Source organism: Rhinolophus ferrumequinum, chromosome 6, assembly GCF_004115265.2.
Source record: "Rhinolophus ferrumequinum isolate MPI-CBG mRhiFer1 chromosome 6, mRhiFer1_v1.p, whole genome shotgun sequence".
Lineage (NCBI taxonomy): Eukaryota > Metazoa > Chordata > Mammalia > Chiroptera > Rhinolophidae > Rhinolophus > Rhinolophus ferrumequinum.
In genome coordinates this window covers 9,689,879-9,948,466 of record NC_046289.1, presented here as the reverse complement: position 1 = coordinate 9,948,466, position 258,588 = coordinate 9,689,879, and the positions used below count along the sequence as shown (strand labels likewise).

The 258,588-nt window shown below is 51.6% G+C and overlaps 2 protein-coding genes and 1 pseudogene across 4 annotated transcripts; 1 reads left to right on the top strand and 2 right to left on the bottom strand.

Moving 5' to 3' along the window:
- The first annotated feature begins 62,453 nt into the window (after positions 1–62,453).
- On the top strand, positions 62,454–74,421 carry CHGA (chromogranin A). The gene is made up of 8 exons (XM_033109619.1): positions 62,454–62,724; positions 63,553–63,599; positions 66,131–66,224; positions 67,388–67,456; positions 68,502–68,600; positions 69,782–70,204; positions 70,920–71,395; positions 73,929–74,421. The coding sequence occupies exons 1-8, from the start codon at positions 62,679–62,681 to the stop codon at positions 74,010–74,012; spliced, it is 1,338 nt and encodes a 445-aa protein (XP_032965510.1). The 5' UTR covers positions 62,454–62,678; the 3' UTR covers positions 74,013–74,421.
- A 3,409-nt stretch (positions 74,422–77,830) lies between these two features.
- ITPK1 (inositol-tetrakisphosphate 1-kinase) lies at positions 77,831–229,070 on the bottom strand. 3 transcript variants are annotated; one of them, XM_033108368.1, is made up of 11 exons: positions 228,944–229,070; positions 228,250–228,481; positions 192,976–193,000; positions 141,213–141,338; positions 120,181–120,298; positions 96,874–96,972; positions 96,416–96,456; positions 92,986–93,151; positions 87,528–87,595; positions 82,850–83,012; positions 77,831–79,941 (listed from the first exon to the last, which is right to left on the bottom strand). In XM_033108368.1, exons 2-11 carry the CDS (start codon positions 228,342–228,344, stop codon positions 79,583–79,585), a joined length of 1,260 nt encoding a protein of 419 aa, XP_032964259.1. In that variant the 5' UTR covers positions 228,345–228,481; positions 228,944–229,070; the 3' UTR covers positions 77,831–79,582. The 3 variants fall into 3 exon arrangements, with proteins under 3 accessions (XP_032964259.1, XP_032964260.1, XP_032964258.1); XM_033108369.1 differs by lacking the exon at positions 228,944–229,070 and adding an exon at positions 193,114–193,194 and having other exon boundaries at positions 228,250–228,350; XM_033108367.1 differs by lacking the exons at positions 192,976–193,000; positions 228,250–228,481; positions 228,944–229,070 and adding an exon at positions 143,701–143,946.
- A 27,869-nt stretch (positions 229,071–256,939) lies between these two features.
- Positions 256,940–257,501, bottom strand: LOC117024028 (60S ribosomal protein L34-like; annotated as a pseudogene).
- Positions 257,502–258,588: the final 1,087 nt, after the last annotated feature.

The window sequence follows — 258,588 nt, the reverse complement described above, 5'->3', positions numbered from 1 at the left end:
CTCCCGTCAGGAGTGTCTGCAGCCGCCTGCTGGTGCCTCACTGAAAACCTGGCCAGAGTTTCTTTTCTTTTTTTATGGGGGAATATTGGGGAACCCTGTGTTTTTCCAAGATCGCTCAGCTCCAAGTCAAGTCATTGTTTTCAATCTAGTTGTGGAGGGCATAGCCCACTGGCCCATGTGGGAATCGAAACAGCGACCTGGGTGTTATGAGCACTGCCCTCTAACCAACTGAGCCAACTGGCCACCCCAGAGTTTCTATTCTTTTTTTTAATAAATTTTATTGGGGAATATTGGGGAACAGTGTGTTTTTCCAGGGCCCATCAGCTCCAAGTCATTGTCCTTCAGTCTAGTTGTGGAGGGTGCAGCTCACCGGCCCACATGGGAATTGAACCGACAACCCTGTCGTTCAGAGCTCATGCTCTAACCAACTGAGCCACCCGGCCACCCCAAGAGTTCCTATTCTTAATGATATCGCTACTATGACTTTAATTGACTTATAAACTCTTCCAAATTTTGGTACACTAGTAGATGTATATGTTTCTTATTTTTCATTGGAAAATGAAGTTCTAAAGGTTATCTTATGTGTATGTGGGTTTCTTTTCAACTTAACATGAATGAAAAAGGCAGAAAATACCACAGCATTTAAAAGTGCCTATGAGATTGGGGGGTGGGGCGTAGACATAGTAAATCCGTATGTCACAGTCCTTATTCAAGTACGACAGCCCATCAGAGTCTGAGCTCTAAAGTCAGGTCTGATCTCAAACAGAATGAAAAGTTTAGTCTTGTTAATACCTTTTAAAGCTTTCTTTTTTCCTCTCTCCTAATTTGGAAACATTTCTGGAAAATGATTAAAACCAGGTTACATACTGAAGATGGAAAACAGCACGTGCTTTGTCATCATGTACTGCCAGACTTCCGTCTCTGCGTGGCCTGGCTTTTGTTGGGATGGCTCTAAATCTTTTGTTCAGTTTTTACACATTCTTGGCTTGGGAAATAGTTTGACAAAGTGTTTCCGAGATGATTTTTCAGCAGTTACTTAAATCTTTAATTGAGTTTCAGTTTCAGTGTTCTTGACTGCTAACAAACACTTTGGGGGTCATTAAGGGTGCTCCCCTTCACTTGTCCTCAGATCACACAAGCCTTTGTTGCCCTAATTAAAAGGATTGTGTGAGAGCCGGGTTGTTTTTCTTCTCAACCCAGTGTATTTAAAGACGTTTTACACACACACACACACACACACACACACACGTACACATATATTATCAGAGCTCTTCTGCTTTGTATTTATAACTTAATTTAAAAATACGATTATTCTAATTAGAAAATTTCCCTTTTTTTAGACTTTGCACTTACCAAAAACTACCATTTCTATTGCCACAGAACAAAAACTTCAAAGGAAGAGCATGGGTTTTGTTAAAACGTGGTAGAACTAGGCCCACCCTGTTAGGTCTGTTGATGAGGGAGTAGAATGTCTGGGGCAGTCAGTCGGCCTTAATTTAAGAAGCCTTACATCCACCTCTCCCTGTGCGGGGAAAAGCAACTCCTCCATGTTCACTGGGCTCCAGCCCCTATTGCAAGAGGCCGCTGTACCAGGAAAGGACAGTATGGGCATCTTGGTTGTGATGGAAGTAGAAGGAAAGAACTGGGAAAGCCGAAGGGGACAGTCAGGGACTGACAAGGCCTGCAGCACATGAGGCTGATGGGTCCAGAAGAAAGAAAGGACAGAGAAAAGTGTCGTGGTTGTTCTGAACCCGCTGGAGACTAGTATTCCTGTTAACTCCTGAGTGAGAATAGGGGTTAAATGATGCTGAACTTCCACTTCTAATGGTGACCTGCTTTCCAGACACAGATTCAAACACACAAACACCTCAAAATAAGTGCAACTGTTTCTTTTGTAAGAACACTTGAGTGTCCAACGTGTTGCAGGCAGAAGCCTCATTTCTAGAAGATGTCTCAAAGAAAAAGAAAGTGGTAGTAAAATAATTTCAAATCATAACAAGACTACAAAGTAATTCACATTATGGGCACCCTGTGTGCTCGCGCCTTCTAGGAACTGGGAGTACAGAGGTGAACAAAAGTCCCTGCCCTCGCGCAGCTTACATTTAAGTAGGGAAGGCAGACTATAGACATACATAACGTGTCACTTGGTGTTAAGTGCTATGATTATAAAATGAGGGGAAGGTACGGAGAGATGGGGAAGGAGGACAGGCTGTCACCTCTGCAGAGGTGACAACTGGTGCAAAATGTGAATAAAGTGATGGGCCACGCGAACTATGGAGTGGGTGTTCTAGGCTGTAGGTTAAGTAGGTGCAAAGCCTCTGACACAGAAACCTGCTTGGTGTGTTCAAAGAGAAGAACAGCAAGGAGGCCAGCATGTGGGGAACAGAATGAGGGAAGGGCAGAGGGAAGGGCCAGTCTGGTAGGGACCGTCGGCCGAGGTAAGGACTTGGAACTTGAAATCCCTTTTTGTTTCTCCTTAGTAACCCCCTCTGCCCTTGAACCACCACCTTTAAACGGAAAACCTTTGAAATCTGTTTTAGAACAAATCTAGAGACCACTGTTGCTCCACCTGCAAACACCAAGTCGTATGTAGCTTCTTTTGCTGAGGAGGTCACCTCCTGTGTACTTACAGAGAACACTCCATCAGTGAATTTGGACATTCCCCCATCACTTCTTACGCTTCACTCCTTATCTTTGTTCGAGTCAAGGACAAATAGAAAAATGAAATGAAATCCAAGAGCAGAGCCCTTCACGTCTGAAGGCAAACGCCCCCCACTCTGACTAACCAACCTTAGCACTGCCTGGCGGCACCACTGTCTTGCAGCAAAGCTCAGAAACTCATGTCGTGGGGCATTCCTGCTCTCTGAGGACAAAGGCAGTACTTTTTTATCCACTCAGTGCCTAGACTGGAGTCTGGTACATAAGTGGCCTTCAATTGATGTTCCCTGAACTTGGCTAACAGAGGCAGGCAAAGCACTGAGCTCACGCACGGCTCCTCTGGAGCCCCCAGACCCCCTCTCCCCACTCAGCATCGAGCCCATTCGTGCAACACACCTGGTTCCTGAAACCAGAGCAAAGAAGAGAAACTAAGCGGCCAGGTACATTGACAGAAGTGAGGACGTAGATGGGGCAGCTTGCCAGGATTTCCCCAAAGAGGGAACAGCCGTAAGAATGTACAATACAAAAGCAGGTGACCGAGGCTATTGCTGGGCCTAGATATTTATAGTGAAGACCTTTAATCACCAGGGAAAGTTCAGTCATGCTTAACGGATGCTGCCAAAAGACAGGCAAGACTGCCTGACAGTGGAGAAGACTTCTGAAAGCAATAAGATGTTTAGATTCCGTTCTTGGAGGTTCTGCAAAGCAACACCGAGATACAATTAGGTTCTTGACTAATAGCAAACTGTTACATCTGTTCTCCACCCCACGGGATCTCTCCTCCAGCCGCTTAGCTTCTTGCCTCGCGGTGCTAGTTAAACTGAGTTTAGATAAAGTAGTGAGGTTTCTGTATGCAGACTTACCAACTACTAGCAATTTGCTTTAGCTCACAAACGTGGTTTAAGTCAGTTGAATTCAAGAATTAATTAAAGCCTTAAATGTGACCATGGGTGGAACGTGCTTTCTCAAAGGGGCTTATATCACCACCAATGGGTGAATGTTGGTTCTTAGGAGGGCAAAAATGTCTTCCTGTTTTTATCTATAAAGCCCAGATATGCCTTCAGTATATAACATCATATCTGTGACGTTAAGATTTCATGGGTGTAGATTTCAATGGGTGTTTTCCCCATTTTTTAATGGGGAAAAAAAGATTGGGACCCACTGGGCTAGATGATATGGAGAGACTAGTTCCTGCCCTCATGGAGCCTACACTCTACCAAAGGAAACTGGTTTGCAGTCATGCACGAGCTGGCCTGCATCACCTCCTGAGCATCCAGCCACTCCCCACCCACAAGTTATTGGACACTCCAGTCTCCTGTACAGCACTAGGCTGTTACTCTCCAGTTGCCCACTGCCTCTTCCTGTGGGAGGATTTTACTTCCTGTCCCACTGAGGTCAGCCTTGGCCATATGACCTGACTTGCTTTGGCCAGTGAAATGTGAGAGGAAGGGACATGTGCCATTCCTGAGCAGAACCTTGTGGTTTGGCTTCCTAACGTGCCTCCTCTATGAGCCAACACATACTAGACAGGCTGCTCCTTCAGCCTCGGTCCTGGAATGAAGAAGACATGGGGCAGAGCCAAAATGGAGCTTGTGCACGTGGACATGTAGCTTGAATGAAAAGTAAATCTTTGCTTTTGTGGGCCCCTGAGATTTGGGGGGTTGGTTATGACTGCCACGTAACCTAGCGGTAAGTGACTAATGTACCCACCAATGCACCATGCTTTGGCTCCACCTCCAGACCTCTGCTCTGCTTAGGACACTTCCCTTCTTGGCTCCTGTCCCCTCCTGGCATCAGCTTAGCTGCCACTTTCTCTTTGAAGTCAGAACGCCTCCTTCTCCCTCCCCCAAAAAAGAAAAAAACAACAACACAGGTATCTATAGAAGGCCGAATAACCACTGTCCCCAAGATGTCCATGTTCTAATCCCTGGAACCTATGAATAATGTCAAAAGGGACACTGCAGATATGGTTAAGGATCGTAACACAAGGAGATTCTCCTGAATTACCCAGCTGTGCCCAAAGTAATCATAAGGGTCCTTAAAATATGGAAGAAGAAAGCCGAAGAGTCAGAGAAGGAGATGTGATGACAGAAGCAGAAATCAGAATGATCCCGTCGCTGGCTTTGAACATGGAGGAAGGGGCCATAAGCCAATGAGTGCCGGCAACCTCTAGAAGTTGGAAAAGGCAAGGAAACAGATTCCGAGGGCCTCCACAAAGGAATGCACTCTGTCAACACCTTGATTTTAGCGCAGTGAGACCCGTTTCAGACTGCTACAGAAATGTAAGAGGATAAATTTGTGTTGTTGTCAGCCACTTCATTTGTGGTAATGTGTTACAGCAGCAGTAGACGACAAATACAGTGTCCCTTCCTGGTTATGAGCGCCCACAGCACACAGTAGTTCCCTCATTATGATACTTATGCTTAACTAAATTGCCTCTTCACTTTCCATCACTCCAGCTAGACTCTAAACTTGATATATCTACCTTGTCACAACTGTATGAGGTGTGATCAAACGATACGGTGAATGTTAAAATAAAAAAATTTATTACAGTAAAAAACACATTGCCATTAATCCCCCTCAAAATACCCCCCTCACTTTGAACAGACTTATCCCATCGATCTTGCCACTTTCTGAAGCAGTTCTGGAAGTCCTCTTTCTTGAATGTCTTTAGTTGTGCTGTCATGGCTGCCTCGATGTCCTGAATCATTTTGACTTTGAGGAAGAGCCAGAAGTGGATAAGGACACACTGTAATGTTTTTATTTGACAGAAATTGCCCTATACCAGAAGCGACATGTGACACGGAGTGTTGTCATGATGGAGAATGATTTACAGCACACTTTAAAACACACCTTCTCTCAACTATAGCTCACACCCAACTGACTGCACCGAACAAGCTGAAACATGTCACACACTGTTACTAAGGTTCAATGTGCTGCTTCCCACATTGAAGATCCCTGCCTTTCTGATGGATGGCACTTGGTAGCAGCATTCACTGTATTTTGTGATCACAATGGAAAGGTTCCATGTCACACATCACTTCTGGTACAGCACTTTCTGTCAAATACAAACATTACAGCGTGTCCTCATCCACCTTATTCACCGGATCTGGCACTGTGTGACTTCTGGCTCTTCCCCAAAGTCAAAATGACCATGAAAGGAAAACGTTTTGAATCGATTCAAGACATCGAGGCAGCCATGACGTGCAACTAAAGACACTCATGAAAGAGGACTTCCAGAACTGCTTCAGAAAGTGGCAAGAACAATGGGATACATGTCTTCAAAGCGGGGGTGGGGGGGAGGTATTTTGAGGGGGACTAATGGCAGTGTGTCTTTTACTATAATAAACTCTTTTTTAATTTAAACATTCACCATATTTTGTGATCTTCTAAGCCTAGAAGAGTGCAAGTCACTAAGAACTTAATGCAAATTTCTGGAATGAAAATCTTTGAAACTAGGACTAATGAGGAACAATGATGTATGACAACAAAGAACTATAAGCTTACCACTGGTTGCTACTCGTTTCTGGCTTGCTTAACTAGTTGTGGTGCTGGGGAAGTCACTAACCAGCTCTGACACCAATTTCCTCACCTTGAAGAATGGGGAAGCTGAAAAGGATCACAGAGTTTCCCCATAGATAAAAAGAGCATTTTTCTAAGTTGACTATATATTCAAATGTTAGTTTTTTATAGTGTGGTGTGTTTATCTTAAAGTTGCATGGACTGAGGAAGAGGAAAACAGCCCTGCTGACAACAGCCCTGCTGAGAACATAAATATACTCAAAACAAGACATTAACAAGGCTACTCTCGTGAGCACAGAAATTACTAAACACCCCCCTCTTCTGACCAGCATTGCTCTTTTCTGAGCAATTGCTGCGGTTCCATCAAGAACAACTCAAGACCCATTGTAACTCTCATTCTAGAAGACAGCCATTGAGGTACTCAGTCACCCCCTTGCCTCTGCGTTTTGATAGCATCCAACCCAGAACTGGCCCCTGACACTTTAGTGGCCCTCACAATCATCCAGCACAAACCCAAACCCTATTAGAAGCGTCTCATCCCCCCTGCTGAGGTGCTCCTGAGGACACGTGTTTCCTCGCTGCAGCAAGCCTGAGAAACCTAACTTGGGGAGTCTGAGCTTTGCTTGTTTGTTTTGACTCCAGGTGAGGTCTTGGTCAATTGGCTGTGATAGAAGCTCCTCATATTCAATTCTATCCTTTAACGGGCAAGCAAACAAGGGTAGTGACCCATCAAGGGCCTCCAATTAGCTCTAAAAATGAGATCAAATACATCTTTTGTTTGTTTGGTTTCATATACCCATGAGTTTGAGCAATTTGGTCCCTGAATGTGTCAGCCTACCAAATCTGTCTGGCAGAGTCTTCTATTTCTCATCTTGGCTAGAACCTTCCAGTAGCTTTTAGTCACTAGAGAAAACCTGCCATATTTTTTCAAATAACGCTTAGTCCTGGGGCAAAGCCAGATATGTTCTTATGAGAGTTAATTGTTCTTTATCAATGTGAGAGGAAGCAGGTGTGTGTTCCCTGCTGCCATCTGATTTATTTCTTCAAGTTCTGCGAAAAAACACTCCATCAGCCACCCAAGCAGGAAATTGCCTTTCTGCAGAAGATAAACAAGAGGGTTTGCTTCATTTTTAGCCATAAAATTAGACCTAAAAACCATGTTAAATCACTTGTTGTTGTTGTTGTTTTCTGATTATTAGAGTAATATTCCTTAATTGTGAAAAATACAATAAAACATAAGAAGAAAATATCATGCATCCATAGACCCACCAGTCCAAACTAATAAATCTTCACACGTGGCCTGTTTCCTTCCAGCCTTTTTTCCTCACTGTGTATGTGTATGTATGTAGAAAGGTCCAGAAGGGAAGAAAAAGCAGCTTATAGTTGAAGTCATATTGGATACAAGGTCTGACAACTTAGTTCGTGAACTTGTTGCAATGATGTTGCTAAACTTTTTTGATATCGGGGGATTATTCATTGTGAATTTGTACCAACTGGACAAACAGTTAACCAAGTTTACTATTTGAAGTGCTGAAAAGGCTGTGTGAAAAAGTTAGACGACCTGAACTTTTCGCCAACAATTCATAGCTCTTGCATCACAACAATGCACCAGCTCACCCAGCACTGTCTGTGAGGGAGTTTTTAGCCAGTAAACAAATAACTGCATTGGAACACCCTCCCTACTCACCTGATCTGGCCCCCAATGACTTCTTTTTTTACCGGAAGTAAAGGAAATATTGAAAGGAAGACATTTTGATGACATTCAGGACATCAAGGGTAACACGATGACAGCTCTGATGGCCATTCCAGAAAAAGAGTTCCAAAATTGCTTTGAAGGGTGGACTAGTTGCTGGCATTGGTGCATAGCTTTCCAAAGGGAGTACTACAAAGGTGACCGTAGTGATATTCAGCAAAGAGGCATGTAGCACTTTCTCTAGCATGAGTTCGTGAACTTAATTGTCTGACCTTGTATACCATTTTCAATTGTAATTGTATTTTTAAATGATGTAATACATGCTCATTGTAAAAATTCTAAGCATTCCCATACACAGAGCAATAAGTTCTAGTGCCCTTGCAGCACCACCTCCCTATCCACGCCCTTCCCAGGGTTAACTATGGTTAAATTAGGAAGAAATGAGCTTTAGCGCTCTCTTGGAAGTAGTCAGTATATAACTGTTTAGTGGTGGGTAGGGGTGGGCGTGGCAGTTACTGAGTGGATTATTCACATCCCTTGTGGAAGGCAGATCCCCATTGATTTCCCACCACCAGGTGCCCATGCTTTGGTGTAACTCCCTCCTCATGAGTCAGGTAGGACCCACGACTTTCTTCTAATCTATAGAATATGGCAAATGTGATGGGACGTCTCTCTCTTGATTTGGTTACATTATAAGGTAAAGGTAATAGGATGTCAGACTGGTGATTACATTACATGATGTAAGAGTCCATCTTAGCAGACTGGATTCCCCTTGGCTTGATGAAGTGAGTGGCCATGTTGACGAAGCCACATGTTAAGGGACTGAGGTAGCACCTAGGACCTGATGGCAGCATCCAGGTGACAGCCAGCAAAAAACTGGGGCTCTCAGTAATACAACTGCAAGGAAATAAATTCTGCTGACAACTGGAATGAGCTTGGAAGCAGATTCTTCCCCGTTCAAGCCTCCAGATGAGACCACAGCCCTGGCCAACATCTTTACTGCAGCTGTGTAAGACCCAGGACAGAAGACCCAGCTAAACCCAGACTCCTGATGAGAAAATAAATGGGTGGGTTTTTTTAAGGTGCTAGACTTGTGGTAATTTGTTATATCATGATAGGAAACTAACACAGCAGGTCCTCAAATAACATCGTTTTGTTCAATGTCATTTCATTATAACATTGATGAGATGCTGTAGGAACTTAACTCTTGTTTATATCAATTAGCCTATAATATAATTGGTTTCATTATACCTGTTTCATTTAAAGCCACAGAACCTATCGACAACATTAAATGAGGACTTACTGTACACTTTTTCTATGCATTTCCACACTGTAATGGTCAGAACTACTTGGATGAAAACAATAGGCACCAGCTCAAACTCATGTAAGCAAAAAGGAAAGCTATAGGTTCACCTAACTTCAGGCATGTTTAAATCAAGGTGCTGAAACACTACACAGGTATCTTTCTCTTTCCTTCTTAGCTCTCCTGTGTCAGCTTGATTTATAGGCAGCTACTTCTCCAAAGAACCTCTGTGGAAAATGATACTGCCAGCCACTATGGAAAACAGTATGGAGGTTCCTCCTAAAATTAAGAATAGAGCTACTGTATAATCCAGCAGTCCCTCTTCTGGATATCTACCTAAAAAATTTGAAACATTTATTTGTAAAGCTATATGTACCCCTGTGTCCATTGCAGCATTATTCACAGTCGCCAAGACATGGAAACAACCTGTGTCCTTTGCTGGATGATTGGATAAAAAAGATGTGGTACATATATACAATGGAATATTACTCAGCCATAAGAAAGGAAGAAATACTGCCATTTGCGACAACATGGATGGATCTTGAGAGTATCGTGCTAAGCAAGAAAAGTCAGACAGAAGAAAAGAACCAGAACCATATGACTTCAATCTTATGTGGGATATGAAACAAGAAGCAACAAACAAACAAGCAAAACAAACTCATAGACACAGATAACATGGTGCTCAGCAGAGGCAAAGCGGGTGAGGGAGGTAAAGGGGTCAAATATATGGTGACGGAATAGACTAGACTTTGGGTGGTGAGCGCACAACGCAATATGCAGATGCTGTATTATAGAATTGTAACTTGAAACTTACATAACATTAGTAACCAATATCATGCCAATGAATTTAATTTTAAAAAATTAAAAAAAATTTTCCCCATAGGTCCAGCAAAAGCCCTAGGGTTGATGTCACATTGCTCTGGTTGGAGTAACCGAAGACTTATGCCCACCAAACCCTGCGGCAGATGGCTGTGGTTCATATGTCCACATCCAAACCTCGTAAACCAAAAGAGGGAGGGGCAAGTGCCAAAAGAAAATAAGGGTGCGGCTAGTTGAAAAATGTGAAATAGAAGAAGAAAGATAAAAACAACAGCTATCCACTTATGAGTACATGCATATTTGCATATTCAAATGTATATGCAACTTTATATCCTACTTTGATGACATAACAGTATCTAACAATATTGTAATAAATAACTCCCATACAATTTTTGCCAATGTTCATGAAAACAAATACAGAAAAGTTGAAAAGAAGACATAATGAGTATTCCTATGCCCTTCACCTAGATGCTTTCATTGTTAACATGCTAACATTTGCCCCATCTGTTCTTCTTCCCCCACCTCCAGCCCTCACTCTCTCTCTGTCTTTTCTGAATGACTTAAATTGTAGACCTCGTGACACTTCAACCCAGGATATTTCAGCTAGGATCTAAGAAGAAATGCAGTCTCCTATATAACAACTATCCCATTAACATAGCCAATAAGCTTCGCATTGTGCAAAGACATTACATAATACCCAGTCCATATTCACATTTTTCTAATAGTCCAAAAGTGTTCTTTAGAGACGGTTCAAAATTTTTTTCTGATCCAGAATCCAATCCAAGATTGCATTGGATTATCCTCTCTCCCCAGGCCCGTTAATCCAGAACCCTCCTCTTCCTCGTTTTCGTCCCCATACATTGATATTTTGAAAAGTGTGGGCCAGTTACCTTGCAGAAGGACCCACAATATGGATTTGTCTGTTCCCTCATGATTAGATTCAGGTTTGATGCTTTTAGGAAGAAGATTATGTAGGTGACATTGGGTCAGCACATCAATTCAGAAGGCACACAAGGTCAGTGATGCTAAATTTGGTCACTTGGTTCAAACAGTTCCTGCTGTATCTCTCCATCATAAAGGTACATTTTTCATTTTTTTTGTTAAATGTTTTGTGGGGTGATACTTTGAGACCATGCAAATATCCTGTTCCCTGACAAATTTTCAGTGGTTTTAGAATGCACTTCCAATCCTTGCCTGAACTGTTATATTGGTAGTTACGAAGTGGTGATTTTCTAAATCTGTCATCATTTCTTCTACCATTGTTAGCTGGCCTTTCTCGTTCTCTCCACTCATTTTTAATTTACGCTATCACTCTATACTTATGGATTTTTAAAAAATTAATATGTTAAATTCCACTGTCCTCATAATCCTCGTTGATGTTTAAATTGCTTAAGCAATTTAAATTGTTCAAGCCCCTTGAAGCCAGTTCCTGTGTGCTTTCACCTGTCCCCATCGTTTGGGGCACGTCTTTGCTTTCTGGTACACCAACATATTCCAGTCTACCCTGGAACTTTCCCTGCGCTGAACCTGGAATCAGCCGTTTCTGCAAAAAGCCCCCTGGTTCCTTTTGGTAGAGAATGATACTTAGAAACCAACATCTCGACATTAGGACCTTCCATACAAGTTTTAAAGTTGCTAACCACCATTTTAAATTGTTTCATAAATTTCCATTAAGTGGTTGGACTACAACTTAACTATTCCATTAATACTGTGTATTTTGGAGAGAAAGAATTTTTCTCCATTAAAAAATAACACTGTGATAAAAAGTTGTCTGCATAAATGTATGTGTACACACACACACACACATTTTTTTTGTTGTTAATTGAGAACGGGTGCCTTAGGATACATCCCAGAATGGAATCACTGGGTTAAAGGGTAGAGACACCTTTTGGATGCTCTTTGCAAATCAACTAATTGCCCCCCAGAAAAGTAGCATCAATTTACCCACCCACCAGAAGTGAATCAGATTCTTAGTACACTCTCACCAGCAGTACTGGAATAAAAAAGAGAGCAAGCTGTTCTGCAAGTCCAATAGAGAGCATGTCATTGGTTTAATATTCATTTGATTACTGGTCACGTTGGACGCAGTCGGGTAGAAACTTTTCCATGTTTATTATCTGACCATGTTTTATAAACTCAGGTCATTTAACGGGAAGACTTGGCAAAAAGAGGAACTAAGTAAATACTGTCAGTGTTGCCGTAATTTATAGACAGTGTGTGCGGCGGCATCAGCGAGTGGGAGGGAGACAGACTTTGCTGGAGCTGCCGGGAAGTGAGGTTCAAAGGCCGGACGCCCACGAGCTTCCTGTCACTACCTGCACAGCACCCTGAGGGTGCCCAGGTGAAGCGTGCAGCCCCCCTCACAGCGTGCTCAGCCAGGTGAGGAAACACAGCCACATAGGTTTCCCTTGGTTTCCCTTGAAGAGCCTCCCAGCCACAGGTGCTGGACCAGCATCCCACCTGCGACGCGCCCAAGTACTGCGTTCCGAGAGCGTCAGGGCGGAAGGCTCAGGAGGAAGCAGCATTCGACCTGGGGTTTGACTCACTTCCTTCCATGGACTGATCCACAAATAATCATCAATAGGGAATTCTTGGAAGCAAGGTAGAGAGCGAGGCCACCAACCTGAGAGCACGCATGCCACCATTTTGCCGCTGACCTGTCATTAGGTACATAGTTGTCCAGGAATAGGCCAGCTGCTTCGAACCAAGTATCTACAGACAGAAAGTCTCTGATCACACGCAAGCTAGTGGTAGGTTTAACGCTAACGACCACTGCTGCAGTCATGGATGAGTGCCAAGGATAATTCAAGATGTCTGCAACAACTGTAATGGGTAGGATATAAAACTATCTGTGACTTCTACTGGTAACAAATTCAGAAGTATACAATTGTGCTTTGTTATCTCTACTCATTGTTAAAGAAAAACACTAATTTTTAGTTAGAGAATAAAGAAAATAATAATGTATTTTCCCCCATTTAAGTTAATGGGCCCCTTGAATTCTAGCCACGGCCCTCTCAAGGGTCAAGCCATGGACCCTAGGTTAGCAACCCCCGCATAGATAGAAGGCGTCTGGGTCCCTGGGCCTCTGATCAGAGGAGAGTTGCTGGCAGAGAACCTAGGATCACCCCCTTGATTTGAGTGAACAATAAATGAACTCTTTTATTCTAGGCCATTGAGATTTGAAAGCTGTTATAGTGACTAGCATTACGTATTCTAACTAACACAGAAATCAAGCCTTAGATGCCTTAGATTCAAGAAGTCCCAGGAAGCCCAGAGGATGAAGCAGGGCTGAAAGCAGGCAGTCCAACCCACCCCCTCCGTTGCCTTCCTGGGAGTGGAGGGCCTGAGAGTGTGGCTGTGGGTACATCACCATTTCTCTGGGCTTCAGCTACTTCAGCTTTTTGTTTTCTTAATAAACAAATATGAGACTAAACTGAAATATTGCTTAGAAATGCTTTGGAGAGAAAAAAAACACACAAGTTCAAGGTTAGAGCAAAAAATATCTTTAAGATCATTCCTCCAGCAATGAGTAGTGGAAATGTATGGGTCTGCAGACAGACCTGGCGCTACCAATTGCCTCGCAAGTCACTGGTTTTGTCCGAGCCTCTGTTTCCTCATCTATCAAGTGGAGACCCAGCTCCTGCAGTGATTGCAAGGATTAGATGAGATGAAATATGCAACCATGTCTGGTTCTGCCTGGCATGCAGCAGGCACTGGATAACTGCAGGCTCCTTTCCCCAGTGTCTCCTTCTGTTTACTGGGAAAACCCTAGGGGCTTGGAAGGAAGACTTTGAACAGTTTTGCCAGGCCACCTGATGAGAAGAGGGCATCTTTGCAAGCTCTGTTTCCTCACTCATCCTGTGCCGATTGCTATTTCCTGCCAAGGCTTAATTAAATCCTGGAGCAGCGAGCGCAGATAATTAACAGTGAGGCTCGTTAGGCAGGATTTTGGTTAATGTCTATGACTGTGGAAGATTCCAGTCACGGGCAATTAGTATTTATCGTGTAATTAGGATGCTCACTTGGCAAGAAGGGGGTGAGCAGCTCGTCTGTCTGGACAGCAGATGGAGGTCTGGGCCTCGCCTGTGCATAGCAGGCCGGATGCGGGCCAGACAGGGGAAGGAGTCCAGGGAGGGGTTGTGGCCAAGCTGCCCTCTGTGCATGGAGGCCGCATGACCACTCGGACCCTGAGCAGCTCTGCCTTCAGTCAGCAGCTTTCAGGCCAGGGAGTCACCATCAGAATACTGGATGGGGCATATTTGATTTGTAATAAAATGAAAAAAGGAAGCGTTTAAGTTTTTGAACAGGTGATACATTCACTTGTCTCTAACACCAAAATCTATGAAGAGACGAACGGTGGAAGTCTTCCTCCCAGCCTGACCCCCATCTGACCTTGGGTTTCTGTGGATCCTTTTCAGAAGTGGGGTTATACACATACAAGCAAATCCAAAGAAGAACTCTCTCCCCTACTTTTTTAAAAAACACAAATGTTAGCATTTAAATATATGGTTTTAATTGTTGGCTTTTTAAAAAAAAACAACAACAAAGCTTTCTTTAGGGCAGTAAAACTACTCTGTATGATACTATAATGCTGGGTACATGTCATTATAAATTTGTCTGAACCATAGAATGTACAACACCAAGAGTGAACCCCAATGCAAACTCTGGACTTTGGGTGATGCTGACATGTCACTGAAGGTTCATCGATTATAATAAATGTTCCACTCTGGTGGCGGGGGGCGGTGTTGATGGTGGGGGTGGCTATGCATGGGTCAGAGAGTACGTGGGAAATCTCTACCTTCAGCTCAGTTTTGCTGTGAACCAAAAAACTGCTCTAAAAAATGAAGTCATTAAAATTTTTTTAACTTCCTCATTTCTTTAACAACTGCATGGAATTCCACTGGACAGATGTATCTCCATTTCTTTAACCAGTCAGATGCTAGTGGACATTTGGCTCATTTCCAATTTCTTGCTATTATATCCCAGTGAATAACATTGAAGGAACAGCAATGTTCCTGCGTGGGGGTGAGTCCCCATAGGGTTGAATTCTTTGGGGACAAGGTCAAATGCTGCAACAAAGAGACCATCCCTTAGGCCACTGTCTGTGCTGTTTGCAGGGTGGAGAAAGAGAGAAAGCCCAGGCAAACACATCCTTTAAACAGCTGAGGGCAGAAGTTGTGTGGGTCACTTCTGTCCTCATTTCTATGGCGAGAACATAGTGCCATGGCTGCAGCTGGCTCCTGGGAAATGTGTCTAGCTGGAAGCATGCCAGGAAGAAGGAAGCTCAGAACTGGGAAAGATAGCTAGCAATAGGCCCCAGGGGAAATCCCCAGACTTGGACGCTGGACGAACGGGTAGAGACAGGAAAATAATGAATTCTCGGTAAACTGTGTTTAATAGGCAAACATCTCTTGAGGCATCAGCTCAAAAGAAAGTTAGGAAGTTTGGGAACCACTCACTAGATGATCTTTTCTGGATCTTAAAAAGAAATCTAAAAAAAAAAAAAAAAAAAAAAAAAAAAAAAAAAAAAAAAAACAGAAAATGGCGAGAGGATATGGGGAAACTGGAACACTTGTGCATTGTTGGTGGAATTGTAAAATGGTGAAACCACTATGGAAAACAGTATGGAAAATCCTCAAACAATTTCAAATAGAACTACCTTATGATCCAACAATCCCACTTCTAGGTATATACCCAAAAGAATTGAAAGCAGGGACTCAGATAGATATCGTTGGTATGTTCATTGCTATATGTTCACAGCAGCACTCTTCACAATAGACATGAGATGGAAGTGACTCAAGGATCCATCAGTGGGTGAACAGATGAAAAAACAGTGGTATCTGCATACAATGGAATATTACTCAGCCTCAAGAAGGAAGGAAGTTCTGACACACACTACAACATGGATGAATCTTGAGGGCATTATGCTAAGTGAAATTAAGGCAGTAACAACAACAACAAGCAAATACTGTATGATTTCACTTATATGAGGTTCCTAGGGCAGAAAAATTCATGGAGACAGAAAGTAGAATGGTGGTTGCCAGGGGCTGGAGGAGAGAGGAATGGAGATTTGTTGTTCAATGGGGACAGAGCTTTAGATTTGCAAAGTTCTGAAAAAGTTCTGGAGATATTCCATAATATGTAAATATACTTAACACACTTAAAAATGGGGCAGCTGGATGGCTCCGTTGGTTAGAGTACAAGCTCTAAACAACAGGGTTGCTGGTTCAATTCCCGCATGGGATGGTGAGTCGCGCCCCCTGCAACTAAAGAGTGAAAACAGCGACTGGACTTGGAGCTGAGCTGCGCCCTCCACAACTAGATTGAAGGACAACAACTTGGAGCTGATGGGCCCTGGAGACACACACTGTTCCCCAATATTCCCCAATAAAAATTTTTAAAAAATACATTAAAAAGAAAGAAAGAAATCTCTGGGATATCTTTAGAATTCTCATGCTCTCTGACTCAGATACTCCACTTCTTAGCAAGTGAGGGGAAAACCTCTACAGTGATTTAAGTGCTAACTGTTCAAGGTAGACTTATTTATATTAGTATTAAATTGAAAACAACACCTATGTCCAGAAATAGAAGCATAGTTAAGAAATTGTGACATCCCCAGTCAAGGGAAAACACTGCAGACATATAAAACAATGCACAAGAAAAAAATGCTTATAGAAAATTTGCAACATGAGGGAGCTAAGTTATGATTTACAAAAAAAAAGAGGAATCAAAATTCTATGTACCATGCTGTCAATCCAACAAAGATATTCGCACACCACACACCCATGAAGGAAATGACAGCTGAATGCTAACAGCATGGTCTTCAGGTTTAGGATTATTAGGGACTGTGTTTCATTCTTTCCTCTTGGTTTTGCTCAGTTACCAAATATTAGCATATAATGTTTTTCTCATGAGAAACTCCTCATTTGGGAGTAAACAACTGTAGTACACCTAGACAGTGGAATATTATTCAGTGCTAAAAAGAAATGACTTATCAAGCCAGGAAATGACCTGGAGAATTTTTAAATGTATATGCTAAGTAAAAGAAGCCAATCTAAAATGCTGCATATTATAAGATTCCAATTCTATGACATTCTGGAAAAGGCAAAGCTATGGAGACAGTAAAAAGACTGTGGTTGCCAGAGGTTGAGGGGGAGGGGAAAGACTAGACAGAGCACAGAGGATGTTTAGGGCAGTGAAACTACTCTGTATGCTACTGTAACGGTGGCTACATGTCATTATACATTTGTCCAAATATACAGAATGTGCACCACTGAGAGTGAATCCTATGGGAAGTTAGTGTTAATAGGTACAGAGTTTTGGTTTGGGAGTTGGATGGTGGTGATTGTTGCACAACAGTGTGAAAATGCTGTGTGCCACTGACCTATACACTTAAAAATGGTTAAAATGCTAAATTCTAAGTTACATGTATTTTGCCACAACTCAAAAAAAAAAGTGAACTCTGTAACTATGGACTTTAGATAATAAGAACAGAACAATACTGACTCATTGATTGTAACAAATATGCCACACGAATGCAAGATGTTAATAGGGGAACCTGTGTTAATAGGGGAGCTACATGGGAACTCTATTTCTGCTCAATTTTTCTGTAAACTTAAATTTGCTCTAAAATATAAGGCCCATTAATTTTTTAAAATTCTCACTTTGTATTTTACTAAAAACAAAGCCTGGATTTTAGGAGATCCAAGATAGCAGAGTAGGTAAACACTGAGCCTGCTTCCTTCCATGAACACTTTAAAATTACAACTAAATTATAGAACAACAATCAAACTGGAGAACATCTGAAGTCTAGCTGATCAGAAGCTTTATAACTAAGGATATAAAGAAGCAACAACGAGACTGGTAGGAGGGGCAGAGACGCAGAATGAGCCCCACACCTGTGCATGGCAGCTGAGAATCAGGAGGGATATTTCGGCCACGGAGGTTTGCCCCAGTGGAGTGAGAGACACCAGCCCCTCACACCAGGCTCCCCAACCGAGAGTACTGGTGCTGGAAAGAGGAGACCCCACAATATCTGGCTGTAAGAAAAAGTGGGGATTCCAACCATTCTGGTAGGACTCAAAGCTGTGGGAAACCCAGACGTCCTCTTAAAAGGCCCACGTACAGACTCACTCACGCTCGCAGGCACTTACCTTGGGCTCCAATGGAGGGTCAGTAACTCGGGGGACATCAGAGGCAGATGGGGAGCAGACTGAGGTGCGTGGCTTCAGTATGAGGGCTGGAGGACAGTCAGCATTTTCCCTGTGTGGGGCTCTCCTTCTGTTCAGCCAGCAGGCAGACACCATCTTTCCTGTGTTGAGCCCTCCCCCTACGCTTACAGCCAAATCTGAATCTGATTGGCCTGTTAGCTCCGGCCCCACCCCAACAACTCCCCCAGTGCCGGAGGCACTTTCTTGAGAGCAGCCAGACCCACCCACATTGTACTCTTTCTTGGAAAAGTATCGGAGTCTGCAGGCTCCAAGCAGGTGGTGACTGGCCTCAAGTGTGCTCTGAGATTTTTGTCAGAATCTACATTAACCTGGTGAACACAATTCTTCCTACTCTAGTGACTCCCTGAGACCCTGCCTCAGCCAATTTGCATACCACCCAAGGTTCTATCAGTGGCTGATCCTTAAGGGAACCAGCAGGTGGCAGCAGGCCTCGGGGTATTCTGGCTTTTTGTGGAGCTGCCCCAGGCCTGGTACTGGTGGCAGAAATCCTCAGTTTGCTGTGTGGCCTCTCCCATGCATCTCCAGGTCCAGCAAAGGCAGTGACCAACCATGGATCACATTGTAGCTCCTACTAGATAGGCTCCAGCTGTGCCTGAGCCCCTCCCAAGAGGCCCCAGAACCAACATACTTGGAGGTTGGCTCAGACGACAGCAAAGCACCGCCCAGTTAGCCCACAAGTGGCACACCCAAACGGTAGTCTCAACAGGCACAAGAGCCTGCTGAGGCAAATCCCACTCAGTGGGGTAAGCTCCCCACACAGCAGCCTATAAGCTGTGGACATAGCCAAACCCCACAGCTAGTCAGCCTGAGTGTCACTCCCACCCACATGCCAATAGCAATCAAAGCTCAACTATAATAGGAGAGCACACACAACCAACACAAGGGACACTCCTGGAGCACCTGGAGCAGGTGACCAGGGAGCCTGTGCCAGAGCCCCACAGGGCACCTACTACATAATGCCACCTGGCAAAAAAAGTAGCATATCTACCTAATAAATAGAAACAAATAGAGAGGAAGCAAAAATGAGGAAACAAAGAAATATATTCCATATGAAAGAAAAGGAGAAAACTCCAGAAAATGAGCTAAACAAAAGGGAGGCAAGCAACCTATCAGATACAGAGTTCAAAACAATGGTTATAAGAATGCTCAAGAAACTTAGTGACAACTTCAACAAAAAGACAGCAAGCGTAAAAAAGAACATAGAAACCATTAAAAAAAAAAAGTCAGAAGTGAAAAATACAATATCTGAAATGAAGAATGAACTAGAAGGAATCGCCAGCAGTCTAGATGAAGCAGAGGATCGAATCAGAGATTTGGAAGACAAGGTAGCAGAAAACTCCCAATCAGAACAGCAAAAAGAAAAAGAATCCCCCCAAAAAGGATAGTTTAAGAGACCTCTGAGACAACATCAAGTGTACCAACAATCGCATCATAGGGATACCAGAAGGAGAAGAAAGTAAGCAAGGGATTGAGAACCTATTTGAAAAATAATGACTGAAAACTTTCCTAACCTGGCAAAGGAAATAGACATATAAGTCCAGGAAGCGCAGAGTCCCAAACAAGATGAAACAAAACAGGCCCACACTAGACACATTATAATTAAAGTGGCAAAGGTTAAAGACAAAGAGAGAATCCTAAAAGTAGCAAGAAAAGGGCAACTAGTAACTTATAAGGGAGCTCCCATAAGACTGTCAGCTGATTTCTCAACAGAAACTTTGCAGGCCAAAAGGGATTGGCATAGAATATTCAACGTGATGAAAACCAAGGATGTACAACCAAGATTACTTTACCCAGAAAAGCTATCGGTTAGAATTGAAGGACAGATAAAGAGCTTCCTAGACAAGAAAAAGCTAAAGGAATTCATCACCACCAAACCAGTATTACAAGAAATATTAGAGGGACTTCTTTAAGATGACACACACACACAAAAAAAGATCAGAATTATGAATAATAAAATGGCAATAGCTACATATCTATCAACAACTACTTTCAATGCAAATGGATTAAATGCTCCAATCAAAAGACATAGGTGGTCTGAATGGATAAGAAAACAAAACCCTTGCATATGCTGCCTACAAGAGAATCACTTCAGACTGAAAGACACACACACACAGAAAGTAAAGGGACGGAAAAAGACATTTCATGGAAATGAAAAAAAAAAGCTGGTGTAGCAATACTTATACCAAACAAAATAAACTTTAAAATAAAGGCTATAACAAGAGACAAAGAAGGATCCTGTAATGCCACTCTGGGTATTTATGTGAAGAAACCCAAACTCTACTTTGAGGGGACATGTGTATCCATATATTCATTGCAGCATTGTTTACAATGGATAAGATGTGGAGGTAGCCTGGGTGTCTGTCAATGGAAGAATGGACACAGAGGTGGTACATATATACAATGGAATATTGCTCAGCCATGGAAGGGAATGGGTGCTTGCTATGCTCAGTGGCATGGATGGACCTGGAGGGAATTGTGCTGAGTGGTGTATGTCAGACAGAGAAAGGCAGATGCAATGTGATTTTGCTTATATGTGGAATCTAAAGAACAAAATAAACAAATAAAACAGAAACAAAGTCATAGATACAGAGAACATATTGACGGTTGCTAGATGGGAGGGGGTTTGTGGCTGAGTGAAAAAGGGAGAAGGGATTAAGAAGTACAAATTAGTTGTTACACAGTAATCGTGGGGATGTAGGGTATTGCATAAGGACTATAGTCAATCATATTGAAATAACTCTGTGTGGTGTCAGATGGGTAGGGTACTAGATTTGTTGGGGTGGTAGATGGAAAGGGGTAAGATGAAAAAGGTGAAGGGATTAAGAAGTAAAAACTGGTAGTTACAAAAACAGTCACGGGGATGTAAAGTAATGCACAGGGAATATAGTCAATGATATGGTAATAACTATGTATAGTACCAGGTGGGTACTAGTCAGGAGATCACTTCTTAAATTATATGAATGTCTAACCACTCTGCTGTACACCTGAAGTTAATATAAAATATTAATATCAACTGTAATTGAAAAGTTTTAAAGGGGGGGGAAGGTAAAGCGGAGTAAGAGGGAAGTCCAAATCTCCAGATATAAAACAAAGTCACGGGGATGTGATGTACAGCATGGGGAATGTAGTCAATAATACTGAGACAGCGTGGTGTGGTGTCAGATGGTTGCTGGGCTGCTCATGGTGATCACTTCTTTAGGTACATAAATGTTGAACAACTGTGGTGTACACCAGAAACTAATATAATATTGTATGTTATCTGTATTTTAATAAAAATCTTAAAAAAAACAAAGCCTGGGTTTTGTCAACACCCATCTTGCAATGAGCAAACCACAGGCTGGGTCTCTTCCCGATGGATCTGGACAGGCTCTTGTGCTGGGAGAGAGGGGTCAGCCATGAATCATTCCTTGGGTCAAAGAGGTGACAAGTCTCAGCCAGGACTTGAGAGCAGCCATTTGTCATCCTGGCAGGACACTCTGCTCTCTCCAGGGACGCTTATTAGACAGGGGACACTTGTGAGTTTCACCTCCCAGGGACAGATCAGTTCTCAAGTAGTGTCAGGATATCAACGCAGGGTGGAGGGACAGAAATCATGACAATCAGCCCCCCTGGGGTTCAGATGCCAGCCCCCAGACCTCAGCCACCTCATCTTCAAATGGAACAATAATCTTCACTTGCTCCCACTCCTGCCAGTTCTCCTAGGGTCCGTGGGGTGCTTGGAGGGGATGCTATCTGCACAGCTCTGTGCCAAATGCTCCGTGTGTCCTCGCCCTCCTTCTCCTGAGGGAGAAAGTAGAGGCCACGGAGAGGGCCGGGGACTTGCTTCAGGTCACAGCCCCCTCCCACCGCCATGTCACTGGGCTTTGGGAATACTGATGCACTTTGATGGTTGGCTGGAATAACTTCCAGGGAGTTGAAAGTAACCTTGAACCTTTTTCTAGACAGATCCTGTATTGAGTGGCCCTGAGATGAAGGCTACTTATTTCCTGCTTTGTGTTTACTGTTGTAAATAAGTCACAATCATTTGAAGTAATAGTATGTATTGTCTGAAATAATTCACAATTGTTTTAAATAATTGCATTTATTGTTTGAAATAATTTACTGAAAAGTTGATCAATGTTCTATGCAGAGCATTTAGACCATATCGATAGACTGACAGCAAGGAGAAAATTAAGATCACCCATATTCACACTGCCTGGAAATACTGCTGTGGACATTTTGAAGTACGTCCTTGTGATACTGTTTTGTTTTTTGGGTTTTTTAAAATTTTTATTGGGGAATATGGGGGAACAGTGTGTTTTTCCAGGATCCAACAGCTCCAAGTCAAGTCATTGTTTTCAATCTAGTTGTGGAGGGTGCAGCTCACTGGTCCTTGTGGGAATCAAACCGGCGACCTTGGTGTTATGAGCACTGCACTCTAACCAACTGAGCCAACCGGCTGCCCCCGCCTTTTATTTTTAATTATAGCTCTTTATTCATTCATTAAACAAACTCTTATTACCACTTACTAGGTGTCAGGTGCTGTCCTGACACCTATTGGGACTACACTGAGAAAGAAGACTTGATTCCTGAGCTTTAAATGGAGACACACACTCACACACTTACACACTCACACACCCTCTCACACTCACACACTCACAGTTTCGTTTGGTTTTGACTGATACTCAACACAGTGATCATACTGAACAGGATGCTTGGAGCCTTTTCTTTCCCACTTACTGTAAAATGAACATTTAGTCATTTAAATGGGTACATAGTGTTCCATTCCGTGACTGTGCCATCCTTTATTTAACCAAGGCATTGTGGAACATTTAGTGCTGGGGTGACGATCATTGGAGGGCAATCTTTGTGCCATCCCTGGTTCTTCCCTCAGGCTAACAACCTAGACGTGGAATTGCTGGGTCTAAAGTTGTGTAATTTATTGCCTAATTCTCCTCCAGAACACATATGCCAGTTTCCTGTCCTTTTGGCAGGACAAGCCCTCTCACGCTCCTACTCCCTGCCAGCACAGAGCACTGTAAGTTTTTTTGCTTTTTTTTTTTTTTACTTTTGATATAATTTCAAATTTACAGAAAAATTGCAAGAATAGTACAAAGAACTCCCCCTTTACCCAGATTTACCAAGGGCTAACATTTCCCCATTTGCTCTTCTTCTGCTCTTCTTCCTCATCTCCTTTTTCTTTTTTTCTTGAACAATTGGAGAGTAAATTGCAGGTATCGTGGCCCTTTACCCTCAGATATTTCACTGTGTTTCCCGACAACGTCTTGCATAACCACTGTACAATTATAAAAATCAATAATTTAGCTTTGATACCATACTACTGTTTTCTAATCCACAATCCATATTCAAATTTTACCATTGATTCCCCTGATGTCCTCTCTAGTTCCTCCACCACCGATATCCAAATGCAGGATTGCACATTGGGTTGAGTTGTCATGTCTCTTTGGTCACCTTTCGTCTGGAGCATGACATGTTTTTAAAACCTTTGCCAACTTGACATGCCCCAAATGGTACCGGGTTGTTATTTTCATGTCTTTGATTCCTGGAGAAGCTGCACATTCTTAGTGGTGTGGACTGTGTATGTATAGATCTCCTTTCGTGCTTTGCTTGTTGGTGTCCTGCCTCTTGTGCCCGTTGGGGCAACCCTCTTGATCTCACGGATTTATACCAGCACCTTAGGAATCAGACAAGACCTTTCACAAGCAGCCCCTGGCCTTGACAAATAAATGACCTTCTGCCCTTGGATCCTGCAGGCACTCTGTCCCCCATCAGCCGCTTGGCCAGAGTTTTGAAATAGCCCAGTTGTCTGATCTGAGCACAGACGCCCCATCCATCCTCCCAAACTCCCGGGAGGATGAACGCGATTCCTGTTTGGGTTTGACATTTCCTGTGGGACCTGACCCTCCGCCAACCCGATTCTGTTTCCGAGAGGCCACCTGCTGAGTGTCAGCGGCCCCCACAGTTGCTATTGATCACTGGTTCCTGGCATCTGCGTCCGGTCTGTGGGTCTGTGTTCCAGGAGAGGGGACTGTGCGCCATGGAAAGCTCCCCAGGGCGCGCTGCAGGGGCTGGACCCAGACCTACGCTGGGCTTCACCTGCCCCACCTGGACAAGCCCCTCACCACAGCTCGGCCCGTTTCCCCTTCTGCAAAATCTGGCAAACACTGAGTTTCATAGCCTCTGAGACACCAGCAGGGAAACAACCTGCCAGTGCCACCAGGACACCATGTTATGGCTTATGATTATTGTGTTGTATGTAGGTTTTATTAAATCAGTTATCACTCCGTTGTGCAGTCATCAAAAAGCAAACTATAAGAAAAAGAAACTTCAATATTCCTTCTCCACACCCCTCCTGGGTTAGTATAGAGGAAACTCCGGACGTCATCTACTGTCCTCTGTAAGTTTGCATGCAACAGATGAGGTCCTTTAAAGTTTTCAAAAAATCATGCTAATATCATCACACCTGAAAATAACATGATTTCTTAATACATGAAAATATTGAGTCAATGTTAAATGTCCTTATTTTTCTATAGTTGGTTTGGTCAAATCAGGATCCAGACGAGGTTCACACTTTGCATTGGGTTGTTATTCCTCTTAAGTCTCTCTGTTCTCCCTGCCTCCTTTTTCCCCCTTGTAATTTATTTGTGGAAGAAACTGGGTCATTTGTCCTGTAGAAATTTCGCATGTTGGATTTTTCTGATGGCATTTTGATAGTGTCATTTCGTGCTCCTTGGTCCCCCGTATTTCTTGCATACTGGTAGTTAGAGTTGACAACCAAGAGACTGTAACCCCGGCGCTTCTCTCAGTCAATGTGAATGTCCTTTGAAGAGGGTTTGGAAAGGGGTTAGAAATTACCTGGGACATTGGGACAACAGGGTTGGGAGTTGACAGCCGTAACTTTGTCCCTGACTCGCTGGGTAAGCGTTTCCGGTGGGACAGGTACCTCGCTCTCTGGGTCTCATCTCGGGGGGGGGGAGCTGGAGTGCTGCCCCACTTCTCCTCCATTGTGCTGAATGTCTGGAATCAGGTATGGAAAAGGTCTCCAGGGGTGCATCTCTGGTTGGCAGTGATGAACTCAGCCCCAGCTTCTCCAATCCAGCAGGTAAAGGCAGCTGGTTCACTTCATACCAGGAGGCCCCAGCTCCCTGTGCAGCCACTGTTAGATCCTTAAACAGGGCGCCCAGGAGTGGGGCCTGAGCAGCCGGCCCCGTTTGCAGGTTTCCCAGTGGTGTTTAGATCCACCAGCCTCCTGGTCACACTTACTGGAGCATGTATTCCTAAGGCCCCCAGGGAATGCTGGCTTTTCTTAAGTAACTGCAGAGATAGCCCCAGCAGGTCTCCTCGTGCTCGAGTCACAGCTCCCAGAAATAGTTATAAATGTCTCTTCTTTTTCTTTTCTCTTTCCTTTCCTTTAATTCCTTTCTTCTCTCCCCCACCTCCTCCTTCCGTTTTTTGCCCCCCTTGCATGATCAATTCAGTCTTTTTCAGTGCACTAGGGGGCGCTGCTATTTAACAAACCTGCAGGGAACTTTCTGCACCATGAAGAGCCATCCTCAGATTTCCAGGGTGTAGGGAGGGACTGGGTTACGGCAGAGTTGCAGAAAGCGGGGCTCTACCTCTAAGAAATTGGCCTTATTACCCACAAAATACAGATGGGCTGTGGGAGGTCTGGGTCCTTCCTGTTCTGCCACCACCAGCTATGGATGAAAGAGCATCCTCCTCCTCTGGCCTCCAGTGGTTAGGCACATGGTCCTAAATCCTGATGCTGCCACTTTGCTGTGTAAACTTGGGCAAGTTGCCCAACCTCTCTGAGCTTTCCTCATGAATGAAACAAGGCAGACAGTCCCTACGCCACAGGATTAAACAAGGTAACGCTGTTAGCTCAGAGCCCAGTACATTGTGAATACTCATAGTGTTATTTATAAAGGTGAGCGTGGCCCAGGTAACTGCTTTCCCTCTCAGCTCTGAGTCTGGGAAATCCTTGTCTATTACTGTTTACAACCTGTGAGTGTTCATGGTTTGGGGATGTAGTTTAATTGTGTGTCGAGGTTGTATTTTCCCCAATGGAGTAACCACCCTCCTCCTCAGGGGACTGACCAACCTGGCCCCTGGGAGGTGGTTCTAATGTTCTGCTAGAGGCAGGATTATCTCAGGGCCTGCTCCACACATTGTCTCCACGGCGACTTCTCATAATGGCCCCACCCTGTCCACACGAGTCCCTGGCCTGGTCCTTTCAGCCGTGGCGGGAGGGAAGTGAGCAGAGTGAAGTGGCCCAGTGATGGCACCCAAGTCAAGGTCCCACCCCAAGTGTCTGAGGGAAACAGGAGGTGGTTTCCAGGTCGGCGTGTAGTACCTGAATGTGGGGTCTTCATGAGCGCCTGTGGCTGGGGGCTGAGGGCACGTGTTGGGGGAACAGTAGTGACAGCAAACAAGCCTGAGTGCTGGGCCTGCCTTCAGTAGCCGGAGAGGAACCATGTGTGGCCATGGCCTGTGTGTCACTGGGGGTCAAGGCAAATGGGTTCTGGATGTTTTCAATAGTGAAGGAGGAAATGGCACTTGGGTGGCCTTCATCATGTCACCAGCGAACTGTTTCCCCATCTCTGCTGTGGCTGGGACCTTCTGAGCCCACCCTGCAGGCCCAGGTTTGTGGTAGCATGGAAGAAGGGGTCTTATGTCCTGCTTCTGGAGTCTTCCTATGAATGTCTTAATTTTAGCCCAGTGAGACCCTCAGGACTTCTGCTCTCAGGACTGTAAGATAGTAAGTTTGTGCTGCTTTAAGTCACTGAGTGTGACAATTTGTTAAAGCAGCCAGACTGATGCTGACCTAAGGATGGAAGGCAAGCACTAGATAGTGAAAAGTATAGAAAAGATTTTGTTCTCTAATGAGAAGGCGGCTACCCTGGATTTCCTACGTGCAGATTTTGCCTGAGAGAAATATTTACATCTTGTATAAGACATTATTTTTCAGGTCTTTAATTCATAACTTAACGCTTGATACAGGGAGAGGGTCACCTCTTCTTAAGCTTGATTTTAATGGTAATTCCTCTAGTGTTCCATCATAAAATGTGATACAAGCATATAAGTTGAGATACTTACTCTTTATTCTGTTAAGGACGTCTCCTTATATTTTTAATTTTTAGAGTTTTTAAAATAAAGAGACATTTTATTGAATGCTTTTGGAGTATCTACTAAGGTCATTGTATGCTTTTTCTTATATGAATTCATATTCTCCTTGATACTTTGTAAATTTCCATTCTTGGGATAAATCCCACTTGGTTATATCATATTATTCTTTAAATATACAATTGAATCCTAACTACTGAGAAATGTAGACATTTATTCCAGACATTAATGCGCTCAGCTAAAAATCAGGGCTCTATTGTTAAGAGCGGAGGGGAAAGGAATATATTTTTGTCTGTATTCAGGAACAGCCTATTGTTTTTGCTGTCTACTTTGGATATCATCGAGTGCTATATTAGCTTTGTAAAATAAGTTGGGTAGCTCTGTATATTTTTCTATGTCCCCCCAAGTGTCTATATTCCTTGGGATTATTTGTTCCTTGACAGTTTGAAAAAATTCATCCATAAAAACATGGGATGGGAGCCTTTTTGATTTATAATAACTTTGCTAGTTTCTTTCTTGGCCATTGGTTCACTCAGTTTTTCTATTTCTTGAGTGGAAAGAATTGGGTTTGGAGTGCTAAGTCTGGGTACAGACTTTACCACCTACTGTCTGTGTCTATTCATTCATTCATTCATTCATTCATTCATTCATTCATTCCATAACTGCCTGTTCACACTAACTAATGCCACGTGTTGAACTGAGTGCTGGAGATACAACGGTAAACAAGACAGACAGGGTTCCTGCCCTCAAGGCCCTCACATTCTTCAGGAAGTGAGACCACAAACAGGCAAAGAAACAAGAAAATAAAGCACAAATGGTTATTTGTAAGAAAGAAGAAGGGGCTGAGATTATGCATAAGGGAAAGGCTCTCTGGATGGGCGGCTGAGGAGAGCCTCTGGGGCACACGGTGTATCCAGATGGCCTCAGATCCCTCACCTGGTCCTGTGGCCCGTCTCCCTCCTCGGCTCTGCTTCTTAGTGCTCACATGCTTTCTCAGGGAACTGCCCTTGGGCCACTGGGTGGGAAGTGCCTGGGGTTTCAGTCCATCCCCCCAGGGGGCTTGTGGCCACTGGCTGACTGGTGCAGGAGTACAAAGCTCAGACCCCTTGCATGGAGTCAAGGTAAAGTCCACACTATAATTTACTCGCTAGGGCTCCTCGTGGTGGGGTCAAACTTGAGATCACACACTTGCTTGGTGTCAACCCTTTGCTTATCCTGCTTCCCCGACTCCTTTCAGGCTCCTTCCCCCACTCCAGCACTTCCTGAATTAATCAGTCAGCCATGCCACCTGTCATGCGGGGTGTCATGCACTCCCCACATTAGGATGCAGGACATGGTGAGGCCAAAAAGGAACACCAATGGAGCCATGGATAGGGGAGTCACACCACTATAGTCTCGCTGGCCGCTGGCTTGGAGATACAGGAAGCAGGAGCCACACGATCCGCAATCTGCCGTCCGTTTCTCTGCCAACCGACCTCACTTGGTAACTGCAATCCGCGCTGGCTAGCTTAGCCACGGCAGTTGTATCAGTGGCTAATGGCTAACCAATAACAGCTGATGGCCAACTAGTCACAGCTGATGGCCATCTACTACCTGAGCCAGCACCTTTCCATGTGAGGCCGAGAGCCTGGAAACTGCTCTCTGGGACTCTGTCCCCACACCACCCCATCTCAGGGTTTGCTTTGAATGAACTTGACTTAAGACCATCTCTGTGAGGACATGATCCTGAAGCCAAAACTTAAAGTGTAAGAAGTAGTCAGTCATGGTAGGGGGACAGAGCCAGGAATGCAGTTTCCAGGCTCTCGGCCTCACGTGGAAAGGTGCTGGCTCAGGTAGGAAATGGCCATCAACTGTGATTGGATGGCCATCAGCTGTGGCAGGTTGGCCGTCAGCTGTAACCAGTGAGCCATTGGCCACTAATATAACTGCCGTGGCTACGCTAGTAGTAAATGGGGGCTAGCAAGAAGATGGTGGCTGAGCCTGCAAGAGCGGAATGCAGTTAGCAAGGGGTTGCTCGGTTGGCAGAGAAGCGGATGGCAGGCTGCAGATCGTGTGGCTCCTGCTTCCTGTGTCTCCAACCCAGCCGCCAGCGAGAAGATAGTGGTGTGACTCCCCTATCTCTGGCTCTGTGGGTGTTCCTTTTTGGCCTCACCATGTCCTGCATGCTTATGTGGGGAGCGGGAGCTGAGACCCCGCCTGACACCATGCATGACACACGGGAAGAGCCAGAAAGAGTCAGGGCGAGGGGCTGGATGTGGGGGAAGAGGGCATAGCGTGTGTGAAGGCCCTGAGGCATGAAGAGACTGGCTAAATTTGAGGCTTGACAGTGTGTGTTTTGTTTAGGAAATGCTGAGTGGGCCGGTCGGTGGGAGTGAAGACAGGGCAGAGTTGAAGAGTGAAGGGCTTTGAATCTGCACCATCGTCCTTACATTTTTTTATCCTGTAGGTAGTGGCGGCTGAGGACAGATTCGGAGCAGAGGAGAATCAGGGCGAGGGCTGTGTGCTACGCAGTGAACCTGGGGGCTGAGTTCTAGAGTAAATCTGACAGAAAAGCAGTCCTGCTGCCTCCCTGGTCATTGTCACTTCTCCATCCCTTGAGACCCCTGGGAAGGACTCCAGAGCTAGTGGGTGACAGTTTTCAGCAGAGGAGAGACTTGGCCAGATCCGCTTTTGAAAAAAAAGCCATCAGGCAGTTATGCAGCAGAAAAGTTAGAGGACATCAAGATTGAGGACCGAGAGATCATAGGGGCGGAGTGGGGGTGGCAATGATTCTGGCATGAAGTTATGTGGGCCTGAACTTGGTGGCCGTGGGGTGGGGAATGGAGCAAATTGCAGAGAGAGATTAGGAGATAAAATAGAGAAGACTCAGAGGCTGAGTAGTACAATGGAAAAAAATTTAATCACAAAAGTAATACGTGAAGATACGATTATTAAGAAATGATTCAAATGAATAGGAAGTAAAGGCTTGGGACTCAGACATTCTTGGATTTGAACTCAGGCGAGGAAGTTCACCTCTTTGAGTGGCAGTTTGAGCCTCTGTGGGATGAAGGTGTGCCCATGGCCGGGGGATGGTTGGGAGAATAGATGAGAAAGAGAATTTATCAGGTACCTGCTCTCTGATGTCTGCAAGATGAAAGGACTGACCGAGAAAGACATTCCCGTGCTACCTTTCAGCTCTGACACTTGTTTCTTATCATCCTGCACACGGAGCTGAGAGCGCACAAGCCCTGTGTTTGAAGAGGTGTGCTTTCCAGGTAAGCAGAGCATGATTGCAGCCAAAGGCGTTAAGTGGTTTTTGAACGGCTGCAGCGTGATTAAATTCACCACTTAACCAAATTGCTTTCTATTGCCTTGATTGAATGCAATTGCAAGGAGATAAAGGGGCTTAACGTGAAATGCTTGGCTGGCCTGCACGACTAATAAATTAACTGTTCCCTCCCCCCTGTGCAGCTTCCTGCCTGCTGGCAGCCAGCCTGCTTGCCTGTTCCCTGTGCAGAGGTCACTGGTGTCACGGATCACCACGAGGCTGGCCTGCATGGTATCCTCATTGCATGAAGTCCTGGCCCTAGCATTTCCCCGCTTGGCGTTTCTTCCCCACAACTGACAATAGTCAGGCTAGTCTCTCAGGACAGAGACAGCATGGTGGGCTCAGAAGAATATTTACTCAAAGGTGGGGCTCTGGGGCCAGCTCCCCCACTTATTAGGTTGGTGCTAAAGTAATTGCGGTTTAAAAGGTTAAAAAAAAAATTGCAAAACCGCAATTACTTTTGCACCAACCTAATACTAATGTGGAACCTCCAGCAAGTTACTTAATCATAGACAGAGCTCCAGCCCCTAAGCACTTACATGCACCAAGAGCCCTGCGGGTGCTTCCTCACAGTACCCCTTTACACGGCCCCTCCCTCAAGCCTGTCAGCTGCTTCAGGGGAGTAGATGTCTTGCTGATCTTTGTGTTCCCAGCTCCAAGCTCACAGCCCAGTACACAGCAGACCCTCAGGATATGATCTATGTCAAATGATAAATGTATGGAAGAAGGAATCATTGGGAAGATGATTAGATAGACAGATGGATGAATGATGAGATGAAAGATAGATGAATAGAGGGATGGACTGACAGATGGAAAGAAGGATGCATGAATAAGGCACGAAAAGATGAATGGATAATGGATAAAAGGATGAATGATGGTTGGTTGAAAGAATAGATGGATAGAAGGAAGAATGAAATGATGCATAGATGAATGGATGAAAGGATGGATGGATGGATGGATGGATGGGAAAATAAAAGAATGGGTGGAAGGATGAGTGGATTGAAAAATGGATGGATGCCTTGTTTCTCTGTTCCTCATAGGACATACCAGTCTGAGAGGTCAGCCCAAACTTTTTTGTCCAAAGCCATCCAACATGTGCTTAGAAGTGACTCAGGGCTCCTAAACTCAATGATCTCTTATCCCCACCTGTAAAATAATAAGTTAGACTAGTTGATCTCTAAGGTCTTAATTTCAGTTCTTGTCCTGTGGGAAGTTAATTCTTAAGACTGGAGGGAAAATGACAATAGTCAACATTTATAGTTTAAAAGAACATTTACTCACAAACATCATTTCATATGAGCCTCAACCTGTGAGAGGGGCAGAGCAGCTATATTATTATCTTTCCCATTTTACAGACTGGGACACTGAGGCTCAAAATAGTAGCACACGGTGTTAAGAATGCATACTCTGGAGTCAGGCTCCCTAGGTTCAAATCATGCTGGACTGGAGTGTCCATTGATGTGCTAACTAACCTCTCTGTGCTTCTTCCTCATTGTTCATTCATTTACATTTATAAGGAGCCGACCATATGCTGCTCCATGTTGTATTCACTGAAGATGCAGCAGGGGACAAAAACTCCAAACGCTTCCCACATGGAGCTAATATTCTAATGGAGGGAGACAACAATATAGAAACCAGTGGCTAAATTATAAAGTGTGACAGTGGTGGTAAGTGCTATGGAGACAATGATGCAGGGAAGGAGGGAAGGGAGTGCTGTCAGTGGGGCTAGAGCTGCAGTTTTACGGGTGACCATGGAAGGCCTCGTTAAGGTGACACTTGCGTCCAGACCTAAGGAGGTGAAGGATGAGCCAGGTCAGTGTCTGGGAGCACTGTATTCCAGGCAGAAGGAACCATAAGTGCAAATTCTGTGACCAGGAGCCAACCTGGTGTGTTTGAGGAGCAGTATGACAAGGAAAGACTAGAAGAGATGATGTCAGAGAAGTCAGGGGAGCAGGGGGTGGGGTACAGATCAGGCAGGGCCTTAATGGCCACTGTGAGGACCTCACCTGCAACGCCGAGTGGGATAAGAAGCCATTGGAAGGTTTTGCACAGAGCAGTGATGTGATCTGAACTAACTTTCCAATGGATCACCCTGGCCGTTGGGCAGAGAATAGACCAGAGAGGGTGAAGGGCAGTAGTGGGAGGAACGGTTAGCAGGCAAAAGCTGGGGGTGGCTTGAATCAGAGTGGTAGCTGTGGAGGAGGTGAGAAGTGGCTGAGTTTTGAATGTGTTTTGCAGGGAGACACGATGGGATAGTGACAAGTTGGATGTGGGTACGTGAGAGAGAGAAGTCAAGGCTGAGGCCGAGATTTCTGGCCTGAGTGCCTGGAAGGATGGAGTGGCCGTTTCTTCAGGTGGGGAGGGTTGTGAGAGGATCACATTTTGGGGGAACGTAAGGAATTTGCCATGACACTAATGAAATCATCGAGGGAGATATACTAAATTGAGAAGGAGTCCAAGGTCAAGACTGGGAAGATAAGCAGGAGCTAAAAGGAGACTGAGAAGGAGCAGTAAATGGGGTAAGAGGAAAACGTGTGTGAAATGTTGTGGAAGGTCAGTAAGCAGACGACTGAGACCTGACCGCGAGATTCCACATTCAGGACGTGCTTGGCAACCTTGTCCAACAGTTTCAGCAGAGCAGTGAAACCCTGATTTAGGGACTGTGACAGGAGAGGCAACCGAGAGACTGGTATAGTGGACGACTGTTCTGAGGAGCTTTGACATAAGAGGAAGAAGGAGGTGTAGAATTGAGGAGTTTTTCTGTTTTGTTTTTAAGACGAGAGACATTACATGGTCATATATTGAAAGGAACAATGCAATCCATCATCTATTCATCCGCACACCCATCTACTCATCCATCCATCCATCCGTCCAACCAACCATCATCCATCCATCCACCCTCTCACCCACAGTCACCCATCTATCCCAGCAGCACTTCCTGGGCACTTACTTCCATCTACCAGCCCTGAGCTGGGCGCTGGGACAGATAAGCTATCTGCCTTCAAGAGCTCACAAGCCAAGAATGGAGCACAGGCAAGTACATATCAGTAATGGCGGAGTGTGATAAATGCTATGACCAGGAATGTGCAAAGGATTATGGGAGCAAAAATTATGGAATGCATGGAGAGTTTAGAAAGGCTTCACAGTGGAGGTTGATCTTTGGGCTGGGTGTTAAAGGAAAAATAGGAATCTGTTTTATAGACAAAGGAAGGGTGGCATTGTGGAGAGAGAGAGAAGGACCCTTGTGCAAAGGCAAAGATGCATAGAAGGGGGATGGCTTGGACAGAGCCAGGTTTAAAGGACCTTCCATCCCTTTTTTTTGCAGACATGAGGAAGCCCATGAAAGATCTTGGACAAGGGGCAGACATGATCAAGAATAGCTTCCAGGAGGAGGGGGCAGTCTGGAGGATGGAACCAGGTGTGGGGAGGAGGGCATGGTCCATGTCCAGGAGGTGGTTGAAGCCAAGAGCATGAGTGAAACCACCCAGAAAGGTGTAGAGTGACAAGCTAAGAGGGGACACAGCCTGGAGAGAGGGTGAGGAAGAAGAGTGGTCAAAGGAGGTGGGCTCCTCTGGGGCCCTTGACCCTGGTCCAGCTGGTCTCGTGTCCACGCCTCACTTCTCCCTTCCTCTCAGTGAACTGGCCCAATCTTCCCCACTTCCTGGAAGGCACCTGGCCCAGCCTCCACCACAGCAGGGATCCCCTTCTCAGCATCCAGACCAAAGAAGGAACTCACTACTTGGAGGGCTCTCAACCCCCACTGGCCCTTCCAGGGCCCCTTGGCCCCCAGAATTAGAAGTCTCCATTTGCAAAAACAAATGACATTATTGTTTTTGCAGACTGAAAGCATAACACATGCTTGTTTTATTTTTTAAATCAGATAACCCAGAAAGATAGAAAGAAAATTAAAATAACTGACAACGCATTCCCCCGAAAAAATCATTGTGAACATTTTGCTGTGTGTCTTTCCGGAATGTTTTCATTGATAGGGACACGTGTGTGCCCCCACACACGTTTCTGCTAAATAAAAACGGCATCACACTATACACAGTGTTCTGTGACATGCTTGTTATTTTCCGCGTACACTGTGAGAATGTTCCCGTCGGCACATCTCCATCATTGATTTTTACAGCTGAAGAATATTCTGTGTTGAGAAAGCACCTGAATTCAATGACACCTTTCTGACAGACATTTAGGTTCAGCCCCTCCGAAAAACTTTTCCTGTGATAAATACTGCTCCCTATACAACTTTGTTCATAAATCTTTGAGCAATAAAATTGGATTGTTTAAATTGGGGGTGAATATGGCCCTCTGGCTCAGGTCCCAAAGGAAATTGATTTTTCTTTTCAAAGTCAATGGCGATTAAATGAACAATGGTTGCCAGGCAACCTGTGAGTGGGGATTCAGACCGAAGGCCCCAGCAAACAGCCTCCACCCCAGGAACCCAGGGTCTTAGGCCCTGAGTCTAGGGAATAAACACCCTTTTACCACTCCCTAGCGCCCCCAACCCCAGCGCACCCCCCACCCCAACCTGTTCCTCCAGCCCTGACCCCAGAGAAATGGCGGCCAAGGATTCAGCCATTCCAGGCTTCCCTTCCAAATGTTTGCTGAGAATGTCCTGTGTGCCAGGCTGTATGGGGTGGGACTAGGAGAGGCCACAACAGTCTCTGCCCCCGTCACAGGTGACGCTCATGCACGCTTGAGAGAGAGGCTTAGGAATTTGGGGGTGTTATCCTGTAGAGACTACAGCGTACACCAGCAGTTTTCAACGTATTTTTCTTTTCGTGCTTCAGGTTACCAGGTGGGTGGGACCCACTCCCATCAGTATAGGGTGTCAAAAGGGCAGTATGTGGGGCAGGGTGAGAAGATGAGAACCTCTGAAGGGGAGAGTGGAGTTAGAAAAAGGCCCCTCCCCCATCCCCACAGCTTGGAATCTGGTAGAGCTTCCTAAGGGAGGGGTCATGACTTGGACCAGGAGTAGCCATTGAAGAATTTCCAGCAGGGGAGGAACAGAAAAAAATCTATAATTTAGCACCTCTCCCTCCATGAAGTGGAGAGATTATTGCCAGGCCAGGAGCCCTGGTTTCCATCAGGAACAGGAAACCTGTATGGGCTCTGAGAGTGGCGTGGGAAAGCAGAGAAAGCCAGGAGGCTGCAGGCATGGAGTGGACAGCACCCAGTGAGGAGGAGGGCCCTGAGGGAGGAGACAAGGACCCCCCTGCTGCCCCAGGGAACAGTGACTGAGAAAGAAGGAAGTGGGTCAACATCCTGCCTCAGTACTTCCTCCCTCCCTGCTACGTGGGAATTCCACTCCCTACCCTTCCTCTCAAGGACATAAGCTTAACAACCACTGGTACAAGGACGTCACCTTCAGTGTCAGGTGTGTGCTGGGACATGACCCACGTTGTCACATTCAACACTAGAGGTAGGCACTATTATATATTATCCCCATTTTACAGCTGTGGAAACTTGAAGACCAGAACATTCGGTTGTCTTGGCCAAGGAAAAACAGCCAGTATTGGAGCCAAGATTTGAACCTGTCTGGTCCACAGCCCCTGCTCCCTCTTATTTTTGAAACTGCTCTGGTTACCGCACATTTAATGTTAGGAGTAGGTTTGTATTAGAAAAAGTAGCTTTGACCCGTGTCCCATCATGGGGTCTCATCCAACCCCATCCCTTTGGTCTAACCTGTCATCGTTCATAACACTCTGTCAGAGAAGAAAACCAAAGCAGCCACCACAGTTCTAGTAACACCTCCAAGACAGCCATCATCATGCCGTCTGCATTCAAGGGGGGAGAGAAGTAGATGAGCCCACTGTCCTCCTCAGGGCCTGGCAGCCCCATGGCTCTGGGGGAGGGTTTGGGACAGCCACCCACAGGGGTGCTATTATACTTCCTTTCTGGATGAGACTGATGCAGGCAGAATGGGCTGGGGCAAGCCTTCGTCTCCAGGGTGGCAGGAGAGCTAAGAAGGTGCCCTAGTCATGGCCACCTGGTTCTTCACCCCTCAAGATGTCCCCTGATAATCTTCACCTCCTGGGACTCACACCCCTGTGTAGTCCTCCCTACACTAAACAGGACTGACCTTTGTGAACAAGAGGATATTGCAGAAGTGACAAGTGAATGACTTCTGAGGCCAGGTCATAACTGGATCATTCTCTCTGAGGGAAGGCACTGAGGCAGCCCTAGGAGAGGCCTGTGGAGTGAGGAATGGAGGCCTCCTGCCAACAGCCAGCACCAATTTTCCATTCATGTGAGTGAGCCACCTCGAAAGCAGAGCCGCCAGCCCCATTCGAACCTTTGGATGAGACTGCTGCCCTGGTCGACATCTTGACCGCAACCTCATGAGAGACCCTGAGCCAGCAGCACACACAGCAAAGCCACTCTGAGATTCCCAGCCCTCATAAACTGTGAGACAGTAAATGTTTATTGTTGTTTTAAGCCACAACAATTGGAGGTAATTTGTTACACAGGAATAGATAACTAACCCTAATAGACTACACCTAGAAACTGGGACTGTAAGTACCTGGGTGATTATGGAAAAATCTTTAAAACAAAGATTTCACATCAGTACTCAAGAAAAACACCCAAGAGACTTTAGCCTTAGGGTACGTATTAGTAAGAATTCTTTCCGTTAAAAAAGTCAGAAATTTATCTCATGAGCTTAAGCAAATTTTTTAAAATGCAAGAAAAAACTTGTCCTATAATTAGAGCATATGATTTGGCAGGATGGCGTAGAGTTAGCTGTAGGCATGGTGGGATTCTGTTTTACACAAATCCAGGCTCCCAAAAGTTCAAGGGCGTGAGTCATGGGGGTTGGCCGGGGAGAGGGGCTGAGCGTGAGCAGGACCGGGCGTCTCCAGCACCCTCTGCACTCAGAATAGGAAGAAATGTTGGTGTCAGACATGTGTCTCTAGGGTCAAGATCCCAGGGTATCTGTGGGCTTGTCCTCGGCCTGTCCCTTAAATCTCAGAGTCCTAAAGTTTCTCTTCTCCACCCTCCACTCTCCTCACTCTACCCCATTCCCCTTTAGCATCAATACCTCAAGTGCTCGGCCAGCTCTTCTGGATATCTCCACCTGGCCCAGGGCCACTGGCCGTTACCCTCACCGTGGCCGGCACTGCCCTCATTCACCCCAGGCCTTCTGGATCGCAGCAGTGGGCAGTGCCATCTGCTAGACAATCTGAGTCTGAATCTTTACTTCATCCCCCACTCTTCCTTGTTCCTCCATCCCCACCCCACCATCCCCAACAAACACCCAGATCCATGCACGATTCTCTGTTCCACGGCCTCACCCCTACTGCAAGCCATCATCCCTTCTCCCCTGGATAACAGTAACCATCTCCCAGTTGGTCTTCCTGCTCCCAGTCTTACCTCCCCTGTCTCTCCCCACTCCATGCCACCCAACATTCTGCCACCTCCTACTTCCACCTCCATCACTTGACTGAGGTTGTGCCCTCCCCTAAAATGTTTAATTTCCCACTCTCATCTGCCAACTGAGCTCCTTTTTTATCCCTAAGATAACTGCTTTGGTGTCACCTCTTCCAAGAAGTCCTCCTGGATGCCCCAGAGCTAATCACTCCCTCCTTGTTGAACCTTCCACATACTGGTTTATAGAGTTGTTTTAAACATGATGACCAAGTCAGAGATGGGATCCCATTCCAGTCAGTCACCAGCTGGAGGATTTTGGGCAAAGCAGAACTCACTTTCCCAGCATCTGTAAAATACAGACAATTTCTACCTTGGTGCTAGTGGGAAGGTCAAATAAGATGGAGCCTATGGGCACCATGAAGATCATCGTGATTCATGGTCCCTGGAGACATTCAGTGGGGCAACAGCCTGGGCAGGGACAGAGGTGGGGCTGGCAGTCAGGGAAAGCCTTGGCAACAGGGAAAGAGGGCGTCCCCCATGTCAGGAAACAGGGAAAGAGCTACAGGCACACTGTGAGTGGGTAGTGAGGCTGGCTCAGAGTGGAGGGGTCCAGGGAGTGAACTGACATTTGTGGAGCTCCTACCTGTGTCAGGCTCTGGACTAGACACTTTATCTATAGTACCTCACTTAATCTTTGCAACGAGAGGTAAGTATTATTGGCCCCATTTTTACACATTTAGAAAGTGAAGCTCAGGAAGTTCGTGACTTGCCTAGTGTCACACAGCTATGAGAGATGAAGGTGGGACCTGAACCCCATGTTTTCAAAGCCTTTCAGCTCTGGCACACTAAGCCTGTGCAGACCCAGGAACAGGTCTCCAGCCCCAGGAGAGCAAAGCAAGGGCTTAGTCAGCCTGGACCATGGTGAACAATATCCTCCCTTGTATTGGGTGATAGACTTCTAGTCATACAACACAAGATGGCCCTGGCTTTAGGGTTTCCTCTTCCCAGTTGTGGAATCAGTCCAATCCTGCTTACCTCTAGGTCAAAGCAGGATACCTCTCCCCAACCTGAATGCACACTCCATATCATAGCTTGAAATTGCAGTGCTTCCCAATTATCTCTCTCCTCCAGCTGGTGCCAACATAAGGATTGCCACAGCCAAGAGCTTGTAGATCATGGTGTTGGAAGAAAGCTGTGGAATGGGGTTGGGGTGCGCTTTCCTTCCTGGGGAGAACTTCCTTCTGTTTCTCTGCTCAGCTCAGCTCAGTTCAGAAAGCACCCACCTTTAACCTCCCCAGCTACTTAATTGCCTACTTTCCATCAGCCCTGATTACATGTATCCAAGCCGCCACCCTGAGCAGCAAGAAGTCTGACTGGGACCCCAATTAAGAGAGGAAGTGGCTATCTCAGAGGTAGATGGGGTACAGGGCAGAGGGAGGAGGGGTGCTGTGAGGGAGGCGGGGAAAAACCAGTGGCCTCTCTGCAACTTCCATCCCTTGGAAGCCAAACAGGACAAGTTTAATCATTCAATAAACATTTAGTGAGCAACTACTGTGTACCACCTCTGTTCTCAACATGGTGAACAAGATAGACGCGGTCCCCACCTGTCTTTATGTGGCTGATGTTCTAGATAAACCAATAAAAAACATTGTTTCATAGTGACAATTGCTATGATGGAAAATGATGTCTAACCTACCCTCCTGTTAGTCTCATGGAGTCTTGAAGCCAGCTCTCATGCCTCCTCTGACTTTTCTCCTGCAGGCAAAAGCCGCTACCTTTCCCTCTTCCACTTCTCACATGGCACATTCTTTTATTATGGCCTATCACTGCTTATCAGTGTGCTGGCCTGGCTCTCAACTGTTTGGTATTATTCTTTTACAAAAAGGTAACTGACACTCAGAAAGAGGGTAATGGAACTGGGGATGGAGACCAAGTCTCCAGAACCCTGGTCCCACGCTCTTCCCACTGCATGTGGGGAGGGGGTGAAGCCGATAGTTCAAGGTGAGGCTCTGGGTTTGGTTGAACTGAGCCAGGTGGCGATTTGATGGTCCACACACCCCAGACACACAGGCCATGTCCACAGAAAGTGTCCTCTGGGTACTGTTAACACCAGAGATCTGGGATGGTTGGGAGTCAGGGATGAACTTCACGTTGGGACAGAGTTGGGTGGGAGCAGATGAATTCAGGTGGCTGCAGATAAAATGCTCTCATCTTAAAGTCATAGATCATCCTGCCAGGTGTTTATCAAATTGCTATCAGTGGATCTTCTCTAACGTGAAATCCCCAAAATGCAAATAGATACGATAGGAGCTGGTCTGTTGGAAGGGGCAAGACAGGGAGCTCTGCCACCATCCACCAGTCCCCACCCACAACACTTCGATGGAACGAAGGGCCTCTGAAGAGTACAGTCTCAGAACCACTGATCTCATCCAACCTCTTCTTGTATAAATGGGTAAATTGGGACCAGGTGGTGGATTAGGGACAGAGCCTTTAGGGAACTCACTTGAGGTTGACTAATTGGAATAGAATAGAATGGCCACCCCTTTGGCCACACTGCCTCGCTTCCAAACAAAGGGAGATGAGCAGAGGCCTCTATCAGACATAAGAGTTACCTGAACTGAGAGGAAATGCCCAGGTTCCAGGCTCCGCTCTGCCATCAGCTTGTGTATCAGTCAGGATGAGCTAAGTTATGCTGCAGTAACAAGTAAGATTCCCCCAAATCTCAGTGGAAATAAACAAAGTTTATTTCTCATCACTCTCACACACACACAACAAAGAACCCATTGACGGTCCCAGAAACTCCAGGTTCACTCTATGAGATGACTCAACTACCAAGCTCCTCCAATCTCTGACACTTCCTTCTCAACACAGCTTCTAGGTTGGCCGGGGCAGGAAAGGAATGGGGAACATCTGGCTCTAAACTGCTTTCATCTGGAAGTGAAACACATCACTTCTGTTCATACCTCATTGCCAAAGAAAGTCATACGGCGGATAGAGACCCAAGATGGTAGAGTCGATACAGGCTGTGCTTGCCTCATCCCATGAACACATCAAAATTACAACTAAATTATAGAACAATCAACCTGGAGAACCATCTGAAGTCTAGCTGAACAGAAGGTTTGTAACTAAGGATGTAAAGAAGAAGCCATATAGAGACTAGCAGGAGGAGCCGAGATGTGGAACAGGCTGGTCCCACACCCAAGTGTAGCAGTTGATAATCGGGAGAGATATCTCAGCCTCAGAGGTTCCCCACGAAGGAGCAAGGGACCCCAGCCTCACACCAGGCTCCACAGCCTGAAGTACTGGTGCTGAGAAGAGGAACCCCCACAACTTCTGGCAGTGAAAAACAGTGGGGATTCCGACTATCCGGGTGGGACAGAAGGCTGCAGGAAACCCAGATATCCTTTTAAAGGACCCGCACAGGCACTCACCCTGGGCTCCAGCGGAGGGATGGTGACGGGGGACATCAGAGACATACGGGGAGAGACTGAGTTGTGTAACTTCAGAGTGAGGACTGGAGAGACAGTCCCCATTTTCCTTGTGTGGGGCCCTCTCCCATGCAGCCGGCAGGCGGGCGCCATCTTTCCTATGTTGAGCCCGCCCCCACAGGCCAAATCTGAATCTGATTGGCCTTGTATGCTATGCTCAATCTACCCTGTTGACTCACTGAGACCCTGCCTCAGCCAACCTGCATACTGCATGAGGCTTTATCAGGGGCTGAACCTTACGGGAGCCGGCAGGTGGCAGCAGACCTCAGAGTGTCCTACCTTTCTGCGGAGTTACCCCAGACCCAGTGCTGGTGGCACAGTATAGCCTCTCCCACACGCCTCTAGGAATAGCACAGGCAGCAACTAACCATAGATCACTTTGTAGCTCCTACCAGGTACTTCCTCACCAGTCACAGGAATTGGGCACTGGGTGACCTGCGCCTGCACCAGAGCCCCTCCCAAGAGGCCCCAGAACGAACATACTTGGAGGTTGGCTTCAGATCACAGCACAGTACCACCCAATTAGTCCCACAAGCAGCAGACATAAAGGGCAGTCTCAATAAGCACCAGAGCCTGATGAGGTGAATCCCGCTCCATGGGGTAAGCCCTCTGCACAGCAGCCCATAAGCTGTGGATGTGGCCAAACCCCACAGCCAGTCAGTCTGAGGGTCAATCCCACCCACTGATGTGCCAATAGCAATCAAGGCTCAACTATATTAGGACAGCACACAAGTCACACAAGGGACACTCCTGGAGCATCCGGAGCAGGTGACCAGTGAGTCTGTGCCACTGGGCCCAACAGGACACCTACTACATAAGGCCACCCAGCAAGACTGGGAGATATAGCAGCACTACCTAATTTGTAGAAACAAACAGAGAGGCAGCCAAAATGAGAAAACAAAGAAATACATCCCCCAAAAAACAACAGGAGAAAACTCCAGAAAAAGAACCAAACAAAACAGAGGCAAGCAACCACCAGATACAGAGTTCAAAACAATGGTTATAAGGATGCTCAAGGAACTTGTGAGAACTTCAACACAGATAGCAAGCATAAAAAAAGAACACAGAAGCCATAAAAAATAAAAACAGTCAGAAGTGAAGAATACAAAAACTGAAATGAAGAATGCATAGAAGGAATCACTAGCGGACTAGATGAAGCAGAGGACTGAAACAGTAATTTGGAAGACAGGTAGCAGAAAACACCCAATCAGAACAGCAGAAAGAAAAAATAATCCAAAAAAAAATGAGGATAGTTTAAGAAACCTCTGGGACATTTGCATTTACGTAACAACATTTGCATCGTAAGGGTACCAAGAGGAGAACAGAGAAAGCAATGGATTGAGAACCTATTTGAAGAAATAATGACTGAAAACTTTCCTAACCTGGTAAAGGAAATAGACATACAGGCCCAGGAAGTGCAGAGAGTCCCAAACAAGATGAATCCAAACAGGCCCACACCTAGACACATTATAATTAAAATGGCAAAGGTTAAAGACAAAGGAAGAATCTTAAAGGCAGCAAGAGAAAAGCAATTAATTACCTACAAGGGAGCCCCCATAAGACTGTCAGCTGATTTCTCAACAGAAACTTTGCAGGCCAGAAGGGAGTGGTGCAAAATATTCAATGTGATGATAAGCAAGGACCTTCAACCAAGCCTTCTCTACCCAGCAAAGCTATCGTTTTGAATTGAAGGACAGATAAGGAGCTTCCCAGACAAGGAAAATCTAAAGGAGCTCATCACCACCAAACCAGTAGTACAAGGAATGTTAGAGGGAGTTCTTCAAGAAGGAAAAAATAAAGATCAAATATATGAATAATAAATATGGCAATAACTATATATCTATCAACAACTGATTTCAATGTAAGTGGATTAAATGCTCCAATCAAAAGACATAGGGTGGCTGAATGGGTAAGAAAACAAAACCCTTACATATGCTGCCTACAAGAGACTCACTTCAGATTGGAACACACACACACACACACAGACTGAAAAGAAAGGGATGGAAAAAGTTGTTTTATGAAAATGGAGACGCAAAAAAAAAAAAAATGCTGGGGGAGAAATACTTATACCAGACAAAATAGATTTTAAAACAAAGGCTATAAGAAGAGAAAATGAAAGACCCAGTAATCCTACTTCAGGGTAATTTTTTATCTGAAGAAACCCAAAAACACTACTTTCAGGAGACCTGTGCATCATATGTTCATTGCAGCATTGTTTACAATGGCCAAGATGTGGAGGCAGCCTGGGTGTCCATCGATGGAAGAATTGATAAAGAGGAGGTGATACATATATACAATGGAATCTTGCTCAGCCAGGGAAGGGAATGGGTTCTTGCCATCTGTGGCAGCATGATGGACCTGGAGGGTATTTTGCTGAGAGGAGTGTGTCAGACAGTGAAAGACAGATGCAATGTGATTTTGCTTATAAGTGGAATCTAAAGAAGAAAATAAACAAATAAACCAGCAAAACAGAACCAGACCTAGATATATTTTGATAGTTTCCAGATGGGAGGGGGTTGGGGGACAGTACAAACTAGTTGTTACAAAGTAGTTATGGGGATGTAGGGTATAGCATAAGGATGATAGTCAATAATATTGTAGTAACTACGTATGGTGTCAGACGGGTACTAGATTTATTGGGGTGATAGATGGGAGGGGAATTGGGGGACAGGGTGAAAAAGGTAAAGGGATTAAGAAGTACAAATTGGTAGTTACAAAATAATCATGGGGATGTAAAGCATAGGGAATATAGTTAATAATATGGTAATAACTATGTGTAGCGGCAGGTGGGTACTAGACTGGTCAGGGGATCACTTCTTAAATTATGTAAATGTCTAACCATATGCTGTACACCTGAAATTAATATAATATTAAATATCAATTGTAATTGAAAAATGTAAAAAGTGGGAAAAAGGTAAAGGGGAGTAAGAGGTCCAAATCTCCAGGTATAAAACAAGTAAGTCACGGGGATGTAGTGTACAGCATGGGGAATGTAGTCAATAATACTGTGACAGCGTGGTGTGGTGTCAGATGGTTGCCGGACTTATGGTGATCACTTCTTTAGGTATAGAGATGTTGAATAACTATGTGTACACCTGAAACTAGTATAACATTGTATGTAACTATATTTTTAATAAAAACCTTAAAAAAAAGTCATATGGTCACCCTTACTTCAAAATGTGGGAGCTGGTATTATCAGAGGATGACCCTGTATGTGTAAAAATTGTTGGTGAACCCTAAAAACGCCAATCACAGATTCCAAATCTGAAAAGTAAGCAAAATAGTATATGCCACCCTTCCTGCACTCTCATTCATTCACATGGTCAACTCACCAATTTTTATTGTGCAAGGTGCTGGTGAAACATGCAGGATTGGAACTCAGGTCTTCTGCCTCCTAAGCCAAGACTTCAGCCTCCTCTGATTCACGCTCTCCGCCAGCCTCGTTCACGTTTTGGTCTTAGTTTGGCTTCTCCCTAAAGCAGAGCCTGGAACAAAGCCTTGGGTGCAGGGACTTTACTTGGGAGGTGAGCCCCGGAGTCTACGGTGAGGGAATGAGAGAAGGTGACAGGCGAGGAGGGAGCGCCAACCACGTATGCATTAGAGAGACCGCCACCAGCCTGGGCCACAAGGCTCCATCCCACCCGGGACCCTCTGAGGAACCAGGTGAAATACAGCTCAGAACTGCCCTGAACATTGGGGCGCTACTCACAGAGGGTTGTTCCTGGAGAAGTAAACTCCCCACACCTCACTGGGGACAGTGCTGCCGCAGATGTCCGACGTGGGCTGAGGGGAGGAAGTGCCCCAGAAGCATCCACTCTCGATGCTGAAGGAGAAGCCACGCCTGTCACAAAAGCGTGTGGAAGGAAACCCAACACAAGCAGCCCTGCACTGGCTGTAGGGGCACATGCCTCGCGCCTCGGACCAGCGGCAGACCTCGTTTCCTTGACCTCCCATCCCGATTGGGAAGGAAGTAACTGCTTGGCGGGAAAATGAGGGGAAACTGCAGCAAAATGAGGGTGCCAACTGATTCAGGCGCGGAGCAGGGGGTGGGCAGCCACAGACGCCAGGAAGGGTCGGTGTCGTGCTCGGGCACAGCCTGTCCAGAAGTCAGGAAAATGTGCGTGGGACACACAAGGACATAGAAACAGGTCTATTAGGCAGGGCTCCTCCTGTGTCCAGGATTCTAGGAGACGGAAGACGTCAACCTGTGTTTGGAGCCTCCAGCCTCTCTGAGAACCTTCCATGGCAAGAGGCAGCGTGGTGAGTGGGGAAGAGTCCCAGCCTTGGAAGCAGATGGTGGGCGTTCAAGTCTTGTCACCACCACGAACTGCACACCCACCAAGGCTGACAGAGGGATCAGAATAGTGGGCATGAAGAGGCCAGCTGAGAGCCACCGTCAGAGGTGCCATACTTACATCCAGGTCCCACTGTCCCTGAAATCAGAGGTAAGGTCCAGGTCTTGCCCCTCAAAGCATCAGACCCCAGATTTGGAACAGACCCCTCGGTGCCCCCTGAGTCCCAAGCTCCTCTGATCCCATGTTTCTGGAAAAACCCGAAGGTCATTCTCCACATGAAGACACCCTCAGGGAGACCTCCCCACTCGCAATATGAGGAGGGGAGGGGCAGGTAAAGGCAGGCAGGTGGCAGGACCACGTGACCAGGAAAGTGTAGACAATTTGTAGGGTATTAGAAGGAGCCAGGACGTGAAGGCCAGGGCCAGAGGGCATGAGGAGTCACGTGCTGAGGGCTCTGTCCTCAGGCTGGTCCTGGTTTTCCCATCGAGGGGATCTTTAGGGTCCCTTTGGAGTCCATGAAATATGGTCAGCAAGGTCTGAGAGGTCAGTGAGGGCTTCCTAGGGGAGCTGACCTCTGTGGTTGGACACGTGGGGGTGAGGAAGGCATCCCCGTCCCCAGGGTTCTAGTAAAACGGTAACACATGGATATAGTCCACTCCCATTTCAGCAAGGAGACCCTGTACCTCTGGATCAGAAGCGAGCTTTCATGGCACCCTGTCCTGCTCAAATCCCGTGACATTCTCATCCAGCTCAGCACCTGCCTTCCACATTATCATGTACAAGGTAAGGGACATGGGGTGGTAGGAAGAGGCCGGAAGGGGGAAGGAGTCACATGTCCACCCCCACTGCTTCACAGAGACCTCTTTCTGTCCTCAAGTTCGGTCCCACACGCCTTGATTCTGAGTTTAGTCTCCTGAGGACTGTGTCTTGAAGCCAGGCTGCAGGGCCCAAGCCTGTGGACCTCTGGTTATTTTAACGGAGTCTTACATAAAAAGCTCAAGCATGTGCAAGATTGATGATGAAATCAGGAACCAGGGAGAGGAAGAGACGGCCAGCTCCAGGGCAGGATCTTAACTCTCAGAGCTGATTCTATTTAGTTCACCCAGAAACCGGATGATGACTGATACCTGCTCCATACCATTTTTAGTGGGCAAAATCCTTACTTTTTCTGTCTCAGTTTCCTCATCCTGTACAGGAAACAATAACAGTTTCTTCCTCCACGGGTTGTTGTAGGGAACATGAATTAATATGTGTCAATTGTTTAGAGCAGTGCCTGGCACAAAATAAATTCTCAATAAATGCTAGTTTGGGGGTGGGGGGTTGGTGGTGGTGGTCACGATGATTATTAACTTATTCATTCAACTACAGAGCCTTATAGGTATTTGGTTAATGTTGAAAGAACAATTGACATAAATGCAAGGGGATAAAAGGCTGAAAGCAGATGATATCAAAGATTGAAATAGACACTTGGTTTGCACTTGATTTGGTCTAATTAGTTATTATGATCTGGTATCCATGGAAACTGCTGAATAGCAAGACTCAGAACAGACAGTTTTCCTCTGTGCTGAGTACACCAAGGTACAAGCAGGGCTCCTGCACTTTGCACCCCACGCAGGGGGCAGGTTTCTCACCCACCTTGCTCTTCTCTCCTCACCAGACAGTGAACTCTTCCAAGGCAGGGACCACAACTTACAGACACTGAGGAACCAGTGTCTACATGGTTGCTGGGTGGCAGCAAGTGCTCATGCATTTTTGTTAAGTGAATGATGAATAAATGTTGTCTGATTGGCTCCGAAAATGGTAGGACTGAACCTTCAGTGAAGGACCTCAGAGCCTCCTCTGGGAAGGGCTGCAGAAGGCAGGGGTTAACTATTGCCTCTTGCATTAGATTAGATGTTATATAGAATGCTTAACACCACTCATTGAAATAGGATTAGACCCTGTTCAGGTTCAATTCCAAAGTGGTGAAGAGCTTGGGCTTTGGGAAACCATCAAATCTGGGAACCACACCTGAGCTTTGTAAAATGATTTCATTTCTCTGGGCCTGTGTCAGCCTCTACAAATTAGGCCTGACGGCATTCACTTCTCAGGGATGACAGGCAGATAAAAGGATCCAATGTGTGTAAAGCCATTTGCTCCTTTAAAAGGGAGCCACACCACCTTCATTTTAGAGTCTATGAAGTGGGGATAGTAGCAGTCCTCCCCTCTCCCAAGGGATTCGGAAACACTAATGGGGCCCGTGATAGGAGAGTCCTTTGTAAGCTGTAGAGTGCTGTGCACACATGCGGGATCATGGGGCTGGCTTAAGAAGTAGAAAGAACCTGAACCTGGAGCCCTGCTGGAGCAAGCCTCCCAGCCAGGGGGGACAGGACTCAGAAAAGGAGAGACCCCAGAAACCCCACGGGAGCTTCTCAAGGCCATGGACTTGGGAACAAGACCGCCTGCAGTCAGGCCTACCTCTGCCTCTCTCTACTTTCTGTGACCTTGGGAAAGTGATAATCTCAAGAGGCCACAATGTCCTTGTTGGTGAAGTGGTGTGACAGTAAGGCACGGGTTGTGGTGGGGACAAATGGGATTCGGCCTGTGAGGTATTCAGTCCAGCGCTCAGTAAATGTGTCTCCCCCATTTCTCTACAACCTCACCCTCCTGCCCCCTCTCAAGGGACAGCGAGTTCTTCCTCAGCTTGTCCAGTCTTTGGTTTGCACAGTATGAGGAGAAAATAAACCAGGAGGAAAACAAGGGGAGGGGAAGCACGGTGCCCAGCCATATGGGAAAGGCCATTATCATGAGGCAAGGACCATCATTGCCCCCATTTCCCAGGTGGGGTCACAGAGGCCCAGCTGGCTCTGCACGTCACATCCAGGTCTGTCCATGCACAAAGGTGGAGCTCACTCCTCTTATCCAGGATCTTTCTCTGGCTCTGTGTGGGTCCCCGAGGCTGGGGAAGAGCAGATAGACAGAAATCAAGTGGGTGCTTGGCCCAGCCCGGCACCCTCATTCCTATCCCACCCCTAAGTCCTACCCATCCCTCCCACTCCCTAACTATGACCCTTTGCCACTCTCTTGGGCTGTGTGGCCCTATCAGCCTCTCCAGATGCTGGATCAGGAGCAGGTATCACCAGCATGGCCTGTGCCCTTCTCTGCCAGAGATAACAGTCATTAGGTAATTGCATCTGTCCCTTATCTCACTTTCACTCTTTATTACTTCCCTGGGGAGATGCTGTAACCATGGCCTCTCTCTGCAAATTAAGTCAGTCTCCATGGCTGCAAGCACAAGCCACAGGACTGCTTTCAGGGGGAGTGTGGTGTGGGGGAGAGATTACATCTTCAGGTGGCAAGGACACCATGTCCCTCAGCTCAGGGCGTGCTGACAGGCCCTGGGTGACTCCTGGGAGCACAGCCAGTGCCCACAGAACACATGCTGGATCCAGAGGAGGAAGCAGGGATCTTGCCCTAGGCTTGCTGTGTGACCTCAGGCCCAGCACTTAACCTCTCTGAGTCCTAGGTTCTCATGGGTCAGATGGGGACAATAACTCTTTCCTCCATGATAATCAAGCCAGCTTGGGACTGGGGGAAATCTACAGCTGCATGTATTTTTCAGTTTGTCCATGTATTCTAGATTCTGTGTCAGCTCTTTTTTTTTTTTAAGGTATGTAGTAGTATCTCATTGTGTTTTTTTAAAATTAAAGTATAGTAGACATACAATATTATATTAGTTTCAGGTGTACAACATAGCGATTCAACATTATGGCAGCTCTTTGTAAAAAAGAACTTTACTGACGTACATTTGCACATATTTAAAATGTACAACGGATAAGTTTTGACATATGTGTACCTCTGTGAAGCCATCGCTACTATCAAGATAGCGAACACATCCATCACCTCCCAGAATTTCCTCTTGGCTCTTGTAACCCCTTCTTTACTTCCCCACCTCCACACTCCAGGCAGCCACTAATCTGATCACTGTCACTATAGATTCATTTGCATGTCCTAGAATTTCATGTGAACAGAATGATACAGTATGTACTCTTTTTGTCTGGCCTCTACTCTGAGAGTCATGCATAGTGATGTGTGTACCAGTAGTTCACTTCTTTTTATGGCTAAGTCACAGCCCACTATATGGAGATGCTACAACTTTCTAATTCATTTATCTGTTGATAGATATTTGGGTCGTTTCCAGTTTGGGGCTATTACAAATAAAGCTGCTATGAATATTCACGTACAAGTGCCGAATGCTTTCATTTCTCTTTGGTAAACAACTAGGAGTGGAATGGCTGAATCATACGGCAAGTCTATGTTTAATTTTTAAAGAAATGACAAATTGTTTTCCAAAGTAATTGTGTCATTTCACGTTCCCACCAGCAGTGTACGAGTTCAAGTTCCTTTACATCTTCACAATACTTGGTACAAATAGTCTTTATAATTTCAGTCATTCTAATAGGCGTGTGATGATATCTCCTTGTACGGTGAGCTCTGCTCAGAGAAGCACCTGGGTTCCCAGGCCACCTGCCCAGGGCCAGGTTGTCCCTCTCGGTTAGAAGGTGAGGCAGGGCTTGGAGCCCCTGGCGTTCTCTGTGTGCATTTTTCATTCTCCCCTGATGCTATTGGAGAGGCTGTGGGGGTCACAAGATGACCTTCCAAGGGCCTTACCTGCCTTGTGATTCTGGGACAAACACATTTGAGGCTCAGCTCTCACCTTTGGTGAAAATTCTCTGGCCTCTCAGTGTCATGGTCCTGTGTTCACTTTGGCAGTTATTTACTGGCACTCAGTGCCTCAGGAAGAAGACCTCTCACGGGGATCCTAGGATGAGGTGGATCCTAGGATGGTCCTGGCCTCAGCTAGAGCCTCATCTAACCACTGGCCTGAACCACCTGTCCTGGAGCTGGGAGCCAAGAGGACTAGGAGCCAGGGTGGGGTGGGGGCTGTGGTTTCATCAGGGGTATGACAGCAGCTCAAGGCCGCTGAGGTCCTCCAAACTGGAGGGTCTTCTTGGGCAGGGAGATGAAGTCGAGGATACCAGGTCAGCACCTGGACTTCCTTAGGTCTCAGGCAGGAGGGAGGTCCATGATTAAAGCCCACCTGGTCCAGAATTCTCTGCCCGCTCCTGTAGGGTGAGGAGGCAGGAGGAGACACGTAACCCAGACTGCTGACTCTCTGAGCTGGGGTGCTGAGGAGAGGAGTGAGAGAATGGCTTGTTCTTTGGGGGAGAAGACTGCTCAGCTAATGGGCTCTGAAACATCATTTGTCAGGAGAGAAGAGGCTCACGCACTGCCTTGCAGACCCGGCCATGCAGGAGCTCCCCGTGCCTGCCTCCAGGCTGGAGCTCCCCGTGCCTGCCTCCAGGCTGGAGCTCCCCGTGCCTGCCTCCAGGCTGGAGCTCCCCGTGCCTGCCTCCAGGCTGGAGCTCCCCGAAGGCTCCTCTGCCTACACCCTGACCCCCACCCCCGGCTGGCTGGGGAGGGCAGAACTGAGGGCGAGGGGACCAGCTCATCACCTGCCCCTCTGTGGAGAGCAGAACAGGTCTCCTCAGGTCTCCAGGGCCCTCCAACATCCCTCTTCCAGGGCTCTACTTTACAGGGCACTAGAGACAGCTGTGGGGAGCTCCATCGCCTTGGAGATGAGAGATACTCAGTCACCTGAAGGAAAAACCACATCCTAAAGATACTATAACAACAGGTAGGTGTTGGCATGGACTCGGCACTCAGTCTGGGCCAGGCCCCAGTGTGAGAACACCTGACACATAGCGACTCCGTAAGTCCTCACAAGAGTCCTGGGAGGTAGGTACTATCAGCAACATCCCATTTTACAGATGAGAAAACTGAGGCTCTCGCAGAAGTTAAGGGACCCAGCCCTGCTGAGGCTGAAGTTGAAAGAGGTGGCTCATATAGCCAGTCAATCAACTGAAAAAACTACAACCAAACAAACCAAGTGCTCCACCAGAGGACAGAACCCAAGGAAGAGGGAAGGGAGGGAGTTAAGACAGCTACTTGGGACACAGGACGGTCAGTGGCACCTGCTGAGCACCCAGGAACTGTGCTGGGGCTTTCCCTCCCGTTATCAGCACCCCGAGTCACCCCAGACATAGTATGGACTGACAGATGGTGGTGACTGAATTCTCTTCAGTTAAATTCACAGAAATCACACAAGGAATCATTGTGGCCATTTTGTGGAACAAGAAACAGAGTCCCAGCTGCCTGGCTCCATCCTAGAAGCACCCCTGTGTTACTCTGGCTCTGTTCTTAGGACAGGGGTGCCTCCCCCCTCACTCCCTACCACTGCCTTGGCCAAGGGGTCAGACCAGCCCCTCCACTCTCCTCCACTTTGAACCTCACTTTCACAGTCATCTTTCCCCAAGACCTAGTTTCCAAAGTTCTGGTCTTGGCCTTGGCGTGACTTTGGGGGTTGCACATTGCTCAGCAATTCTTCCACAGCGCCTCTCTATGGAGTTTCCGCAGATCCACCTCCCAAGTGCTCTCCCCATAGATGTGGAATTTTCTGATGCAGAGGTATTTCCCCAGAAGACATCCTGCTTGGGAGTTAGGCACTGGGGGACCCCTGTGGGAATATGGCCGTAGGAAGGAAGAAGAGATGGGGCAAGCGGAAGACTTCTCGCATACCAGACCTGGTCCTTCTTTCCAACCTGCTGTGCCCCATGCCCCGAGTAGCCAGCCTGGGCATCCAGGGCATGGTGCTTAAGAGGCCCTTCTTCCACCTTTCCTACCATCTTCCTGAGCTGGGCCCCCCAAAACCCTCCTCCACCCATTGAGGCCTGTAAACCACTTTATTAGATTAAAATAAACATCTGCCTAAGAAGAAAAGCAAAACCTTAATTGGAGGCCTCTGGAGATGTTTGCGGAGACAGATGGGAGAGGATCTAATGCAATCACCTCGTACTGGCCTCTGTGCAGACCTCACAGATAAGACAACATTGCCCAGCAACAAGGCTTTGCCACCTGGAGGCCTGATAAGGGGCTGTGTGTTTGGAAAACACGATTTTGTAAGCGAGGCCAAAGGCGTGTTGACTCTGCTGCCCAGTGCCCTGGCTCCCCTGTCAGATAAGCAGCTGCCACTTTCCCTGGGGGACAAGCAGAAAGCTGCTCCCAAGGACCCCCTGGCAGAGACGCCCCACATGAAGATGTCCTGAGCCCCAGCCAGTCACTCCCTGGGATCTGGTGCTCACCAAAGGGGACGTTGCTGGCTACCTGGGGCAGGTGGTGGCAATAGCTTTCTCTCTCCACTCCCTGGCTCCTGGTTCAGAATCATCTCTGCAGCCTGGCATGGGATGGAATAGGGTGTTAGGGCTTCTGGGCACTAGCTAGGTCTGATGGGCACATCCATGCAATGCCCTGGAGCACCCCACCATCTCCAAACTTCTGCCGCCCATCTTCTCCCAATGACTCCTGTCTGCCTCAAAGCCAAAGCCAAAATCCTCCCAAGGCCCCTGACTTCCCACCTGCATGATCTGGCCCAGTACTGCCTTACCTGCTACTGCCCCCTTACTCACTCTTCCAGACATCTGGCCTTTTTGATCTGCCTCAGACCTGCCAGGTATACTCCGGCCCCAGGGCCTTTGCACTGGCTGCTCACGCAGCCTTCCGCGATTTTCTCTCAGATACCCAGATGGCTCTCTTCCTCGAGTCCTTCACGTCCTCACTCAAGTTACGGTCTCAGCGAGGCCTACACTGTTCGCCTATGTGATGAGGCCACACCCTCCCACCCTACTAGTCCCAAGCCCCTTACCCTGCTCTGCTCTTTCTTTTTTCACAGCATCGCCACCTTCTAACATACTATGGAATGTACTTATTTAGTATGGCTTATTGTTTATCGCCTGTCATCTCAGCCTAGAGTACAAGCTCCAAGAAGCTCTTTTCTTCACTGGCATACTCCAAGCATCCAGAACAGAGCCTGGAACAGAGTAGGTGCTCAGTAAATGTTTGTTGAATGAAAGAAAATGCCTCTTCTTCCCAGCCCCTAACAGCTCTGGTAGAGCCGGTAAAAAAAAGAGGCTGGGTAACGGCACCCCTGAGAAAGGCCAGGAGCAGCCGTCCCCCCACAGCCCACCACGGGGACCTCCAGAGGAAGCCGGCTGTATCCAGGAAGGAAATCCTAAGACTGGGTACCAGGAGAGTGTGGCTCCCATTGCAGCCCTGCGATTGGTTTGCTGTGTGACTTGGGACGAGGTGCTGTTATCTCTGCATCTCAATTTTCCTCAGATGATGTTATTATTTGCCTTCTTCATCTACAAGCAATAAACTTCCACATTATCACTTTCCGCACTGCAGCCGGAGGTCACATCCTGCCTCTGCCACTTAACCTACTAGGCAGTTTAGGCGACGTCTCTGAACCTCCGCCTCCAATCAATATACTAATGAGGAAAATGACAGCACTTCATCACAGGTGCCAGAAGAGTAAAGCAGCCAATACATGCAAGAGGGTCAGCTACTACGGTTCAGATCCGTTACACGCTTTGAGCACGATGTGTGCCCTGTATCCTCACAGCCGTGTTTCAGGTGGGGACACTGAGGCACAGAGTGAGACAGTGGCTAGCCAGGGACACTTGGTGTGTCAATGGCAGCTCCAGGGCAGACTCTGTGTCCAGCTGACCCTGGAGCCCAGGGTTCTCCCCACCCCCTCATTCCGACTTGGCTGATGCAAGGCCGTCCATCCTCACCATTTGGGCCTCACCTTGGTCAGAGGCCCTGAAGTGGCTCGTGTTGACAAGACGCTTCCTATTAAGTAGGACAGGAGTCTACTAGAGAGCCACACTCCACATTAATTCAAAGGACAATCAAGCCCCAGAATTAGGGATGGAGGGAAATCCAACAAGGCCCGAGAAGGGGTGAGGCTTGAGGGGCACTGAGCTCCATGTGGTTGCAGGACCAAGGACTGTGGAGGGAACAGGACGCTGTCGGACCGCCCACACCCTGGCGGGGGGGTCAGCGTCTTGTCTGGGGTTCGCTGAGTCAAGGATGTGAATGCACGTGGTTTACCAGGAATTCCGGGCAGAGAAGTGGGGAAGGAAGATGAGGTAGAGGGTAGAGGGTAGACGGGTGAGGAGAGGAAAGGCAGTCAAGAAAGAGTGTGTTAGCGGGGCCGGCCCGGTGGCTCAGGTAGTTGGAGCTCCATGCTCCTAACTCCGAAGGCTGCCTGTTCGATTCCCACCTGGGCCAGTGGGCTCTCAACCACAAGGTTGCCAGTTCAATTCCTCGAGTCCCGCAAGGTATGGTGGGCTCCGCCTCCAGCAACTAAGATTGAACAGGCACCTTGAGCTGAGCTGCCGCTGAGCTCCCGGATGGCTCAGTTGGTTGGAGCGCGTCCTCTCAACCACAAGGTTGCTGGTTCGACTCCCGCAAGGGATGGTAGGCTGTGCCCCCTGAAACTAGTAACGGGACCTGGAGCTGAGCTGCGCCCTCCACAACTAAGACTGAAAGGACAACAACTTGAAGCTGAACGGCACCCTCCACAACTAAGATTGAAAGGACAACAACTTGACTTGGAAAAAAGTCCTGAAGTACACACTGTTCCCCAATAAAGTCCTGTTCCCCTTCTCCAATAAAATCTTTAAAAAAAAAAAATTAAAAAGAAAGAGTGTGTTAGCAATAGTGTGTGCCTGCTATCAAGCTGGACACCGCTGTGAGAAACGGAGCTTCATTCCTCAGGGAGCTGTTGGGAAATGATACAAAAAACCCTCCTTGGAATTCTCCCACCAGGGGTGAAGAAGTTGGGATATTTCTAAATGAACATCTGAGATGCACTGGCTGACAGCAAGTCTCTGAACTCTCAGCTTCTGGTGAATGAGAGCAGAACAGGTTTCTGGGTTTCTGTAAAAAGCCTTTGGGCCCCAAGGGGTGGACCCTACCAGTGGGAGGTGAGCCAGGAGCCTGAAAGGTCCACGAGACACGGGCAGGCCTCGGACTACGTCTGATAGAGTTAGACTCGGCTGGCTGCTGGCTAGCAGTGGGGGCTCTGGCCGGCCCTGATCCTGCACATCTGTGAGAACCAGCTCTGGAGCCCTGGGAGACCAGCTCTGGCAGGGACTCTGGTGCCCCTCCCCGGTGGGCACCTCTAGCTGGGCTTCTGTTCTCTCAGCTGAGTGCCTGGAGTGCTCCCAGGTTTGCAGGCTGGATTGACAGGTTCTGGCCCACACAGAAACCAGGACACCAGTTCTGTCCCCTGCTCTCCACCCTTCAAGCTAAGAGGCAGCCACCTTCCTGCACCCAACATCCCCACATGGTAGTGGGCAGAGTGGGTGTTTTTTTTTTATTGTGGCAAAATATGCATAACATAAAATTTTCCATTTTTACCATTTTTAGGTGCCCAGTTCAGGGGCGTTTAGGACATTCACATTGTTGGGAGACCATCACCACCATCCATCCCCAGAACGTTTTCGTATTCCCAGACTGAGACGCTGTTCCCGTTAAGCCCTAACTCCCCGTCCCACCTCCCACCTGCTCCTAGCAACCACTGTTCCATTTTCTGTCGCTCTGAATTTGACCAAAGAGTGATTTTTAAAAAAGCATTTCAATGTCCTCACTGCACAGATTTGCCTCCTCTCTTTCTCCCTCCCCACCCAGGTTGGCCCCAGTCCTATACCTCCCTCATTCGTTTCTTCATTCTTTTTTTCATTCACTGGTTGAGGAGCAGGACAAGCGATTCTGGCGCTTACAACCTCCGGTGCTTGGGTAAATCCCTTCCCACCTCTGACCCTCAGCAGTGAGACTAGAATCTTGGCAATACCAAGATTCACTGCATTTCTTATGCACCTGGGAGCTGATCGTTCTACCCCATTCATTCAGACGACTGCCCGTTAACTGGGAGGGTTCTCTCCCCAGGATGAACCCCAGCATGGTTTGTCTGAATTGGAAGCAGCGTCGTCTGAGACGGGGAATAAATGGCGGCTGGCATGGAGCAGTCCCTTTCCTTCAACATACTGACAAGGGTCTGTAAACACATCCCCCGGCAGCATCCTAGTCACTTGCATCCTCCACCCCAGGGTTGCTGGTTTGTTGTCAGAACAACTCGCTGTCCTTACTGGCTATTTCCTTGTTTCAGTTGGAGTTCAGTTTCAGAAAACAGGATATTAAGTGGCTTTCAGAATCACTGGAAGGACTGAAGACGTTGACTAGAGTGTGTTTCCAGAAACGGCTGGCAAAACCACGCCTCAGAACTGAGCTGCTATGGGAGCTGCTGCCCCCATGCCATGATCAGGAAACTGCCTGTCAAGTCAGGAAGCTGACACCACAACCTCTGTCACCAGAGCCACCTACCTCTGTCATGTCCACACTGGCAACATGGTGGCTCTGCATCCTGTCTCTCTCCATACATGACTCCAAATCCAGTTCTACGTAAGTTCCTCTGATTGGTAGAACCTAAATCACATCCCAGGCCTTAGTTGCAAGGGTTTCTGGGAAATGTAGTTTTTAGCTTTCCTACTTCGGCCCATCAGAAGAAGGTTGGAATGGACACTGAGCAATCTAATTCATAGTGCCCTGCACAGACTCACAACGCAAAGAGCTCCTGGCTTTGCTTTGTCCCCTGCCTGCTCCTCCTCTCAGTGAGCTATGCTGCATCTCCACCACCCACTCAGCTCAGTGCTTTATCTAACATACAAAAGCAAGGCAGTCTATATATTAGGTTGGTGCAAAAGCAGTTGCTGTTTTTGCAATTATTTTTAACCTTTCAAACTGCAGTTACTTTTGCACCAACCTAATATATTGAGCTATAATCAAAACACATTTTGTGCATGGATCAACATTTGGCAGCAGATCTGGGAACCTGTCAGGGGGAACAAGTGGGCAGTAAGTAGGTTGAGACCTACTGGTCCCTTGGCATTCTAACATGATTCTAAGATGAGCTGCTAAGCTCAGCTTCAAAGCAGACCATATTCTTCTCTGATTCCCTCTTATTGCTTAAGTAATGGAGAGTTAACCACATCTTGGCTGTCTGTCCCAGGCCTTCATGTTTCAGTAGAAGTGACTCCCAGTAAGAACATCTGTTCTGTGGAGAAAAAATGAGAACCTGACCATTAGCACTGGATGAGAGGTACTTGTTATAACCAGAGGCAGTTGCAGAATGTCAAGGTAAGAGGAGCTTAGCAGCTGCCACTTGATAAGAAATGAGGGCTAGAGCACTTGTCCAAAACTGCACATACAAGGTAAGAATGTGACTTTGATGGAGATTGCATGTATAGACTTAAGGCAATAAAAATAGCCTTTCTCCATCCTTCATCTATCAAAGGTTGGAAAAAATATCAACTGTCGTTCTCAAAGAATGAGAAGTCTAAAAAAGCCTGAAGGTAGTAGTTTTGGGTGGGGGGGTGCTGATGGTGACCAGTTAAAACATTAGGCTGACAGAGGGCTTAGGACTTGGGAAGGGGAGTATGGAGTGACACAAGACAGATGTCTGGGCCCCAGATGCCACCATTTCCTAGCTGTGTGACCTTGGGAGAGTTACTCCATCTCTCTGAGCTTTGGCTTCTACATACGAGAAGCAGAGGTGTTGATAACTTAGTTACAAGTCTATTTGTAAGGATGAAATGGAATTAACAGGTATAAAGCCCTGCAGCAGATGTCAATGTCCCATCTATGTCCCCTTGGGCCACCTTGAAGGTGACCTGTAGACAGTGCCCTTACACACCCACAGCTTCCAGTGTTCTGTGCCTGAGGGTGTTCTCTGTCAAGTGGCGCTTTGCTTGGTCCTTTCACAGAGCAGACCAGAGTGCTGGTAAATCCATGCCTCCAGGACAGACCCCCAATGAGGGAAACGAATCAGCAGGTACGTAGCCCAGCTTGTTTTCCCCAGTGGAACAATTCTGAAGTTATGTTCTACAGTTTCTCAACAAGTCTCAGCTACAGCGAGTCTCCACTGCCCTCAGTGGTGATTCACCCATCAACACACTCTTCACTGGCTTTTCTCTTTTCCTCATCTCCCTTTCCTACTCCCTTATTGTGCTTCCTGGAATCACTTCCAAATGAACTCTTTGCACTCCCAAACCCTTGTGTTAGGGTCTGCTTTTGGGGAACCCAAACAGAAACAAGCGCCAAACCCAGTGCCTGGTGCCTTGAAAAGTACCCATCAACAGTATCACACAGGGTTCCTCGTCAAAATCACACAACACAGAAATTATTTGAGTGACTATTTTCTCAATTCTCCCAACAATAGTGCATAATTAGTACCATTCCAGATGCATGCAAGGACAGTAACTCATTACATGTGATGAATGCCTCAGGGCACTTGGGCTTAATTCTCTTGTAGAATTCCATCTGTAAACAAGTATAATAATGGCACCTACCTCATGGGGCTGTAATGTAAAACTCTTAAAACAGTGCCTGGTTCTTAGTAAGTCTTCCACCAGGGTTAGTGGTTGTCATCATCCGCATGGGTTGTGTAGTACAGAATGCTCATTGTCCTCCAGTATCCCCTCTGCCGTTAGTAATCAGAACCACCCCCAGTGGCTGCCTACCCTCCCTTACAACTAGGTGTGTCCCTGTGCCCAAGTTCTGGCCAATGGGTTGTGGGAAGGGATGCATAGAAGTTATCCATCATGTCCTTACAAAGAAGCTGCTTGGCTTGTGTCTACCCTTTGCCCCTTAGGTGATGATTGAGAAATGGTGGCAATGGAGCAGCTGCCTTGATATCAAATATGGAACTCTCATGTGGAGCTACTCCATGAGTCTGGACTGTTCACTTCAGGGCTGTTGTGAGAGAGAGAAATCAGACCCATCTTATTCCACTGTATTTTAGGGTCTTCTGTTCCAGAAGCTTATCCTTACCTAACCGATGCAGCCCAAAGCCCAAAGATGGGATCAAGGGATGTGAGTTTCTTCCTTCTTTCTTTTTTCCATTATGCCTATCATATGCCCAGCACTATGCCAGAAACTGAAGTCCCCAGATAGGGAGGAGGCAGACCAAACACCAAGGAGCTCAAAGTGTCATGAGATAGAAGGCTCAAAAAGCAAATAATTTCAACCTTCTGTGCTAAATGCTCAAATAACGGTTCTGGAGGCAGACAAGAAAGCAATTACCTCAGGTCCTAAAAGGTATGAAAGTTTGCCAGGCCATAGGGGAGGGAGTGGGATGGTAATTGGAAGGTGTTTCAGGGAGGTAACAGCATGTGAGAAGTCATGAAATGGCAGAAAACATGGGGCATTTGGGCAAAACAAACTCTAGGTCCAACTTTCCCATTCACTTGCCATGTGGTACCTTGGTTGCTCACGTTGGCATCCTGGCTTTCTGTAGTTTGTATCTCTGCAAAGCAGCCTCAAAATTCCTCTCTAATTTAGGCCTAGGGGTGCTGTAAGGGGTTAATGATGGAATGTTTTGAACAGCTATAAAGCATGGTGCAAATGCTAGTTACTGGCACTGTCACTTGCAAAGCCTAGTTTGGGACATTTTTGCTGGTTGGTTATGCTCGGTCTCATGACAAAGCTCCTGGAGAAATGGCACTCCTGGGAGGATGGCAATGGCTCTGAAACACCCCGTGAGAAAAGCCCACGCACCATAGATGTTGGTTCACCTTTCTTCATGGCTTTTGGGCAATGCGTATCAAGTGTCTTAAAAATGTCCATTTTCTTGGACCCAGGAGTTCACCTTCTATTATGCGAAATCATTGCAGACAATGCAGAAGTCTGTGTACGAGACCGTTCTTTATAAGAGCACCAAAATAGAAACTTATCTCTGCATGACAAATTGTGGCACACAATAAACTGTGCCAGGCGGACCACTATTCTGATGACACGGGTCAACCTTCATGAGATGACGCTGCAGAGGAAGCATGTGGCAAATCTGTGCAGCACACTCAGGATGGCCCCACAGCAGAAGGGCCCAGGCCACTTCCGCGCTGCACTGAAGTCTTTCACTGGGGACTGACCTTTATGAAGGGGGCCATCTCAACAAAGACTATAGAACGTACACTTTTAAATGACCGACGCTTATCTCTGGGTGGAGTGAGCACAGGTGCATTTCTGGGCATTTCCAAGTTTTCGATATGGACTATGTGTTATTGTTCAGATATATATACCAGGGCCTTTCCACTCTATCTCCTCGCTATTCCTTGAACATACCAGGCACATTCTTTCCCCGGGCATTTGCACTTGCCTTTCGTTCCCTCTACCTGGAGCCTTCTTCTCCTGGACACATGCAACCCCCCCCCACCACCACCAACTTCAGGTCTTTGCTAAATGTTTCCTCCTGGGTGAGCCCTCCTCAGATCTACCCTGTTTAAAATATAATTTAAAATACAACACCCACCCACCCCAGCACACCCAACCCTTCCCTGCTTCATGTTTGCCCATAGCACTGGTTCCTACCTCTCATACTGAGCATTTTACTTCTTTACTTATTCATTGTCTGTCTTCACCCTTTAGAATGTAAAACCCATAAGAACTGGGCTTCTGTCTGTTTTGTTCGCTGCTGCATCCTCAGCACCTAGAACAGCTGAGTGATGTTCCAAGGCATTCTGAGCACATAGTAGGCGCTTAACAAATAGTTGAAGAAATGAATAAATGTATGAACAGACCATTTCACTTCTGAGCTCCTGCCAGGTTCTCTTTTAGGGGTAGAAGAGGGTACAGGTGTGGGGCAGGAAGTAGGAAACAGCAGCAGGAGATGGGGTGTCCCCAGGAAGGAGGGGCTCTGGATGATGCCAGCCTATGACGAACAGTAGCCCAGATACCAGGTTCACTATGACATTAGGGTCAGGTGGCGAAAGGTTTCCGATGTGGCCCCCAGGTCGAGAGCAGCAATGTGGCCGAGCATGGGCAGAGGGAAACAAAACCAAGAAACCAAACTTTCACACAAAACACCCAGGTTTTGAGAACACTCAGAAAGGTGAAAACTGTTCTCAAATACGCGATGAGTTACCAGCCACAATAAAGTGGTCCTAAGGGGTTGAACTAGGGCCAATGAAAAGTTATAAGGACTCCTATTTTGGTTTGATATCAAGAACTGTCCCCTACTCCTCCCTCACTGGCCCCACGAGAGCTGTCCAACAATGGCCAGAGTCCACGATTCACTTATCCATGGGTTAAACATCCAATCAGTGTATTCAACAGTTATCTATTAACTGCGTTCAACTCTCTGCCAGGTGCCGTGCTCAGCACTGTGAAAGCAATGGAGACTAAACATGATTCAAATAAATAAATACATATACGATACAATTACAAATTGTGAAGACAGAAAACCGGATTAGAGAGGCTTTACTCAGACAGGGTCAGGAGGCCTCTCTAGGGTCTCCTAGATATTTGAGGGAGCCCTGAATGGTGAGCACACCAGCAGCCTGTGAGATCAGGGGTTAGCGCCCAGAGCACAGAGAGCACGGAATGGTGCGCTAGGATTGGCAGGGACCTCAGGTACACTGGAGAAACACAAGGCCCAGAGACCGGGAGTGACTTGACCACCCGACACACAGCAAGTCGGTGGAGCCGTCGAGGGGTGGAGGAGCAGCCGAGCCTCCCGTGGCACCTCCTGGAAGCCACATACCCGCCTCATAACGTGACCCACTAGGTGCGAGCTGCCCGGACCAGAAGCAAGAGAGGTAAGGCTGCCGATGGAGCGAAGTGCGGCGGGACCCCCAGCGGGCTGGGGAAAAGGGCCAGGGGCGGCCCGATGACGTCATTTCCGGGGTTGGGGGCGGTATATAAGCCAGGCGCGCGCGAGCGCGGCTACAGCTGCTGCTGAAGTATCCGAACTCAGCGCAGCGCGGCTGGTGGGCGGACCGACAGACGGACGTACACAGGGACGCTGCGACCCCCATCCCTGCACAAACGCCGCGGTAACCCGCCTTGCCCCGCCGGTCCAGCCACTCCTCGCTCGGGTGCCCGCCGTGCCCAGCCCCAGACCGCCAGCTGCTCGGCGCCCCGGGTTCGCCATGCGCTCCGCCGCTGTCCTGGCGCTTCTGCTCTGCGCCGGGCAAGGTGAGCGAGCGCGGAGTCTCGGGGGACAGGGCCCTGGGTCCCACTGCCCATCCCTGCCTGCTCTTGTCCCGCCCGCGCTGAGGTCCAGGCTCCACACAGCGCCGCGCGCCCCTCCACACCTCCCCTCCAGCACGGCGAGTTTTCAGCACCGCGGACAGCGCCTCCTCCTTCTTCCTGGCCCCACAAAACGTCCTCCGCCCAGCACCTGCAGACCGGACTCATGGGGCACGACTCCCAACCCCGCGAGGCAGGGCCCCTTGGTCCCTGCACCTCATGTCTGGGTTCGGCGTCTGAGCTGCATGAGGGCCAGCGCCGGCTCCTTGCCGTGGCTGGCCAAGGTCATTGGGGGAGATGGGAGGGCCGCTGCTGGCTCCCCCTCTCACCTCTCCCTTTTCCAGCCTCCCGCTCTCCGTGTCTTTCTACTCTTGACTTCTGCCTCTCAGTTTCACCTCTCACAATTCTCCTCCATCTCTTTTTCCTTTTTCCTCACCTCTGGGATCTCTCCCTGCATTCTCCCCAAACCCAATCCTATTCAGCCCTTGGCCTTGTTTTCACAACACTTGCCTTCAGCTCCCACAGCCCCTCCAGAGCAGACACTTTCCCAAAGGGGAGGTTTAAGGCTTTCAGTGCAGCCTCTGGGAGACACCCCTTGGGAGCAGCAGTCGGGGAATAGAAACAAAATCAGCCCTGGCATCTAATTTGGGTGGGGGCAGTTTTGAGGGGGAGCACAGAGGTGTGAATAGGCCCCCGGTGAACCTGGTCGGGAAGGACTGAGCTCTCCCCTGAGAGCAGAGAAGTGACCCCAGGTCTCTCTCTTTTTCTTCCCAGTCACTGCCCTCCCTGTGAACAGCCCTATGAATAAAGGGGACACCGAGGTAAGGAGGGGCGCGGGGATGCCCCGGGATGGGGGGTAGGAAGCCCCAGTGGATGCCTCCTGTCCTGTTCTTGGGCAGCTGCAGGAGTGAGTTTGGCATAAAGCCAAGAGCCAGCACTGCGGCTGCTGAGCCTGGGGACAGCTTGCAAAAGAAGATATCAAAGATTGCTTGATTGCCCTGCTGTCCTGCTGGGGGGACTTCCCCAGCTTCCTCTGAGCTGAGTCTGCAGCCCAATGGGGCCTGTGTCTTGCTTGCTGGCACCTTGGCCCACCGTCTTGAATATTCTGAATCTGGCATGCCCACTGCGGGCTGCTGGCCGTGGCTTCTCTGTGGTCGTAGTTGTCCACAGACCTTTGGGGATGGTCTTCACCTGCCTGGCTCTGGCCTCCCCCTTTGCTGCTATTCCCCTCCCCCCATGGATCTGCCAGTAATACTCCACCCCCACCCCACAGGCACTCAAGCCCCAGCTGTCCCAAAGGGCCACAAGGAAAATATTCTTGGTCATGGCCTCTGCACCCAGGGTCCCGGCCAGTTAGCAGTGAGGGTGGATGTCACCCAGAAAAGGGACTTAGGAGAAACAAGTGGAGGGGTTCTTAGCCAGCAAGAGACACTCCATGTTGGGTGTATACTTGAAATTTATTCATGTCTGTGGTGAGGCTGTGTTTCTAGTCTCTGGTGCTCACAGATAACTCCATTGGAGACTCAGAGAAAGTTCTACTCCCCACCTTTCCAGGAGCTGTTTTCTTCCATTCCAGAGAGGCTCTGGTTAAAAACCAAAGCCTCAAAGCAATTTCAACCTCAAGTTACTCAATTATATTTCCTATTCGATAGTTGCAGACAGGCCTGTATTTAAACCTCTACCATTCATTGTAGCTGTGTGGTCTTGGAGAAATTCCTTAACTTCTCTGAGCTTCTCCTTTTCCCATCTCTAATAATATTTCCCTTGAGGGGAGTTGTGAGGAATAGGAATCATAGATGTGCCGTGCCCAGTACGTAGTAGGTCCTCAGTAAATGGGCACTTATTTCTAGAGCTTCCCATCTTGGTCTCCCCATTGTTCTTGGGACCCATATCTAATTCCTCTCTCCCAGAATCCGTTCTCATGGACAGGTGGTTATTCTCATATTCCCATTGCAAGGTCTGGGGTTGCATGGAGATACAAGGTACAGGCCCCAGGGCCCTCCTTGCCAGATCCCTTACGGGAGATGCTGTGGTTACCATGTAGTACTCATAGCCTGGGGGTTAGGGGCACCAGAACAGCTGGTTAAGACCTGAATGTTCCATCCTAGGATGCTATGACAACTGTAGAGCTTATTTGCCAGTTTGCCATCCTGGATCCTGGGACAGGTTGCCTTGGCATCCCATAGGCAGCCTTCCACCCCCTCACTCCCTCCCAGTACTGCCTGATGCATGTCTGACACCTCCTGCTCCTCCTGGCTCTAGACAGCTGAAGCAGGTTAGGAGTTGTGTATCCCTCCCTGGGTGTGTGTGGCACTTCATGTTTTATAGAGTGTTTTCTCATCTGTGCCTACCGCCCTGGGAGGGGAGTTGGGAAGTTCTTCTCACTCCCATTTTACAAATAAAGAAGCTGAGGCTCAAAGAGGTCAAGTCACATACCCAAGACAACACAGCTAGGATACCACACTACAATTGGCACCATCTTCAAATATCTATTTATCAGGTGCCTGGTTATCCACAGCACCTTGCTGGGCAGTGGACAGGACTTTCAGGATATGGCTGCTGTTGGCCTGGAATGGACACCCAGATGTAGCTGATGTGTCCCCATATCCAGCCAGGGGATTGATCCCGAGTGAATATGGAGCCAGACCGTGAGGCTTTCACTTCCTACATGTGACAACACCGGGGATGTTAAAAGACGGATCCAAGTCCGGTTTCCAGACAGGGTAGAGCCAGGGAAGGTCTTTGTTCTCCTCTGGGAAGTCCAGAAAGGCTTCCTGGAGACGGCTAACCTTTGAGGCATCTGCAAGACTAAAGTACTTTTGCAAGACCTGTGTCTGATGGCCGAGAGCACCTTCCCCATCTATAGAGAATCACTTGGGGATGAAACGGTCTATTTCTCTCTGATGCTCAGTTATTTTCTTTCAATTAGAGAATGGAAAGGTGGGGTCCTCCATGTCACCTGGTCCAATCTGCCATGGATATTGTTAAAGAGATCAAGGCCCAGAGAGGTTCAGTGTCTTGCCCAATGTCACACAGTGAGTTAGGAACATGATGCCGAGATGAGCTGCAGCTCTCCTAATACTCTGTGGTACCCAACCCCACCTTAGACGGGCACCTGCTAGCCAGGCGATTGGAGCGCCTGGCACGTGATTAGCACCATATAAGGCTTTTCTCTTCTCATTGCTATTAGCGTCTGGCTGAGGAAGCAGAGCTGTGCCCCTGAGCCAGGCATCCATGGACTCCTGAAGAGAAAGCAAACACCCTTATGTTCTCATTAGAAATTTGCGCTGGAGCCTCCAGGGCCTGAGTCCCATGCCCAAGCCGGCCCCAACCTGCCCTACTTTCTTCCCAGGTGATGAAGTGCATCGTTGAGGTCATTTCTGACACACTGTCCAAGCCCAGCCCCATGCCTGTGAGCCAGGAGTGTGTGGAGACACTCCGAGGAGGTACGGGCCAGGCTGGGGGTGAGGGGCTGGGGGTGAGGGGCTGGGGGTGAGGGGCTGGGGGGTGAGGGGCTGGGGGTGAGGGGCTGGGGGTGAGGGGCTGGGGGGTGAGGGGCTGGGGGTGAGGGGCTGGCGGGTGAGGGGCTGGGGGTGAGGGGCTGGCGGTGAGGGGCTGGCGGGTGAGGGGCTGGGGGTGAGGGGCTGGGGGTGAGGGGCTGGGGGGTGAGGGGCTGGGGGTGAGGGGCTGGGGGTGAGGGGCTGGGGGTGAGGGGCTGGGGGTGAGGGGCTGGCGGGTGAGGGGCTGGGGGTGAGGGGCTGGGGGGTGAGGGGCTGGGGGTGAGGGGCTGGGGGTGAGGGGCTGCCGCCTGCTGGGCTGAGCCTTTAGGACATGGGTTTGATGGAATTGAACAGTTTAATCCAATGGCCACGGACCAAGTGCCTGCTGCGCCCATGCCTGTGCTGCAGTCTGAGGGGCACAGGGAGATGAAGGTCACCGGCCGTATGCGCTTGGAGCTTACAGACTAGCAGAGGGAACAAATATGAACACAATTGGCTGGGATTTGGGGCAGAATGAAACTGGGGCTGGAACAGTAAGCCACCAGAATGTGAGTTCCCTATGACAAGGATTTTGTGTGCTATATCCCCCATGCCAGGAACAGCTGCTGGCACCTGGTGGATACCCTATAGATATGGATGAATGTAGGAGCATTGTGCGTGGGCAGGAGAAGGAAAAAGCTTTGCCAAGCAGGCAGTCAACGTTGACCAGCTGTTGGGTGGAGCCAACATTGGCATTGGGGTTGGGTGTTAAGAGAAAAGTTGGAAACCCACAGGGAGAAAAAGGATGAAAGGGGACTCTAGGTGGAGCCGACAGCACGAGCAAAGGCATGTTTGTGTTTGGAGACACTCCTACCTCACCTGAGGGCTGCCATCTCCGCCACGGTCTGGGTGCTGGGACAGTGGCTGACCTTTCTGATGTAGTAGAAAACTGATTCACACCTTGGAAAGGAGGTCATTTCAAAAGTGTTAATCTCAAGACCCAATCTCACAGCTGCCACCCAGGCTTTGAGTTTCCAGAATAAAGTCCTTGTGCTCAGCTGAAAATATGGATGGCAATCTTTCTCTTCTGTTCTCTGGACATGAACCATAATCACTCTCCTTCACCACAGATGAACGGATCCTCTCAATCCTGCGACATCAGAATTTGCTGAAAGAGCTCCAAGACCTTGCTCTCCAAGGTATTTCCAGGCACTGCACATGAATCGGGATAAATTCCAGTGATTGACAGTCAGGAAATAAGGGTGGAAGGTCGAGCAGGTCCTGTTTCTCTCTGATGCTCAGTTAGTGCCTTTCAACTACAGAGTGGAAAGGTGGGGTCCTCCACACCACCTGGTCCAATGTGCCATTGATATTGTTAAAGCGATCAAGGCCCAGAGAGGTTGAGTGTCTTGCCCAAGGTCACACAGTGAGTTAGGGACACGCCAAGATGAGCTGCAGCTCTCCTAATGCACTGTGGTCTCAGGAGTTCAGCCACTGCAGTGAGGGCACTTTTAAGACTAGGTGGCAGGGAGGATATTTTTCCTCTGGGCATACTCCCTGGCACACAGCCACTGTGTCGGGCTCCTCTGGCCATTCCACAGACTCATTATGATGGAAAAACATCATCACCAGCCGCAAGTTGGCCTGGGCAAGAGGCCGTCATCAGGAACCAGGCACGGGTGGGGACAGTCAGAGGAGGCAGCAGCAGCCTCAGGCTGCTCCCCTCCGCAGGGAGAGGGGTCTCTGCATCATGGCAGCAGGTGCCAACCCTGGGCGTGGACTCAGGCATGAGCTTGGCTTTCTCCCAAGGGCCTGGATTTATGGCCAGGGGGAACAGGGGTTGCCTGAATCAAGATCCCCCATGAGGGGACAAGCAGTCACTGTTTCTTCCCTTAGCTACCAGCCAGGTTCTGAGGGGCCCCTTCTGTGCCTCTGCCTCTGGGACCGTCAGCAACCTCTGAGCCTTTGTTGCTCTGTGAGGCAGTCAGGCAAGGCTTCTTCTCCTTTCCTTGGTGAGGCACTGAGTCTGCAGACGGGGTATGGCTGCCTGATGGACCCCAGCTGGGAGGGGGCAGGAGCAACCACGCCTCCCCCATCTCCGAGTTCTCACCCCCTCAGTCTGTCATTGGGAAGGGCGGGAACGGGATGTGCCCAGTGTACAGATAAGGAGCTGCAGGGGTTCCCTCTCACAGACACAGGCCGGCTCAGACCAAAACGGGCTTTTCTCTCCGTCTCTCATCCCAGGTGCCAAAGAGAGGGCCCATGAGCAGAAGAAACACAGCAGTTTTGAAGATGAACTCTCAGAGGTTCTTGAGAAGCACAACAGCCAGGCCGAGCTAAAGGGTCAGTGCTGGCCAGTCTGGCCAGAGACCGGGGAGGGAGGAGATAATAACAGCACTTAGGATTCCTAGGAGGCAGGAGGCCCCACCTTTACGCCCTCTAAGGTCGCTATTATTTCCTTCCATTTACACATGGGGGAAACTGAGGCTCAGAGAAGGGAAGTACCTTATCCAAGGCATAATAGGAGACGTGAAGCTAGGTCTGTCTCACTGTCCCATCTGCTCCCCACAGAGGCCGACACTCCAGGGCTGGGATCTCAATGTCTTCCATCTGGGGCTGAGAGGGAAGCCTGCCCAAGTACCTCATATTGGCCGGGACTGTCACCCTAGTGGCTCCTCGGGGCGTGGCGTGGAATCCCACACGCTGGTGCCATGAGAAAGTGTGTGGATAACTGTGGATGTCTGCCATGGGCTGCGGGAGGGGGAACAGCGTGTGTGTGTGTGTGTGTGTGTGTGTGTGTGTGCGCGCATGCGCTTCGATGAGGGAAGCAGCCACGTGTCAGCCCAAAGAGCACCCTGCACTTGGTCTTTGGAAGCCTGGGTTCAAGGCTCAGCCCTACAGAGGACGTGAGCACGGATGTGTCTCCTTACCTTTGTGGGGATCAGTTTGAGTTTCTGTAAATGGGATGGGAGCACTTTCACCTGCAGTCCTGGAGTCAAATGGTGGGATGTTGTAGGTAGTGCTTTGTTCTACAGTAGCCATTCTAGGGACGGGAAGGTCTTTTACAGCCGCAAGAAAATACCTTTTAATGAAACCCTACAAATATTGAGGAATTGAGCATCGTCACAGGACACTCAAGACAGAGAAGCCCCATGTGGAAGGGAGAATGGAGTCACAGTTAATGGGGCCTCTTACACAGAGAGGTTAAGGGACTTGCCCAAGATCACACAGCAATTCAGCTGATGTCCTAATTTTCAATTCAGAGCTCAATCTTCTTGGGTCATTTTTTTTTTCTTTTTAAATCACATCCTTCTTTAAGAGGTAGAATTACAAAGAAACACAATCCAGTTGTGCTCAGGTCAAACCCAGACATGGAGAGGGTAACCCTAATTCTCCATGGGTGTCTTAGGTTGGGCTTGCGGGAAGTGAAGAGAGAAAAGGACTGAGATCTGAAATTGGGCTCTGGGGAGACTCCGCGTGCAGCCTGGTCCTCAGGGCCTGACTTGGCTCTGTTGTTTCTGTAGAGGGGACAGAAGAGATGCCCTTCAAAGATGCTGCAGAGAAAAGAGGGGATGCTAACGAGATGGAGACGAATGCCGAAGATACGGATGGAGCCAGGCCCCAGGTCTCCCCAGAGCCCGGGCAGGGGTCCGAGGTGGAGGAGGACAACCCGGCCCCAGGGGAGGAGGCAGCTGCCAACACTCACCCCCCCGCCAGCCTCCCCAGCCAGAGACACCCAGGCCCACAGGTCGAGGGGGACAGCGAGGGCCCCTCCCAGGATCTGGTGGACAAAGAGAAGAGCCTGGGTGCAGAGCAAGGGCAGCAGGCCAGGAGAGAAGAGGACGAGGAGGCCGCAGAGGCTGGAGAGAAGGCCGTCCCTGAGGAAGATGGCCCCACCGCAGTCCTTAACCCCCACCCAAGCCGCGGCTACAAGGAGACCCAGAGCGGTAAGAGTACATAATGTCTGAGACCTCAACAAATATGTGGGAGAGGGGCACAGAAGAGAGGGGAACCTCACCCATAATCTCATTTCACTTTCGCAACAACCTGGAGGATTGTAAGTATTACCTCCATTTTCAGATGGGAAACTAAGGCTCAGAGAGGTTAGGTAATTTGCCCAAGGTCACATAGCTAAATTACAGTAAAAGCTAATATTCCAACCCAGGTTTGTCTGACTCCAAAACTATGCTTCTCCACTGTTCCACATAGACCCTCCCCTCCTCAATCCAGGAAGCTAGAGGGGCTTTGTAGGGTAGGTGGGTAGGCTTTGGGAATTGAGGGACAGCATGACAAGTGGGAACAGGCTTGTTGGGGACAATTGTCAGCTTCAACCAGGGTTTAGAAGGGACCCTGGCTCCTCCTGAGGGCCTTTTCAGGGTCTTTCCTCCCTGCCTAGCTAGGTGACCCCTGAATCAGGGGATTCTGAGGTGAGAGAGCTAAAGGAAGAGGTAGGCTCCAGCCAACCCACCCCTCTGAGCTTTGAGGGGGTCTTGCAAAGCATGGTGTCGAGATGGCTTTTTCCAAGCAGAACTCATCGTGGAGAAGCTGAGCTGCACCTAGAGCACAGGGTCTGTGGTCCAACACAGAGGTCCCTGGGGAGTGGCCGGGGCGGGGAGGGCGGCAATCCCTCCCTCATCTGCTCTTGTCCACCACCTGCTCCAGGTTGGTCCGAGGCTATGGCTGTGGATGGAGCCGGGAAGACTGGGGCTGAGGAAGCTCAGCCCCCCAAGGGGAAGGGGGAGCGGGAGTGGTCCCGGCAGGAGGAGGAGGAGATGGCAGAGGCCCCTCAAGGCCTCTTCCGGGGCGGGAAGAGCGGGCCGCTGGAGCAGGAGGAGGAGGAGCGACTCTCCGAGGAGTGGGAAGATGCCAAGCGATGGAGCAAGATGGACCAGCTGGCCAACGAGCTGACGGCCGAGAAGCGGCTGGACAGGGAGGACGAGGAGGACGACCCTGACCGCTCCATGAAGCTCTCCTTCCGGGCTCAGGGCTACGGCTTCAGGGGCCCAGGGATGCAGCTGCGACGAGGCTGGAGGCCGTCCTCCCGCGAGGACAGTGTTGAGGCAGGCCTGCCCCTCCAGGCGCGTGGCTACCCAGAGGAGAAGAAAGAGGAGGAGGGCAGCGCCAACCGCAGACCTGAGGTTGGTATGGAGTGGGAGCCAGCCCCAGGGGTGTTGGCCCAGCTGGGGGAGGAGGGGCAGCTGCACCCAGATGTGTGGCCCCTGCCCCACTGGGAGGACACAGTCCCCTTGGAGCCTGGGACTGGAGAGACACTCAGACAGGGGGCTCTTGGACGCTCCCCAAACGCCTGGGCTTGGGGCAGAGCTGGGAAGGGGTAGGAGAAAGGGCATATCAGGCAGGGAAGGGAGTGAACCCCAGCTCAAGGAGGGCACCCAGTAAAGCTGGAGGGCAGGCAGACAGGAGACAGGAAGTGTTCAGATCAGTGCATGGAAGCAAGAGAGGTGGTAAGCTGAGCCAATCCCCCGAGGTGCTGGGTGGAGACTCCATCCTGAAGGCAACAGGGAGCCCCTCCAGGTTTGGGAGCAGGACAAGGGAGTGATGGGTGCAGCTTGGAGCTTTGGATGGAGAGCTTGGAAACTAAAGGACTTGGCAGGGACTGGCCTGAAGAGGACTGTCTACTGCCTGGGGGACCCAAACCCAGGGTACCATTGGCCCAAGAGCTGGGAGGGCATGAGAGGAGAGGACACTAAGGGACAGCTGGCATCCTAGGGAGACCCTGCATTTGGTCCAGCCAGGTCCTCTCCTGGACCCCAGGCAGCCCAGGCACACCCTCCTCTCCCAGGTTCAGGCCCTGCCTCCCAACTCTAAGAGGGTGGGAGCAGGGCCAGCTGGACCTGCGGGCCTGGTCATGAATGGGAGGGGAAAGCAGGTGGGTGCCACAAAACCTGGGTTCTGCCTCCTCCTAGCTGTGTGACCTTGGGCAGGTGATTCTCCTTCTCTGAGCCTCAGCACTTCCCCATTTCTGAAATGGGGGTAAGGAATCCGTTCTGCTCACCTCATTATCATGATCAGAACACATGCAAGATTGGAAAACCTGGCCATGCCCAGGGCCTCTTGGGAAGCTCAATGGGATGCACTGACGCAGCCCCCTAGGAGGGGATGGCATGGGAGCTGGGGTCCCTGGCAGGCTGGCAACACCACCTTAGAGCTGGAGGAGGTCTTGGGGGGTCTGTGGTTCAAGCCTCTGTGCCCAGTTGGGAATTGGGGCCGTGCGGGGCGCTGGGACCTGTCTGAGGCCCTGGCTCCAGTGCTCTTCTCTGCCCACCCAGAAGAGGATGTGGCCCCTTCGTCAGATCCCCAACCTGCTCTGTGGGTCTGGGACCAGGGTCTGGGCAGCCTGAGAGGGAGACAGCTCTTTCTTGGCAGCTGGAGCTAGAAGCGGTCATGTGCCTATGTCCTACAGGAAACAGCAACGCATTCCCCACCCCTAGCTTTTGGACCCAGAGCAAGGCTGGGCACTTTTGATCACCCCCTTCCGCACCCACAGCAGCTGTAGAGTGAGGTGCCCTGAGACGCCTGCCAGCTTCCCTTCTCCACAAGCAGAGGGAGCCCCGGACGGCAGGGTGGAGAAATGGGGGCCATAGGGCCGTGTGGGCCTCCTCCACCCAGCCCAAGGGTCTCAGAAAACAGCCCCAGCGTCACAGAGCTCATGCCCGAGGGGTACTCCAACACAGAAGGCTCTGGGGTCCCTACTTCCATGGCAACCACTGTCCATCTGCTTGAACTGAGCCCCAGCTGTAGCTCAGTGCTGTTCTAGGGGTGGGGGTGCCTTCTGCAGCCTGGCATCCAGCAGGGACCCCGGGAAGACCACCCCTTCCAGGTCAAGGCCAGGAAGTGGCCTTCCCCGACTCGTGTCCTGGGTCTAAAGGCATACTCTTGTGGGCAGCAGTCCCAGCTCCGGGGCTGGAAGCTTCCCAAGGCTAGAGCACAGAACACGGCTCACAGAATATGCCCCGACCACCCTATCAACCAGAGCTCACCCCCCACCCGCCCTCTGGGGCCGAGGGTTGAGGCCCAGACATACATCGGCAGGTAGATGCGGGGCAGCTCTCACAGCCTCAGGCCTGCGTTACAGGCTCATGCTGCCCAGTAGAGAGGCCTGGCCTCACCTGGGAGCCATGTTAGTCTAGGCCTGGGGAGGGGTACTGAGGAACTCTGAAGGGTACCAGAGGCCTTGTTTTCCACATATTGTGTTTCCCCGAAAATAAGACCCAGGCGGACCATCGGCTCTAATGCGTCTTTTGGAGCAAAAATTAACGTAAGACTCGGTTTTATTTTACTATAAGACCGGATCTTATGTAAGACCGGGTTTTATGTTAATTTTTGCTCCAAAGACACATTAGAGCTGATGGTCCGGGTAGGTCTTATTTGCAGGGAAACATGGTACCTGCCTGGAGCCATGCAGGAGGCAGCGGGCCTGGAGAAGAGGCCACCAGGGGCAGTGTGCAGTCAGGGCCCCCGTTCCCCCCACATTCTCGTGCACCATAGTCCAGCAGGGCAGCGTCACTGTCCCCATGGCACGCAGAGGCCCCTGAGGCTCAGGGAGGCAAAGCGACGCGTCCAAGGCCACACAGCTAGTCTGGCTGCACAATCCACGATGCTGGCCCAGGCTCCCTGGGCCAGTCCCTTTATGACCCTGGTGTTCTTTCCTAGGACCAGGAACTGGAGAGCCTGTCGGCCATAGAGGCGGAGCTGGAGAAGGTGGCCCACCAGCTGCAGGCCCTGCGGCGGGGCTGAGACGCCAGCTGGCCCTGCCAGCCAGGACCCGGAGGAACCCTGTGGTCCTGGCTCTGTTGTCCCCTTTGCAGGTCCTGGCCAGCCGGCCTGGGCGCTGCTTCCGGTAGGGCGGTTGCCCCAGCCCGCCCAAGCCCAGGCCACCCTGTTGCCCCCACGCTCCTTTCCTCCTGCACTGGACCCCAGTATTCCCCTCTGATGGGCAGACCCCCACAACTTTAAACGATTATCCTCTCTCAACACAGGAAGCTTTCTAGAAGTTTCCCTTCCACCATCAGAACCATTGGGCATAACTGTTGAATAACTTTTGGTCTTTTGGTGAAAGCTGAGAACTCCTGACTGTAATATATTCTGTACAAAATTTATCGAAGGAAAAATAAACCTGCTCTGGGCTCTTTCTTGTTTCTTTGAACTTTTCCCCCTCTTGACTCAGAGTGGGGTAGGATGGATTGGATTTGGGCAGAAGAACCAGGGAAGGCTCAGGGCCCTGGGTGACGCCTTTCTGGGCCACTTCCCAGCCATGGGATCTTGGGCAAGTGACTTTGCACCTCTGAGCATTATTTTTCTCATCTGTAAAGTAGGGTGCTGATATGTGCCTCAAAGTGTGTGGGAGTTAAACATGCAAAGAGCTCCCAGGTTCCCAGTCTTCCCCAGATCCCAGCACAGCTGAGCTGGGCCATGCAAGGAGGGGGCCCGTTTGGGAAAGGCCTCTGCCCTGTGGTGCTGGGGGAGGGGCCCTGATAGCCCTGGGATACCTGCCCCCAAGGCCACAGCGCCCCTTGGCACACAGCTGCCACCCCCGACCTGGTACGTGCACAGGACTCTGGGGCAGCTGAAGTTCTTGCTCACGTAATGGTTCACTAGAGCACGGCAGGTCTCAGTCTCAGCTTTGGGGAAACTGAGGCTCACAAGCTGAAATGACTCGTCAGTCATAGGGAGGGATGATACCCAAAACATTTAACCATGGGACCTGCAGGATCACACAGTCAGAATGGACTGGGCTGGTGCACTGGACCGGTGTGGACCAGCTGAATGCCAGGGCCGGTCATTGAGGCTGCTTTGGACCCAGCGGGCCTGGGCACGCAGAGATGCCTCGGACAGACCCCGACTTCAAGAAGCCCACTGCCCAGAAATGTGGGTTTTGACGTAAGATTGGAGTTGGAACCCCCAGCCTATGTGGAGCTTGGGCAAGCGTTCCTGGCTTTCTCAGAGCCTGTTTCCTCACCTGTAAAATGGGGAGGATACTTACTACCTCCTCACCAGATCACAATGAGGATTGGAGGGGCTCAGACAGCCTGGATCCGAAAACCATTCTGATGACATGAGTTGTTTGAGGGGTCTTGGTAAGCCTGGGCCTCTCATGTAAGGGGCGAGGGCACTGCCCACTGCTGCTGATGCCCGACCCCCAACGCACAGAGGGACACCCTCCAAGGAGCTGGTGCGATTAGGTGTTTCTTCTTTCACATTTCAGAGACAGGTTTGCACTCCATCCCCGCCAGTTATAAAAGCAAACACAACGCTGTGTTCCACTAGTTGGTGAGGTGTCAAATATCCGCTACCAACACTAGTTAGCAAATAGAACTTGGGGCATCTTGTCCCTGAAATAACCCATCCCAAACACAGGCCACCTGTGCTGTCATAACCCCATGGAGCAAACACGCAATCAATTCAAGAGCCAGTGGACAAAGCTTCTTGGGTTCTGCAGAAGCCACACTTTTATATACAGCGTGTTTGCATGTGTGTGTGTGTGTGTGTGTATTCATATAAACAGTATGTATGTGTGTGTACACAGATTAAGTACAAGCCAGCTTGGGGTTCTGGTAAACTGCTCATGAACAGGACTGAAGCAAATAGTACTTGTCACAAAGCACTGGTGTCGGCACTAAAACTGGAACTGCCAACATGGTGGTGAATCCACTATGTAAGAAGCATTTTGGGAGAGCAAGTTTCAGAGCGGTCTGATCCCTGCCCGCACAGCCCCGGCAAAGGGACCGTCCCTCCAAGCTGCCAGGTCATGGACAACTCCAGAAGTAAAGCGGGAAATGCAACCAGTCTTGGAAAAGGCCCCTGGTGGTCTGGGTGGGGCTCAGGCCCGTCTGTGAAAAGAGTCAGCTCCCCCTTAACTGTGTTGTCTGGAGGTCACCTCATCTCAGACTCAGATGCGAGCAGGGTGATGTGTGCGGCTTCAGGGCATGGGCAGGCTGACGAAGAGATTGAAGCCCAGACCCTTGTCAAGGATGTGTGCTTTTTTGCCTCGTGGTGAGCCACGGTGGGGGGGCCATGCTCCTGCACAACAGGCAGCACCTAGCTCACGGTGTCTGCAGCTCAGGCCCTTGAGCCACGACTCAGGAAGGGAGCGGGGCTGTCAGGGATCTTGCCAGGTTACGGATCAGTTCCTAGGGGCAAGGTCCTTCAACCTTCCATAAAGCCCACCTGGCAGCCCTCTGGGTAGAAGAAAGCTTTTCCAAGGTTTTCTCCATTGATAAGATTAAAGATACAGGCAGAGCCACTTAAAGGATGCCCCGCCGATTCCTCGGGAAGTCAGTGGGAGCTGCCTTCTGCAGGTGACATTGGGTGCTTCAGGCCCAGCCTGACCCACCACGCCCTGCAAACCCAGACTCCTGCATGATGGCGATGGCAAGGCCCACCTTCCGGAGACTGCCGTGAGAGCTCCTGGGGAGGACAGACATCCAGCCTGCACACAGCTGGGGCTCGCTGTCTGTGGAACCACATCGTTACGTGATCAAAGCCCCTGCACGTAGAACTGGGCCCAGAGCCTCTGCCCAGCTGCCCAGGGCACAGACCTCACACATGACCCTCTGAACCTACACAAGGCCAAAATGTGGCGCTGCCACCTGGCACCACCAAGACAGGTGCTGCAGGGTCACAGACCCCAACATGCCCTGGAGTGCGGATGGGCCCTTCCCACCACCTGACAGCTCCCGGCCTTTGTGAAGCTCAACTTCCCCCTCCTTTTCCACTCCTGGAAAAAGCAACTGGTAAAGGCGGGGCTTGGGAACAAGAGTCCAACTCCCTGCAGAATGCCGGCAGGGCTGGCTCTGGGCACCACACCTGCACACCATTTCCCGTGGACGCAGACCCTTCCCACAGGCCCACGAAGATTCCAGAGACTCTGTGCCAGAGGCAGCACCACCTGCCCTGGGGAAGAAAAGGCTTCAAAGGCTAAGTGTGTTTAAATGGGTCTTTGCCCAAGGCCAGTGACAATGGGCCTACAGGGAAATCAACCCTATGGACCCAAATAGGTCAGTGTGGCCCAGGTGACGGGGGGATGGTGCTCACTGGTGTCTCATTCCTGCACAGGCCATCTCCTCGAGTGTGCTCCGACACTGCTCCCTAAACCCCATCAAGAGATGGCCATTGTCTACTGCATGTGACCATCAGTCCAGGGGAGAAGGAGCCGCCTGCACACGCCCTGGAGTGTGGGCTAGGCCCCTTCCCTCCACCTGACAGCTCCCGGCCTTTCTGACGCTCAACTTCCCCGTTTCCACTCCTGGAAAAGCAACTATTGTGCTCGCCACCCGCATCGAGGCCAGTGGAAAATGCCACATCACCGGAAAACAGTTACCTGATATCTGGGCCTGGATGCTAACATGTGCAACTCTGAGGGGTGACGTAAATCATACAGGAACACGACTTGGTCAGGAGCCCAGCAAGGCATCAGGGGTCACACCGCACTCCCTACCTGTTCACGGAGGCAAATCGGGATTGGAATTTTATTCAGAAAGGTAAAGCCATTTTATTAAAAGACTGGGAGAATGACAAATTTTTAGCAACGCTGTGTAAACACGTGTGAAATGCAGTTTGATTTCAGTAGTTTATTTTGGAGACAAAGCAGTGCAAGAGGCCGGCCACACTTTCCGGCTTCCCCAGGGCTCAGGGTTAGACAAGGAAAGGTGACAGTACAGACATTATAATCGGGATTCAACACTCAAGTCGTGTAAACGCGGTTAGTCGGTGGGCCTTCAGTATCCAGGGCAGCTGGGCAGTTCTGATGGCATCCACCCCTCACCCCAGGCCCAAAGCCAGACAACACCCCAACCCTGCTGAGCCAGGCCTGAAGGTACCTCCAAGTGCCCAGCTCAGCCGGCCTCCTCCCTGATCACTCACTCAGGTCAGCCCAGAGGCCTTTTCCGTTCTCAAAGTGAACTGAAATCTTAAGACACAGGTCATGCTCGGGGTCCGATGCATCTCGCCCAGTGTTCACATTGTCCCAGGGCAGACAAAGCCCTTCACTGGCCTCCTTCTCGGAGGGGCTGTCAGCCTGCCTGGACCTCAGCTGGTGGTCTGTCTGCTGCCACCAGGGGCTGGAGTGACTCTAATTGGGGAGGGGCTATTGTGTTTTCTCACCCCCGGGGGGGACGCTGCTCCTCCCTCGCAGTGACTATGGATCGGACTACTGGCTAAGGGTGGGCCAGGCAGGTGTGAACATGAGTGAAGCGTCTGGGAAGCCTCCTTCTGCCTGGGAAGAGGGCCCCGCATTGCCTCGACGCCAGGGGGTGGCTCATCCGGGTGATGTGCGAGAAGCAGGCTGCATGGCAGGGGCTGGGGCGTCACGTCCGCCCTTCGGAGTTCTCTGGTCTCAACTGCCCATCAGAGACGAGGACACGGAGGTCCGGCGACTCTCGGAATGATTTGCCCAAAGTCACGGCACAAATCCTTGGCACAGGTGGGATCAGCCCGGGGACCCCAAACCCGGCAGCCTCCTCCCGAGTCCCGGGAGCAGCAGCGCTTGGTCAGGGAAGGATGCCCTCTTCAGGGCTGCATGGGGCACATCGTGAGGGGCTGGGTGGACCCCAGGGCGCTGGATGTGGACAGGGGGCCAGCCAGGGGCCTTGGCCTCCCCGAGAAGCTTCTTTCTCCTTCCCTTTGGGCTGGGCAGGAGGACCACAGCCGGCCCCTGGCGTAGAACCCAAGACAATGGTAGCTGCGGCCTCTCGCCTCCTTGGCTCACGCTTTCAGGATGGGCAGCTGCACACCTGGTGGGGTCTCAGGCTCCACTCCTCACAAAGCGATGGAGGCGGCCAGCAGAAGGGGAAATGGCTAGGGGGCCGGCCTGGGGGTGGGGGGCTTGGAGAGAAGAGAGAGAAGGGGAACCGTCCACTTGCTCTGTTCAGCGTCAACAGCCTAACCAGGGTGGCCCCCTCCAGGGTCCCCAAGGCCTGGTCCACAGCAGCCATCGAGACCAACAGACATGGATGTGCACACACACTCGCTCACGCACAGCAACCACACACACGCACACATACACCCCTCCTCACATTCAGACCTAGTGTTGAAAACACGGCGTGTGTAAACTCAGTGAAGAGATCTGCACAGCAGGAATTAGGCAGGATGTCCTTTTGCCGTGAGGCTGGACCACTGGGGTTCTTTTCCATCTTCCCCCCCATCCCTCATTTAGATCATGACATCAGAAAATCAGGTTAAAAATTAAAAAAAAAACAAAAAACGATCAGACCGTTGGGAATTCTTAGTAGGTTGTCACCACTGGGAGCTGCTTGCCCAGTGGGCGTGCTCCGTGGCCCACGCCGCCCTCTGGGTCCTGGGCTCCGTGGCTATTGGGAGGAGGCCTTGGTGGCCAGCGAGGCCACACAATGCTGCTGGAAGCTGGGTGACACGGCAGTGGTGCAGCCGAGTCTCTGGTGGGGCAGCTTGGCGGTGCTGCTCGCACCCACGCCGGCCCCGTCGGACTCCGCCGTCCAAGGTGGGTCTTGGCCCATCATGCTGCTGCAGCAGCCAGGGCTGGCGCTGCATGTCCGCTCGCCCGCCAGGCTGTCCGCCTGCTCCGCCAGGAGCCTGCTGTGCCTCAGGGGGGCCACGTCCCCCACGGCTGCTGTGGCTGCGCTCTGGCCCTGCAGGACGGTGGCGATGTGGTTCAGGAGGTCTGTGAAGAACTCGTTCACGCCCTCATAGCCTGGGGGTAGGACGGACAGACAGTGCAGGGCACTTAGCCGGGCAGTGGTGGAGACAGGCCATGGGAACGGGGACAGACAAGGGCACAGGGGCACTAAGGGGCCCACGGGTCCCAATGTGGATGCTTTCATGATCCTACTGACAGAGAAAACCAAGGCTTAGTCGATAATGAGGGCTGAAGGAAGTCACACAGCCTGGACTCAAAGCAGTATGCATGTGGTCACACAGGGATGGTCCTTGAATTCGCTGCCTCCAGGTGTGAGAAGCTGTAGAACTTGAGCTGATGAGAAAACACCCTGCACCCATGTCCCTTTGGGCACAACCTTGGGGACTCATTTAATCACCCGCCCAACGTGGTACGACACCATCGAGTGGGTGACGAGCCATGGCTGGAGGTGGCAGTACCAAAGGCCCACTCCTCACGTTCTGAACAACAAACACACCTCGCTGCCATGAGGCCCGGCCTCGGCTTCCTCATGTATCAGCTGAGAACTCCCGGGGACGCTCCCGTGGGCACGACCGAGGGGGGCTGGAACCCCAGTGGGTGATGCCTCAACAGCAGCTGCTCCCAGAATGGGCGTCCTTCTCACCTCCCCCAAATACCGGCAGGGTATTGCTTGTGCCACATGCTCTGAGCACCAGAGCCAAGGGGCAGAGACGGGGCACCCCCAACAAGGCCATCACACACTGACACCCGCTGCCCCTAACAAGTGGGGCCTCGTTCTCCTGAACAGAAACTGCTGGTGCCTGCCCGGGGCCTGCATTTCCCACCATAGATGTGACAGCAGCTGTCAGCAAATGATTCCCTGGGAGCCGCCCACCAAGCAGGGCAAGGATCTAGGGCGAGGGTTTTGCTGACTCCCAAAAACTGCTTGGAAAGAAACGCGACAGCGGGTGGAGGAATGAGAACCAGGCACACAGCTGCAAGAACAAGGGTCAGGACAGAAAGCATGTCCTTGAAAAGGACCAGTGTGCCCCCTTCAGGAGGGGATCGGGGCACCGTGACCCCACCACCACGGGCCTGGTGCTGAAGTGACTGAAATCCTGTGTCCTCAGGACGGTCTTTGCAGCGGTCGGCACACGCTGGGTGAACGAAGGTTCAGGAAGAGCAGGGTGTGTTACCTTCTACAGAGCAGCCTGCCCAGCGCCGGGTGGGTGGGGCTGCCTCATTTATTCAGACTCTTATTTGTTCAGCAAACAGCTGCTTTGGTTTTGAGGGAGCCCGAGACTGAGAGGGGAAGCAGAGGTCCCCGCAGTAAAAATAAAACTGGTGGGATTAGCTGGCACACACAGTGCTTCCAGGAGTACAACACCCCTTCACTTAATCTTCACAACTCTCTATCCCCATTTTACAGATGAGGACACAGAGTTCCTATGTGGCAGAGCCTGGTTTTAACCAGGCCCTCTGGCCCTGCCTGTCCCTTCAATACCCATGTGGTGCTGGACACCCCATCCTCGGACTCGGCTTCTCTCAGCCCTGGGACTGGGGGACGGGGCAGGAAGGATCTGGGCCCCTTGGGGACCCCCAGAAGGTGTTGCTGGGTTTCCAGGGCAGAGAGACAAGCAGGGGAGGAGACCTCGAATCTGCGTCAGGCCAACACCAGGGAACGTAAGTCGTTCCCTCAGCAACCGCTGCGCGGTGCCGAGACAAGGGCGGCGTGTGTGTGCGTGTGTGTGCGTGTGTGTGTGTGTGTGTGTGTGTGTGAGGTGCGTAGGCCTGGGTGTGTGTGTGTGTGTGTGTGTGCACGCGCGCGCTTCCTGGTGAGGTGCGTAGGCCTGAGGGTGGACAGGAGGCCGGGGAAGGCCCCTCAGGTCCGCCAGACCTGGCCGAAAGCTGTGTAGGCCACTCGGTGCCCAGAGTTCTACGTCGGCCAGAAGAGTGTCTGAGAGGTGAACTAGCCGCGTGGGGCACCGCTCAGGGCTAGGCTTTGAAAACGCTATCTCCTCTGTCTCTGAGAGGTAGGGAACGCTGACCGTTCCCATTGAGCAGAAGTGAATACTGAGACTGCCCCATTAGGTGGGTTGTCTCACCACAGACCATGAAGGCAGAGCCAGGATTTGAACCCACAGGTGCAGGGGGCTTGGGGCCCAGGTTGGGCCCCAGGAGTGCTCTAGACTCAGGTTCACAAACCACGCAGGAAGAGACCAGGGAGAGGTGTCGCCCTGCCCATGGCAGCTGTCTCCTGGACACCACCTCCTCTGGGGCCTAGGGCACACACTCCTCTCGTGCCTTCCCTCAGCGTCCACTGGGCTCAGCCTCCTTGGCTATGAATTGTTATGCTGGCGGCTCTGACTCGCATGCTGTCTGAGGAGGGGTTGCGCGTGGGACTGGACACACGACACATGCATCAAGCACCCTGCAAACACCCCCTGAGCAGTCCCAGGTGCCGGTGTCTCCCAGAGCCCCTCGACGAGGTGACATGGGGGGCGCACTCGGCAGAGCCAGGCTGTGCCAGCAGGCCACAAGGGCCCAGCACGTGCTTCCCCCACCTCAGGGCCCCAGCAGACAGCAGAGAGTGAGAAGCACTGTGGCTCGGGGAGGGCAAGAGGCACGGCCCTGCCACCAACCTGCAGTGTGACCTCGGACAATTCCTCCCTCTCTGACAGTCTCAGTACCTACACGTAAACCTGTGGGGGCTGCATTCCCTCCAGTGTCCTTTCAGCTCTTTAAATCTACAAAGGCCCAAGGGTCGGCTGAGATTTGGCCAATAACGGCCAACGCTGATGGTGCAGGGTCAGGCGAGGAAGGTGCAGGACCACTATGCGTGCTCCCAGGCTGGAAGTACAGACCTCCGTCACTCCTCCCCACACCCCGTAACCCGATCAGCAGGCTTGTGGGGGCCTCACCGATAGCCAGGGGTGGAGCCTGCCCCCTTGCCTGCCCAGGGACACCGGTCCCCGTCGCTCACCTGGGAAGGCATTGATGTCGATGACAGCATGCTGTCCCGTCTGGTTGTTGATGATGATATCAATCCCAAAAAGTGACACGCCCAGCGCCTGCCGTAAGGCCCGGGAGAGTTCCCGGATGACCTCGTCACTCGGCCGCTCAAACACACCCTCGATCTTGTCCAGCTGCCGACACATGACACACACGGGCGTCAGGCCATGGGCAGGGAGGTCGATGCCACAGCACACAGAGACCCCCAGTGAGGGGCCCAAACCGGGCCTTAGCCTCCAGCAAGGAGGCAGCGTAGACCCACTGTGGTCAGCACTGGGAATGGCCATCGCTCAAGTCCTGCGACGGGCCAGGTCCCAGCTGCATAGCGCCCATCACCTCCCCTACTGTTCGTAACAACCTGGGAGACAGGTGTCATTACCAGCATTTCACACAGGGCAGCTGAACCTCAGAGAGGGTCAGGAGCTGGTCCAGGGCTGCACAGCACAAAAGTTCGGGGCTGGATTTGTCCCCAGGTTCGTTAGCCTCTAAAACCCAACCGTCTTAGCAGGGAGGAAGGAGATGGAGTCTGCTGTGAACCCAGGAAGACTTTATGGGGCAGAGAACATGAGCCAGACCTTAAAGGAAGGAAGGATCTGGGCACCAGGTGAGGGCACAGCGGAGGCAAAGAACCTGCCAGAGAGCTGTGAGCTGGGACAGTCAGGGCAGAGCTGAGGGGTGGGGGAAGAGCCTCAAGACCGTGAAGTGGAGGGGTCCATGGACCAGTCATCATGTATCACCCAGTACTGGGGGTCGTGGGGCTCAATCTCCCTGTCCCAACAAGTGGCTAACTATGCTGTTTCCACACGAACTCACATCCACATGAATGGGCTTCCCGAAAGAGGCTACTGTGCTCCCACCAGACTCCTGGGTCCGAGTTCAGCTTTCAGTGAAGCCTCCATGGGTCTAGTGGGCTGTCCCCGAACTCCCCCCACACACTGTTCATTTTCTGCTCCAGTCACAGCGGGCCTGGGACAGGCACACAAGTCCTCATGGGCTCAAGTTTGGTCCCTGGCCAGGGCCTCCAAGGAGGTGGAAGGTTGTACTGGGAAGGATTCAGAGTCAGAGGTACCTGGATTAGAATCCTGACAGTGACTTCCTAGCTCTGTGGTCTTAGGGAAAAGTACTTGGCCTCTCTATGCCTCAGTTTGCTCATCTGCAAAATGGGACCAATGAGGCTTCCATCCCAGACTGCAGGGAGGAACCATGAGGACATTGGTGTGGTGGGGACAGCACATGGCTGGCTGGGAGGAGGGTCTCCACCTGCATTCCAGGACAAAGATGGCACCTATCACTGGTGTCAACCAGAATAGGGCTCACAGGAGGGGCTCCATAAAGGCTAAGAGTCCTGAAAGTATGGGCTCAGGAGCCAAAGGGGAAGAAGAATGGCTGATCTAGCAGAAATAAAAGTAAAGCCAGGTCAAAAAGTTAAGTACAGAATTATCATATAAGCCAGCAATTCCACTCCTAGGTATGTACCCAAAAGAACCGAAAATAAGTTCAGTTCTTACACACGGATGTTCACAGCAACATTATTCACAGGAGCGAAAAGGTAGACACACCCAAATGTCCGTCAACAGATGTACAGATACTATAAACGGTATTATTCAGCCATACAATGCTACAATGTGGGTGAACTTTAAAAACATTAGGCCAAGTGAAAAACCCAGACACAATAGATCACACACATGAAAGGTCCAGAAGAAGTAAAGCCAGAGACAAAAAACAGCCTGGGGCTGGGAGGAATGGGGAGTGACTACTAAATACGGATGGGGTCTCCTTTTGGGGTGATGAAAATGTTTTGGAACTAGACAGAGATGGTGACTGTGCAACATGGCAAACATCCTTAATACCGTGAACTGTTCACTTAAAAATAGCTAATAGGATGTTATACGAATTTCACCTCAATTTTATTTTTTAAAGTGAGGCTGGGTCAGAAGGGCCGGGGACAGAGCCTTGGGCATCAAGGACAAATGACCTTTATCCCAGCACAGGAAGCTGCAACGGCCCATGGGGAAGTTCTGGACACATACAGAGCAGGGACCTCCCACATGGGCAGCATCCGTGCTCCATGCGACCCCCACTGGCGCCAGGCAGGGACCCTCATACTTAGACCATGCTGCCTTGGCACTTTATGGGAGAAATACTTTCTAAGGGGCAGTGCCAGCCTGGCTGTGACAGGCATTCATCACTTAGCACTATCTCTTTAGTCACTCTCACCAGTGAGGGGTCAGAGGCTCGGCCCACAACGACAGCTTGGCCACTGGTCCTTGGCCCAGGTTCCTCCCCAACTCAGAGACCTGGGTGGATGCCTCGGCTCTGAGCTGTAAGGCACCCTTCTGGGTCTTGTTTTCTCACCTGGTAAATGGGGTAACACGGGCCTACACTGAGGGTCCAGGAAGCTAAGGTTTGCGGCTCACAGAGCACGCCCAGCCGTGAGGGGAGCTGCTTCATACAAAGTCTTATGATATGCTGTTTACAAAAGCACCTTCTCAGCTCAGCTAAGGAATCTCAGAAATCCTTCTGAAGCCCTTAGATTATCTGAAACCAAATAGCCATCCTAGGACAACATAAAGGCATGGAAACCCTGCCCATGGGCCTAAACAGAAAGGAGGGGTGAGCGGTGTTCGTGTGGCTCGCCTGTCACAGCTGACACTGCACACCTGGCACTGTCCTAGCAACTCCCTGAACCCCACAACCCCACTGTGGGGCAGGATGGAGACGCCAAGGCTCGGAGAGGCAAATGGACTGCCAAGGACACATACAGGGGACACTGGAGAGCTTGGGTCTGACCCCAGTCAGTCTTGACAGTGCCCACTCACTGATTAATACGCTATACAGTGTTTGGGGCCTGCAAGCTGGTGTGGGAGCTGGGTCCACCCTCAGGCCACCTGGCCGGGGAGGGAGGGGGGTTTCAGGCCAGGGCAGGGCTCCCCGCAGGAGACAGAGATGGGGACTGGAGGGACCCCCAGTGGGTGGGAGGATTATAAGGGGCTGGAATGGAGCTGCCTGTGCCAGGCTGGCCTGTAGGTGTGCAGCACGTCCTAAATGGAGAGGGCACAGCTGACTGCCACTTCTCTTCTATTTTTACATCTTGTCCTGCGAGATTCCTGAACAGCAGTGATGAGGTCGGGGGGGGGGGAGGGGGGGCTGGGAAGGGGGCAATGATGGCACACCTTAGAGGTGGAGAGAAGGCCCCGGAAGTACCCCCAGGCTGACTCTTTCCCATTTCACAGATAAAGAAACAGGCCACGTGGTGGACAGGTGATTATCCAAGGTCACTTTTGGGTGGGTCATTGTGCTCACAGCCCTCACAGAGACCCTCTGGCATCAGGTAACAGCCCCCGTGGCCTCTAGTCCCACACTCTGTGCGAGGGATTGGCAGGGACAGCACCTTAGGAAGTCTGGGGAACGCCGAGTGCCCTCTGCTGTCTCCGAGAGGCAGAGTCCTGCGGCACTGGGCTCACCTGAAGTGTCTCAAGCTTGAAAGACCGGAAAACCTCTTCTTACACAGGACACCTACTTACATCTTATAATGAGCACAGCCAGGCGCCGAGAAGTGCCTGTGAAACCTGGCTGTTCCCCACACTTCCCCGACTGTGAAACTTGTGCCTGGGACACGTCTACCAGCATCTCGAGGGCACTGGTGTTCTCTCCAGGTCCCTGCTCGTGCCTGTGCTCCGGCAAACGCTCAGCACACAGCTTGCTCCTCGAAGGAACCAGAAACAACTAGGAAATGGGTAGGTGGCCTGGGGCAGGGGCAGAAGTAATAATAAGGCAACCCCTGAGGTAAAACAGAGGCAGTGAGGCCAGGCTGGGGTCTTGCTGGTGAGACCGGCGCAGGGCAGGGAGGGGGACACAGGCACATAGTCCCAGGACACTAGGACATCTGGGACTCGGAGGCGTGGGAGACCCAGCAGAGGGCTCCCAGTTCAGGGGAAGTGGCAACAGAGGCCACCAGTTCTCTGGACTTGGTGGAACGGCAGAGGGTGACCTCATGGCAATTTTTAACTGCTCCACAGAGAGATAAGAAATCCTAAATTTCTGGAATCAGATGGATCTGGGTGAATAGCCCTGTGAACATGACGCAGCTCCTCAGCCTCACTGAGCATAGCCTTACCCCTCGGGAAAGTGGAGTTGCCCCCCCGCCCCTGCGTGGCCTGTTTGGGGCCTGGTTGTGACGCCGCAAGGCAGCCAGGAGGAAGCTTGACACACAGCAACCCTGAGCCCGGGCCCGTGAGCCATCCCAGCACCCACAGAAGTAACCGCAGGCTCGTAATGAATGCTCACTGCACTCACACGGACAAGGCAGGTAAATGGGAAACACGATGGCGCTGCCTCCCACCCCTTTATTTAGGTCAGTAAAAAGCAGGTCCCCCAATTCCTCCCGATTGGGGGATTTCCTCATGCTGGGAGAAATCAGAAAACCTCGCATCTGGAGTAACTCAGTGGTGAGCGGGCGTGGCCATGACGGTTATCAGCACGAAAGCCCGAAGCAAGCAACGAGGAGGGGTCTTTGGGACCTCCCAGGGCCCTGAGACGGGGCCGAGGTCCCTCCCACCCTGCCCTGCTGGAGAGCTCAGCCCTGTCCCACAGCCAACAGCACCCCCACAACAGGCTTACACCAGGCCACCATGGTGGGAAAGGCATACCTCAGTCAGGACCGATGATGACTCCGGCTTGGACACGTTGTGGCTGTTGAAGAAGATGGATTCACGGTCTGAAAAGGCAAACAGAGAAGCCAGTTAGGAGCCCAAAGAAAGAATGGCGACTCCACCGCCCGACACCAGGGGGCAGCACCTCCCCAGCCACCGGTGATGGCGGCCACGGCTGCCTTCAGGCTCAGCGTCCAGCAGCAGCCACCTGGGGCCCCAGTGAGCTGGGCACCCCCACCCCAAAGAGACACTATACCGTGGTCGGACCCATGCCCAGTCGGGGCTGCTGCTTCAATTCTTCTTCCCGTATAAAAGTGATTGGCTTAATGAGCCTTAGCAGATCTGGTTTCCCCCAATATGTAAGTGTGTCTAGTGTGTTTATGGACGTGGCAGCAGAAAGGGGGCTGGGGTGTGTGGCTAAGTCTGAAGGAAATGCTGCGGACCCAAGTAGCAAAGGTCCAGGATGAAGAGGTCCAGTAATTCCATTTTACCCAAACCCTCCCACTGTCTACCCATGGACTCCTTTCCAGGGGAGCACTTGAGAAATGAATGGCCTGGTTACCACTTGGCACATGAGTATTTAAAAATACAAAGGGTTCTGCTGTTTCCCAACTATTTAAGGAAAAAATAGGAAATAAGGACATGGGCTTCCCTAGGAAACATCCAAGAAGGCACACAGAATAATCCGTTGGGCTTTGAAAGCTGGCACCGCCCCCTGAATGCCCTCCAGCCCTCCCACCACATTCTCCTGACCCGTGCCAGCCTCCACCGCACTCCGTGTCCCCCAACATCATGGGGGCACCCGGAGAGCAGACAGAACCCAAGAATAATGGGAGCGATGAGCACTCGGTTCGCTCATTCATCCCTTATAGAGGAAAGGAGAGCCGGCCAGCCGGTAGGAAATGTGTCCTTGAGCACTTGGAGGTGTGGACACATGAATGCAAGAATCGCAAAACCAGGAGCCTCAGGCCGGATTCTGGAAAAGGCCGCCGACCACCATCCCATGCTCCGCCCCCAAGCGTGGCATGGGCCACGAGCCCTCAGGTGGCTCTGACCCCCAGGGCACTTTGCTCATCCCTGGGACCCAGGTCCCTGAGTGCAGGACCGAGAGGGCCCCAGCTGAGCACCACCGTGTGCCGGGCGGGCACCTCCTCTGGTTGCCCACGACCCTCGCCAGCTTTAGGACTACAGCGACGCAAAAATCATGCACGAGGAGGTGATGTGGGCGGAGGACAAGCAGGCCGGCGCTGAGGTGTACCTGGTGTCCTTCCCGCTAGCGGGGCACACAGGCCCCTTGCTGCCCTGGTGTGCCCGACAGGCCTCCCGCAGCTCCGACCAGAGTCGGTCCAGACCGGGGGAACGAGAGATGGTCCTGGGGAGGAGCCTGGGGAAAATAAACACCCTGCAGGACTTGCGCCAAGCAGCTCCACCGATTTCTACTCTGGGAGCCGACTGCCAAAAAGAGTGAACCTTGGGGGTGGCAAGCCCCATGGACCACAGGCTGGAGCTGGGCTCAAGGTGGTGGAATGGGCATTCTGGCCGTCTGCAGGTACTGACCCTTAACCCCAGCCTGGCCCAGCCCCACGGAGCTCAGGGCACCTCCCACCCACACCATGGGTGGCCAAGGGCAGTGTCCAGCGTGGCAGAGCCGGCCTTGGGGGTGAAAGGCCAGCCAGAGCAGGTGGACACAAGTTCAGGCAGACTGGAAAGCCTGCCGGAGCCATAAGGGGACACCATGGGTGCTTAGTCACACCATGTTACCCAACAGCTTCTTGTGGCAACAAGATCAATCCAAAGTGGGGCTCATTTCAAAGGGAACTCGTCTCCTCTTGGCTAACCCCGCCCTGGAGCTATGGCCAGAGGACTGTGCAGAGCAGGCCAGGAGAGCCGCCGTCTGCTCAGATTCCCCACATGCAGGCTGAGCAGGGGCCGGAGGGAGTGGGAAGGGTTGGAAGCTGCTGACCCAGGAGGCTGGGAAGCTGAGATGGGTCAGAGTGACCCTTGACGCCAGCTCCTTAGGCAGCTGTAAGATACCCAGTCCCTCTAAAGATACACCTGGCCAGACCCATGCACTCTGATTGCAGGAACTCCCCGGATTTGGAGGGCTCCATCTACTCTGTTCCTGGACTGGTCCCGAGACACACAGAGCCTTGGTGAAGGACCGTCACCACCTCCCTGCAGGAGAGGCAGGGCAATGAGAGGAATATGCATGTTTTTGTCCCCAATTTACAGATGAGAACAACAGCTTTAAAATAAGAAGCGTAGATGACAGGATTAGCCCCCAAATATCCGGTAGCACAGTGGTGCAGCCATGAGCTTCAGCCACACTTTCTTTAGCCCCTTTTGCCTAATCTTCATGTCTCTCTCTGGGGCAAGGGGTGGGGAGATGTCACAGTGCTGCCGACAGTGGCCCAGGTCTCGTTTCAGTCCCCATGTACGTGTCACCTCTGCAGTGGGGCCAGACAAAGGGACAAGGCCTCTGTCAGTCCACCATCCCTCCTGGCCGCCCTGTCCAAGTGGCTCCCCTCACCCAGTGATGCCCTTGTGCCACAAGTAATCCTTTTATTATTTCTTCCCTGGTGTGTGGTTTCTCACACTAACGTATAAGTACATGAGGGCAAGACATGTGGCTGACTAGTTCCATGCTGGGTCCCCCACGCAGGACTGGGCGCATGGCAGGTTTAAGGGAATACGGCATTTATCAAACCTCAGGGGTGCTAAGTGAGAGCACAGCTAACTACAGACTGCAGACCGGATCTGGCCCGCCACCTGCGTTTCTGAATAAAGTTTTATTGGAACACAGCCATGCCCGTTCATTTACACAGTATCTACAGTGTTTCATGCTACAACTGTGGTGTTAAATAACTGTGATAGAGCTGAAAGTATTTACTATCTGGGCTTTTGCAGAAAAAGCCTGCCAACCCTGTTGTGTGTGGTAAGTACAGTACCCTTCTTTTATGTACCCCTAGGGGTAAAGGGCCCAGGATGTGAGAGGTGCTGGGTCTGCAGAGTAAAGAAAAGAAGAAACGACACCACTGCACAGGAGGAGGAGCAGAGAAAGGGGCCCATCTTGACCATGTCATTTTGTGGAGAGAGGGTTGCAGTCTCCCCAAGACTGTGAACCAGACGCAGAGAATACAAGTGTTCTCGGTGGCTGGCACAGGCCGGCATCAACCCCTCTGTAAGAACCTGACTTCAGTTCCAGCAGAGGCAACTGCAGGATGCCGCTGGCTGTGGGACACACCTGACTTCAGAGATAGTAACACGTCAAAACCAAAGTGCACCTGAGAATCCAAAGAGCAGGGCAGCTGTGGAGGGAAGGCTGCTGCCCCTCCACCCTGGGTCCAGAAGAATCCTGCTCCAGGAGCTCCCAGCTCCTAGCATCAAAGCGGAAGCCAGGGCCGCCACACTGGGCAACGGGCACCAGGAAGCCGGGCAGGGAGGGGGCTGGAAAGAGCCCAGAGCCTCAAGGTCCCTGCTCAATCGGTCCGGCTTAAACGGCCGCTGTCAGGTTGAGCTTCTCCTTTGGAAAGAGGATGCATGCGTAAACAGAACAAAGACCACGCCGGCTCCCTGGACGGTGTCCTGAAGACGGCGGACATGCAAGCAGCTTTGGGGATGGATGATGGACATGCTGAAAGTTACTAAGCTTGCCTGAGCAAAATAAACATTTCTCCGTCATCTCAGTGTGTTTATCTGCTCATTTATTCAGCCCAGGTCTGCATTTTATGGCAAAATGACAACCTAGAAACGGCCATGGGAAGACACACAGTACAGAGGCCCCATCCTGAGACAGGACACAGAGCCTGGTCCTGCCGGAAACTGGCCTAGCATTTTGCATCCGGGAGAAAAAGGAGAAAAAAAGGAACACTTTTTATGTGGAAAGGAAGCAAATCGTGGTAAATTTCTTTAAAAAGTGGAGTGATTTTTGGTAATGAAAAAATAAGTAAATAAATAAACAGAAAGGAGACTACATAAATACTCTTAACCTAGTATATTTCCCAAAGATTTAAAGCACATTTCTTTTAAAAATAAGGAAAATAATAATTAAAAAAAACATAGCCTCTTCCGGCCCACAATTTATAAGAATGCCTCTTGCCAATAAACAGTCACATACAAAAGGACCCCTGCAGACATTCGTCCCCTACCCCCAGGTGACCCCAGTGGGCGGGGGCTGGGACCAGGGTGAAGAGGGGCATGTCCCGAACCCTGAGAATAGCCTCACGTCCTGGAGCCCCACTCCCGGCTGGAAGACTGCCTGCACCTCAAAGGGAAGTGAAAACAGACACACATTTCCAAAGTGTCTGCTCTCGGTGTTGTGCTGTGCTAATAGAACAGCTGAGAGAGGATGGTAAGAACAGCTGAACTTCATTCAAGACAGTGGCCTGAAGCCATGAAGAGCGGATGGTGACAGGCAGTCCCAACAGAGGGATTTTTGGAAGAAACATCTGTTTGCTCGGCTCAGAGGGAGATTACGCAGCCTGCGTATACCCTGTAGTGACGGCGGGTTTCCCTTGCAGAGATCAGGACACAGTGAGCTTGTGCGAACCACACTTGGAGGTCCCACGTCCTCCAAGGGGCCTCTTGCAAAGCCATGCCTCTGCCATAGACGCTGCCACTGTTCCCAAGGTTCCCGCAACGTGCCTTGGAGATGCCTTTGGAACCACTAGGACATTCTTTTGAGCAGCCACAGTACCAGCAAGTCCCTTCTCTTAGTGTCAATTTTGAAATGGCCAAAGGTCACCAGGTCTCAGGGGAGCAGCTGAAGAAAAGCTGAACTTGTGCAGCCACCAGCCTCTCTAGAGGACCCCTCAGATGCCCCAAATGACAGCAGCAACCTGCAAATGCCATCACCTTGTGATATCGGAGCGACATAGGACCATCATCGCCCACTGACCTGACACACTCACTGATGCGGCCCTCACCCGTGAGGGGGCATACTGGGGCTGACCGTGCCCCCCTCTGGCCTGCCCGAGGTCCCACAGCTAGGAAGCGCCGTGGCCCTGCGTGCTGACTTGTAATGGAACACGCATTCACCTCACTGGCTGCAAAAGCACCCAGTAACTCGGGGTTTCCCCACTTGGAAAAAAGAGAAGTCACAAAGCTGTCAGTGCTCCGGCCCTCAAAATACAAGCCCACACCCCCTTCCCCGAAAGGTCAATCGCCCATTCCAGCGTGTTCCTCCTGAGTCTCACTGCACAGGGCCCTGGGTACAGAAGATTTTCAGGGGCTTCCTCGAGTTTCCAGTGGTTCAGATGGAGGGAGCCCCTACATCGACCTGGTGGAACGGGGTTTTCTACTCGTGCTCCAAGACCTCTTTATCTACTGCACACAATTCTTCAGCCTTCAGACCATCGCTTCCCCCTCCAGCGACAACTCGGGTGGCAGGGGTTAGTGCCGTGTCCCCGCTGGGCCCTGAGCTCGCGGCAGCCTGAGCCGGTTCTAGTTTGCTTACCTGATGTCCCCGCGGAGAAGTTCTTGAGCGAGGGCCTCTGGACCACTGTGTAGGACTCGCCGACCACAAACACTTTGTACAGGACAGCATTGTGGTTGATGAAATTCTGGACCACGCAGGGCGGCTGGATGGCGCTCAGGCCCTCCTGGTTGAACACGATGGCCATCTGGGAAGACAAAGGGCCAAGGCCGCTGTCAGGCCACCATCCCTCCTGCCTCAGACACAGGGGTGCACCACCTGTCACTGCCACCAAGGCCCAGCCCTGGCCCCAGGGCATGAGGACTCCCCAGGAAGAGTCTCAAGCCAGGGTGAGTGGACTCGAGAAGAACCCCTGGGGGTCAATGTACTCCTGCTGTAGGGGTTTGGAAACATGCACCATCAGCCTTGCCATGTAGGGGTGAGCTGGCTGTGCTATTCACACTGCAGTCCAGGGCACGGGACCCCCTGGATGTGCACTACTCAACCCTTGTGACATCCTTAGATGTTCCTCCACAAAGACCCAGGAAGGGGAGGCAGGAAGCAGAAGGCTATGGATCAGGAGTTGGGAGGCCTGGGATCAAGGCCTCCGGTGGAGCACTCGTGACATATGTTTATGTGAGTCACCTTGTGTCGTCCCCACAATGCACCTCTGAGGTGGGCACTGTTACACCCCTTTTACAGATGAGGAAACTGAAACCCTGAGAAGCTCAGTGGCTTGCTGGCAAATGACAGAGCCTGGAATGGGACTGGGTATGCCCAGCACACAGCCCTGACGTCTTACACACTGAGTGAGTCACAGTGACACCTGGAAAACATGCGGCTCCAGTCCCTGACTCCTCTGGGGACAAAGGTCCCCAACAAGCAAGTCCGGTAGGAAGGAGACTGAGGTAGGGAGGGCAGGAGGACAGCTAGAGAAAGCCTCTCCACTTTGGCTGAGGCTGGGTCTGCCCAGGGCCCACTCGAGCCAGCCAGTAGTGCTGGGGGCACAGCTAATCCCTCAGCCCACAGGCCCCAGGAAGGGGCCACCAGATGCCTGGGGCTGCTAGGAGGGGATAACAGGGCCTGGACAGCTGGCTGCCTGCACCGGCTGCTGCCCCTCATGTCAATTGTCACTGAATGACACCCCAATGTGCCTGGCGGATCAGGTGGACAGGGCAGAAGACCCAGGCTACATGGGGAAACTGTGTGTGTGTGTGTGTGTGTGTGTGTGTGTGTCCTGCAGTGACTGTCTTCTTAGCCTGCTGACGAGAGTAACAGACAGTAAGAGAGGCCGATATGAGTTCAAGTCCCAGCTCCAGCCTCGCTGCATAAGTGCAGGCAGGGTCTTGGCTGTTTAAGCTCCGTTTTCCTCACCTGTAAAGTAGCATCAACCATCAGGGGGCGGCGGCAGGGGGGCTTTGAGCTTTGGTTCTTTCAAAAGAGGTGGGGGGATAGTTCACTGTGGAACAAACCAGTGTGCTTGCGCTGGTTAAAAACATAACAAAAACCTAAACAGTGCCGTGAACATACCGGTCACGTGCAGAGGTGTCCTGTGGAGGTTGAATAGGATACAACCAGGGGGTCCTCCTCGCGGCACTCGGCATCGCCGAGCACCCCTGAATAGGTGAGGCGCCTGGACCCCCGCCCCAGCTCCCACACTGTGGAGCCCCCTGGGGGTCTCCAACTCTCCAGATCCCCCACCCAGGAGGACAGGAGCCCCTCCCTCAAACGGGACACTGGGTGGGGGTGGGGAACACGTGTGCACGTCGTGAAGCTAGGCTTGACAGCTGGACTGCGGGATGAAATAACCTCCACTGAAGGCGCCGGCCCCACAGCTGAGGATCGAGACTCCCCCGCAAGGAGGGAGCTCACCTGGATTCAGCCCCCTTCTGCAATGACCCAGCAGGTGTAGCGAACGCTTCCTGTGCCAGACCCCACGGCAGGACATGCAGCAACTCCATTATCCTTCACCACCTCCATCATATCCCCAGTTACAGTGAGGGACAGACATTCAGAGAGGCTGGGTAATCTGCCCAAAGTCACACAGCTGACAGTGCACAGAGCCAGGCCGGGTCCCAGGGCTGTGTGATTCCTACATTCCTGTGTAAATGGCAGCAGTGGCTCCCTCCCCGGAGGCGGACCTGTTCTGATCAGCCTGGTCTATCTAATGACACCGATGACCGGGGTCACCCTTCCATCCTGGCACCGCCAGGCCCTGACAAACAGAGGAAGCGCTTGGTGGTGAAAAGAGCCAGGTGGAGGTTGGCAGGTGGGTGCTGGAGCCCGTGAGGGCAGTGTGGGCTCTGGGGACACCATCTGGCTGCTCCCTCCTGGAACCTGGCTCGGAGCCCAGGCAGGCCTGGACGGGGAAGGCTCCACGGGGAGGAAGGCTCCAACCATAGGAGACAGCTGACCTTTGCGGCAGGCCATGATTTCCTGTCCCCACATTCCTTCCCACGAGCAGAGGTGTCCCTCGGCCTTACAGTGCCATCACGGCATGTACCACAGCACACAGACAAGGTCTGTTTACAGATGTTTCCTCACACATACATGCCACGGAGAAAGGGCGCTGCATAAATCTTCTACAGGGCACAGCTGCCAGATTGTCCATGTTTAGTCATAAGGACTCGGGAGCATTTCTGCCTGTGGGGCTGCCAGGGTCAGGCTCTCTCTCCCACAGGGCCTTCTCGGTGGCGCAAACGTCTATGGCCCAGTGTGTCTTCCCTCCCACGTGCCTAACAGGGAGGTCTCCAGGCTGGGTGGGCCCCTGAAGGCGTCAAAGGCAGGTGGGGGTGGCGCTGAAACCCATGTCCTAGGTGTGGGTCAAGAGGGCATGAGGGCAACAGACCCAGTGGGGCCCCTGCCTGGGAGTCTACTCCTCTCGCCCCCAAGAGGCCCCCTGCTCACCTCCTGCACTACTCCACACTGGCGCTCTCTGCCTCTGGGACTCTGTCCCCCCGACTAGGGCAGGACTCGCATCTCCTGCATCCTTCCCCTGGCACCCAAGGTGGGGTCAGGAATGACCGTGGGTGAATGAAAGAATGGATGAGGGGCTGGACGACCAATGTGTACTGCAGGTAGGGCACCCTTTCCTCCTCCCTCCCCTTTGCTAAATTCAGTAGGAATGGCAGATCCTTGCGGGCAGTGACAGGATCTTTTCGGTCAATAGCCGTCGGTGGGGCCCAGCCCGGTGCCTGGCACAAAACAGGCACCCAGGGAGTAATGGCTGACGGGCCCAAGGATGGAAAGCTGTGGACAGGTCAGACGGGGTGTGAGTCCCTCAGGCTCAAACAGGGGCAGGCACACCCATCCCAGCCTTGGGGACAAGGAGGGACACAGGTGCGAGGTTGGAGGCAGAGCACACAGCCACAGCCAGAAGCAAAACAGGGAGCGGAGCAGCGGGTACGGAGCACAGAGACTCCCTAGTGGCCGGCGGGAGGGCAGAGAAACTGTCATCGAATCTTCTACTCACCTCGTGAGAGTTGGTGCCATGAGCCACTCTGGTTTTGCAAACTGTGGGTTGGTGGGGGAGAGAAAAGCAGAGAAGGATCAGTGAGGTTATTCATCCACAAAGCCTGACCTGGCAGATACAGGCAGAAACTCAAAACTGCAGACCGTCAGGGGAAGGTGCAGGTGGGCCCGGGGAGCTGCTGACGCGACAGCGGCCAGCACCCACACTCAGGGTGAACTGGACCGACGCTGCCAGGCCAGGCAGAAGAGCCTCTCTGTCCACACCCTCCGAGGACCCACATCTACAGTGTGCGTGGGGGCGCGACCCATGGCCCCACCTTCCCCAGCAGCCAAGGCCTTGCTCCACCCTCCAAGAGTGTGAGGCCAGGGGGGCCGCAGACAGCCCCCCCGCCAGGCCATGGCCCACCCCGCACGCCCACACGCCCGCCCGCCCAGCGGAGCCCTGGGTGCGGCACATACTGAATGGAAACGCCAGGCCGTTCTTCTCCAGGAGCCGCATGGTGTCATCCCCGCACAGGCTCGTGAGCTCCATGAAGGGTGGTGAGCAGATCCTGTCATCTGGGGACAGAGGGGAACCCGTGTCAGCACTCCTGCCTGCTAGCCGCCCATGGCCACTTCCTGGGACAGACCCACCTCCCTGGGGGCCCCCTCAAAGCCCCTTGCTCTCCTGATCCAACGCCCCAAACTCCAGTCATGTGTGAACACACACACACAGAGAACAGCAGCATATTCTTGAACTATATTTTCTAATAACATTTCTGTAACTAGAAACCAATATGACAACTGTGTAACCCGAACATCAAAGAAAAGTAAAAGCCCCACCCAATCTCGCCACCTCCCTGGCCTTCAGGGTGGCACATACACGTTTACACACACAGGGCTTTACAACAGGACACTGTTTTGTAAGCCGAATTTTCACTCAATAAACTAAGACTCATTAAAGACTTTTCCCCACCACATGCTGTACCGGCTTAACAGTCATCGCAGGAGCGAGGCTGCAGACGGAGCTCTTACCACGCATCTAGCACTGAGCTGCGATCTTTGCACGCCCCACCTCTCAAGTCTGCAAAGTAATCCCAGGAGGGGGAAGCCAAGGCCGGGAGATTAAAGAGCGTGCTGTGGCTACACAGCCATTCCTCCCATGGCGAGGCCAGCTCTCACCCCCTCGCCACCTGAAGGAGCCGGCTCTCACCCCCTCGCCACGAAGGAGCCGGCTCTCACCCCCTCGCCACCTAAAGGAAGGTAGGAAACAGAACAGAGCTCCCAACACATCTAATCAGTCACCCGCCTGCTTGGTATCGCCTCCTAGTACCTAGTACCTAGTACCTAGTAGCTGCTCTCAGGCACACCACCACCCTTCTCCAGCCCCCAGCCCAGCCCAGCCCCCTCTCCACACTTTCCTTCTGGCCTGGCACACCTGGGCTCTGCTGAGCCCCCATCTCACAGGGTGCCCGCATCCTCTCGGCGCCAATCCAGTGGGTTCCAGGCGTGTTTGGTTTTCTGAAAAGCTCTGGGAGCTGAGCCTGCTCTGTTCACCAGAATGCCCCGGCGTCAGGCACCGAGTGAGGGCAAAGCTGTGGGATGACAGTGTAGCCTGACTCTCTCTCCTGATGCTTAAATCGCATTACTGGCTTGTTACGACCACTTGTTGTCTAGTCACCTTTCCCGACCGGACCACCAGCTCCTCAGGAAGCCAGGACCACCCTGTACTTCTGGGCACAGGGGCCGGGAAAGGCTGCGCGTTAGTGGGGTCAGGGCGGCCTCCCACCCACAAACTTGGAAACCAAACCAAAGTAAACAAGCAAAGTGGCTTGTCTCCAACAGCTCCCAGCTCCCCGGCTGGCCAGGAGGCCATTACAGGAACACAGACAGGGGAAGGTGGAGGCCCGTACGTCTCATAACAACGAAGGCCAAAAATCACTCAGGGCACATGAAGGTGCTTTCATTTCCTACCCGCCCTGCTCCAAATCCCAAACAGGCAAGAGTGTTGGCAGATTTGGGGGTTGCAGAGCCTCTGGGAGACCCCAGGAGGGAGGACTGGAGCCAGTGTAGGCCGAGCTCTGGCAGACGGCGCTGCAAGCCCTGAGCACAGAGCACCCACCGGGTCCTCAAAGTACTGTGACTGTCTCCACGGACAGATGCTGAAACAGAGGTCCAGAGGCAGCCTGTGCCCAAAGTCACCTGACGGTCAATGACTGAGCCAGGCTCACCCACAGGCCGTGAAAAGATTAGTCAGGAAAACCAGGGTGGGGTACGTCCTGGCTCTCAGCTACAAACCATTATCCAGTCAAGACCCCATTTCTGCACCCCCAGGCCAGAGTCAGAGCTGGGGCACAAATAATAGTGAGGGGCTGGCAGGCCCTTCCACGACTGTGGAGGGACGAAGCACCTGTGCAAAGGCTCTTGCTGCCGGCACAGCCCCTATAGTCCAGCCCCAACGGACGTGACGCTCAGGCCTGGACAACAGGGATGCTGTGGCAGGCAGGCTTAGGACAGCAGGACATGCACTCACCTGGCCTGGCAGGGGCCCGCCCTGACCCCCAACACACATGTAGATTCAGAGATTGCTGGAGGCAAACAGGCCACCTCCCGGAAGAGCTTCCAGACTCCCTACCACCAGATTTTTCAGAGCCAGTGATTTCAGAGCCAGTGAATCAGCCTGGCTTTTAGGTTTGCCTTGCAATGCCCACCTCAACTCCCCTCCCACCCCGGCCCATCAAATCTTTCACATGTCACTGCTAATAGCCAACCTCTCAATAAACCACACTTGTTATGTGTCAGCCACTGTTCCACAGAGTCTAAAAGCACCTCACGTACCCTCGCAAGAACACCATGAGGAAGTACTGTCACCCCCATTTTACAGATGAGGAAAATAGGGGCACAGAGAGGTGAAGTCCCCTGCACAGAGTTACTCAGTAAATAAGTAAGTGGTACAGCTCGGGGGCTCATAACTGGGCAGCTGGTTCCAAGTCGATGCCCCCAACCATGGCCTCCCTAGTAGAAAAGTATCCACTCCATATGAACAGACGAAAACTACACAATCCTATCAACAGACACAGAAAAAAAAGCATTTGACAAAATCCAACACCCTTCTCGTGATTGGAAAAAAACAACAACACTCAACCAACTAGGAATTAAAAAGAATATCCTCAACTTGATTAAAGGGCATCTCTACAAGCCCACAGAAACACCCTACTTATGGTAAAAGACCAGACGCTTCCCCTGAGACCAAGAACAAGATAAGGATGTCTGTTCCCGCTACTGCACTGGAGGTTCCAGCCAGGGCAATTAGGCCAGAACATGAAACAAACAGCATCCAGACAGGACAGGAAGGAGTAAAACTACTTCTATTTGCAGGTAACATAATCTTGTGTATAGAAAATCCCAAGGAATCCACGCACACAAAAACCCCAAAAATGAGTAGAGTTAATACACAAGTTCAACAAGATTGCAGGATATAAGATCAATATTCAAAAAAGCAATTACATTTCTGTATCTTAGCAATGAACAATCCAAACATGAAATTAAGAAAATAATTCCACTTCAATAGCATCAAAAAATACTTTGAAGTGAATTTAACAAAGAGTTAAACACTAAAAACAGCAGACTATTGAAATTAAAGAAGACTTCAATAAATGGAAAGACATGCCATGCTCATGGATAGGAGATTTCATATTATTTAGCTGGCACTATTCCCACATTCATCTACAGACTCAATGCAACCCCCATTAAAATCTCAGCCATCTTTTTGCAGGAACTGCCAAAGTGATCCTAAGAGTCATATGAAAATTCAATGGACCCAAACAGCCAAAACAACCTTGAAAAAGAACAAAGTTGGAGGACTCACACTTCCCAGTTTCAAAACTTAACTATAAAACTACAGTAATTAAGATAGTGTGATCCCGGCATAAGGACATATAGATCAATGGAATTGAACTGAGAGTTTAGAAATAGACCATATATCTATAGTCAACTGATTTTTCACAAGGGTGCCAAGGGGACAAACATTCTTTTCAGCAAATGGTGCTGGGACAACTGGAAATCCACAAGCAAAAGAATGAAGCTGGACCCCTACCTCACACCGCATACAAAAACTGATACAAAATGGATCATGATCTAAATATAAGATTTAAAAAGGTAAAACTCTGAGAGGAAAACAAAGGTATAAATCTTCATGATCTTAGATCAGGCAATGCTTTCTGAGACACTAAGACCACAAGCAACCAAAGTAAAAATAGATAATTTTGATGTCATCAAAATTAAAAACTTTTGTGCTTCAAAGGACAGTATCAAGAAAGTGAAAAGACCACCCATAGAATGGGGGGAGTATTTGCAAATCACATATGTGATAAGGGTCTAGTATCCAAAATATGTTAAGTACTATTAATAAACAAACAATAAAAAGACAACCTGAGTTTAAAATGGGCAAAGACTATGAACAGAGTTCTCAAAAGAAGAGGTACAAATGGGCAGTAAGCACATGAAAAGACAGTCAACACATTAGCCATCAGGGAAACGCACATCAAAACCATAATGAGAGGTTACTTCACACCTAGAAGAGTGGGTATAATCCAAAGACAGACAGTAACAAGTATGGATATTGTTGATGTAGTTACTTTGGGAAACAAAGTTCCTCCAACATTTAAACAGTTGCCCTATGAACCAACAATTCCACTCCTAGATATGTAACCAAGAAAACAGAAACATAATGTCCACACAAAAACCTGTCCAGGAATGTTCATGTAGCATTATTTGTAGCCAAAACGTAGCAACCATGCAAACGATGAGTAGGTAAACAAAATGTGGTCTACCCACAGATATCACTCAGCCATAAAGAGGAACGAAGTGCTGATACAGGTTACAACATGGATGAACCTTGAAAACCTTAAGCTGAGAGAAGGAAGCTAGTCACAATAGGTACATATGATATGACTTCAATGACCCGAAATGTCCAGAACAGGCAAATCCAGAGACAGGAAGGAGACGGCTGGTTGCCAGGGGCTGGGAGGTGGGGGGCATGGGGAGTGACTGCTAATGGGTGCATTTCTTTTTGAAGTGATGAAAATGTTCTGGAATTAGATGGTGGTGGTGGTGGTGGTTGCTCCACTTTACAAACATATTCAAAACTAATAAATTATATGTACACTTGAAAAAGGTGGATTTTATATGAATAATATCAATTTAAAAAATAAGAAAAAAAAAACAGCAGCAGCAGCCACTGCCATCCATCAAGTGCTTGCGGGACCAGGCTAATAAGTAAATGCTTCACGTAGTCTCTCCTTCAATCCTCTAGCAAACCTGCAGAGCTGTCGCCGGTCCCACCCTCTACCAGGTCCAGGGTGAAGTCAGAGAAGAACAAGGGGAGCCCTCTCCCCAGAGATGCTAAGGGTCCTTCCAGTGAATGGGCCACACCCAGCATTAGGCGAGAAACCCCTATCTTTCCGAAATCTCAGGCTCTGGTGTGTGAGGTGGCAAACGACTGCCTACCACAGTCCTGTCGCAGGGGTGGCCTGGGACTGAGACCGCCCCAACCCAGCACCAGGAAGGCCCCATTGCCCAAGCTCAGTCACTCCCACGGGGCCAGCCTGGGGAAGGTGGCCCTGAGCCTACGGGGCAAAGGCCTGAAGGGACCCGCGATCCTCACTCGGCCACGTCCGCTCCGGTCTCAGCGAAAGCAGACCATGATGCTTTAAATGCTTGGGCCACTTTCTGGCTACTTGCAGCCACAATCATCCTGACGGGGCTGTGAAATCACAGTCAATTAGAAAATACTACTGTTCCCATTTTGGTTTCAACAATCATTCACGGACCAACAAAAAAGTATTGAGAATTCAACTAAATCCTAGAAGCTAGAGATATAGCGATGAACACCTCTGCCCTCAGGGAGCTTCCATTCCAGGTGAATGGATAGCTAGACAGGTGCTGACAGGAAACACAAAACAGGGAGCAAAGGGGGTGCCCGTGCAGATGGGGGGTGCGATCGGGAGGCACCTCACTCGGGAGGTGAGCGAACAGGCCACGCACGTGGGGGAGGCATGTTCCCAGCAGATGGGCCGGTCTGGGCTGCTGTCCTGACACAACCTGGACCGGCCTCTGAGATGAGGAGGGTGGTGACGTCAGTCTAGCTTGGGAACGGAGGGCTGGTGGGAGGTCCAGGGAAGGACACACCGGCCCGCGTAGGGATTGTGACAGCAGAGGTTCCTCCAGCCCAAGCCTGGCAACCTCACAACATCGCCGGCAGCTCTTCTCCCCAAATAGAGGCAGAATCCAGACTCTTTCTACCAGGCAGCACTGGAGGCCCGGGAGGCTATTTCTGGTTCCCCGAAAAAGGCTGTTGTTGCTTATTTATCTACTGTCTTTATTTCTGGATGGGAGTTGGAAAGAGGCTTTTTTTAGTTAGATGGTGGGCTGTGTTCTGTTCAGAGCTGAAAAACTAGCCCCTGGGAAACTGAAACACCCCCGTCTTCCCTCTCTGCCACTGTCATCAGACACTGTGACGCTGGAGGCCCGTGGAGATGGGCAAGTCCCGACCACGCCCACGAGGCCAGGGAGTGGAAGAGAATAGTTCAAGGCCACACAAGTTACTGGCAGGCCCAGGTGAGAACGCAGGGGTCCTGAGTCACACACCACTGCCCTGTCCACTCCGCCAAGTGGCCACACTCCTGTCCGACTAGTGGCAGCTGCTACACGACTAGCAAGAAGGAAAAAGACCAATGACAAACAGGCGATGGATACCAGAGGACAACTGGAGGTGGGGGAGAAGGGCAGATGGCATGTCGAAGGTGTAGCTTTGAAGCCTGACTTTGAACCTGGGGTCAACCACTCGTTAGCTGTAACCTTTGGCAAATGACCAAACTCTGCTGGACCTTGCTCTCCTCTTCTGTAAAATGGGAGCTGTACCTCCCTCGACAGTGGTTGGGAGGCCTGGTAGCTAACAGATACCCAGCAATGGTAGCTGCAGTTTTTAGCACCACACTGGGCAGGACCAGCTGGCGACCCCCCACAGGACAGTGGGCAGATTCTACGTAGTGGCTACCGATCGACGTCCAGCTTCCTGGGAGTGGTGGCTGCCAGGCCTCACCCTCACTGGCTTTCTCCCTGGGCCCAGCATGACTCTGGCAGGGCAGGGCAGGGTGAAGGAAGCCTTGGGGGAGCACTGGCACTGTTGGGTCTGGGGACAGCTGTGACGAGACTCTGCCTCGGGTCCCTTCTCTCAGACAGGGGGAACTTGCTCACCCAGACACCCAGACAACAGCTGAGGAGAACAAGTCCCGGGGCAGGGACAATCCCTGAGGCCGTGCAGAGCTGGAATCCTCTAAAGCAGGGGTGTCCAAACTTTTTTCACTGTTTTTCACCAAGGTCCATATGCGGTAAAATACACAAACAGCCGGGCCACTCACTCGAGGTGAAGTACGTATTGCCCCACCTGGTTTATTTAAGTAAACTAAATATATTTTTGGAATTTGCTGCGGGCCAATTAACAATGGATTGCAGGCCGCAGTTGGCCCGCGGGCCACAGTTTGGACACCCCTGCTCTACAGCCTCTGTAATGAGCAGGACCCCAGAAGGAGGGAATGACACCTGTGACTTAGGGCTTGCTAAGGGGACAAGGGCTGGGAGACAGATCAGGGAGGGGGCCCAGGTGGGTGACATCTCATCTGGGACGTGCCCCGGGGGGACTTAATGAGCTGCGGACTGTCTCCCTCCTCTCCAGAACGTCAGAATTTAGCTGACTACTGCAGGCGCAGTGCCTAGAGCACTGCCTGGCACAGCAGGTGTGAACTGACCTGTTGAGGAAAGCGGTTGACACCGCCCAGGGCAAAGGCTGGCTCCTCCGGCATCTGGGCTGCATCCGGACGGATGCGGGCTTGCGGTCAGCATGTCCGTGCCACCTGACCACACTCCAGGCCCTCACGCCACTGTTATGGGGTCTCTCCCCAGCCCCCCGAGGCCTGCCTTGCCCAGGTTTGCTCCATGTGAAAATGAGACAATGGTACATTCGCCCCCTCGGCCTGGCCTTTCGTTTCTCTTTCCCTGGCACAAACATCTTCTTTATCTGCTTCGCTATGATTGTGACTCAACTGTTCTGTTTAATCCTCTTTTAGCTGAACACGCCATCAGTATTCCCCCACGATTTTGCCTGTCCTGGTCACCCGACTGGCGACATTTCCCCTGAAGTCAGACATTTACGTTTGTGCCAATGTCCCTGTCTCACAGACGGCGCTTCAATGAGCGTCTCTCAGCGTAAGGTCGTGTGCTTGTGGTAAATTATTTCCACGGACCAAGTTCCCAGAAGTGGGTTTCAGAGTCCACGGGAATCGACATTTCTATCTTGCCCCCCAGTGTCATGCTGTTTCCCAAAGGGCCCGCAGAACTTTGCCGGCGCCCCAGCAATGAACGGTCATGACTACACCTTACTAGCCCTGGGTCCACTTCAGACCTGGGCAGTAGTTTTATGAGGGAGGATGACAGGTGACATGTGAATGATCCCATCGGCACATAAGGTCACTCTGCGTCCAGCGGGCCCCCAGCATAGCAAGCGAGGCCTGAAGACGCTGAGGCAGGTCTGGGGTCTGGGGGCAAGGCACCTGCGTAACACAGTGAGCAAAAGCCCTGGACCTGGGCCCAAGACCAGCAGGCCATCCCAGCAGTTCCCCTGGGCCCTGGCAAACCAGGTGGCCTTTCGGGTCTTGGGTTCCTGACCAGGAGAATGGGGGTCACAGTAAGCCAGTCCTGTCCACCTGTTGGAGTTGCGGTGAGAACCAGGGATGATGAAAAAGTGTTGCAGAATCTGTGAAATGCCAGATAAAGAAGCCCACCCTTCCCAGGGGCACACACAAGGGCTGGTGCTGCCATCGTTCACCATCTCCTTACACAGCATAGGGAGGGTCTGGACCCAGGTATCACTCTGAGCTGGGCAGTGGCAAGGGGCATTCAGGGGCTGAAGCGGAGACCAACGGGAGGCATTCCCACCCCGTACGTGTTGGAGACAGGGCCCGGAGGGAGTGTGTGGCTCAGACGGGGGCTCCCTGACCCCCAGGAGGGCTGGGATGCCGGGTGACAGGAGCCGCAGGCCTGGCACTAGGGAGCGAGTGGTTCAGGAGGGCAGGCTTCTAACTGCATCCTAGAAAGACCAGGCAGGGCTCCACGGGAGAAGGCGACATCACAGTGGGCCTTGGTGAAGGTGAGAAGTTTCAATCTGTTCAAACCCGTTCGCCAGAACCAGAGAGTTGCTGCACAAACTTGGGTCTCCTCCTTTCAGGTAGAATGTGGGCTCCATGAAGCAGGGACCTTTTCGGCCGTGTTCAAGGCCGAATCCCCAACAAATGAGTGAATGAACACTGCCCTGGGCTCCCACCTCTCCTGGCCCAAGGGAGGTGGCCCCAAAAGCAGGTTCCCACAGGGCCAGCAGCATGTCAGCATCGGGCAGCCACGGGGGGTCCCAGACGTTACCTCTCAGGGCTGGGCTGGGTCCTGCTTTCCTGGGCCACCCCTCCCTGTTCCCAGGGGCCCACGCTGAATGGCAGGAAACGGCCTTATTCAGAAGGGGTGAGGAGATCCATTGTGTCAGTGACAGAGCAGGCAGTGAGGGGGTGGGGAGCAGGAGGCAGGTTCCCACTCACACTCTTCTGAGGGCTGGGGGAAAACACGTTCCCTGATCCGTGAGCCCTGAGCCCTTGCACGGGATGGTCCCTCGGCCCTGCACCCCTGCTTCCATTCCAGCCCTGTCTTGGCCTGGGAAACTCGTTTTCCTCCAAGCCTCGGGTCAGGCCGTCTCCCTCCTCTGAGCAGCCCCTTCCCGCAGATTTAGGGGCAGGCCCCTTCTGCTGGGCTCAACCAGGGTCCTACGCTGCTCAGCTCAGGGACTAAGGATGTGTCCGCCCCCATTCAGGCTGGGTACCCCTGGGGGGCCTGTGGGGACTAGGTTTATATCCCCACTCCACCTCATGTCGGCTGCACGATCCTGGCCGAGTAACTTCATCTGCTTCAGTTTCCTCACTGGAAAACAGTTGTCCCCCACTCCCCCACATTTAGAAAATGTATTTTTAAATTATGACATAGGTCCTGAACACAGCTCCTTCTGGGACGGGCGGCTCCACCCCAGGGCCTGGGCGGCTGCGGCGACCCCAGCCTGCCGGGCATAACCATCGCCTCAGCCTGTCCTCCTGGGTCACGCACAGGACAAGAGCTGTGGCCCAGCACCGGGGCGTCTTCCCAGCCGCCTGCCTAACCGCTCTTGGAGTAGAAGCAAAAACTCCCCTTCTTGGCTCCCTTACCCCTTAACCATCTCCCCACAAACCACCAGGTTCCCGGCATCCTGCCCATCTTACCCACCACCTAACCCAAACTACACACAGCTGTTGGATCCTGGATTGTCTTTCTAAAACTCCCACCTACATAATGAGGCAACTCTCAGCTCAAGAATTGTCCACAGCCAGCACGAGTGAAGAAAGCCTTTCCAGGCCTCTGCGACCTGACCCTGTTTACTTTCCTGCTACGGGCTGCACTGTATCCCCCAAATTCATATACCGAACTTACAAACCCCAGTACCTCAGAATGTGACTGTATTTGGAGATAGGACCTTTATAAAGAGGTGATTACGTGGAAATGAGGCCATCAGGGTGTGCTCTAATCCAATCTGACTAGGCTCTTTATAAGAAGAGATGAGAACCCAGACACAGGCAGAGGGACAACCAGGAGAAGACACGGGGGAAAACCACCTACAAGCCAAGGAGAAAGGCCTCCGATGGAACCCGCCCTGCCGACACTTTGATCTTGGACTTCCAGCCTCCAGAAGTGTAAACACATCAATTCCTGGTGTTTAAGCCGGGCAGCCTCAGGGGCTTTGTCACGGCAGCCTGGGCAGACCAGCCCACTTCCCAGCTCCTCTCGGAATACAGAACCCAAGGTCGCTCATGCCCGGCCAAACCCTGGCTCCAAGCGGAGTGGCGCCCTCACCACCCCCCAGGACGGTGCTGGGGCTCCCTCCTCCACAGCAACGGCCCCCGTGTCCCCACACTGCTCAAGCTCCCCGAAGCTCTCGAGAACATTGCCACCTCCCGACACACCTCTCCTGGCATCTCCTACTAGCAGTCTTGTTTGTTCTAGTAGCATCTCTCTCGTGCGTCGCTACCCTGTTTGGGTGCTCAGCTCGTACACCCTATTAAACGCCCACAAGTTTGGGTTCTAACTCAGCAACCAGACAGTAATCCTTGGGCTCAGGACCGGGCCTTACCCCTGGCTCAGCACTGCTCAGAGGAAGCACGTGTCACCAAAAACCATCTCTCTGACAAGTGTATATGTGTGAGATAAATTGAGAGACTAAATAAAAGTGACTTGTAAGCACCGGAAACAATAGAAGGGGAAGCATGGAGCCAGTGTGACCAATCCCCACAGGGCAAGAAAGGAGGCATGCAACTCCTCAACTGGCCACCGGGCGGCGCTGTTGACCTGGCACAGCCCTGAAGACTGTAGCCATGGACTTGAACGAAGCCCTGAGAGCTGGCCCGCCAACCTGCAGGCTCGTGTTCATGCCGCACTCAGTACCTGTCCAAAGTCACCTGTCCTCTGCCTTTACACTGTTAGAGGGCAGGAGCCATAGGATTTTGATTCTGGACAGAGAAAGACATCCTGTGCATTCTGGGTAAGCCAAGTTTCAGCTTGACAGCAGCTCTGAAAACCCAAATGGCTTTTTGGCTCATGATGACGGCAACCAATGAGTAATTCAGAACAGTCGAGTGTGGGGGGGTGGGGGGTGGGAAGGTAAGCAGCTACAGCCCTGAGCCCGGAGGAGGAGCCCAGGGAGGGCCTGGATGAAATGGCAGTTGGACCTGTCTCCAGTCTAGAGCCGGGCCGGCAGAGGGCCTCCCGTCCTCACCACGACTCCTGCTCCCGTTGTCCGCCATGTACCGTCCGTCCACTGGCCTGGCCAGGGAGGGCCCCAGCGTCCCATCACAGAAGTCTTGTGCCCTCCCCACTCGGTGCTGCTCCCTCGCCTTACCTCCTCGCTCTGGGGCACGGACAGGGGGCGTCCTCTCCTGGGACACCCTGACTCCCTCCGTCAGACAAGTTAGAATATCTGCTCTGGGTTGCTGATTCCCCGTTACACGTAGGATTTGTCCCTTGCTCTGTCCCCACATGTCCCCTAACACCTACTTCCACAGTCCTTCTGCATTCCCTTTACAGTAGATGATACCCTGTGTCTCCCTGTAGCCAGAGGCTCCCCCAGGCTCACTGGCTGGATTGGGGGGCGGCAGTTGTGTGGGGCTTCAAAAGGGTGGCAACAACTGCGTAACAGGTTGTGTGTAGCTTCATACCCACTCATAGCCCCGGATGAGATGAAATTGAAATAACACATTTTATTTTAAGATATAAAAAGCTCCAGCCCTTGGAGTCAGCATGCCGTGGGGATGAGGGGATGTGGGGTCTGGGGAACCTGACTCATGGAAACCACTTGGAAATCTGAAGGCGCTTCCGGTGTGTCCCCGGAGAAGCAGATCCCCCTCACACACACCCCCGTCATGTCCCCCTCCCTCCTTGTAGGCTATGGGTGAGCGCAGTTGTGGGCTAAGTGGCCTGGATTCTAATCCCAGGTCCACTGCCTCACTCTGGACTGGCTGTCTCTCTGTGCCTCAGTTTCCACATCTGCGAGATGGGGATAACAGCAGCACCTACTACCTGGGATCGTTGTGAGGACTAAACAATCACCCTGAGTCCCTACCTGTGTGGTGTGCAGTAATACACACCAGGTGAGGCTGAGTGGCTGTGAGTTGGAGTTGGGTTGTCCCCTCTTGTTCACTGAGGTCCTGCCAACAAGCCAGGGGACCATTCTGAACCTACAATGGGGCCGAGGGCTGCTCAGGGGCTGGGACTGTCTCTCATGAGTGTCAGGCGCAGGACACTGGGGCCTTTTCAGGACCTTCCTGTGGAATAAGGGAGGAGAGAAGTCACTGCCTGCAGTGCTCAGGCATGAGGTCAGACAGAGCTGGGGCCCCAGGGGTTCTCAAGGCTGACGGAACGGCCCACTGGGAACTGGCTTCCTGAAAGGCAGCTGGGGACAAACTGGACTTGCGAGCAGGACTGGGCACTGCTCATCCATGGGCGGGAATGGAGGGCCTGAGACGTTAAGTTCTGTCTTCAAGGTCAAAACACAATATGTGGCAGAGTGGGCGTCGCTCATGGCAGCCTGGCTCCACAGCCATGCCTTTCACCTTGAGGCTGAACCTCACTTGTCCCCACTCTCATAGTCCCACTGAAGACTCGGGACCTGGATTGGGTGGGTTAAGGAAGATTCTGTCCCCATCTCAGAGACCTGGAGTCAGGGGCATAGAGCTGGCTGTGTAGCCCCAACACTGGTCACTGGCTGGACCACTCTGGGTGCCTAAGTTTGAGCGACCTTAAGAAAGTTACTTCATCTCTGGGTGCCTTAGTTTCCCAATTTTTAAAATGGGAAGAACTGCCCGCAGGGCTGCCGTGAGGATCCAATGAGTTAACACATAAAACACCTAAAACAAACTGACACATAGCCGGTTTCCCCTCCATCATCGCCATCACTGGTATCATTATTCAAAGGTCCACCCATTACAACAGGCCAGGATCACCTTAGAGAGCCTAGCCGCTCCGCACGGAGACAGGAGGAATGCAGAGTGGACACGAAGCAACGCGCTTGCTTTTTCCTGTCCAGAGACAACGCTCTTGACTGAGAGGGAGACGGAGCCTTCTTGTCCATCCAGAACTCAGACTCTTCAAGCAGATCAGCAGCAAACGTCCACGTCACCCCCCAAAGGCCACCACTCAGCTCTTGGCAGACAGCACAGCTTTGAGGCAGCACCCCACGCGTAGAATGTGAGGTCAGCTCTGGGCTCTTGGTCCCCAGCAGGGCCAGAGAAATGGAAATGGCAGTGACGTGTGAGAAAACACAGTAGAAAACACAGCACTGAGCGTTCACCAGCCCGTGACCTTGGCCCTGGGGAGCCCTCTAAGGCAGCGGGCTGAGAATTCCATGGCAGAGTCTCCCTCAAAAGCTCGAGGGGCGGGGGCCCTGAACCAGGTCCCTGACTCCACAGAGTGGCGGCTGGAACGGCTGAGACGGCCTGATCGCAAGCCTGTACCCAAGAACCAGCGGGGCTCTCCCCAGAGGGACCGATCTCTGTTCCTGGTGGTGGGTAACCTGTTGTCTTAGCTGCCTGGCCTCTGCCTCTGCTGTACCTGCCCCCAGGAAAGCCTTCCCTTCACATCTCTGCTGCTGTACCTGGAGTCTGGCCCGGCTGGAGGCATGTTGTGTAGGTTGACTACCAGCCCCCTCCATCCCGGCCTTTCTCGCAGCCGGGGAGACACCCGCTCCCCTCTCTGAGCCCCACAGCACCGTCCTGCCCTGCAGTCTGACATGTGCACTACGGCTGTGGCTTGCACCCCGTTTCCTTCTCCAGCCTCAGCCTTCCCCGACCCCAGACATGACGCCTGTCACCCATGACGTCAATGCCCCGCCAATCTCTCTGGGCTCTGTTCCCTCCACTCCTGCCCACTGCCACCACGCTCACGCCCACCGGGTCCTCAGCATCTCTCCCAACACTGCAGCGGCCTCCCTGCCTCCATCCACAGGCTAAGTCCAAACCGACACGTGAGGCCCTCGGGACGAGACCCCCTCCGGCAGCACAGGACGCCCTGCTTGCCCTCCCTGGAATGGCAGCCCACCTTTCCAGCCAGGCCCCCAGTTTCAGACCCGCTTCAAACTTGCCCCCCCGCCCCGCCGACAGCCTGTTACCACAGATGACCAGGGACACCCTCTCCTCTGGCCCCAAGCCCATCAGGCCCCTGCCACAGGTCAACCCCTACCACAGGACTTCCGCTTCAGACAGTTCCCCAGTGTGTCTGCTTCTTATGTATCTAATTCTTGGACCCATCCTTCCTTCATTGGCACATTCAGCGCCTACCAGTTCCAGGCCCTGCCCTGGGTATTTAAGGTTCCTAAAGATACACTTTCTGTCCTTAGGGGCCCTTGGTTGGGTGGAGAAGAGAGCAGTGAGCAGACATGATAACACAGTAGCGCTCAGTCTGTGACTGAGGACAGCAGGGGTCTGGGAGCAGAGAGGGCGGGCACTGGAGCCCACCAGGAAAGGGAGTGTGCAGCAAGGAGGGCTACCTGGAGGTGGCTGCCTGAGCCAAATCCCGAAGCCAGAACTAGTAAGGGCATTTCAGGAAGAGGAAACCAAGGACAAAGGTCAAAGGCCAAGAGGGGTCAGCCCATGAGGTCTGCATGGCTGCAATGAGGAGAGTGACGGCTGATATGGCAAGAGATGTGACCAGGTGAGGGGGTGGGCAGGGGCCATATGCTCCCAAGAGGCCCAACACGAGCTACAGGGCATAAAGATTCTTCATATCAACTAAATTCAACTTAACTTAGAAGTGTGCACAGAAAAACTACTGTGTTTGCTCAGTGTGACAGGCAGAACCCTAACATGCACCCCAAGACTCTGTCCCCTGCTGTGCACACCCTGCCATATCCCAGGGGCGGTGAATATGGTGGATTTTACTGCACAACTAGGTCGTGCCCCATGGTTGACCGTGGAACAGGGAGAGTCTCTGCGTGGCCTGACTGAATTACATGGACTCCTGAAAAGCAGAGTGTTTTCTCTTAAGGGGACGCCAGGGATCTGAAGCAGAGGAGGATCGATACACTGTTGCTGGGGCCCCAGGAGAAGGAACTGGGGGGCTGCAGGAGCTGAGAGCAGCTCCTGGCTGACAGCCCACAGAGAAATGGGGACCTCGGTCCTACAGCCATGAGAAACTGCCTTCTGCCAACAAGCATGAGCTTGGGAATGGATTCTTCCTCGGGGCCTCTAGCCACGCCAGGTAGACTCCAGACAGAACTGTGAGATAATAAATGGAGGTTGTGGAAAGCCACTTGACTTGCAGCCATCTGTTATGTAGCCAGAGGAAACTAATAGACTTGGTTACTATGCGTTTTTCAGAGGGAACCTTAATTGTATTCATTGGAGACACTGGATGGGAGTGACATTTCACCAGTGGCTGCAGCCCCTACTGGACTCCCTGGTGGCAGCTGCTCCCTCCCTGCCAGCAGCTTGATCCTCAGCTCCCAGCTACAGGTGACCTGTCAGGGGGAAAACACTGGAAGATGGAGAACCAGCCTGAAGTTGGGGAGGGGTTTCTTTGGGGCAGGGACAAAGAAACAAATGCCACAGGTCTGACATTCCCCGGTCTGACACTGCCCTGGTCAGCTGGATGAGCAGTGGTACCCTGTCTAATTTAGCGAATGACCTGTTTCGTCTCGAGAGGACAGAGTGCCGTTTGTACCAGCGTGTTCACAGGAACCAGACACAAGCCCAGGTGGACACATGGCTATCCCTGAGCCCCATTCCAGCTTATGGAAACGGTTGCTAGAAACGTGGATTAACTCCGTGACAGCTGTTCCCACTGATTTACAGCCCCTTCCGGACCCAGGCAGGTCCAACTCTCAAAACGCAGCAGCCGTTTTGGTGTCCAAGACATTTTAAAAATAATATTTGAAGTGCTCTCTCTGGCAGTACATATTCTAAAAGCAGAACAGAAAATGTTAGGTTGGCCCAAGCACAAAGATAAAACTTCCATAGACAAAACAGTCCATATTTTTAAACAATGAGACAATTTCCTTCATCCAACAAGGGCTCTAACTAATCAATAAGAAAAAGACCACCAACCCAAACGAAAGTGGGCAGATGACACAAAAAGATTCACACAGAAGAAATGCAAAAGGCTAAGAAACACGTGAAGAGATGCTCAATTTTGCCAACAATGGAAGAAATGCAAATTAGTAGTAAAATTTGTTTAAACTTCTTGAAGAATAATCGCGTAAATATCTGCCAACCGGGGAAATGTTTATAATAATCTTTGACTGAGAAGTAACACTTTTGGGGAGTTTTACAGAACTACGCAAAGGTCTAGGTTTACTGCAGCCCAGTTTAAAAACCCAAATCAAACTGGAATGACCTCACGAGCCCTGTAACATAATCAAGTAAATTTTGATCCTTTCGTTCACATGCTGAAATATGTTGCATCGAGGACAGAGCAAACCTGATATCCATCATCTTTAGGGGCTGACGTGGAAAGGAGCCAAGCTCTCTATTAAGTGAGAGAGAGAGAGAGAAAAAAACAAACAAACAAGTTTTACGAGAACATCGTAATATGACCCCGTTGCTATTTTGTTAAAAAGCACATATACATTTGTTTGTGTCTGAGAAGGCTCCAGAAGGATGGATTCCACACTGTTGGGAGGGGCTGCCTCTGGGAAGTGAGGCTGAGGTTAAGCATGTTTGAGTCACCAGCAGTCAGGGCCCTGCACGTCCACAGAGGGAATTCAAGGTCAGATCTGTGCAGCCCGCAGGAGGCGTGCAGTCCAGGAACGCCGAAAGTGTGCTCTCCCGGAGCGGGCAGGGGACCCACACAGGTTAGGCGGAAAGGGCAAACTATTGCTCTCTTCCACTGATTCTAAGACACGGCTTTTTTTTGCTTTTTTTCTTTTCCATTTTCCAGCTCTGAAATGTTTCATTATCGTTGGTGTGTCACAATTTAATCAGCGCTTTCCCCCCAGGGCAGGGCTGGGATTTAGGCCCAGAAGCCTCCAAATAGAGGCTTAGCTCACAGCCAGTCCTCAACCTGCCCTGGGATGGGGGCTTTAAAGAGGGGCCCAAAGCACCATCCTGCTCTGCGGACCCTCCACCTCCACCTGAACACCGGGTCTCTGTCTGGATGGCTGGAAGCGGCCGATGTGAAAACCAGGACAAACACCAAAGTCCAGCAGGCGAATCAAGAGCCGAGCATCCACCCAAAGGCCCCACCACCCCATAGTTCATGGGCTCACGTCACTTCCACAGCCCCTGCTCCAGGAGTCTGTCCTCACCTGGTGCCCCATCCTCCCTCACACCAGAACCCTGGATGCGGCAACACTGTCCCTGCAGCCTCAGCCCCAAGGGTAGGGCAGTCGACCCTCACGCAGGCACGGCAGACAGACACCTGAGGGCCAGCTCCTCAGAAGCCCACTCGAAGTTGAAGCATTTTCTGGGCAGGCTGATCCCAAACTCCAGCCTCCTACATAGAATCAGGGCTAAAAGCTGGCCCTGACTCAGGAGCGGCAGTTCTCAGGGGGCACACCCCTGTCCTCTTCAACTCCAGGCCCCACTGCCCACTGCTGGCTCTGCCACATGCCTCCCACCCCAAACCTGAGTGCCTGGCGAGACCAAGGAGAGGGAGCTGACAGCATCACAGCGCCTCACTATGGGCCACCCTCGCTGCAGGGAATGGGGCCAGACCTGCATACCTCCCCTCAGGGAGGTGATGGTAACCTTGGTCTTCCAGGCGAGCAAACGACCCAGGGAGGGCCAGTCACTGCCCAGGCCACACAAGGGGGGGGCTGAGATTTGAGCCCAGGCCTGTCAGCACCACAGCCCTGTTCTTTTCCATCCCATATGTGTTGCTGCCCTCAAAAAAGAACAGGCAAGATTTCTGTTTCCTCCATAAACACAAGGGGCAGAGAGACTCAACTAAACAGAGCTGCTAGTCTCTCTCCACTGGACACCAGAGGGCACCCGGGAGCAGTGCCCGTTGTGTGGACGGTACCAAGAGGCGCAGGGATCACTGGCCCCAGGCCGCAGGGCCCCCGACTGTATCCATCATGGCCTCGGTGCTGCCCACACCTCCCCGGTCAGGCTCAGGGACAGTGGGGTGGAGGGGGCAGCACACAGGAGGAGTGGGAGGCAGATTCAGGCCAGAGGTGTGGATTCCGATCCCAACTTGGCCCCCCAGAAGCTCTACGGCCCCAAGAGACCAAGCTGAATGCGCTTGTTAACAGTACTACTTTTCTCGCAGGGTCAACGGGAGGATTAAATTAGCCAATACATGTCAAGTGCTTCCAACAGTGCCTGGCGTGTAGCTGCCCTCCTGAGCAATGACAAAGCAAGCTCCGAGGAAAAGGGACCTGCACAGGCCACACAATGCAGGGGGCCTAGATGGATCTCGGACCCGCGCCTTGACCCCCAGTCCCGCCCCCACCATTGCCTCTCCCACCCAGAGTGCCTTGCAGCTGACCCAGGGGGAACAGGACAGCCAACCTCCACCTCTGAATGAGAGGCCCCCCGCACATCAACACATAGCCCCCGCACCCCCAGGGGCCCTCCCCACCCCCCAGGCGGATGTTCTGTGGGGAATTATTTCTCCCAGGCCCCGAGGAATGTTATTTTCTCTTCCCTTGGTGTCTAGATTACTCCATTTCAATCCAGCCTCCAAACAGCCTCCAAGATGAGCACTGATTAAATTCCCATAAAACCACAAGCAGAAACACTCGATCTGTGGTTTGCACACCCCTCCCCAGGGAGGCTTGGCGTCAGATGGCCATCTGTCACCTCCAGAACACATGTGGGGAGGCTGTGGGAAAAGGGGAACAGGAGAGCCACCACTCACCTACAGCCTTCACCGGCTCAGTAGAGCCTCTCAAGCACTTTGCCCCGGGGCCTGGGACCCTTCCCCAGCTGCTGCCCCCGGGCCTACGGGACAAACTGGCCTCATCCAATCACAGCCCCAGTGCTTTCCCACACATCGCTTCAGCCAGTTCAGGCGCTGGCTGGAAACTTGCCCAGAATGGCTCAACCTGCGGAGGCAGAGCCAGGCCTTGGTCTAGGGACTTCCATCTCCAAATCCCAGGGCTGGGCGGCAAAGCAGGCACCAGTGAGAGAAAAGGCCTACAGAGGTGTGAGCATGGCAACCGTGGCCTGTGGACACAGTGCCCTTCCCCGCTGCCCCCATGCCTGTAGAAGGCCATGTGTAATTTCTGGGAGGCTCCTGCGCTCGGTTTGAATTAGATCCAGGTTCAGTGCCATCTGTGCCTCTGGCTAAGGGGTGTGGGTGCAGCCCTGCCCAGAAGCTGTCATCTACTAGGGAAACCTGTGGCCCAGGCTCCCTGGAGTGAGTCACTCTGCAAGCCTACTGACCTCACGCTGCTATGCGGAAGGGACCTACTGCTCAGGTCACAAACTGAAGCCACATCCCCTGGCCAGCAAGACAGTTAATGGTCATTTTAAGTCATTCACCCAGGCAGGAACCCACTTCTAGGAGGGTGGGGTGACCACTAATTGACCCCCAAAACTCATTCTCCCCCTTCTTCCGTGGTGACAAAGCTTCTAAGTCTTCGCTGGGCACAGAGCTGCACACAATAGCCCACGTTCCCCCGCTCCCTTGTAGCTCACTACGAGACTCAGTTCTGGCCAATAATGTGTGAACACAGCAGCACCATGCTGTAGCTTCCAGAACCGTTCCTACAGGTAGTAGCGCTGCTTCCTTTACTTCCTTTCTCCTACGGCCCCTCTCCGTGCTGATGTTTAGACCTTGGTTGGATGTGATGGCTGGAGTTTTAGCACGACCTTGGCCCAGGAGGGCCACACCACACAATGAGCTGGAAGAAGACGGGGAAGAAACCGGAAGGTACCAAGGGACCTTCCTCTGGGCTTGTACATGAGAGAGAAATGAAATTCTAACTCATTTAAACCACCGTGATTTCAGGTCTCTGTTGTTGAAGCAACTTTAGTACTAACCGAATCAGCGGGTTTGAGACTGACGGGTTTGAGGCAGAGAAAGGGCCCTGCTTCCCCTCCAGACTCTGAATTAGAGGATGCGCTCAGGGAACATGGAAGTGAGATGGCACCGACCTCAGAAAGGCTGCCCAGGTGCTCAGACAGGTGGGGCTGGGAACTCCAGGCAGCAGGTCTCACGTGTCTCCCACAGCTGATGCTCTGCGTGGAGACAGATGGCCCGCCCTATTTCTCTGCAGGCCTCCAGGCTCTCTGAGGACAGGGACAGCCGCCTCAGCATGGGGGTTAGTTTCCGCCAAGCCCCTTCTCCCAACACAAAAGCAGTGTCACTTGCTATAATTGTCTGAGGCACTTAAAGGGTAATTATGGCCATTTACAGTAGGCACCACCAGGAACAGCAGGAGTGGGGTGGAGGAGCGCCAGGGACGTGCTTCCCAGAGCTTCTCTGAGTCTGAACGGAGGAGCCCGGCTTCTGGGAGGGAGGATGGGAGGTGGGACCAACAGCGCTTCCACATGAACAGCTCCCGGGTGGGCAGGAAAAGGCTCTAGGAAGTCCCAGCCTCTGACCACCCTCCTGGCAGAATACCAGGCCGGCTCAGTATGCACGATAAGGAAAACCCAGGGTGCAGCGGTCACGGCCCACCCACACAATTCCTGCTGGCCTAGTACCAAGTCTGTCTTTAGGGTTTGGTTCACAAGTTCTTGCTGGGCCCAGAGGGGGTGTCCCCCTTAGCAGGCAGCTCCTGAGCTGATGACACCTGGGTTTGAAGATTCTTGGAGCCAGCAGAGTGGGGTCTGATTCTCTCCCCACTGGAGCCAGTCACCAGCCCCTCACGCCTGTGGCTGGGCGTATGTCACCCTCACAAGAGGCCGTTAGAATCTGTCTCCAGGCCATGTCTGCACTGGTCTGTCTAAAATGTATTCTCATCTCCTCACAGGCCGGTGCACAGGCCTTCAATGGCTGCCCACGAATAACGTCCCACCCAACTGCATGTGGTGTTCCAAGTGCCCCACTCTGAGCTCTCCCACACAAGCACCTCACACGTCAGCTCTCGGCTTTGCTCACACCGCTGCCCTGCCTGGGAGGTCCAGACTGTTACTGCCTCAGTACTTGCCCACCAGGGACAGTCCTGCTTCCTGTGCACCCTGCGGTCCAGGCCGTGCACGCTCATACTCCAAGCCCAGGCTCACCCTTGACCTCCAGCCCTGATTCTCTGCCCATAAAAATCGAGACAGGCTCCAAGACCCAACCCAGATGTCTCAGCCCCTTTCATTATAATGGCAGCTGCCATTCCTGGGTGACCCCAATGGGCCGGGACCTGTGCTAGGTGCTCATCAGACCTCATCCCAGCTATCCCTGCCCCGGACCCCGTGGATATTATCCACACCTTACAGAAAACCACAGGGCCGGGTCAAGGGACTAGTCCAAAAACCACAGGCACCAAGAGCCCAGATTCGGACGCTATCTCAGTGTATCTCCCCCCAAAGCCTGTGCTCTCTGCTCTGAGACAGTCTTCTTCGAGGTACCCTCCACAATCCTATCAGAGCCATCACTAGTGGATGTGTCAAGGACATGAGACGTGGCTGCTGACCTGCACCTCCTCCCACTCATCGGGACGTCTCATCTTTTAATACGATCTCCTGTCCCTTCACACAGTCCCGACACACACACACCCTGGGAAGAGGTGGATTTCCTTTCCAGAACCAACTTTCAGCCAAAACATAATATATTTTACTTCTCATCTGGGGGTTCTGGTTGGACCCACAAAGCGAAGGGAAGTTGACATCATCACTGACCACTCCAGATCTAAGGAGGGAAGGATGCTGGCATGCTGCAAAAGTCCGCTCGCTTAGGGTCCCCCAGGAAGTCAGGTCCATGCTCCACACCACTGGATGAACGCAAGGCAGCCAGGACCTCGACACCCCTTTCCAGGAAGGCCAGACCCAGCACCTAGCTCTTCGCAGGACACATTCCTTAGAGAACCAAGGACTCACCAACTCTCTCAGGGCCCATGGCTGCACCCATGCCAGGTGCTGGCTAGATCCAGGGCCCTCAGGCCACGGACATGAAAGTCAAGCTCCGGGGTTAGGAGCTGGGGAGCCTGAGTCGGAGAGGCCTGGCTGGATGCTGGCTCTGCCACTTACAGGCTAGGTGATGTCGGCATGTCTGCTAACCTCTCCAAGCCTCCAGTGCTCATCTATGAAATTGGGGAGAATAACGTTGCCCCTTTATGAGCACCAGAAGAGAGACTATAAGGAGAAAGCTTAACCCAATGCCAGGCACCTGGCACATACCCAATAAATGCTGTTCTCCTTATTCCCATAATGGTCCTGTGAGCCAAACTATCCACTGACACCACTGTCACATGAAAAGATGCCTGCGACCAAGTCACCCCCAGGTTAGGGTTCAACGTTGCGTGTGCGGGCCACACTCAGGGTCTGGATGGCAGAAGCAGAGGCTGCCCCTCCTGCTCCTACCATGAATCCGTACATAGCCCCAGGGCACAGGCAAAGCACATCTCCTTAAAATTAAACAAGAGCTCTCAGCAGGGAACGCTTGGACCAAGCAGAGAAAAGTAGGAGGTTACTGTTAACATGAATATTTCCAAAAAGCCCTTCTCACATAAACAAACACCTTGGAAAGGCAGCCTGACTTCTCCGGAGCTGCCCTGCCCGGGAGATGGAGAGGGTGAGTCCTCAGGGACATGGGCCTGCAGCTGGCAGGAGAAGCTCCTGCAGCTCAGAGGGAGGCTCCTGCCTGCGAGAACACAGCGTACCCGCGAGGTCCAGCCGCCACACTACAGATCTCCATGTGTTTGATTAACGGCCCTTGAATCTCCCCGTCTCCTTCGCCCAGTTACATAACTCCCCTGGCCCGCCTGCTGCTGCGCTATTCTACACACTCCTGCTCTCCAAACACTGTGTTATGGGGACACTTCATCGCCACTCTGTGGCTTCAAGACAAGAAAACAAAACTGTTTTGAAGTGGTTGGAGCCACTCTCCCAAATAGCACTCTGGGAGTTTTATTTCCTCACTCTGCTGGCCCTCCCCCCAGAATATGTGCCCCCTGGAATTCAACTGCTTCCTGTCCCAAAGTGCTTCTTAAAAAGACCAGAACCCCTCCTCCCACCCCACTCAACGCCTGTCCTATGACCACAGAGGTGTGCCACCTGCCACAGGCGTCCGTACCTTTCATGTAGGCCTCAATCTTCCGGATGAGCTCGTAGGACTTGGAGCGGTCAAGCAGAGTCCTGATGGCAGGAAGGGGGTCCAGGACAATGGTCTCAGGGTGGGCGTCGATGTATTCCTGAAAGGAAAACACCCCCCTTCCAGTTAGAGAGGGGAGACTGATGATGAAACGAGGGTGACTTCATCCCACATGCCCTCCCCCCAATCCATCCCTCTCTTCTCACCCCCCCCACCAGTCCTCACTTCTGTCTGGTGTTATCACGTGGTCTTGTGAACCTGCCTACACCCACTCACATGACCAGAGATCACATGACTCTGGTTAGACCAATCAGGTCATTCTGTCCTCCTAGGGCCCACTGGCTCAGGAGAGGACATGTGTCCTGAGTCGCTGCCATCAGAGGCAGGCTCAGCGCTGCTGCTGAGAATGCTGGGGAAAAAAAACACTCTCCTCACTGAGATGAGGAAGCACAGAAACTGGGCAGCTAAGAGCAGTCACCTTGGGATCTGAAGGAGAGGCCTGATGGAGCCAAAACTCAAAATGGAGCCCAAAATGAAAAAACAGAGCAAAGAAGAAGGGAGAGCAAGCAGGGTCTGGTCTGCTCATGTGACCCCTGGAAAAGCCTCACCTGAAAACAGACCTGATCCCTGTGTGGGTCACACACACTCAGTGAGAGTGGCCCAGCACGGAGTGGGATGCCAGGATTCGTTAGGTCTGCGGAAGGCGTGGCAGTGAGACGCGTGCCATGGGGCAACACTTATTATTAAATAAGTGCTTGTTTAATACCTACTAGCTCCATGGTAGACTCTGGAAATGCAGGAGGAAGTGTGACAAAATCGGTCTTTTAAGGAAGTTATGGTCTTCTTGGGGAAATAACAGTAATGCACATGGTGAACAAGAAACTATTCTCAGGAAGAGAATTCAACCAAAGACAGAGCAAAATGTTTCTAGGAAAAGAACACAGGGACCCTGACCCTGTCACTCGTCTCCTCGGTGACTACAGGAGCCCCAAGCCACATGAGTGGGCTAGAGCAGCTTGTCAGGCAGACACAGCAAGTGAGACCATCTCTCCGGCTCTATTAAAATCTACAATTCTGAGGACAGAAATGTGGAATGCTGGAGTAACAAGAGAAGGGCTCAGACAGAAGACTGGGCGTACAGAAGGCCATTTAGCAGCTGTTGTTATTGTGGATGGAATTGTGTGGCCCCCCCACCCCATACACAGATCTGTTCAAGTCCCAAACCATGGTCCCGTGAACGTGACCTTATTTGGAAATACTGTCTTCAGAGATGCAATCAAGTTAACATGAGGTCATACTGGATTAGGATGGATCCTGATCCACAGACTGATTATCTTTAAGACAAGGAACATTTGGACACAGAGACACAGACAGAAAGGAAGCAGGCCATGTGAAGAAATGAACGGAAGTCATGCAGCTACAAGGCAAGGAGAAGGCCACGGACTGCAGGCCACCAGCAGCAGCTAGGAGAGGCACGGACAGAGCGTCGCCGGTGCCTCCAGGAGCCGGCCCTGCAGATGACTCGACTTTAGCCTTCCAGCTACCTTAACCGTGACAGGATGAACTTCTATTGTTTTAGGCCGCTCGGTTTGTGGTACTTGGTTATGGCCGCCCCAGGAGAGACTATACCAGGGGAACCCACCCCCGCCGCCGCCAGTCTGCAGTATCAGCCTGTGAGATCTGCAAAGGCCAGGAGAAAAGCCGTCATGCTGATTTTCTAATAAACCTTATCAACGAAAATAAAGCTCCATTTAGAATTATTCTTTACAGTGAACCTATTTTGGTTCCTAGTACTCATTTTTAAGAGCTCTCAAACACAAAAGCGACAGATTCATATCTACTGTCCTCTGAAATCTGCTCTCCACTGTGTTTCATGCCAGGGGATCTGGTTAGGGGCTCATTTTTGTCTTTTCCTCTGAATGCTTATAAAAGTTCCTCGGGCCCTAAAGGGTGGCCAGTGCACAAATGTGGGGAGGCCTTCTTTCCATCCCCACGCCCGTGAAGTCCACGGGGCCTACACGCTGTCACCCCCCAGAAGGCCCACACCCACACACACGTTCTGTGCTGTCGGCCGAAACGCACAACAGAAGCCACCATCACTGCTTCCGCCTCCTCCTGAGAGATGTGACTATCAGCAAGTCAGCTCAGCGACTGGCCCACTGCCCTGCTCGGAACAAGCCCGGCCGCGGATGTGGGAGAGCCCACGTCTGCCACTCCCAGGGAACGTGGGGACAAGCTGCAAGGTGTCCTTAAGGAAGGGACCGTGCCCAGTTCCTCTGTCCCATGCCTCAGCCTCCCGAGTGCCTGCACCTCTCCACTGCAGGCTCCCCCACCGGCTCCAACCCCTGTCGGCACCGTTCCTTCATCAGAGCCCTTCCTTTGAACAGGACTACACTGTCATAAGGGCGTGTCGTTCAGGAGACACCACGATTCACACGCATCAAATCACGTTAATGTCGTCATGTTAAAAGGTCGTCTACTCAGCAAACTTCATCACGTCATCGACAGCGCTCAGGACATCGTGTGGGGCGCAGCAGACACGTGGATGAATGGAAGCCTTCTAGGCTTCACTCGAGTGGATCCGCAATCCTGGCTAAAATTCACATTCTGGGTTATGAGCTGAAAGCACTGAACTGCCCTTCCCCCGCCCCGACACACTGGGAAGCCGCCTGGTGTGGAGGGGACAGGAAGGGACCAAGGATCAAGACAGCCAGGCCCCCACGGTTATCACCTCTTGGTGTCAACTGGGCGAGCCACTTGGTTTCTCTGGGCCTGGCTGGCCTCATCCCTGACTTGAGTCTAAATTAGAGGAAAGTGAAGACCAGTGTTTTTTGAGGCAGACTTCAAGGCCACATGTGGGGGCTGTTAGAACAGGACAGACAGCCACTTGCTGGAGGCATTACAGGTAAGGGAAGGGACATACACGCTCCGAGATGTTCATTTTGATGGGCTGGCCCGATTCTCCCCCAGCAACTGAGTCACACAAAACATGAACCGGCTCCTTCCTCCCCCTCAAAAATCCACACATCCCCACCCCCAGTTCCAGGAGAGTATTCACGTAGTTGCTGGTTCTGGTTCCACTTTTATGCATTAGGGCAGTGACCTTTAAAGAGGGAACTCAGAATCATTAAGACGTGAACTTCAGCCAAACTCACGAGGCAAAGAAGCTAGAAGAAACCAAAAGGGCAAATATCTGACAAGCAGGCGCCAACAAGCTTTTGACCCAGGATGAAAGCCTCAGTATTAACAGAAGAATTATTCCTAAACATGATCTCTTTTGGGACAAGGACAGAGAGGGCAAAGAAAGAGTTTTTCCAATCGCCCCACTATCCATCCACAAGTGGATTTTCTTCCAAGCTTTTCAGCTTATCTATTGTATCGCAGGCCTCATGCATTTTTCACAAGTCTCTTAGAATTACCAAACAAATTGTTGGAAGGGTGAGCACCCTGGACCATTTAATCACCACTCAGAGGAAGAAAGGTCCAAACTGTCTCCATGGCAAATGGTAAACACATGTTCCCTTAGAGGCCTGGCCACAGAACACCTAGGAAGGGATCCTGGAAGTTAACAAGCGGCGCCCAGCTTTCAGCAAACTGAAAACAGGAAAAAGCAGAAACACACAGCCCTGCCTCAGCAGGACCAGGCGGTGGTCTAGATAATGCTGATTGCTTGTTGAGGGGACAAAGGGGCAGCGACCAGCAAGATGCCCCCCCACGCCCCGGCCCCTGGGATGAAGGTGCCAAAAGGGGCCTGAGGTTTCCCCACTGAGAATCGAAGCCAAAGAAGAGGACCGGGATGAACATCAGAGATACGATTCCCTTTGCAGTTCCACTGATGGATAGGAAATGAGCAAGGAGTGAGGCACAAGGATTTGCATTTATCTAATAGAAAATGCAGGCAGAAGTCCTGAGTTCAAATCCTGCCTCTGTCACTTAGTCCATGTCTGTGAAGAAGAAACTGCAGCTAATCTCTGAGATTGTTTCCTCGCACATAAAAGGTGTGTTTTGAATAAAACCTACCTCAGGGAGCTGCTATGGGCAACAGGGAGATCACGGATATGAAAGGAGTTGGTAGATATAAAAACGAAAAGTATTCTCATGATTCTGCAACACGTGGACTCGCGGGGCCAATCTGACCCCAGGTCTCTGAGCTCACCTTGCCCTGGCCCATCCAGCAGACCAAGCAAGGGACGTGCCAGCTCTGCACCTGGGACGAGGCCCTGAGCTGCTCTGGCTGGGCCAATCCCCCTGCTGATGCCAGGAGCACAGCACAGTCCCTGGCCCCACGGCACCCCAGGCTTCGGGGAGCGCCCCTCCACTGGCAGCTCAGGTCCTGACACGGCCAGCTACGGCAGCTGCGGCCGGCCGGCCTGCTCCCTACAGAGGAGGAGAGGCACGCGGTTCCTGCCTCTCAATTCTTAGGTGGTAATGAGGGCTCTCCTCCAAACTACCGCAAATCCCTTTTTAGAAAGCGGTGATTTGTTTTTTAGAGATACAGACGGAAATGATTTACAGAGTAAATATGATGTCTTGGATTTGCTTCAAAATCACCCAGCTCAGGGGGTGGGCAGAGCACTAGGTGAGGCGGGGATGAAGCGAGGGTAAGCCGAAGTGCTAACGCGTGAGGCCGGGTGATGGTTACGTGGGAGAGCACTGCAGCATTCTCTCTGCTCAAGTATTTTTAAATGTTCCGTAACAACAAGTTTGCAGGAAAATGGAGGGAGGCGGGTAAGTCATCAGATCCTCTTTTCCTTCAACCCCCACGTATCCCTAGTTGTACCAGAAATGGGTTCAGACACTGACACTACCTTTCAGGAGGGAACAGGACACAGCTCCCCAGATGAGAATCACGGTAAAGATGAAAATAAGTAATAAAATCATCCTAATTGATAGTAATGTCTAGATAACAGCAGCTACCACTTACCTGGGACTAGCTCCCTGCAAACCATCCTGAGATAAGAGCTACAACTGTAGAACTCTTAGAAGAAAACACTGGTGTAAATCTTCATGACCTTGAATTCTACAATGGTTTCTTAGACGTGATACCAAAAGCATACAAGGAAAAAAAAAAAAAGATAAAGCAGAAGCATCATTTGGAGGTTTTGTGACTCAAGGACAGCACCTGCCTCAGACCTGGGGCTCTGGAGTGAGGACCTGTGCCCCCCACACTCCTGCCCGCCAGGCCGCATGCCTGAGAGCCCAGCCGGGCACAGTCTAGCCTCTAACCTCTGTGGCAGGACCGGGAGGTTCAGCTCAATGGATGGCTCCGGAAATGTCCCCGTGGGGTTGAGGGACCTGGGATGGAGGAAGTGGCACCACCGAGTGCTCGAAGCCCCAGAGCTTCCTCTTCTGTCCAGTGAGGCCAAAGCTATGAAAAGGTTACAGCACAGGAGCCGGAGGCCACCAGACCTGGGGTAAAATCCTGCCTTCCCCACTGGGGACACCGAGCCTCTGCAAGCCTCAGTCCTCATCTGTGCAGGCCGGTGTAGAGCAGGAAAGAGGAGCGAAGCCTGGGGCCACTCACCGGTGGGAGGAGAAGGAAGAGGCTGGGAGCGGCCCAGACCTGCCTGGGAACCAGCAGAGGCTCCTCCTGGGTCTCCGGGTGGCCGGCCGGCTGTTAGAATGACTGCTCACTGGAGAAAATCCATCTTCTGCCTCCTTCCTACCAGCGTCCCTTGTCCCCTACCCCACGGAAAGGCAATGTAGGAGGACAGGAGGCCCGCACAGGGAGCTGAAGGAGAGGGGCAGGGCAGGGTAGGGCGCCGTGAGTGCCCCTGGGGAGCAGCACGGCCCTACTGCTGGATCTGGTGCTCGGTTTGCGAAAACTCTTCAAGCTGCTCGTGTATGATATATGTGGAGTTTTTAATGTGTACGTTACACTTCAATTTTAAAAAGAAAAGGAACAAGGAAGCAAGCACTGGCCTAAAGAGCAAGGCCCTGGATTCCAGTCCCTGCCTTGCGCTTCCCCCCTGGGACTCCAGCCCGTATGTGTACCAAGGATGGAAAAACGGGCACAATTCAAGGTGCCTCCCCCACGGCCGCAGCAGCCACCTGGGGATTATAGCAACCTTTTGTGCGAATCCCAGTGGGACTTTAGAGTGCTGATCACCACTTGGTTCTAGAAGCAGATGAGCGTGGGCACTCATGGCGAACCCCACACGCCACCCACAGAAGAAACTCCCCAGGTGGGCTCCCAGGACCTGCAAGTCAGGATGTGTGTTTGTCAGTTAACACTCAGCCGCCACACGAATGCTGGGGAAACCAAAACTGCCTCCTCACGGCTGTTCAAATTTACTCACGGGGGCTTCTGCGGGAAAGAAGGTGACCTTGAAGCATCAATCTCACTCCTGATGCTTCCTGGGAGCTCAGCAAGCTCAGACCTTCCAGCTGATGGCCACAAAGGCTGGCCTTTCCACTAGCTCCTTGCACACCAAGTGGGGCCTGAAAGCCAGAAGCTTCTAGTTCCCAAAATCTTGACACCATGATGTCCTCACAAGATTCTAGGATGGGTGACTATTAATAGTCACAGTAAAATGGTGCTGACGGCAGCTAACCCTTCCTTTCTAAGCACAGGTAGCATTCTACACACTTTGCAGGAAACGACACACATTCCTCACAACAACCCTATGCAGTAGGTCCTATTAGCAGTCCATTTGATGAGCAGAGAAACTGAGGCTCAGAGCACCTCAGTACCTTGCCCAGGCTCCTCCAGCTACGACGGGACTTGAACCCAAGCAGTTTGGTTCCAGAGCCCTCAAGCCCGCAAAACAAGGCATGGGAAGGCCTGGCGAAAGGAACAGCATCTCAAGTCTAACACGGCCAGGATCGCCCAGGGGCATCCTTTTAAAATTTACGTTAAAGAGAGAAAAATGGGCCTTTATCATGTTCTGCCAGCCGAAGCCTACCTAGGCCTTTAGTTTAGCCAGTGAGACCAGGCACAACTATATCGTATCAGCACAAGGCAAAGCAAGAAAGAAAAAAACCGCACAGAGTTCACAACGTCCTCTCCCAGAGGCAGCGTTCCAGATGGTCAGACTTGCAAGGCCTAAGGGTCCCTCAGTCCAGCCTGTCTTTTCAGAAAGGAGAAAGATAGTGGAAACTAGCCCAGGGTCACAAAGTAAAGTGGCAGAGCTGACACTGGGGCCCCACCTGCTCCTCCTACCACCCCAAGGGGCCACCACACTGGGCCAGAATCTGTGCATCTGTTCCCAGCCCTGGATCAAGACAAACTAACACAATGGAAGCCAGACACCTCTCAGCAGAGTAAACAAATGACATGACTAGATGCCAAGAGTCCAAAGTGGCCGCTGGGATGAGGATCCAGGTGAAGCCCAGGGAGGGTGGTGCAGGATCCTCGGCTGAATGTGCTGGACACATAGAAGGTCACAGTGGACACCTGTTAACTGATGGAGTGGCCCCGTGCACGGAGGACTAACAGATCACAGTAGTGTCACCTGCCATTGCACCTTCAAAGGCACAGGATGCTTCTGCAGAAAGTGAAACCTGTTCCCCGGAGATCAGCTCCACATCACATAAGGACGACATTGTGAGTCACGGTGAGCAAAGCTTTCTGGGGAGGACAACGAAGGAAGCCTCTGGGCAGACCACTGACGCCATGAAATCAACCGCTGTGCGTGGACATGAAATCAACTGAGGCCAGGGCCAAATGTCCGCCAGGCAAAGGCTTCTTGGTGCCACCCGGAATACCTGCCTGCTCATTATAACCTACAGAAACCAGACAGTCCTGAGGGATCCACGCCAGGCGCAGGTGCCCTGATGTCACAGAATGTGCCAGGCAGCCAGCCATGGCCCTCGCTAAAACCTGGCACCCAGGGGTCTGTCTGCGGGGCAGCCAGGTCTGGCACAGGGCTGGGGCTGGACATTCGTGCAGCTCAACCTTGACACTGGGCTCCCAGAAGCCAAGGTTGTGGCAGCAGCTAGTACATCCTGGGGCAGGATTCCAAGTCCAACCACGCAAGGGGCCATTCGCAGAGTATACCACTGAGCTGTGCAGCACACAACCTGTCAGCCAAGGCTTTTGCCTCGCAATCACTGGCAGGTCACCTCTTGCAGCCCAGCCACCTGGCCAGTCCCAATCCCAGCACGAGGACTCGGAGGCACTGTGGACATTAAGGCAAAGGCAGCGTCATGAAATCTGGGTTCAAGCTCTTAGAACCGCCATGAACTTTGTGTGCTTGTATCTCAGTTTTCCCACATATAACACGAGAGTCGGAATAACACATGTTATTTACATCCTTTCTGACTTTTAAGCCCTAAGAAGCTTTGATTCCATGATGTGATGAACAAACAACAAAAGCTCTTAGGCCCCTGAACGAGACCAGACTGCCACCATAGGCCCAGGACATGCTGACACGGGAGCCCAGGACCTGAGCCCGTGAGCGTATGCACAGCAAGCAGCACAGTAACTGCGGGGGACCCTCTCCCGGCAGGACAAGGAGACACATGCCCACCAGGGAAGCGTGAGCAGGACGAGCACACGAGTGCCAGACAATGGCTCCAGGTCAGGGACAGACACCTGCTCATTAGGAAGACCTTCCCGTCTTTCTGTGTCGTCCCCACGAGGACCCTCCATGTCTCGCAGACTCAGGCCTGGCACGTAGAGGGCTTCACCTCACGCGCTGCTTCTCTAACTTCTACAATGGCTCCTTGGGAGGGTGGGCTTCCCCAACAGCAGACCCCTGGGGCTTCATCAACCTTCGTTTGTATTAGAGAGAGGTCTCTATTGCCTCAGCACCCAGCCTGAGAGCCTTGAAGGAGAGTGTGTGTGCAGAGGGGGCGGCCACATACCGCTCACCCTCAGGGGGTCCTCGGTGGGCACAGGCCGAGGCTGACAGGTGATAAGCGAGTAGGGGAGTGTTGCCCTATGGGAGGGCACAGGAGTATGGGTGAGGAGAAGGGAGGAGAGAGGGCTTCCGGAGGCCAGTTAACACCGAGCCACCAAGGGCCACAGGCGTGGGCTGAGAAGGAAAGGCATTCCAAGAGGAGGGGACAGCAGAGGCAAAGGCATGAGATGAGGGAGCCAAGTGTGGCTGGGTGGACGCAGGTCTCTCGGGGAGGTTCCGTTAACGCAGAGGCCAGGAGAGACAGCCAGAGACAGCCCAGCCGAGGAATCTGGACTGGATCCTAAAGCAATAGGGTCCCGAGCCGGGGAGTGACGGGCCAACTCTGAGTTCTGCAGTGACCAGTCCAGCCCTGTGTGAGGCCCAGGGACCCAGCTTAAAGGGTCGAGGCCAGAGCAGGCGTGTGACACAGTGCTGGCCTCAGGGACATGAGCGCAGGACTTCCCCAGGCGGGAAGGACTGAGCTGCTGTCTGACCGTTGCACACAGTATTATCTCTAGGATTTGGCAGAGCCGGTGAAAGGAAAATTACAGTGCACTTGGCCCCTCAGGTCCACTATTGAAACCCGTGAACTGCAGGCCCTTACAGCACAGGGACTGCAGAAGACAAAGGTGGAGTGTGAGCACACGAGCACCAGACAGAAGGGTGGCCCGGGTTCGAGGTCCAAACAGGTTGTGTGAGCCTGGCACAGACGCTGCCCTGCCCAGGGCCCTAGAACAGGACGAGGAGGTGAGCGCTAGGATCCTGGCACTGTCCGATACTCTGCAACTCTGTGCCAAACTAAACTGATTAGAAAACACCTCCCAAAGTGGTGGAACACACACCAGCACTTGGCTGGTTGTAGTTTAACTGGTAGCACTTCTATGGAGAAACTGGGCAACAGCCAAAATTATGAATGCATAAGCTCAGCATTTCTATTTCTAGGTATTCATCCCACAGAATTCCCCACATGTGCACAAGATGTACATATAACGGCATTTCAGTCACTGTAGCAAGTCTCTAAAGCATGATCAGAAATGTCCTAAACATCTATCAGTAGAAAATTGCCCAAGAAAAGCTTGTTGGGGCGGCCGGATAGCTCAGTTAGTTACAGCTTGAGCTCTGCCGGTTCGATTCCCACCTGGGCCAGTGAGCTGTGCCCTCCACAACTAGATTGAAGACAACGAGCTGCCACTGAGCTGCTGGTGGGATGGCCAGATGGCTCACCTGGTTAGAGCATGAGCTCTTAACAAAGTTGTCGGTTCAATTCCCGCATGGGATAGTGGGCTGCGCCCCCTGCAACAAGATTGAAGACGGCGATCGGACTTGGAGCTGAGCTGCGCCCTCCACAACTAGATTGAAGGACGACTTGGAGCTGATGGGCCCTGGAGAAACACACTGTTCCCCGATATTCCCCAATAAAAAATTTTTTATAAAGGTTATTAAGGTCATTTAATGGAATACCACGCAGCCATTCAAAAGGAGGAGGCCTCCTGAAGAATCAATAGGAAAATCATTTCCCAGGTATACTGTACAGAACGATGGTCTGCATAGGACAGGAAGACCATCTTGGTTCACATACACAGAACCCCCTGAAAAGGTTCAAGGCCACTGGAACCAACAGCTTCCCCGACACAGGAACCGGGAGGAGACTCTTCTTGAATTTGTTCTGTATGCACATGTTACCCATTACCAAAATAAGTCAGTTGGGATGGCTGGGAGCCATGCAGAGACGGCATAGGGGAAATTCACTGTCCCAGGCTGGGCTGGAGATGAGCACGGGGGGGGGGGCGGCAGAACAAGCGTCCTTGGAGCAGATGACCAGCAATAACCCCTCACCCCTCGCTACTGGTGGACAACAGGGTCACTCAAAGAACAGGGGTTTAGAAAGGACAAGGCAAGGTCGGAGCACCCAGGCCCCAGCCTCCAGGACACGCACCACCGACGGAGCAAAAGAGACCCCCTCCCAGATGGGGGAATGTGCAGAGAGAGCGCCTGTATGGGGCAGGTTGGGCCTGAGCACCCAGAAAGACAACCGGTTCTCCTGCGTGGGTCTCTGCACACCCGCCTCAGTGTGCCTGTGCTGGCCTCCGGGGCACGGGCACCCCCACCTGAAGGCAGACACCCCCCACAACTATCCATTCCCCTGGGTCATCTTCCCAGGCCATTTGAGGTGTCACGAGCCTCGCTCAGCCATCTACCTGGCAAGCAGTGTGAGCAGGAGTGGGAGAAACCGTGGTCCTCATGGGGGAGAAACTCTGTTGTTCAGAGATGACAGGAAAGTCCATGAAAAAAAAAAAGTAGCCCCTGCCAAAATATAACCCAGAATGCTGCAGGAGGGCTGGATGCAAACTGAGCACTATTATCTGAGACGGCAAATACCTTCTCCCCCCTTTCCCAGGCCCCCCACTGAAAACAATACCTCCCTTTCTGTCCCCAGATTTCAGCACCAAACCTCTAAGTACCAACTTATAAGCATTCTCCATCTCCTATCAATGGGAAGCTGGCAAGCAGCCCAGCCAGGCTGTTCACCTGACAAATGTCACATGCCCTGTCACATGCCACAGCACTACTCAGGTCCTCTAGGCAAACAGAAACACCGGGGCCACATACAGCCTGGGAGCTGGGAAAGGGACGTGCAGGGCTGAGTGGCGGTCCCGAGAAGGCATCTCCTCACAGGCTGACAGTAAACCAGGACCGGCTGGCATTTGCACTCTGGGATCACTGTCTCCCTGGTCATCTGGCCCGACCGTCACAGCTGACAGCTGAGCAACGTGAGGACCAGAAAGGGCTGCCTGGTCCCAGGTCACAGGAGCCTGCTTCCACCCCAGCTCAGCAGCCCCTTCACTCCTGAAGCACCTGTCTTAACCCCTATGTACCTTCTCCACACACCTGCTCAGGTGGGCCTGTGGAGCAGCCCCTGCCCTCAGCTGGCTTCCCAGGATGCAGGCCTGCTCGGCCTGCCCCACCCAACAGCCCTCCAGCCAGAGTCCCACTCTCAGTTCCCAGAACGAGCCAAGGCGTCTCTAAGGCCCATAGGCTCCCGGCCTGCATCGATGCATGTGTAAGCATTACAGCCAGAACTGGGGACACGGACACTGCTGTCAGCGGCGTGAGAGGCCCCATCTGGAACCAGAGCAGAATTTGCAGTAAGCTGCTGAACTCTCCAACAACCAAGGGCCGCTCAGGCCAGACGCCACCTGGGCCCCTCACCTCTGCACTCAGCCACAACAGCCTTCCCAGCTTCTGGCTGCATAAGAACACAGGCAGCTACTGCTGGCAAGGGGGTGACCCCAGCAACAACCCCTGGCTCTGCAGACCCCTGTCCGACTGCCTGCTACACACCTCAGCCCTCCTCTAACCCAGGCCACCAGGCATGTTCAGTGGGCACACACTCCCCCACTGTGCTCTGGCTGCACCAGCTCATTCCAGGTCCTCAGGCCCCTGTGCCCGTCCTGCAGGGGGGCTGAGGCAGACGCTGCCCCTTCGGCCTGCACCCCAGTCTCCTTTGCTTATCAGGCCTTTCAAGCCTCAGCTCAAGTGTCACCTCCTCAGAGAGGCTGCAGGACAAGGTGACAAGAACCTCCCCGTTATCACAAGCCTGGCTTTTTCTTCTTCCTAGAATTTCCCATAATCAGAGACTATGTTACTTTCTCCATTTACTTTTCTTTTGTTCGCATCACCCTTAGACCCACCCCCTCCCACATACACACACAAATACAACTCTGTGTGGCAGGAGCTGCTTCCACCTCATCTGTCTATTGTATCTGCCATGTCTTTTATGGTTCCTGGCACACAGTAAGTGCTCAAGTAAGACTTGCTGAATGAATGACATAATAATTATTTGATGAATGATCTCACAGATCAATGGAGAAACTGGGAGGTGTGGGTCAGGTCAGGAGTGGGGAGCCAGGGGGCGTGGGAGGCCCGAGGCGGGGGTCGGGGGGGCACAGGACCCTGTCAGCACGGGCTGTGCGGGGAGGGGCTCAGAGAAGGCCCTTGTGCCTGGCGCTGTGCATCCCTGGGGACCGAGGTCAGCAGAGGCCCAGCACGTGGCTACCTGGGCAGCTTTCCTCTTGGCCAGTAAGAGGCTTTGTGATTTATGACACGAGGTCAAAGGAAGCCACACAGGACTTTATCGTGGGCACGGAGCCCACATGGGCAGCATGGAAACAAATTAGGATACATGGTCCCAACACAAGGCAGGAGAAGAAATGGAAGAGGGTGACATTTCTGCCGCAGGTGTTACTGAAGAACCCAGGAGACAACAGACCTCTGGTCAGAGACCCCGATCTCCAAAACCCAGGTGCTCTGCCTGATGAGCTCCGTGCCCACGCTCTGAAAACAGGAGCGGCTTTACAGACCTAGTGCTGCTCTGCTCCGAGAAATGCAGGGGGTCTGAGCGAGAGCAAATTTGCCCCCCAGGGGACATTCAGCAGCATCTGGAGACATTTTTGGTTGTCATAAGGGGCGGGGGTGCTACCGGCATCCAGTGGGTGGAGCTGCAGAACTTCCCACTATGCACAGGACAGCCCCCCCACAATACAGAATTCTCTGGCCCAAAATGTCAACAGTGCCAGGGATAAGGAACGCTGAAATAATAAATGCAGAAATTCTTTCTAAAACGTTGGGAAAATGTATTATTAATAAGCATTAGTGTTAAAACCTAACATACCTCAAACCCTACGCTGTAAAACACTGACTGTACACACACACACACACACACACACACACACACACACACACACACACGGGCCCCAGCCAGTGTGCTGGGTCAGAGCTTAGGCTTCTGGGGAGGCTGTCCCCTCCCCCGACACACACCACCCAGTGCTGTGCAAAGTCCAGCTCTGCTCCAGGCTGGTAACAGGGTCATAAAGTCGCGGGTCTGCCTGGGGGGCCAGCCTTCCTCTCCACACAGGAAAAGGCCCTAAGACTGCTAATGGCACTAAATGGCACCAACACCCCGGGGCAGAAGGAACAGTTCCCAGCCACTGCCTGCCTGGCCTGGGCACACAATGGACAGATTGTGTGCCATCTCCTCCATGGGAGGGAGTGGCCTTGTGACTGCGGGCTGCAGTCATTCAGAGGCTGACCTCATGGCCACCCCAGGACAGGGTCTATCCTCTGGGGCCAGGGCCACCAGATATGCCCAGCTCTGCCTCCTCTGGCATTAGCCGGTGAACATTTCATCACGTGGCCCCAGCTATGTCAGAGGCAACCCCAGATGGTGACCTTTTCCTCAGATGACCCTGAATCACTGGCCCTCGCCCCCCCCCCCCAGGGGTCTATCAACTGCCAGCCAAAGACCCCTGAGGCCTATTTGAAAAAAGCACGAGCAGAGTTCTGACTGAGTGAACCCACACAAAGTGACTTAACTTCCTTGGCCCTTAGTTTCCTCGCCCGAAAAATGGGGAAGTAATTCCATCTTCTCAGGGACAGACAAAAACACCAAGTCAGATAAGACACGTGGAGTGTCCAAACCAGAGGGTCACCTGGGGCATACTCAGGAAACAGTGGCCTCTCCACGGCTCCATGGTGACCACCTGTATTCTTCGCCGGCACCAGGGTTCTTACACTGACCCCACCAAGCAGGAGGCCCACACGCTGCCAGGCTCTGCCCTCAAAAGGAACAGAAACTCACGTAACTTCTGATAGATTTAGATGTTATCTTCCTAATCAGATTAGAAGACCTAGGACAACAAAAACTTTTGTTTCCTCTACTTGCGCTCCATCCCTACCTTCACAATACAGAGCCTGTGCTGGTGGACCGTGGCTCAATAAACATCTGAGGTTGACAGGGCTTGATTCCGTGCAGCTGGGAAATCATTTCCGAGCCCCGGGACCTGGAGCAAAGTGGAGTGGTGGCCTGGGAGGTGATCCCCACTGCTCACAGCAACTGCCTTTTGAGCGACATACCACTGCTCTCAATGCCACCATCGTACGCTGCCATCCTGGCATGTTCCTTGTGGGGCAGGCGGGGTGAGCAAGGCCCAGGTGGGTCAGCTGGTGACAGGTGAAGCCTGGCACAGCGCCCAGGACCCAATACCCACTCGGACCTGCCTCGTAAGCTAAAATCACTCCGCTCCCCTGTCACAGAGCACAGATCCCATTTGGGGACACTTTCATAATCGCCGCCTCATTGACTCCAATTACAACGAAGAACTCTCAAGTTGGCTGGGAGCGACAGCCACAGACAAGACTGCTAGAGCAGGACTACTGGTGTGGTATGATAATAATAATACACTGACATAACTGAGTGGTCACAAGTGCTACACCTGGGCCGAGGGCTTTACCCGTCATCACCACTAAAAGGCAAGTGGCGACAGCTTACACACACTTGGTCCGAGCACTGTTCTAAGGGCGACGTGAGTGTTCATTCGGTTCATCCCCACAACAACCCCGCGGGGCAGTTTAATTATCTGCTTCATTTTTTTAGAAGAAAGAAAAGAGCCCTGTGCAGCTGCTGTAAAATTGTTCCCTTGTGCGGCTCCCTGGCCTGCAGGCAGGTCCTACTCCCCCAATGCTCTGAGGCAGCCACGGCCTTCGGGATCCGTGTGGCCACTGAAATGTGGGAGTCCGGGGCACGGGGCACTTTGGGGCAGAAACTAAGAGCCAGAACAAGCTTCACTGCGTTTTCTTCCCTTTGTCACAATGACCGGTCAGCCTGGGCTACTCAAGGTTGATTCAACGCTGTTTCCTTTCGGGTAAAACAATGACAAAGAACCGGCAGGCAAAGTGTGCGTTTTCTGCCTCCCATAAAGAGCGTCCGACCCAGCTCCATTTCGTACAGTCAGACGGCTGAGAGGAACCCGTGAGGTGAGTGGGCGTTGTCCTGCGTGGGCCTTTGTACGCCAGGCCCAGGCTACTCAGAGGCTGGCCTGTCACCGCTGAGAGGGGGCGCTCAGGACCACGGGGCACTGCAGTGCCTCCAGTGGCACGAGTGCCCTTTGCATCTTAGAAACTGCCAGGCTCCAGTGACTGTGGTGTCCTCAGGGCTCAGAGTTCATCTTGCACTGGAGACTCCCCCACCAAGCAGGGCCTCTCTCATTCCAATCAAATCTGATCTTATCACCACCACCCCCACCCCCACCCCCAGCCTACAGGATGAAGTCCAAGCTCCACAGCGGGGTATGAAAAAGCCCTCTCTCCAGCCTTATCGTCCTGCCGTTCGCGACACAGAGCCAGGCCACACGCACCCAACAGGCAGCGCTGTGGCCTCCTGAGCCCTCCTGGCGGCCTCCCGCTCATGCCTGCTCCCCGCGCCCGCTGGAGCCACTCCGCCCCTCCAGGGACCAGCAACCACAATGCTCTTTCACACCACAGACACGCAGGCCCAATTCCTACGCACCAGGCACCAATGAGGCCATGGGGATACCAGGTGGGCTTGAAGCAGATGCAATCCCCACCCCTGGGAGCGAACCCCTAAATGGAGAGCCGGGCAGTAGCAACCAATAAACAATTACGACCTTGCAAAAGGAAGAAGGGAAAAGTGCAGCGTTATGAGGGTGTAGGTGGGGGGTATGACCTTAGATAATCAGGGAGACATCCCTGAGGAAGCGTATGTGAGCTCAGAGCTGGGGTGGGAATGCAATTCCAAGCAAGGGAATGGCTTGTGCAAAGGCGTGGAGGTGGGCAAGAGCTCAGAGCTTGAGGAGGTGCAGTGGGAGGGCCAGCATAGCAAGGAAGGGGTGGGTGGGACACGGTGAGGCTGGGAGAAAGGTGGGGGCCAGACTGTGCAGCCCCCACAGGCCATGTTAGAGATTCCATTCTTGATTATCACGGCAACGAGAGGGCACCTACAGGTTTTAAGCCAAGATGTGTGCGTTTCTCCTAACTCATCACTCTGGGGCTCTGAGGACAGCTCCTGGTGTCCCTCTCGGCCTCCGCTGGGCCAGGAGCTCCCGTGGATGCTACTCAGGAAACTGTGTGCCATTGCGGAGGAAGTGCCCTGTGTTCAGACTAGGGGTCCAGTGACCACTTGGGGGATACTTGATAACCTTCCAGCTAATCAACATGGGGAGAAGAGGTGACAGTTCAGACTCAAACATTCCCTTCAAAGCTTATTTGGGAGAACCCCAGGAAGATCCACCCAGACCGTTCCACACGCCTCATGGGACACAGTCACTGAAGCCTGCTGGGCAATTCTGGAGCTGGAAGGGGCAGCAGAAGGGGGCCACCCCTGCCCACACCTCACAGGAGGCCTTGGATACCACAGTGAGACGATTCGTGTTGTTCCCAAGGAAGCAGCTTAAGAGGCCAGGAGACCCCTGAGCCCCGGGACAGGGACCTTCCCACTGCCCCAGCCGCACGGGCCCACATGAGCACAGCGCCCGAGGGACCACTGCCCAGGTCTGTTCATTGATAACTGCATCTCAGGCAGAGCCATGGCGGCACCAGGCTGCTAGCTCCACATGAACTTGGCACAGAAAAAAAACTGAATCATCCCGATGGTTCCCCTAGCCAAGACCTTGAGGCCAGTATTAAAAAAAATAATAATTTAAAAAGGTTAGGGGTGATTTCTGTGACAACCAGCCACGCCCACACCCTCCCACCTATCCAGAAGGGCGGCCAGAATAAAAGCTTAACTTCTGAGAATTCCAATCCATCCTGGGGCCCTGGAGGCTTCATGGGGCGAAGGCTGGGGGGCAGAGTGCTTTAGGGCTGTCGGAAACTCATCTATCTCACCCCACCCCCAAACCGCTTCCCCAGGGGCCTGAACATGGCCTCTGGAAAAGGCCCTTTCAGCTAAGCCCCTTCTGGGGCAAACCACACAACAAAATGCAGAAAGGCCAGCTTTGCAAACCCAAGCCCTGGGCGCTGCTCCCCACCTCTGAAACCGACTTTCCTCAGCCTCTGCCCTCCCTATGCCCCTCCTAAGCCAACGCCTCCTTGCGAATGTCTCAAAAATATTATCACAGGAATCTGAAAACAACATGTGATCAAGGTCAAGTGTCAGCCCACCTGGGCTGGCCCCGACTTGACTCCCCTATCTTAGGTAGAAGGGAGTGACAGGTCGACGGTGCCTGGGGGGAAGACAGCCTGCGGGCTGGGCCGCCTCTTCCCTGGCGACTTCCCTTCCTCACCAGGCGACTCTGGTCCTTCTCTACACCAGCCCCCGCCGGTCTCCTCTCTTCCTGGGGCCTCTGGAAAGTGCAGGCTGTCACCCTTTTCCCCAAAGGATTGTTCTTTTCACAAAGGAGGAAACGTCCCAGCCTTATCAGATATCCGGCTTCATGCAGAACAGACTGCAGTGAAAATTTATCCCAGAAATCCCAAGGCTGGAAGGTTATCCTGAGGTCACTCCAGTCAACTGAGGACTGGCTTGGGGAGGTGTGCCTTGGGTGGGACAGACTCTAGGGACCCAGCCAAGACCTCTGGGGGAAAAGCACCCAGTGGCTGAAACCCTTACAAGGTATGATCAAAAAATACGGTGAATGTTTACGGTGAAAACTTATTACAGTAAAAGACATATTGCCATTAATCCCCCTCAAAATGCATCCCCTCACTTCAAACACGCTTATCCCAGAGCTCTTGCCACTTTCTGAAGCAGTTCTGGAAGTTTTCTTTCATGAGTGTCTTCAGTTGCGCTGCTATGGCTGCCTCGATGCCCTAAATCCATTCAAAATGTTTACCTTTCATGGTCATTTTGACTTTGGGGAAGAGCCAGAAGTTGCAGGGTACCAAATCAGATGAGTAAGGTGGATGAGGACACATCATAATGTTTTTCTTTGACAAAAATTGCTGTACCAAAAGTGATGTGTGACACGGAGACTTTCCTTTGTGATCAGAAAATACGGTGAAGGCTGCTGCCGAGTGCCATCCAACAGAAAGGCAGGGATCTTCAATATGGGAAGTGGCACGTCCTACCTTAGTAACAGTGTGTGACAGGTTTCAATTTGTTCTGTGCAGTCAGTCGGGTGTGAGCTACGGTTGAGAGAAGGTGTGTTTTAAAGTGTGCCGTAAATCACCCTCCATCATGACAACACTCCGTGTCACACATCACTTCTGGTACGGCAATTTCTGTCAAATAAAATCATTACAGTGTGTCCTCATCCACCTTATTCACTGGATCTGGCATCGTGCGACTTCTGGTTCTTCCCCAAAGTCAAAATGATTCAGGACCTCGAGGCAGCCACAACAGCACAACTAAAGACACTCACGAAAGAGGACTTCCAGAACTGCTTCAGAAAGTGGCAAGAATGATGGGACAAGTGCGTTCGAAACGAGGGGGAGTATTTTGAGTTGGATTAATGGCAATGTGTCTTTTACTATAATAAATTTTTAAAATTTAAACATTCACCGTATTGTTTGATCAGACCTCGTATGCTATACGTCCCCATATCCCCCTGACATGTTCTCTCTGTGACCTTTTCTGTCAAGACCAGGAACACAGGGGACCTCGTTCCTCTTTACTGTTCAGTGATCACCTGCCCTGCGCTGTGAGCTCTTTGTGTGTGTGTGTGTGTGTGTGTGTGTGTGTGTGTGTGTGTTTGGGGGGAGGAGGGCATGGCAGTCATGGAGGGTAGTTGTTCCCTAAGTCCCAGCGCACAGGGCTGGCTGGGGGCTGTAGTCCTTTATCTCAGAGGATAGTAGGAACACAAGCAATAATGGCGGCCATACCGGAAGTCGTCAGAGCAGGAGCGACTGAAAGCACTCAGCAAACATTAGGCACGTTAACGTACCAGAACACTCCTCCTCAAAGCAATGTGCCCACCCTGAGAAGGAGGAACAATCAGCATGCCCATTTTACAGAAGAGGAAGCTAAGGCTCAGGGAGGTCATGTGATCAAATGGCATGGACCTCCTACTAACTCCTCACTGGGGCCAGAGCACGGTGTGAAGCACTTCATGGGCATCGTGTCCCTTATTCCTCGCAACGTTGCGTGAGGATTTCCCGGCACTAACACCATTTTTACAGTAAGAAAACCAAGGCTAGGTGAGGTCACAGAGGAGCCCGCACACGCCTCTTTCCCCATGGCTTCCAGCCCCCGGGAGACACTCAGGCTGCTGGCAAGGCAAAGGTGCTGGAGGGCACCACACGGGGACAGCACACCCTCCTCCAGGCAGAGGCCTTAAGTGCATCTGGGGCCACGTGCACATGGAAGTGGGAATCAGTGGCAGAGTCCGCCAGGGAGGAGGGGGAGCCACGGGGGAGAGAGGGAGGCTGAGGTCACAGTCCCTGAACACAGGGGAGGAAAAAAAAAGTTGTCAGGAGGAGGGCTACTGTGTGGCACTGACAGTCCCCTTTGTCCTGATCAAGAAAGACAGGAGGTCAGGTCCCTAATTATCACACCCTGAAAAGTGCTGGCTCAAGCGTCCCCTCCCACGAGGGAGGCCCTCTAGTTCAGTTGCATTTTCACTGATAATATGATCTTGTTTTTCATGACCACGGAGCCACTTTCCAGGGGAATGAATCACATTCTTGTCCACAACAGAGAAAACACAGGGCAAGTAGGTGGTGGCCAAGGCCACGTCTCCCAAGGCGGCGGGAGGGTCACCATGGGGTCATGACCCAGGCCGCAGGGGAAACGGTGCAGGGAGGAGCGAATGGGCCCATGCTCAGAGATGGGGGTCGAGGTAATGGGCACAGACAGGGGTTCTCCACCGAGGCAGGACTCGGGGGCCCAATGTAGCTGTTCCAATTCAAAAGACCTCAAGGGCCCCTTTCTGCAAGCGTGGCAAGAGGTTCCACCCCTTGTGCCAAGTCAGAACCACTGGCTGTGGCTGTGTGTGTGCATGTGTGTGTGTGCATGTGTGTGTGCGTGTGCACGTGTGTGCATGTGTGCAGGTGTGTGTGCATGTGTGTGCATGTGTGTGTGCATGTGTGTGCATGTGTGCAGGTGTGTGTGTGCATGCGCACACGTGCGTGCAGGTGTGTGTGCACGTGTGTGCATGTGCACGTGTGTGTGAATGAGTATGCATGTGTGTGCGCACACGCTGAGAATGTAAGCCCCCATCCGGACTCGGCAGTGCCCTGAGGAGTAAATCATGTCTATAAAGGTAGAGGGCGGGGTGTGCCAAGTATGCCCTGGTTCAATCCCATTTCACACCCAGCGAGATGGAGGCCCTGGCAGGGCGGTGCCTGGCCTGGCAGAGCCACTGCTGTGGAGTGCACAGCCAGAAACGCACAGAGCCATTCCCAGGCCTTCCCTCCTCACTGCCCTCACTCACTCACCTGGAACCTGTGCACCAGCTCCAGGGACTGGCTGTCGTTCTGGTCGGCTTCGAGGATGACATCGGTCAGCTTGTGGATGATGACATCCAGGGGGCCCTGCTCCTCGATTGGCTGGCTAAGATTCAGCTGTGAGTGGGGAGGACACAGAGAAGAACTTCAGCACCTGCGCCCACTGTCCCATTCTATCCCCCACCCCGCATGTCCCTGGAGCACTGAGAGAGGGGGCAGGACAACTGGAACTCACGGGACATAGACAGGACACACGAGATGAGCCCGCTAAGATCCTAGAACTCCACCAGGTCAGACCCCGTGTTTGTACCTCGTCCCCAGGCCCTTGGGGTACAGAAGACACATACACGAAATCAAGGTGACCAAGTACCTACAGGTCAGGCGAGCACTGCTGTGAAATCGCTTTACAGAGAAAGCATTTACTGAACACATATGTCCAACAACCTGCATTTTTCAGGAAAGGAAAGCAGGGCTCGATGAGGTGAAGTCACACGGCCAGATCTGTACTGAGATCCAAGAGGACACTCCGCGAAACCACACAAAAGTCTCAGCAAAGCTGTGAGCTCCATGAACTTGGGAGCTGCTGCTTTGAGAGGCCAGCAGCTTGTACCTCACACTGAAGTTGGGGCTTATCACACTGAAACAGTGAAGGAGCAAGGGCTGCCTGGGATCGGTGAGGCACCGTTCACCCTGCTCCACTAGCAATGAACGTGTTTATTTTTTCAAGAGCACAAGGTTAGGAAGATCGGGCCCCCAGGGAGCCAGAGCTGCTGGCTGACAGTCGGCACCACCTGACCCCCAGGCAGGAGCACCTGCCAACAGCCAGGGCAGCCTGACACCACGCTTCCTGACCGCCAGATGTCTGCCGCCCGGCACGCGGCCACCACCACCTGCAAGGCCAGGTCTTTTGGAGGCAGCGGGCGCCAGCCTGGCACCTGGCTGACCCCCCAGATGGCCTCAATAGAGGCCAGATGAGGCCACCAGCCCCACCCACAAGTGGGACTCCCTCCGGGATTCAAGGCTGACTGGTTCAAAGTTGTTAGTAAAGAAATCACAATGACAGCTACGAACGATAGCTCTAGGAGGCACCATGCTAAAAAGTTAACGTGCATTTTTTTCATTTTATTTTGGTTATCCAACCAAGCGATGAGAAGTGATTTCACAGATGAGGAGGTCATCCCTGCTAACGACGTCGGAAACCGGCCAAAGGTCTCATGGTGAGAAAGCGGTGGAGGTGGAATGCAAACCCAGATACGAAGCTGTGCTTGTCATTCAGTGCCCCCATCCCGGATGCCCATGCCCTGGGAAGCTGTCTGTCCTCTAGAGCCACAACCACCTGCCTTGTCCTCTGGCTTTTGACGGAATGTGGCCAACTGGAGGCGCCAGCAGAAGATGGGAGAGAGCAGGAGAGAACGCTGGGAGTTTGCTAACCGTCCTCACACCCCCGCCACACTACTGGCAGCAGCCAGGCCCCCTCTCCCAGGCCACTGCTGTTTCTAGGGCTCCCGTACCACCCTCTCTCTTTGTCACCTGAGGCCTGGGATGGCGACAGCTCGCCACTCCCGGGTACCTCACCACCTCCTGCTGCTCCTGTGACCCTGCCCAGACCTTGTCACCCTTCCTTATTTAAACTGTTTTTCAGTTAAACCTTCAGAATGTACCAGCTCTTTCCTGCTGATATCCTTCACTCCTCTTTTGTATTGTCTGCCAGGAAAGATGGTAAGGGATCTCCCCTATTAAAAAAATAATAAATCCATGGACCTCACAATAAGAAAATAATGATGATTTCCCTCCCCATGGTGACTAGCCTGTATGCAAAACAAAACAAAAGGCAGACCAGCTGAGAAGGCGACCACCTCTTCTAGGGCTCCTGGACAGGGAAGGAAAGCAGCACTTGTACTCACAACAAGCCCAGGAGCTGGGGATGGATGATATCTCACTTTCAATCCCACTTTCGCAGACCAGGACACCAAAAGCCCAGAGGGGGAAATGACCAGGCAAGGCCACACAGCTAGAAAATGGCCTCGCTGGGGCTTGGACAGACGCCAACCACAACACCCATCGGCTCAGCCCCCCAGCCAAGCGGCCAGATGCCCTGGGGCTGTGCAAAAGCCCAGCTCATCATCCCCTGTGCCTCAGTGTCCCCTTCAATCACAACAGGAAACTGCAAGGGACTTTCTCGTTCTGTTTGTGGATTCGGCATTACATTCCCGTCCAACTCCACTTCCCAGAAAGAAGCAGAATTTGGAAGAAGGTAGAAAAGCTGGTAAGAAATGGTAATACAGGCAAAGAACGGCAAATTCTCAAAAGGTGCCACAGACACAAACCCACTTTTGCTGTACCCTGGGGTTCCACAAACAAGAGGCCAATACTTTCAGACCAAGATAGAAGACCGAGAGGAAGAGCGTCAGGCCACAGGAGCGGTGCTGGGCAGTGCACCCTGGGGCGGGGCACAAACTCCATCACCGTCAGCACACACATCTCCAAAGAGCGCCGTCCAGGTGTCCCGTGGCGTCCCAGTGGGTCTGGGGAAGGAGGTGGCAGAGGAGATGCCCCTGCCTTTTCCTTGCCTGGCATCAGCCGCGGTCCGTAGACCTGACAACCATGGGCTGTTTGGAAAATAAGCTCTCCGTGTTCCTGGCTGCTCCACTGAAGGTAAACAGTTGAGTCCTGGAAGCCGGCCACCTTCCTTTGTGTATTTTCCAAGCATTTTTATGCCAGTATAACCCTTCCACAGTAACAGCAACTTGGGACACACATCAGGCCTGATCTGGTCCCCGCTCGGCCATCTCTCACTGCTCCACCTTCGCTGAGGCCCTAAGTGGAGCTGTCGGTATCTCCAAAAGGCTCTCCAGCACAGCTCTTCCTCAGGGCGAGACAAGCCTCGATCCCCCTGCTAATGCCTCCCGGGGGCTTCAGTCTCTCCCCACGGGCTGGGAAGGAGGAGACGGGCTTCTCTGTCAGGAGGGGCCTCAGGCAGGCTCTAGGAGCACCATGGGGAGCAGGCTGGCCCCTGAGAACCCAGGAAACCTCAGGAGGGTCCTGCAGGGGGCCTAGCGGGGGGACACCATAAGGGGACCCTCAGGGAGGATGCCCCAGAGGAGGGACGCTTAAAGGGAGACACTCCTCAAAGGAGGGGACCGTTGGGAGGGAATGGGGGTGGGGCGACACACCTCAGAGCCTTTCTTGCCCAGATGGGGTGGGAATAGGGGCTCAGGCGGAAGTGAACTCATTTCAATTGTGTCATTTTGTTTTTCTGACCACTCTGCCCCCAGTAAAAGGAACTTTCCCGGGGACTTGCTGTTCTATTCCATGGAAGGATTCTAACTGGTCCCCCTCAGCGAGTAACAAGGTGTCTCAATGAAAGGGCCGCCCGCTGTGGCCAGCAGCGGTCTACAGGAACCTCGCTTCCAAGTCACGCCATTCTGGGCGGCCAATGCTGGATGCTGTCTGTGCAGCGCTCAGAGCACAGAAACCAGAGAAACAAGGGCCCACTGTTCCCTCAGCGACTAAGCAGCAAGGCTGACTAGAGGTGGGGGAGGGCCGGGAGGAGCTGAAACAAAGGCCTGCAAACCCCAGCGGCCCCAAAGTCACCTCTAACTTTGAAATGGGCAACCCAACGATGCCCAGGCCGGGAGCCAAGGCAAGCCAGGTTCTGACTCCCTTCCCCACCACCTGGTGGAGGGAGGACAGGCAGAGCAGATGCCTGGAAACCCATCGCAGCTCAGCTGCTCCTGGGCTGGAGCAGGCTGGGTTATGATACAGAGGGACTTGGTCAGGGTCCAGTGCTGTGCCTCAGTTTCCCTGTTCACACAGTGAGGATGCTGGTAGGTTTGCCCTGCCCCCACAGCACCATTTTGGTGGGTTAGAACATTCCGTTTACGGATGTGGCACAGGGTGGACATTCGGCCCACGCAGGGCTCTGAGCTCAGGACAATGCTTCCGCTTGCACCCTCAATAACTGGACAAGCACCTCCGGGGTGCCGGGCAGGGACAGCCCTGCCCTCTCCTCTCAGGCAGCCGTATGAGCATGTCTGTTCACTCTGGAAGCAGACTCGGGCGAGGAACGCAGCCACATGCTGTGCCGGATCCTACAGGAGGATGTGCCCCTCTGCCTGGAACGACCCCCTCCTGCTCCATCCCCCAGGGACCCTGTCCATACACTGAGCCCTTACTTGTTTTTCAAGTCCCAACTTAAAAGTTCAATCCTTTTTCAGTCTTCTCAACTCACCCCACCCCACGCAGGAAGAATCAGGGGCTCCCTGGTCTCTCCCATATCCCCAGGATCCTTTGCATATCCCCCAAGATTGTACCATAACTTCCGATTATGAAGTTATTTCTTTAATGCTGACTCGTCTACAAGACCTCGGGATCCCCAATGACCAGGGCTGAAGCCTGGCATCGCCAGGACCTAGAACACCGGCTCCCAAGGTGAGACGTGGCAAATGTGTGTTAAATGCAACGGATGCTTTAAAGAACAAAGTGAATCTTGCAGACCAACTAGAAGGGAAGTTCTGCGAAGCGGGGTGACCTTCTTGCTCCGCGGGTTAGAAACAGCCTCCTGGAGGAGGAGGTGTCTAGGCCAAGCCATGGAGGACGGAGAGGGAAGAATGGCACCTCCAGAGATGTGTGGGGAAGGAAGGTGTGATCCAGGGAGAGGGGCAGCTGCAGGGACACAGAATTCGTCGGCATCACGTACTCCTTGTATTTGTCAATTCCAAATGGCTTGGGTGCCACAGGCTACCACCTCTGCAGAAAAGGGCTTGTCCTATAGCACTGACCCCTGACTGGCGTCTGGGCACGGGTGGCCTGTGACGGGCCCTCTCTCATGCCTCCTCTGCAGGCAGGCAGCAGAGGACCCAACAGAAGAAAACAAGGCCTTAGGGAGCCAGACACCTTCCACGAGCGGGCTTCCGTGTGGTATGAACAACTCACACATCCTCAGTGTGTTAAGCCAGAACTTGGGTGGTATATGGAATAGCTGTTAGGTCACCGTGGCTAACACCGTCCCCAAAGCGGAGAAGGGGGTGGGGCGAGGCCAGGGTGAGCAGCGATGAGATCAAAGGCAGAGGAGCCCCTAGGCTGTACTTCCAGCTCTCCCTTCCCTCTCAAACTTCCACACGGTTCCCTGGCATGATCAATAACCAGCTAGATATCAAAGACACGGAAAACCATCCCTGGGGCTTCTCAGAGAGCCTGGGGACTCAGGAAAACTGACGCCCACCCCCACGTCGGGGGCTGCTCATCCTCTCTGGATGAAAAGCCAAAGTATTACATGACTGCAGAGGCCACGGGCTGTGGGAAACAATCTACACCTCCCTGAACAGCCCAACAAGCTGCAACTGTCTTCTCGGCTCTGTAGGCTGCAAGAGAAGCCAGCGTGGGAGTCAGGCAGGTGCAGAGCCCGGCCTGTGTGCTCTCCACCCTCTCAGTTTCAATCCTACTAGCACTAGCGCTCACCTCTCGCACACTCGCTCTGTGCCGGGCTCCGTTCTCAACACTTTACACATGTTAACTCATTGAATTCTCACAACAGCCTGACATGGGGACCCAGGAGAGAGGCACGAGGGTTAAATAACCAGCCATGGTCTCACGGCTTCTAATCTACTCTTAACAGGATCCAGCCAACGAGTACAGTTGTCAAATAACCACCCCTTGGAATTTCCTGGGTGATGGGAGCGGCTGTTGTTCTATCGAGTGAGGCAAAGCTTGGTGGGCTCCCGGATGGGGACTGGTCACCAGAAAGACCAAGCCATGATCAGAAGGTTTCAGTCCCACCCCCATTCTCCAGGAAGGGGAGAGGGGCTGGAAATCAAGTTCACTGACGGATCATGCCTATGTGATGAAACCGCCATAAAAATCCCAAAGGTACAGGGTTCGGGGAGCTTCTGGGTTGGGGAACACATGGAGGTAAGTGGCTCGCTGCGAGACAGCACGGACGCTCTGCGCCCTTTCGCACCTTCTCATACCCTTTTCTAATAAACTGGTGAACAGTAAGTGAACTGTTAGGTTCCTGAGTTCTGTGAGCCGCTCTAGCAAATTAATCGAACTGGAGGAAACCCTCCCATTTTCAGCTGGTTGCTCAGCAGTTCAAGTGTGATCTGGACTTGAGATTGGCGGGGGGTTGGGGGAGGCAGTGCTGTGGGACTGAGCCTTTAACCTGTGGCATCTAACGCTACCTCCAGGTAGGTAGCGTCAGAACTGCGTTACACTGTGGGACACCCAGCTGGCATCACAGAATTGCCTGGTATGAGGAAAACTCCCACACATCTGGTGCCAGAGGTGTTGAGTGTGTGAAAGCGAGAGTAAAGGAGAAACACAGGAGGTGTGTTTTTCCTACTTAATCATGCACTCGATAAACGTCAGCTATTCTATTTCCTTATTCTTACCCTTCACATTACTGACCAGCGGAAATGTCCCTGACTTCCGTCAGTAAGAGCTCAAGCACAGGCCCGAAATTGAATTTTGCAAAGCTCGGCCACTTGCACTGGCTCATATTAGACCCCTCGAAGTGTTTACTGCCACAATAAAATTCACTGTCGTTGTTAATGATGATTAACATTTATAAAACTCTCACTGGGCCACACACTAAGCTAACAAGCGCTTAGCGCGTGAGGGGCAGATGAAGACACTGAGTCACAGGGAGGCTGAGGAACTTTTCCAAGGTCATAGTTACAGCTGCGTGGGAACCCAGGTCTCTCTCCTGCCAATGCCAGGCAATTAATCTCTACACCAAAAGGTGTCCTGGGTGCCTGGGGCTTTCCTTCCATCCCCTTCCCTCTCAATTCACACCCCGGAGTGCTGTGTTTTCAGCTGGGACTTCAAATGGAAGTCACGAGATCAGAAGTTTGGTCTCAACCAAGGTCCAGACCAAACAGCTCAGATGTAAGGCAAGTGGCATGGGTCTGATTTATTCCCTGCACTCTCCACAGATCTGAGGATCGGGGACAGAACTGCCACCTCCAATGTTTAAAGGCTTTGCCACGGGCCGGCCAGGTGGCTCAGGCGGTTGGAGCTCCATGCTCCTAATGCCGAAGGCTGCTGGTTCGATTCCCACATGGGGCAGTGGGCTCTCAACCACAAGGTTGCCGGTTCGACTCCCACAAGGGATGGTGGGCTGCGCCCTCCACAACTAAGATTGAGAGGACAACAACTTGACTTGGAAAAAGCCCTGGAAGTACACACTGTTCCCCAATAAAGTCCTGTTCCCCTTCCCCAATAAAATCTTTAAAAAAAAAAAAAAAAAAAAGGCTTTGCCACACAGAAGCAGGCCTCTCTTGAAGGAAAAGTTGGGTCTGGCACCTCATGGACGGACTTCGAAAGGGAGCCTGGCCTCGGAGAATGCAGCATCATCGTGTGCTTTTCGGTGGGGCTGGTTTCAAAAGATGGCTTAGGCAAAGCAGGCGGAAGGCCTTTCCCTGGCAAGCACAACTCTCACTACCAAGGGACCTCAAAGTGACCCTCTGAGAGGTCAGGAGCTAGAGGTCACGTGCGGCTGGCCCCCCTCCCCCCACAGCCGCTGCCCCAGGCGGGGAAGGGGAGCTGTCACCAATGCTCCTCCACTCAATTCTCCAGTTTCTTAGTAACCGGTGTCCAATTACCGGGTTAATGAGAAGAAACAGCAATCTGGGCGGAAGAGTAGATAACCTTTCTCCCCTGGAGGATAAGGGGCCAAGTGGACTAAATGGTCTCACGATGAAGGTACTTTGCAGCTCCCAAGTTCTGGGAACTTGCAAGCTGAATTTATTTCAAAGAGCCAGAGAAGTTACACCCACTCAGCAAGTACGGCTCCTTAAGAACAGGCTTCACCCTGAATTCTCAAGAGCTAAGAAAGCCCTGGCCTGTGTCCAGTGCTAGGGAGCCAGATTCAAGAGCAGATTAAAAGGATAAACACGTCCGTGCCCCTTGACCTAGTAAGCCCACTCCTGGGATGCTGGGACTAAGGAAAAAACTCAACAGGCAGAAACCACTCCCGACCCAGAGAGACTCACTAAGGCCATATAAACAAAGGAGAAGACGCAGAGTACACATCCCAAAACAGGGGACTGGCTAAGCCATGACGGGCATATCCACGCCAGGGGATATTAAAGAGCTACTGGGATGACCCAAAGCGGTCCAGCAGAGACAGGAGTGGGTGCATGTATCACAACCATGTGACACCATATTTGACACCATGTGGACAACGCTGGAAAGGAAACGCAAACCTGATAGTGGGAGGATTCTGGGCATAGTAGTCACTACGGGTATAGCAGCACCTTTCAGGACACATGGCGGTACTGTACTTCCTGATTCCCTTGCTACTGGGAGTGCCCACGTGACTCGTTCTGGCCAATGAGCTGTGAGAGACGGCGAAACATGTCATTTCCCTCACATCTAGTGTCCCCACAGCTTTTCCTTCTCCCATGTGTTTAAATGAAGGAAGTGAGGACGGGAAAGGGAATGGGGGAGGAAAGCAAAGGAAAGCAAACGGACCCCGGCAGGTAACTTAACAGAATGGGGCTGGGTGTGTTTTCTTTTTCAGTTGTAATTTAGTATTAGGATGAAATATGACGACAGGGATTTATCTCATCCCTTAGGATCAGAGGCAGACATCTTGAAGAGAGCTGAACCATCACTGTGGCTGCTTTCCAGCACCCCAGAAAAGCCTGTCCAAAAGACCCTTCAATCTGCCAGATGAGTCCCTCCACCCTGGGAGGCTTGGCCACCTGGGCTACTTCCAACCTGACACTGTTCACAGCAGTGCCTGTGGCCGGAGTCAGGGCGCCAGAAACCGAACGCTCCTGCCATGTGCCAGGCAGCGGTCTGGGCCCGACCTGAGTGGAAAACACAAAACACAGGCTCAAAAGAAGAAAGAAAAGGAACGTGGAAAGGGCTGGCACTCTAGACCCGCAGAGAGGAGCGAATCAAAGGTCACGGAACAAAAGCTGTCTGGATTGGATATGTGTATGGGGGTGTCCCCCGCTTGGTAATGTCCTGTCCCCAGGCTAGGAGGAAACCCACAGAGTCCTCCTGCCCTCGGCATCCCCTTTTCCGCGCAGACCAATTCTCCTCTTCCCCAGGCACAGTGCTACCCCTCCCCAGGCAGAAAGGTGCAGAGGGCAGGGCAGAATCTCCAGCCCTGGGGAAGGCACCTCCCTCCCCTCCATAAGCCTGTTTCATCACCTGCAGTGTGAGGGCAAAGAGACATCCTTCCTGTAGCCATCACCAGCATGCAGCGAGGGAGGGGACAGGCACGAGGTCCCCATGTGAACTGAGCCATGCACATCGCACAGATGTCAGCAATTAGGATTGTACTCCTTATGTGAGGCTGAATTTTCTCTCGCTTCAGTGTAAAGCCTCTCTCGCTCTGTTTGGCTCTCCGCCAACACGACCCTAATAATCACCTCCACCAGCACCACCAGGATGTGTAGGACGTCCCAGATGTCCTGCTGCGCACATTACATGCCTTATTTCATCTAATCCACATAACGTCCCTGGGAGGCACAGGTGGTTGTTGCCATCTCAGAGCTGAGGCAGAAAGATTCTGGGAGGCAAAACAACTGGGGGTGGGGGGATGTATGAACAGTAAGCTGGGGAGAAGGGTCCCCACACACAAACCCCCAGGTCCCTCTGACTCCAGGACAGGCATTTCTCAGCCCTCTGCTTTCTTTGTGGCAGCCATCCTTCCCTGAGGTGACAGGAGAGGGGCTGGGACAGCTCCAGTGTGGTCTGAGAATTGGTCTAAAGGTCTGCTCCCACCCAGAGCAGAGGCAGGAGTGTCGGCCTGGGAGTACCACAGCCACAGGGTCCGCTCCAGTGCAGTCTTGCCCATAGCACCAGGGGAAGGCGGTTCTGCAATCCCAGCTGAGGAGCCCTAAAACTTTCAACCAGAACTCCACCTTCCGAGAACAACCTGTGTGAGGAAGTGCCGCGTAGCATGCTGAGGGCCTGGACTCTGGGTCTTTCCATCCTGCTTGCTGTCAGCTCAGCTGGAGCTCCCTGAGCTGAGGGGCCTGACACCGCACCCCCACCCAGCAAGCCCAGCAGGAACAAGGGCTTTGGGAAGCATAGGCACCCAGAGCGTGTGATGGTAACACCTGCTAAACATCTCCCACTTTGGCGTCTTTTCTCTTGGCTAATGGTCGTTTTGCCAAGCAGAAAATCTTTACATTTCTACATTTCCAGTGTATCATGTTCTCATTTTTTGTTTCTTCACTCCCGAGATTATTTTTTTAATTATCCCATGGTTTCTCCAAGTATTTCTATGGTTTGCATTTTTATAATTAAGTCTTTGCTCCATCTGGAATTTATTTTGGTGGAAGATAAGAGGTATGTTTCTCTGTATATTTTTTTCCAGATGGGTTCGTAAGTGTCCCAAGGCTATTTATTAATAATCCATCTTTTATCCACTGTTTCCAAATGCCACCACTTTCATATGTTAACTCCCATATTTATTTTGCTTTTTTTTTGGACTGTCCGTTAATTTGTTCGGTCTTGCACCGATACCACATGGCTTTGGTTTTCGTTTTTTCCCCTACATTGTTTTCATGACAGTAGCTGTATGATATGGTTTAATACCTAGAAAAGCTAGTTCTCTCTCCTAATTCTTCTTTTTCAGAATCTTCCTGACAGTCACGCTCATTTATTTTCTCTACGTGCCTTTTAGAATAGGACTGGGAGTGGGGATGAGTTATATTTAGAGACAATTTGGGGAACGCTTATGGTTTGATTTTGATATTGAATCTTCCTAACCAAGAACATGGTATGTTATATTGGCAGCTCACATCAGAAATGGCTAATTTTTTCACACATGAAGCCCTCCTACAAATTGATAAGAAAAAGACAACACAACAGAAATAAAAATACGTTCAGATATAAACACAGAAAAAGAAATAAAAATGGCTCCAAACACATATATTAGCAAATGCTCAATGTCACACATAAGACAAAAGCCAGTTATGACTACATTAAGATACCAGTTTTCGTTTACCAGATTGGCTGTAATGTGAGAAAGCGACAAAACACTGTCAGCCAGGGTGTGAGGGAACAGACACTCAGACGCATGGCTGGGGTGAGGGGGTGGATGCAAATGCCCAAATTCGAATCATCCCAACAGGGAGCAAGTTGGTAATCTCCATCTTGCCTTTGAATCACACATTCTCTAGTTCAGCAGGTCCACTTCTAGGAACCGATCTCAGTTGAACTCGCATATACATAGAAGTACAAGGACAGCCATTACTGAGAATTGCTGTTGCATCTGCTGTGCACCGCCTCATAGCAAAAGGAGGGCGGGAGGGAAGGAGGAAGGCAGGAGAACAGGAAGGAAGGAAAGGAAAGTCCATCAAGAGGGACTGACTGGCTCACCTATGGTGACCCCTAAGGAACATCACACGGCCATAAAAAAGCACGGGGAAGTGTTTTCCATACTGATATGGAGAGAGGTAAGGAGTGAGGTACACTGAGTGCAGAATGCTATGGCATGTACAGGGAGGAAAACGCTTTTACACACACATTTACTTTAGGACAGAGTATCTTAGATGTTCACAAAAAATGGTTCCAAATGGTAGCCTCCGGGAAGAAAAGGCAGGGGTGTGGGGACCCGGTGAGAGGAGCACTGTGTGTGTTCTTCTGGATTTCCAACCAGCGATGCATGAATTACACAGATGTTTAAGGTATCAGAGGAGCATAAAGAGCACATGTTTGAAGTCAGATAGACCCGGATGCAAATCCAGCCCGTATCGAATACACACTGAGCACCTGCTGTATGCCAGGCACTGCTCTAAGCACCTAACACAAACTCTCATCTAGCCATCGCAACCACCCTAATTTTGTGAGGCAGGACAATTAGGACTTCTGTAAAAGTTCCAAGTGGCCTCGGGCATAAGCTGCAGACATTCTGAGCCTCGCAGGGTAAGCAAGTCAAGGGAGCCTCTGAGCCACAGAGCAAGCTAGGACACGCAAGCCCAGGGGATGGGCAGCATGACGTGGACACCCCAGTGCAGGACATGCACCTTGCAGAGAGGCCTGGGGGCTTTACAGGCATCTGTGTTCTCGGCCAAGCCAGCAGGCCACGACCCCTGGGGGACAGAGACCCCAGGGCTCCAACCACAGCAAAGACAAACGGAGGAGCCACCGCCTCTCAGGTGCAGGCACAGGGTCCTGAGGGCCCCTGCCTCTGGGTGTCTGTATACAGCCACGCATAATGCAGGATGGGAGAGTCACCAGACACTGACCTCAGGGATGCAGGTGCATGGAAGAGGAAAGAAAGCGCAAGGACAACAGTCCCCATGGACAGGCTTCTGCTCACCTCCTCTGAGCGTCCCAAAGCTAAAATGCCTGAGTTGCGACGAGGTGTGGACCTCCATCTGAGCTCTCAGCCAGATGAGTTCTAAGGCCACCACCCCGTTCCAGGCACCCCTGCTGCTGGTTTTCACCTTTGCCCTGTACTTCCTAGAGGATTTGAGATCAAGCACTGACAGGCCTGGATCCACACTCCCTTCCTAGATGGTAAACTTGAAGTTGGTACCCAATGCGTGCCATATCCTCCACCCGACCCACCCGGTCTCACACAAACCACGTACTCGGCCACGTGGAGACGCCTGTGAGACGCGAGCACCCTGCAGGCTAAAGGGCTGAATATTTGCAGTTAGCAGAAACTGAATGTGCAAAACTCAGACGAGGTGAGGGTGGCCAGTTAGCTCAGTGGGTTAGAGCGTGGCGCTGGGAGCACCACGCTTGCTGGTTTAATCCCCGCATGGGCCACATGAGCTGTGCCCTCCTTAAAAAAAATAATAAAATAAAAAATAATAAAACAAGATGAGATGTGTCCCATCTGACAAACTCTCCAAACATTAAGAATGCAGTAATATTAGGTTGATGCAAAAGTAACTGCGGCCAGATGGCTCAGTGGGTTAAAGCGCGAGCTCTTAACGAGGTTGCCGGTTCAATCCCCGCATGGGATGGTGGGCTGCGCCCCCTGTAACTAAGGTTGAAAACGGCGACTGAACTTGGAGCTGAGCTGCGCCCTCCATAACTAGATTGAAGGACAACGACTTAGAGCTGATGGGCCCTGGAGAAACACACTGTTCCCCAATATTCCCCAAGTGAAAAAAAAAATCGCAATTACTTTTGCACCAACCTAATAGTAATCCTTGCTATTACTTGTCATTTAAATCCAGTCAAGATTTAAATGACAGAAACTGCAACTGCTTCACATATCATACACAAAAGACTGTCCTGTATTCTGTCTGCTCTTGTTTTCTCTAAATCTCGGTTGGTGTGGGTGGTAAATGGGGATGACAAGAGTTACCTGCTTCATAGGGCTTGGTTTTCAGTCATTCGTTCGTTCATTCGTTCATTCACTCATTCCTGTAAGTGAACAGTTTGTGCCTGGCACTGCTTAAGCACTAAAGATACAACAGAGGAAAAGATGGATGGCCATAGTCCCTGCTCTTGGGACCTTCTACTCTAGTGGGGGATGATGGACAATAATCAAATAAAGAAAATAAGTTCAGGTGACCATCAAGCATTACAACATCAATAAAATCAGTGCAGAGGGCATGATGGGAAGGACGAGCGGGGGCAATAATCAGAAAATACCTATTATGGGTGGAGCTGTGTTCCCCCAAAACACGACATGGAAGTCCGAACCCCCAGGCCCTAAGAATGTGACCTTATTTGGGAATAGAGTCATTGCAGAGGTAATTAGTTACGATGAGGTCACAATGGAGTAGGGTGGCTCCTTTATCTCTATAGAAAAACTTCCCCCTTTCATGACATCAGTCGGACACACACGCACGCACTCAGGGAGAATGTCATGTGAAGATGACGGCAGAGATCAGGTCATGCATCTATAAGCCAAGGGGCACTAAAGCTGACCAGCAACACCAGGCACTGGGAGAGAAGCCAACAGCAGGGGCCCCTCCCGGCCTCAGAAGGAACCCGCCCTGCTGACACCTTCATCTCGGACTTCCGGCCTCCAGAGCTGTGAGAGAATCAACTTCTGTTGTGCAAGCTGCCCAACTGTTAAACCTGTCATGGCAGCCCAGGGAATTAACACAAGGCCGCCCTCAGGAAGCACCATCTGAGCTGACACCTGAACGGGGAGGACTCTGAACAACCTGGGGGAAGAGCGTTCCGAGGAACGGGGAAAGCCAGCGCAGGACCCCCCCCTCCAACCCCCCCAGTGGAGGCTGCCTTCAGTGGGCCTCAGGGGGAGGGAGACACAACAGTAAGGCAGGTGTGCCAAGGCTCCCGGGGCAGGCCCAGGAGTCGGGAATGTGTTCCCAGCCACTGGAGGGCGTCGGGCAGGGAGTCATGCTTCCCGTCCCTTTGAAGAAGACCCCTCTGGAAGCTAACGCACGTGAGGCATCAACACCCTGCCTCGTATACGCTGTCAACACTTCATACTTGGCAGTTGTCATTTTTATGGCCCCAGGGAACGGGGTGTAGGACAGAACTGGAAAAGGATGATGCCTAGAAGAGAGCAGGGGGTGGTGGGTCCAGGCCTGGCACTGACACTGTGTGACTTGGGGCCATCAAGTTCTTTGTCTGTAACCTGGGATCTAGTCTGTAACATGAGGGCTACAGACCCATCTGAGGGCCCCCAGGACTGGCGCCGAGAGCTCCTGGTATGAGACCAGCCGCCCACTCCGAGCTGGGATGCCCACTTCCTGTCCCAAATCAGCCTTCCTTCTTCCCCACCCCGCCCTGGCTCCCGGCCCTGGATATTTTTTTCTGCTGACAACGGAAAACACATCTCAATGTTTCCTTTATCTCCAGTTTGCTCCTAGAATGGCAACTGGCAGCCCAGGCCACAAGCATTGTCCAAGCCAAAAATACATCCTCTGTGCACCCTCTTTAACAATAAGGAAGGGAAACTTTTGAGTCAAATCTCTACAAAGCCTGCATAGATGATTTGTTAAGCCCCAAAGCCAGTACTCTTTCTATATTCATTTATTTCCCATCCAAAGAGAGCGCTCCCTGGGGCAGTTTCCAAGCTGGTGTTTGATACAATGTTGGTGAAGGAGTTTGTGAAAAAAAATCAGACATAGTCCACGGGAAAAACAAAACAAAACAGAAAAGCTCATTACTCAAAGTCCCTTGAAAAAGCGCTGGATTGTGTCAAGTTGAAACAGGCGTCGTTAGTGAAGGACTTCTCAGGTACGGAGGCTCATATGCGCTGGAGATGGACAAAGGGGGAAGAAGCTCATGCCGAAACCCTTCCCGAACTCACCTGGGAGAAACCTAGAGCATAACGCCAGGTCACAGAAATGTAGACACTTGATGGAATCGGCATGGCAAAGCCTAGAATATGCGTCTGACCCACCTTTGCCCGCGATGGGACTGAGCACACACCACACCAGGCGGGGCAGCTCGATACCCTGGGGTACCTTCAGGGTGGCGATGTACTGAAGTAGCAGCATGTGGTGACGGTGGTGAGTCACCGATGGGGACTGTCACACACTACACCTCTGAGCAGCCACTTCTAAGCTCAGCGTGTAAGTCAGGACAACGGGTGACAATGGCCACGAGAGCTCATGTCCCCTGTGAAACCAGTCTGGGGCAGGGGGTGGAGCTGGGCCTTCTGCAAACCCTGGTCGGTTTCATGTCACTGGGGCAGCAGATGCTCAGAAGACACTTGGAAAGCCTCGACCCAGAGGAGACTCAGAGCGAAAGGAGACGTGTGAAAACACCCGCCTGGTGTGTGAAAGGTGCTGCATTCGGTGGAATGAAATCAGGCATGGGTTTTTCCCAGGGCCTACAAATTAAATCAGCAAAGTCAAATTTACTGTGTCACAGATTCTGCACGGAGGCCTGTGACTAAGTTTAATTTGTGTATTACTGCAATCCTATAGGTGAGAGGAGAACCCGAGGTCATCTGAACCAAGCCTGGGGGTGGGGGCGGGGGACAGGGTCAGGGACGTGGACGATGGCAAGTTTAAACTAACGCACGATTGCACCTCAGAGGAACGGGAAGAAACAGCCATTGTACCAACTGGCAGGGTTACCTGGCCTAACGCAGTTACTTTTTCTCATCTTAGCAGGAGACTTCACAATGTCCCATGGCAGTGGCCAAGCCCACTCTGCCCGTCAACTATCCCCAGCACCTCCTCTGGGCCAGGCCCCACTCTGGGCCAAGGCATAAGGACCGGGGCTGAACAGAGAGAGAAACCAACCACTCATCAGCAAACAGTGACCAGTGGGGTGGCCAGGGCACGGGGGTGGGGGTGGGGGGTGGAGGTTGTCCACGTGTGAGAGGCTCAGGTCAGACCAGAGGTGGGAGCCCGCCAGGACGGACAACAGTAGCAGAAGAAAAGCTAGAAAGGGTCCACACAGATCCCCAGGGGTCTCTGGAGCCAGGAAGGGTTTGCAATGGGAGAGAACAGCCAGGTGTGTGTGTAACAGAATGGGACCTGAGCGCAGCAGGGCTCCTGGGTAGCACAGGGGTACACGGCGTAAACAGAAAGGTCTAGAGCTAGGGCAGTAATTCGGAGAGGGCGAAGAGGCAGGAATACACAGGGCTGAGGATGGGTGGGGTACACACACACGACAGATTCCTGTTGAGGAGTGGGAGCGGGGGGTGCTGGCCGGCAGCCTTTCTCCAAAGCCAGGCATGGGGAGAAAAGGGGGCCGAAAAGCAGCCTAAAATTCTCCCGAGCCAGCCTTCCTGCTGCTTTCCCTCCCTCAGTGTCCTGCCCCAGCACAGTCCCCAGAGGCTGGCTGATGTAGGAAGACGCTGCCCTGCACACAGTTACCTGCAGCAACCCATGGTTCCTATGGCAACCACCCACCTCTACAGGAGGGGGAAGACTCTGGAAAACCCACACCAACCAAAGGAAAGCCACTGGGTTTATTGGAATGCAAAGAGGCGCTTGAGTTCCTTGATCCTTTGACCCAGAAAACTCACCTTCCGTCTGAGCATCCTATATGCCTTGTCAAAGGTAACTCCGTCCCTCTGCCCAGTTACGCCTTTACTCATTTATCTGTGTGCTTTTCTAGAACCTTCCTGCCACAAGGAATGGAAATAGGAGGCGGGCTCTGCCACACCTCTGACCATCTTGGGTTGGGATGATCTGTCTGCTATGTTGCCCCACAGAGGGTACGGAGTGCCCTCACCACCTGGGTACGCCTGAGCCCTCGAACCTATGTGAGGTAGGAACTGGTGAAAGGTCTGTGGCTGGCTGAATGGATGCAAGATGACCCACCAAGCAAGGGTCAAGTCAGAATCTGAGACAAGTGACCCACTCACTGATGGTGGAACGGACGAGTCACTCCTGCAGCAGAGGAGGCAGGCATGGCTCCTGCACCAGGGGCCCACACCCGGCGCGTCTTCACACTGGCCCAGGCACCAGTGGCTCCCTCCACCGTGCCCCAGCCCTCCTGCCGGCCCTCTCACCTCTCGGACCTGCCAGCGAGGGACAGGCTTCTCTTTCCCACCCCACCCCGGGCAGCACCTCGACTCTGCAGCTGATGATCTCGGGGATCCTGGTCACCTCCCTTCACAGTCACTCATTCAACACAGAAACCGAGCACAGCAGTGTAACCCCAACGCCAGGACCAAAGGGGGGCCTATGAAGGCAGACACAGTCACCACAGAATGAGGCAAAAGAGAAAAGGGGCTCCTCCAGAATGAACACGAAAGAAGGTGGGGCGAACACAGAGAATGGTGCAAGGGCTCAGGAAGTCGACCCAGCGGAGGTGGCCGGTGAGTGTGAAGACGATGGGTGTGCAAATCTGCACCCAGGTACCAGGTCATCACAAAGAAACCACACAGACCAAAGCTATGGAGATTCTGCATCGCGAGTCCAGGGGGAAGCGGGAGGTCAGCAGATGGCCACAGAGGCAGCATTGCTCCAGAAACAAGGTTTGGAGAGCAGGACTCTCGGAAAGGGTTGACTTGGGGCAGCAGAAACTCGCATGGCTGGTGCCCACACTGGCAAACGGCAAGCAGTGGCCTACCAGGCACTGCTGCTGCCATCCAGGGTGGTCATCACCACTGGGTGACCAGTAACCAACGCCCTGGCAGCTCCGCACTGTATCTGTCAAACCCTCCACTGTACTAGGGGAGCAGAACCAGGATCCAACCAACCCCAAGTCGGCATGGGACGTGAAGGCCAGGACCTGGCCAAGGGTCCATAAAGATCTGAGGCCTAAGGCTTCTTCAAACCACAGGCCTGGACGGGCCAGGTAAGACCCATGGGGAGGGGTGTGTATGTAGCGCCAGGTGGCCGCCCCTCACCAGCCTTGACTTGAACACTCTGATGACTAATTCATGGTTTTCTTATTCCTTAGAGAGGATTGGAAGAGGTGAGGGGTATTCACCAAGGCCACCCCTTCCCAAGAAACAGGCATAGCTAAAAGCATCAATTATGCAGTCAGCAAAATCTGCCCTCTCCCCAAGGAGCCCAAGATTGACAACGTGTGGGGCCCGGGGGAGATGGTGTCCCCGCCTGCTGTGTGAGCACCCCAGTGCAGTGAGCCCTGCTCCGGGATGCAGGGGAGCAGGGGGCTGAAATGTCCAAAGGCACGTGGTCAAGGCCACAACAGCCAGCCCCTCTGTGACAGTGAGAAAACCTGCAAATGTCCTGTTGAGGTTTAAGACAAAACCAGACACTGAGAGAACAAACAGAAACATGACTTAGGCTCCGCGATATACACCGTTGATTTCACGGTCTTCTGACATCCCTGACAATGAATGAGCACGACTTCCTGGGCACTGGCAGGGGCACAAGGGCCACATGACCCTCGAGGGTCTTGCTCTGCTTGGGGGGCACCCTCCCGATTGCAACCCCCACCCGCATGGCTCACTGGTTTCAGCCCGCAGCCGGGCGCTGGGCTCTCCCATCGAGCTCTCATAAACTTTCAGAGGCACAGACCCATCGCCTGGGAACACTGACCTATTCTCTCAGCTCTGGGATCACGACCAAAACTGACCCAAACCACGCGCTGCCTCCTCTCCCACTCATCTCAGTACCAGGGCAGGGGGAGGATGGGCTAAGAAAAGTCTCACAGAAACAGAGCGAGGAGGGGCTGGGACAGAGAGCCTGGCAGCTGCCAAAGCAAAGATGACCATAAAGAATAAGGACCTACCCGCAGGGGGGGCAGGCCCAGATCACAGTGCCCCACGGTTGTTGGGGAGCTAGGAACCCCACAGAACAGAGCCTCCCTAACAGTGAGGACCCTGCTGTTCTCCCCACCCCCATCCACTAAACAAGGCTCCCTTTTTCTTGGGCAGTGACCCCACTTGTCAGGACTGTTCTCTAACCAGGTCACCCTGAGGGCTGTTCCCTGCTCCCGGGGTGGCCCCCTGCTCTGGGACACAGCCCAGTGGGACAGTCCCAATCCCTGGGGGCCACACAGGAACCCCCTGAGCAGAGCACACCTCCCTGCCAACCCCCTGACCCCAGGGCAAAGCTGCCTGTGGGTCCTTTGTGTGGTTGACGGGAAGGAGAGCACTTCCTCACTCAGGTCAGATCCCACCTGCCTGCTTTGCCAAGGGCAGGCGGGGGTGTCTGCCTGTATTTCAGACATGGCCACGGGTTAAATTCGCACTGACTTCTAACAGAAATTCAAAGTTTAGTAAGGATCATTAGGTATTTCAAGAACCATGAAGGATGGGTCTGACTGTCGGAATGGAATGGCCACCATGGGTAAAGGCCCAGCCAGGCTCTGATCTAACCCCAGGGCAGAGCAACCTGACCAGAGAGACACCTGCAGGCTCTGACCCCACTTCACAAAGGGGAGCCAGGCCCAAGGCTCACGAACACCCAACTAAAGATCTAATGATCCAGAGGCTAGGACACCCACTAGGCTTCCAGAAGGGTGCGGTCTGAAAACCCAAGACAGGGAAATGCCACTTGGCACCCCACAGAAACCCCAAATGGGAGACGGGCAGCCTCTGTCACCAGATTCTACAGTGTTCCACAGTGGAAACTGTGAGAGTCAGGCAGACTGGAAACATGTCAGGTGGCCATAAAGTAAAGCAGCTTAAAAAAAAAAAAAAAAAACTGATTGAATTAATGTCTGTTCATCGCTAAGAGATGTTTAAATTCCAAGTTACTTATTCACACCAGACAATTCTTCCCTGATCTCAGAAATAACCAACAGTATTTTACTACACATCCCTCCAATGTTTATATATATTTTCCCCAAAATTTGAATCATACTACATAAACAGATTTGGATCCCACTTTTTAATTAAACATGCTATAATGAACATTTCCTGTATCATTACATATTCTTCTAAATCACTGTCATTTAAAGATCAATAAAGCATGATTTATTTAACCAACTCCCTCTCATTGAACAGTTGGTGGTTTCTAGTTGTACAATAACAACATGGAAAAAAGGATTAAATTCCATCTCATATACTTCTTTAAAAGGGGGAAAGAAGAGTAGGATTTACGTTTAAGCCTGGAAAATGGTTTTGCTGAAGACAAAGAGGTAAGCTCCTAGCAACTACCTAAAAATGCATTTAGTGGAAAACCTCATGTCCTGGTCCTGCCAAAAAATAAGAACGTTATAACTATTCCGAAAACCTGTGACCTATTTCTTGCTCAATTCCCCTCCAAACTGAGCCCTAAAAGAAAACGTCCTCCGGGTTCTGGAGTGCGTTCCCTGTGCTAAGGCCATTGATCTGTGGACTCCGCTGCACCGAGTTCTCGTGGGGGCACTGCCATATCAAAGCCTGCCACCGACTCCTCTGGTCCTACGAGTTCCTGCGTGCCTGCCCCTCATGCAGTCTGGTGCCAACCTGCCTTTGGCTCCCCCTGCCCCACTTCACTCCATGCACCTGCCAGCCACACACGACTCCTGCTCACTGCTCCCCAGAAATGCCCTGCACCCCCACCTCATTTCAAGGAGGCTTTCCGTAATCGATCATCTTCTTCCTTCATTCTGTGCCTGTATCTTCACAAACCTAAGGCATTGGTGCCAGACCCACAGACCCGGGCTGGCCCACAGTGCTTTAGTTACCCCTGAATTGGGCGAGAGGAGGCACCAGCACCCCGCCCCCCCATTGGAAGCTGTGAAGTAGCTCCTGACAGATGGCAGTCTCTGAGGGTCCAACCCTGCCCTCCCGCTTGGCACCCCAGCCAACTGACAATGTAACAGGCAGGTATGCAGCCTTGATGCCACTTGATGTGCTAACCACCCCAGTTCTCCTCAGCTTGCACAGCTGCGGCCCACAAAGTCCAGGGTTCAAAGGGAACAAGGGGCATTTTCACTTCTCCTCCAGGGCCTCCCCCGCTGGGTGACACCCCTGCTCCACAGACTCATCAACACTCCATCCAACTCTGCAGATTCCTGCCATTCCCTGGATGAGGTCAGAGAGCATACTGTGGGCCCCCACCAACAGTCGTCCGTGCTGGGAGGTACCGCACCTCCAACGCAGGCTACAGAAAGACATCCAGTGCATCGTGTATTGATTCAGGCCACATTTCGTTCCTTTTGGGTAAAACAGCCTTAATTTCAAACATTGCCACCTGGCAGGCTCTTCATCTTCATTCTTTCCCTGGAAGGAGGGAACAATCAGGTGATTTCACACCCATTTTACAGACCAGAGAACTGAAGACCGAGGGCCTGTGTGAGGGCAGACAGGAGCGAGCCTGGGGCCCCTCCTCGGGGCTCACAAAGCAAGGCTTGCTTCCTGCTACAAAAGCCTGTGCCCTGGGTCCTTGGCCGGGGCCCTCTGAAATGACAACAGCAGCAATGGTGGCCTATTGCATACCTGCCATGTGCAGGTACCTGCATATCCCATCTCAATCCTCATGACACCCACCGCCACCGCGGTGGGAGCAATGGAAGTCATTTTACACGTTAAGGACTTCAACCTTCTAGAGCACAAGTATCAGAGCTGTCCTGGGCTCACAGTAACAGATGCAGGATTCAAACGAGTCTGAGAAACGAAACACAGGACTTCTCCCACTCTGCGGCCCAATGTGCTGATAAATATTCACCGAATGAACACAAAGTGATGCTAAGAACAAAAACAGTCCTCCCTTCTCAGCCAGGTAGCTTCCATCTGATTCCCTGGCTGGGCCTGGGTGCTGGGGCTTTTGGAAAATACCTGATACTTTTTCAAGTCGCTGAAACCCCCTGACCTATAGTCATTTGACAGAAGGAATTGCTGGAGGCTGTGAGGTCACCCATTTTGAGGGTGTTAGTCAAACCCCTTACCACGGACAGGACCGAGGCTAGGGCCAGGGCAGAGCTGGGCCCTAATAGCGCTTTGAAGAAAAGTTTTGAAGCTCGGCCTGTGCTCTGTCTGCATTTCCAGGGTAACGGGGGCTTGTGGGTGACCCAGGGATGGGCTTCCGGAAGCTGTGGGGCTCAGGAACAGAGGGAGGTGCTAGTGGGCAGAGAAAGGGAGCGAAGCCTCAGACAAGGAAAAGAAAATGAAAAGTTTCGACCCTATGCCTACACTGACTTGGAAGTCCAGAACATTTTTCACCCAGCTACTTCCAGGAAGAGAAAACCAGGCTGCCCACCAAGGCCCATACTTTGAGGAAAGTCCTAGAAATTTCTTGTCATTGGCTCAAAATATTGACCCAGCTAGGCCATCTGGGCCACAGGTGGGTTCACGGCACACACAGGTGTAAAGCTGGGGCTCGGACAGGTAAAATGACTTGCCTGAGATCACACAGCTAAGGGAGGCCAGGATTCAAATCCAGCCGCCGTGTGTGCAGAGAGAAGAGGGGAAAGGTAAGGGTTCCCTCGGGGAGGCAGGTGAAAAAATAAGCCAGGTGCAGACAGGAATAACAGTGGAGACGCAGAAGATAAGCGGGGATAAAAGACTGCAAAAAAGCCCACGTGCTCTCTGGGGGTCACTGCAGTACACATCTGCCCCAGGCATGCGTCAAAACCCCTAGTACGGTCACCTACAGGAAATGCCATGGGACCCTGTCAAGCAGGGAAATGCCATGCTGGGTCCACACCAGCAGAGCAGCCCCACCCCACCCATCCCTTCCCTGGAAGAACAAAGTATTCCAGTCAGGAATGCGCACCCAGGGCAAGGCCAGCCTGGGCTGGGAGGGGGTGGATGCTTATCTGGGGCCTGATTAAAGCCAGGCTCGATTACCGAGGCTGGAGGTGCTGTAATCAGGTACCTGTTCCCAGAGCACATCAGGGTTTGGAAGTCATGCTCAAAGTACGATCTCTTGTTGACCTGTCAGCAGCAGGCCTGGCACCCTGCCCAGGGCCCCCAGGGAGCTGGCCCCAGCCCTTCCCACACCACACTTCCTCGTCCACCGGACAGCCCACCCACACCTTTCTGCCGCTCAGGTTTCAACTTTGTCCCAACTTTTACAGCCTCAAAGTTGACGATCCAGGTACCGTCCCCACCCTGAGTTCTGAGCGTTTGGATGATAACCTTCTCCCCTTCCCCCGAAGGCTCAACTCCCATTGTTCTAGAATCCGGCCTGTGAATGGCCAGCCTCTGGATGCTCTCCTCTTGGGCCGTCACCCAGGAGGGCCAGAGCCGGCGGCTGCAGGAGGATTCTGGTGGGGGGGCGGGGGGGCTAGGAGCAAGTGGAGAAGCACAGAAGAAATGCCCAGAGGAAAAGTAAAGAGCAAGGTGCCTGCGTGGGGCCAGAGGGGCTGGCAGGGACTGTGGACAACTGGTTTAAATACCAGCAACTAGTGCAAAGGAAAGAGTGAGGCCCTGTGTGGGCCACGCGAGGCCCTGGCAGGCGGGTACTGTCGAGTCCCCAGAAGTCTGTGGTCTGGTCCACCCCCCTCTGCACGGAGCGGGCAGCTGAGGCCCAGCTGTGAGGAAGGGGGACATGACAAAGGTGTCCCTGGTCATCACTGAGAAAGTCCAAGACAAAATTCAGCCCCAAGCCTACGCCAGTGCTAATTGACCCCCTCGCCGCTCCTGCTGAGCTGAGGACCTGATGAGTGACACTGCAGGAGGCCGGCAGCAGATGGAAACGCTGGCACCATCCACACGGCCCTCCAGATAAAGGGCTGAGAGCTGTCCACACAAGGGCCTGCGTTTGACACACAGGCAATAACTGACCAATGCTGACCATCCGCCAACTCCATGGGGGTCTCAGATCCTGGAGGAGAAAGGGGCAGTAGCCAGGGGGCACCAGTACTGCCAGGTGGGGAGAGGGGTGTGGTCTCTACATACGGGCCCAGCTGCAGGTAGGGAGACTCCTCAAAGCACCCAGGCTGGTTAAAGAGGAAGAAGAAAGAAAATCCAACGTCACTGTAACCGACTGGGTCCAGCCCCAGGGACTGCAGTGGGGCAGGCTCCGGGGCCAGGACCAGTCTGGCTCTGGAGACAGGGTGGTAGGGGGGAGGGGCATTTATGGTGTAGCTGTAAGGCGTACCCTAAAAAACCAGAACCAGAACCCTGAATTCACAGCCCGTGCCACAGGGCCTTTCAGCCCAGAAAGGAAAGCTGTGTCTGAAGTTCTAGGTCTGAGGCTAATTCACTGGTACCGTTGTCCTCGACCATGCATGCATAACATTTCAAGATCAAAATCAAACCTTCAGGCATCTCCTCTGAGTAATAAGGAGAGGCCAGTTACCTCACTACACAAACCCTCAGGCTCCTGTAACCTTGCCTACTTGCAAATCAGCCTCCTGCACAACTCCATGCTGGGCCACTGGGCCAACCAGGAAACTACAGGGGGCAGGGGCAGGGCAGCCTTTTAATTCAACTTCTCTAGTGACCCCACAGAGGGCTGCTGCAGGCGGAGAGGCCTGAAGTTTGCTACGCCTCCCCCATAATAAAGGTTCTGCAATGGGAGGAAAGCTTAGAGGGAAGGAGATGGCATGCCTACTGAAAAGATTCTATAGCCCTCAGAAGCCAATTAGAGACCCTGGTTGACATGCAGAGAACCGGTTAACAAGGGCCAGTAGTGATAAAAATTAAAACTATATTTTTACTACTTAAACTCTCTAGTCCAGACTTTTCAGTGCTGCAGAACTAATTTCTGAGTGCAGGCTCTAGCCTGGGGGAAACCCCATCCACCCTGAGCTCCAACTGTCAGAGTACCCTTCCTGAAACTGCTCTCCTCACCCACTCAAAACCTTCGATGGCTCCCCACTGCCCCTACACCGTGACGCACACAGCCTCCACCTTGCTTTCCACACTCACTGTTCACTGCCTGCCAAAGCAGCTCACTACTCTGGCTGGATGGGTCCACTCCTGGTCCTGGAAACTGGCCCCAAAGCCCTCGCCTGCCCTCTCTGCCCCCACCCCACCCCCACTGTGCTCTTCTCTTTCTTCGTGGTCTGAAGCACGCCACACTCCTGTGTCTTAACTCTCCGAGCATCTTTATCTTACCTCCCAGGCCGACCATAAGCTCAACTTAAGACTTTTTTGTGGGCTGTGCTCAGGGTCTCAGACATGCACTAACTTGCTTACAGGAAATCACATACAGGAAAGCCACACCATTAAGCAGGCCACAGGCTAGTTCCATTTTCTATTTTGCAGAGGAGGAAACCGAGGCTCAGAGAACTAGAGTTAACCCAGGACGCTGGGATCTGCGTTGGGTCTGTCTGGCTGAAATCTCCTCTCCCACGTGTCCCCCCCATGTGCTCTAGATAAAAGGAAACCAGGAACCGTGTCCCTGTCATAAGAGAGATAACGCCAGCATACAGGAAATGGTGAAACGGCGGGACCGATTTAGCGCTCAGAGGCTTCCAAGTGCTCTGAGGCTTCGAGACCCACAGGCAAGGGCCAGGGAGGGAGGGACGGCCCAACAGACGTGGGGGGTAGGGGGGTGGCGCAACACAAACAGAAAATCTCCAAATGGGTGGTCACCTGGAAAGCAAGCAGCAGAATCGGGGAATTGGTAGTTTTCCAGTTCTGCATGGATGGAACCCTCCAACAAGCTTCCCGCCGCCATGACAATCAATGCCCCCCCCACACACACACACAGCAGCTGAGAAAGTCTCCAATGAATAAAACAGCAAACAGACTGTTTGCTCAGCTACTAAATAACCCACCTAGGCTGCATGCCCACATCAGTAGCTCTTGTCAATGGAACCTCCTGAAGGATAAATGGGCAAGGGCGGTACGTACAACCTGGCGTCATGACCACCGTGAGTCTACGGTCAGCCTCGGCCCACGGTGACTGGCCAGCAGGTCGATCACAAAGGCCTCCAAGCTGCTGCCTGGCTTTCTCTCTCCGTCCACCTCGTGACGGAACCAACTGCCCCTCCCCAACGCCAAAGCATAGAGGTGGGGGAAGGGCTGAACTGGGAGAGAAGACCTAGACCAATGGTCCACTCATAAACGGAAGGCTGCCAGGGGCCATCACCACCAGTTTTTGCCATCCTTGCATCCAAGGCCTGCACCCAACCCAGTCAGTCCCCTTGGAAAACTCTCCTCGCCCACTTTTAGGACACATAATCCCAAGGGGTGGACCCCACTCACATTCAGGATGGACATGTGACTCAGGCCTGGCCACTGAGAACATCACGTCAGCCAGAACCTAAATGACTAGTTCAAGAACAGGTGCTATGGGTTGAATTATGTCCCCTAACAAGATAGGTTGAAGTCCTAACCCCCATACCTGTGCATGTGGCTTTATTTGGATAGAGGGTCTTGGCAGATGTAACCAAGCTGAGATGAGGTCATTAGGATGGGCCCTGATCCAATACGACAGTGCGCTTATAAGGAGAGGAGAATGTCATGCAAAGACACAGACACAGAGGAAGAGGGGGCCACGTGAGGATGGAGGCAGACCGGGTGATGCTGCCGCAAGTCAAGCGACGCCTGGGGTCCCCAGAGGCTGCAAGAGGCAAAAACGGACCAGAGGGGGCCCGGCCCTGCCAACACCCTGATTTCTAACTCCTAGCCTCCAGAACTGAGAATAAATTTCTGGTGTCTTACTTTGTTATGGCAGCCTAGAAAACTAATGTAATGGGTATGTAATACGAGCCAGACCAACAAGCACCCGCCCGGGGACTTCTGGAACTCGGGGTGACAGGACAATCCCCTTTGCTTGGAGGTACTAGCAACCACTTTCACATGACCTGGCAAAGCCTGCCCCAATATAACCTATACAAGGAGCCTAAAAAGTGAAGAAATAGTTCCGAGGACATAAATTTGAGTCCTTGATGGCCTAACAGCTGTCACACCTACCTCTGGACTTTTTGAGACATACATACTCATAAATTCTATTCATTCGTATTTCCCTGAGTCTTTCCTTTCATGTGTAAAGTCTGTTGCTGACAACCGAAAGAGCCTTTAGGTTTTGTCATACATGAGGTACAATTTCTTATTTCAACATATGTCCAAATGCACATGATCCCCAAAAGTTATCCCCTTGGACATCTAAACTTTCAACACTAACGGTAACAAAAGTCAAAGCATTGGTGTCTCCCTGACACATACCTTCAGCCTTCACAGCTGTGTTTCATTGATGGCCGGTCCATGTCCCAAAGGTACACCTGATCTTTAATAACAAAAACAGTTCAGCCAAGCGCAGAATAATCAGTGAAGATGTATTTGATTGCAAGAAATGTTGACTAAAAATGGCTAAAAGCATAAGGACAGAAAGTTTGGAGACAGTGGGTCCCTACGGTGTTTTACAGCTTGATGCCAGCAAGAACCTGGGCTCTTTTCAAGTTTGCATTCTGCTATGCTTAGATGGTTGATTTCTGTCCTACAACTATTACCTCATGGTCACAAAATAGCTGCCACATCTCCAGGAACCCTGTTCCCAGAAGTTATCTGGAAGGCAGGAAAAAGAGGCCAAGAACCAAATAGCTTCCCATTTGTAAAAGAGGAAACACTCTTTCTCCTTACATCTTACTGAGCAGAACTGCAAAACGTGGGTGCCTGTAACAGGAAGGGAGGCTTGGGGTGCAAGTCCTGGCAAAGGGAACTATTTTCATGGTAGGCCTGGGTCAATCACCAATGCCACTCGGAGCAAAACAGGACTGTGTGGAAGGAGGAGAGTGAAGGTATGCTGAGAAGGCAACTCCCCAGATATTAAATAACAGAGTCCATGAGTCTCTTTGAAAAACAAACAAACAAAAAAAAACACCTAAAGAACCACTTCTGTGGTTTATAAGCTGACCTTTGGGGTAAAGTCAACATATACATAAGAATCACTTATCAAGGGCCTCCCACATGCCAGGTTCTTTGCTAGGTACTGAGATGAGGGCCCTCGAGGACCTCAGAGGTTGTGGTGAGGGAGAACGGTCAACCTGAGCCTGCTGAGAGTCCCGGGGGAGAATAAGGAGTCTGGGCACAGCCTAGAGGCAGCACCGAGGGGGGAAGGCTTCCTTGGAGGGATGGGGGTTAAGGGGGGGTCCGGGAATGCTTCCTCTAGGAAATAATACCTTCCCAGTGTCTAAAGGATGAAAGCAGGTGTGCCAAGTGGGTCACAAAGGGCATGTGCAGAGGCACAGAGATGAGGCAGTTAATGTTTGCTGGTGTTTGACGTGGGGAGTGGCCGAGGCAAAGTGACCAGGTTGGAAGGGCCAAACTGGGAAGAGCATGGTAAATTGTCCTGAAGAACTAAGGCTTTCACCTAAAGACAAAAAGCAGGGGAGTGACTCAGGTACTACTGATGAAAGACCACACCACAGGTGGGGGTGAGCCAAAAGGCAGGGACGACCAGAGAAGGTAGGGGGGATGGAAAAGGCAACATCGGAAGGGAGAATCACCCAGACCTGGAAACATGAGCCGTGAGTGGGCGGGGACACAGGGTCTGGGCTGGCTGCTGGGGGAGACATGGGGGCAGTCCCGTCCTTCTGAGCCAAGAAACCAGAAGCAGCAGGTTTGGAAGGGAAGGTGGCGAGTGAAGTTGCAGAACGTGGTGCTTCCCACACATTCTAGGCCTGGGGGGTGGGGGGACCCTCCCCCCCTCCTGCTGGGAAGCACACCCCCTGCACAGTTCCACCCAGATGCAAAAGGCCCAGTGAGGAACAGCCTTTCTGGGGCCAACCAAGGGCAGGAGGCAGGGGGCTGGAGATGGATCACGGCCTTAAATAAAAGCAAACTGCTCGGGCCGGACTCCTGGGGTTTATACAAGGAGGGCTGGGTTACAGTGAGGGCTGAAGAAAGCCCCGTGGTTACGATCATTCTCACATCTGTGCGGACAGTCCATAAAATCAGAACTGAGCGCCCATCTGTAAAAGTCTTGTCTTCCCCAGAGCCTCCAGCGAGCAGGATACGGCCCCTCTTCTCTCAACCACCTCAGTGCAGTGGGGGTTGGAGGCAGGTACTTCCACGCCTGCTCACCCTGTGACCCACCAGGTGAACCTGTCCTTGTACACAGCAGCCCTTCGTTCTTGAACACCATGCATTCCAGATGGTTCTCCAAGAGCCCCAAGTAGCAACTTCAGCGCTGTCCACCATGAGAAAGGAACAAAGGCTGACCCCAGGAGTCAGGGCTGGCAAGCGGGCGTCTCCTGGAGCGGACCTGTGAAAGCACCCCATCCAAGCTTCGAGGTGCCTCTCCTCCCACGAGTAGCACTGCCCCCCTTTTATTCCCTTCACCCACTCAGAAAGGTAGCAAATCAAAGTCCTGGAGGGTGAGAGGTTCAGCCAGTATAATTCTTGAGAGATGGGGTCAGATGTGGACAGGTTAGAGACCCAGGGAGCCACAGCCATCCCGTGGCAGAGCCCGCCATGCCCGGCAGTGTCCAGTAGGTGGCGTGCCCACGAGGTCGTGGGAGGAAGTGAGTGAGGCTGACCTGTCAGCAGAAATGAGATCTGCAGAACACCTGTGCGGACTGAAATGCTCTGCTCTTCGATGATAATAGTCCCCAGGAAGTGCTTAAAGAGATGTAAAGTCGACCAAAGCCAGATACTGTCTTCCCACTGACTGGACACTCAAGGACTGGGGCAGTTCTGCTCGAGGCACAGGACCCTGCTGGCCCAGCACACAGATGAACAGTCAATGAATCGATGAAGCCGACGACGGCCGGACTCCACTCCCCAGGGCCTTGCAGCCCTGGCTGGTTTTCATTTTCTAACTGCTGCTGTCTTGCTCGAAAGGAAATCGAACACTGGAGACCCCCAAAATAAAAAACGTAAAAGTTGCTGCTATGGTTGAGGGGAGTCTGTCGTGTGGGGGTCAGCAACCATCAGCCCTACAATGAAAATAAAAGGCATCCCCCCGAAAGACCCCTCGGTTCCTCATAGAGCCCAGCTTGGAAGCGGTTGTGCCGGGCCCTCTGGCCAGCCCCAATCCAGTGAGCTGGGAAAACCACCCAGTGCCTCACTTCCAATCCCGCAGCAGGGGAAGTGGGAAGCAGCAGATGGAGGAGTCTTTCCATCTAAAAGCTGAGTAACTCTCCGGCCTGGCCACTGTTACAAAAGGGGTGGTCACTGCCACACCTTTGGCTGAGGAATGTCAGGAACAGTCACCCATTTCAAGAACAACTCTGTTATGAGAGATTCTAGTACATTCCACTCCTGGGAGCCAGAGCTTGCTTGGGAGGGGCCATAATCTCTGCCTGGGGGTTCACCTGCGGGTGGGAGGGGGGTGGGTTGAGAGCACTACACCCTGGGTTCAAATCCCAGCTCTGCCAATTAGTAGCTCTGTGCTCCTAAAATTTCCAGCTAAAAGGCAGGATAATTAAATCACCCCTACAGCTCACAGGACTGTCTGGGTTTTATCTAAGGGATCTTTTCAAGTGCTTTATAAACCACTCCCAAATGTTAGCTGTATTTACAGATTTTATTACTGGGTTTCTAAAAGGCCAAGCAAAGCAGATTTGGTTTCCCCTGCAGGTCCTTTATTACACACGCCAGGCATTGGGGGCAGTCTGCTTCTCCCACCAGGATCCCAGGATTCTGGGCTCCACACAGGGCTCAAGTCTTGATGTCAGACCCTCGCCCAGGAAAGTCTGGTCTGGGCTGTCCTCACTGACCCTGGGGGTCCCGGTGGGAATAACAGAACCCCCAGAGACTGCCTGAGAGTGACTCACTGGGCTTGAAGTTCACCTGGCCTCCTGGCTGCTGACCAACCATCTGCGTCCCCAAGCCCATCTTGCTTTCAGTAGAATACCTGACTACCTGCCTGCACCACCACCCTCCTCCCAAACCAGGCTCCCAAAGGGCTGATGGCTTAGGGACCGGGGAAACTCGCTCCATCTCCCACTCCCACATTCAGTCCCCACTCGGAGAGCAGGCAGTGCCAAAAGGAGCCCCAGCACCTGTTTTGCCATCACTGCTTAAAACCAGTTGTTCTCAAACACGGGTCTGAGGACCGGCAGCTTCAACAGGCCAGGAAACTTGTTAAAGATGCAAATTCTCAGATCCCTCAGACCCACTGGTTCAAACACTCCGGAGTGAGGCCACCACCTAGACGAAGACGCCCTCCTGGGGATTCTGGTGACACTCAGGTTTGAGAACCAAGGCTTTCAGCCAATGAGCCTCACCTTGGCTGCTATCAGAATCCCCTAGGGAACCTCAACGTAACCCAATGCTCAGGACCCCCACCCAGAGATCTTGATTTGATCAATGCTGTCCATCGGTAGTTGTTTTTTTTTTAAGTATTTTAAAAAGAATACAAGGAGCACAGAGGATTTTTTGGACAGTGAAACTATATGGCATCTTACAGTATACAATGCCAGGTTCAATACTAAAATATACTACAACGGTGGATACAATGCCATTATTCGTTTGTCAAAACCCACAGAATGGACAACACCAAGAGTGAACCCCAGTGCAAACTACAGACTCTGGGTGATGCCCACGTGTCCGTGGGGGTTCATTGCTCGGGTGCGGGTACTGGCAGTGAACGGGGCAGTGCCTGTGTGGGGAACTCTGCACGTTCCACTTAATTTTTGCTGTGAACCTAAAACTGCTCTCAACAATACAGTCTATTCTTTTTCATCTCCCAGGTGACTGTAATTCAGGTGGTCTGTGGAGCCTGGGCTGACAGCGTAGGAGGCAGGCAACTAAGACAACCAGGCTTCAGCGTCCGCAGGTAAGACGACACAGGTCTGGAGCAATGGGAGAAGATACTAGAAGGAGAGATGTCATACTCGTGCCCGAAGGGCAAACAGATGGGCTGGAGAGGGAAGTAGGGTAGGAAGGGTTTTCTTGAACACACTTTCATGTAGCCCATCCAACGAGTCATTCAATTCAAACTCTGTTTCCTCGCCACATCCGCCTTCACCCCTCCCTTTGGTGTCACCTTCACCCCTCCCTCTGGTGTGTCGGTGAGTCAAGTGCTGGCCTGTGTCACTCCACTTGGAGTCAACCACAGTCCCCACTTTCTAGCAGGTGAACTTGAGCAAGTCCCTATGTGTACCTGCTTTGACCTCAGTTTCCCCATCTGTAAACGGAGGGCAGTAAGAGGCTCGACTGGGACACAGGGCCAGGCGCAGGGTAAACACACAATAAACACAGGTGGTTATAAACCAGCTGGCACAGCCTGGAGCCCACACCTCCCATGTGGAAAACAGCATCCAGACAATGGATATTCTCAGCAGCCCCTCTCTGGCTTGGGGGCCAGAGTCAGAGAACAGGGCACAGAAGGCAATCCTGTACCTCCGTGCCAACATACCAAAGACAGGCTGGAACCACTGGGACAGAAGCACCCTCTTTCCATAAATGTTAACTGAGTGCCTGTTCCGGGCCAGGGGCTGGGAGTGCAGAACTCACACACCTTTGATTACAGCTCCCTGTCCTGTGAAGGGCAAGGACTTTCCTCGAGTGCTGTCCTCCCACCAGGGTGGCCTCCCGTGGAGCCTGGATCACCCACGGCAACGGGAGCTTCATCCCAGAGGGGAGCCTCAGGAGGGGACACCCATGTCCCGACAGGCTGCTGCTTCAGCACCAACATTCTACAGAGAGCCCAAGGGTACATGTCACCAGAAACGGCACGCCCTCTGCCTCCGATGGCTTCTTTTTGCCTTTTGTTTATGTTTTATAAGCCTTTTATTGAGGTGTAACATGTGAAAAGAGGAAAAGCACGTACCACAAGTGAGCAACCTGATGAATATTCACAAACGAACACCCAAGGGCAAGACTGAGAAGAAAACTGTGCAGGACCCCAGCATTCTGTCATGTCCCCCGCAGTACCATCCCCAAAGGGACTGCCTTCCACCCCCAGAGCACAGCTTCACGGAAATGGGACCACATGTTAAGTGCTCTTCTGGGTCTCACTTCTTTGGCTAAGCAATACGTCCATGGGACTCGTGTGTTTTGCCCGTGGCAGCCATTGGTTCACTCTCGTCGCTGTACAGGATTCCATCGGGTGACTATAACACAACTTCGGAGGGATCCATTCTGGATGGACATTTGGATTGTTTCGATTTGGGGGCCATTACGAACACGGCTGCTTTGAATATTCTATGCCTACCTTTTGGTGGACACGAACACTCCTGTCTCTTGGGTACACATCAGGGGGTGAAGTGGTCTGCTTTAACCAAGGCATGTTCCCAAATCCCCTATTCATCTCCAGCCCCTCGCCCTGCTTTAGTTTCCTCCCTGTTGCTCTCCACCATCTCACTCACTCCATACACTTAACTGTTTTCTGTCCGTCACCCTTCTAGATGTGGATGCTCCCTGAGGGCAGGAGTCCCAGAGCAGACAGTCAGTGCAGACCTGCAGGCCAAGCGAGCTTCTGCATTCTCACCTGCACACCTCTCAGGATACCTCTCGGCGCTCCTCTCCACGGTCCCCTCCAGTCCCTTCCTCCACAGGTATCTTTCCAAAGCCCGAGGCCCCATCCTCATTCAGTCCCTAGCCCCAGCTGCCAGTCAGGCCTCAACTAGAGACTGACAGCCCCGGGCACTTCCTCTCATTCCAGGCTCCTAGGAAAAACCCAGCCTCAAGTCTTGGCCCTGAGAAGACCAGCTGACCGGAGTGGCAACTCTGAGTGCTGGTGGCAGGTCAAGCCCCCATGAAAAGGCAGGGCAGTCAGAGTACCCAGTGAGCTCAGTCAGGGGACAGAGCCGGGGATGGGGGTCACGCAGCCCCATGGGGCTGGGGCAAGTGAGGCCTCTGGGCCACAGGGGAGCTCTGGTGGAGCTGGACCTGACCCAGTCAGCGAAAGCAGAAGGCTTCAAGGAGGAGGTGACTCGGGAGCTGCCTCTTCTGATATGGCTATAGTTCCCCAGAGAGAAGGCTGGGGCGGGCAGTGCAAGCAGTCGGGCACGTGTGAAGCCAGGTTAGGGGTGATGCCCACCGTGGGCAGGGCACAAGGTAATGTGGAAGATGGAGTTAGATCACGGAGTAGGATGCTGTGGGGACAGAACCACCGACAAGGCCTCTGGGCTGCATCCTGAGGGCGCGGGAGCCTCAGGGGTCTCCCAGAGAGGCCACCCGATGGCAGTGGGTGGGCCTAGGACAGAAGGCACCTGCTGTCTTTTTGAATTGCAGGCTCCGACCCAGCAGGTCTGGGAGAGTACATGCACTTCCCACAGGTGCCCCCAGGTGCAGTCACTGCTGGTTCCCACACTCAAAGCAGCAAGGGAGTGTGGGAGCATTCAAGAAGAGAACGAAGCAGTGCATCCCTGAGGGAAAGTGACGAGCAGGGGTGAGGTAAAGCTGGAGTGGAATCCAGAGCCTTAAACAGCTCACCAAGGCCAGACCTTGGTGCAGCAGCCACAGTTCCACTTCACACCACCAGCCCATTCCAGAACCTTCCATAACACCTTGGAGCAGGGCCTCTCCTCCAAACCCTAGACCCCAGCACTGTCATGACAACAGCCAGCAAACACGGGAGCCCAGGCCTCAACACCATAAACAACCCTGACAGATTCAATAAATATAAACGTACTACAGCAATTTGTGGGGAATTTATGAGAAATTAAAAATTCAACTTGGACAATAAACAACCCATTTCAGAATTTGCCCCACTTAAAGTTAAATAAACCACATGCGAACATTTTTGGAGCATGACGTTGCAAGGCTACAAAACAAGGCTTGCCAGGAAGGCTTCCTGAGCCTCCGAAGCTGGGTGCTGCTGGCGAGAGCACATCCGCACGTCTGCTCACCTCACAAGGTGCTTCACAGTTTATAAAGGACCTACACCTATGTTCCCCTATCTGGCCCTCCCAGATGCCACCTGGGAGATGGTGGGGCAAGTACTGTCACCATTATGATGACACGTCTTGAAGTTGACTGAAGCTCAGGGACTTGCCCAAGGTCACACAGCTAGTAGAGGTCAGAGAAAGGATGTAAACCCAGATAGGTCAAACTCTAAAACCACCGTGCACATACAAGGCAGCCACGTGTATATTTGCTACATACATAAAAATTGCACCCAAATGAAGTATGATGTGAGGAGCTGGCTGAATTCTCTAGAAATCTGCCCTATTTAAAGAGCATGAAAGGGGCCTGTTTCAAACAGATCAGCAAATTCACACACACTCCCTCTCCCCCTCCCCGTCCCACTCCCTTTCTCCCTCGCTCCCCCTCTCTCCTTTTCTCTCCCTCTCCCTCTCCCTGCACCCCTTCCCCCCTCACTTGCCACCCAAGGGGGCAGGAGGGCTCAGATCCCTGACTCATCGCTGCAAACGTGGCAACTTCACCAGGCTATCTTCAAAATGAAAGAAATAAGGAAACAGAGATGGAGAGAACACGGGGGGCGGTGGGGGGGAAGGGGTTCCACCCCTGCTTTCTGAAGAGTCAGAGATCCACAGGAGGAAAGAGTGAGATGAAACCCTAGAGAATCCATCAGGGCCATCAGCTCATTTCACAAAGAAGAAACTAGAGCCAGGCCCAGATGCCCGGGGCTCCTGATGCCCAGACCTGGGGCCTCCAGGACCAGCAAGCTTGACGTAATGCCCTCCTCTCCTCCCATGAGTGTCACACAACTTGGGAACACCTGCAGATGCCCGCCTGGTCATTCTCCCCAGACCTGCAGGCTCCTTGACCCAAGTTTCCAGTTGAGTGACATGTTAACCATTTCTTGAGTGACAAACAGGTGGGGGTGATTCACCAGCTCTGGGCATGACGTGCCAGCAGGAGCCCTCCCTAGTTTCCAGGCGAGCAGCCCCCACTTTTGATGCAGCCCTAGGATTGTCTGTCTCCCTGAGACATGGGCACAACGATGGCTGGAGGTTTGGTCACCTTAGGGGACAGGAGAAGGCCTCCTGCCATGGGCCTACGTGAATGTCCAGTCATGACAAGAACGAAAGGACCAGCCCCAGTTGGGCCTCAGTCCTACGAGTATGTCAGTTCCCTCAAAGGATCAACCACAACCAACTAGATGACAAAAAATGAGTCCATGGCACGACGGCCACAGCGGCATCTGAAGGGCCAGACAGGAGAGCCAGAGCTGGGGGAAATGCTGGAGTCTGGGTAGGGACAGAGGACCCTGAGTTCCCCTCGCGACTGTTCCATCTCAGTGGGTACAGGACACAACACTGCTCTGTCCTGAGGTCCAGAGTCACAAAGTCGGAGGGAGAAGGGTGCTGGTGGCTTCCCGCTGAACCCCCACCGGCTCTCCACCCTGCTCTGCGCCGGGGAGGCTGGCCTGAGGACTGAAGCTCAGGGTTCTGGGCTTCTAGCTGCATTCGGCCCACAGGGGCCACCGGGATCGGAGGGCAAGAGGAGAGAGGGGCTCCTTCCTGCTTCAACAACATGCTTCGGGCAGCCCTGGGGCACGGCCCTGCCCCACTGGCCGAGGAGCAGTCACAGCCCCCCACAGCCAGGCTCTCGCTGCCTCTCCAGCCCTATCTGGTCGCTCGCTCTGCCCACACCTCTGCCAGCGGGCCCCACAGGAAGGTCACTTCATCAGAACCACCTGGGGGAGTTCTGCCCCCCACCAGGTCCCAGGCTGAGATGAAGAGGAACACGTCCAGGTCATGAAACATTACAGGATCAGAACATCAGGAACAAACTGGAGTGCGAGAGACAAGCGCAGAACCACCATGCAGAGCGGGCAGGGAGGACAGGCTGAAAGGGTCACAGGCTGGAACAGGAGGGTAGGAGCAGCATGGGGCGTAGTGGACCGAGCTTGGGAATGGGGGTGACTCTGTTTTGCTGCAAAGGCCCATGCAAAACATTGGAGGGCTGGATGCATGGCAGCCTCAGAAAACCCAGAGGGACAGTAGGTTTTTATGGGAAACCAGGGAGGTCTGGTTCACAGGGGGCGGGGTGGGAGGTGGTGAGGTTGGAGCAGAAAGAACCAAGCCATGGGGATCAAGAGCAAAGTGGTTGGTACTGGCTAACTCTGTGACCTTAGATATGTTGCTTAAGCAAGTGGCACATCTAAGCCTCAGTTCCCCCATCTGCAAAATGGGGAGAATAATAAATAGATCCTACCTCTCAGAGCTATTCTGAGAACTAGCAAGATAAAAATAAAAATATCCAAGAAAGATGGGGACACAGGCTCAGCAATGACAAAGAAATGATTCGAAGTCACGTGGTCAGGATTCTCTGGGACACTGACCCATATCCACACTGGAAAGTCTCCTCTAAAGCCCATTCCGCCAGGGAAGTGCTATAGGGATGGACTCAGGACTGCGCCCAACTCCCCCACTCCAAAAGGAAACCTGATGACGTGCAAGCCGGGGTTTGACATGCTTTGCAGAAACTAACTTTCCCGTCCTCGGTTCCCTGAATACAAACTGGCAGCCAGAGAAGAGGGACGGCTCCTAACACACCACCAGCAGCTACAGATTACTGAGTGTGAACTTTGTGACAGGCTTTGTCCTAAGTGCTGTGACACTCTGTCCTTAAAGGTAGGTGCCCTGACAACCCCCTTCCAGGCAAGGAGGCTGCGGCCCAGAAGGCAAATAAGTAGCCCACTGTCCTGCTGATGAACGGGCCGCCAGCACTTGTGTGGATAAGGATGGTCCTTTGGCCACTATGTGATGCTTGCCACTTCTGAGGGACGAGAAGTAGGGGGGTGGCAGCTCCCCAGCCCTGCAGGTGTCTGACGTAGTCTGAATTTCCCTTTGGCTGGCAAACCACACGTATGTGCAAGGAGCAAAGCACCTGAGAGCAGGAGGAGCCCCCACAGACGGGGCTGCAGGACCGCTGTGCGGATGGACCAGCCCAGGGAAGCAGCCTGCAGCCGGCAGGACTGGACCACCTGGGGACCAACCACCTGCTCACCCCTCCACACTCCCCCTCCCTTTCTTTCCCTGGGTCAGGAACACAGGCAGGGCAAAACCCCACGGGCCGGGCTGCAGCCAGGCCCCAGCCCCCACCACAATGGGCAGACGGAGGGGGTCTGGGGCCTGAGTGAGAAAGGAGAGGATAGGGGACACATGAGGGAGAAACAGATGCCACGAAAGTACGTGGATACATTCAAAAGTCCAGCAGGACAAACTCCAAAACGATGGTCCATTTCCACAGTTCCCTATGATGTTTGAGGTTTTTCTCCCTAAGTAGTACATATTAGTTTTATAAACTGCAAAAACAATAAATGTAATTTATCATTTATATAGCCTGAAGAAATCATCGCAGGTTTGCCCCACTGACATCAGGACCAGATGTTCAACACAACACTATTTATAATAGTGACAAACCAGAACATCACCACCATCCACCTGGAGAACTCAACAACTTCGGTCATAGAGGGCACGTGACGTAACCATTATGGAAAAAAGCCTGAGTAGAAAGTTTCACAAAAGGAGAAATGCTAATAATATGCTAAGTGTATTTGTGGGGAGCATATATTACAAAAGGATAACAGTTTTATTTAAAATCTATAAATACAGGTTCTATTTCTATGCACAGAGAAAAACTCAAAGGACATTGCTGAAATGTGCCTGCTGGTTATCTCTGGGCTGTGGGTAAACACACTTTGCTCCCAGCAATTACAGAGGAGGCTCTTCTGGAAAGTCATTTTCAAACTCCCTCAGGAGGGTCAGAGAATCACACAGGACTTGGGGGGAGCTCTGGCCAGCAGCCACGGCCCTTGTCGGCTATTTGCAGCAGCAAACGGGTCCATAAAGGCCCAGCTGGAGGGTCCCTGGGCTGTGCTGGAACAGACTAACTCACAGTCAAGGCCAAACCTGGCCCTGTCACACCTCAGGGTGTTTCATCTTCTCCCCATCAGGAGGTCATTGTCCCCAGCAGACAAATGAGGGCACTGAGGCCTCAGACAGCAAAGTCAGGGGGCGGAGGCCCGCAGCTGGCCAGGGGACACCCAGGTCTCTACTGAGTGAAAGCCTGGAACAGTCACCCTGGAATATCCAGTCAGCACACAACCTTATCAAGCCCTGGGCTTAGGGGAGAACCAGACCTCCCATTAATCAAGTTTCATAAACGTGTGCCCCACCCCCACTGGGTATGTACCCTCTCCTGTGCCAACTCCCCTCACCCCAGGCAGGCCACGCTCCTAGGCTGTTAGCTCAGTCCCAAAGGCACCCTTTCCCATTCAGGCTTTTGATGATCCTGTCAAAACACTGCAAAGAACTTATTGCTACTTGGCAGGGCCTGCAGCAAAAATATTGGCCTGGCAGGGAGAAAGGAGGGAGCCAAGGGCTGCTCCATGCCAGAAAACCCACCTCTCCCATCCGCCAATTAGACAAAGGGGTGGCCTTCAAAAGACCCCTCAAGTGACCTCAAGAGCGAAAACCAGGGAGCTGCTTAGAGGGCCCGAGCCCCTTCAGGGAGGCCTTCTCGTCCTCCCGTGCCTCACTTCATTTATCAATCTCGTCCCTATCTGGCAGATGAGACTCAGAGAGGTTTTGCCACTTGCTCGGGGTTGCACAGCCACAAAAAGGCCAGGTCACCACTCTCAGTCCAGGGAGGCAGCCAGCCTCCTGAGCAGAGACGGCACCGGCTTTGCCATCACACACTCTGGAATCCAATCCCACCTCTGCTTACTGCTCACTCACTGGGCGGCACAGGGCAAAGACGCCCACCAGCCTGAACCTCAGTGTTCACACCTGGTAAATGGGGCGCAGGCAAAGCACTAACAGGAGTTCCCTGGGCTGGTTCACAGAAGCCCAGCCCAAAGACACCAAAGCATTTTAGAACTGTCACATGGGCATTACAGAGCTCTGACGTGATCTTACTAGATGATTACTGCCGAGACAGTAATCTTAAGAACCCAGGAGCCCTGAATGCTACCCCAGGACACCTGACGAAAGCCTCCGCCCCCAATCCCATCAGACCGCTGAGCACCTCCCAAGTGGCTTCTGTGAAAGTGATGACTGAGCCCTGCTCCATGGCCAAGTTCCCGGGACACAGTGCAAGCTGGGATCTCCTTATAGGGTATGCTCTGAGGCCATTATAGGAAGTTCAAAAAGGAATACTCAAACTGCTGGTTGTGCTGAAAAACAGGCCTGCACGGAAGGAGAGCAACTGGGTCCCTGACAGGGCTGCCCCACCTGCCACTTAAACAAAATATCAGAGAACTTGGGAGAAAGACAGGAGTCTGCGGTGGCTCCACGGGAGTTCTCCAGGTGAGGGTGAAAGAGGAGAAAGACGGAACCACGTTTCAGCTCTGGGTTCATGAACGTCTGGAAAACCCATGAAATCTCAGCTGCACGCGGGACTCCCAGAGCCTCCCCAGCCGATGATGAGCTAGCATGCAGAGTTTAAGGGGAGCAGGGAAGCCCTCTGCGGCCAGCGTTGGGGGTCAGCACCCGTCAGAGCTGATGCTTCACCCCATTCTCATTGGACCCAGGGCGATCCAGAAAGAGGGAGGAGTAAATCAGCCTGTGGCCCCAAATGCACCAGCCAGGGCAAGCTCTGCTGTAATCCCAGCAGACTGCAAGCAGGCTGCACCCATGCATCCCTGCGTCCAGGAGAGGACCTCGGGCTGCCACCTCTAGGCGGGGACACCTGAGCGGGGACCTCGCTGGACCCAGCAGGCAAAGCAGCCATGTCAGCCCTGCTCCAAGCATACCAGAAGGATGGAATTTACGCTGCAGACAGTTCTGGCTTCTTTACTTTTTCTTTACTTGGGATAACCAATCAAACAAGAGAGATCCTTTCATTTTGGCTCCTGTATCCAGTCATCCAACCACACGACACCCTATTTAGATGCATGTAAACTGGTCCAATTCTAAGTCCGGAGCCTGAGTGTGCTGGACATAGCTAGCGATGGTCCAACACCCATTCCCCATCCTCCGCTTTAGCAACAGAACCCCGAGTTCATATGAGGTGACAGGGTGTCCAGCAAAAAGACCACACCTGCCAGCCTGCTGGCCACCAGGTGTTATTAGGTTGGTGCAAAAGTAACTGCGGTTTAAAAGGTTAGAAATAATTGCAAACACCGCAATTACTTTTGCACCAACCTAACAGAATGCTCGATTCTGATCAAGGCGATACAGGCAGCCTCTGGGAAGACCACCTGATGAGAACAGACTCAGGTGTGATGTGGGGGTGCCCTCCTGCCTCACTTCCTCCTACCTGGAACGGAAACACGATGGCTGAAGGGCAGCAGCCATCTTCAGCCAGGAGGTGACCTTGAGCCTAGAAGCCAGTGTGAAAGACGGCATGGCACAAACAGAGAAAAGGGTTCTGTACAACTTTATGGAGCCCCCACACCAGCCCCCAGGCTGCCTGCATCCAGCATCTCTGACACAGACAGAAATGGACTCATGTCTTATTTAGGCCACTGTCATTTCCAATCTGCTACGAGCAGCTGAACACAAAGCCTGATGGCTCCACTGTGAAGTGACAGGTGGGCAGGGTATTGGGAGAACAGGGGCTTGCCAGACAGTGGGGCTGGAGGTTGGGGTCCAGGAGAGGAACCCCCAAAATACAATGTCCTTGCATGAAAGACTCATGGCCGCCATACTTCTGCTTCTCTTCTAATTCTCCCTTTTCATCCAGGTCAAGACAAAGACTTCCTATTTGTGACACTGACAAGGTTCTTCAACGGTTTAAGAGGAAGATTCAATCCGCTCCATGTTTTTACTCCCTGTTCTGAGGACTTAAGAGTTCCTCTCTGTGGTGGCGATCTGATTTCCCCCCATGCACTGCCTGCCAGGAAACTCAGCAGTACCCGGTGCGCCTCACGGCCGCAGGCCTGTCAGTTAATTTTACATCCTCCTCTGTGCCTCAGCCTTGGTGTACTTCTTCTATCTTACTAACCTTTCCTTTGGGGAGGGAGCATAAAAAAGCCTTCAGAACACTAAAAGCCAGGAACATCCCGAGACTATGAAATTAACAAAAGCAACTCATTTGTCTCTTCTGAGAATAGTTAAAATGGCAAGTTAACCTAATAAATTTGCACTTCGTAAGAATAAGGAACTCTCCAGTTCATGTGTACTTTCTGACCTTTCAAAATGGTACTACACAATATATCAACCTGTTGCTCGGAAAAGAAAAAAAACCCGAGACCTCTCCCCCAGCCCGGCCTTCACACACTACCGAGGACAGAGTAAGACCCTCCACAATGTACAAATACTCTGTGATTCTATCTCCTCCATTCAAAGCCACCATCCGTCAGAACCGTCCCATTAAATGTTGACATCTCAATCTCAAAAGCACGAACAGGTTTTTAAACAGGTGTTAGAGAACGAAGAGAGGGGAAATGGTATGTCAGAATATGCATAGGGGGGAAAAATGGAGACGTTAACAGTGGTTACTTTTGAAACATGAGATGATGAGAAACTTTTCCGATTCCTATGTGTCTGTAATATTTTATTATTTTCCACTGGTTTCCAAAGATTTCTTGATAAGATACATCTAAAAAGCCAGAATGCACACGAAGCGGGCACAGCCCCCAGAAGCTGACATGGTCCACGGCCCTAAGGAGCTTATGGTGAAGGGGGAAAGCCCAGGACTAGGTGCACAGGGCACGTAAGGGCCCAGACGAGGGAGGGGAGCTCTGAGCAGGGTGTCCAGGCTTTGGGTGGCCATGAACTTGGTCAGACAGATCGGTAAGTGTCCACCAGATGGGACAGACAGGAAGAGGCTGTATGGAGTAGCAGGCTGGGGCTGCACAAGGTGCTCTGAGGACGTCCTTGCAGACGTGGCCTGCCTGGGCGCTCCGGAGCGGGAATCAACGGCCAAGGGTTTTGCGGACACCTCCAAGGACTGTGCCTTCACTTGGCACCCTGGGCACTGCGGCCAAGCTGTGACAAGATGGGGGCTGGTTTGAGAAAGAGGACTCTAGCACTTGGGCAGCAGACGGGCAGGGCCCAGACCAGGAAAGAGATCAAAACACCCCAAGCAAAGGAACACACGGAAGCACTGGTTTCGGAAATGATGCAAAACCAGCAGTGAGACATGGAGGTTAAGCGATGGGCCATGGAACCAGCGTGCTGGGCTGCAAGGCCAGCTCCGCCTGCTGCTACTGGCTGAGGGACTGGGGTGAGTTCTCTCTGACTCAGTTTCCTCATCTGTGAAGTGGGAATAATCGAAGTTTCTCTATTAAATCAAGCTAATAACAGAACTTCCCTGGATCACTGCGAGGATTAAATTAGTGCTTACAGAAGTTCCCAAACACAGGAAGGCCATGTACGCATTTCCTCTGATCATTTCCCCAACTGTCATGATGAGCACTCAAAGGAGGCTGCGATGTGAACAGCAACTCGGGACCCAGTCAAGTTACGTACATCCCGGCTCCCTAACAGCGACCCCGAGTCCCAGAGGCTGACAGGACAACAGCCAGGGCCTTGGGGACCTGGCCCCCTCACCCCCAGTGTTGTCCTTCACTCACCTCCCAGAGACCAGAAACTACCACAGTGCGGGCAGGGGGCAGATCCAGGAGGCCACGTCCCATACCTGGCAGGGCCCTGACTCACCCCTCGAATCCCACCCAGAAGTTAAGAACAAGCACAGAGACACACACTGAGACAGGTACAGGTGAACCGACAGAAAGATCTGCCTGGAAACCATCCAGTGGGGAACAGGGTCCCCATGAAACGACACTGACAACGTGCTCATGTACATCACTGGGGGGCACATGGGGACTCATCAAACTACGATCTCCAGTTTGGTGCGTCATGGGACTTTTTCCGTAATTGAAAGTTAAAAGAATAATAATAAATAGCCCTCTGGAACCGAACTGCCTAGATTCCAGTCTCAGCTCCTCCACTCATTAACTGTGCCACCTTGGGCAAGCTAACCTTTCTTTGTTTCAGTTTCCTCGTTTATAGTATGGGGACAACAGTACATACCCAACAGGGTTACTGTAAGGAATAAATGAATTAATGTATGCCAATCCTAGGACCTTGGCATGCGCAAAGGAATGTCAGCCGTTATAATGACGAGCCAGCACGGCCGCGTGATGGCTACACCATCATCCTCACAGGGGCATTCGCTGCTGCCAACGCTGCCTGTACCTCCCTGGGCACCCCCCCGCCCCCTGTGTCTTGCCCAGAACCAGGCATGGGGACGCTGCAGTAAACAACCACCAAGTCACTGGCCTGGGACACACTCATGTAGGCACTGCAGGTGGGGGTACAGAGACGGTCTACACGCCATGGGCGCCACCACCCACAGGATCCTGATGCCTCAGACCCAGTAACGCCACTTCTAGAAGTCAATCCAAACAGGGGACCTGAGATGGGAGCAAACACTGAGGTCCAAAGATGCCCAGGGCAGGGCTGTGTGCAACAGCAAGGCGGAAACCTCCTAGAACTTGAGGCTGCGGAGCGGAGAGAGGGTCCCAGATGCCAGGACACATGACGGTGGGAAAATAACACCGTCACTGTAATGGTCATTTTCAACGTGATTAAGGAGCACGAGCACATGGCTCATCCATCCCCAAAGCGCAGGTTGCAAAACTATGGACACGGAAAAGCCCAACTTGGAGTCACACAATATGTAACAAACAACATGTGTGTGGTACAGATAGACAATTTTGAGAGAAACATACCAAAAGAATTGTTTCCATGATTCTCTTTGGGTTTTCACTGTTCAAGCTTGTTTTCATTTTCTAAGATTTCAACAAGTAGCACATATGAGTTAATGAGGAAAGAATAACTGAGATTTTTCTGAACAACACAGACCCTCAGGGCCTGCTCTGTCCTACGTGGAACAGCTCGGTACTCAGTTCGCTCACCGAGCACTCACCAGGGCCACGTCCTACACCCCTCAGACATAAGAGAATTCTGGCAGCCTGCGCTTGGGGGGAGGGGTCTGCCGGGGAGCAGGAAAGGTGTGGTGGGCAAGGTGACATGTGGCTGGTCTAACAGCACACATGGAAACACGAGACCGAGGAGGGGGCTGGAGAGGGAGGTGCCAACTTCTTAGCCAAGGAGGCTTCTTGGTCTGTGGCACTGATTGAAGGCGCCCACGTCCATCCTGCTTTCCACAGCAAGCTGTGCACCCAGGTGGGCAGAGAACACGCTCCCGGGACTTCACATCAATCACCACCTTGCTCAGTCTCAGCCCCTGGACCTGAGCGAGCCCCAGGAGGTGGCCCCCAACCCAAATGACACCCACTGCTTGCACCAAAGCCTCTGCTACTCTAACATGTATCCTGCTTAATTGGGGGCCCAGATCCAGCAGCCATGGGTGGCATTCTCACCAGCTCCGGGGTGGTGGCAATGGCCATGGTGACACTGGCAGACCACTCTGGACTTCACCCCAGAACCACCTCAAAACAGGCGGCTACTTTCAAAGCAGACTCTTTGCTTCTGCTCATTCCATTTGCTTCTGTCCCTTTCTATCCCCTCCTATTTGCCCATGTTCCTCCTTCCATCTCTGTTTTCCTGTGACGTGCTTACTCGCTACATGCCAACGAGGCTGCTGAAATCACAGATGGAATCCCGAATCTGTGTGGAATGAACAGAACACGCCCAGGCACCCGGGGGCACAGGCGCCCAGCTTCCCTGGCAGCAGCGCTTTTTGCGTTGTTTTCAGGACTTGCTCAAGTTGACTCAGCGACTCAAAAGCTGGGGAAAGAACACCCAGAACTGAGAAGTGTGCCTCCCTCTGAAGGCACGCAGGACTGCACGGACGCCGGACACAGTTTCTATTTGCAACAGCAAGCCTAAAAACTCAAGAATAAAAATAAAACCGACAGAACTGAAACCATTCAGTAGACGTTGACAGCACTTAACGTCATCTTGTGAGCGTGTTCCCACGCTTGTCCTCCAAAATGTGACCTCTTTTAATAGCTACTATAAACATTTGGTATCAGCAGACCCTAATTTATATAACTCTTCCTCCTGCCCCATGTATTATTATAAAAAAATATGATGATGACCCTGCTTACACATAAATTTCTCTATTTGTTTGTTAAATATACCTAAGTAAATGACTGAGCATGAAAAGAATTTTCAATGTTTAAAAAAAAAAAAAGAAAGACTCTGCATTTCAAACTTTAAAAACTAAACTAAAATCTTAAAGAAAAAAAAGGGGGCGGGGATTAAGCTAAAATCCACAATAGTTAAAAACCAGAAAAAGGGTACTATGGGGTGGGGCACATCCTTTGCACTAGGCAACGATCTTTCCAAGCAACGCAGTTCCCCTATAGCTGTCTCTACTCCTGCCCATAAGCCGCACTATTCCTAACGAAGGATGAGGAAAAAGAAACGCATTCCTTGAGCTTCTATCAGATAGCTTAGATCCCATGGAGAGAGTGTGAGCCCATTTTAAAGATGAGGAAAGTGAGATCACACACAGTCAGAACACAGGCTATCCGAAGCTCACGCCCAGACCTCTGGGCTCCTTGGGGAGGTCAAACACACACAAGAACAGTCTACACCCCAACAGACCCCAGTGACCACATGGGGACATTTCGTGCAGAGTCAACTTCCCCATCCCGTGGCCTCCCTTCCTGGAGGTGCTGGTGCGCTGTCAGAGGTCAGAGTCACACATGGGTGCTCTTCAGGGAGGCCCTACACGCCCTACACATGAGGAGGTGGCAGGTGGTTGCCATGAGCTCTTTCAGCAACAAGGACGTCAGGACCCACCCCCCCCCCAAAAAAAAACACCAAGGCAACCAATATTCCCAAAGACCCTTATGCCTGGCTCCAGAGCACCCAGCAGAGGGAGCAGATGGAAGGAAGAATGTTCACAGGTGCGAAACTCTACCTGGACTTCATTTACCTGGAAATAAATTCCAGAGGGCACCAAGGTCAGTCAGCCAGGGCACCCTGGAGAGTGTGGGTGGCAAAGGGAACCCAGCTGAGGATTAATCATTTGACACCTTTAACTGCATAACTATTTTTGAACCATGTAAAAATACTACCTAAATAACATTCATTTTTTAAAGCTGAATGGAGAACTCAGCATCTGTAATCCTTGGAGAGAAGCATACTCAGCCACGTGACCCTTCCTCTGGCTCGAAAAGAGGAAGGCCGCTACTGAAGTTCCATTGCCTGCATTTGACACATCTATCTGAACCAGCTTTCTTTCCCGCCCCACTGCTCCGCCTGCTGCACCCCGAGTGTGGGAACTGGCCCCTCACTCTGCCTCACCCTCCACATTCACCCAGGCACCATTCCCTGGCTATCTGTCAGCTCAGCATTCCACTACTGCATTAACTCCAGCCAGACCCCACTAGGCTGTGGCCCCAGCCTCCCACCAGTAGACCCAGCTCCTTGCTCTCCAGTCCAGCCTCGTCTAAGAGCCTCCCCTGTGCCCTCCCAGTGGGACCTTACTTAACCCCTGGCCTCTAACTGGAGCGTGCACCTCTCCTGCACAGAAGCCTCCCAATGCCCCCTGGCCCCTCGAGTGGTCTGGCCCTGCTGCCCTCTCTGGCCTGGCCGCTTGCCAACTCCCTCATGGTCAAGGCCCCAGAGCTTCCAAGCCACTCGCGTTCACAGACCCCACTGCCCAGCCTCTGGGTTTTTCATCTGGCACACCCTGCGTGTGACGACATTCAAATACCTCACTTCCCCGTCCACGCCGGTACCCGCTTTATTCCCTACCAAGAGGCACCAAACTCCCCATGAGACCTCCCTCCCCCGCCCACTCCCCCCTCTAAGTGCTGGCCCCATGTCCTCACAGGCCCCGACCACAGCTCAGACAGGCCCTCCAGCCCTCGAGGGGTTGCCCATGAGCCCGGGGGCCGTCGTCGCCAACGCCAGATGCCTGGGACCCAGACCTCCAGAAGCCCCGGGCCCATGGCCTGCTCTCAGGCGTCTTTCTGTCTTTCTCGGTCTTTCCTTTTCTGCTTGATTGTCCGCCACCGGAGTCCCTGCCCTGAATGGTGTGTGAGAAAGGGAGCAAAGGCAGACAAAGAACTATCTTAAGCAAGCAACGACGCTGGAGAGACAGACCCCAGGCCGGGCCTGCTGCCCCCCTGCCCGCCTTGGCGAGCTGGGGGAACATTTGCTTCCTTGACCGCCTGAGAAACAGCGGCCTCTCCAAAGACCAGATTTCGTAATGTCTGAATTCCCAAGGAATTTGGAAGGAGGACAGTGAATCTATAATCAGCGACAGTACTTCTCACACTTACAGCTTGCTCATTTGCATTTTAAAATAAAACTCCAACCCCCTACCCCCCATGCTGTCATCTTCCTCTGCACTTTGAAAATACCTGGGAAAGACTCCCCAGAGAGCACGCTGGGGTAGGGGATGGGGGCGGGGGTGGGCAGGACAATAGGTATGTTGTTCTTTTGGGGTCTTCTTCCACCAAATTTACGGCTGCTCTAGAAAGGAACAACGGAGACCAGAGATGAGGAAACCGCCCAGGCCAGGCTTCCCTCATTAGCTCCCCCCACAGAGCCGGTCAGACTGGAAAATACTCCCAGGTGGTGCATCCAGAGCCCCAGGCCCAGCCCCCTACACCCCTAGATTGCAGATGACCCAAGTGGCCAAGGAACGTTTCCTCCTCCCAACAAAGGCTCACTGGGCAGAGGAGCAGTGGTGGCTGTGTCATGCTTGGCCTTGGTCATTTTAGCACCTAGCTGTTTCAGGGGCAGCAGCAGGAGGGCCTAGGGAGCAGGTCGAGCCTAAGTCCGGGCTGTGACTTTGGATCTGCCTCTCAGCCAGGCTCTGTCAGGTGGATGAGGCTCATTGCCACTAGCCATGTTCACCCTGTCCTCCTCCAGGAAGCCTTCCTGACTTACCAGGCTGGGTCAGGAACCTCCTCTGGGACCATGCCAGTGATCCCCACCCACCTTGGCCTAGGACTGCCAATTACAGATCTCAGAGCTGAAGGGACCTGACTTGGGCCTGTGTGAGTACCCAACATCTGTAGCCTGGTACATAGCAGGCACCCAGGAAAGACTGCTGAATGCTGCTGCAAAGAGAGCTCAGTTGGCCCAATCCACAGCTACCAGCTAGGAGGGGCCCTCACCTCAATGGCTGAGTGAGGCCAACTGTTAACACCTGGAACAATGCTAGAGTGGGGGGGCCCTGTGCAGCCAGCATCCTCATTACCATAATACGGAGGAGGACACTGAGGCAAAGAGCACCTGCAGACCATCACCACCATAACAGGTACCTATGCCCATCACTGCCATGACAGATAGCCCCTCACGGCACCTTGTCCCATGGCCCTTGCTCCACTGTGTCCTTAGCTCCAGCCTGAGCCCCAGAACTAAGCACAGAGCAGGACCTCCACTGCTCCTGCCCCTCCTGGCCTCGGCCTACCTGAGGCTTCTCATACTGCGTGACCAGAGAACGCTAAGTTTTCCTTATTATCAAGCATCCCTGTCATGCTGGGCGGCCTGCGAGGTCTCAGCTCCTGCTCCCCACAAAAGAACGCAGGACATGGTGAGGCCAAAAAGGAACACCCACGGAGCCATAGGTAGGGGAGTCATACCACGATAGTCTCGCCGGCGGCTGGGTTGGAGACACAGGAAGCAGGAGCCACACGATCTGCAACCCTCACTCCACCGCTTGCTATCTCAGCCACCATCTTCTTGCTAGGCCCCACTTGCTGCTAGCGTAGCCACAGCAGTTATATTAGTGGCCAATGGCTCACTGGTTACAGCTGACGGCCAACTAGCCACAGCTGATGGCCATCTACTACCCGAGTGAGCACCTCTCCATGTGAGGGCGAGAGCCTGGAAACTGCACTCCTGGCTCTGTCCCCACAACCCCTTAGCCTAACAAGCCCAGGTCAGGGAGGCCAGTCGGCCAGCAGACAAGCCCACTGCCAAGGCCTCCCTGGGTCTCAGCGGACACACAGGCCCCAGCTGGGCCCGAGAGCCAGGCGGCTGTCCCTCTCTGAGCTGGTACCTGCTTCACAGCCTGGTTTTGAAAAGTAAATGGGGTAATGTTCTAAAGCAGTGGCCTTCAAACCAAACCCCCAAAATAAATGTTTAAAACTATGTTTCTATTTGCACATTTTCAAGTTGACATCTAAAATTTCTCATCCTAAGTTTAAATACTTTAGAGGATGTAATTTCCAACATATTGTAAATATTAACATTTCAGAATAAAACTGTTACTGTTTCTCTTTTAAATGGATCCAGTGGAATCTAAATATCACAGCAATTTGAGATCCACCATCATCCATCTTAAAATTACTCCTCTTAAACACCTGGCGTGTTTGCAACGTTCCCTTTGCCTCCTCCAATTTCCAGTCCACATCATTCAGTGGTGTTTCTACTATCGCTGTGTTTTACGTTTAAAGGCCAAAAAAAAAAAAAAGGATATGTTTTAATTTGCTAATTTCATGTGGCCATAAAGCTCTAAGTGTCAAAAATTTCTTCTGGACAGATTTATTATCAGTTACCATTAGTACGTAATTGATCAATATGACAAAAATGTATTACAGAGATGTATAAGTAATAAGCATAAAAAAATTAAACCTTGTTAGAAATGCATCTCAGAAAAGATGAATGGGAATTTTTAAAAATTGTTTCATGCATCCACAAATGGATTTTACCTATTGCTAGAATAAGGCAGAGTTTATTATCAATTCTATCTCTCTCTTTCAATTTTTAATAGATGTAAGTGCTGAAATCACAGATTCAAATAAATAAGTAAGAAGGAATGGAAAGAGATTTACCAAAGCACATTCTCTGAATTCCTTCAGAGGTATTTGCCGAGAATTACAGTGATTTATTATAAAAAATCATGTTTAATGTTCTCTCAGCCGACAACTCAATCAGGTCCTCTTTCAGTTTCACTTGCAAGGGAAGAACTAGAAGTACCTCTCTTGCCCCAGGATCACAATGAGCAGCCACATGATGCCCAAGGCGGTTTTATGCCCTGCGTCACACACCTGCCTGGGGATAATGAGAGCGTGTGGTTCTTTCTATACATGACCAGCTTCCTGTGTGCCAGGCACTGTACCACCTGCATTACCTGAATTAACTCCTTTAGTCCTCACAGCCATCCCAGGGGACAGGCACTACTAGTAGTAGTAGTAGTAGTAGTAATAGTAGTAGTAGTAATAGTAGTATTCCCATTTTACAGACGGGAAGACTGAGGCACTGAGTGGTTAGGCAACTGGCCTGAGGTCACACAGCCAGTACGGTGAACCCAGGCGTCTTGTACTGCCTCTGTAGAGATGGGAGGGAGGGTCAATATGAAAGGGCTGCTGGGTCGGAGAGTTTACAAGCTCCTCTCCAGGTCAGCTATAGGAACAAGCACATGAGGAAAATGAGGGGCTACAAAACGGACTTCTTAAATGTGCTCCCACCACCACCATGGAGCAGTTACATACAAAAGCTTCTTTCAAGTAAATGCCATCAATGCTGGAACCCCAGAGTACCCAATAAATATGAAACACTCATACTGTTCCTATTGCCATTAAACAGCACCAGGAAGAGAAGTAACTCCCATGACAGGGACAAACACCGCAGATGTTACCTGCCCACCCTCATCCCCACCAAGAAGCCCCATCTCTCCCCCAGCCAGCTCTATCCACGGACAGAGCCCCAGCAACTCCACAAACCTGAGAGACCATCAGCCCCTGCCTGTGCCCTGCCAGGGAGGAAATCACAGAGAGTCCACAGGGAGACGTTAAAAACAAGAAGCACGAGAAGAGAAGCCAGGTGCCCAGGAGAGATGAATGCTAGAAGGCGCATGGGCCTGAAAGATGGGGAGGGCGTGGCCCGTACTCACCTGTACGACTTCTATCCCTCGCTTCCTGTGGAGGAAAACAAAGAAAACAAAGGTTACTCGGCAGTCAGGAAGCATCCTTCCAGAACATTCACTACAGCCAGCTGAAGGCAGAAGGGTAAGGAGAGCTGGTGGCTGCACCTCTCAGGCCATGGTCCCCAGAACTGCCTCATTCTCAAGGGGAAGGTCTATGAACTCTAAGCCAGTCCTCAAGGTCAGCTCCTGGGAAAAAAGGAGGGTTGGTTCCCCAGCGGGACTTGGCCAGAGTCCTACAGAGCCCCCAGCTTATTTCCCTCACAGCCAGCTGCGCTCCTCTCCAATCCCGGGGCCAGGCCTTTGTTGGTGCAGTACCGGCCTGGGCTGCTAAGACCCACCCCACCACCATGTTCACCACCAGCAGCTGGCTGCACACCTTGGCCAGGCCTTTCAGGTCTGCCCAGCCTGTCACACTCCAGCCTATCCACTCCCCTCCCCTCCCACCCCCCCCCCCCCCCCCCCCCCGTGCCGGAGGCCTTCAAACCCTTCGATCCTGCCCTGGCTGCTGGTCCACTCCTGGCCATCTCTGGCCCCCTCTAACACCTCTCCCACCCTGTGACTCTGGTTCAACCATCATGGCCCTCACCAGTATCCCCCAGGCCTGAGCCTGGTCTCCCTCTGTCTCCCCCACAATCCCATGGCCACTGTTTCCAACACTTGTGCCTGACTCACCCCAACCCCTTATAGAGCCTGGGTGGGACAAAGGCTCCCTGCCGACTCCTCCACCTGTGCCTCCCCCACCCACATTCCTTACTGCAAGGAGTTCTGGGCACAGGGCTGTGTGGCATCTCCAAGGCTTGGTCCCCACCTTCCACCCAGCCTTTAGGATCCCGCTCCGACAGAAGCGGCGCCCCCAGGAAGCCAGCCCTGACCCACCACGCCCTCCCCGCCAGAATGCTCATGGGGACTCAGGCCTGTGGCCATCGGAGCCTTTTGTTCTGGAATTCTGATGGGTTTTCACAGGAGGCAGAGTGCTAGGGGAGGCACTGCAGTATGGACTGCAGATGGCATGCCAACCGCCATGCCCGTATGCATTTTCCTGCAAGAAAGGCTGGGCATCCCACAGACCCTCAGGAGGCTATGGCCTGGAGTTCACTCGCCCGCACTCTGGCAGGGACTGTGGCAGATTCGATGACTCTGTGTGCTCCATGCCCAGCCATGGGGCTCGCCTGGCATACAGACACTCCCTAAACAGAAATGTGCAGGGCATAGCTCAGTTCGTGTGCCCAGGCTGGGCCAGCACCCGGAGCACAACAAATGCAACAGCCATGGCTCAGAGAACAGGTACCGTCACCTCACACGGCACAGTGAGGGGACTCCTACGGTACCAATTTTACATGTGTTGGTTTACTCATTCACCGTGTTTCCTGGCGCCTTCTGAGAGCCCGGAACAGAGTGGAACCTCACAAGGAGCCACTACATGAACCCACAAGACTGAGCAAAGAGCGCTGACCAGGTCACACTGCGGGGTGTGCCCAGCAGCCCGCCCCTCGACCCCCAGCACCTCCACAGAAGCCCCCGCCCTGCAGAACCCAATTTGAAAGTCAGGGTGGTTGATTCAGGGATCCTTGCCATCAAGCAGCTTCTCTGCAGCTCTGGAAGGAAGGGCGGCCAATCGCCATCGACTTCCATGATTTCATGAGGGAACAAACTGAACACAATGGCACGGCCCTGGGCCACCAGAGCCCCCGGCAGAGGGACAGACCGCCTCAAAAGCAGCCTGTGTCACACCGTCATCCGCTCACAACCCACATCATCTCCGAGCCCTGGGGACACCTCGGAGCCCCTTGCCTCATTCCTACGCTGTCCTAGCCCCACCTGAGCGTCGGTGGCAGTGAACTACCAAGGTCACTCGGCACCTAGTGACTACAACTAGCCAGGTTGGGCTCAGTGCCACTTCCTCATGCCGGCCGGCCCCTGCTCCTGGACGGAAACCTTCAACAGCTGACAGCGAGCCCCCAGCGGAGCCCCAGGTGATAAGACCGGGACCACACAACTGGACAGACGAGGACACTGAAGGAGACAGAGGGCATGTGTACGTGACCCACACCAGGTGCAGAGGGCGTCCACTGGGCGCCCAGGGCCTGAGCTCCCTGAGTTAATCCTCGCAGCTTTCCGATTATCCCTGTGTGGCTGTCATTCTCCTTGTGAAACCAAGGGCAGTCATTTCCACTCTGTCCACAGGTGACATCATTCCAGACAGCTCTCCCTCCCACAGTCCTAAAAACAAACAGCTCTCTAACTTTGAAAACAGATGGAACCAGAACATGAAAGAAACAAAGTAATCTTGAGGACAGACAGGCTGAAAGCCTTAAGTGGAGTTGAAGGGAACAGGATAAATTACAACTCTGGCAGAAAAGAGGGGGCTCAGCTCCCCGTTCAGTTCACATCAGGCCACACCTTGCACCAGACTCCCTCATGGTGTGGGGGCTCAGGCGCCCTGGGTGCCGCTGCCGGCTGCTGCCCTCCGCAGCCCCGAGGGAGGGGCGGTGAGGGCCCATTACTCGATGAGCAAGCTGAGGCCTGTGGACTCGAAGTGCGGGCCCTGGCACGAGAGGCCCCGAAACGGGCAAGCCTGGTCTCCGTACTCCAGGGCCATGGTGGAGCGGGGAAACGAGGAGGGGGCAGGTGGAAAAGCACGTTCCCTCTGGTGGTGGGATCGCATGCACACCGCCGCCGCCCGCTAAGGAAAACAAAATGTAAACCTGCCGGGCTCCCTTCCTCATCAGAACTTCTGCAGGCCGGAAGTACCCACAGCCTTCATTTCCCAAGCAGCAGGCTCCCCAAATCCAGCCATGAGCAGGATCACGAAGGGGAAGAGGGAGAGGGGGTGAGGGACGGAGGGAGGCAGGTGGGGAGAGAAGGAAGAGAAACCACAGAGCTAGTTGTCAAGTGATTAACTGTTCCTCCTGGAAACCCCAACTCCAGGACCAACCCGCCGCCCCCAGACATGCTCAAGTGTACAAAGTGCTTCAGGCCGTGTCTGGTAACTGCCACACTGTGTGACAGCAAACGTCACAGGAATACTATGCAACAGCTAAAAGGAATGAGGAAGTGCTCCAGGTATCCACCCGTGAGGTGTAAACTCTCTCTTAAGACACTGCTATGGGAGAATGCAAGGTATAAAAAAGCCCTGTGTGTTGCATAGTTACTTAGGTTAAAAACAACATCCAGGACCAGATGTGTGCACAACATCCAGTACACAGAAGGAATCTAATTAAAAAGTACCACAGAAAAATGGTCGCAGGGTGGCTTCGTGTCAAGGGCGAGTACGGCTGGGGGTGGGGTGAGACTTGCTTTTCAATGTGCACTCTCATGCATCTCCTGAATTTTGTGCCATGTGCCTCTAAAATAGTCTCAGAAAATAGAGGAACAAATTTTTTTTAATTATCTCTTAATTAATAGGTAAAACTCTAGTTGCCAGCATTCCCAAAAAGGAGCTGCCTGATAATGGCACGAATCAACTGATTGATGAAGTGAAGCAAAGAGCTCAGGATTTATCTAGAAATCTTCCAAATTCTCAAAGAGCAGTGGAAATAACACCCATTGCAGGGTCACTGGAATGTCGTGCCTGGGAACATGAATTCAGATTCCAAGCCCATTTAAAGACTCTAATACCTGGAAAACAGACGGGGAGGGAACACACTCCAGTGGTAAGCGTGCCTGCAGCAGTCAAGTGAATGTATGTGGCTTTTCTGCCCTTTGTATTTTCTTGTGTTTCCTAGTTTTCTACAATGAGCATAAAGATGTCAGCACCAAAATCACAGAAAAAGTAACAAAAGAAGTTAAACAATTAAAGAATTGTGTTAAAAGAATTGTATTAAAAACCTGCACCTGGAGAAGAATTTTACAGGCTCCAACACTCGTTTTCTTGATAAATATTGCATTAACAAGTTTTAGACAGAGGTCTACCCCACAACTCATAACTATAAACCTGTTTTTCCGAAAACTGGATAACTTTGTTAGGGAGGATCCATTTTGCAAAAAGACCCCCACCCCAAATCCGAGGATAGCACAGCCAAGGGGAAACTAAAATACTCATTTACAAAACAAACTATCTTTTCAGGAGAGAAGGAAGAACAATCCAAGAAGGCTTCAGGGCGGAGGCTGCATTTGCCACTTGAACAAAAACTGAAGGGAAACTAGAGACAGACATTGGGAAGAAGTTAAGGAGGAATAACATAAGGAGTACCTGCTTCCCAAAAGATAGGTCTGGGGGTGTGAGAGCATAAGACCCATGAAAGGGCAGGCGGGAGATGAAAACTAGACAGAAGATGTGAGCCCGTGCCAGAGGCCAGAATGTCACAGCTCAGCCTGGCCTCCACCCTGTGGGCCAGTGGGTCCCAAAGGCCAGGCCTGGTGGCTACAAATCACCACTGGAGCTTGTCAAAAATATTAATTTGAAATCTAGCTCTAAGGGGGATCAAATATATCGTGATGGAAGAACTGACTCCGGGTGGTGAACACACAATGGGATTTATAGATGATGTATTACAGAATTGTACACCTGAAACCTATGTAATTTTACTAACAACTGTCACCCCAATAAATTAAAATTAAAAAAAAAAATCTAGTTCTGAAGACTGTCTGATTCAGGTGTAGGGGCGGGGTGTGGGAGGGGTTCAAGGCTCGTCAAGCACCCAGGTGTCACTCAGAAGAGCCAGGTATGGGAATAGCTGCTAGTCCACCAGGACCAGCTCCTTGGGCTGCTGGGAGCCGGACCAGATTTTCCCAGGGTGGGGAGTCGTCATTCAGGGGCAGCCTTCCAGGTCTTGGGGACCCGAGGAAAGGACAGAGGTAGACATCGCTGCGATGCTTACACTTTGGGCACAGCAAGCGGGGGCCCCACAGCAGCACCAGGAGACGGCGGGATAGTGCATCTCCCCAGAGGCTGGTAACTTCTCCATTTTTTTCATCCATGGTGGTGCCAGGAGGTGGTTAGAAGCCCAGGACTGAGCGGGACAGACAGTTCCTGAACTCTCTGGAGAGCAGGTATACATGGAAGTGGGGTGTGTCCCCCAAGAGGAGAACGTGGAACCAGATCCAACTGTTCTTTGTGTCTCTGTTTACTCACCGGTCAAGTGAGGAGGATCCTGGAACCCACCCCATAGGGCTGCTGGGCACACACTGGGACTGCAGGCTCTGCCCTGCCTTCCCACCTTTCGGAGCCACCCCTCCTGTCCCATGTGACTCTGATGGGCATCAAACAACTGAGGGGCCGCAGCCCCTCCAGGGGTGGTCACCTGGCCTCGCTCCTCAGGTAACTGCAGGATGGTGTGGAACCTGAGCCAGGCCACTCCTGAGCCTTCCCAGGACAGGTCCTGGGGGGCTGTGAGCAGCACAAAGGCACAGCCACCACTGCCTGTGTGCCCAGACTCTGGAGAAGGAGGCCACGCCAGGAGGAAAGACCAACAATCTCTTGTTGGAGGTCGAGGCCCTGATGGAGACGGCCTGGAGCCTGTCTTGTCTGGACCTTCAGCTGCGAAATGTTGCTGAAACCAGTTCACACTGAGGTTCTGTCACTGGCCGCTGTCTTACTTACTACAGCAGGTCCTCAGTAAGTGACAGCAACTACCGCGTCCTGACGATGACAGAAATTACCCTGGGTGACCCTGAACAAAGGGAGAGGGGATGACAAAGGAGCCCAGTGAAGAGGACCCAAAGCAGGAGGAAAAGAGCAGGGTCCCGGAAGCCAGGGAGGCAGGACCATCAAGAGGGAGAAGCGTCCAGAAGCCCACACCACAACAAGGTCACATAAGGCCTCAGGCACGGCCACTGGATGTGGTGTCAGGAAGGTTAACGCTGGACACCTTGGGAGCATGACCCCATCGAGCAGCAGGCCTGTCTCACAGCAGAGCCCGTGACGACCAGCAGCAGGCACAGGACCTATTGCTGAGTCATCCTGGGTCTCAGCTTTCACACCTGTTAAAATGGGTATGGCCTTTCCGGCCCAAGAGGTAATGAGACCCAAGGGCTGCAGGTCAATGGAGCACATGCAGATGAATCAGCAGGGAGAGCGGGAGAAGCCGAGACACAGAGGTACCCCCGACCAACAAGCAGGGACCATCCAGTGACAGCTGGGAAAATTCCAGCTCAGAGAGGGCAGAGCAGCCACCAAAGAAGAGTGAAGTTCAAAAAAGGGGGGCCCTTGGGTTCATCAAGAACTGTTTTCCCGCAAAATGAAAGGCCAAAGGCCCAAGGCCCTTGCCTCCCACCCAGGCACAGCTGCGGCAAGCCACCCCTGAAAAGGAGACCTGCAGGATAATCCAGCTGCAGAGGGAGGCCAAGCCAGCCAGGCCGCCAGGGAATAATGTCACAGTAGAGGGAATCGACCCGGAAATGCTGGTGCCCTCCCACCAATGGGCAAGGAGAAAGCAGCTGCACCTGCACCCAGAGCTAAAACCCACTTAGAGATGGGAAATGTGCAATTATGCAGTGGAAAGCCAGGCGCATTCTCCTCCAAGCCATTTGTAGCAGCTTGGTAATTACTAGGTTTCAGGAGCTCCTTTAGCACCTGCGAGGCCTGCAGGCCACCTACCCCCTCTCCCCCCCTGCCCCCCCCCCCCGCCCTCCTGCAAAGGACTCAGGGTTCCCTGAATAGGTGGCTGGGCCTCCCCTCTCAATTGTGTGTGCAGAGTGACACACTGCCCTGCCGCCTCAGATGTCACCCCAGCATCACCACTTCGCCCACGCTTGAGGTCAGCTCCTAAGGAGCCTTCCTTGGCTCCCAGTCCGGAGCCCTGGCGCCCCTGCCGCCCTCCCCCCGCTGCACAGGATGCGAAGCGGAGGCTGCCTGCCTGCGTGACACCAGCCTTCGAGTTCTGCGGTGAACATTAATGGTGGCCACCCATCCTGGCAGTTCTCCTGGGCACTCCCCTGCCAGGTTAGACACAGCTACATGGCTTGCTTTGGCCAATGGAACGTACACAGAAATGATCCCTGTCACTTCCAAGTACAAACCTTCAACTGCCAATGCCCGACTCTGGCCAGTCCTCCTGGACCTCAGTGACTGTGGGAGCACGAGGACAGACAGAGATGGCTCCCACAGCCAGCCCAGATCCATTCCTGGAAAGAAACCTGGCTGGTGGCAAGGAAGCCAGGCTGGGAACCAGAAAGAAAACTATTAAGAGGACCTTCAGTTAGCAGTGGTTCCCAACCAGGGCAATTTTGCTCCCAGGGGACATTTAGCAACACCTAAACAGGTTTTTGATGGTCACAACTGGAGACAGTTCTACTGGCATCCAGAAGGCAGAGACCCTACGACGCACAGGACAGTCCCCCACACACACCTGGCAGATGCTCTCCAAGCACTTACTGAATGAGTGTCCCAGCCTCCCTGTGCCAGGGCCATCCTTGCCTGTCTGCTTCACTTGCTGATAGTTGCGTAATTTGGAGTTTCCTCCTATTAACAGTGCCAGAAACTGAAAAGGCCCAATATAAAGGCAACATATGAACAGAATTTTAAAGCCAGCACAACATTTGAATTGTTTGGACAGCTCCAGGAAAGAACCAAGTAAACTGGAAGCTGCCATATGTTCTTTTCTTTTTTGGGGGAGGGTGCGGGGCGGGGGCGGGACACCCTTCCCCTGATTAGAGGTCACGGACTCCTACGCCTGAAGACCTTCTCCAGGGCTAGGTGCCCCACCTGCACAAGGCGGGCGGGCAGGCCTCAGGGCCGCAGTGCAGACTGCAGCGTGACTCAGCGTGTTCCTTCAGACCCACGTCAAGCCCACGGGGTCCCTGGAAGTGGTTTCTCCTCAGGAACCTGGGATGTGGGCGAGAGGGAGAGCTAATGACTCACCTTCCCGCCACCTCCTGGAGGAAAGCAGAACCTCTGGGGCTCAGAGGCCTTTGGTGCACAGGCACCTTTAAACACCCCTCCCCATTCAGGATGGGGAAACTGAGGCAGGGGTGGGCTGGAGATTACCCAAGGGTGTCTCCTGCTGCATTCAAAGTGTCACCCTTTCAGACTGGAGGTCACCCCAACTTTTCGTCTGAACACTAATGCTGCAATTCCCTTCATGTTGCTTGACATGCCCCCATCTTTTAACATAAAAATTCTCTCCTTGAAAGTCTTTTAAAGTCTCTTACTACCCCCTTGCTATCATTTTTCTTCCTCCTAATGAGGGGTGGGCGCTAAACTGCAGTGGGGCAGGATGTTACAAGGAGCACGAGAGGCACAGGAGCTGCAGGAAGGGCTGGCTCCAGCACTCCCACTCCTACCGCCACCCCCCCCAGCTGTCAGCCTCAGGGCTAATGACTCAGTCCCTCGTCTTCACAGCAGATTCTTATTCCCAAGAATGCAAAGTTATTTAATATCAGCGCCATCAGCAAGATAAACTACATCCAGGAGGCCTACAGGAATTCCCCAACTGACTTTCCCTTCCTTTGAAACTGAGGGGGAGGCAGAAGCCTGCCCAAGAAGCTGTGGATGGATTTTAGCACCTATCTATCCTCAAGGGACCACACACTCTTTAAAAAGCTGCACCAGTGTATGTGTCCTGGGCTGTGTTCTGGGAAGCTGACTCTCTTAAAGGGCTGCTAACACACCCTTAAAAGTGAAAGCACCCTCCTGGCTCAAGGGTTGGATTCCAAGACCCCAAGAAGGCTTCTCTGAGCCCATGCAGTTCAGCGGGGTCACTGCCCTGCCTGCTGCTGGGTCTCCACCCACACAAGTGCACAGTTCCCTGTCTGATTGTCATCAAATATTTGCCGGGCTTCTCTGTCCAGGCTTGGACTGGCCTGGGAACAAAAGGGCCCCAAGCCACAGCCCTGTCTAGACACGAGGGCGGCCACACAGATAGTCGCAAACTGGTGTGTGGGCCACCGGGTCCCTGCATACAGCAAACACCTGGGGGGTGGCAGGGGCTCGGGAAGGTGACAGCACATGGCTCTTTGAGCTGTGCCCTTGGGGATGACCAGAAGGGAGGCTACCAGCACATGCCCAGAGAGGGCCTGCCAAGCCCCAGGTGTACCTTCTGCCACAAGCACCAGGATGCTGTCACATCAAAGCAAAAGTGAAGTTAGCTCCGCCCCCAATCTCAGAAACTTACACCATGAAGCACTTTATATTTCCCCAACCCCTCAGCTAATTATAGGAGGCAGGTGAGGGTGGGAAGGTGACAGAAGGAGTCAAGTAACAACCTTGTCCTTGGTCTGTGATTAAGGGTAGGAAGCCTGGCTCTGACCTTGACCTGGCAGCTCCCCTCTCAGGACCAGTGTGTATGAACACTGTATTCATTTCCTATTGCTACTGTACCGAATCAACACGAATTACAACACAATGTATCCTCTCACAGTTCCAGAGGTCTGCATTTGAAATGGGTCAGCTGGGCGGCTTCCCTCTGGAGACTCTAGCGAGAAATCATGCCTGCCTTTCTGGGTTCTAGAGGCGGCCCGCATTCCTTGGCTTGTGGCCACATCTTTGACATTTGCTCTGTTGTCACATTTCCTTCTCTAACTCTGACCCTCTCGTTTCGCTCTTATAAGGATCTTTGTGGTTACACTGGACCCTCTCAGATAAACCAGAATCTTCCATCTCAAGATTCTTAATCTTCATCTTCAGCCAAGTCCCTTTTGCCACGTGAGGTACCGTATTCAGGTTCTGAGGATCCGCTGGGGGAGGGCAAGCGGCGCTTTGCTGCCTCCCTCAAAGCCAAGGCTCTTGCCACCCTACCATCCAGGGAATCTCGATGTTCCCTCACAGTGTCCACATGAGGGCTGGGGGCACATGAGGATTCGTCCAGAGGTTTGTTGGGGGCCTCAGCCATCAACAAGGAAAAGGCTGGAGCTCAGCTCCCATGGTGCCCACAGGATTCCAAAGGCACACTGGGTATAAGCAAACACCAACACGGCTCCCTGATGGGAAGAGGCACCTAGGGCCAGGGAGGTGGGGGCCCGGGTGGTGGCCACCTAAGGCCTGGAGGGCCTGGCTGTACGTTGCAGTGAGGAGTGCTCATTCCTGACCCTTTGGTTCACCTGGAGGCCCAGGAGAGATGCCCGCAGACCAGCCACATCTCCCCACGCCCTACTCCAAGGCCCCCTGGCCCCCTGACGGCCTCAGCCCCTGCCCAGCAGCTCTGACCAGCTGCAGACAATCCCCAAACAGAGGTGCTGAGCCTAGGCCCAGCACCCAGGCACACGAGCATCAGCAGGGCCCACTCTGCCCCCAATCACAGGCCCAGGGGTGCCAGCCCCCTCCCCAGGTGCACGGAGCACCGAGTTCTAGAGACAGGCAGCAGCTTCAACTGGTGGCCCCGAGATCCTCCCATTTCAGAGGACTCCAAAGGCCCAGGCACAACCCAAACAAATGAGAGGCAACGCCAGGAATTCCTGGGCCCACTCGCTCGCCACTCCCCAGGCCTGTTCTCCCCACACCAGCAACAGAGGGTACAGAAGGGCCAGAGGGCCTAGGAGCTGGCGCTATGATGGTCAATTTGCATTAATTTCAACTTTGCATTAATTTCAACAGCTGCATTAGAGGACATGACTGTCCTTTTTTTTCAAGTGAGGAAATTCAGAGAAGTTAAGAAACTCGTCCAAATATTATGATAAGTGAAATAAGCCAGACAGAGAAAGACAAATACTGCATGGTAACACTTATATATGGAATCTTAAAAAAAAAAAAAAAAGAGTTGAACTCATAGAAACAGAGAGTAGAACGGTGGTTGCCATGGGATGGGGGAGGGGGGACGGTGGAGAAAATGGGGGAGAGGTTGTTAAAAATATATAAACTTTCAGTTCTAAGATGAATAAGGCCTGAGGATCCAATGAATAACGTCGTGACCCTAGTTGATAATACTATATTGTATAACTGAAATTTGCTAAGAGAGTAGAAGTGGTTTACCAAAAATAAAATGGTAAATATGCGAAGTGATGGGTGTTTTAATTAACTCGATAGAGGGAATCCTTTCACGATGTGCACATATATCAAATCGTCACACTGTACATTTTAAATGTATTACAATTTTATTTGTCAATTATACCTCCATAAAGCTGGGGGGGAAATACAGACAGACAGACAGACAGACACACACACACACACACACACCCACCCACACACGAACGAACGAACGAACGAACGAACGAACGAACAAAACTTGCCGAAGACTCACAGAAGCTACAGCAACTACAATCTAAAGTCAGGTCTGTCTGTCCCCCTGTCATGTGACTCTATGTGACCACCCACCTGTGCGGGGGGTATCCCCCCAGGTCTGCTGGCATTCCTTCCCACCTGCCCACTGCCCATTCTGGGCCGCCTCGGCTCAGACCCTTGTCCCCCACGAGGGTGAGGGAGTGGTGTCCCGGTCCTTAGGGGGCCTGGGGAAGAAGAGCCCGAAGGTGCTTCCTGAGGAGCTGTGACTGGCCTCAGACGTTGAGAGGGACCTGGACATGCCCTGGGTCACTCAAGGCCCAGAAGCAGAAGCAGCTGGCATGTCTGTTTCTCCCTCTCCACAGGGGTGACAGCTTCTCACGACAATGTCACCTCAAATCCACACTTTCCAAGCAGAAGGCAACCGTCCTACAAAGCAGAAGGACAAGGAAGCAGATTTTTGCTCAACAGTGGGAAGAGGCAGCCAGCTCCCAACGGAAGGCTGTTGGGCAGGTGGTCACTACGGTGGGAGGGACTCCAGCTGAGAGGAAAGGATCCCACCGTGGGGGAGAAGACTGGTCCACGGGAAAGGGGCCAGGGCTAAAGTCTTAGAAGCCCCTCCCCCGCTCCGAAGGTTTCTGAACCCAGCAATGAGAAAGAATAAGCCAGGTCACAGGAAAGCAAAGGAGCATGGAAGTGTAGGCCAGCTGAGTCTCCCCCAAGGAGGGAAAGAATGAGCCCCAGGGCCTGCTCCCAGCAGGCAGAAGGGCACACGCCCCGACCTCCTTCCTGCCTGTCTCAGGCCTGCCAGGCTCTGCAGCTGGGAGCCATAGCAACAGGCCCCAAACAGCCTGAGAAATCCCTCAGAGAGCCCCACGCAGGGTGTCACAGCAGCCACCAACCCAAAGCCAAGAGCCAAGGCCCTGGGCTGAAGTGAGAAATGCCAAAAAGAGGAAGCCTGATTCCAGCCAGAAGGGAAGAACGCTTGAGTGCGGCAAAGGGCAGCCTGTCGGCCCCGAGAGACACAGGCCTCCATCCTGAGGCCATCGGGCCACCCTCTGCTGTCCCTGCACACTCACCTGCCCGTCCGCGACCCTCTACATCTAACACGTGGCTCATAGCCTCACTGCCCCCCAAAGTCCTCCTGCAGCCTCTCTCAGCCACCCTGGCACCTAGGCCTCTGTGACAGCGTGCCTACCTCCTTGTCCAGCAATCTGTACCCCGTCTGCTCCGAGCACACCTGGCTCCGTGCCCTCTCCCCGCCCCCCGGGGGCTGGTTCTTTCACACTTCCGACCACCTGCCCACCCCGTTGACACCTCATCTGGAACACCCCACCCCTTGCCCACCAACCACAACACTGGCAGTCTCTTCCTCGCAAGGCCCTGCCAGAGGGCAGCCCAAGAGGAAGGCCCCCGAGGAGCCTGGGGGAGTCAGAGCAACAGCGGGGAGGGCAAGGAAACGGTGCCGTCTCCTGAAGGGGATCCCTCCGCACTGAAGGACAGGCACGCGGCCCACTCTGTTCCAACCCTGTGTGTTGGAGGGAGGGGTCTCTAAACATCCACGCCCCCTCCCCTGATTCAGGATGTCAATCTGCTGCTGCACAGCTTTCCAGGAATGATCTTAACTGCCAGGATAAGAGCTCAAGATAGAGAGGAATGAGCCCGATTTGCAGGGAGTAGGCAGAGGTGGGCGTTATTTGTATTTTGCCAGGTTTTTCTTAAACTAAATTCCTCCTGATGACTTGCTTTCTCATGAATAACCTTTCTATCTAAGGTATTTCTTTTCATGCATTCTTCCTGAGCACCGACTATGCGCCCAGCACAGTTTTACTGCCGGGGACACAGAGTGAAGGCAACAGAAAGGGCCCTGTCCTCAAAGAGCTTACAGCATAGGAAGGAGGGTGAACAAGAAACGGAAATAAGTATGTGTCACATGTTCCGAAAGAAACATTCAAGAGGCTGAGGCAGAGAAGAGAGGACTGTGCTGAGATCTAAAGGTATGAAGTCGGGGGGGGGGGGGGGGGGGGGGGAGGGAGGGGGGGCGGGGAAGAGCCTGCTAGGGAGCAGGAATAGCATATGCAAAGGTCCTGAGGCAGGAAAGAGTTAGAAGCAGCTGAAGAACTGAGGAAAAAAGATCATGGTGGCAGAGCCCTGATGAGGGGTGTGAGAGGGGCAGAAGGCATGTCGTCCGGCCCTGGGGGGCCATTCTTGTGCCATTTGGTAACCCAGGCCAAGAAATTCTCTTTCCGCTGAAGCTCGTATGAATTGGGTCTTCTCCCACTGGCATCCACAAGAATCCTGGCTACTACCACATCCAAACCAAAGCATCACGTTGCACCACCTTCTCCAGCCTGCGTCTCAACCTGAGAACCACCTCCAGCACCCGTCCACTCGCCCAGCCAGAGCCCGGCACCACCCTCCACTTCTCTCCCTCGCCCCATCCATCACCAGAGAAAGGTTCCATTTGGGCCTCTAGGCAGCCAACAGCTGGTGGTCCCTCTCCCAGGGAGGTGGCCTACTGCGTGCTGAACAGAAAGGCAGGAAGAGAAAAGCAGATGGCCGCTTGGCTGAGGGAAAAAGAGAACACCCAAAAACACGGGCTGGCTGATTGCATATAATTATGTAGGAGAAAATGCTCTTTAAAATTAGCTCCCTAAATGTAGATATAATTTCAAGTGTCCTTTACAGTGTGATTACAGCGTCAGCCCCACTAATGTTTTATCATTCAGGCCCCTGTAGGCAAAAAGTAACAAAGACGAAGCACTTCCAGCTGCCCTGGGAAAGCATCAGTCCAGGAAACCCAGCAGAGACACAGCCTCGCTCCCCTCCACACCGAGCTCAGGGCCCTTCCCAAGAAGGCATGAGACACATCTTCCTACTCTCTTCTTTTTATCTGTAGGGTATCTGATGTTCAAACGCAAGTCCCAGGAGCAGCCAATGAAAGCTTCGCTCACTGCATGCCTCCCACAGCCACATGATGTACTCTCTGCCTGTTTTCCCATCTGTAAAATGGGCATGACATGGTGTGTAACTCAGGACGTGCTAAAGGACTGACTGATGCCGGGTACATAGTGGGCATCCAGTCGATGTCCTCCCATATAGCCCTGGGGACAGCACTGGCCCCGTCCTACAGATGTGGAACCTGAGAATAACATGAGCCATTCAGCTCAAGGATAAAGAGCAGGAATACAAACCCAGCTCTGCCTGAGCCCTAACTCCACACTCTTGTCACACTGGGTCCTCGTTGGGCTCAGGAGATGGTGGGAAAGGAGCCACTCTGAGCTTGTCAGTGTGCCACTCCTGGCAGAGCTGACAGACCCACGTGTACCCTCACCTCGCCTGGTAGCCTGGCACTCCCAGCCTTGGCACCCGACCCTCCTCAGGTGTCTCAGTGTTGAAACGCCTCAGGCTCTGGCAGGGTAGCTGGCCTCCATTACTCCCCTTCACCCCTAAGGGGTGCCTTAGCCCCGGGCCTTTACCTCCCAGGGTGCCCCCATTATATACACAACAGAACCAGGATCCAGAATGAGAGGGACTTGAGGTCACAGGGGAAGTCAGGAAGAGAGCAACACAGTCACCAGGCACCTGTGATGAGCCCAGCACGGGGGTTACAGAGCACCACACACTGGCATCCCCAATCCGCACCAGTCCCCAAGGAAGGGCTATCACAGCCCCATTTCACAGATGAGAAAATCAAGCTTCAGAGAAGTTGAAAGGAACAGACTCAGGGTCACCAACAAGGGAACAGGAGAACCATCTTCCATCCAGGCCTCCTGACCCCCAGGCCAGAGAACCAGCCAGGCTGAGTGCCCACGAGCACCCTGGCACACAGGCCTCGGCTGGTGTGTGAGGACAACAAGGCCAGACCCACACCTGGTGGCTGGGTGGCAACAAAGCCAGGCTGGGAACCAGACAGGAGCTATGAACAGGACCTTCGTCTACCGGTGGTTCCAGCTGAATCCCCGAGGGAACACCTGGCAATACCGGGAGACATTTTTGGTCATCACCAGGGGAGGAGTGGCACCCAGTCGGAGACGGCCAAGGATGCTGCTGAACAGCCTCTAATAAGACAGAAGGATCCAGCCCAAAACATCAGTAGGCTGAGGCTGAAGAACCCTGAGCGACGGCAATCTGTGAACAAGGACTTAGATCGGCCTGAACATGGGGCCAGCTCAAAAAAACAAGACATCCAAACAAATACGCATGTGCGTATGCACACGTGTTTATGTAAACATGGTTATACGTAATATGCACAGGAGTTTGCATGTGCAGGAATATCCCAGAAAGAGTAACACCTAGGACCGATGGGGCGGGGGGCTGGGGTGAAGGGGTACGGCTAGGACAAGACCCCTTTCACTGTAAGCTCTTTCTTGTCTCTTGATTTGAACCATGTGACTGCATTGTCTATTTCCAAAATGTTTACATTTTCTCAACCTCCCTTGTGAAAGCCTCTGGAGCAGGAGAACCCAAGGTCAGCCTTCCCCAACGTCTAACTGACAACTCTGATGAGAACCTTGACTTGGATGCCCGAGGAGGCACAGCGTCAAGCCCAGAGAGGTTCCACTCCCCCACACGGCCGCCTCGCCTGCCCTGTGGGCTGCTTTAGAATGAGACAGAAAGGAAACAAGAAGCAGGACTGGGTCGCTCGCTGTCAGGCTGCTCTGGAAACTCATCTGTGCCCACTCGGGGAGGGGACATCCCCCACCTCACACACCACCCCCACGGCTAAGTCAACAGGGGCTGTCAGCCAGATGCGGCCACCATTTTGTCATCAGGTGCTTGGCCTGCACGAAGCACTCTATGTGGACCTCGTCTGCCCGCACCAGTCCCTGAGGCGGGGACTGTCATCGTGTGATGGAAGCGGAGATGTGCGGGAACCTCCCCGGGGGCAGCCAGGATCCCAGCCAGGGGCCCAGCCTCAGGCTCCACGCTCCTAACCACTCGGCGCGGGTGCAGCCACACCTGCTACTCAGAGTAGGGATGAGAATCAGTGGGTGCCCCTTCCCTGCACCCCATCTCCCTGCTTTCTAGATGCTCTCAGCCCAGGCTTCCAGTGGCTCCCTGCACCCCCCCATCTGTCCCCCAACCTGACATGCCCAGAGTCCCTCTGACCTCACAGCCCCACACGTTCCCACGCGCTGGCTTGCCACCTGGAGGACCTTAAATCCACACTGTCTGCCCAATGAGCTCCTCCTGACCCTCGAAGACCCAGCTGAAGGTTACCTCCTACGTGAAGCCTTCCTCAATTTTCCCAGACAGAGCAAGTTGCCCCCCACCACCACCCCTTGAGTCTAACCCCTCAATGCTTCTCTCTGCCTGTCTCCTACACCCAACTGAGTTCCTGGGGTGTAGGAGTGTCTCTGTGTCCCCAGCACCTAGCAATACCATCCAACTACCACTTATCAAGGACCTACGATGGGAGTATTTGTAACATTCATAAATAAATAAATGCGGCAGGCAGTGAACTACGGGGCTTTCTACTCATTATTTCAATTGACACATCAACTGTGAGGTTAAGAAGTGCTTTGTTTAACCTACCAATGTAGGTACTAAGGCTCAGAGAAGCCCAAGTCTCTCCTTTAGAAAGGCCTTCTCTGACCACCCTTCATATTCTCAGTCCCCAGAATCCTTCATATCCTTGCTAAAATTACCCCCCCAACTTGCTGTATGACGAGTTTGTCACACACTCCCCAAAACCACCCCCATAGACTAACACCCCAAAGAAGAGGGTCTTGTCCATCCTGACCACCGGTAGTCCCTCCCAACCCTGGTCTCTCACGAAGCCTGGCATGGAGGGATGCCAACAGAGGTCTGTGAACAAACACTCTGCTGGGCGGATGCAAGAGTGGTCCTAGCGACAACAGAAGCCACCACCAACCGGAAGCCGGGTCTGGAGGCGACACAGTGCCTAGCAGCACAGGGAGAAGGAAGGCGCAGCGGTGAGGAACGGCCAGGCTCACTCGTTTCCCCACCGAACACCCCAAGGGCTCCCCCAGTCGGAACATTCTAGGGTCTGGGGGCTCCTCCGTTCTTCCACCTAAGGAAATGAAGTTCCTCGAGGCGGGTTGCTACCCAGGTAATACAGGCTCCAAACCAGGACCCAACTCGCCACCCCACACACTGCGATCAGGCCTGACAGGTCCCCTCAGCAGTCACCCACGGGTACCCCCTGTCCGTAAGCGGAAGCCGTGTTCCCAGAAAACCAGGACTGAGAAGGCCTCCCTTGAGCTGGGCACAGGGTGGGCACTCAGAAAACCTTTGTGAGTGATGGGTGGACATTCATTCCTTAGAGACGTGTTCATTCCGGAGGGTGCCACACGAGGGCCTGCCTTTCCCATCCCCCCCATGCCCACCACAGCACCCGCTGGGCACCTACCTGGCAGGAACTAAAGAAAGAAGGGTCTATGACTTGCCTGGCTGATGCACAGGGCCAGATCACACACTCCTGTGAGCAGAAATGTGCCCAATTCTTGACCCGTCTCAGTACCTGGGCCCTTTGCAATGACTTTGCCGCTCTGATCGAGAGGTAAAGTCGACTGTGCAAGGCGCTGACGTGGCCTTAGCATTACTGTGCCAATTTCACAGATGAGAAAGCAAGTTCACAGAGTTACGTTCACAAAGCCATCAAGTCCCAAAATGATTACTGGACTGAGGTGTGTCTGCCGAAATCTCCCAAGATGTGTTCTTGGAGATGCTGATATCGTCAAATGCAAAGTGCTAAGGTAAACAAAGATAAAAAGGCTTCTTTACGACAAGACTTCTTAGGGTGTCTAATACGCTATTACATGTTTTGAATCTCCAGGGGTGCACTGTTTCCCAAACTTAGGGGACCATGGAATATTTCTTTAGTGGATTGATTACCTTATAGAAATCATGTTCTGAAGAATGCCTGCCTATTGTCTCTCCCTAAAATCTATGCCACATGTGTAAAACAAGAAAGTTTAATCTGGGAACCCTAGAAAGTTTCATCTGGGAACGCATTCTTTGTATTTTGGTATATATTACGTGTATTTTTCTAGGAATAGAGTCTATAGCTTTCATCAGAATCTCAAAGGTATCCACGACCCCCAAGAAAGGATAAGCACTCGTCTACGTTAGCAGGTGATTTATGTGAAAGCCTCTACGTTTCCTTCCATAAATTCTATTTATGTGCTTTCAAAAGAAAAGAGGTGACGTTCATTTGTTCACCCCTTGGCTCTGGCCTTGGGCCTTCTTTTAGCCAACAGGTGGTGGTGGACAGATCAGACCTCCAGAGGCCCTGGAAGCACGTACTGCCCCCTGGGTGAGAACACAGCCAGGCAGCCACACAGGCCGGTCATCCCCCTCACCCTGGTCAAGCAGAGGCCAGGCCTCAGAGACAGAGAGCCTGCCCGCAGGTACAGGAGGGAGCCCGGCCAGGAGGGAGCCCGGCCTGAACTGCCACCCCACAGAACCGTGAGCCAAACAAATGGTTACTGCTTAAAGCCACTATGCTGGGCACGCTTTGCGACTCAACCAATGATAAAACGCTGACGTACATGCAGTGGAATCACAAAGGAAAGGAAGACATTGATAGTCACAAAGCTGTCCAATGCACCAGCCTCTACACCAGCAAGAAAACTAGAAATAATCTAAATAGTCAATAATAAGATTATAGCTCAACATATCACAGCACAAGCATCCAACAGAACTATTCCGTAGTAATTAAAGAGAATCATCCTCTACTGCACTTTATTTTCAGGTGTGATGATGGCGTTGGGATTATGTGTTACGGATCATACTAAGGTAGTTACATATGAAACGCTGTGTCTGGGATTTGCTTCAAAATAACATGGGGCAAATAAATAAAACAAGATTAGCCGTAAGTCAACAATGGTGAACAGTACTGACCAGGGGTGGGGTGGGGGGGATGTTCATTTTATTATTCTTTCTTTTGCGTATGTTGGAAATTTTCACAAAAGTTCATAAAAATTAAATTTAGAAAGATTATTCTCAGATTGTAGAAATGTGGGATTTGCTTACACTACACTAGGGGCAAAAAGCAAAACTCAAAATGCTACAAGTACAATGATTTCAACTCTGCAACTGTTAGATACAAAAGGAAAGAGATGTGGTTCAGGCCGTAGAGGAATGAGCTGCCTCTTCGAATTTTGCTTTCCTGATGTTCAACTGTCTTTACAGAGGACCAAAAATTTCAGGGGGAAAAAAATGACATACTTTCATTTCCTTCAGCTGGGGCTCCACATGAGCAAGGAGCTGGGGGGGTGGGGGGCCCTTCCCAAAAGCTAGCCACACGTGGGGCTGGGAAGAGGGAAGACTGCTGGAAGCCCCAGGAGGCAGCTGAGGAATCCAGAGGAGGCTGGGCTGTGGAGAGGACCCTCTCCCACCCTCCACTGGCCCCAGCCCCCAGCCCCAGCTGGCTAGAAGGCAGGGAAGGTGACTGGGGACCACACTGGCGGCCCCTTCCTTTGACCAGTTTTGAGATCAGGAATAACACACAGCTCACCAAAATTTATGTTTAGGCAGAAAACAAAAATGTATTTGGGGAAGAGGGTAAATTAGAACCAGATCCCCCATTATGTGCTAGAGGCGACCTCCCCCAGTTCAGCCATCATCTCCTCTGATCCCCCAAACCGCCCCATGACTGGGTGCTGAAAACCCCATTTTACAGGTGAGGGAAGGGTCAGTCGTGCTGGGCGCTGGGGCTGGGATCAGAAGAAGCCAGCACACCGGTCAGCCTCCTTCCCCAGCAGCACCTGCACAGAGGGCAGCGGGTAGAGGGACCCGCCCACACTGAGGCCCCGCCCAGCCATGGCTGGGTATGGGCTGGCACAGGACAACCCCCACCAGGAGGGATGTTACAAATTTTGTGCCCCTCCAATTCATATTGAAGCCCTAACCCCCAAAGGGATGATGGTGTTGGGAGGTGGGAGGTAACTGGGGTTCGGTGTGGCATAAGGGCAGACAGCCCACAATGGGACTGGGGCCCTTAAAAGAGGAGAAGACCAGAGCTCTCTTTCCCCACCATGTGAGGTCCCGGGGAGAATCTGGTGGCCATGAACCAGGAAATGGGCTCTCACCAGGAATGAAACTGGCCGGCACCTTGGGCCTGGACTTCCAGCCTCCAGAAGTGTGAGAAATAAATGCCTGTTTTTTAAGCCCCCCCGGCCTATGGTATTTGTTATGGCAGCCTGAGCAGACTAAGGGAGAAGGTAAACCATGAGTTCTGGGGCAAGCCTAGACGCCCAGCAAGAGACTGACAAGGGGCCTTTACAAGTCTGAGGTTGTACCAGGACAGAAGAGTAAAGCTACATTCCCATGTTAGTTCCTAGACAATGACAGTTCAAAGTCAGTACACGTACAAAATCATCCATAAGCTTTGTTAAATGAAGAAAAGGTAAGTGTGGGAAAGCTTGGATAATGGGCCATCACTGGTGCAGAAACAAAAAGGTGTGTGTTCCTGTGTGTGTCTGTACACGCCGGCTTGTACCGACACAGCACACGTGTGAGAGAAACAAGACCGTGGTGACACGGCTCCCCCAGGAATCGGGGGTGAGTGTGAGTGAGACGAGCTTTTCGCTGCCCGCTCTTTGGTATGACTTCACTTTCTTATCATGCACATGACTACTGTTTAGTGAATAAAAGAGTTTTAGTGTGTTCACAAGTCAGATGTGCGCCTGCCCAAGACGAACTATGGAATTCCAGGCAGACAAGTCACTGAACTTCTTGAGCTTGGTTTCTGTTCCCAAGTGCTCTGTTTTTATTAGTTGATCAACTGAAACTGACCTCTCCTCATAGCTTCACATAACAGACCTAACAGCCTGACAACTTGGGTCCTAATGGCAAGTCCCACCAGCTAAACCAGGAGCAGTGGGCCACAAATTCGCTGCCCGGTGCCTCGGAGCTGGGGGCCCTCCCTCACCTAGGGACTCCAGTGAAGACCACCCGATCAACAGCGGCCAAGAAGCCTGAGCTCCCCGGCCCCCATAGGCCCCAGGAAGCTGCTTTGAGGTAGCAAAGGTCAGCCCTGCCCTGCTAGCTGTGTGCACGGTGGCCACAGCGAAGAAGGGAGAGCCTCCCGTCCACTGCTTTCCCACAGGCACTACCTCTAACTATCTGCCACCAAAGGCCCTGGCCTGAGAATTCCAGAACATCCAAGGAGAGGTGCCTGGAAGGCAGGGCAAGGACTCTGAGCAGGGCAGCCCCTGGCTTCTCAAGGGTCCTCACTGCCCCACCCCAGCACCCTGGGCACTCCCCAGCCTCCAGCCCAGCCCCTTCGCCTGGGGCTCTCGAGGCCTGGGTATGTGGCCACCAGCTTCTCACCACTCACTTCCCCTTCCAGGTGGAACTAGCTCCCAGCGTGTCCCCTTGCAGCCCCCGCAGGCCTGCTTGGATGGGGAGGGCCAGGACAGGCGCCCTGAGCATCCTCCGCAAACGCTCTCCTCCAGCTCAACAACCCCAATCAAACAGATTACAGCCACGATATCCTCCAGGCTCCCAGCGGAAGACACCTTCTAAATGCTCCCCTCACACGGGACAGGGACAGACAGCAACAGGCGATGGTGTGTTTATATAACACGGGACTGTTTCACCCAAAACACTCAATGTCAAAACACCAAGGTTCTGCACAGCGCCCCAGGGCAGGGAGCCATCAGCCTTCCTCCCGGTCCCCAGCCCCAGCCCTGGAGGCAGGATTACATAAGCCCTTCCTCCACAACGTGCACTGCCCAGGGCGCTCAGAATCTGCCCGCATCCCGCTGGGAATGAACCACACTCAGGTTTATCTGAGGAGCAAAGATGAAGCCAGGAACCCAGCTTTAGGCTCTGACTTGTGGGGGACTCGTCACTGCCATCTAGGAACAGCACCTGGCCCTGGAGACTGTGTACAAACCCCCAAAGGCTGGGGGAAGGCCCCCCACCTCCCCCTGGCTACCCACTGTCTTGAGGGCACAGTTCCAGCTTCCAGTTAGGGTCCTCCTTGACCACACTAGGCCATGTAACAGGTAATGGGGCACTGCTGGCCCAGGCGACTGGTTCAGGGACCGATCAGGGGCCATCAGAATGAATCCCGGGTCCCGTGGGACCTGCATCTGATGTGGAGGGAGGCATGGAGGCCAACCTGCCAGGTCTGAATCCCAGCTCTGCCACTCACTAGCCGTGTAACCGTGGGCAAGTTACTGGACCCCTCTGTGCCTCCCTTTCTTCTGTTGGGAAACGGGCCCTAAACGCCCCACGCTCACAGCTTGTAATGCAGATCGAATGGGATAACACACAAGGGACTCGGACGGCGCTGGCTCAGCATAAAGGACAGTCGTGAGGACTCACCTTGCACCACGCGGGCCTAAGGATGAAGCCAACTCGGAGACGAGGACGGCAGAAGACCAGGTCCTGAGGACATCGACCGAGCCCCTGAATCCACCTCTACCTGAAGCCTGAACGCTCCATGGAGTTAACACCTACAGGAGCCCCTTTACTAACGAACCCAATGGGCTCTGAGTTTCCGTCGGAACCAGTACACCCCTGCGGCTTGCAGGCATCAGCCATACACTGATTTTCCACTAACTTTGTTTCCAAATGAAGTTCATTTCCATGAACCTCATCCTGACAACTCCCCACATCTGTTGGCTGATTGAGAGAGGACCAGAGAACACAGCTGCCCTGTGGCGTCCTCCAGCAATGGGGCCAGATTTGCAGGCACACGGCCCAGTCCACAGGTCTCGCTCTCGGGAGACCCAGTTCAGAGGCACCCACAGAGCTGCCCATGTCCCAAATGGCTGCCCACCCACTCCCCCCTTACCCTGAGGAGAACCGCAAACCCTAAGAGCTTGTCCCTTCAGCACTCCCCAACAAGGCTGGAGGAAAGATAAACCACCGGAGTGGGGTCCAGGGGTTCATGACCACCTGAGCCCATTGACCAAAACTGCTCATGCTGGCCAGGCAGGGGCAGAGTCCGCCAAAGGTGGGCCAGAACAGAACAGACCAAGGTTCCCTGGAGGCCAAAGGAGGGGCGCTGTGGGCTCTGGAGCCGAAGCCCAGCTCTTCGGGCCGCCTCTCAGGCTGCGTCGCTCTGTGCAGGAACCTGCAACGTGGGCCGCTCCCAGCTGCGAATCCTCATCTGCAAAGACCCCTCCGGCTCAAAGACCAGGCACCTCTGCACCTCACCAGCAAAGGAGGTTTACTCTGCTATCACCTGTAGACATGACGGTGTGACTACAGGCTGTGGGAGTGAGGGACAGCGCCCCCCAACCCGCCGGCGCCAATCCTTCAGAGCCAGTCTCTGGCCCTCACAAGAAAGGAAGACGTTTGCATGCTGAGCCCCTCCAAGGCCCAGACTCTTACCTAGGAGGAAACCAAGGCCCAGAGAGAAGCCAGAACACCCTGAGTCACCCATCCTAAGAGGCTTCTGCAGTTACATTCCTCAGTTGCCCATCTTCTTCCCAGATGTGAGGGATGCTCAAACATAAGCTCCTGGTAAACAGTTCCGTCAGCCTTTAATGGCCGGTTCCAGCCTGAGTTACTGTGCACTTACCAAGGGCCAAGCTCCATGCTAAGGACTCTGCTGCCTCAGCTCTCCCAGTCTGCAAAACTAGCCTGCTGCAGTCTGGCATTCAAATTCCCATTTCAGATGCAGAAACTAAAGGCTCAGAGAGGTTAAGTCACTTGGCCCAAAGTCACACAGCCAGAATGCAGCAAGCATCCTCCCCTTTTGGAGCTGAGGGCCAGCCCCCAGGCTTTTTGAAGTCATTCCAAGGAGCTTCCAAGACCCTCGAGGCTTCCAGCTTCACAAGATAGAGCTCCAAGTTTCCCAACGTGACCCCCAAGAAGGGACACGAGTGGCAGTTTAAACAGAAGAGTGGGCTCCATCCACACTGGCCCAAAGCATCTCAAGGAAGGAGCAGGACGAGGTGGGAATGGCAGGATGCTGGGACTCTGCCAGACACTATGGACAGAGCACTTCACAAACTAGGCAGCCCAAAGCTGGCATCCACAGACAGATGGCAGGCTGCTGGGCAAAGCCATGGCTGGCCTCCCCAGCCTGAGTAGGTAGCAACTGAGTCAACATCTAATTTCCTGACTCCAGGGAGGCAAGGCAACCAATTGAAATTGAAAAGGAAAAGGAGAAAAGATAATAACTAAGGGGAACTGGGGACAGCCGGTCATTGGAGAAGAGCTGAGAGAAAAGAAAAGCTACCCCCTCATCTAACTCTGTAATGGCCAAAGGTATGGGCGTAGGATGCACATAGACTGTTGTTCAAATGCCACCCCCAAAAGCGGCCAGCTACAAAACGCCGGGCAGGTCACTCACCCTCTCTGAGCCTCAGTTTCCACATGTGGACTGAGAGCCTCCAGGCCCGCAGCTGGAGCTCCTAAAGTGGGAGCCACTGATATTTCCGGGGCTGAACAGTTCTCCTACCACTGAAAAGAACGCCCTGCAGGGACGAGTTTGCCGAGTTTGCCGTCTCCGGCGAAGGCTGGTGAGCACTGTTGGAGAAGGACCTGCTGCCCGCCTCGGCCCCCTGCCCACGGGAACCCGCTCAGCCCTCGGTGAGTGAGGCCCAGAGGCCCAGAGCAGCAAGGAACCGAGCACCAAACCTCCTTATGCACAGACCAGAGCGTGGCTGCACCCGGTCAGGGTGGGGGCCAAGCGGCTTGGGGGCGCATTCCGCAGGAAGCAGAGCTCCTTCCCAGCAGGATCCCGAAGCCCCTGCCCAGACATGCCATTCTGCCAGAATGGCCAGAACTAGAATTCCTTTTCTTTTTCGAGGGTCCCATAGTGAAAGTTAGGACTTTTAAGAATGAAATCTTAAAGAAAAGAAGCTTTACTGTCAACCAAACCAGGTTCAAATCCAAGCTGCCCCACCTACCAGCTGTACAACTTAGGGCTCACTGTGCGTCTTTTTCCTGGGCCTCATCTTCCATCTGTAATGCGGGGTGGGGTGTAAAAAGGAAATGCCATCCAGAGAGAACCAACAGCACTGGGCATTCCTTAGAGAGATGCCCAGGACCCTGAGACGGCAGGAACAAACACCCTCACACGTGTCAACATGCCCCTCTTCTCCCCAAGAGTTCCCCCTAGCCCCTGTGGGAAAACAAAGAGCACCCCTGTGCCCTGTAGGGAAGAGGTGTCACGGCCTCGGGCAGTTCCTGGGGCCAGAGGGGACTCTGCAGTGCTCACTGCTGTAGGATCCCCAGGACCCAAGAGTGGCAGCAAGCAGCAGGCACTCAATACATGCCATGAAACTGCACGAAGGAACAAAGAGGGCGTTTTTTAAAAAGGAGATGGGTGGCACGTGGGGGGCTGCGGGGGGTGCAGGAACCTGCACCAGACCGGATGTTTCCTCACCTCCACGCCCCAGGCCTCGAAGGCTGCTGGAAGCTGGGTGAGGCAGAAATGAAAGCGAAACTCCTATGGGGCATCCTCTGCACCCCCTACCAGCCCCCCGCCCTCCCAGGAAGCAGTGAGCTGGGGGGCTGCGGCCGTGTCCTGTCCTGATCACTGGCACTGCAGGACCCCCACACCAGGTAAAGGCGGGGGAAGGAGGCAGGGAGGCCACCAGTCTGCCCTGGACTGGGGCTCCCACCAGACATGTGTCAAAGGCCCCAGGCCCCACCTCGGTCAGGACGGAGTGCATGGGAGGTGGCCCCCTGGGGGGAGGGGAAATCCCATCACTTGTTATGCACCTGCCAGGCTCACCAGCCATAGAGGTGGGTGTATTTCACCCACTGTACACATGGAGGGCAGAGGCTTGGGGGGGCAGAATGGCTTGCCCAGTCACCCACTGCTCGTTGAGCGAGTCCTGTGTTCCAAGTTCCCTGCCATGTCACCACCTAGTGCATGCAGAACAGGCTCAGAAAAGAACGCCTTGATTTTTCTTCTGAAACTGGGTATCAAGACAATGGTGCCCAGATGTCACATTCAGTATTAAGAAAGCAACCTGGCAGGGTAGAAACAGCATGGTTTCAGGCAACAACCAGCCTCAAGGGTGAATCCCAGCTCTGTCGGTCACGAGTGACCAGGAAAGTCATCTCACCCCTCCCTAAGCCTTGGAGTTCTCATCCAGCAAATGGAGACGTACCACCTGGCTTGGAGGGCAGATTTCCGATCTGCAGTAGGACCTGGCCCTCACTAAGCTCTGAAATCTGCTGCGAGCCACTGATTTAAGCAGGAGCAGAGGGGAACCTCAGCACAGCACTTCTGATGCATGGAGGGCTGCCTGGACGAGCCCAAGTCCTGCTTTCACGGCGCAGGCTCCAAGACCCAAGCACGCAGGCAGCTGATGGGAGCCAATGGGTTTGTAGAGCAAAGTGCACAGGAAAACAGCAGCAGCTGTACTACGGCCCTGCGTCCAGCCCGGCCTGACAATCAGTGTCACACCGGGCCAAGCCAATCCCCAGGAGTGTCTCCTGTACAAAACCCAGCTCCTGCCCAGACTTGGGATCCCCTTTAAATACATCCCAGGGCAAACCAGCAGTCAGAGGCTGGGGAGCGAGGACTGCCCGAAAGGTAGCAGGCAGCAGGGGGAGCTGGACGGGCCCCTGGGGCTCCTGCCCTGCCTCCCTCTGTGCAGTAAGGCTCAGCGGAGGCAGCGGATGGTGTGGTGGGAGCTCTGGGGAACACAAGTCCCTGCACAGGGTCTCTGGGGACAGACCGGCCTGGGAACGTTTAGCTCCCAAATGCCATGCTGAGGAGCCCTTGTCCCCCTGCGGCCCTACAGTAAGGAGACCACTAGCCTGTTTAACTTGGTGTTAAACACGCCTGACAGTTTTTGGGGTGAGGCCTAGTAATGACAGTGTCAGTTTCCCAGAGGAATCACGAGGGCACATGTTCAGAGGAGACTCCCAGACCCCTGCCCTGGAGAGTTTTACGAGGGAGGGCTGGGTTCAGGGATGTGTGTTTTTCACTGGTGCCCCAGGTGCTTCTTTTGTTGAGCAAGTTCTGCGCAAACACTGCCTGGAAGAAGGCAAATGATTATTAAAGAGAACGGGTATCTGGTGTGGCTCCCATGGGGCCCTTGGGTTCCTGAGGCCTAACCTGAGTTTTGTGAAAGGTCATGGGCGAGGGTCCACGAGGGCCATGGGATCCCCACACCTCTCCTCACCTGAGGCCCTCAAGGCCCAGAACCGCTCATTGCCGAACACAGAGGCTGGAGCACGTGGCCTCCAGTCCTGGGCCCCAGAGCGCAGCTGCAACCTCACACTCTCAGGAGGCGAGGCTACCAAAGGACAACACCCTGCTGCCTCTTTTGACCACCCGTCTAACGTGAAACCTGGCCTGCCCTTCCCTGGATGTCTGCCCTCAGTCCACACGGAACCAGGGCTCTGTCAGAGGCAGGCCAGGGTGTGTGGCCTCTAGGAGGCAGACACCACCCGCCCTGTCACTCTTTAGCTCCTAGAAGAAAGGGCTCTCGGCCCCTCCTTAAATGTCCCCCCCTTGGAGAGGCCTTCTTGGACCACAGACCGCTCAAGTGGCTGCAGCCAGCCTTGGCATGGCTCTCTCCCGTTGGCAGGCTTCCTGGGTCTAATGACACCTTGTAGCATTTTAAATGTATCTGTGTGCGCTTTACCACCTCTACCTCGTCACCACGCGTCTAGGTACACAGGGGCAGGGACCAGCACCACAAAGGCCAGCCAGGCTGGGTGCTCAGGATTTGCTGAGTGAAGAAAAGAATGAAGAAATGAAGCCACCGAGCTCCGCCCTGACCTGGGACCCAACACCTTGACCCTTCACCTCAACCCCCCATATCCCCTCACCCCTGGGGTTTCTTTCCTGGCACAGAGCACTTGAGTGACAAGTGGCTTTTGTCTGAGCCACAGGGACATGGAAAAGGCTTCCAAAACCCGCCGGTCAGTTCCTTCATCCACTAACAAACTCTCATTCCTGTGTTCCCCGAAAATAAGACCTAGCTGGACAATCAGCTCCAATGCATCTTTTGGAGCAAAAATTAATATAAGACCTGGTCTTATATTATGTTATATTGTATTATATCATGTTATACGTGGTATTATATTTATATTATTACTATATAAGACCCAGTATTATATTATATTATATTATATTATACCCAGCCTCATATTAATTTTTGCTCCAAAGACTCACTAGAGCTGACTGTCTGGCTAGGTCTTATTTTCAGGGAAACACAGTAGTTCCTACTATGTGCACTGGCACAGACACTGGGGTTTCAGCGGTGAACAAAACTGCCAGGGCCTCTCCCTTCATGGCACCCACTTTTCAAAGGAGAGACCAGCAAGCAAAACCAGAAAGAAATAGCCAGCTGCTGGGGAGCGGGGCAGGGGTCACTGGGGTTGAAGATTCTGAGGGAAAGGGCATCTCCCAGAAGTGGGCTCTGGGAGGGGCCTTGACCTGACTGTGTGTCCTGATTCTCCCTCCAGGGGTGGCTGACACCTTAGAAGAGTCCACCCGGTTGGGCTCTGACAGCAGAACTGCACCAAACACCAAAAGCAGTTAACATGGTGGGATAGTTTCTGGCCACCGTGGGTGGACACCCAGCAACCAGGGACCTGAGGGGAGAGGGGGCCGGAGTCTGAGGGTCCCTCGTGAGAGTGTTTCTCAAATCTCCACAGCCAATGACATACCCATCCCCTGAGCCCTAAAAGTGAGGGGTTGGGGCATCCCTAAGGGCTGTCCTGATCCTCAGCCAGGCACCATGACAGGCCTACAGAATCCAGCGCATGAGGCCCAGCTGGGAGGCACAGGCCACAGGGCAGCTGCGTCCTGAGGGCGGCTTGCAGCAGGCAGGACAAAGCAGCAGGTGGAATTCAAAGAGCCCAGTGGCAATGGTCTGGCTGCTCCAATAGGCACCCTCGTCCCAAACTCCTGAAGAAGAGCTGTTTGAAAGGAGGCTTCAACAGGGGACAGGGAGGGGGCACTGGTTTGGCAGCTGGCAAGCCCCCTACCATACACCACTGCGGGGCCTTGGACTAGCCACCCCTCTTGGGAGTCCAGCAGTCTCCCCAAAGCAAGGCCACTTCCCCAGGGCCAGCAGAGGGGGAAAGGCTGAGTTGGGCCCGATTCATACGCAAAGCGGGAAGGTGTTTAAGGCCGTGGCTTTGCCAGGGAAGGAGTAGGTACACAGCTCCAGAATGACGAATTGCTTTTGAAAATGAATCTTACCTTTTAAAAGGAGGTACCAGAACATTCCTTCAAAAACCTAGCGTAGGGCGGCCGGTTGGCTCAGTTAGTTAGAGCGTAGTGCTCGTAACACCAAGGTCGCCGGTTCAATTCCCACATGGGCCAGTGAGCTGTACCCTCCATAACTAGACTGAAAACAACGACTTGACTTGGAACTGATGGGTCCTGGAAAAACACACTGTTCCCCAATATTCCCCAATAAAAAAATTTTTTTAAAAAAAAGGCTAGTGTACCAGCTGAATTCAAAACATGAGTAGGAACAAAACCCCTATTTACATCCCACTGTTCAGGAATTACACTCATGAGGCGCTTCACTAAGCATTTACTGAATGCCCAAACCTGCTAACCCATGTGGGAGAAACAACCAGCGGAGGTAGGATGGCCCAGTGGTTAGGAGTGGAGGCCCCAGCCTGTGGGGCAGGTGAGCCCCGCTCTGCCCAGGGCCTGTCTAATGCAGTCAGCCCCCACAGTGTGAATTCAATCTCACCGTCATAAGAGAAATGCAAAATAAAGTACCATTTCTCACCCATGTATATGGCCAGGATCAAAAAGGTTGGCCACTGCCCTGGGGTGGGTGTGGGTAACAGGCCCTGCCTTCACTGTCCTTTGTGAGTAGTTTCAGAACGCCCAAGAAAAAGTCAAACACCTATGCCCGTCGACCCAGCATTCACTCACCTGGCAGTGAGCACCAGGCAATGAATGGGGCAGAGGACTCACTGCCCCACTGTCTACACGGGCAGAAGCCAACCACAGGGCAGAAAACACGGTCCATCGTTTTACGAGCTGGATCCCACTACCAGTAAAGAAATAAGACATAATAATAATACAGAACTATCTGCAAACGAAGCAGCGATGTGCAATTTCTCTAAGTTGCGGTGTTCATGCAACCAATAAAATAGGTAGTGCGTATGGAGACACCTGCACACGCGTGTGCCCGTGTTTGCACAATACACCTACGGAGGGAGACTGCCGACAGCAGTTGTCCCTAAGTGACCGGAACCGGAGAACAAGGAAACTGACTTTTCATTGTGTACTGTGAGTCCTCTGATTTTTTTAAAAAACGTGCATGTATTACATATTCAAAGCGATAAAGAAAACAATAATCGTTGGCTAATAATAGTAGCATGATTGCTTATGGAGACTCATGGCATTGTCAGAAAACCCAACACAAACTCTTCTTGAATCTTTAAACTTAAAAAAAAAAAAAATGGGGGGAGGGGGTTATCTCTTTGTGAAGGTTGTATGTAAATGTCTAGTACCTTGTTTTGTACACCTGAAACTAATAAAAATTTAAAAAATGAAAGTAGCATTTTGCATTAAAGTTTAATTTTCTCAGGTTCCCCATGCATAAAATAGGTGAGGACAGCACCCTTGCCGCTGGGGCAGCTGTAAGATTCCGATGGGCCGCGTGTTAAAGGAGAACAATCCATGTTGGGAGGCTGCCAGGTGGGGCGGGCCCCACATTCCCCACACCCCAGCAGGATGATCAGTTAGCTTCCATCATGATTTCAGGCTGCGTCAAACTGCCCAAACCAGGAACACTAAATCTGCCAAAGATCACGGACTAGAGGGGCATTCGTGGGCAGAAGCCCACTCCCCCGCTCCCCAAGCACAGGGAGCAACAACAGCAAAACCAGCAGCAACCACCATTACAGAGTTGCGGGCACTGTACACGTCCAGCACAGCGACTCCTGTAATGCACCCTAACCCTAACCCTAAGTGCTGTTACTAGCCTCACTTCATAGATGGGCACACTGAGGCACCGAGGTTAAGGCACGTGCCCAGGGTCACAGGTGGAGCCAGACAGCAGTGCCCAGATGGACGTCTTCTCCCCCTGGAAGTCCAGTTTACTCCCACAGGGGCCGGCCGGTGGGAAGTGTTTATCTGCAAGGCCGGGTTATGGACAGTCCCCATGCACTGCTGCAAGGGAACACTGTCAGTACCTCCTCCCATCCCCACACCCCCAAAACGGTGCCAAATCCAGACATTAAGACAAACAGAAAAATACCCACCCACAGACCAGCATCACTTAATCCTGAAAAAGACCCTCCTTCCTCCCCCTAAGAATCTCCCAAAAGAACCGCACCCTAGAATGGGAAACCACCCCAGCAGAAAGGGACCTTTCAGACGCCGCCTTCTGCAGGAAGGAAAGTAGGGGAAGGGACAGCAGCACCCTAAGCTCCCTGACATGCCTCCCAGGCCATCGTTACTGTTAACACCACGCTCCCAGCTCTGGGAGGGCAGGGGCTCCACCCCGCTGCCCCACCAGCCAGGCCTGGACTCCGGAAGGCGCGCAGTGAACTAGAGTCAGCATGGACTCCGGCCTAGTTCCTTCTGGGGGAGCTGTGCAAAGGGTGCCCTGCAGGAAAGCCTGCATCAGTAACATGGGTCTGAGGTTGCACCATCAACAGATTTCCTGCAGGTTAGTCTGCGCAGCTGGCCTTCAAGTTTCTCAAGGACGAGAGCTTCACAGACATTCTTCTGCTTTTGGAACCTCTAGGAAGCCCCAGGCTAACCTGGGCAAAGGAGAGGCTTAAACGAGGAAGCCGTGTTCTCAGGTACAGAGGCCCCAGGACTGGGCTCAGGGAAGCCCAACTGGCTGTGCAAGTCCCTTCCACTCCCTGGGCCTCAGTTTCCCCATCCCTCCGTCTCTGCACTGCTGAGAGGATGAAGTGAGATGAGGCAGCTGGAAGGACCCCATTAAAAAGTCAGTGACTATTACAGCAACGACAGACAGAGGGTCACCTCCATTTTGCTCCCCAAAGTCTCGTGCCTTTTCACCACCTCCTGCAGCACAGGTTCAGCCATAGGAAAGGGTGGGAAGATGGCAAGGAGATGGAGGAGAGATACGGGAAACATGAACACAGGGAACCGGGGTCGGCCAGCATTTCCAAACATGGCCCTGTGGAGAATTAAACCGTTAAAAATCACCCCACATTTCCAACCAACAGCTTTATTTCTTTGCACTCCCTCTGAAGTCCCTTCTGGGCATCTTGAAAAAGCCACAAAGAGGGTGTGAGGGAGCTGGGAGGTTGCTCCAGCATTAGGGGAAGGGGAAAGGGAAGGAAGGGGGGTGGTAAAAGAGAACAAGCCAGGTCCCCGATGGGAAGAAGCAGGAGAGTGACAGGAACACACAGCACCATAAAAAAACAAGCTGAGTCAAAGGCCCATCTGTTGACTAGTCAGAGGGCCCGCCTAGCAAGGTGCACCAAGGGTTTGAAGGGGTGGCCCTTCTGTCTACCAAAGGGAGCCTGGCAGGACCAGGCTCCAAACACCTACTGACGCCACCAATGTGCGAAACCACCCATGTTCTCCGATCGGAGAACGAGGCATTATAGCTGCTAAAGGCATGACTCAGCCTTGCAAAGAAAAGTATCCCCAGGACAAGATGGCAGCAGCTGGACCCCTGTGAAGGTAACAAGGGGTCCACCTTACTGTCAGAGGTGCCCAGGGAAAAAGGACTGGCTTTCTTTGGGGGTCTCAAGGTCGGCAGGTTAGAAGTTAAACAAAAAGAACAAACATAGGGAACCTGCAGGCTCTCAGGCCTGTTTCCCCATTTGTAAAACAAAGGGCTGGATGAGAGGATCTCCAACATCCCTTCCTGCTCAAAGATTTTTATGAGGCCTGACATTCAACTAAACAACTCATCCTGGTCCACTGGGGTCAGCCTCTCTGGCGCTGACACTGCCCCAAACATTCGGAGCAGAGCTGCAAGTCATTTTCAAACATCTCTGGACTTCTTCATTGGAAAATTCACAAACAATTAATCATCCATCAGAAGAGCAGCACTGCACCCCCAGATTGTGAATGTCGAAAACATGACGTGTCCGTCCACATCACCTCTTGAAGCCACTAAAATCGCACCAGCATTCCCGCCAAACACAATAGCAAAGGGCTCCAGTCACCCTCTGCAGGGTGGGAGCAAATTGCACCCAGTATAGAAATGTTGCCACCAGGAGGCGCTGCCCCAGAAAATAATAAAAGAAACGGGAAAAAAACAAACTATTTTTGGTGTTTTCTTTTCCTTCTTAAGCTTAAGTAACAAAATGTCTAAAGCTTCCCTAAGGAAAACATAAAGTGGGCTTCCTGAGAGTCTAGAATACTTAGCTTAGGTCTTTCTTCTCTTCGAAGCCATTATTTTAGCCAGAAGAAAGCAACTCAACTCTAAGGGCCACAACCCTTTCAGGGAAATTAACACTCCACGCTGGATTTCCCTCAGAATGGTGGACATCATAGCTTGCCTTGAACCCCCATTTAAAGGCAGAGGGGTCCACAGGGAGGGAAAGCCAATCTGCAAGTCCAGCAGGAGGACCCAGCACAGAGTCTCGGCTGGAAGTATTTTACAAGAGCCTCCTAATTACCGAGCAAAACATACCAACCAGATGACAAGTCTCCTGCTTTAGCTACAGACACAGGATGACACAAATACAGCCAGACCTCAGTAAAAAGGGTGCGAGGTCTTAACTGGGATTTCCCAAGTCTTAGAGGACTGCAGGGGGAGCTCCGGCACCTCATACCAGAATTAGACTTCAAGAACAAGGCAAAGGTCTCCACATTTCTTCAGTGTCTAGGGCTCATTTTCCACAAGTGTGTGTATCTGCGGTACAACGTTCAAGTGCGCCCTTTTTTAATGTTCCAAACGTCCTCGGACCCCTTTCGAAGCTCTGGCTTGAGTTCCTCCTGATTTCCTCATGAATTGGGTATGCCCTGCTGGCCACGGAAAGCTTGCTTCCTCCTGGGGAAGCCGGCCTGAGAGAAGGCAGCCGACTCCATCCACTGACCAAGGATGCAGACACAGGAGCTGTTCTACGCAAGGTGTGCCCCTCTGGCTGCTGGGAGAAAAGCGCCTTCAGGGATTGCACGGGGCAAAGGAGCAGCAGGCCCTTGGGACAGGCATGAGGGGCACAGAGGTGCTGCCTGCCTGCCTGCCCACCCGTGCAGGCCAGATCAGACTGGACACTTGCTCCACGCACCAGGAGACAAGGAAATCCAATTGTTCAAGTCTTGGTCATGTTTGAGGACCCAGCAGGGACGAAAATGCAAGTGGGGCCCATTTTCAAGAATGAGATCTACCAAGTGGAAGCACTGCATAACAAAAGGTTTCCACCTAGAGTTTGCAAAAGGCTTGGGAAGCCAGATTCTCAGGCTTTCATTGAGTACAGGATTTAACTCATAGCTTCTCAAAGGCCAAATCCCAGTTAGGAGGCACACCTGACCCAACACTGGAAGCTTCTGTAATGGATTAAGAATGCCATCTTATTGAAACACCCCAAGTCTCCACCATTGAGCACCAGGAAGGGAGGGGGCGCCAAATAGAGGAAGGCCATCCTACACCAGATGTATTTACCCAGCACCTCCTCTGCACCAGCCACTCCCTAGTTCTGGAGCCCCAGGCATAGTACCCCACCTCTCTGCACATCGATCCCCTTTCTCAGACACGTGGCCCAGAATCGCCACCCTGGCCAATTCTCAAGGCTGGTGCGAGTCTCTAATGAGACAGCAAATCACCACATACATGCCAAGTATTGCTACTCGCTTCACGTCGGCTCAACCTAGTGATATGCAATGACAGCTTCAAGAGCTGCACACGCAGAGTACATAGAAGGTGGTCTGCAAACACACAAACATTGGTGTCCACCACGAAGGGAAGGGGGCGAAGGAAGAAAAACACTCCAGTCCAAAAGTAACCTCCAGCCACAGGCAGAGAGCGTGGATCCCTCAATTTCCCTGGTCCCTCCGCCACCTTTAGCAGCGCTCCCACCGCGTCCAGGGCAGCCGGAGGTTTCCCCACCGGGGTCACAGTGCACCTGAGAGCCCTGGTCCGTGCCACACCGCCCATACTGGCCACCGCTTCCCTCGAACACAGCCGGCGGCTACCACAAGCCACCTGGCTCCTTGGACTCAGTGTCCCCGGGCACCGCTCCTTCCCGTTTTGCTCTAACCTCCCAAAACAGCCCCTGGGGTTGAGCTGGGCTCAGGCCGGGGGGTCCCCGGGCGCCGGAGCCCCGTTCCTCCTTACCTGCACAGCTCAGCGAAGGCCTGGAAATTCAGCTTCTTGATTTTCTTCTCGCTCAGCCAGTAGCCAACTCTCTTCCCTTTCAGAAAGGTCTGCATCTTCCTCCTCGGGCGGGGAGCTCAGGTCCGGAGGAAATCGCCCACAGGCCGAGTCTGGCTGCCCGGCGCGCGCCGCGAGCGTGCGGGCACCTCCTCCCGGCGGCGGGGACGCGGAACGGGGCTCCGGGCGCGCAGTCCTGCCGGGAGAGGCGGGCCGGGGCGGGCCGGGGCGGGGCGGACGCCCGGGCGGGGGGAGCGGTGCTCAGCGCGGCATGCCACTGGCTGCCGCTGCGCCGGGGCCGCCCCCGCCGCCCGCGGGGCTCGCCGGCGCGCAAGTTCGCGAGCGCAGCACCAGGGCCAGGCCCGGAGGAGAGAGGGGAGGCCCCAGCTCACCGGCGACGCCCAGCCCGCCTCCCTCCGGCCGCCCAGGGACGAGCAACCTGCCCTCCGGCGGCGGCGGCGGCAAAGGATAGGCCCCCGCGCTCGGTCTGCGCGCCGCTCCCAAGTCCCTCCTCCGTCCCTGCCTCGCCAGCTGGCCCGCCCTCCGAGCCCCGGCGGCGTGGACGGCCGTTCCCAGCCGGGCGCGTGCCCTTCCCGGTACACTCGGACTTCGGTGGGGCGCACGCAGCCGCCCGCGCTCCCCGCCCCGCCGTCCTCACCCGCTGCCTCCACTTCTCCTTCGTCCTCGTCCCCGCGCGCACTCGCCGAGCCCGGCCCCGCCGCCGCCGCCGCCGAGCTGACCCGGCCGGCCGGCCCGCTGGACCCGCCGGGGCGGAGGAAGCGCGGCCTCACCGGCCGCCAGGGGGCAGCGCTGCCCGCCACCTCTTAAAGGCGCCGCACCTTCCCCGCCTAGTAATTTGGTGCTTGTTTGTGTCCCGGCTCCGGCTGTTGAGCTTGAGGGCGGAGGACGCGGGACTGGATTTAGGGAGGCCTTTGCCAAGTGTTTTTACTTTTTAAAGGGGTGAGAGGAGTCGTGGTGTGGGCAATTCCTGCCTGTCCTTTGGGAGTGATCGAGCCATTGAGTTTCATTCATCAAAAGCATTTCTGTACCCTCAGCAGTATTCAGCCCCTCCCCCAAGGTAATTCATCGGAAACGCAGCGGGGGGTGGGGAGGGTGGGAGATGCCGACCTTTCAGTGAGATCCTTTCTCTTTCCTGGAGGAGACAGACTCTGGCCCAGTATAGGGGTCCCTGGGGCGGGGACCCTGGGGCCTTCTCGGGCTTAGGACGTTGACTCACGCTACTCTGGGTCTCCTTCAACCGAGGGGATAAAGAGGCGCCCGGGACTAGAAGCATCAAGGATAAGGGTAGAACACCTTCAGGAGACTCTTTCCTTTTGGGGTGCAGGTCAGTGGCAGCCTAAGCGCCCTTGAGTCGCAGCCCATTTATCCTGCCCAAGCCCTTTGAGGCAGTAGGAAAGCACCCTGCCTTCAAAGCACTCAGGGTCTGAGAGAATGCACATCTTTCCCAGGCCCAGGCAGGATGAATGAATGGGGGCGGGGGACGGGACTCAAAGTTGCAGAGGAGACATTTAAGCAGGCCTTGGAATACAAGGAAGATTTTGGCAGGCCTGAGAAGGGAATAGCTTGAATTGAGGCAGGGAGAAATGAAAGAACCATGTTAGTGATGACACTCTCCTTGACCAAACTTAAGCTCATTCTTTAGGGGCTGGCCTTCTGCCCCTAATTACAACCTCCCTCCCCCCCACCCCACTTCTTCCCCCTGGTTTTCCAAGTTTCAACTAGGTGAGGCTTTCTCCACTCTGGGACTTAACGAGTTATCACATGTTCGCTCTCTCCACCTCTCAGCTAGACCACACGAGCGTGCTATGCGATCCTGCAGACCGCTTAGGCTTTCTGAGCCTTGGGTCCTCCTCACCTCCCGGGGTAAGCCCTGCCTCATGAGTACTTCAAACTGCAACAGATCTTTGGCTATGGGGTCTAAAATGTATAGTGTAATGGGGCGATAGTGAGGTTGGCGAAAGGAGAGTAGAGATGTATCTCGCTGTAATGGGAAGAACAGTCTTTGGCTTCAGAAAGACCTGGGTTGGGGGTCCTAGTTCAGCTCCTCCCAACTTGGGCAAGTCAGGTAAGTTCTGTCTCCAGGTGGGGAAAGGACTGCTCGCCTTAAAAGGACCGTGGTGAGGATTAGAACAGGGTGGTACACTCACTGGTCCTCGCCAGACCTTCCAAAATGATGCTTGTTCTGTCTCATCCAAGGATTCTTTTACCTGAGGCCCAGGTAAGTCCCCACCCCACCCCACCCCAGGGCTTCAGGAACCCCTGCAACTGCCAGAAATTATGTGCATAATGGTCTTAGCTTTCAACAGACTCAAAGACTCTGATCTGCCCCAAAAGTTGAGGCACTGATTACTCCAACTTCATGTCTTATCAATGAAAAAATGAACCCAGAAAGGGAAGGGGATTTGCCGAAGGTCACAGAGCAAGTACATGGGAAAGCTAGGACCAGAACCAAGACACACACACACACACACACACACACACACACACACCTCACCATCCTGGAGTTGTGGGACAGATGTGAGAGGAGAGGGACATGTTTTGAGCACTGGGCTCCCTTCCCTGGGTAGAGCTGATCCTCCCCAGGCACTGGTGGGACCAGGGACCCACCCAGACTTCTCTGGAACCGTGGGCAGTTCCTGGCCTCAGACCTCTCCATTGAGAATGGGAAATTGTACATTTTTATCTCTCTTTTAAGATATTGGTCATCCCACTGGGAACTCCAAGGCTAGAACTACCCTTCAGAGCTATCCCACCTTGACCAAGAGAGTGGATCTTCTGGCCTACCCCACCCCTGCCCAATCCACTAGTCTTCAGTATGGGCTAACCCCAGGGAGGGGCACAACCTTCGGCCCCATATTTCTCAGATTCGCTATTTCTTTCAGTGCCACACAACCCATCAACTCTTCCCCGCTTGTTTGTTCCCTCTAGTCTGCTTGCCTGTTGTCCATTCTTCAGCCAGCACTCTTCAGAATGTAAATTGGATTGGATCAGGCCACTCAGACTACACCATTGACTTCCCCCCATTCCAGCCCCAGCTTAAACAGTGTCCTACCATATTTTGAGATAAAGCCAAAGCTTGTCAAGGTCAAAGCCTCCCATCATCTCCCACCATGGTCCCCTCACCCTCCCTTGCCATCCTGGCTTCTCGTGGTCCCTGCTGTTTTTAGGGCAGTCTCTTTAGACACACAGTCCGTTTTCCTGGGATGTTCTTCTCTTTGCTTACTAACTCATCCACCAGCTCTCAGCCCAGGGGTCCCTTCCTGGCATCTCAGCCATCTAGCTTTCCGCACCTTCAGTGACAGTGGTATTCACACTGGGCCTCTTACTGGGGCTGACTACTTGACAATGTTTGTCCCACCACTAGACTGTCAGCCCCTCAAGGGCAAGGACTATTTTTTTTTCTCTGCTCACCATTGTACTGTCCGTGTAAGAAATGTCCAAACCTGTAGAGAATTTTTATAAGAGTTTATTTGAGCCAAACTGCTGACGTGCTAGGGAGCAAGATCTCAAATGCTCCAGAGAATAACAGTTGCAGTTTCTTTTGTGCGTTTAGAATTAAGGAAGGAACATAAGGAAGATTATGCAAAGGTGGGAGAAAGCGAGGCAGGGATTGGATTACAGGATAGTTAAGAGTCTGTGCTTCTTAGAAAAGGGGTCTGAAAAGAGGCATTTTCAAAGGTGTGTTAACTTAGATGCACAGAAACAATGGATGGCTTGCTTAAGGCAAAAATAAACCTTTTACTAAAAAGCTATATGACTGGGGCATGGCTACCCACCATGACCCCAGTTAGGAAATTATAATTTATTACAAATTACATCCATAGTATCCCCAAACACGGTAGCAACTACACTGGCGGCCATTCTGGGTTCTGTCTGGATTCGGAGGAAGCCCAACTGCCCCTAACAGTGCCCTGCGTGCAGAAGTGCTCAAGAAAACTGACTAAATCAATGAAAAGTCAGGTTAAGTCCCCCCAGGCGCTCCCTGACCTCTCTGAGTTGAGAGGCGCAAAGGTGGGAAATTCTAGAACAGAAACCTGGAGACATCTACGGATTCCAGAGCTGAGAGAGAAGCTGCTGTAAAGGGAGGGCCTTGGGGAGAAAGGGTGCTACCAAGGGGCAGAAGTGGGCCACCTGGGAAGCCCTTCTAACCCCCTGGGAGGGAAGGAGGCTTTGGGAGGCAGACAATGTAGGGATTGAGAATTCAGAACTCCAATTCAGCTGGTGGGCTTGAATTCTAGCTGTGTGACCTTGAACGATCTTCTTAACCTCTCTGAGCCTTGCTTGCCTCATCTGAAAATCATAATATGGTGTCCACTAGTAGGAGACTGGTTAAGTAAATCATAGTATACCTATTCTGCAACAGTTTGGCACAAGTAATTAAATGTGCTAGTTCAGGATGCAGCCAGACAGGCATGACCCGTTATCTGTGTGACTATGAGGAGTTAATAAATCTGGCTGGACCTCAGTTTTGTAATCTATGAAATGGGAATTACTATCAAACCTACTTCATAATATTGTCGAGAAGTTTAAATGAGTGTAAATTCATAAAGGACTAAATTTGTAAAGGACTGTAAATGCAATTTATTTATTATAAATTTATTTATTCACAAAGGACTAAATTCACAAAGGACTGTATCAGACATGCTTTATGAGTGTTAGCCACCCCTGTGCTGTTATTATTACATCATCCATACAGTGGACCCCTGGACACTATTACAATAATCAAATAGGATAATATCCATTTATTCATTCACTAAATATTTATTAAGCACCTACTACGTGACAGGCACTGTTCTAGGCATTACAGATACCGCAGTGATGAAAGCTGCAAAATCTCTGTCCCCGTGGAGCTTATATTTTCATAGGGTGGACAAAGAATATACAAAATAAGTAAATAAATAACACAGTATATTAGTAAGTGATACATGTTACAAAAAAATAAAGAAAGCATATGAAGGGAGACAGGAAATAGGTTGTAATCAATGAGTTGTCGGGGTAAATCCCACTGGTAGGTGACATTTGAGCAAAAAGGTGACAGGTGAGCAAGCACGTCCTGCAGCTCTCTGGGGTAGGAGCACCTGGGCAGAAGGACAGCAAAAGCCCCACGATAGGCAAGGTGGGATGGGGCCCGGCGTTGACAAGGGACAATCAGGAAGCCAGACTGGCTGAAGCAGAATGAGGGAAGGAGGGAAGAGTAGGAGGGAAGCCCAGGGAGAGGAAGGCAACATGCAAGGATGTTGCCTTTTACTCTAAGCAAAACAGGACTTCATGGAGGAGTGCAAGAACTCATCTAGTTTTATCAGGATCGCTGCTGCTGTGTGTGGGAGAAGCTGGGCGAGGGAGCCAGGATGGAGGAGAGAGACTAGTTAGGATGTTATAATAATCTAGGCAGGGAATGATGATGGTGGCGAGAAATGTTCAGATTCTGGGTATAGCTTGAAGGAAGAATCAATGAGATTTGCTGGTAGGTGGGATGTAGGGTTTGAGAGCAAGAGAGAAGTCATGGCTGTCTGAGGTTTTGGGCTTGAGCAACTGGAAAAATGGAGTTACTAACCATTGAAATGGGGTAGGCGGCAGGAGGTGAAGATTTGGAAGCTTAAGTCAGGAGTTCTGTTTTGGACAGGTTGGAATTGAAGCATCTGTCTAACAGCTGAATGGAGATGTCACATAGGCAATTTGATCAAAGAATCTGGAGTTCAGGGGCGTGACTCAGCGTAAAGATGTAAATAGCTATGGTACTTAAAACCACAAGGCTGGATGGACTCACCAAGGGTGTGAGTGTAGGCTGAGAAAAGTTCAAAGTTGGGGCCCAGTGGCATGACAATGTTCAAAGGTCAGGCAGGAGTAGAGGAACCAGAAAAAGAGGTGAAGAGATAGGAGGAGAACCAGGAGAATACTAGCCCTGGAAGCTACACCAGAGAAGCATTCCAGCAGGAAGGAGCAATTAGCCGATTGAGTAAGAGGGGGACTGACAGGTGGCCTTGAATCTAACAACCAGGGAGATCACTGATGGCCTTCATAAGAGCAAATATGGAAGAGTCTCCCCGATATGTTAAGTCAAAACAACCAAGGGTAATACAATATGGATGGTAGGTTGTGTCAACGTAAGAACACCCAACCTATAGAGAATTTTTATAAAAATTTATTTGAGCCAAACAGAAGATACACCTGGAAGCAAAGTCTCACCAGACTAATAAAAATGCTCTCTAGAATGACAGTTTGCGGTTTTGGTTTCTTTTATGCGTTTGTAATTAAGGAGGGAAGGTAAGGAGATTCAATGAAGGTGGGAGAAAGCAAGGTGGGGATTGGATTACAGGATAGTTAACAAGATTGTGTGTTCCCTTGAGGGTGGTTACACCTCTGAGTGGTCTGAAAAAGAGGATTATGTTAGCATTTCAAAGATGTGTTAGCCTAGACACACAAAAGCAATGAACAGAGCTTGCTTAAGGCAACGAACGATAAAGTTTTTACAAACGAAGTTATATGCTGACTCCTAACCATGACCTTCCCAGTTTGGAATTTATGATCGGCTCACCCTGTGAGGCTACTTTCCATAGAATCCCTTTTTCATCCATAGCTGCCACTGAACCAAAAAGAAGTAGGGGACCACACAGCCATATATATGTTTGTGTGGATGGAGGATGTCTCATTTCTGAAAAGATATACAAGAAACCATTGACAGTGGTTGCCTTTGACTAGAGGAACGGAGAAAAGAGGCTCTTGGAGTGAGAAGAGTCTCATATTTCATTGTGTATTTGTGAGGTGATTAAAATATTTTTCATCAAACATATATTATTTCTTCAATTAAAAACAGTTATAAAAAAGGAAAACACATGGTTATTGCGAAGTGAGAAAATATATGAAGTGCTGGCGTACAAGAGAAGTCTAGTAAAGGTCGATTTCCTGCTGGAAGGGTTGTTTGCAGAAAGGGAAACTCCCCAGGCATGCCTGTGCATTGGCCTGTCCTTCACCAAGCTGAAAAGCAATCTGAATTTTTTTCCAGTATACGTCTTTTTAAAATAACGTTTTCCAATAAAACCAAATCAGCATTATCATACCTTAAAACACACGAAACAATTCCATACTGTCATCTAAAGCCCCGTGTTGAAATACCCCTCATCGCCTCTAAAACTTCCCTTTACAACTGGTTTGTCCAAACCAGGATCCAAACCGGGGCCTTGCTCTGCCTTTGGTTGTCATGTCTCTTGAGTTCATCTGACCTCCACCAGTTTCCCCTGTGAAAGAGACGGGGTGGAGTGTCCTGCAGAAGCGCCAGCCTCTGGATTGGTCTGCTTGCTTCCTCATAGAGCCGTTATCTTGTTCCTCTGTCCCTACGTTTCCTGGAAACTGGAAGTTAGAGCCAAAGTCTTGATTAGGTTCAAGTTAAAAGCTTCGAGCTAAAGTATGTTAGAGATGGTGTCATGTATACCAGACAACACATAAGGTCTGGTTGGGCTAAGATTTTTACACATACAGAGGGTGCCCAAAAAATGTATACGCATTTTAAGAAAGGAAAAAACTATACTAAAATTACACTGATGGGAACCACTTTGAGCACCTCTTGTCATTGCAGAAGTCAAATGGGACTTGTATTCATCTTTTGTTATCGGTATATATTGAGTATTACAATTTTAAGACAGTTTTTTCCTTTCTTAAAATTTTTTTGGCACCCTCTGTATATCCACCCATATAACCACAGCCCAGATCAAGACAAGGAATGTTCCTAAGTCCCCAGCCGGCTCCTCACAAGGCCCCTCCCAGTTGCCCCCACACAAAGGAAACCTCTATTCTGACTTTTATCGCACAGGTGAGCTTTGCCTGTTTCTGTACTTCACACATATGGGATTCTACAAGAACTCTTTCACTCAGTATTAGCTGTGAGATGCAAACATAGTGTTGTGTGTATCGAGGTTTTCCCTCATTATTATCTTATTTCATTGGCTGAATGTGCCACCATTTTATTGTCCATAACCTTGCTGTTAGACCTTTGGTTTTAACACCAATGGATAATCATGCCTCATTCATGATTTCCTTGGAAGTTGCAGAACTAACTGATCAGACTCTCAGGTCAGCTGTCACAGACTCTCAGGTCAGCTGTCACCCCCAGAAAAAGTGGGATAGGACAGATTTAAATGGACTTTGCTTATCTAGTGGGAGGGAGATGATTCAGTTCAAGAGATATCCATTTAGAGGATACACAGCAACTGAGCCCCCAAAGCCGGTTTCCAACGAACTCCTCAGTGCATTGCTGTAAGGACTTCCACAGCCACCCTGTAAAGAAGGGGGGGTGCTCCCCATTTTACCTGACCCCAAAGGGTAGAATGTCCAGGTGAAGGCCGCATGGTGATGGCAGAGTGGGGCCTGGTCCCTCATGCTGGGTTTTCCCCACCCCATTCCCTGTAACAGTGGGAAGAGACAAAGACGGGGTGACACAAACCCTCTTCTCGAGACCTCAAAGGAAAGAAGGAAGGAAATGCTCAGAGAAACAAGGCAGTGCAATTGAGTTTTGAAATGCAGCTAGCTGCAGCAACATGCCCTTTGTACAGGCCAATCAACTGAGGCAGAGGGCAGAAGCCAGCAGCAGCCAGCTCTGCGTGCAGCCTGAGCAAGACCAAGCTCCTAGGATTGCGAGTCCAGCACCTCTTTGGACAAGGCTAACGTTTTGCTCACACCATTATGTTCATGCCCAACGCCGAAGCAGTGAAAAACCAGTGACCAGGCCTGTGTATGGGGATTTGTATCCTTGATAACCCCCTTCTATAATATCTATTCTCCTTCCAAGGCCTGGGAAATGTCCCTCTCAAAGCCATCCGTTCCCTCCATGCCAAACATTTAGTGACATTCCTGTAGTCCTCTGTGGCATTTAAAAAACATAACGATTGACTAACTATATTAAGAAATGCCATCCACAGCCTACCCGTGACAGCCCCAGGAGGCCCAGTGACGTCCACCCTTTCGGGTCATGGGGAAAGAGGCCCCTGCTGGCCTCTTGGGTCCTAAAGTGCTTTTCCTGGCACAGTCCTGCCCTCTGGGGTCTGCCAGACAGAGAACTGCAGAGGGCCCTCACTTTACAAGAACCCTAGGATGAAAAGAAAAGAAAACACAAGCTCACAGCACATGCGCCTCAGCAGTTGATCCTTAATCAGCACCCCCCACCCCCTTCCCTTGGCTCTAAAACACGGTTCCATGGACAGCAGTGGGTTTCAAACATCACTTTCAAGCACACATCAATTGCAGGAAAGGAAGCCACCCACATGACACATGGACTCTGTTAAAGTATATGTTCTGATTCCGTGGGCCTGGGGCAGGGCCTGAGACCCTGCATTTCTAGCAGGCGGTGCCGATGCTGCTGGTCAACTCTGAGCCGCAAGATTCCAGAAACTATCATAACACACTAGACAGTGGTTCCCTGGCTGCACATTAGAATCACTGAAGAGCTTTTGCCAACAAATAACCTCTCTGTACGCCCCACCCCAGACCAATGGATCAGAATTCTTGGGTGCAAGGAGGGGCGTGGAGAAAGAATCGGACTCAAAAAATAAACGAGAGTGGCACTTCGCATGTACCAGTGATTACCATGTGCAATGACAGCGAGTACAACTTTTAAATTCCTCTGCCTCTAAGATCAGCATAAAGAAATACAAGACATAAAAACAGTCTTCCCCAAGATATTGGCTACACGTAGGGACTGAGAGCTATTGCACTCTACCTACCAGTGTACGGGGAGAAATGAATCACAAAATCATCATCAGCATCATTTGTAATCAGGTACCCAGTAATCGCGACCACGCATGCATTCGTGAGGCTCCCTCAGCGTCCCATTCAATCCTCCTAAGGCCCTGTGCTGGGGCCACAGTTATTTCCTCCTATTTTACACCTGGGGAAACTGAGAGGCTGAGAGGTTAAGGAACTGCCTGCCCCGAGGTCCCAGTAAGTGACCGGTGAGGCTGGGGCTGAACGCTGGAGGCTGACCCCTCCACCCCCACCCCCCAAGCCCACATTACAAATGCGGAATCAGCAAACTATAATACACAGCCAGGCCAAACCAGACCTGCCACTGGTTTTCGTACAGCCTGTAAGCTAAGAATGGTTCTTCATTTTTAAACAGTCAGGGGCGGGGAGGGAAAGCCAAGGAATAATAATGATGTCATGGGGAAATTATAGGAAATTCAGATTTCGGCCCCCACAAATCAAGTGTTATTGGCACGCAGCCACACCCATTCTTTTCTGTCTAGTCTGTCTGCTTTCCTGCTGCAAAGGCAGAGTTGAGTAATTGTGACAGAGACCGTATGGCAGGCAAAGCCTAAAATGTTTCCTTCTGGCCCTTTCCAGAAAAGGTTTGCTGACCCCTGTTCTAAATGGTTACACTGTTTATAAATTCTCCACTTTTCTTTTTTTTAAACTTACATCAGTACTGTTTTTACCTCAAAACTGCTAAATTCAAGCGTGTCTAAAGTTGCTGTTATAGGGTTATCTAGAAATAAGCCATCTAGTTGCTTGTCCAAGATTTCTCGTGGATCAGTTCCAGTCCGTGAGTGGTCAAATGTGTGAGGCCACAAAAACCTTCACAGCGAAAGGAAGTCTCTGGTTACCAGAGGGTAAGAGGGGAGGGGGGTGGGAGATGAGGGTAAAGGGGGATCAAATATATGGTGATGGAAGGAGAACTGACTCTGGGCGGTGAACACACAGTGGGATTTATAGATGATGTAATACAGAATTGTACACCTGAAATCTATGTAATTTTACTAACAATCGTCACCTCAATAAATTGAAAAAAAAAAAAAAAAAAAGGAAGTCTCACCTTTCTCATATACGTATGTGTGGCAACTGTCAGTTTTCTGGAGGCTAGGTCAGGCCCGAAAAAGGCCTGTAGCTAAGAAAATCAAAATGATAAACAAAGAGGGCGGCCGGATGGCTCAGTTGGTTAGAGCCCAAGCTCTCAACAACAAGGTTGCCGGTTCAATTCCCACATGGGATGGTGGGCTGCGCCCCCTGCAACTACGGTTGAAAATTGTGACTGGCCTTGGAGCTGAGCTGCGCCCTCCACTACTGGATTGAAGGACGACTTGACTAGGAGCTGATGGGCCCTGGAGAAACACACTGTTCCCCAGTAGTCCCCAATTAAAAAAAAAAATTTCTCAAAAAAAAAAAAAGATAAACTAAGGAGGGTGAGGTACCTTTCAAGTTATCCCACGTTTGTAGGATATGACATTCGTGTTTGTAGTACATATGAAGCCTTCATTTAGCAAATTATCTCTTGAAACCAATTACGTGGCCTGGGAGTCAGGGGAAGGAGGCCGTCTTTGGCCTCAAGAAGCTCATGATCTAATGGGAAAATCAGGGAAGGAGGTTGAGAGCTGTATGGGGCCATAAGGAAAGGGTATCCTGGGAGGCATCCTGGAGGAGGCGAACCTAGAATGGCTAATTAACAGGTGCTATAGAAAAGTTTTGGGGGTGGTGGCTGGTTAGCTCAGTTGGTTACAGCGTGGTGTTGATAATACTAAGGTTGCTGGTTTGGTCCCCTCATGGGCCACTGTGAGCTGTGCTCTCCTTTAAAAAGTAAATTAATTAATAAAATAAATTAAAAATGAAAATAAAAGTTTTGTAGCTATAAGACCCTAGAGGGCAGGTTTTGTGTGTTTCTCAACTCCATATTCCATCTGCTCTGTTGTGGACCTGTGTCTGGCCCCTAAGAGGCACTTATTAAATATTATTTGCATACCTGCAAGAAAGGGAAGATTCTGGATGACTTTTCAGTTTTGTTTTTTTAATGATAAAATTAATATACACTCATTAAAGGATTTTTTAAAAACAGAGACTCTGGAAGAAAAAAATTACCTAACAGTCACATTTCGCATTTATTTCCTTCCAGTGTCTTTTCTATAAATAGGTAACAAGATTTTAATTTCATATCCTGCTTCTCCCCATCATTATGCTTTAAGTATCCTCTATGCTATAACAGCCTTAATAGTCATTGGTTTTAATGACTGCCTAATATTCTGCCTAGTGATTATGCCATCAACTCACTTAACTAGTCCCCTGATACTGGACAGTTATTCTGTCGTTTTCAGTCTTATTGTGAGGACTCAGCAATTCGCGTTAAGTACACTGTCATGTAAACGTTAGCAATTATTACATAGCTATCTTTATCTGTAGAGATAGCAGTTATTACAGATAGTGCTGGACGAACGTCTTTATCCCGAAAGCTTCCTTACAATTTGGTCCTTAGTAATGACTGCTCGGAGGGGAATCACGGGGCCACTCTCCTTCAGTAACAGAAAGTCAGAGATGTTTCCCGATGGCTGAAACTGACTTCATCTCCTGAGTAGCTCTTTAAATGGTGATACCTACTCAACATCAGCCATTTCAGTTTCAGTTGTTTTTAGTGCAAATGAGGCTGAGTTTTCATATGTAAATGACATCACCTACTGAAACCCTGAATTGCCAGCACAAACCCCTTCCTTGATGAGTGCTCACAGCCTTTAAAGATGCTTGTAAGCCCCCCTTCCACTCCCCCACTGTTTACCGTAGTTACATGCAGGCCCCAAAGTTGCATGATTGAGCAAATGAAAATCCAGGAGGCCAGTTCAATTTGAACCTCTGATAAACAATGAATAATTTTTTAGTATAAGTATATCCCAAATGAGCTGTGGGATATACTTATACTTTTTTTTAAGTGTTCATCGTTTATGGGAAATTCAAATTAAACTGGGCCTCCTATATTTTATCTGGCAACCCTACCCCTGAAGAGTCCCCATGCAACCTTTGAAGACACCTCTGTGCATGTGACCTCTATCTGCCACCTGGGGTTGGTCCCGCCTCCTCTCCTGGGAGTGAGACTATTATGTTGGTTGGGTGCCAAGGGTATAATCCCCGATGCCATATTAGGAAAGCTGGGTATGTCCTAGAGGAGCTAGGTTTGTTTGCTTTGTTGGGTAAAGATTTTGCCTGCTTTCATTAGTGGGTAAAGGTTTGTTTTCTTTTGGGAGAGCCAGAAATATCCAGGCAGCCCTGAGCCCAGAAGGGTTGGGGAATAGGTCAGAGTGGCTCCTTCCATGTTGTCGCTGAGGAAAGTGCTTCAGGGATTTTCAATGGGAAGAGAAAAGAGCATCTTAGGCTGGAGTAGCAGACAGTGGGGTTCCGTGGGGGTGTTCAAGCTGAAAGAGACCTCAGGAACCACCTCGCCACCATCTTGGTGGGGAAGGAAACTAAAGACCTGCAGGAAGCTCTCTGGACAACTGTCCTGCCTGGTCTCTGCTCACCCAGGGCAAACTCCCACCTCCCTCCAGGTAGAATCACACCTTTTTATCTTCTAATTTAAGACTGAGGTCACCCTGAGGGGTCCCTCCCCTTATGACCTCCATGCTGGACGCTGGGCAGGAGTGCCAGACCTCCCTGGGACGCATAGAAACCCAGCGAAACTCTCCTGTCCTCTGATAGCCCTTGAGAGGAGAAAATAGTCATCCTGACCTCATCCACCCGCTGCTCTTCTGTCTCCAGGCTGGACTGGCCCCATCTTCCAGCTGGGTGCTCTCCTCCGAGCCAGCTCTAGGCCTACAGGGCCTCCTGGCTGCCTTGAGGCAAAGCCCAATTCTCTTCATTTGAAGTAGAATGTGCTGCGTCTATTCACACTGCCCTGCGTCAAATTAGCCTTTCTGACTGGTTCTGATCCTTCAGTTCATAATAAGGAGGTTGAGGCTAAGTGTCCTGTGCCCAATGTCACACAGCAGGTCACAGAACAACACCGGGAACCCAGGCTTCTGGCTCCTAAGCCAGGCTTCTTTCTAGCGTCACACACTGTCCTGCCCAGAGCATATCAAGAGAGGTGTACAGGCCAGTGGCTCTGCTATGGATAGGGAGTGGCTGGTATTGAAAACCCAGACCTTGCACTTGATGTCTACCTGATATTGAGAATGTTTCCCAGCCTCTCTACTGAGCCTCAGTTTCTTCATATGTAAAATGGGGATAATGATAGCACCTTGCGCAAGGGATTTCCTGGAGGATCAAAAGAGATGATCGGTAAGCAACACTTGGCCCTGTGCTGGGCATTCAGTGACCGTCACTATCCATTGTTACTACTGTAAGAAGTGCTTGCAAGATGATTTTAAGCAAAGAAGGGATGGTGGTGGTCGCCCTGTTCAAAAATCTCAGTTGTGCAGAGTTGGGGGTTGGATGTGAGTCAACTTGGACTGCCAAATCTTGGTGCTCTTCAAGATGATTCTGAACACACTGAAATGTCGTATTCTAGGGATGGAAATTAGGGCAATCGTGGACACCTCTCATTTATCTGCTCCCTCACTGAGGGCTCACCTGTGCCAGGCGCTGTTCTAGGCGTTGGGGATGCGTCATGGAAAGAACAAAGCAGCTCACATGCTGGCCTCAGAAACGGGCAATACACAAACCAAAACGACTACAAGGTCAGGGAGTGGTGGGTGCTGCGCAGAAAAATAAAGGAGGGCCCAGATACGGTTCTCGCCCTGGACGGTAGCGCTGCCTAGTGGACATTTTGGGAATTTCCGGGGGCTTTTTCTGGTTGTGGCATTGACTGGGGGCACATCGGGCATTTAGCTAGCTGATGTCAGGAACCCCATTCTGCGATGTACAAAACAGATGAAGAGATGAGGGGGTGGAAACTGACCCTCTTCCTGCTACGCTGGACTATCTCAGCCGACATCCACATAGGTGAAAAATCTGCTTATAATTACCTGAGGTCAATTAAGCTGGCAAACTCATCCTAGAAAAAGTGCTACACATCTGCTGAATATCACTATGGTCACCTTCGAAGTACTCCCCTTGGGAAGCTATGCACCGATGCCAGCGCCTAGTCCACCCTTCAAAGCAATTTTGGAACTCTTTTTCTGGAATGGCTATCAGAGCTGTTGTCATATTACCCTTGATGTCCTGAATGTCATCAAAATGTCTTCCTTTCAATATTTCCTTTATCTTCAGGGAAAGAAAGAAATCACTGGGGGACAGATCAGGTGAGTAGGGAGGGCGTTCCTATACAGTTATTTGTTTACTGGCTAAAAACTCCCTCACAGACAGTGCCCTGTGAGCTGGTGCATTGTCGTGATGCAAGAGACATGAATTATTGGCGAAAAGTTCAGGTCGTCTAACTTTTTCACGCATCCTTTTCAGCACTTCCAAATAGTAAACTTGGTGAACTGTTTGTCCAGTTGGTACAAATTCATAATGAATAATCCCTCTGATATCAAAAAAGGTTAGCAACAGCGTTGCAACAAGTTCGTGAACTTAATTATAAGACCTCGTATAAGCCTGGAACCTAATTTGGTTTTATAATCAAACACAAGGTATTTTGTACACAGATTTATCGCTCACTTGCATTTTCAGGAATTCGAGAACTATGTATACAGAAAAAGAAGGTTATGCTTTGCTTGGGTTGGGACTCGACCAAGAGTTGTTTAAGTGTTTTAGGAAATCACATCTTAGTGGAATTTGAGTCAACAACACACGACATCTTTGTCACTTGTTACATTCAAAGTAACCTATGTGTAAAAGTAGACGGCTGCCAGAAGAGTTGTACGTTGAAATTATTTAACACTAATTTCTTTTTTATTCATCTTTTAAATTTAGTACATTCTATTGATTTGTTTAAAGTATAAGCTTAGGAAGGTTTTATTGTCTGTGAATTTATTTCATGTTTGTAAAGTGTTATAAAAGGGGGCATTTGGGCAAATGTGCTAATAAGCAGAGGTCCTACTGGAGAAAGGGAGCCAGGAGCATATCTGGGGAAGAGTGTTCCAGGCAGAAGGAACAGGGAGTGTGAAGACATTGAGGTGGAGGGGAGAAGGAGACCCAGGGAAAGGCGCCCCGTCAGGCCTTGTCAGCCATGGCAAAGACTGTGAACTCTGCGCCCCCGCCCCCCTTGGTCTGCACTGAGGATTCAGGATTGAGCCAGCAGGACAAGCATATCGCAGGGGTCAGGACCAGGCAGGAGAGGAACATAATCTGACCTCCCTCCACCCCTTTTTGTAAAGCTCACTGTGGTTGCCTGATAAAGAATAGCTAAGAGGCTACTGCACTAGTCCAACCATGACAGTGGCTTGGATTAGGGGAGGAGGCACGACTTGGTCGGATTTGTGATGTATTTTGAGGGTAACACCCACAGGATTTGCTGAGGTGCGTGTGATTAAAAAATACACACAGAGTAGTCAAGGACTCGCCCCTCAGAGAAAGGATGACAGCTGGCTAAGACACAGGGGATAATCAGGTTTCTAGTTGCGAGATTAAATTGAGAAAGGTTTTGCATTTTGAAAACACAGTGAATCTCTAAAAATAGAAAAGATTAAGCCTAATTAACAAAAAAACTCGTTAGTGTATTTTTAAGTTGGGAGGTATGGGTATTGTTTTATTATACTTTATAGTCTGCATGTGTATGTTACATATTTTCTTTTGGACATGTTAAATGTAACATAATAGAACTTTTTAAAAAGCTTGGCACTGACATCTTTTGTGAGCCCTGGGACAAAGCCAGAACTAACTGGAATATGGGCAGCCTCAGACTGACAGGTGGCGGTCAAGAGAACGCTGAAGGAAGCAGTCAGGGGTTCGGGGCAGGACAGCGGAACAGGAGCTGGTCGGCCAGGGCTGAAGTTCTGGCCTCCATGCATGTCATGTGCCCCTGGGCAAGTTCAGTCACTGCTCTGAGCTGGTATCCTCATCTGTAAAATGCAGACCATAATGGCACCTCCTGCTAATATGGCTGTGAGGACAAAAGGGTCATCTATGCAGAGCTTCTAGCACTATGTCGGGCACAGAGGCTGCTTCAAGTTCACTTGTACTTGAAGATGGGCTCAGGGGATGAGAAGGGGGGTAGCTGGACACTCCTGATGGGCAGCTAGCTGAGTGTCGGGCTCCCTGGTAGAGACAGGACCCCCAGGCCTGGGGCTAGTGCTGAAGAAGCATCTAGGTTTTGTGCCTCCAGCGTCCTCTTTCAAAGGTGTCCTGCAGTCCAGCCCCTTTACTCAGCACCTTCTTTCTTAAAGCAGAAGGCAAATCCCTCCCAGTTTCCCTGTGGCCCAGGGATGAGGAGGAAACATTTTCTCCTGGAGGTCAGTTCATTCTGCACCTGTACGCAAGCTAAACAGGAGGCCAACTCGTAACAAAGAGGCCATTTGGTGAGCAGGGGAAAGTAAAGGGATTGATCTGACCTTAAAAAGTGCATCTGGCCTCCCTCTCCCCTTGGTCAGGCTGAGGGCACGGCAGGCCCTGCCCTGAGCCGGGACCTGAATGGTCAGGGGATTTGTTCATACACAGGGAATGAGCCAACATGGAAACAGTGAAGACAATGGACTCCGGTTTCTCATGGTCAGAAAAGAAAGCAACTTCCAACAGAAAAGGGGAAGTACTGGTGTGCACCTTGTGTGTTGGACTGGAATTAGAAATGGTGCAAACTCATGGTTTTTAAATATAGATACATAGAAGTTGATATTAGATGTACGTATTAGCCATACTCTCTCTCTCTCTCTCTCTCTCTCTCTCTCTCTCACACACACACACACACACACACACGCGCGCGCATTTCCTGGCTCTGGCTGCTGGAACACCTAGAAGCTGTCAGCTCAATAGCTATAAGCACACCTGGCACATAGGTCATGGTTTCTAATTACTTTTCTCCATTAAAACCACTAAAATCGTTATTGAAATGGCTGATTCCAAAGCCGGGGCATGGAAATGACAAGATGAGCCTGGAATGTCTCGTGCCAAATGTAAGGAAATACTCAAAAAACAAAATGATGTGTGTATATCAAAGTACCATGTTTCCCCAAAAATAAGACCTACCCTGAAAATAAGCCCTAGCATGATTTTTCAGAATGACATCCCCTGAACATAAGCCCTAATGCATCTTTTGGAGCAAAAATTAATATAAGACCCGGTCTTATTTTCAGGGAAACACAGTAACACAAGAGCCAACTGAACGAGTTCCCAGGAGCCAAAGCTAAAGCAATCTAAATGTGTGTCTGGCTCTTTTTGGATGTTACGAGCTCCTTAATGGTTTACTGAGTATCTTAGTGTGTTTGGCACTATAACAAAAATACCATAGACTGCGTGTCTGACAAACAACGGGAATATATTCTCACAGTTCTGGAGGTTAGGAAGTACAATATCAAGGTGCTGGCAGATTCTGTTTCTGGCAAGAGCCCGCTTGCCCTTTTGTCACTGGGTTCTCACAACGCGGACAGGGCAAAAGAGCGTGGGTGTCTTTTGTAAGGACACTAATCCCACTCATGAATGCTGTGCCCTTATGACCTAATCATTTAGTCTATAGCATTGAGTATTAGGTGGAGTATAAGTTTGGCTGCTATAACAAACCCACTGACTAAACAAACAGAAGCTGAATTCTCTTGAACTTAAAAGTCTGAGCTTCTAAGCTGGTCAGGTGCCTCACCTCTGCAAAGTTATTAGGGACCCCGGCTCTTTCGGCATCCTCAACATTCATCTTCTACCTCATGGGGCAATATGGCTGTTCCTCCCCGTCCAGCACAGCCCTGCTCCAGTCAGGAGGACAGGAGAAAAGGTGAGTGTGTGCCTTCCCTTTTACGACATGACCTAAAAGTTGTACCTATCACTTCTGGTCACATCCAAACCCTCTAAAACGTAACCACCAGGTCATGCCCACCTGCAAGGGAGGGTAGAGCGGAAATGGAACATTTGGCTGAGCAACTGTGTCCTGAGCTAAAATGATGTTACCATGGAAGAAAAGAGTAACAAGTTGGAGGGGGCAATTAAGAGTCTCTGCCACTCTTACAAATAAATTCCTTGTTTTGCTTTAATTAAACAGAGCGTTGACTTCTGTTGGGTACCAACATGACACTAATACAGGAAAAGGGGACATTAACTTTTATCGACCATCTCCTGTGTCCCAGGCACTTCACAGAGATTGTCTCTTTTAATCTTAACAGTGACTCCATAAATAGGGTTTGACAAGTGAGAAAACTGAGACTCAGAGCCACAGTGACTTGCTGACAGTCCCAAGCCATAAGTGACAGAGCCAGAATCTGAACCTAGATCTCTGGGACCCCAAAGTTCAGTCTCTTTCCATGGTACCACAGTCGAGGCGCTCCCCCATTCTGCCCACTGCACTCCCCCATGCCCCAGCCCCCTCCTCCCACTGGTGCTGGAATACACTGGCCGTAGCGATCCTCACTCCACATTTTCTGCATGTGTCCTGGCCTGTCTGTAGCTAGCATCTTCTCCCTTTAGCAATGTTGCTGCCATGCTCCGTGACACACCTCTGGGCTTAGACAGCGGGCAATGTCTGCAGCTACACCCTGATCTCACGATTAGAACCTGGGTGTTAGAACACACCTGCGTCATTTCTCAGTCATCCATGTGCTCAGGAAGAAGACAATAATCGGTGCTTCCCTGGAGAAGCTCCTAGTGTAGCAAAAGACTCAAAAAATAAACATAAATTTAAAAGCTCTAAAGGTGGTGAGATAGAGTATTTGGCGGGTAAAGCGGGGGCACACGGTATGTGGGTATCAGGAAAAGTTTTTGGAAAGGCTTTTTGGAGAAAAGAAGGTATTTGGTCCAGAACCTCCTGAAACCCTATGCAAACGTTTTGTGTGTGTCTGAGTGTGTTTCCCCTACGGGAGACGGTCCATGATTTTTATCAGATTCTCCAGATGATTGACAACTCCAGGGGTAGAGGCCCTGAGCCAGAGGTTGAGAAGGCTGAGGCCTGGGTGTGGGGATGGGGTGGGGAGGGAGTGGGAAGGGAGGAGCTGGTAGGAGAGAGCCTGGTGATGCAGGAGGGCAAGGGCCACTGCTCAGAGGGCTAGACCGCCTTGCTAAGGAGCGTGGACTTCACTCTAGGGGCAATTGCCTCGCGGGTGTATATGTAACCTCTGGCCTATGTCACGTAACCCTCAGAGTTCTGAATTGTCTCCTGGTGTCTCTGAGGCACTTTGAGTTCCCAGAGAACTAGCTTCCACAAACACTGGGGAGGCTTCTCACAGGAGAGGCACTGCATGGAGAAGCATGAGTAGGAGTTTGCCCAACAGATGTTTCAGTCCTGTAAATGTTGAATAACCAGCTTTTAGCAGGGATCCTTGATTTGTAGCATTTGCCAGTTTCTATGGTGTAAATACTACTGTCACGGCCTATTTCAAGCTACCAATGTGATGTCATTGAGTAAATACAGACAGTTAGTTTTCATGAGCCATTGTGAGCCAGCTTCCACACACCACTGCTTATAACCTATTTATTGTAAAAATATAAAGGTACTTTACGAGGACCAAGCTGGAGAAGTAACTGGGTCTTGGATCGGACTGGAAGCAGGCGCTGAGTACTTTTGCAACCTAGGCTACCCTTCCTCTATCTCTTCATTCTCATTCTTCAAAATGGAGTCAAAATGGAGTTTTCTCCTGTTGTGGGAGATTGGCTTTCTCTGCTCCCCAGTCCATGGAGCAAAGAATTGTTCCTGCTACTTTCTAGTTGTTACGTCTCTCTTGACAAGAAAGCAGCCAGACTGAAACTTGGTCTCTCCTAGTCCCAATTCAGATTCCCTGAAGAAGAAGTCCATTGGCCCAGCTTGGCTCAGGTACTTAGCCCTGGTCCAATCAGCTGTAAGGAGGGAATAGAATGTTGTTATACCAAGATGGCGACCAAGCTGGGTGGTCCAGCTTGGTCCAGCTTGGTCCAATGGACCCTGCACTGGACCAGGTGGTCCAGATGGTCCCTGCACTGGGTGGTGGGCAAGGAGAAGTAACCAGAGAAAAAAAGAAGCAAGATCCGAGCAGCCAACTCCTTAGGTATCTAACCAGCAGAAAACGGGGGAAATTAATCATATAATAGTTCGTGTTAACTCCTCTAGTCTTTTGAACTATCCACTGAGGGTTAGTCACTAATTCACTAATTCATTCATTTGTTTATTCATTCAATCATGCATTCAACATTAATTTGATATCTATTGAATGTGTGCCCTATATCAGACACCAAGTATGGCGTCTGATAGGGAAAGATGAATAAGAGTTAGTCACTGCCCTCAAAGAGTTTGTAATCTGGGATTGAGACACAGCATCCATAACACAACATGGGAAAAGCTGTGCAAGAACTGTGTGCAAAGTGCTGATGCCCTGAAGACCGCAGTGGGGAGCTATGGCCAGCAGCCCAAGAGGGGCTCTGTGATCCTCACCTCCTGGTAGTCACACCCCTCTAGTCCCCTCCCACCATGCACCAGGGTTGGTCTATGTGGCTAATAGAATAAAGTAGAAGTGATGATATGAAATTTCAGAGATTAACTTGTAAAAGACTGAGTCTGCCATCTTGGGTCCATGCTCTGTCTCATTCTCTTGGACCATGCACTCTGGAGGAAGCCAGATGCCATGTCGGGAGCAGCCCTATGAAAAGGGCCCGCGTGGCCAAGAACTGAAGCCTCTGCCAACAGCTGTGTGAGTGAGCTTGAAAGCGGATCCTCCGCCCTAGTCAAGCCTTCAGGTGAGCCTGCAGTCCTGCCAAGAGCTCAAGAACAACCTCAGGAGAGACCCTGAGTCAGAAGCACCCATCGAAGCCACTCTCGGATTGCTGACTCTCACAAACAGTGGGTGATAATAAATATTTGTTGTTTTAAGCTGCAAAGAGTTAGGGTAATTTGTCACGCAGCCCCAGAGATGACTAACACAGGAGGTGATATTCAAGGTGGATCTTAAAAGATGAACTCACCAAGCAGAAACAGAAAGGCGAGCAAAGCAGGTCATTCTGCCAATGCCATGTGCAAAGCTGTAGACAGGCAGGAAATGAATGGGGAACAGTAGCTTGGTGTGGTTCAAACTTGAGCTGGCTGGGAGGAGACAGCATAGGGCTGTAGAGATGGGCCAGGCAGGTGAAGGGCTAAGGATACTGTTATCAATTTAGTCAGCGGCTTCAAACCTTCCCTAGCACAAGGAGCCCCTGCTTCAAATAAACTCTTGTAAAAAAGGCCAAGCTGTAAAGAGACAAAATGGAGTTTCTATGGTTGGAGGAGTGGGGTGGGGGTTGGAGCAGACGAGGTTCTGCCCCTCCTCCCCTCTCCCTATTCGTTTCTATACACAGCACACTGGGGGGGGGGGGGCGGGGCGTGGTCCAGGCAGGGGACCTGCTGACTGAATGCGTGGGAAAGAGAATCACTTTTTACTAGATTTTCTTTTGCATTTTTTGAATTTTAAATTGCGTGCATTATTACTTATTCAGAGAAGTAAACAAAATGAAAGAGAAAGCAACACCACCAGAGCAACCTTAGGTGGAAAACCCAGGAAGGTTTTCAACAGGGTAGTTCCAGGTTCGGATCACACTTGTGGAGGGGTCCCTCTGGCTGCCATGTGGAGAATCTTTAGACTAGGGGCAGGGCAGAAGCCCAATCAATCCAGAGGCCGCTTGGGAGATTCTTGGAAGATTCAGTCAGAGTAGAGCATGCATTCCAGGGACATGTCTGAGGTGGAAAGGCCAAAGTCCTTTAAACCATTGTTGTCCAGTCAACAAATATTTATTTACTGAGCGCCAGCACACACTGAGTATGGAGGGAGGCAGGAGTGCATGCCGTGGGGCTCAGTCCAGCTCTGCCACTCTCTGGCTCTGTGACCTTGGGGAGGGTAACTGACCTCCCATGCCTCGGCTTTCCCATCTGTGAAATGGGATTACTAATATTACTCACCTCCTGTTTAATTAAAAAAATTTTTTATCATACAATGTTCAAATGTACAGAAAAGTAGATAGTATAATGAACACCCATATACCATCACCGAGTTGTAACATTTTTCAATATTTGCTTCACTTAGCCATCATTGTTATTGAATTAAAGTATAGACATCATCAAATTGAACCTCTAAATGATTCATTATGCTAAAAAAAGTGACATTGTTTTCCTACAGTCACCACCACATTGTTATCACAGCTAACAAAAGTAACAATAATTCCTTTATATCATCTAATCCCCAGTCCATATTCAGATTTACCTGAAGGTCTCCATCCAATATGTCTTGTACTGATCACTTTTTCCAAATCGGGTTCTGGTCAAGGTCAATACGTTGCTCTCAGAGCGTCTTCGTCATAAGGATGAAATGAATCAATCAGCAAAAAGTACTTAGAGGGGCCGGCCCGGTGGCTCAGGCGGTTGGAGCTCCATGCTCCTAACTCCGAAGGCTGCCGGTTCGATCCCCACATGGGCCAGTGGGCTCTCAACCACAAGGTTGCCAGTTCAATTCCTCAAGTCCCACAAGGGATGGTGGGCTCCGCCCCCTGCAACTAAGATTGAACACGGCACCTTGAGCTGAGCTTGAGCTGAGCTGCTGCTGAGCTTCCGCTGAGCTCCTGGATGGCTCAGTTGGTTGGAGCGCATCCTTTCAACCACAAGGTTGCCAGTTCGACTCCCGCAAGGGATGGTGGGCTGCGCCCCCTGCAACTAGCAACGGCAACTAGACCTGGAGCTGAGCTGGGCCCTCCACAACTAAGACTGAAAGGACAACTTGAAGCTGAACGGCACCCTCCACAACTAAGATTGAAAGAACAACAATTGACTTGGAAGAAAAAGTCCTGGAAGTACACACTGTTCCCCAATAAAGTCCTGTTCCCCTTCCCCAATAAAAAAATATTAAAAAAAAAAAGTACTTAGACAATCCTGGTGTGGTAAATGTTGTGAGTGTTAACTCTTATTAGGCATTAGGGATTGAGCACTAACTCCACAGGCACCAGACTCGCGGAGCTGCAGACACACCATATCACAGTTGCAATGATGAGGGTGGCAAGAGCAGGACTGAGGTCCAGAAGGCCTGCTTGGTTGGGGGTGGTGACCCCGTGGGAGCAGATGGCCTAGAGGGGAACCTCCAGGTAAGTCCTGACTGTCCTCAAGAAGGTGACTTCCTCAGGTCGACCCAGGTGGAGGGGGAGGGTGTGCCTGGCTGAAAGCTTGCAGTGAACACAGAACCTCCAGGTGGCTTCTACTGGGGTCCCTGGCTGCGGAGTGGACTCTGCCTTTGGTGGAGGCCTGTGTGGGCCCCTGGGAAGGCTCTGCCTCTGAGAGCTTCAGGACAGACGGGCCCTGATCATGCCATGGAGTAGAGACGGCCAGTGCCAAGGTCAGAGGGGCCTGAGCTTTGAGCCAGGGCCTGGGCCACAGAGCCTGCTCCGGGTACACCTGTTGTTGAACCGAGCCTGGTCAGCCCCAGCTCTGGCTTCCCACCCCTACTGCTTGGAGGTCCCCTCTTCTCCCTCCCACCCCAAGGGTCTGTACTGAATGGGGATGGGAGGCGACTGGGGGGTGGGGGGGAGAAACTTCCTGCCCTCTGTAAATGTGTTGCTCCCCTCTCCCACCACACCCAATTTGGCATTTCTCTGGGCCTCATCTTGCCCCTTCTCCCAGGTTAGCACTGCCCCTGAAACTTGAAAGGAGCCAATACCCAAGAGACCAGGCTTGGTCCTCATCCCCCACAGTGATTAGGTCAGAGGAAAACATGTGACCCTATATGGACCAATCAGGGCCCATGAGGGTCAGGTCCTGGACTTAGGCTGAAACCACCAAGAAAAAGGTGTTCTTTGCAGGTGAGAACAAGCTGGAGCAGCTGGTGGCAACCTGCCTCCACTCAGGGAAAGCCTGAATAAGAATAAAGCCAAAGTGGAGCAAAACAGAGTCTAGAGATGGAGAGAGGGGGGTTTCTGGCACATGGTTTAAGCACTGAAGCCAATACACTTAATTTTTAATGTATGCCAGTTAGAGTTGGTAACTTAGCCCAGGTTCCCCAGAAAGCAGAGCCTGGGGCAAAGGCCTATTTGCTACTAGTTTATAAAGGAGTGCGATCCCTGAGAGCAGGAGTGAGGGGCAGAGACGGGAGGGGGGGGCGAGGCGAGGGGGGGAGGGGAGGTGAGAAGGAGCCCCTGTCTACATGAGGAGGCTCCAGCTTGCCGGGCCGGCATCAATTTCATCTCAAGACAGTCCATGGAGGTAAAAGGGTAAAAATGTACCCCACCTACCATTGATCAAAGGTTTGCGTAGTGAGGCATTAACTCCCCTGCTGTCCCCCACCCCTAAGTTGTCCCCACCGCTTGGCTTATTACTTTGCATGGAGAGCTCTTGGGGCCCCTGGGAATGCTGGAACTTATATTCTTTGGGGAGGCCAGAATGAAACAAGTAACTGCAAGACGGTGTTGTGAAGAAATTGAGCAGGATATTCTGGAAGAGGGTCTGAATAGACCATTTGAAGAGGTGGCGAATCCAAATGCAGACCCGAAGGAGGAGCGGGAGTTAGCCAGGCCGATAGGGTGCAGGTGGGGAAAAGGCATGGAGAAGAGAGGAGAGAACCTCGGAAGCCGCGGAGCCGGAAAGAGCTCGGTGTGTTTGCGGCGCAAAAAGAAGGCCAGCATCTTGCAGCATTTAGAGCAAGGCAGATCAGTAAGCATTTATGGTGCACCAAGTATATACAGGGACACAGCCCCCTATTGTTTGGGCTGCCCGCCCCTTCCCCCTTTACTCAGGGAACGGTGCCTTCTTCCTTAACTGCCCGCGCCAAGTGGTTACCATAGGAACAACCTCCATCCTACAATTGGACCACACCCCTCTGGCCACAGTTGATTGGACAAGAGGTGAACACCTCACCAGGCTGGACCAATCAGAGTCTCAATCCCTAGAGACTGGGCAGATTGGGACAGAGTGATATGGCTTTCAGTGCAGGGCTGGACAAGTTGCACATCTCCTCGGAAACGCTGGCAGCCAGGTTTTCAGCCTAGGGGACCAGGAAGCAATGGAAGACACTGCAGGGAGGAGGTGTTAATGAGACAGATGCAAGAGATGAGGGACGGCAAGAGAGCCTGATTCCTGTTCCTCCAAGACGTGGCTGCACCCCTGCCCTGGGGCTCCTGGAAACAAAGCCCCCTTATTGCTTAAATTGCATCTAGTGGGTTTCTGTCTTTTGCAATGAAACAAGCCCTATACCTTGCCAAGTGCTAGGGCTTTACATAGATGCATAAATATGGCAGGATCTCTGCCCTGAAGAAAGTCATAAACCAGCGGTAGAGACTATGGACATACACACTAACCATTAACCAGTGAGCGTAAGTGCTATCATAGAAGTTTGTTCGAAGCAGGGAGGTTGTGCAGAGATAAATGAAGATAACAGATACAAAAGCATTTTTTAAAAATGTATATATGTATGTCCCCTAAATCATACTTAGGAGTTTCAATTGCATTTCTACTAATTTAATCAAGAACGCAGCCACCCTACTCTCACAATGACGCTGTCTTACAAGGCAGGTGCTGACCTGTCATCTGGCAATGAGTAAATTATCTAGCGTCTCATGCTTTTAGGTCTTCATCTGTGTTTGGAGATTGGGTACATAAATAAAATCACACTTTCCCAAAGAATTGCAAAGTATTTGCTGTTTCTTCCCTTGCTGCTATGTCACAATTTTCTACCTTTTCTGCCCTGCCTACATCAATCTCTCCTTGTCTCCTTGAAATGAAAAGGCTGCTGACTCAACTAAAATAACATTTCACAAGTGCATCACTAATTGAGAATTTTACTGATAGACATCCCATGGCTATGTTAACCACAGATGGTGACATTATGTCTGGAGAGAACGTGTGACTGCTGCAACCTAAACAAATCTTCAAAATCACCCTGTCCAAAGGCTGCTTCAAATGTTGGAATAGTTTATGAAAGAGCAATGATACCTCATTGAGAAATACCTGCCCTCTGCCCTCATCACAGACAGACACCTGGTTATCCCTGCTGAATTTCTGATGGCAGAGATAACAGCAGAAGCATAACTTAGAAGCATTCTGGTGTACAGAAACAAAGCAAGCTATGTGTCAAGCTGACCTAGGTTCAAATCCCAGCTCTAAAGCCTACTAGCTGTGGGGTCTTAAGCAAGTTACTTAACCTCTCTGAGCCTCAGTTTCCTCATCTGATGAAGGAAGGAAAAGACACTGACAAAAGATCAGCTGGGGCTGGGGGGCATGGACAGTGGATAACAGAGCCATGTAGAGTTGTAAGGATTAAATGAGAGAAGGTGGATAAGTATAACCTAGCACAAAGTGGAGCTAAAACCTTTTTCGTTTGTTTCTTCTCCTGTATCCTGGAGTGACTGAATTTTCTGGGACAGGCTAAGAGGGCAAGATCTTTCCAACAGAGCTAATCTAACCCTAGGTATCAGAATCTCATCGATCACTTTTAAGGAGGATAATGGGTTTCTAGAGACTTGCATCATTTAAAACCCAATAACTCAAGAATAATTTTCACATAAGAAGAACTCTAATGCTGGGGGCATGATCCTCAGAGCACAATATACACGCATCGTGGTATTGTTATGCTTCCGTGGAACTTGTTCTCTGCACCATCTCTATTGTTTTGCAGAATGTTCACATACATAAATTAATGGCAACTGCAATCACAGCGACTGGCCTTCTTTGCAGCACTTTATCTCAGCTAACCTTTCCGCAAACGTGATCACCACACTGATGGAGTGTTTCAGCCGCAGCGCTTCCAAGACCACTTGAACTCGGAAGTCCCATACACCCAAACAACGCGGCGGTTCCCACGCGTCGGCTCAGGAAACGCATTTCTGTTTACCTGCTAAAGTGGCGCCACCCGGTGGCAACGTCATGCAACGGTGTACAACCCCCAGTCCCGCCAGTTTGGGTATTAAGGGATTTTTGACTAATTTTTAAAATTGGGTAGGGGTTCTCTATCTCTATTTCAATAATATGAGGTCATATTCATATTTTTATATTATTTCAGGTTCCCACAATTCAAATGGACATAAAATGTAATTGCACTATATTCGATTTACTTAAATCTTTGAACTCTAGATTCAGGAGTTTCTCCCATCCAGAACATTTTTAGGAGAGCTACTAAATTTGGGGATTAAAAGAACTTGTCTTTCTGTGGGCGTTGTTTATGTTTCAACAACCCTGGGAGGGAGATTTTGTGTGGGTCACCCCCACTTTATAACCAGGATTCCTATGTTTCAACAGCCCTGGGAGGGAGATGTTGTATGGGTCACCCCCATTGTATAACCAGGACTCTGAAAACGATAGAAATTTAAAAGTTTGCCCAACTTCTTACCATTAGTGACAGAACCAGGTCTGGATCTCCTGGTTACTCAAATCAATCCTCCGACAATATTGAAGTTTAAAATTTCAATGTTTCTGTTCTTATTTCTTAATTTTTGTGTCCCGCTTCTCCCTCCATCCCCCAGGTGAGTGAGAAATGTACAGGCTTCAAATCAGAGCGACCTGGGTTTCTCTGCCAGGAGGGCAGCTTGCGCAGATACTAAACCAATCTGAGTCTTAAGTTTCCCTACCTTTACAAATAATATGGAGGTAATCATATACAGACGAGTTCATGAAAAAACTGGTGAAATTGGAATAAAATCTGTATATTGTACCCACGTCAATTTCCTGGTTTTGATATTGTACTGTAGTGATGTAAGATGTCACCCTTAAGGGAAGCTGGTTAAAAGTACACGGCGCCTCTGTACTATGTTTGCAACTTCCTGTGAGACTCTGATAATTTCAAAATGAAAAAAAATATTTTTTAATGTAGATAATAAATTGATAGACTCTCCAAATTTCATATATATATAATATATACATACAGACATATCCTTTTAATTGTTTTTATTACTCAAAAAAGCTTCATTTTTTTTATTTAGCTTTCTGACTCTGTGCTTCTGCCTTCAACACTTTCACAACGTTTTCTGCCCCTCGATAAGGAAAGCAGGCTTGATCCTGCACGGACACATGGATCCACCATAGGCTGACATGTTTTTCCGTTTTAGACAACCTTATTAGAACTTTAGGTCTCACAGCACGAACTCCATGAAGTCGGCCTGGGCACAGGCCCATACATGCCGACTTTGATGCTTTCCCAACCCTCTCGGTATAAAGGTAAACAATTCTATTACCAGGGGTTCGGGGCAGCCTAGTTTTGTTAGAAAACATACTGTAGGACAGCCTCCGACGGAATGTCAAACGCTGGACCATTCTGAATGCCTGTAGACACGATCCCCTCCAAAGTATATTTTTATGTTAGTGCTTGCCTGGTCTTTGCTGACACATGGGGAAATGCCTGTGTCCTATTGTTGCTTGAAGAAAAATAAAGAACTACTGGACTGTACTCACGGTGTGCTTACACCTATATTCAAGGAAAGGAAATTTATACCTCAAAGAAGAAGTAGAAGGAAATACTTCCAAAAGTTAATAGTGATTGTCTCTGAGTGGTGGGCATTTGTTTGATTCCTACCCACTCCACTGTAGTTTTTCAACGTTCTATGATGAATCTGACTTTTATAATCAGGGGAGGTAACACTTCACCAAAAGAAGAACAGACTTTGATGCCAAGCCAGAAAATCCAAGATGTGTGGTTGGCAATCACTCTGCACCATATTGGTCTTGGAGAGTTGAGGCACTCTCCATTATTTAACAAAATGATTTCTCAAATAAATTATCCATGCTTATGTTAACAATCCATAATGTGTAGTAGGGTGGAAAGGAAGTTCCCTGACTACCTCCTTCCTACTTCCTAGAGGTAAGCATTGTTAATTGTTTGTGTTTTTTTTTCAGACTCTACTCACTTAAGCCTTTTTTTTTTTTGAGAAGTTTGCAGCTCATGTTTTAAGGAAACACGGTGGAAAGGCAATCATATATCTTATGTTGTTTACTTCCAGAAGGAGCCCCACTCTGTCCAGGATTGCACCAGGCTTTCTGGAGGAGGCCACCTCTTCCTCGAATGTATAGGAGATGTCTACATTCGTCCTTGGAAACTCACCCCCACTTCCTTCCATCTACTGTAGTCTTCCCAACGTGTTTCTGCAGGTCAGCAGAGGACACCTCCAGGCCCCATGCATGTGGCCACTGAGCAATCTCTCGTTTCATTCTAATCCTTTCCCCACATAACAGAAGGTGGTGCTTTGCAGATTGGGGTGTGTAGGCATATTCCTGGGGGTCTCTGAGTTCTACCAGAAAATCTGAACATTGTATTTTCATTTTTGAATCACCTGGATGATCATCCCAGAACGAAGTGCCAATTCCCAATTTTAAAACCTGCTTTTCCGTTTGAATTAAGGTCAGGTTCATGGCAGATGAGTCAGCGTGCAGTATCATTGAGGGCAAACATTTCACCAGAGTTCAACTAGAGAAAACTGGCCGGAGAATTGTGTGGTCCTATGAGATGATGGATGTTGCAGCTCCCATCTCCTTCACATCCAACTTGAGACAATATACAGTAGCACTAAGTGTGGCATAAATAAACAATAAGGACATTTCATTAAATACCATTTAAACATTTTCTGTAT

What these genes read in the sequence shown, in the direction of transcription:
- CHGA (XM_033109619.1), top strand. Translation starts at nt 62,679, where the DNA reads ATGCGCTCCGCCGCTGTCCTGGCGCTTCTGCTCTGCGCCGGGCAAG. An exon ending in TCTGCTCTGCGCCGGGCAAG is followed by an intron (nt 62,725 to 63,552) that starts GTGAGCGAGCGC and finishes TTTTCTTCCCAG; the next exon opens with TCACTGCCCTCCCTGTGAAC. An exon ending in CTACAAGGAGACCCAGAGCG is followed by an intron (nt 70,205 to 70,919) that starts GTAAGAGTACAT and finishes CACCTGCTCCAG; the next exon opens with GTTGGTCCGAGGCTATGGCT.
- ITPK1 (XM_033108367.1), bottom strand. Translation starts at nt 143,931, where the DNA reads ATGCTTGGAAAATACACAAAGGAAGGTGGCCGGCTTCCAGGACTCAAC. An exon ending in CGGCCTGGCGTTTCCATTCA is followed by an intron (nt 96,457 to 96,873) that starts GTATGTGCCGCA and finishes ACCAACCCACAG; the next exon opens with TTTGCAAAACCAGAGTGGCT. An exon ending in CGACATCAATGCCTTCCCAG is followed by an intron (nt 79,942 to 82,849) that starts GTGAGCGACGGG and finishes TCCTACCCCCAG; the next exon opens with GCTATGAGGGCGTGAACGAG.